Source organism: Macaca mulatta, chromosome 15, assembly GCF_049350105.2.
Source record: "Macaca mulatta isolate MMU2019108-1 chromosome 15, T2T-MMU8v2.0, whole genome shotgun sequence".
Taxonomy (NCBI): Eukaryota; Metazoa; Chordata; class Mammalia; order Primates; family Cercopithecidae; genus Macaca; species Macaca mulatta.
The window spans coordinates 103,128,499-103,416,856 of NC_133420.1; the positions used below are offsets into that span (position 1 = coordinate 103,128,499).

The following is a 288,358-nucleotide window of genomic DNA, read 5'->3' on the forward strand; positions in this document are numbered from 1 at the left end:
AACTGTAGTGATAGACACATGGCATCTCAGCTTTACATCTGATTCATATGTGCTTGCCAATTGGAACAAGATAGGAGTTATAGGAACTAGGATGACAAGAACTGCAAAGGGAGACTGGGAACCTGGTTAGTTGTTTTGTTTTTTTTTTTTTTTTTGAGACAGGGTCTCATTCTGTCGCCCAGGCTGGATTGCAGTGGTGTGATCTTGGCTCATTGCAACCTCTGCCTCCCGGGCTCAAGTGATTCTCCTGCCTCAGCCTCCCAAGTAGCTGGGACTACAGGCACCTGCCACCACGCCCAGCTAATTTTTGTATTTTTAGTAGAGATAGGTTTTCATCATGTTGGCCAGGCTGGTCTCGAATGCCTGACCTCTGGTGATCCACTCGCCTCAGACTCCCACAGTGTTGGGATTACAGGCGTGAGCCACTGTGCCCGACCGAACCTGGTTAGTTTTTTTATCCCTATTCAGATTTGTCCTTTGACTGCCTGACCTTTTCTGAGAGTACCTGGTGCCATGCTTGAGCAAATTACTAGCCTGTGATAGATCAGCTCAGAGAGAGAAGACATAGCCATTCCTAGGTTACTTCCCAGATTCAAATATTCTCCATGACCCTCTTGCTCCAAACTTACCATCCATCAGGCTCAAGATTATTGGGAAGCCTGTTGCATCCTAGATTTGTATTTACTTATGTCAGACTTGGCATGATCTTGTTCACACAGCATGATACTTGCTATAGGTAATGGACTACTAACTTGGAGTAGAGTAGAAATTATATTCTGTTTTTTAAAATAAGTATTTGAACTAGGTTGAATCAAAACCAGTTTTTAAAAAGTTTAAATTGCTTGATGGGAAAATAGATCTCTTCTGAAATGAAGAAACAAATAAACAAACCAAAACAGAACCAAAAGGATCTGAAAGAAATTCCTTCCTGGGGCTGGGTGCAGTGGCTCACACCTGTAATCCCAGCACTTTGGGAGGCCGAGGCGGGCGGATCACAAGGTCAAGAGATTGAAACAATCCCGGCCAACATAGTGAAACCTTGTCTCTTCTAAAAATACAAAAATTATCTGGGTGTGGTGGCGCGTGCCTGTAATCCCAGCTACTCAGGAGGCTGAGGCAGGAGAATCGCTTGAATCCAGGGGGTGGAGGTTGCAGTGAGCAGAAATCGCTCCACTGCACTCCGGCCTGGCAACAGAGCAAGACTCCGTCTCAACAAACAAAAAAAATAAAAATAAAAAAGAAAGAAAGAAAATCTTTCCTGGGATCATCAACAATATGTCTGTAGGTTTAGTTGGTCTTTCCTTTCAAGCTAGCCCTTGGATATTCTCTGATGTTTTCTGTCTGTCTTGTTGTGAGGATCGAATGAAATAATGCATGAGACTGGGCATTGACTCTACTCTTCTATGCAAAAATAAGGTGTTGTCACTATGAACTGATGACCTAGGAAGTTGTTTCCTCCAAAAGAGACTAGATTGTTTTCCACATTCAGTTTTTATGTATCTGTTTGTCTTTTACTTTCTGCTCGTTTGTTCTTTTTCTTATCAATTGGAGGCTGTAAACCATTTATTAGAGAGGACTTTGAAGTCTACCTTAATCACCGATTTTGCTTAGTGGTTTCATTTGAAGCAGACTTCCAGGTTTTCCTGTTTACTGGATTTTGTTTTCAGTTACCCACATCCTTACAGAGAAAGGGCTTATGATAAATGGCAAATTCTTTCATAACAGGATGAGATGAATACAAGTGGCAAAAAGGTAAACAGATTAAATGACGGTTGCGTGGCTGCTTGCAGACCTATTACTATCATATTTATAAAGCTATCTCCATATCTTAGTGAAAGTGGCAAATGTGTTTATTCACTATTCCGTGTTCTCTTCTATACTCCCCTCGTATTTCAAGTAAGTGATTCAAATAATGGAGTGAGAGAGTGTGGTGGGATGGGAATGTGTTGGGCAGCTTTCTTGTCATTCTTCTGAAAAATTTGTTTTACATTGGCAATATCTTTGCTAGTTATAATAGTAATAATGATAATGATAATGATTTTAAAATAACTACCATTATTTTTGAGCACTTGCCACATGCTAGGCATTTGATAGCCATTACCTTTGCAACAATAATGGAAGACAGATACTATTATTCACTTTCCAATGTTGATATATATATAATATATGTAATATATATAATATCATGTAATAAACATATAATGCCTGTGTAATTAGAGTGGATTATTTGTATTAAGATTTTGACAACTCCTTCAGGGAGTTCTTTGCCAGTCTTCAAGCTAGCACGAAACCCTCACAGGAGTCCTGTGAGACAGGCTGGCAGCCAGCATCTTTATATAAGCAAGGCTTGAGCCTGATTCACTTTTCTGACTAGCACCTAGCTTATTTTTAGAATGCAATACATGGTAATAAAAATAAAATAGTGAATAGCAATACAATCAAAATAATACAAATATACTTCTCCGATTGGGTGGAGTCTCACTGGAGTTGTTTTTAGGGTGTCTGAAGTTATGTCCTTGCCTGGAAATGAGAGATGGAATAAAATTACTCCAATTTTTTCTTTCTTTCTTTTCTTTCTCTCTCTTTTTTTTTTTTTTTTTTTGATGGAGTTTTGCTCTTTTGCCCAGGCTGAAGTGAAGTGGCCTGATCTGGGCTCACTGCAACCTCTGCCCCCTGGGTTCAAGTGATTCTCCTGCCTCAGCATCTTGAATAGCTAGGATTACAGGCATGTGCCACCACACCTGGCTAATTTTTGCATTTTTAGTAGAGATGGGATTTTGCCATGTTGACTAGGCTGGTCTTGAACTCCTGACCTCAGGTGATCCACTTGCCTCGGCCTCCCAAAGTGCTAGGATTACAGGCATGAGCCACTGTGCCTGGCATCTTTCTTTTGATTAAAAAAAAAATATTCAAACTTTCAACAGAATAGACCAGCAGCCTCTCTCCATGAGTAAACCAGAGAATGAGCCAGGCACGGCTGTATTCTCCACAGGTTGTGCTTCACTCCTCTTGGCATGTTGGCCATGACATCCTGAGTTTGTTCTTCTCACTCCACCTCCAGACCCGTGGACATCCTCCAACTGTTTCTACAGTCCCAGTGAAGACTTGATGGGTGTTGAGTCACACATAGGATAAGGCTGAGGAGTCATTCAAGAAAAATTACTTGTTGGGACCCACACAGGGTTCACAGTATCTATTGCAGTGTACTTTTCACACCATATTCTGGCCTTCAGTCTTATAGCTCCACAGATGCAGTATTGCCAGGGTCTCAGGGTTTCCCAGGTAAAGGGAGACCGATGACGTTCACTTTGCTCACAACAGATTCCATGGAAAGCCCAAACTGCTAGGGTATTTAGCTGACCATGAGAAATGTAACCGCCCCAGTGCTTCTCCATTAGTGCCATCTATATGAGAAGCTAAACGTTAACCAGAGGGTTGCTTGGTAAGCCTGAAGGAAGGGCAGGGAAGTTAACAGAATGAGTTGTGTATTTCAAGTCCCAGGTTAGGTCAGACCCGGGCCAGGACACTCATCTTGCCAACAAGACGAGATAAGACAAATCTTTGATCCAAAGAATTTCATCCCCTGAAAATTTCCCATCCTGGAGATGACTTGTGCTTGCCAGATGTTGTTGGATGGGCATTGGAAATATTTCCCCTGGCCTCTGGCACCTGCCCCCAGCACAATGCACTGAGCAGGCACTGAGAGAAAGTTAGACAATAAATACTCGTAGCTTGGAGACACAGAATCCCTTATTCTAACCCTGCATTCACATTAGGAGGTGATCACCTTTCTGAAATAAGATGCCATATGGTTTTCCCTTATTCATCACGAAGGAATACAGGTGAAAGTAAGCCAAAAATAAAAACTGAAAAGTGGGCCTCTGATCCAAATATCTTTCAATATCATTTAGTGGCTTATTTATGTAGTTAAGAGCTGTTTTACAAAACAGATACTACCAGGAGGTGTAAGCCCACCTAATACTTATAACTTAGTGCATGTAAATGAAGAAGTTCTTGGTGAGATCTGAAGATTGGCTTACAAAAAAATGACCATTAAGAACATTGCATAAGAAGCAGCTGAGCCCTACTGAGTCTCAACATCTTGCTGAAGTCCACACCACTGGTTAGAGGAAGAAGCAAAGTCTACTCTTGTTCTTCTTAACACTTTTATAATGTATTAGTGGCCAAACTCCACTTCCATATGTACGTCTGAGGTTGAAAACCACTGGTGTATTTAAATAGACATATGTGAGCAGATGCTCAGTGTGTTGTTATATGATTGAGATGGCTAAAGAGTTATAGGAATAACAAGGCAGGCAACCAATCCAGTCTAAGACTTGGAGATGGTCCATGAAGACTTTAGAGTGAAATTGATTCTTGTGTGAGCTGAGTTGTGAAGGGTAAGTATAGAGTTTAATTAGGTAAAGGATACGGGGGCAATAATCCAGGCAGATAAGAGTCCCTGGACAAACACTCGGGGGTTTCCAAGTTTTTCACCTGCTATCTTCACCTCCTGTCCTTATTCACAACTGTGCCTTAACCCATAACCTCCTTCCATTGGATGTACACCCTGGGACGTATACCCATGGAAGAGGACGCACTAGCAGCTGCCATGTGTCACGCATTTGAGAAATAAGGGAGGAATAGTCATCACAAAGACAGTGCAATTGGCTGGCTGTGGTTAAGTTCCACTGATGCCCTGGGAAAAGGTAGCAAAGAGCTGAGATTCATTAATCAGTAACTAAATAAATTCTAAGTGGGAAGGCCAGAGAACCTCCCTGGAAACACACCAAAAGATTCTCATCTCTTAAATTGGAAGGGGAAAGAGGTTCAAATAGGAAGATCCGGGCCAGAATTTAATTGTAAGAGTAGCTGAAGTAGGTCTGCTGTGCCAATAGCATTGGGAAAAATGGGCACTGACACAGGGAAGGGCACATGTGTGTTGATGTGCCTCCCTGCCAAGAATCTTGAGGGTCCAGATTGCCCTTGTATTAGACCATTCTTTTGTGGCTATAGAGAAATACCAAAGGCAGTGAACTAAATGAACAAGAACTTACTTATCACCAAGGGAATGGTGCTGAGCCATTTATGAGGCATCCACCCCCATGATTCAATCACCTCCCACCGTGCCCCATCTCCAACACTGGGAATCACATTTCAGCATGAGATTTGGAGGGGACAGTTACCCAAAGTATATCAGCTCTGAAGCCTCTGAGCCTGCACAAATGGCCCACTTCTCTTTGTGGAGGGCTAGAAACACACCACGCGTGCACACACACACACTACCAAGGCCTCTGTCTACAAGACATCATGCACTCTCTTCCGGATGTCACCCATCTGCCTTCCCCACTGCTAGGTCAATAACTAGGGTTAAGTCATAAAATAACTGTGTCAAGAAAATGCTTGACTGCTATGGGAGGAAAAGAACTATATCCCTTTATATTAGTCCGTTTTCATGTTCCTGATAAAGACATACATGAACCTGGGAAGGAAAAGAGGTTTAATGGAATCATGCTTCCACATGGCTGAGAAGGCTTCACAATCATGACGGAAGTCAAGAAGGAGCAAGTCATATCTTCCATGGATGGTGGCAGGCAAAGAGACAGAGCTTAGGCAGGGGAACTGCTCCTTTTAAAACCATCAGATCTCATAAGATTCATTCACTATCATGAGAACAGTGCAGGAAATACCTGTCCCTATAATTTAATCACCACCCACTGGGTTCCTCCTATGACACATGGGAATTGTGCAAGTTAAAATTCAAGATGAGATTTGGGTGGGAACACAGCCAAACCGTATCACCCTTCTAGGTCCAATTTCAAGATTAACTGGGAGAATATGCCTGAGAGTGGATTCTGAGGTTGCCCAACCACAGTGGGGTGCCCAACCATGGTAAGTACAAGAAAGTTTGAATACAGAAGAGTTTACCAATATGAGAACACTCTCCCATGACACAGGATATAATAATACCCTGGCAGGGACCTGAGGGAGGGTGAGTGCACACTGTAGGATGGCTCCTAGGAGCAAAGAAGAAACAATGCCTCATACCAGTGACAAAATTGCTGTGACAGACAGCATTACACAATGAACAGAGTGAAGAGTTGTTTGGCATCTCTTCTCTCCTGCCCAATTTGATGGTAAATGACAAGTGCAGATATCTTAGCCTATTTTTAAAATCATGTCATCACTCTGAAGATTTCCAAATCAGTCAAGAGGATGCAGTTGGTGTCAAGACCTGTACACCCAAAAGTGCCCCAAAGAGCACTACTATGGTAGTCCAGAAACACTGAGAGACTCCCAGACTATTGAGGTTTTACTGGACCCTAAGTAGTTATAGTTTCTGGAGTTCCCTCACTTCCCACCACTCCAACACTGATCAGAACAATATCCCTGTACCCGACTAAGCTGTCAGATTTGTGACTCTGGCTATGAGACCCCCTTATGCTGGGCTGTTTGGATATTTGCACTTGACTGTGAGATGGGTTCCATTACTACCAAGGACAAAGTGAAACCAGGGAAGAAAAGGAGGCAGTTGGGTATCCCCTGTGTAATAATCAATTTCAGGTGAACTGTTCTTCTCTGATAACAATAAATAATTGTAGTTGGCCGGGTGTGGTGGCTCACACCTGTAATTCCAGCACTTTGGGAGGCCGAGGTGGGTGGGTCACGAGGTCAGGAGATCGAGACCATCCCAGCCAACATTGTGAAACTCTGTCTCTACTAAAATACAAAAAAATTAGCCAAGCATGGTGGCTTGTGCCTGTAGTCCCAGCTATTTCAGAGGTTGAGGCAGGGGAATTGCTTGAATCTAGGAGGCAGAGGTTGCAGTGAGCCGAGATCATGCCACTGCACTCCAGTCGGGGGACAGAACAAGACTCTGTCTAAAATAATAATAATAATAATAATTATTAATAATTATTATTATTATTATTTTAGCTTAGGAAGCAGTCTCTGTTTCTTTTTCAGTACTTAATCTGTATTATCTATTGATTTGCAGGTTCTAGCATGTCAGCTATTTTATTACATGACTTCTTTTCCATTTTAAAAATCAGCAATGTGAATGATTTTGACACTACTTGGACTTCCTTGATCTATGTGAACATTGTTCTTTGGGAATGTCAAGCTGGCAAGGCTTGATTTTAGATTAGCAGAGTGACCTTAGCCCACATGGCAATTATTCCCTGATCATTTGTTGCGAAATGCCACAGCCTTTCATCATCCTGATTTCTCCAGGGCAGAGTAAATGTTCACTCTGGTTACAATGTAAGGAGAATTGGGAAAGCCGTCTTATTTCTTCTCACATAAACTGGCTTCTTAGAAATAGTCTCCCAAACAATGCTAGAAATTCCACTGTCATAAAACACTGCTGTGACCCTATGAATGCAGTCCTCTGTATGATGCAGTGCTGCTTCACTGCAAGGTTCAGGATGTGAGCTGTGAGAGCTCACTGTGCGAACTGAAACTATCCCCAGTCCCATTATACTGGAATTTGAGTTATCACAGGAGCGTGCTACCAACAGGTTCCAAGGTTTAGCAATCTGGTCCTCTGGGTTACACACTGAGCTCTCCCTGTATTTCTCGTGTAGTGTGTAAGAACCTATCAGATTGTCTACTTCTTGTCTAAAGAATGAAAATCATTGGTGGGACAAACATCAGGAGGATCATGAACAAGAGAATTAGTGGAGGGAGTAGGGAAAGGGAAGGGTCTTGGCAAATAGGGATGAACACCGGTTTTGGGCTGAAGTAGTTTGATCAAATTAAAGACAAAATAGGGCCATGAAATGGGCCTTGAACTACTTGTCAAAGGCCCAAGAATCTTAGAGAGCTAACGTCATCTTAAACATGACATTTAATGTTTATCACAATTCCTTCATCTGTAAAATGCAAGGAACTATGCCTGCTCTACCTAGCTCCCTGGCTGAGGGTGAAACCTAAATTTGCATTTCTGAAAACTCTCCATAAAACCTACTTTGCTCTAGGGAGGCCATTTATTTATTTATTTATTTATTTATTTATTTATTTATTTAGCTTTTAGACAGAGTTTTGCACTTGTCGCCCAGGTTGGAGTGCAATGGTGCAATCTCAGCTCACTGCAACCTCCGCCTCCCGGGTTCAAGCGATTCTTCTGCCCCAGCCTCTCAAGTAGCTGGGATTACAGGCACCCCCCACTACACCCAGCTAATTTTTGTATTTTTGTAATTTTGTATTTTTATTTTTGTATTTTGTAATTTTGTATTTTTGTAGAGATGGGGTTTTACCATGTTGGCCAGGCTGCTCTTGAACTCTAGACGTCAAGTGATTGGCCCTCCTTGGCCTCCCAAAGTGCTGGGATTACAGGCATGAGCCACCACGGGGGGCCTGTTTGATTCTATGACATTAGTTTGACATTTATTTCCCCAACTTCAGGTATTACAAATGGCACCTACACTGATTTCGTTCTATCTGTAAATCTGTATTGTAATTAACTTTTTTCTTTAAATCCCATTTTTCAGACTTAAACTCAATTATTTAAGTAGAAAACTTTACACAAAACCATAAATAAGAAACCAGCTATACCAAATCTATAAAAGAAAGGCCAGCAACTCTTACTATAAATAGAAGGAAACCATAAACATAAATGTATTATAAACAAAATAATGTTATTGAATTCTAGCTAGATACTTGGTCTATAGAATGTTCTAACTCTGAGGTCTTTGTCTCTTTTAAATAGAGAAATTAACAAGTCTACAGAAATGTTAAAGATTTTTTATAACAAACTGAGCCTGTCTCCTAGATTTAAGAAGGATTTAAAAATCCGAATGTCAACAATGTTCTCATTATGTGATTATGTGTAATTCAATATTGCTTAATGCAGTGCCTGTGAGATAGCTAAAATCAGTCCTGAAGCACCTAATGTCATCTCACACTTCATCAGTTGTTCATATCGAATATTTTCTAGTATACGCTGTACTATTCTTAATTGCCTTAAAAAACGGTAGAATGATGAATCTGATGGGGAAAAAAAGTCTCAGAGCAATCACCACCATTTTCAAATCCTGGAAGATTGACATGTGAGAGAATACTGGTTTATTCTTATTTGTCCCAGAAAGTTCTACCTAGCACAAACAGTGACATTTTCAAATGCAACTTTTGGCTCATTAAAACATACATATGAGACTGGGCACCGTGGCTCATGCCTGTAATACCAGCACTTTGGGAGGCTGAGGCAGGTGGATCATGAGGTCCGGAGATTGACACCATCCTGGCTAACATGGTGAAACCCCGTCTCTACTAAAAATACAAAAAAAAATTAGCTGGGCATGGTGGCGAGCACCTGTAGTCCCAGCTACCGGGGAGACTGAGGCAGGAGAATGGCGTGAACCCGGGAGGTGGGGCTTGCAATGAGCCGAGATCATGCCACTATACTCCAGCCTGGGTGACAGAGTGAGACTCTGTCTCAAAACAACAACAACAACAACAACAACAACAACAACAACAACAACAAAAATACATATGAATATTAAAACTAACAAAGAAAATGATCGTCACTCAAAGAACTGAGCTTTCTGCCTCTGAAAATTAATAGCAGACCATCTTTCAAGAATAATACAAATGATTTCATTGGGAAATTGGAGTGAAATTTAAGATCCTTTAAAATTTAAGATTTTTTTTTTTTTTTTTTTGAGATGAAGTCTCGCTCTGTCTGCCCAGGCTGGAGTGCAGTGGTGCCATCTCGGCTTACTGCAAGCTCCACCTCCCGGGTTCACGCCATTCTCCTGCCTCAGCCTCCCAAGTAGCTTGGACTACAGGCAGTCGCTACCACGCCCAGCTAATTTTTTGTATTTTCAGTTGAGATGGGGTTTCTCCATGTTAGCCAGGATGGTCTCGATCTCCCGACCTTGTGGTGCGCCCGCCTCGGCCTCCCAAAGTGCTGGGATTACAGGCGTGAGCCACCTCGCCAGGCCCTAAGATCCTTTTTAACTCCACAATTTTCTAAGACTCTGTGATGCTTCTAGAAGCTCAAAGATCACTGAACATTTAAGATCCTATAACTGAGGATCTTACCCCAGATTAAGATTTTCAATCTCAGCACTATTGACATTTTGGATTGAATAACTTTGTGGTGGGAGGCTGTGCTGCTAAACATCTTAGATCCCTGTTCTTTTCTTATTAGATGCCAGTCATGACCACCCTACCTTCAATTGTAACAACCAAAATTATTTTCAGACTTTGCCAAATCCTCCCTGGGGAGTGTAAGAATTAAATAAAGAGGAGAGAAACACGAAGGGTGGCTCTACAGTCAACAGGGCAGGTTTATTTTAAACAAACCTGAGAGAGGCTGTTGGCCAAGTTAGGTCAGAGCCACATTCTCTTACAGACCAGGAGTTTTTAAGGACTCAGGGTGGGGGAGTTTATCAGAGGTTGGGACTGCTTCTGTGTCTCCTTGTTGTACTTATCTGGGAGGGAGAGTTGTGTGTCTGTTCCCACACATCTTTCTGCAGCTGCAGGCATACCCCCCCGAGTCTGCTTTTGGCTTCCCTATCTTAGTGCACGAAGGGAAAGGAATGTGCTTATTAAGGACCACTGTTTTACTGGGGCTCATTGTATGAGGGTGAAGTTTGGCAGTTACCCAAGAGACTTCCCACCACCTCCCTCTGTGCCCAAGCTCTTTTATCTGTGTTTTACTGTCTGCTCTTTCTAGCGGCTTGTAGTTAGAAAATAAGTGATTGTCTTAAACGCATGAGGCTAGAAAGGGAACTGGAACTTAAAGTGGTGGTGTTTGTCCAAGATGACGGTGCTCCGGCTCTGACAGGGAGCAGAACCGCTCTTAGTTGAAAATCACTGCCCCAGACCCACTTCTCTCTATGCATCTACTCTTCTTCTGAGGCAGGAATCAGTATCTCACGCATACTTCTACTGTTGCACTTAACGCATCTAACAATCATCTATTGAGTGTCTACAGCATGCCAGGTACTGCATTAAACACTGTTTCCAAAGCAGCAAAGGAGACAGATCTAGTCCTCACAGAGCCTTGTGACGGGTCGATGGAGTATGCAGGAGTTGAAGGGAGAAGAGACACACCTGCAGACGGTTTATCACAGCCACATGTGTGCCTGTTGGTTTCTACCATTATCTTATAAACTTCTTAAGGATGAGATTCATGACTTTTTAAAATCCTTCAATTTCTAGGGCTTAACAGAATACCTGGAATATAGAAGGTGCTCAACAAATGTTCATAGACTAAATGAATGAGAGTAAGAGAATGGGTAAAGGCGAGAACTGGTAGCAACACATTAAAAAACAGTGACAACAGCAACATCAATCATATTTAATTGACTAGGGAAAGAGGAGAATTTATGTAATTAAGTTTTTATTGCATTTATGAAACATTTGTGTCATTGTATCTTTCCATGCATTTCATGTTATATTGTTTTTATGGGCATAGTCCATCATCCTAACACTTCTAGCAGTATCTAAAAATATGGACAAGGCATGGGCTTCTATTCCTCTTTCAAGCGCTTTACCTTAAGGTTAACAACTAAAAATTTGATGAACAGAAATGGTCAAAGTAGGACTTTTTTATGTGACTTGTTTGAACCAAGCATTTTGGTGTAGTTGGTCAAACGCAGCTTTACTGGACTTTGTAATCAATTTTAGGATGACATGAGGAATGGGTAAAAATTATACACATTAATGAGAAAATTGACATTGTAATATTATACGTTCTGGGCCATTAGAATATTTCTCCATTGAAATACGTATATCAAAATGTCCCATACCAAGAAATGACCATAATTAGCCAAAAGGAAGTACATTCCTTATGGCACCAATATGTTAAACGCCTTTCTTCTAAGTCATGGTGACCACATCTCTAACCTGAATCCTGTAGTCTGAAATCTAAGGGAAGATAAGTCTCTAAATAAAAATGGGAAGAGTCATTCCAGGCCAAGTGCAGTAGCTTACACCTGTAATCCCAGGGCTTTGGGAAGTCGAGGCAGGAGGATCACTTGAGGCCAAGAGTTTGGGACCAGATTGCATGCAGTATAGGGAGGCCTCCGCCTCTAATAAAAAAAAAATGCTCCATTATTCATTTCATCTTTTTACCCTTCCTCCTGTGATTCTTAGTGTGAGGGCAGAGAATCTCAGTTTTATATCCTACACAATGCATAGCATCTTACTCATAAGAGGCACAAATAAGGTTTTGTTTTGAGAGGAGAATGAGAGCATCTTGCAATAACTAATTTACATCAGGTATTCTACTATACTTTATCAATATTTATGCTGGTTATATTTCTAATTTTATCTGTGCCTATCAGTTAGTTGTCAGTAACTTTTAGTAAAAATCCCGTACCTACCACACCCTAATAAACACCTGCTGTTTTTGCTGCCCAGCATCCATTCACCTTCTTCTGGACACTATATTCCAAGTTGTCTGGGAACCCCACACTACCTACCCTGAATGCCTGTACTTCCTCACCTACCTGCTCCTTAACTAACAGATGGGGCATGAGATCCAGATCAGAGTGTCACATGTCACATTGCCCTGGCTATAAAGCTTTTGTTATTGTTGTTAGGGCTGGGCATACCAGCCTATTGTGGCAAATAAGATGATGAGTTTGGTTTTTGTATTTTTCTGAAACTTTTGGGAAAGGTTGCTTCACTTTTTCTTCACCTGAATTTGAGAGTATAAAGTATACAGCTGTTGTCATCATCTTGTGATCATGAGGAGGGAGATGTCAGATAATGGAGTGTGTGTGGAGGAGAGAAGGAGAAGGGAAGAGAGGGAAAAGAGGAGGAAAGAGGGCAGAGAGAGAGAGAGAAGTTGGGTGCTGTATACATTGATTGAACCTGCAACAAAGCTGCGCTGTCAGAAGAGAGGGTGACCGTAGATTTTTCGTTGTTGTTGTTATGCAAGACAGTATATTCTCATTCCCATTTAGACTGCGGAGTTTTAGCTGGTTTTTTATTGATTTTGTAATCAATCTTAGGATGACATGAGGAATGGGTAAAAATTATACATATGAATGATAAAATTGACATTGTACTATTATGTGTTCTGGGCCATTAAAATATTTCTCCATTGAAATAAGTATAGCAAAATGTCTCATATCTGGAAATGACTGTAATTAGCTAAAAGGAAGTACATTCCTCATGGCACCAAAATGTTAAATGCCTTTCTTCTAAGTCATGGTGACCTGAATCCATGTAGTCTGTAGTCTGAGATCTAAGGGAAGTGAAGTCTGTAAATAAAAATGAGAAGAGTCACTCCCGACCAAACAGTAGCTTACATCTGTAATCCCAGGGCTTTAGGAAGTCAAGGCAGGACGATCGCTTGAGGTTTTCTGTCAATTTCAGCCTTGTCTGAACTTACATGTGTGCCAAACGCCAATCACATGTTCTTCATTTCATAGCATGTTTTGGTAATATGGACACTATGGCAATTTTAATGCTCCATGGGGGAGAATGAGTGATTCTGAACTGGAGTTTTATTGTATATAACATAACATTAATTTGTCTAATATTAATATTTACTGATTCGCTATTATATGCCATTCCACAAAGAATTCCCAAAACACAAACCACACTTCTAAAAGCAACAACAAAAATTGCTTCTCAGAGATGGTTTATTCCCTCTTACTAGGGCTGGATTCTTGTCACAACTATAGTTTTGCATTTTATGTGGAAGAGTGTTACATAAATGGTTAATTTCATTTATATATAATATTAAAAATCATCCCTTTAGAAATATACACAAAGGAAGTTTTGACACTCATAGTTTTTCGAATAAGTTTAATTTTACCTATTCAAATAATACTGTGAGAATTCCTTAGAACTTTCTTTTTTCCTTAAAATAATTGTTACGACAATTTAACTTGAGCATCAGTTGGTTTTTACTTTCCGTATGAAATTTACACCTATCTAAAGGGGCACTAATTGTGTAGCATCTGTCGGGATGATAATGTTTGGCTTTCTGCTAGAGTGGAATCCAATCTCATTATGGTTTCCAGGAACATGCATGCAACGACTCTCAGCACCTTGGCTAGCATGCATTGTTAGCTGGGGTGAGCGTCTTTTCACTTTAGATCCACTGTCAGCTCAAACCAGTTAAGCTGCACATTAATAACTTTGGGAAAAATCAATCCTTCTCCGAGATCCCCAGAATGAGAGCCTAATAGGATTCATTTCATGCCCTAGGTCTCAGTTGTCAATGTGGCACATTGGAGATGTATAGATTCTTCTATTTCAAAGCAGAAAAGTGGCAAACTAGCTCCCAAAAATGTGTGAAATCATTTCAGTAGCTTCCCGACCCTACTTCAATATTGATCAACTTGGAGTCCCAGGGTGCTTAGGAGGATTGCTCAACAAATCCAAGCTGTGTTTCTTGAGTCTCTAACTTTTCACAAAGGTTTAACAGAATTTGTCCAACTTGAGATAGGTTGCACGGGCTAAGTAAAATGTTAGACCTGCTTTTGGTTTGAATTACGTGAACTCGACATGCTAGACAGTTGATGTTCATCAGAAGCTCTGATTGGTAGTTATTTTGGTCTTTGATGAATGAAAAGTGGGGAAATCTTTCATTTAACAGCTTTTATTGAGTTTCTATCTTATGCTAGTTTTCTTGATACAATGTAAAACTTAAGGTACATAAGTAGCAGAAATAAGGAAATGAATCCTTGGGAGTAAAGAAGTATGGAACCAAATGGCGGAGCATGGTGGCTCACCCCTGTAATCCCAGCACTTTGGGAGGCTGAGGCGGGTGGATCATGAGGTCAGGAGTTCAAGACCAGCCTGGCCAAGATGGTGAAACCCTCTCTCTATTAAAAATACAAAAATTAGCTGGGCATGGTGGTGGGTGCCTGTGATCCCAGCTCCTCGGGAGGCTGAAGCAGAGGCAGAGAATTGCTTGAACTCGGGAGGTGGAGGATGCAGTGAGCCAAGATTGCAACACTGTACTTTAGCCTGGGCTACGAGTGAGACTCCATCTCAAAAAACAAAAAAAGAAGTATGGAACCAGTGATAGCACATGACCTTTCATCTTACAGATGAAGAAACCAAGGCCCAAAGTAGAATGACTTTGCCAAGATATCATTGGCTTGTGACTGAGCTGGAATAGGAACCTATAGATACTGATTGTATGTATTGCTTACTTTTGATAGTAAAAGTGGAATACCTTTTTCATTTAATTAATTAATTAATTAATTATTTTTCTTTTTTTGAGATGGAGTTTTGCTCTTGTTGCCCAGGCTGGAGTGTAATGGCACGATCTTGGCTCACCACAAACTCCGCCTCCTGGGTTCAAGCGATTCTCCTGCCTCAGCCTTCCCGAGTAGCTGGGATTACAGGCATGTGCCACCACTCCCAGCTAACTTTGTATTTTTAGTAGAGAGGGGGTTTCTCCGTGTTGATCAGGCTGGTCTCGAACTCCCGACCTCAGATGATCCACCTGCCTCGGCCTCCCAAAGCGTTGGGATTACAGGTGTGAGCCACTGTGCCTGGCTAGAATACCTTTATAATCCATGTTGGAGCATAAATGTACACAGAGTAACACAGGTCAAAATTTATTTATTTTTTTTTTTTGAGGCGGAGTTTTGCTCTTGTTGCCCAGGCTAGAGTGCAATGGCACAATCTCGGCTCACTGCAACCTCCACCTCCTGGGTTCAAGCGATTTTTCTGCCTCAGTCTCCCGAGTAGCTGGGATAACAGGCCTGCGCCACCACGCCTGGCTAATTTTGTATTTTTAGTAGAGACAGGGTTTCTCCATGTTGGCCAGGCTGGTCTCGAACTCCTGACCTCAGGTGATATGCCCGCCTCGGCCTCCCAAAGTGCTGGGATTACAGGCATGAGCCATCGCGTCCGGCCCAAGAATATTTGCTTTGAGCCTGCTGTCATGGTAGGAAGCTGGAATCAGCTAAATTTTACTAACGTGCTACCTGATTCGAGGGATCAGCAGTATAAGTAGGTGATGGAAGCCGCTGCCTACATGCTACTTAAAGCCTTCCAGCCAGAAAAATATCTCCCTGCACCTGTCTGGCATAAAACCAAAGTCAAGTTGCAACTCATTCCTCTCATTCTGTTTTCCCTTTTTCTATAAAATTCAGGTGAAATGTATGCATTTCTTCAAACTTAATTGCTATTCTAAGAAGTAGAGGTAGCTTTCCTCTTCCCTACTTTTCTCATCTGCAAACTTCTAGGCTACTATCTTTTGTCTTTTCTATATTTGAACTTTTCTAAGTAAACCACAAGGGTGCTAATGGTGATAATATATCTGGATAGTGAGATAGGGTATTTTAAAATGTTCAAATCTTAAAAAATAAACATATGCTTATTTTTCAAGAGTAATATAGTAGCTATTTAAGGATAATAGACTTCTGGCCAGACGCAGTAGCTCATGTCTGTAATCCCAGCACTTTGGGAGGCTGAGGAGGATGGATCACTTGAGGCTAGGAGTTCGAGACCAGCCTGGTTACTATGGTGAAACCCCATCTCTACTAAAAATATAAACATTACCCGGGTGTGGTGGCAGGCGCCTGCAGTCTCAGCTACTGGGGAGGCTGAGGCAGAAGAATCACTTGAGCCTGGGAGGCGGAGGTGGCAGTGTGCCAAGATGGTGCCAGTGCACTCCAGCCTAGGCAACAGAGTGAGACTCTGCCTCAAAATACTAATAATAGTAACAATAGACTTCTTTAAAACAAGTAATGTTAACTAGTACACTAGAGCATTGTTATCAACGTGTCACTTCAGCATCAATCATTAAGTGCCTTTTATTATATTCGTATCACTTAAGATTTGACATGTAGTATATATAATAATACGACATTCACTAATTATGCTAGGGAAATGTTACAGTAATACTATGAAAGCTATTAATTCCTACTCCTAGAGGTGGCAGAGAGAAAATATATTAGTGTAAATTCCATATGGGTAAGACAATATCTGTTTCATACATTCATACCCACAGTGCTTAGCATGGTGCCTATCATAATATAGATGTCCAATAAATATTTGTTAAGTGAACAAACTGTTAAAGAATATTTATAGGGACTAGCACTATATTCTCATAAAAATTGACAAAATATGGATTGAGCCATCTCTCTATTGTCAGTAAATACAAAGGTGGGATACTCATGGGCATAACTACACTATACAGATAAAGTAGTTTGGGGGGGGCCAAGGGTGCTGCTTCTATGGATAGGCAAACCCCGGTTCTCACCTAAGAACTGGAAAATGGAGATCATTATGATTTGCTATCCATTAAGGCTTCCTACTCAGAAGAACACACAGTTTAAAAGGAATGCATTTATCCTATCTCAAATTTTTGGTGTATCTTTTTTTTTTTTTTCTCTCTAAAGCATAACGAGCTTGTCAGAGTTTCCATGGTGAACACAGGGCACCATGGAAACTGATAGATTTAGCTACACGAAAAGAATAAATAAAATAGGCAGGCATTTATTTCACTGTACAATGACAACTTCTCTCCTAGATAAGAGAGGAAAAGTGGCTTCTCATTTAAACTGCTTCCCTGCACTCTGTACCTCGTGAAAACCTGAGTTATTCTCGCTGGCCCATTCTACTGACCTACGCTGATTGGATTCTTGTTTTTCTCAAAGTCTATTATTCCCTTTAGTTTTACTGCAGGCTAGATCGGAGTGTCACCAGCAACTGTTGGAAAACCATGTACAATGTGAAAGTTGTAGATGACAGCCCACAGTGCAGTGGCCAAGTGAGTCATGGCAAAACTGAATGAACCGTTTCTGGGAGTTTACTGTGATGAGACAATGTGTGAGAACAACTGGACTCAAGATCCAAGTCCATCCTATACTAACTGCATAGGCAAGCCAACCTCCCCGAACCCATTTCCCCATCTGTGGAATGGTTAAAATACATCCTCTTCCTATTTTATAGGGTTGTTGAGAGGCTCAAAATTAGATAGTAGAGGAGAAAGCCTTTTCAAACAGTCAGGTTCTATTAAGCAAGAAGGACTGACTGACTAAGCTGCAGGTATAATTACATTCACGAGATGACCAAAATGTCAAAGCTAATCACGCTATGGTCTAGGTTTTGGCCTCAGGCAATTAGAGGGTTAGAACCCGCTGATCCCACCCCAGTAGTTGGGGAGTTTGGGGACTACTTGGCTCCGTTTGAAACAGAGAAAATTGAGATTGTAAGAAATGAAGCTTTTAAATTTTTCTGTATGTTTGAACATTCTCATAAAACGTTGGAAAACTAAATAAATGAAATAAAACTCATCCTTAAGTTCTAGTCCCAGTGAATTGTTCACCATTAGCACACACCCACTATAGCCTCTTAATTTTTACCATTAAAGCATCGCCTGCAATTCAATATTCATATTAATCTATGGAGCACCTCCTAATGACCACGGACTGTGTTAAGGGGATACACAGAAAGAAAGAGGACATGGTCCTTCAGAAAAACACAATCTTCTTTGGGGTATAGATGAGTAATGGAACGATTACAGCACCCCCACAAACTCAGGGGAGGAAGACTTAACACTCTAGAGCAGAAATGTAAAGATATCCTGGATAAAGGTGAGGGGGGTGGGGGGAGTGGGTGGGACAATGAGGCAGACATGGTATGAGGTGGTAAAAGGGCACCACAGGCAGAGAGAAGAGTGTGAGCAAAGCGGATTCAGAGCATATGGGAGAGTGGAGGTAGCCAAACCTGAAGAAGCAGCCAGGGAATATTCCATGCCAAGGCAGGGTTCTTTTTTTCTGAAGGAAGTGATATGTGGGGGTGGAGCACTAATGGTTCTTGGGCTGTGTTCTGAAGGTGAATATGAAAGCTCTGTATTCCCTTTTTCCTCCAAACCTCTGTAGCCAGGATAATATTCCCCTGGGGATACCAGAATGGGAGTCAAAATTGCAGGAGGACCAGCAATTTAAAGGAGTTGACAAGTCCGAGAGTGGAGTCTCACCCTGTTGCCCAGGCTGGAGTACAGTGGTGCAATCTTGGCTCACTGCAACCTCTGCCTCCCGGGTTCAAGCGATTCTCCTGCTTCAGTCTCCCTAGTAGCTGGAACTACAGGGGTGTGCCACCACACCTGGCTAAATTTTTTATATTTTTGGTAGAGACGGGGTTTCACCATGTTGGCTAGGCTGGTCTCGAACTCCTGACTTCAAGTGATCCACCCGCTTCGGCCTCCCAAAGTGCTGGGATTACAGGCATGAGCCACCGTGCCTGGCTGGGAAGCCAAGACTTCTGACGTGTGGTTGAGCCATGCTGCCTGGCAGTATAGCACCCAGGGCTTCTGGATCCTGGGTACTGACAACTCGACTGGGAATGGAAGCTCAAAAGAGCTAAAATTTACCTCAGGAGCACTAATGCCATGTCACCTGGAGGTTCATGGCTAATCCTTCTATTTAAGACGATTAATTTTTTAAAAGCATCATAATGATTACTCATCCTATAAACCACATAGTAACCATATTAAAAAACATCAAAATAAAATTCTCTACTTAGTAATTCCATTATCTCAACAGAATAACATGCATTGTTTGATGTACCTTTTCAATTCTGGCCAATATGCTTATAGCTTTTCATGATTTTAATCATAGCATAGAAGCTTTTTTTTTTTTTTTTTTTTGAGACGGAGTCTCGCTCTGTCACCAGGCTGGAATGCAGTGGCGCAATCCCAGCTCACTGCAACATCTGTGTCCGGGGTTCAAGCAATTATCCTGCCTCAGCCTCCTGAGAAGATGGGACCACAGGCACGTACCACCACACCCAGCCAATTTTTGTATTTTTAGTAGAGATGGGATTTCACCATGTTGGCCAGGATAGTCTCAATCTCGACCTCGTGATCTGCCCACCTCGGCCTCCCAAAGTGTTGGGATTACAGGCGTCAGCCACCGCGCTGGGCGAGAAGCCATTTCTGAAAGCTTAACCTTGTGGCTCTATACTCCCCTATTGTTTTTAATAACTGTAAAATATCAAGTAGATATATTCTAGTTCATAAAACTAGTCTCTTTTTTTGACATTTAGGTTTTCATTAAAAAAATTATTAACCGTATCTGTTTTAGGAAAGTAATACATCTGTTGGAAACATCTAATTGAATCCTGTCTCAAAAGCCATTTTCTTCACCTTTCTATCTGAGGTTTTTGTGTATACGAGGTCAAGGGAATGTTTTCAGTGTGCTGGCTGTTTCTACTGCCGGGAGGGAGTGTGGTCGGCAGAATCAGGAGAAAGTGACAAGGAGCAGGGACAAGTGTAATGACCTCAGCTGCAGAGATTCCTAATTCTGAGTCCCTGGTAGGGTGACCAACCATCTGTGTGCATGGTTCTGAGGGTCTTCCTGAATGGCCTGACTTTCAGTGCTAAAACCAGGAAAGTACCTGGTAAACCCAGATGAGTTGGTCACCCTAGACATTGGTTATGGGGAAGCTGAAGGAACTGAGAAGGGAATGAATCATTTTTGTAAGCCGGTTCTGTGTCATAAAAGCAGCAATTCAGAGAAAAACTGCTCACACACTACAATGAAATCCTCACCCTTTATGTAGGTGTCGAAATAGTTATTTGTCTCAGGCTATGGCTCTGCTCACAGAAAAACCATCCATTATTCAATAAACATGTATGGAACACTGGCATTGTTCTAGGCATAAGACACGTCCCCTGCTCCTGTGGTGCTTCTGTTACTGTTGTGTGTGTGTGTGAGACAGTGTGTGTGTGTGTGTGTGTGTGTGTGTGTGTGTGTACACTGGGGAGAGGGAAACAGGAGTAAACTAAAAAACACGAAATAAATAAGGATGGATACAATAAATGCAATGGCAGAAACAAGATGGATTAGTGGAGTAGAAACTGCTCGGGAGTCCGATGCCACTAGCTTGGTGGTCAGGAAAGGTGACTCCAAAGAGCCTGACATTCGAGACAAATCAGTGGTGAGAAGAGCCGCCAAGTGAAGAGCCACAAGAGGCATTACGGGCAGAAGGAAGAGCACGTTAGAGGGCCCTGAATGGAAGCCAGCTGGGCTTCATGGAGAACTTAGTGAAGGACCCAGTGGTCATTGTTTAGGGTGGGAACGCTGACCCTAGTTATGACCCAGCTCCATTTTCACAAGAGGGGATGATAAGGACACTGAGTCCCACGTGTCTTGTCCACAGTCTCTTGATTCCCAATTCAGCACCTGAGCCCACGCTACAATTGCTGCCTATTTGACTTAAGAACTTAATTTTCTCCCCTGGTGCAACTGGAAGTAAATAAAAGAGATTCATTTTACACGAGAAAATTGGTATTGGAATTGTTTGCGGACAAATACAAGAACCAAAAACATTAGCCTCAAGGTGAAGAGAGGAACCTTGGGGTCCACAATGACACCCAGTTCACCAGAGACGTTTTGTAAGACATGCTTCCAGAACCTTCCAGGTGAGGACCAATACGAATTCTGCAGTCCACAGAAACTGAAAATGAAACTGGTCATAAGGTAGACAGCCCCAGCTGACCTTTCACCTGTCCCTGAACTAATGCAAGTTCAGGAGCTGAGTGCTACAGGTTGAAGAAGTAAGTGATCCTAAGAGTTGAAGGGTCAGAGGAGCCAGGCTGACACAACTCATAAAAGGTGGAGGAAGCTGATCTTGTGAGCCTCAGCTGTGGTTGATCTTGATAACTCAAAGAGTTAACACATCCAAAACTAACGCAAGGGTGGGGAGAAAGACCACACCCCACGGGAGCGCGGAGCCAACTCGCGGGAGAAAAATCCTATTGGCATTGAGGAGGTAGGGAGCCAGCCCCTGGGCGCGGCCTGCAGGGTACCGGCAACCGCCCGGGGAAGCGGGGGCAGGACAAGGCCAGAGCCGGTGTCCGCCAGGCAGCCGCCCGCAGCTGCAGAGAGCCCCGCTGCGTCTCCTTCGCGTGCGCCCTCCTCGCTCCGCAGACCCGCGCTGCGCTCCGCCGCTGACATGTGTGCCGCCCAGATGCCGCCCCTGGCTCACATCTTCCGAGGGACGTTCGTCCACTCCACCTGGACCTGCCCCATGGAGGTGCTGCGGGATCACCTCCTCGGCGTGAGCGACAGCGGCAAAGTAAGCAGGCGCGGGTTCGAGTGCACTCCGACGGGCGGGAGGACAGGTGCAAGGAACCCGGCGCGGTGCTCCGCGTAGCCCGGGGTTCGCTCGGTGCGCAGGGAGTGCCGCGGCTCCGGAGTTTAACTTGAGTCTTTGGCTCTTGGGCCACGCAGACAGAACCCTGGCGCTAGGCTCGTGGGCTGGCTGGGGAGTTCCCAGAAGCCGGGAGCAGTGGCGTGCTAACGCCACAACTGGCTCGACAGCAGTCCGGGCTGCGGGAGAGCCGGGAGCAAGGATGTCACACCCCGCCCCCCCGCCCCCCGTTCCAATCCTAAAATACCGACAATAATCTTCAATCTTGCTTCAATCATATTTGTTTTCAACACCTAGCACTGTGCCTGGCACAGGAGGCTCTCCATAAATGTGGTTGAATTTATTGTGAAAGAAATAAGAGGAGGGGTCATTTGATCGATGTTGTTTAGCGTGTCCAGAACATAGAACAAATAGAACTGATTTCATTCACCCTATCATTCAACAGAGATAATATACTAACGATGCAGGCTCCACAACTTGTAATACTAGACGGGATAGTCCGAAATAAATAATTCATCCATCTCTTTTCCTTTCTGTCTTTCTCTGTCTTATACACACACGCGTACACACACACACACACTCTATAGCCATTTGCATCAAAGCAAGCAGTTCCATTTTAACGTTCAAAATGTCTTCTTTGAATGTATCTTTTACACTTCCTTTTCCAAAATCAGGATTTCTACAAAGGACACAGGTAACTTGATGTCTAATATTTACTGTTCCATACACACATATAGTGACTATATCAGCCATGGCCTGGCAAGTTTGATAAGTGAAGCCATTCCATTTTTAGAAGAAAAAATGATAAAATAAATATGGAGATGGGATTTTTTTGAGCTGTTTTCCAACTACCAGTTTGGTTAGCAAAAGTACACATACTTGTGATTTGTCAAGTTGAAGATACTATTCTTGACTAAGATGCCACTGAGTCGGTGACAGTTTTGAATCGTGACTCTTACATTTGGGGGTAACTAAACACTGTTTTCTCGTGATGCTTTAAAAAATACTCTTTTTATGCCTGTTCAGGGAGCCTGGTGTTGTGTTTCCAAGGTGATAAAACTCAGAGCTCTCCCAAATGGGGAGATTCTGGTAAACCCTGAGACTGATGAACCCATGCTTGGGGACTTGGTCCTCAAGTTTCAGGGAACTCAGGTTTGGGGCAAGTCCCAGGAAGCAAAAGAACGATATTGCTAAACTGGTGTAAGATTAGAGGTGTTAGTTTAATCACAAGAAGCTGTTCAACTCTTAGGTTTCTTTTTTAAAAGTTAATTTCCCACATCCAGAATTTTAATTGGTAGGGTAGCAGGCGACTGGCTTTACCAATGGAGAGGAATAAGAAAAAGAAGTAATTTATTTAAAAAATACCTTTTGTGTTGCTTGTACAGAAGAAGAATAAAAGAGTTTCCTGGCCGGGCGCGGTGGCTCATGCCTGTAATCCCAGCACTTTGGGAGGCCGAGGAGGGTGGATCACGAGGTCAGGAGATGGAGACCATCCTGGCTAACACAGTGAAACCACGTCTCTATGAAAAAATGTAAAAAATTAGCCGGGCGTAGTGGCGGGTGCCTGTAGTCCCAGCTACTCGGGAGGCTGAGGCAGGAGAATGGTGTGAACCCGGGAGGTGGAGCTTGCAGTGAGCCGAGATGGTGCCACTGCCCTCCAGCCTGGGTGACAGAACAAGACTCCGTCTCAAAAAAAAAAAAAAAAAAAAAGTTTCCTGAACATGCAATTAGCAGTTGAGTCAGGGAGTCTATTCCTAACTAAATATCATACTGAAGTTATAAATTTAGAAAACATGCCCTTCCGCCACGAGACAAAGTTACTTAGGAATTGAATACAAAGGTGAGTTAGTCACTGGCTGGAATGTATGATATAGAGCTCCTGAACCAGTGGATTGCTAACTGTTGCTCTCCTCTCCTTCTAAGTGCAAGGCAGTTGATGCCTGGCTGTGTTTAAAGAGAGGCATGCCATACATGTTTCAAAACTTGACATCCCCCATTTCGAAATGGAGAATGTCTTGTTTTTAGAGTTTAGAGAGGGCATGCCATACATGTTTCAAAACTTGACATCCCCCATTTCGAAATGGAGAATGTCTTGTTTTTAGAGTTGCTGGGATAAATATGTTATTTATTTAAACATTTCAAGGTTCAAAAAAGAAAATATCCCTTTGGAATAAAGAAATATGTTGAATTATTATGATCTGTAATTTTTTTTTTTTTTTGAGACGGAGTCTCACTCTGTTGCCCAGGCTGGAGTGCAGTGGCGTGATCTGGGCTCACTGCAAGCTCCATCTCCTGGGTTCATGCCATTATCCTGCCTCAGCCTCCCGAGTAGCTGAGGCTACAGGCGCCTGCCACCACGCCCGGCTAATTTTTTGTATTTTTATTAGAGACAGGGTTTCACCGTATTAGGATGGTCTTGATCTCCTGACCTCGTGATCCACCCACCTCAGCCTCCCAAAGTGCTGGGATTGCAGGCATGAGCCACTGCACCGGCCAATGGTCTGTAAGTTTTTACTGCTAAATTTTTAGGAGCTCAAACCTTGCAATGAATCAGAAATATCTAAGGGTGCTTGATAATATGCTGATTTCTGGGCATCATCCTCAGACACTCTGAATCTATAGACCTGGAGTAAGCCCCAGAAAGTGGCATTCCAACAAGCATCCCAGGAGATTCAGATGCAGGTAGCGGGTGGATTACATTTTGAATAACTGTAGCACGTAGTTCCTGTGATGGAACAAGTTGTGTGAAGTATCAGGAGCTTATTTCTCCATTGCAAGCTCAGATCTGGGGTAGCATCTCAGCAAGAGGGCACACAGCTTACTCTGTCCTTCTGGTCTCCCTTTTAGACTTTATTCCTTATTTTGTATAACTTCATTTAGGCCCAGAGAATGCTAATGACTGACTGCTCTTAATACATTAAATTAAAGCTCATTCGAAAGCAGGTTAATTAAAAGAAATTATCTAGCCAACTTTTTGATATAAAGCAAAATACAGAGTTAGACTTTCTGCTCAAGTAGCATGTAGCTTTTAAGAATATAGACTCTAACATGTTTAATTCATTTGCAAATATTTAATCTTGAGATATTGCATGCTCAAATATTACTAAGTTGCCTGATTCTTCCCACACACATCAGGGTCGGGTTGACAGTAAAGATGCATAAAGATGCCTCGGGCCTTTTAATGCACACTTACCCAGAAACAAGTGAGGAAGAGATTAATTTTGGGGTTGTGCCCTGGGGTGGCAGGAGCAAGTCCAGTGGAGAAATAGAGACTTGGGTTCAGGTCAGAGTCTCTACCACTTACCAGTGCTGAGACCATAGGTGAGACCTAACCTGACTGAGCCTCCATCTCCTCATTTGTAGGGTCAGATTTCCTTTTGCTATGTATTACATGAGATAACGTATGAAAATGCCTGGCACTTAGTGGATACTTAACATGTACCATGTTCATTCTATTCCCTTTGCCTCCTAGCAAATCCTTAACCACTTGCTCACTGTGACATTTTTGCATGTTTTCACAGGTTGACATGCTAAGTGGTAGAGAAGGAAGCCATGGCCTGTGATGAACTGTATGGGGTGGTCGCAGAACCTTAGCTTTTTCTTCTCACTGCTTGTGTCATTGACCCTCTGGGACCCAAAGATGCACCCGGGAAGAAAGATCAAGAAGCATTTAGTGCTAGATTCACTAGCATGCTATCTTTAGTATCTCTGTTAGACTTGACAATGCCATTATTCCCACTAACAGATGAGGAAGTTGAGACTTGAGGTCATGCATTCAGATATGGTGGTGGTGTAGCTGGATTTTGAATTAGTATGGGCCAAAGGCCATGTTCTCTTTATTATAGCTGCTTGCTTCTCTAGGGCACAGTCCCAGACCTCAACAAATCTGCACTTTGGCAAGGGAGCTAAGACTTGTAGCTGTAATAAAAGTGGACTCATTCCTGAGCCAAACACTGGGCTTATTGCTGGAGATAAATTAATGAGCAAAGTATGCAAATACTGCCCTGCCCTCTTGAGGTTGATGATCTAGTAATAAATTAACAGAATCTTCCACGACCTATCAGAACTTGAACTTGTTAGGGAAGCTTTCCCTAGTGAGAAGTGACATTGAAATTGTGATGTGAACAATGAGAAGTTAAGTAGGTATATTAGTCAATTTTCATGCTGCTGACAAAAACATACTCGAGACTGGGAAGAAAAAGAGGTTTAATTGGACTTACAGTTCCACATGACTGGGGAGCCTCAGAATCACGGTGGGAGGTGAAAGGCACTTCTTACATGGTGGCAAGAGAAAATGAGCAAGATGAAAAAGCGGAAACTCCTGATAAACCCATCAGATTTTGTGAGACTTATTCACTACCACGAGAACAGTATGGGGGAAACTGCGCCATGATTCAAGTTATCTCCCACTGGGTTCATCCCACAACACGTGGGAATTATAATTCAAGATGAGATTTGGATGGAGGCACATCCAAACCATATCAGTAGGTAAGGTGGACAGGATTTGAAGTAAAGAAGAGCCTTCTAGGTTGGGAGAACTGCCTGTGCAAAGGCCCTGGAGTAAGAAGGAATGAAACAGTCAAGGTAGTTAGAGTCCAAAGGTTGAGGAGAAGGCTAACACAGGGTAAGGCAGGACAGGTAGGCAGGGCTACGTTATGGAGGGCATCGGGGATGGTGGAATTGTGTCATGATTATATTTTGTGGTTTATAAAGGTCATTCTAACTTCAGGATAAATGCGTTGAAAAGAAGTTGAGTGCAGACAAAGAGGTCAGATAGGAGCCTGTTGCAGTATTTAGGTAAAATGGGATGTGGTTTAGATGAGAGAGGCGGTGTAGTTATCAATTGAGATATGAACTCCTAACAGTACCACTATCACTTACTACCTATGTGAATTTGATCAAGTTCCTTATCATTTGTATCTCCAAATTTCTTTATGCATAAAGTAATTATTATGGTCTACCTGATAGGGTTGTTGAAAGGATAAAATGGATTAATAAGTGTAAAATACATAGAATAATGCCTGGCATGTAGTACATGTCCATTAGACTTCAGCAGTTACTGTCAGCAATGAAGATGGAGAGAGGTGGACAGAATCAGTAGCTATTTAGATCAAGTTGACTGGATTTGATGATAGCTTCCATATGTAAGGTTGGAAGGCAAGTGCATCAAGAGTGGTTGCAAAATGTCTGTAAATGTGTAAATAGTACAGTGGGGCACAGGTTGACCAGTGATAGGAAAAGCTTCCTGAAGGAAGTGGTAGTGGAATTGGACCTGTTAGGATTGGAACATGCAAAGGAGGATTATATAGCCCTAGTGAAAAGAGTGAGCCAATGATCTTCAGTTCTGAAGACTGCTGGGAGGAGAAAGAGTTCTTTCTCACCTGAGACTACTTTACAGAAGTTCTCTCAGGCTGAATCACAAATCCTAGTTATTGTGTATCATCCTTTCCTCCACCTTCCTGCCAAGCTCAGCAACTCAAAATATGCTGTTGGTCCTGAGAAAGGAAATTGGGCTAAGCCCTCCCTTCTGAGGCTGCTGAATAGGAGCTTGGCTTTCATCAGAAAGGTACTTTCACTCCCAATTATCACAAGATCATCTTGCAAATTCCCATTTTCTAGAAGGCTGATTGTTTGTTCAAAATGCTCATGGCAAACACCGTTAGAGCTACCCACTCAGCAGTCATGACCTCTTTTTCGTTATTAACACCTGAATTTGATCAGCTCATAATAGACTCAGCCTGTGGATCCATCATGGTGTAAGCCAGTCATGGTAATCCTATCTCCATTTACCAGATACTTATTCTTCCAGCTTCCTAGTAGCTGAGGGTGGCTAATGGTAACATTCTGACATACAGGAAGTTTGCTCAGAAGCTTCTAGGATGTGAGGGAAGAGAAGCCCTGCCTTTTTTGGATACTCTCATATGAAGAGAAGATACTTGGAACTGCTGCTGCCACCATGTGAGACTGTGAAGAAAACGTTATAAGGGGATTTTAGAGACAGCAGCCCATTCTCTAACATCACTGAGCGGTTGAACTACCCCTGGAACTGTCTACCAGCAGACTTTTTTTTTTTTTTTTTAGATAGACTTTCGCTCTTGTTGCCTCTGCTGGGGAGTGCAGTGGCGTGATCTTAGCTCACTGCAACATCCGCCTCCTGGGTTCAAGCGAGTCTCCTGCCTCAGCCTCCTGAGTAGCTGGGATTACAGGCACCCACCACCATGCCCGGCTAATTTTTTGTATTTTTAGTAGAGATGGGGTTTCACCATGTTGGGCAGGCTGGTCTTGAACTCCTGACCTCAGGAGATCCACCTGCCTTGGCCTCCCAAAGTGTAGGGATTACAGGCGTGAGCCACCGTACCCAGCCCAGACTTCTTTTGTGAGATATGAAATGTCTTTATTGTCCAAATCTCTGTTAGTTGGTTACTGTTCATTGCAGCCCAATGCACCTTCATTACTACACTGCTTTTCAATGAACAATATTTTACACTTTACAGTAATAGCTACCTTCTCCTTCTTCTCCTTATTGGCCTTTCCGGGCACCCATATCAATAGTCAAGCCCAGCCAATTTTCCTCTGGGATATCTGTGTGCATATTCACTTCCATTGCCCCCATCTAGCCCTTTACTGTCTCTGAGCTAAAATATGACAGGAGACACTTAACTGTTTTCTCTCATTCTAATATTTCCCCCACATTACTGACAATTGTTTTCTTGGACCATGGGTAGTATCATGTATCTCCCTCTTCTGTAGCCATCTATTGCCTCTAAGGTTCAAATGTCCTGGAAGATGTTCTAGACATTACATTATTTGGTCCCAGCCTGTTCTCTAATTCTTTCTGTTACGTCATTTCTCTGTCTGGCAAGTGGGAATAGGATTACCGAGACTGGTTTACACCATGCTGTATCCATGAGCCAAGGGATGTCTATCCATGCAAATTTCTCCCTGTTTTCCAGCACATCATGTCCTTTTTTATGCCTCCACATTGTTGGCACCAATTTCTCTGCCTGGAATAGTCCTCCTTTTTATATCCCTATTTCCATTTTACTTCTCTCAAAATGAAATCTTGCTCTCCCTTTAAGGCCCAGCTCTGATCTTCTCTTTTTCACAAAGGTTTTTTGACCACCATTCCCAAGTTGAAATAAATTGCCCCTTCCTCTGTTCTTCCATAAAATTTTTCATAAATTTCGAATCAGTATTTTACAGGTAGTTAAGAACATGATTTCTAGAGTCCGATTATGTGAACTCAAATCAAAACTCTGCTACTTACTTGGACAAATTTTCTGACATAGCTAAGCCTCAACATCCTCATTTAAAAATGTGGATTAAGGCTGGGCGCAGTGGCTCAAGCCTGTAATCCCAGCACTTTGGGAGGCCGAGGTGAGCACATCATGAGGTCAGGAGATCAAGACCATCCTGGCTAACACAGTGAAACCCCATCTCTACTAAAAATACAAAAAATTAGCTGAGTGTGGTGGCAGGCACCTGTAGTCCCAGCTACTCGGGAGGCTGAGGCAGGAGTAAGGCGTGAACCCGGGAGGCGGAGCTTGCAGTAAGCCAACATCGTGCCACTGCACTCCAGCCTGGGCAGCAAGAGCGAAACTCTGTCTCAAAAAAGAAAATGTGGATTAATAGCACCTTGATAGAGTTGTGAGGCAAGTGAGATAGTATGTTATTATTTTTCTTTTTCTGAAGTAATTATTCCAATTTGCCTTGGATTAAACTTAGTTTTACAGAATGTTCTCACTCACTGAAATGATTTAAAGTTTTTGGAAAAAGAGAGGTGAACTGGAGAAAAGGTAACACTAAGTCATACTGTATTTCAGACACTCTGCCAAATCCCTTACAAATCAACAACCTTGAGACAAGGTAAGGACACCATCACCATCATCATCATCATCATCATCATCTCTACTTACAAATGAGGAAATGGAGGCTCAGAGAGTTATTTGGCTGCAGTCACAGCAAATAAGTGGCAAAGGCAAGACTCAGAGCCATGCCTGTCTGATGTCCAAGGTCTGTGCTCTCCAGGAGTCCCTGCTGTCTTCTGTCATGGAGAAGGCCAAAACTCTATTGTCCTTAAGGCCCCTTCAACATTGTCATGTTGTTTTAGCACATAGTAGGTAGTCAGTAAAGTGTGCTGAATGTGATGTGTAATACAAAAACGAGGCAGGCAGATCACGAGCTCAGGAGTTCAAGACCAGCCTGGCCAACATGGTGAAACCCTTTCTCTACTAAAAATACAAAAATTAGCCTGGCATGATGGCGGGTGCCTGTAATCCCAGCTGCTTGGGAGGCTGACAGGGGAGAACTGCTTGAACCCAGGAGGTGGAGGTTGCAGTGAGCCGAGATTGTGCCACTGCACTCCAGCCTGGGTGACGGAACGAGACTCCGTCTCCAAAAAAGAAAACAAGAAAAAAAAAATTAGTCTGATAGAACAAACCTTTCTCAGCAAACCCCACCTTAAAACCCAACTGTGTCAATATCAGTTTATTTGTAGCCCATTGATTCATGAATTTAAAGAAAAATTGGGCCGGGCACAGTAGCTCATGCCTGTAATCCCAGCACTTTGGGAGGCCAAGGCGGGCAGATCATGAGGTCAGGAGATGGAGACCATCCTGGCCAACACGGTGAAGCCCTGTCTCTACTAAAAATACAAAAAATTAGCCGGATGTGGTGGCGGGTGCCTGTAGTCCCAGCTACTCAGGAGGCTGAGGCAGGAGAATGGTGTGAACCCAGGAGGCGGAGCTTGCAGTGAGCAGAGATTGTGCCACTGCACTCCAGCCTGGGCGACACAGTGAGACTCTGTCTCAAAAAAAAAAAAAAAAAAAAAAAAAAAAAAAAAAAAGAATATATTCATCACCCCAAAGGGAAACTCGTGGCCCATTAAGCAGTTACTCCTTATTTCCTCTCTTCTCCTCTGCAACAATCACTAATCTGCTTTCTCTATCCACTTGCCTGTTTTGGATGTTTCAGATAGATGGACACATATAATACATGACCTTTTGTGTCTGACTTTTTAGACTTAGCATAATGTTTTCAAAGCTCATCCATGTTGTGGCATGTGTCACAATTCATTCCTTTTTATGGCTGAGTAGTATTCCATTGTATAGATATACCACATTTTGTTTATCCTTTCATCAATTTATGGACATTTGAGTTGTTTCTGCCCTTTAGCTATTTGTCAGCAGTGCTGCTATAAATATTTCATGCACATGTTTAAAAAACCAGCTGGTTAAAAAAAATCTTTGTATGGCTTCCCATTGCCTAACCCTGTGATAAACCCAGGCTTAGCCTTGCTGACTGTTTGCCCAACCTTCCATGTTGTTACATTCCTTTGTGTCTTTGTCCATGCTCCTTTTGCACCTTCCATCTGCTGGATGGATACACCTTTCAAGACTCAATTTAGGTGTTACCTCCTCAATGAGATCATTGCTGACATAGCTTCCTGCCTTCCTTCCACAGGCAGAGTACAGTGGTGCGATCTTGGCTCACTGCAATCTCCGCTTCCTGAGTTCAAGCAATTCTCCACCCTCTGCCTCTCAAGTAACTGGGACTACAGGTGTGTGCCACCACACCAAACTAATTTCTTTCTTTCTTTTTTGTTTGTGTTTTAAGTAGAGATAGGATTTCACCATGTTGGCCAGGCCGGTCTCAAACTCCTGACCTCAGGTGATCTGCCCGCCTCAGCCTCCCAAAGTACTGGGATTATAGGTGTGAGTCACTGCCCCTGGCCTGTGTCCCACTTTCTACTCAGTGTCTCTTTACACCTCTTACTTGAGCTCATGAGTCTCCCCAAACCTGACCTTGAAGGCAGGTTCACGACTGTATCACCTTTGTGTTTACAGCCCTTAACACATGGTAGGCACTCTGATGAATATTTCTTCAATAACCGGTGCTTGGATTTTTTTCACCACAGGATAACCAGGTTATCATCCAAATAACCAGTTGTTTGAATAAGAACTCTGTTTTTTTCTAATCTAATGCCAATGTATTTGGCTACTGGGAGCTGTAATTAGTTTTATGTCCTGGTGAGTAATTAAGAACCCTAGAAGAGTACATTTTAATTAGAACTCTGAAACCTCATAAAGTTGTCAAAGGCCTTTAACTCTGACTATGTTAAGGACCTGCAATAATGTAGATTACAAAGGCCTGCTTGCTTCTTTTGGTTTTGTATTATGGTTTTATTATGGTTTATTAATTATCTGCTTTTTCATAAGATGGTAATTTACTTGAAATGTTGCCTGTAAGTGCCACTTAAAATTTATAGTCCTGGAACATGGTAGACCCTCCATAAGCAATAGCTCTTATTATCCATCGCCTGCCCATCACAGTACTTGACACAGTGCTTTTGTGCAAAATCAACATTCAATACATGCTTTTAAATGAAACAATGAATAGAATGGGTATATGCTCTGCACAGAGTAGACAAGAAATAGTTAATCAACATTCTCAGATGGTTGTAGCCAGTGTGCTTGAAGGTGCAACACAAGAAGTAACATCGTTGGTGACTTCCACACACTGAGGCAGAGTTTTTCTCCTGCAGAGTTTTTCTCCTGAGCTATTTAACTGATAAATTGTTTCCTTTCAGCCTGTGTAGAGTAGTCTCATGTACCCTTTAACCCTTTTGGGAAATGCAAAACACAGAAGCCATTCTGGGTTCCTAGATGAGTGGGGACACTTGTGCTTCCTCACCTTCCTGCAGAGCGCGGACTCAATGGTCTGTGACGCTCCTATGCTTGGAGCTCATGAGAGCTGACAATAGCTGAGGGAGAGCAAGGATCTCAAGGTCTTAGGCATAAAATGGTAAGCAAAAGAGATGCGGCTCCTGCCTTATTTGCACTCGGAGTCAATAATCGAATTAGTATGGATCAGTATACAATTTCTAAAAGGAAAACATGCAGAGTGCTCTGGAGATGTAAATCAAAGGACTTGGCTTATTTTGAGGAGATGCTTCAAGAACGTAACCCCAAAGAAGTCATGTTGGAGCTGAGTCTGTAGGTTAAATGGGAATTAACTAGGCACAGAGAGGGAGGACCCAGAGGGGAGGAGGAACCAGGAACCATGTGGCAAAGAATGGAGGAAGAGGAGGTGGTGGAACTAGATGAGGGCAGAGAGAAATAATAGTCATTCCCATTAGCCCAAGAGCAATGGAAAGCCTATGAAGGGTGTTAGAGGAAGATGGGTCAGATTTACATTTAAAAAATATGTTAAAAATAATTTCAGAGTAAGGAGCAGAATGGAGCAGAGCAAGACTAGCTGCTGGAAGAGATGAGTTAGAAAATGACTGCAGTGGACCACCAAAAGATGGTGCTAGGGATGGAGAGAAACAGGGAGACCTGTGAGAGGAGAAGGGGGCAAATCAATGGGATTTGATGACGAATGGGTAGGGAGGGAGAGGGAAGAGCTTTCCTGGGTTTTAGGCTTATACAACTGGATGGATGTGGCTGTCACTGAGTTATTGAAGTCAAATAAAATACAGAGACAAATCTCTGACATGAAAACATTTCATTTGGGAAGAAAGAATTGCAATTTGGGGGGCATGCACACAGACCGACTGGCCTTCAGTATGTTCCATGAACAAAGAGAAAGTTAGAAGTTTTATAAAAAGAAACGTTGCATATTGCTCTTTGAGAAAGTTCATTGGCACTAATAAGGTTTGAGGGAGCTGACAAGTTTTGATTGGTAAGTGACAGTAACAGGTACAATTCTTTTTTTTTTTTTTTTTTTTTTTGAGACAGAGTCTCACTCTGTTGCCCAGGCTGGAGTACAGTGGCTCAATCTCGGCTCACTGCAAGCTCCACCTCCCGGGTTCATGCCATTCTCCTCCTCAGCCTCCCCAGTAGCTGGGAGTACAGGTGCCCGCCACCACACCTGGCTAAGTTTTTGTATTTTTAGTAGAGATGGGGTTTCACTGTGTTAGCCAGGATGGTCTCAATCTCCTAACCTTGTGATCCGCCCACCTGGGCCTCCGGAAGTGCTGGGATTACAGGTGTGAGCCACCACCCCTAGCCAACTATCTTAAAGTCACAGGAGATTGTTTCAGCAGCTGTTAGATAAAACTGTGTCAGGTGCAGGAGGCAGTTTCAGGTGCAGGAGGCAATTTCAGCAGCCAGGCTTGCACAGAATTACATTCTTGGAGCAATGTTTTGTTCCCTGAGTGCTTTTACCCCTGACCTCTCTGTTTTAGTTGGGTATGACAAGAATGACACATTTGTTGATTAACTTTCACATAGGGAAGAGAAGAAGAGGTCCAGCCAGGGAGGGTGGATCCAGAGGTCTGCTTTGGCCATGGTGAGTTGAGATGCTTTTGTGACATCTACATGGAGATTTGAAGCAGACGTTGACTTGCTTGTCTGGAGCTCAGAGGAGATATCTGAATGGGTGATAGAAAATATGGAGTGAAGGTTGAGAAGACAACAGGAACTAGACTAATTCCTGTTGTTGAGTTTAGAGTAAAAGAGAATGAGTAGGATGAGGACAACCCAAATGTCAGAGGAAGACACAGGAGGGTATTGTCTTAGAAGCTTGCAAGAGAGGGGAACATTTCAGAATGGAGGAAGTAGGGCAGCTGTCATGTTACTGAGACATAAGAACAACAGTGGAAACTTATCCAATGGATTTAGAAACCTGAGGTAACTGTTGACCCTAGGAAGCTTATTTTAGCACAGACAGAGGGTGGCAATCAGCTTGGATTGGGTTTTGGAATGAGTGGAAGACAAACACATGCAGAGTGGAAGACAAGGACAAGTAATCACAACTCTTTTGAGATTAAATGTGTAATGTTTTATCATATGAGAAAAATAATAAATTGCTTCCAACAGTAATAAAATACAAATAAGTTACATACATTTTATTCCCCCCACTGCTTAAGTTATCAGAGGACTTTTATACAAACATTTGCACTTGTCGCATTCTGAAGAAAAAATGCTCTGGGTGGGCCGGGCGCAGTGGCTCTCGCCTGTAATCCTAGCACTTTGGGAGGCTGAGGCGGGCCGATCACGAGGTCAGGAGATCAAGACCATCCTGGCTTAACACAGTGAAACATTGTCTCTACTAAAAATACAAAAAAGAAAAAAAATTAACCAGGCATGGTGGCAGGCACCTGTAGTCCCAGCTACTTGGGAGGCTGAGGCAGGAGAATGGCATGAACCCAGATGGTGGAGCTCGCAATGAACTGAGATCACACCACTGCACTCCAGCCAGGGCAATAGAGCGAGACTCTGTCTCAAAACAAAACAAAACAAAACAAAAATGCTCTGGCTGTCCTCTGTTCTTCAAATACTTTGCTTAGGTTTCTGTGAATCTTTAAATTTCAGGTGACTTAAGTGTGCACATTCAATCTACTGGGTGGTGCCTCATGCCTGTAATTCCAGCACTTTGGGAGGCTGAGGCAGGCGGATCATCTGAGGCCAGGAGTTCAAGACCAACCTGGCCAACATGGTGAAACCCCGTCTCTACTAAAAATACAGTTCACTTGTGCTCATATTCCTGTATTTGTATGATTTCTCCCAGCCTTCCTGTATTGTATGGTGAATAACTTCTTTCCAAGGATGTTTCAAAAGTTAAGAAAGCATGCTGCTGTTGTCCATTTACAAATACTTAATTAGTGTCAGAGCTTAGAGTTAGTTGCAGCCTTCTTAATAATCATTTTACTATTTTATCTCAGAAATATAATCTAGCATTTCAGCATCACTGGACATCTCGGTAGGTAGTCAGTACTTTTGTTTGGAAGTACAGGATACCAGTAGTGAAACACTTCGTTTTATTAGCATCAAGCAAGTAAGGCATTATTTTCCTATACATGTGAGGTTTGAAATGAAAACAAGCAAAGCCAGATAAGACAATAGAAGCAGACGTTTTCTGTGTGTAAAAATGTGATTGGTATGTGAGGTATGTGTAGGGAATGGCTAAAAAGAAAATAAAAATAAATTTTAAAATGCAGTTTGGGTTGGGCGCGGTGCCTCATGTCTGCAATCCCAGCACTTTGGGAGGCCGAGGCGGGCAGATCATCTGAGGTCAGGAGTTTAAGACCAGCCTGGCCAACATGGTGAAACCCCGTCTCTACTAAAAATACAAAAATTAGCCGGGCATGATGGCGGGTGCCTGTAATCCCAGCTACTCGGGAGGCTGAGTGGGAGAAACTGCTTGAACCCAGGAGGTGGAGGTTGCAGTGAGCTGAGATCGTGCCATTGCACTCCAGCCTGGGTGACAAAGCGAGACTCTGTCTCAAAAAAAAAAAGAAAAAAAAATGCAGCTTGTTCCTAGTGAAGCATTTTAAGATTTACCCCTTCCCCAAGGGAAGAGAGAAAATCTTACCCTTCCTTCTGTTCCCCTCTTCCGGGTGAATGACTGTACAATGAAGATTTAATCTAGTTGAGAAAAACAATATATAGATGACTCATATACAACCTTTGTATGTATGAATGGAGGTTTGTATAATCATTTTTTTTTTCACTGTCCTGACAAGTGGGAAGGAGAAAAATAAGATTTATACTAGATTTATTTCAGTGGAGATTAGAAGGAAAACTATCCCTGTGATCTAGACAGGATTGGATGTTTCAAAAGTGCCAAATCACTGAGCAGGTAGAGTAAGTGAGAAAACAATAAGAGAACAAGATTTGGAAAGGAAATGATTTAACAATTACGCCAGTGTCCTCACTCGTATGCAGGAGTTGAAAAAGTTGACCTCATGGAGGTAGACAGTAGAATGATAGATACCAGAGACTGGGAAGGATGTGTGGGTGAGGGTGGGGGAATGAAGAAAGGTTAGTCAATGGGTACAAGCACAGCTAGATAGAAGTTATCAACAATGTATTATACATTTCAAAGTAGCTAGAAGAGAGAACTTGAAATGTTCCCGACACAGAAATAATAAATACTCAAGATGAGGGATCAGATACCCTGACTTGATCATTACACATTCTATGCATGTAACAAATATCACATGTACCCTATAAATATGTAAAATACTATTTATTGGTAAAAAAAACTTAAAAATGTAATTGTGCCAATATAAACTTATGTATCAATTTATATTTGTTCATGTATTTTGACTTCTCCATCTTATTGTTCACACTCTTAATCCCCTTACTCTGTTTTCTCGCCTATATATACCAGACTCATCGCTTCCTCCAGAAACACCTTGATTATTCTGTCCTCACCAATTTCATTTTTCTCAGAGTTTTCACAGATCAGTCCATAATGCCAATTTGGTGCTTAGAAACATATCATTGTGCATTGTTCTCGATTTTTCATAGGCATGTAAATTTAATTTTCTCTACCAGAAAGTAAATTCTTGAAAGGCAAAGATAATTTTGAAACTGACCCAATAGTTCCACAGACAGGTTTTGTTGTTGTTGTTGGGTTTTCTTTTTTTTTTTTGATAAACATAGAAATTGACACTTTTGGTCTTAAAGCCTGAAACTTACATTTGTTTTATTTGAGTTCCTTGTTCAGGAAATGACCCCTAGGCCTCTCAAAAGTATCAAAGAACTGAAACTGACCAGATATTGCATCCAGACAATGAAATGCCAGGCCTCTCATTCATCATGATTGCTTCCTTACCCTTCTGGAGTTCCTGTTTTCTCCCATCTTTCTTCCCTGCTATATAAACCCCTAATTTTAGTCCATCAGGGAGATAGATTTGAGACTGATCTCCCATCTTCTCAGCTGCAGCACCCGATTAAAGCCTTCTTCCTTGGCAATAATCATTGTCTCCATGTTTTGGTAACAATTTCTTATATATTTACCTGAACCCTTAGCAGTTTCATGGGCATACATTTAAGAAATACAGTATTCCTTGAATTGTTATCAGTTGAAATGCTGCATTTCTGAACATGGCAAAAACTGGTCTAAGAAGCACAGCTTAAGCAACTTTCTGTTCAATCCTAGTGTTTCTGCTCCCAGCCTCTGCCTGCAGTGTGTGATTGGCATACACCCTCTCACAGGCCCTCAGAATGCACAGGTCTAACTTTCACAAATGAACCTGGAATAATTTGTAATTTTGTAAAATGTAAATTAATTTGTAATTTTGTGGAGGTGTGTATTCAAGAGCAGCACATTGGTGTGCTGATCAGTGTCCCTTCACCAGCCAGCGAGCCTTGTCTGCTCATCAGCATCAATACCTCAGTGTAATTTCTTGCCCTTGTCATATATGCAGAAACTCTCAAGAAGTAGTTGAAAAACAATCAAAGCTTAGCATTTTAGTAAAGTGTTAGTGGTTTTGAGAAAACTGCTGACCAAATGAAGATGTGCACCTATCAAAGTAGTTTATTTTTACTAGTGTTGCTGCTGCTATAGGCTATAAGCTCCCTGAGGGCAGGGATTAGGTCTTACTCACATCATTCCCTAGTGCTGGGGTACGTCACCTGAGAGAGAGAATGTGCTCAGCATATATCTGAGGAATGGCTAAATAAGGAAATGATTCTCTCTAATAAAAAGAAAAGATTGGGCAGGGTGAGGTAGCTTGTGTCTGTAATCCCAGCAGATTGGGAGGCCAAGGCAGGAGGATCACTTGAGCCCAGGAGTTTGAGACCAGCCTGGGCAACATAGTGAGATCCCTCTATACAAAACAAACAAAAAAACAGGAGCTGGGCATAGTGGTGCATGCCTGTGGGTTCCAGCTACCCAAGAGGCTGAGGTGGAGTATGGCTTGAGCCCAGGAAGCTATAGTGAACTGTGATTGCACCACTGCGCTCCAACCTGGGTAACACACTGAGACCTTGTCTTTTTTTTTTTTTTTTTTTTGAGATAGAGTCTCGCTCTATCACTGAGGCTGGTGTGCAGTGATGTGATCTCAGCTTACTGCAAGCTCTTCCTTTCAGGTTCAAATGATTCTTGTGTCTCAACCACCCAAGTAGCTGGGATTACAGGCATGCACCACCACACCCAGCTAATTTTTGTTATTTTTAGTAGAGTCAGGGTTTTGCCCTGTTGGCCAGGCTGGTCTCAATCTGCTGGCTTTAAGTGATCTGCCCACCTTGGCCTCCCAAAGTGCTGAGACCCTGTCTTCAAACAAATGAAGAATGTATAGCACTTATTATGTGCCAGGCACTGCTCTAAATCTTTTACACATATTAACCCATTTAATCATCGCAGCAACACTATAAATTAACTATTATTTATCTCTGTTTTTCAGATGAGGAAACTGTCACCAACAGTTTGTGTGCCTTGTTGAAGGTCACATAGCTGGTTACTAGTAGAGTTACGATTTATAATCCACATGGTCTGGCTTTACATTTAGCAGCTCTCATATGGAATAAATTCAATGCTATACTGCTATTCAGATATGTGGGAGGACATGAAAGCCTCAAGATATAGTCACCAGCCTGTTACAAGTTTGTTGTTTGTTTTTGCTTTTGTCTTTTGTCTTGCCAAGGCAAACTCCTAAGGGATTCTGGCAATTTGTTAGTAAACTTTCTAAACCCTTCTAAGACTGCCATATTGCTAATTCTGAAGCAGTTTTCACTGACACTATCACATTGTTTCATGTCAGGGTTTTAGAAGCAGGTGAAATAGATACTGGTTTTGGGGAGTGGGGGAAAGTTGACTAGTAATTGATGCATGGCTAGCATCTTTATACAGGAGAGGAATTTGCAAGGCAAGTAGCTGGGCTTGTTCTGAGTTTCTTTTATTAGTTTCAGGAGTTAGGCTTGTTGAATTAAGTAAATAAAGCTCACAATATGCTGATCATGTGAAACCTAATGCCAAGTCTATTTCTGAGCCACCGTGAAGAGGACATAGATAAACAAGGAGGGAGGGAGAGTCAAGTCACATAAAATATTTCTTACTGAACTCGGATTTTATGTTTTAAATCTATTCTTTTGGAAATAGAGCCATGATCTAACTTAATGTGGCTACTCTGAATGCGTGCTTTATCCATGGCCACTATAATTTCTTTGCAGGTTCATATAAATTTTCTAAATAGGCTTTGTAAATCAAACTGTGGACTAAATATCCTGATGCGACTTCCATAAAGAGCTCTCTCAAATTGCAGGCACAAAGTGTTGGAAGTTCTGTTTGGCAGAAACAAGCTGGACCAACATTTTGCTTTTCTGTTATCGTCCAACTTCCTATATGCAGTCAATTTGATGACAAACAGGCTAATGAGCTCACACTAGAATTAGAAATTATAAAACATTTGGTTTTCCAGGGGAACTGGGAATGGTTTTATAATTAATGTGTCAGAAGAAGAACTGAAACAAAGATATTTTCAATTGCACTGTATATGATAGACCAAAAAAGTAACTAAAAAAATGCATCCTTCAGCTCTGAGGACAGATAATGGTCCTCTGTATCTAAGCGTCCAGGAGGAGGTGTTCTCTGTATTCCATACATCTGTGTCCCAGTGACCGAATGCAATGAAGAGAGACAATCTGTAAATTAAACAAACCCAGTGAGGCATAAAGATTTTTTCCCCTTTAATATTAGGGGATATGACAAAGAAGATCGTTTTCTGGTTGCCATAAAAATACAAGAGTAAAGTTGAATTAGACCCACAGATTTGATTAATGAATGCTGTGCTTATAAAAGCACATAATTATTCCTGAGCTCTTAGAATGAACCAAGTGCAGTAGCTTCTGGGGCACTTGTGCATATTACTTTTAAAGATAGAAGACTGCTTGGCAAAAATGGCTCTCCTAGTTCTATATAAAAGATACAGCAAGAAGCAGCGAATGTATAAATAGACAAAGAGAAAAATAAAGCTCATAGCTGTCTTCATACCAGTATAGATCTTTCTTAGCACATAACTAGATTTTTGTGGATTTTACAAGTTAAATAATGTGAAAAATATATTTGGGCACAAGCCGGGATAGCTGAGCTATAAAAAAGGGATTGTATCACTCAGAGAGTTGTGTGGTCATGGGCTAGTCAGTATCCTTTGTCAGTGGCCCTGTCTCCCTCATTTAAAATGAATATGGGGAGGCCGGGCGCGGTGGCTCAAGCCTGTAATCCCAGCACTTTGGGAGGCCGAGACGGGTGGATCACGAGGTCAGGAGATCGAGACCATCCTGGCTAACACGGTGAAACCCCGTCTCTACTAAAAAATACAAAAAACTAGCAGGGCGAGGTGGCGGGCGCCTGCAGTCCCAGCTACTCGGGAGGCTGAGGCAGGAGAATGGCGTAAACCCGGGAGGCGGAGCTTGCAGTGAGCTGAGATCCGGCCACTGCACTCCAGCCTGGGCGACAGAGCAAGACTCCGTCTCAAAAAAAAAAAAAAAAAAAAAAAAAAAAAAAATAAAATAAATAAATAGATAGATAAATAAAATAAAGTAAAATGAATATGGGGAGGCTTACTGTTTCCTTTCCAGCCATTTCAAATATTTGTCTCCTGATACCTTTGCATTTTAGAGTACTTCTTTTGTTTTCCCATGAGCAAATCAGCAAGAGCTACAAGTTAGCAAACATTTAAGGAGTGCTTGCTGTGTACCAGGCCATGATAGGTGATAGGGGCTGCAAAGATGAAGTCGCCTTGTCTCTCTACCCATGAAATCTAGTGAGGCCAGTGAATTACAATTATTATTGTTGTTGTTGAGATAGGCTCTCGCTCTGTCACCTTGGCTGGAGTGCAGTGGCGCAATCATAGCTCACTGCAGCCTCAATCCCCTGGGGCACAAGTGATTCTCCCACCTCAGCCTCCTGAGCACCTGGGACTACAGGCATGCACCACCATGCTCAGCTAATTTTTGTATATTTTTTAGTGACTGGGTTTTGCCACATTGCCCAGGCTGGTCTCAAGCACCTGAGCTCTGGCAGTCCTCCCGCTTCAGCCTCCCGAAGTGCTGGGATTACAGGCGTGAGCCACTGTCCACTGTGCTCTGGGTCATTTTTTTCAGCTCTGTTATAGTTCATGTATACTTTCTCCAGCTATTGTATATTCCATCTGTTAATCTTGTCTAATCTATTATATAATCCATCTGTTGACCTTGTTACAGCAACAACTATAATTTTAATTCCTGAAGTTCCACTTAGTTCTTTTTCAAATTTGCTTGATCATTTTTGATTGTCTTTTGTTGCTTATTCCATTTTATGATTCCATTCTTTATTTCTTTAAGCATACCATGTATACTTGTGTATACTTTGTATCAGATCATCTAGACTCCTTGAGATTCTGAATCTGGACTTTGTAGCTTCAGCTAGCCTTTACCTGGGATGGTTTGTTCCTTATGATTGTGGCGACCTTTTTTTAATGGGTTCAGTTTTGGTTAATCTTAACCTGGGAAAATTTGGAGGCTGAAATTCAAGATGTGATTCTCCAGAACATATATATATATATATATTTCCCTGTTCAGAGATAATGACCACTGGGGCCGCCATGCATTTTGTTTGAGTTTATTGTTCACTGCTCCCATTTAAGCTTAGAATCGCTTTTCTTCTTCCTCTTTTTTCCCCTTTAACCTTCATATTCTTCCTTAGGTCCTGCAAAGTGCCACCTAAAAGGTCTTGTACATTATAATGTTATTTTACAACTCAAAGGGCTCTGTAGGGCATCTTGCCCACCATATTTCTAACAGTGAAATTGCTGATGTTATTGAATGCTCACCCTGTGCCAAGCATTCTTTTAAGCATTTTACTTGTGTTAGCTCATTGAACACTCACAACAACTTCATGAGGAAAAGTAACATTTTTATTCTCATTTCACAGGTGAAGTAATTGAGGTGCAATGCGATTAAGAAACAGGTTGCCAATGTTACACAGCTGATACATGCTACATGCGTTGATAATGTTACACAGCGAATAGAGCTGGGATTGTAAGAAACACCTAAAAAATTTATGCACATGATAGGAAATTTAGTGAATAGTAAGTCCTTTTCTGTTCCTGTGCCCTAGACATGCCATTTCCCCTCCCGGGAGGCAACTATTACCAGTTTCTTACATATTTTTCTGGGGATCATGTACAAAACATACAATCTAGTATATATATTATAGTATATCATTTTTATTATACATTATGTGTCTGATTTTGCTAGAAAAATTGAAATAACAAAAGGTAACATTTCTTGAATACTTACTCTATGCCTGTTACTTTTCATTCATTATCTCATTTATTTTTCTGAGGAATTATTAGTTTTATTTTGTAAGTGAGAAATTCAGTATTACAAAAGTTAAGTAACTTGTCCAAGAATTTGCAGATAGTAAGAAGCAGAGCTAGGATTCAAACCTAGGTCTTCATGGTTCCTGGGCCTGCACACTGGTTTTTCACAGGGATCTGACTGGGGGTTGACATCTTTAGCTCCTCTGTAGTGGATTAGGACAAGAGTTAGAGTAAAGGCTGGGGTTAGGATTTGTGCTAGGATCTCCTCTCTAACCCCTACACCATGTCTGGATGTGGCCTGTGCCGGTGTGTTTTAGGATTGCTGCTTCCTGGGGAATGGGATGGAGGGCGTGAAACTCAACCTTGCCCATCTTCTCTGCATCCATATTTGTTAGTTTCATATGTTTAAGGATAGGCTTTTGTTAGCCACTTACTCTATTTTGAAACTCCCTCTTCTCTTTTCTTCTTTTTCTAATTTCTTCCTTCCTTCCTAAATTCCTGCAAACATGTATTTGAGTGCCTTTGTGTGTCTAGCATTCTGTTTGGTGCTGGAAATACCAAGGTACAAGAACATCACTGTCTTTTGAGAAGGTTGTACTTTAGCGGGGAGACAAATATCCTAACTGCAAATTATAACACAGTGAGTTAAGTGTTTGTACTAGTTTCCTATGGCTGCCATAACAAATTATTACAAACTTGATGACTTAAGCACACATACAGATTCTCTCACATTTCTAGAAGTCAGAAATTTGAAATCTGTTTCACTTGTCCAAAATCAAAGTGTCAACAGGGCTGCAGTCTCCTGGAAGCTCTAGAGGAGAATCTCTAGGTTCTCCTTTGCTTTTCCAGTTTCTAGAGCCACATTCTTTGCATACTCAGTTCCAGGAACTTCCCTCCATCTCCGAAGCCATGAGTGCAGCATCTTGCTTAAGTAATCACATTGCCTTCTGGTCAAATCTTCCTCTGACTTCCCCCTTGGCTTTTTTTTTTTTTTTTTTTTTTTTTTGAGATGGAGTCTCGCTGTAGCCCAGCCTGGAGTGCAATGGTGCAGTCTCAGCTCACTGCAACCTCCGCCTCCCGGATTCAAGTGATTCTCCAGCTTCAGCCTCCTGATTAGCTGGGACTACAGGCTTGAGCCACCGCGCCCGGCCTAGGGCATTTCTTTTTCTTCTCTTTCTCTGCTCCTCTCTACACTGGCTGATGCCCTTATTCGGATAAACATTCAAATGGTCAGCTAAGGGTTCTCCCTGTCTCTAAGCTCTCCTCCCAACTTACCTTACAAGCATTGTTCCATTAATTGTTCTATGTGACCCTTGTTTAAAGAATTCTAGAGAATAAATTCTGAACTCCTTAGCATGACACTTGAAGGTTCTCCGGAGTTCAAGACCTATATCAACTTCATTTACTTATTCATCAGGATTTCTCATGTGTTAAGACTGTGCCAGGCACTTAGAGTATGATAGTGGGTAAAAGTAGGCTTGTCCACCCTTGGGGATTTTGCTGTCTAATAGGAAAGACAGATATGAATAAAATAATAATTATGAAGAAATGTGAAATTGCAACTACAATAAAACAGCAGCTCAGACTTATGTAATGCCTGACATGCATCTAGCATCATTCTAAGAATTTTACATATACTGTCTCATATAATCTTCAGAACTTGTTCATAACTGCTACTTCCTACTTTATGGATGAGAAAAGAGGCACAGAAAGTTTTAAGTGATTTGCCCAAATTCACACAGCTGGAGAGGATTTAAGCCAGGTAGCTTGGTTCCAGATTTTGTGTATGGAACCACTGTCATATTTTGATAAAAGAGAAGTGCCTGGTGCTATGAGGATCATTAATTGGGAGTGCAGCCTGGGTAGACAGAAGCATAGAGAGAAGGAAAAGTGCCTCATGGGTGATGTGTTGAGGAGGGTACACAACTTGGTGGTATGCTGGGTCTGTTGGGAACTGTTGAGGATATATATATATATATATATATATATATATAGAGAGAGAGAGAGAGAGAGAGAGAGAGAAGATATATATGTATCTTTTATATATCTTATATATATATCTTATATATCTTTATATATCCTCAACAGTTCATACACACACACACACACACACACACACACACACACACATATATATATATATATATATAGAGAGAGAGAGAGAGAGAGAGAGAATGGGGAATTGGCAAAGCTTCCTAAGGAAGGGACAGCTAAACTGAAGTTGGAAGTATACATTGGCATTAATTGGACAAGAAGAAAGGAAAAGTGTTCCATCCAGAGGGAAGGTCGTGTGTCAAGGCCATATGGAGGCGAGGAGCAGAGTGCTTAGGGGGTCTGAAATGCGACCAGGTGGAGCTGAGAGAGCAAAGGCAGAGGGAGAAGCATGGTATAGGATTCGGCTGCAGTGGGATTAGGCTGGGGAGGCAGGTAGGTACCAAATCACCCAGGACCCTATAGGCCATATTATGAACCTTTTCCTTTATCATAAATGCAATGGCAAGCCATTGCCATTGGGTTTTTGTTTTGTTTCATTTTTCTGAGATAGGGTCTCACTCTGTCACCCAGGCTGGAGTGCAGTGGTATGATCATAGCTCACTGCAGCCTTGAACTCCTGGGCTCAAGTGATCCTCCTACCTCAGCCTCCCAAAGTGCTGGGACCACAGGGGTAAACCACCACACCCAGCCCCATTGAGGTTCTATTCAAGGGGAATGACAGAGATGTGTCAGAGGTTTCTGGATTGTTCCCTGAATTGATGTGGTCTCTGCAAAAGGGAACCCAAGAAAGAGACCACGTTCAGGAATAAGACCATGGACTCTGTTTTGGACCTGTTGACTTTGAGAAACACATATGAGATGTGAAGGAAACATTCAAATACTTGGGTCCAGAGTTCATAGAAGATGTCTGGGCTGGGCCTTTAAGTTCAGCCCTTGTTTCATTGCCTTTTTGCAATTGAAAGATGCACCTTTTGAAGGACTTCTATCATGCTGAGGAGAATTTTAAGTTCTACTTATGAGACTGCATTAATCTTTTGTTATAGATTTGAATGTGGGGTGAAAATAAGTCAGAGTGGGAAGAATTAATTTTAGAGTCCTTCCCCACTTTCTACTTTTACAACAGAATACCATTGGATAATCATTTATCCTGCAATAATAGGAACTAGTTTTTGGAAATTGTGATTTGAGTCTCTTATAAGGAAACTGGCAAGACTAAAAAACAACCAAAAAGCTGTGTGAGAAGGCTTCTTAAGACTGCAATGTAACCTCAGTGTTCAAGTCAAAAGGGAGTGTATTTGTTAGCTATTGCTGTATAACAAATTACCCCAAAACTTAGGGGCTTGAAACAACAATGAAAATGTATTGTCCTCACAGTTTCTGTGCATCCGGGAATCTGTGAGCAGTTTAGCTGAGTGACTTGAGCTCAGGAGGCAAGAGGTCTCAGTCAAGATGTCAGCGAGTGCTTCAAGAAAGCTTGACTGAGGTTGTAGGATCCACTTCTGAGGTTCAAGTTCATTCACATGACTGCAAGCTAGTGTTAGCTGTTGGCAGGAATCCTTGGTTTCTTGCCACAAGAGCTTCTCTCAGAGCGACTTGAGTGTCCATACCATATGACTAGAAAGCTCCCCCTAGACAACCCAACAGTGAGAGGGCCAGATGGAAGCTATCCCTTTTATGAGCGAGTCTTAAAAGTCACAGTGTGGTGAGTGCTTCATTCCAAGCAAGTCACTACGTTTGGCCCACCTCAAGGGTGAAGGAGGGAACTTGGCTCCACTTTCTGAAGGGAAGAGTGTCGAAGATTTTGTGGGCATATTTTAGAACACCACATGGGTGTTTGAAATCTGAGCTGTGGAGGGGGCCTTCCCTCTCACCCTGTGTAGGAATTAATTTCGGGTACAGCATCCCCGACAGATGGTCATTCAGCCTCTGCTTGCCACTTCCAGCTACGAGGAGTTCACTACACTGTGAGTTAGTGAATTCCATATATATCCAGTGTTAATCATTAGAAGCTTTTTCTGTTCATGAAATTGAAAGCTCTATTGTGGATATTCCATTATTAAAGCTAGTTCTGCTACTCTAGAGTGGCACTTTTACATGATGACTTTTCCAATATTTGCAACTGTGGTAATCTTAACTTTTCTCTTCTCCAGATGAATTTTTTTCTGTTCCATTCAGAGCTTCCTCTCATGTTTTAATTCTAAGCTTCTTCCACATTCTGGTCACCTCCTTGTGAAAACATTCTGATTCAGTTTATCCTTCCAAAACTGAAAACACACGACTAATTCTGTAGTGCGAGCTAAGTATAAAGGGACACAGCAAGGGCTTCCTCACTTTGCATTATAGTGGAGGACTGAAAAATGACTGTGAAACCTGAAATAATACAAAATGACCTTAATGGGAAAAATGATGATCACCGTGAGACCTTTATAAACTTCTGGTTTTTTTGTTTTGTTTTGTTTTTGTTTTTTTGAGACGGAGTCTTGCACTGTCACCTAGTCTGGAATGCAGTGGCATGATCTTGGCTCACTGCAACCTCTACCTCCCAGGTTCACATGATTCTCCTGCCTCAGCCTCCCAAGTAGCTGGGGTTACAGGCGCACACCACCACATGGCTAGTTTTTTGTATTTTTAGTAGAGATGTGGTTTCACTATGTTGAGCAGACTGGTCTCAAACTCCTGACCTTGTGATCCGCCCACCTTGGCCTCCCAAAGTGCTGGGATTACAGGTGTGAGCCACTGTGCCTGGCCAAAATATCTGTTTTTAAAACTTTAAAACTTGTTAAAATAAAATTAAAAATTTTATTTCAAATTTAAATGCAAAAATTAGTAAAACTAGTGTTCATTTAGTATTTGTTAGTATTCTGTAATTAAAGTATCACATATTACATTAAAAATAGAGAATTTAAAATACAGAGAATTAAAATACTTTTGCAAAAGAAAAAACCAAACAAAAACATCAGTAGTAGATTGAACAGTGCTTGCTGCCTCCTTCTTCTTGGTATATAACTTATAATACAGAGTGAGTATTTTTGCTTTGGCAAATTGTCATCCTGCTTTTAAAATTTGTATCGGCTTTCAACGTTATATCCTTTGAGCTTTCAGTGTTATAAAACATCTCTGAGATATTTCTCTGAGAGTTCCTTTAATGTGAAGTTGTTTTTGCTGGTATCATTTCCTTGGAGACAACTTTAATCACTGTCCACATTTATGTTGATAAGTTCACCTTTGCTAAGTTCCTCTGGCTGTAGACTTTAGCGTTTCTGACAGTGGCAGTGACCACATTGCCATGGTTAGCTGTATAATTACATGTAGGTCTGATTCCCACCTCACTACTGTATTACCACTTTTCACTTCTTTGCTGTACTTTCATCTTGGTTGACCAATTCACTGTCTCAATTATCCATTCTTATAAAATGCCACATGGGTTTACTGCTGGGAAGCAAGGAAGCAACACAGCTACATGCTTTGATGTCAGTGTGTGACCTGAATAACAGATGCACAGTGACTAGCCACACATACTTTGGAATAAGGAGTGTGGTTGGTCACTGATCATGATGCCCGTCTGTTTTGTATGTAATGACTTGTGGACTGCAGAACTAGAAGCTAAGTTTGTACTTCATTCAATTACTCACAGTTAATATACCATGGTAATTGATATTTGAACCATATTGTTAGGGGACCAGTATTTAACTAAATCATGGCATTGAAAATTTATGTACATCAGATTCATGCAAAGCAAAGTCTGCCTGTAGGCGTACGAATTGGTCTGGAGTTGGAATCTTTTTTTTTTTTTTTTTTTTTTTTTTGAGGTGAAGTTTCACTCTTGTTGCCCAGGCTGGAGTGCAATGGTGTGATCTCGGCTCACTGCAACCTCCGCCTCCCGGGTTCAAGCAATTCTCCTGCCCCAGCCTCCCGAGTAGCTGGGATTACAGGCATGTATCACCACGCCCGGCTAATTTTTATATTTTTAGTAGAGGTGGGGTTTCACCATGTTGGTCAGGCTGGTCTCGAACTCCTGACCTCAGGTGATCCACCCGCCTTGGCCTCCCAAAGTGCTGGGATTACAGGCGTGAGCCACCGTGCCTGGCCCAGAATCAATTTTTATGGGCAACTGTTCTATGCTGCTTATTTTAAGCTCATGATCCTCACTGTGATCAAGTCTCATATGTCTTTACCTATGCATTTGAATTGTGTAAAATGTAAGTGTAGGATTTTACATACATTCCAGTTAGCTTGTGGCTGTAGTTTTGCCACTAAAAATTTTCTGATACATAATATTTGTACATATTTGTGGGGTCTTTGTCTTTTTAAAGCTGGATTGTGCTATCTAGTAAACAAACTGTCTTCTTCAAATTGTTATCCTTTTCACAGTAAGTCACTAGCAAGAACATGACTGAGGCCGAGCTCAATGATATGTTTCCAGTGCTCTCTAAGAGCTCTCCGGCCATACTTCCCTCATCCTATTAATCAACCTTTTAAGTAGGAATATACAGCAGCTATGAATTTCTCCAACTCTGCTGTCATCCAGCGTGATGTTTTCGAGCCTGTCCAACAAAGTTACCTGTTTGGTGCCATCAGATGCCTTTCTGAAATCAAAGTATATTGTATCAGTAGTGGTGTCCTGAAATGCCACTCTGGTTACCCTACCACAAATTAACACTATGGATAATACCTTATGTATACAGAGAACTTTCACAATTCACTGGAGTGTTTGGCGTATCTCTATTTTAAAACATTTTGTGTATATAGAGTTGAAGGGAGATGTGGCAGATATCATTACTTTATTTTCAAAAATGGTAAATCAGAGAGGTTAAGGGATTGGCCCTTGTTCACAGAGCTAGTAAATAGCAGAATCTTGATCCTTCAGTAAATCCAGTGTGTTTGACCATCTCAAACTATTTCAGATAAAGTGACTGCAGGCAAGAAAAAGGGAGTTTCTGCAGTTTTCCCGTCATTGATTTATTAGGACAGATCAGTCTTATAACCGTCCTCCTATAGGGTCTGCGCTGGTTTCCCACGGCTGCTGTAATGAAGTACCACAAACAGGGAGGCTTAAACAACAGTAATTTATTGCCTTACATTTTTGAAGTCCAAGATCAAGGATTCAGCAGAGTTGGTTTCTTCTGAGGACTTTGAGAGAAGGATCTGTTGCAGGCCTGTCTTCTTTGCTCATAGATGGTTGTCTTCCCTCTATGTCTCTTCAAATCATTTTCTTTCTATGCGTGTTCCTGTGTCCAAAAGGACACCAGTCATACTGAATTAGGGCCTATCCTAATGATTTCATTTTAACTTGATTACCTCTGTAAAGATGTTATCTCTAAATAAGGTCACATTCTGAATTATTGGGTGGGTTAGGACTGTAACATATTAAATTGGGGTGGAAGGGGAGGTTCAACTCATACTAGGTCTTTAAGGCAGATTTCAAGTTTTTTTTTTTAAAAAAATGGCCATCCAGGCACGGTGGCTCACGCCTGTAATCCCAGCACTTTGGGAGGCCAAGAGGGGCGGATCATGAGGTCAGGAGTTCGAGACCAGCCTGGCCAACATGGTGAAACCCCATCTCTACTAAAAATACAAAAATTTGCTGAGCATGGTGGCAGGTGCCTGTAATCCCAGCTACTCAGGAGGCTGGGGCAGGAGAATCGCTTGAACCTGGGAGGCAGAGGTTGCAGTGAGACAAGACTATGCCACTGCACTCCAGCCTGGGCAACAGAGCAAGAGTCTGTCTCAAAACAAAACAAAAAAAGCCAAAGGAATATAGGCTTGTGTAGGGAGTACTTTTGTGTGTGCCTGCATTTTTAAATCAATGTCTATGTGTCTGATACAGTCTGTTGAGATCAACTTTATGGTCAGTTGATACTGCCGTTGAGTTTTTCAAAAGAGAGAGAGAGTGTGTTTCCTAAATTCGTTCTTAATTGTCTACTTGCTGAATGTAGTCTCTGAAGACGTCTTTTGTGAGGCAGCTGCTGAAATTATTTGCTTGTTTGATGATTTCAGGATTCAAATGTGTCATTTAACTTTAGAGCTGAGATTTGTGGTGAATTTCACTCCAAGCTTAGTGTTAATTTTACACACATCTAAGCAGTTTCCTTCTTCCATAAGTCGGTTAAAGCATCAAGGGATTCTGAATTTAGGGAAAAAAAATAAACTAGGCAGCAACAATTTGCATCCCAAAGTGATTCACAAGTTATCAAGTATATTCAAGGGTTGTTTAGCATATTACCAACTACTTATCAAAACACGGGACTGATTATGACCTTGTTTTAGATTGCTGGTGTTGAGGTGCTACCAATGTGAGACCTATATCATTGTGTTTCCTCATTGCCTTCGCTTCTCCTGTGGTTTTTTCCTTTTGGTTATTTGGGTGTTCCACAGATTACCAATGTGTGCATTTCACATGAAATAGATTTTGATTTTTTACTTATTATTATTATTATTATTATTATTATTTCTTGAGACAGAGTCTTGCACTGTTGCCCGGGCTGGAGTGCAGTGACATGATCTCGGTTCACTGTAAGCTCTGCCTCCCGGATTCAAGCCATTCTTCTGCCTCCGCCTCCTGAGTAGCTGGGACTACAGGTACCCGCCACCATGCCACCACTAATTTTTTTGTATTTTTAGTGGAGATGGGATTTCACTGTGGTCTTGATCTCCTGACCTCATGATCTGCCTGCCTCAGCCTCTCAAAAAGTGCTGCGATTTCAGGCATGAGCCACCGCGCCTGGCCAGATTTTGACTTTTTAAAAATAACATTTATTGTGAGTAGAAAATTTGGTTTTGCTCATATGTTTTTCTGGTGATCTTTGTGCATTTTACTTTTTTTTTTTAAGTGATTCTTCTTTTTAGTTAACTCATTGGGTAAAGAAAGCACAGTTCTAATGTCTATGTAAGGTGTAATGAAAAAGGATGTGACGAACTGTGGTTACCTTTGAAGCCCTGTGTGTCCTCAATATCCAATCCCTTCCCTTATCACCATTATACTAAATTTTATGTTTATCATGTCCTTTTACTTATACTTTCACTATCTTTTTTTTTTTTTTGAGATGGGGTCTCAATCTGTTGCCTAGGCTGGAGTGCAGTGGTGCAATCTCTGCTAACTACAACCTCTACCTCTTGGGTTCAAGTAATTCTCTGCCTCAGCCTCCTGAGTAGCTGGGATTATAAGCACCCACCACAACACCTGGCTAAGTTTTGTATTTTTAGTGGAGATGGGGTTTCACCATCTTGGCTAGGCTTGTCTTGAACTTCCGACCTCAGGTGATCCACCCTCCTTGGCCTCCCAGAGTGCTGGGATTACAGGCGTGAGCCACTGCTCCTGGCCTCACTATCTTTTTTCACTTTCTTTTTTTCTTTTAGTCAGAGTTTTGCTCTGTCACCCGGGATGGAGTACAGTGGCGTGATGGTAGCTCACTGAAACCTTGAACTCCCGGGCTCAAGCAATCCTCCCATTTTAGTCTCCCAAAGTGTGGGATTACAAGTGTGAGCCACTGCGCTGAGCCTATACTTTCACTTTTTATATTTGTGTTTCTAAATAATATATTGTTTAGTTTTTCAGTTAAAAATTTTTATTTTAAATCATTAAAAAATGATTTAAAAAGTTACAAGAATATACAAAATAACCCTTCTATAGACTTCACCTGGCTTCTCCAGTGTTAATATTTTACAAAATTTGCTTCATTATTCTCTACTCTCTCTACATGTATAGGTAGACACACATACGCACGCACACACACACACACCGTATTTTTCTGGACTAAGTTATAGACATGCTGTTGGAGTCTAAATACTTTATTTTTTCCCCTAAAAAATAAAGATACTGCCTTACATAATTGTGTATGATTAGCTGGGTCAGGAAATTAACATAGGTATAATTCTACCACATAATCCGTAGACCCATTCGAACTTTGCCTGCTGGCCCAATAATGCCATTGGTGGCTACTTCCCCTCCTCTTGTTCAGAATCGACTCCAGAACCACAAGCTCCATTTATGTATCACATTCCTTTAGTTGCCTTTCATCTGTAATGAGTCTTTAGTTTTTCTTTGTCTTTCATGCTCTGGATAATTTTCAAGAATATAGAACAGTTTCTTCTTTTTTCAAACTGTCTCTTAATTTGGGTTTGTCTGATGTTTCCTCACAATTAGATTCAGGTTGTGCATTTTTGGCAGGGACGTCAGAGAAATGATGCTGTGCTCTCGGTGTAGCGTATCAGGAGGCACAGGATATGGAATTGTCCTGTTATTGGTGATGTTAACTTTGGTCACTTGGCTGAAGTGGTGTGGGCCAGCTTTCTGCACTTCTCTTTGTAAAATAAACTTTGTGGGGAGATACTTTGATAATTATATAAATATCCTGTTTCTCAGCAAGTTTTCACCCACTAGTTTTAGTGTCCATTGATGATTTTTGCATGAATCATTTTTTCTGTGATGATGGATGCCAAATGCTCATTTTCTAGTTGTGTCATTTCTTCCACATATATTAGTTGGTATTCTATTGGAAGAGAGAACTCTACATTCTCACTCAAGTACTCACTTACTTACCATTGTGGACTCATGGATTCCCATATTATTTGTTGGATTTTAATCTGTTAGTATTATTATTTATTTTGATGCTCAAATTGGCCCAGATTTACCTAGTGGGAGTCTGTTTAGAGTGGCTTCTTTGTCCTTTTGACTACTTTCCGACCATATTCTAGCACTTCCTTACTTTTGGCACAAAATTATGTTTCAGATTCACCTTGTATTTTCTTTACCAGAGCCCTGGAATGAGCCCTGGAGTCACTTGGTTCTGTTTAGTGGAGAATGGTATTTAAAAACCAAGATCTGAGAACTAGGGGTGCTAATTGCATCTGAGTTTCATTGTCTCTAGGCCTTTCAGCAGATAAAGCCAGTATGTGTGTACATGTAATGTGTATGTGTGTATGTAAATACATGTAAATATATATTACTCCTATATGTAATCAGTCCCTGGTGGCTGTCTCCTCGGCTACAGCCTTGCCCATTCCACCTGCCTCCTTGACACTGCACTTCTCCAACCCCAGTTCCCCTGACACTATTAGCATTCTCAGCCTTGACTGCTCCATTAGCCCCAACTGCCTCTGCATTCCTGGATCCACCAGGCCCACCTGCTGGGGTTGTATGAATGGAAGGAAAAAGAAGGGAAAGGCACAAATAAATAATTTATAAAGAAAAGAAAGAAAGAAAAGGAAAAGGCTGTTTGTTTTTTAATATTTTATATGAAAAAATACATAACATATAGTATCTAATAGCCCTTAGCCTGTAGGCAGACTGGGGTTCAAATTCAAGATTTATTACCTGCCAGATGTGTAATTTTGGGCAAGGTACTTAACATCTCTGTGCCTTAATTGTATCATCTGCAAAATGGGGCTAGTAATAGTGCCTCATGGGGTTCTTGTGAGGTTTAAACACGTTAATGCATGTAAAGTATGTAGGATGGTGTTTGGCACATAGGAAATACATTTTAATCCTTTTATTATTATCAGACATCCCATCATTTTATAATATGTTGCTTTATATTTGTAATAAAATTTGTTAAATACCAATGATTTATTAGTGGTGTCTTCTGCAAAGAACAGAAGAATTTTTAAAGTTACTTTTTTTCCTGCCATGAATATTATTTTCTTTATTCAGATTTGACTGTATACCTTATACCAGTTTGCAACATAAGCATTACATTAAATTACTGTTACAAATCTTGAATCTTTGCGCTTATCTTATAAACATTTAATTTTTAGAGAAGTTTTAGGTTCACAGCAAAGTTGACAGAAAGATACAGAGCTTTCCCATGTATCCCCAGCCTGGACACATGCACAGCCCCCTCATTATTAGTGTCTCCCACCAGAGTGCTACATTTGTTACAACTGATAAATCTACATTGACACATCATTATCAACCAAAGTCCACAGTTTACACTAGGGCTAACTCTTGGATTTGTACATTATGTGGTTTTGGACACTTGTATAATGATGTATTGACCATTATAGTATCATAGAGAGTGTTTTCACTGTCCTAAAAATCTTCTGCTCTGCTTATTCATCCTTTCCCCTCTAACCCCTGACAACTACTGATTTTTTATTGTCTCCATAGTTTGCCTTTTCCAGAATGTAATATAGTTGGGATCATATAATAATGAAGCTTTTCAGATTGGGATCTTTCACTTAGTAATATGCATGCAAGTTTCTCTATGTATTTTCGTGGCTTAATAGCTCAGTTATTTTTATTGCTGAATAATATTCCATTTTCTGGATGTACCACAGTTTATTTATCCATTCTTCTACTGTAGGACATCTTGGTTGCTTCCTAAAGGTACATCCTTCATCTATCAAGGAGTGTGTGTTTTCTACTGCAAAATGATACTTGTAAGCCACCAGAGTCTGTACTCTTCCAAGGGCATTTGATCAGTCCCTGATGTTAAAGGAAAATGTTAAGGCCAGGCGCGGTGGCTCACGCCTGTAATCCCAGCACTTTGGGAGGCCGAGACGAGCGGATCACAAGGTCAGGAGGTTGAAACAATCCTGGCTAGCATGGTGAAACACCATCTCTACTTAAAATACAAAAAATTAGCCAGGCGTGGTGGTGGGCACTTGTAGTCCCAGCTACTTGGGAGGCTGAGGCAGGAGAATGGCATGAACCTGGGAGGCAGAGCTTGCAGTGAGCTGAGATTGCGCCACTGCACTCCAGCCTGGGTGGCAGAGCGAGACTCCGTCTCAAAAAAAAAAAGAAAAAAAGAAAGAAAGAAAAATGTTAAATGTTATTTCTATCTGGAAGCTAATCATAAATAAATATAAAGCTTCTGAGAAATGCTAGTGAAAGCCACTGGGATGGTTTTCAAGTTATATAATTATAATTTACATGCATCTTTTTAGGAGTTCGCATCAGAGGTTAACAACTATAGGCCACAGGCCAAATCCAGCTCCCTGCCTGAGTTATATGGCCTGTGAGCTAACTATGGTTTTAAAATGGTTGAAAAAAAGTGAAGAAGAAGAAGAAGAAGATTTTATAACAAATGAAAATTACATAAAATGCAAATTTCAGTTACTGTAGATAAAGTTATATTGGAATATAGGCATAGCCATTTGCTACTATATTGTGTATGGTTGTTTTTGCAATTCAGTGACAGATTTAAGTAGTACAATACACACAATATGGCCCACAAAGCCTAACATATTTACTGTCTCACCCTTTAGAAAAACTGTGCTGATCCTTGGTTTATTGCTGCGGGAAGTCAGACTTAATGGTTATATCCCTTGTTTCCTGAACATCGCTGTTATCCTATTCTTTTTTCAGGGTGCCCAGATTTCATATTGTTCAAACACACGTGCTTTAGGAACAATTTGTGCAGTTAACACAATCATCACAGGGTCCTGAGGCAACATACATCCTCAGCTAATGAAGATGACGGGATTAAGAGATTAAAGTAAAGACAGGCATGGGAAATTATGAGTATTGATTGGGGAAGTGATAAATGTCCATGAAATCTTCACAATTTATGTTCAGAGACTGCAGTAAAGACAGGCGTAAGAAATTATAATTAGAGTATGAACTTTGAGAACTAACAAATGTCCACAAAATCTTCACAATTTATGTTCTTCTGTCACGGCTTCAGCAGGTCCCTCTGTTTGGGGTCCCTGACTTCCCGCAACAGTTTATACTATTAGAGAAGCAATCATAAACTTTTGGAAGAATCTCTGGGAAGATATGTCTAGTTCAGGAGATACTCCTGGCTTCCCCTGCACCTTAGGCAATTAAAATAACCTGGCTTCTTTATTTATGAAATGAGAATATTGGATCTGAAGATCTAAGTCCCTCATGCCTCATGCTATTCTCTGATGTCTTTGTAACATTATTCACCCCATTGTACTAGTCCGACAGGGTTTCCCCCACCCCCTTTGGTTTTTATTTTAAGGCAATCTCACTTCATCTCTCTTTTCCATTAATATGTTTGACATGAATTGAGCTAATATGGCAATTTTTGTCTCTGTTCAGAAACTTCAAGAAATCTTTGAGACGTCATATTTTTATCTGGTTTTATCTCCTCTCACAGTGACGTAAGAGTGGATTTTGTATAATGGATTGAAATATGTTATTTTATTTTGTTGGATGGCTGAGCTATTTCACAGTGGCTCAAAGAGCAGTTTACTTTGTTCCATAGCAACAAGCCTCTTACCCAAATTTGCCATCTGGTGTTTGAAGCCTGTATCTTGCAGCAGTGTTTTTCATTAGTTGACAGCCATTACTCATCTGCTTTTGGCTTTAGTATTCCCAACATTCTCATTATTGCTCATCCTAAATAGTCCCAGTTTCAAGTAATAAAGCACTTGGAGTTGTTTGCTTAGCAGAAGGGATTCAATTTCATCTGGAAAACAAGGGGTCAGTTGAGAAGGTACCTGCCAGCTGGGACCATCCGTGACTTTATTATTTTGTGAAACTTGGTTTTTAATGACTTGTGTATATGCTTAACAGCCCACCTAGAGTGTGGCCTGTGAAGGGGAAGGCCCATTGGCCATGGTGGGTACCCACTAGATGGTGAATGAGTGAGCAGGTTTCCTGCATGAATCCAGGAAACCTTGGGACGAAAAAGCAGTAGCCCCATGAAGAAAGCATCAGTCATACTTTGTAATTTTGCCACATTTACTTTCCAAATTTTTTTTAGAGATTTTCTGGGAATAAATCTTGGGGCTGATCCCTGGCTACCGCCTTGATCTGATCTCCTATCAGTCTTTCTTGTAGTCCTTGTACTGTATCCCCCACTAGCCTCCCTGGTGTTTCAGAACCTGCCAAGCACACTCCCATTCTGGGGTCCTTGCTAGAAATTCCCTCTGCCTGGAATGCTCTTCCCCGAATGTCTAAGTAGTTCACTCTCTCCTTTTATGCAAGTCTCTGCTTAAACTTCACTCCTCAGAGAAACCATCACACTCCATGTTTTAGTCTATTTACCTCCCTTTATTTTCACCATAACACGCACTATGCAGTGTATCTTTATCAATTTATTGTTCCCAATCTCTGGAATAATCCTGAGCATACAAGAAGCACTCAGGAAGTATTTTCTGAGTGAAAACATCAATGAAAGCAAGACAAAAATCTATTAAGTACTTGATTTGTGAATTAAGGTTTTCCCCAACCCAGTGCTTCCACATTATTTTCAGAGTTCTCCTGTCTATTTCACATCTTGTAGCTTTTTGCCTCTTTGCCTCTGCTCCTGTTGTTACCCCTTCCATCCCTTTTCCTTCAACCCTGGATACTTACCAAGTACCAAATCCTACCAGTCACTGTCCAAGTTCTTCCTTTTCTTTGAAATCTTCACTGATCACACTTACTATCTCTCCATTGGAACCCATAGGGCCATTGCGCTTCCTCATCCTCCCGTCTCACGCCTCATTCATTTTTTACCTCTGCCTGTCTTAGCTCCTCATCCTTAAGCTCCGTGAGTAGAGACTATGCATATATATTTCTATTTTTCATACTTTGCATTTTCATATACATTTAATGCATATTTGTATTATATTGGCTAGAATAAGACATTTATTATTAACAACTTTGTATCTAAAAGGAGTAAAGATGAAAGTGGAGTCACCCTCAACTTCTTTCCTAAAGAGATAACCACTATCATTATTTAGACACCTGCTGTGGTTGGAATGTTTGTCCTCTCAGAAACTCACGTTGAAACTCAGTTGCCATTTTTTTTTTTTTTTTTTTTTTTTTTTTTTTTTTTGAGACGGAGTCTCGCTCTGTAGCCCGGGCTGGAGTGCAGTGGCCGGATCTCAGCTCACTGCAAGCTCCGCCTCCCGGGTTTACGCCATTCTCCTGCCTCAGCCTCCGGAGTAGCTGGGACTACAGGCGCCCGCCACCTCGCCCGGCTAGTTTTTTGTATTTTTAGTAGAGACGGGGTTTCACGGTGTTCGCCAGGATGGTCTCGATCTCCTGACCTCGTGATCCGCCCGTCTCGGCCTCCCAAAGTGCTGGGATTTCAGTTGCCATTTTAATAGTATTATGAGGTGAGGCCTTTCAGAAGTGATTAGGCTGTGAGGACAGAGCTCTCATAAATGGGTTAATCTTGTTACCATGGTAGTGGTTATTTTGACAGCGAGTTGTTATAAAACGAGTCTGGCCTCGTGTGCTTCCCTCTGCCCTTCCACCTTTCTGCTGTACGATGACTCTGGCTAGATGCTAGTGCCATGCTCTTGGAATACCTAGCCTCCAAAACGGTGAGCCAAACCCATTTTGCTCTTTATACATTACCAATCTCTGTGGTATTCTGTTGTAGCAGGAGAAAATGTACTGGGACAGAAAATTGGTACCAAGACCTGCATTGTTGGAGTAATAGATACCTGAAAATATGCAAGTGGCTTTGGAACTGGGTAATGAGTAAAGGCTGGAAGAATTTGGAGGAGCAGGCTATAAAAAGCCTAGATTGCTGTAAATGGAACATTGAGAGTGCTTCTGGTGAAGGCTCAGAAGAAGAGAGACTGGGGAGAGTTTTGAACTTCTTAAGGATTACCTAAGTGGTTGTGACCAGATGATAGAAGTATGGACAGTAAAGGCCATCCTGATGAGGTCTCAGATGGAACTGAGGAACAAGGTATTGGAAACTGGGGCAAAGGCCATCCTTGTTATAAAGTAGCAAAGAACTTGGCTGAAATGTGTCTATAACTGAGGGCTTTGTGAAAGGTGGAATTTAAAAGTGATGAAATAGGATATCTAGCAGAAGACATATTTAAGCAGCAAGGCATTCAGGCTGATGCATGGCTACTTTTAACCGCTTATAGTAAGATGCTAGAGGAAAGGAATGATTTAAAGATGGAATTTATAATGAAAAAGGAAGCTATGTGAAAAGATTTGGAAAATTTGCAGCCTGGCCATGTAAACAACAACAAAAAAAGCATTCTAGTGTGGAACCAAGAGACCATTTACTGAGGAGATTAACACAGACAGAAGGGAACCACCATCAATACAATGGGAGATAGACCCTGAAGGCATTTCAGAGATCTTTGAGGCTGCCCGGCTCATCACAGGCCCAGAGCTCTAAGAGGGCAGAATAGTTTGAGGGGGTGGGCTAGGAGCAACCTACACAGGCTCAGTGCCCAGACCCACCTCACATCTCTGCTTCCTGCATTCTAGCACAGTGCTCTTTCACTGCTCCCACCATGGCTCAAGCAGGTCCATGTGTGACTCAGGCCACAACTTCAGAAGATGCAAGTGGCAAATCCTGGTTGCATCCATGTGGTGTTAAGTTTGCAGGCATGCAGAATGCAAGATCTATGGGGGCATGGCTTCATCCACCTAGATTTCAAAGTGTGTTGCAAATAGCCCCAGGCAGAGACTTGTCACAGAAGCAGAGCCACTGCAGAGAGCCCCGACTATGGCAATACTGCACAAACATGTGGGGTTGGGGTTAGTGCCAGAGCTGCCACAGAGAGTCCTCACTGGGGCAATGCCTAGTGGAACCCTGGGAGCAGGACTGCCACTGAGACTCCAGGATCGTGGAGTTACTAGCATGTTACTAGCCTGTGAGAGGAGCAGGCAGGAGACCCCAACCTGTGAGAGCTGAAACATGGGCTGGGCCTAGGAAAGCCGCAGGAGTGGGACTGCCTAAGACCTGTGTGCCCAGGATGCAGAAAATGGAGTCAAAGATTATTCTCGAAATTTAGGGCTTAAAGTGTTTTCTCCCATTGGGTTTTGGACTTATTTGGAGCCTGTTACTCTTTTCTTTTTGCCTATTTCTCCCTTTTGGAATGGGACTGTCAATCCTATGCTTGCCCCACCATTGTATTCTGGAAGCAGATAACTTACTTGATTTCACTGGCTCACAGCTGTAGGAATATGCCTATGGATGAATCCTGTCTGGTGTGGTGTCTCACCCACATCTGATATAGATGAGACTCTAGACTTTTTTTTTTTTTTTTTTTTTTTTTTTGGAGACAGGGTCTCACTCTGTCACACAGGCTGGAACTACAGGGGTGTGATGACAGCTCACTGCAGCCTTGACCTCCCAGGCTTAAGTGATCCTCCCACCTCAGCCTCCTGAATAGCTGGGATTACAGGCATGTACCACCATACCTGGCTAATTTTTTCGATTTTTTTAGTAGCGATGGGGTCTTGCTATACTGCTGGTCTCAAACTCCTGGGTGCAATTGATCTTCCTGCCTCAGCCTCCCAAAGTGCTGGGATTACAGGCGTAAGCCACCACGTCTGGCCTGAGACTCTGGACTTTTGAATTGATGCTGCAACAACTTAAGACTTTTGGGACCATTGGGATGAAATGAATCTATCTTAGGCCAGATGCAGTGGCTTACGCCTGTAATTCTAATGCTTTGGGAAGCCAAGGCAGGCAGATCAATTGAGCTCAGGAGTTCGATACCAGCCTGGGCAACGTGGTGAAACCCCTTCTTTACCAAAAATATAAAAATTAGCCAGGCATGGTGGCACATACCTGTGGTCCCAGCTACTCCGGAGACTTAGGTGGGAGGATCACTTGAGCCTGTAAGGTGGAAGTTGCAGTGAGCCGAGATCATGCCACTGTACTCTAGCCTGGGTGACAGAGTCAGATCCTATCTCAAAAAAAAAAAAAAAAAAAAAAAAAAAAAGGAAAAAAAGAAAAAAGAAACAAATATATTTTGTACGTGAAAAGGATATGAGTTTTGTAGGGCCGGGGCAGAATGCTATGGTTTGGATGTTTGTTTTCTCTGAAATTCATGTTAATATTTAATTGCCATTATAACAGTATTAAGAGATAGGGCTTTTAAAAAGTGACTGCGTCGTAAGGATGAAGCTCTAGTGAATGGATTAATGCCATTATGAAGCGAGTGGGTTAGTTATTGTGAGAGTAGGTTGTTAATGTTTTCTTTCCTTTTTTGTTGTTGTTTGTTTGTTTGAGACGGAGACTCTGCTCTGTTGCGCAGGCTGGAGTGCAGTGGCATGATCTCGGCTCACTGCAACCTCCGCCTCCCTCAGCCTCCCAAGTACCTGGGACTACAGGCACCTGCCATCACGCCTGGCTAATTTTGTATTAGCCAGAGACAGGGTTTCACCATGTTGGCTAGGCCGGTCTCGAATTCCCCACCTCAAGCAATCCGCCCACCTCAGCCTCCCAAAATGCTGGGATTATAGCCGTGAGCCACCACACCCCATCATGCTTTCTTTTCTCTAGCTTACTTTAGCGAATAAAACAGTATATAATATATTAATATAGAAAATATGTGTTAATTAACTTTGTTGATTATGTTGATTGTGTTATTGGTAAGTCTTTTGGCCAACAGTAGGCTATTAGTAGTTAAGTTTCTGGGAAATCAAAAGTTATTGCTTATTTTAGACTATGGCACTCCTAACCCCTGCATTAGTTGGGTCAACTGTAATCCCTTTTTCTTCTTGAATTACTAATTCTATTCTACTTCCCTCATAGAGTTTTTACTAATGCAATATGTTTTTACACTTGAAGGTCTTCTATTGATCAAGCATTGCAGTAAAGTGTCTGTACATAGATTTACACATTTACAATGGCCTGGAAATATAGGGAAATTTTAAAAAATTGTATTACAAATTTTTAAAGTAATTTGTTAAGTGTAAAATAAGGTTTTTTTCCTCCAGTTTGATAATATATCTATGTGACTTGCTGGTAGAATGAAATAAACGGCAGCATCAATTTTTTCTTTCTTTCCATTTTTGTAATAAGATGTGAGTTTTAGGAATAATTTTAACATAAATCAAGTAGATGGGAATGGAAAAAGTTTTATTGTAGCAATAGCACTCAATTCTTTGAACTTGTTATGTGATAAAAATTACATATTAATCTATCATCAGAAATGTCTTTAATGATCTGTTAATTGATAGGTAATGAGCTCTTCTATCATTTTATTGACAGCTAAAGACCACAATGCTACAGAAATATCATAGGGTGCCAGGCAGAAGCCTTGGTAGGGGCATATTTGAGCTTGGTGACTATGGCTATTCCATCTACTGCTCTGCATGCCTTGTTCCAGTACTGCTTGGCTACTCGGGTGCAGCCCAGAAAAAGGGAAAGTAGAGTTCAGTTATTTTTACCAGCTGGATGTTAAGTGAAAGATAATGGAAATATGAAATAATAGATGGTGGGATCTAACCTCGACAAGGAAAATGGAGGAAGAAGATGGCTGGTGGACTGGGCAACAGTACAGGGAGAAAGTAAAGAGAAGGCTCTTTAAGGTGCAAGACTGGTTGTAGTAATTGAAGTGGCAAACAGGAAACAGCAAAGTGTTGTCAGATGTGTGATTCAGTGGTTTTGGAGTTGGAGCAATTATGAGTCACGAACCTGTCCAAGATCTAGTCATGGGTTTTGTGGCTGAAGCAAAGTAGAACAGATCACTGATGATGTGTTCACAGAAAATAGGTGTCCCTGATCTTCAGAAGAGTTGAAATCATAGGAATGGAGGCAGGGCTTGGAGTGGAGAGAGACAGTAGGCATTAACAAATCTGAAGAACAAGGCAAAGATTGGTGAAGGAAAACTCCAAAGAGAGAGGAAGGATGTTGAAACTGAAAGAGGAGAGTCTCAAAGAATCAGATTTGTTTGTTTAGAAGAAGCTAGAGGAAAACAGTTTGGAAATGGCCATGAGGGACATGGACTACTGACTCACTGACTTATCCAGATGTCTGAGTATCCACCATTTGAGAAGTGTAGTGGAAGCCATGTGCCCAGGGGAGAGCCCCAGTTATTAAGAGGGAGGAACTCAGAGCAGATATTGAAGACAAAAGGGAGTTTGTTGCTTATGGAGGGGCAGTAGCAAGAGGTCATTGTGAAGAGTTGTGGTAAGTGAGCAGTGGTAGGGGTTTGTTCAGCGATATGGATGTACAGAGCTTTATGAAGATACTGGTGCAAATTAAGATTCTTGGTGTGAGTTCCAGTTTGGGTATTGACTGAAGAAAACAGAAAGGAAACAGGTAGTTTTAGTCCAACAGTCTTTGAAGAGCTGGACTCTTGCCTAACTACTAAACATCTGGTCTAAGTTGATAGATGTGTCTCACTTGGTTGGAATAATGAAGACTTACATACTGCAGACATGCTGAATTATTATCTTATTTTTATTTATGTATTTGTTTTGAGACAGAGTTTCACTCTTGTTGCCCAGGCTGGAGTGCAGTGGCGCAATCTCGGCTCACTGCAACCTCCGCCTCCCAGGTTCAAGCAATTCTTCTGCCTCAGCCTCCCAAGTAGCTGGGATTACAGGTGCCTGCCACCACACCTGGCTAATTTTTTTTTTTGCAGAGACAGGGTTTCACCATCGTCGCCAGGCTGGTCTTGAATTCCTGACTTCGTGATCCACCTGCCTTGGCCTTCCAAAGTGCTAGGATTACAGGCATGATCCACCACGCCCGGACGATAGACATTGTATTTCTATTAGATGGCACTGTTCTGAACCATGAGTTTTCCTAAAGGGTTAATGAAACTTTCTTAATTTCTTCTAAAGTTACTGGTTCATTGAATTTTTCTTTCTCTCCAGAATAAACTTCTATCATTTATATTTTCCTCAAAAATTTTTGTTTTTTGAAAGCCAGGCGCAGTGGTTCACACCTGTAATCCCAGCAGTGGGAGGCTGAGGCAGGCAGATCACTTGAGGTCAAGAGTTTGAGACCAGCCTGGCCAACATGGTGAAACCCCATCTCTACTAAAAATACAAAAATTAGCCAGGCATGCTGGCACAGGCCTGTAATCTCAATTACTCGGGAGGCTGAGGCACAAGAATCACTTGAACCTGGAAGGCACAGGTTGCAGCGAGCCGTGATTGCACCATTGCACTCCTCCCTGGGTGACACAGCAAAACTCTGCCTCAAAAAAAAAAAAAAGCTGGGCGTGGTGGCTCACGCCTATAATCCCAGCACTTTGGGAGGCCAAGGTGGGCGGATCACGAGGTCAGGAGATGGAGACCATCCTGGCTAATACGGTGAAACCCCATCTCTACTAAAAATACTAAAAATTAGGCTGGCGTGGTGGCAGGCACCTGTAATCCCAGCTACCTGGGAGGCTGAGGCAGGAAAATGGCATGAACCCAGGAGGCGGAGCTTGCAGTGAGCCAAGATCACGCTACTGCACTCCAGTCTGGGTGACAGAGCCAGACTCTGTCTCAAAAAAAAAATCTTTTTTTCAAATATATTTTCAAATGTGTGAGTATAGTGCTTTACTTATTTATAGTTTACAGTAAATCAGCTTTGAGATGCATTGATAAATTCTGTTTTTATGTTTTTTGGTTAATTGCATATCTGCTTTGATGTTTTATGATTCTTCTAACATTTATTGATTCTAATATATTTTTAGAATCAACAAATTACTTTTCCTTAATCGTGAGAATTATACTTTCATTTTTTCTTCTGGTTTGGGAAAACTTCCCGTTTTTCAGTATTTCATGTTCCATAGGATATTTTTTCTCATAATACTACATTTAATGATAAAACAGGATTATTTCCTGCATATAAATTTTGTTGTTTCCTGTCCTTTCTTGCTCTGCAATCTACTTTTCTAGAGAAAGCAATCACACTTCACTAAAAAAAAGAATCAATAATAGTTTATTTAGTGTTTAACATGTTCCGGGGATATGCTAACGTTTTTGCCAGAATTATCATAGCTAGTCCTCAACGATAGTTCTGTGAAATGTGTGCTGGAGTTACCCCCAATTTGCAGATGGGAAAACTGAGCGAAGAAAGATTAAGAGACCCAGCCACGGTTGCTTCACTGTTCTCTGTGGGCGTCACACTTCATAAGCCTAACTTGAGAAGTCACTCTTTTGTTTATCTCATTATAGTGTCTGTTACACATGGTGCTTGAAAAATACGTATGTATCGCAGATGTCTAGTGTCAGAAAATCAACAGCGTTTATACTAAGACTCAGTTGTCAGGCATTTATTACATGTAGTTATATTTAGTGTTAAATTGCTCCATGATACCACTACGGTTGCACTCTTGGGTTTCCCATAACAGCTTAACAAAAAATCTACTAATCATCTGAGATAAGTTATAAGTTCTATAAATAATTGTTTCATTTAATCATCAGAGGTAGAGGAGAAATAGATGCCAGTTAACCAGTTAAAAATTTTTATTTCTGGCCGGGTGCAGTGGCTCATGCCTGTAATCCCAGCACTTTGGGAGGCCAAAGTGGGCAGGTTATTGGAGATCAGAAGTTTGAAACCAGCCTGGCCAACATGGTGAAACCCCATCTCTACTAAAAATACAAAAAAAAAAATTAGCTGGGCATAGTGGCGGATGCCTGTAATCCCAGCTACTTGGGAGGCTGAGTCTGTAGAATTGCTTAAACCCAGGAGGCAGAGGTTGCAGTGAGCTGATATTGTGCCACTGCACTTCAGCCCGGGTGACAGAGCAAGACTCCATCTCAAAAAAAAAAAAACAAAAAAAAAAACCCAAAAAATTATTTCTAATTTTGTGGGTACATAGTAGCTGTATATATTTATAGAGTACATGAAATGTTTTGATAAAGACACACAATGCATAATAATCACATTGTGGAGAATGGGGTATCTGTCCCCTCAAGCATTTATCCTTTGTGTTACAAACAATACAGTTCTATTCTTTTAGTTATTTTTAAATGTACAATTAAGTTATTATTGACTACAGTCATCCTGTTGTGCTATCAAATAGTAGGTCTTATTCATTCTTTATATTTTTCTCTTTTGTATCCATTAACCATTCCCCCATCCCTGCTCCAATTACCCCTTTCAGCCTCGGGTAACCATCCCTCTACTCTCTATGTCCATGATTTCAGTTGTTTTGATTTTTAGATTCTACAAATAAGTGAGAACATGTGATGTTTGTCTTTCTGTACCTGGTTTATTTTACTGCATGATCTCCAGTTCCATCCATATGGTTGCAAATGATAGGATCTCATTCTTTTTTATGGCTGAATAGTACTCTATTGTGTATACATACCACATTTTCTTTATCCATTCATCTGTTGATGGATACTTAGGTTGCTACCAAATCTTAGTTATTGTGAATAGTGCTACAATAAAGGGAGTGCAGATATGTCTTCCATATATTGATATGCATTCTTTTGGGTATATACCCAGCAATAGGATTTCTGGATCATATGGTAGTTCTATTCCTAGTTTTTTGAGGAACCTCCAAACTTCATGGTGGTTTTACTAACTTGCATTTCCACCAACAGTGTATGAGGGTTTGCATTTCTCCACATCCTCACCAGCATTTATTATTGCCTGTCTTAGATATAAGCCATTTTAACTGGGATGAGATAATATCTCATTGTAGTTTTGATTTACATTTTGCTGCTGATCAGTGATGTTGAGCACCTTTTTATATGCTTGTTTGCCATTTGTATGTCTTCTTTTGAAAAATGTCTATTCAGATCTTTTGCCCATTTTTTGATTAGATTATTAGTTTTTTTCCGATAGAGTTGTTTGAGCTCCTTATATATTCTGGTTATTAATTCCTTGCCAGATGGGTAGTTTGCAAATATTTTCTCATGTTCTGGATATCTTTTCATTTTGTTGATTGTTTCCTTTGCTGTGCAGAAGCTTTTTAACTTGATGTGATCCCATTTGCCCAATTTTGTTTTGGTTGCCTGTGCGTGTGAGGTATTATATAGGAAATTTTTGCCCAAACCAATGTCCTGGAGAGTTCCCCAATGTTTTCTCATAGTAGTTTCATAGTCGGAGGTCTTAGATTTAAGTCTTTATTCCATTTTGATTTGATTTTTGTATATGGTGAGAGATAGGGGTCTAGTTTCATTTTTCTGCATATGAACATCCGGTTTTCCCAGCACCATTTGTTGAAGGTACTTTTTTTTTGAGACGGAGTCTTGCTGTGTCGCCCAGGCTGGGGTGCAGTGGCGCCATCTCAGCTCACTGCAAGCTCCGCCTCCCGGGTTCACGCCATTCTCCTGCCTCAGCCTCCGGAGTAGCTGGGACCACAGGTGCCCGCCACCTCGCCCGGCTAATTTTTTGTATTTTCAGTAGAGACGGGGTTTCACCGTGTTAGCCAGGATGGTCTCAATCTCCTGACCTTGTGATCTGCCTGCCTCGGCCTCCCATAGTGCTGGGATTGCAGGCGTGAGCCACCACGCCCAGCCAGTTTTCTTTTTTTGATGTGTCTTTGTCTGGTATTGGTATCAGGATAAAACAGGCTTCATAGAATGAGTTTGGACGTGCTCCCTTCTTCCCTATTTTTCAGAATAGTTTGAATAGAATCAGTGTTAGTTCTTTCTTAAATGTTTGGTAGAATTCGGCAGTGAAGTCATTGGGTCTCAGGCTTTCCTTTACAAGGAGACTTTTCTTTTTTTTTTTGAGATGGAGTCTCGCTCTGTTGCCCAGGCTGGAGTGCAGTGGCGCGGTCTCAGTTCACTGCAAGCTCCGCTACAGGGAGACATTTTACTGCAGCTTTGATCTCTTTACTTGTTATTGGTCTGTTCAGGTTTTGGATTTCTTCCTGGTTCAATCTTGGTAGGTTGTATGTGTCTAGGAATTTGTCCTTTCTTCTAGATTTTCCAATTCGTTGGTATATAGTTGCTCATAGTAGACACTAATGACCCTTTGAATTTCTGCAGTATCAGTTATAATGTCACCTTTTTCATCTCTCATTTTATTTGGATCATCTCTCTCTCTCTCTTTTTTTTTTTTTTTGAGACAGAGTCTCACACTGTCACCCAGGCTGGAGTGCAGTGGTGCGATCTTGGCTCAGTGCAATCTCTGCCTCTGGAGTTCAAGCTATTCTCCTGTCTCAGCCTACCGAGTAGCTGGGATTACAGGTGCCTGCCACCACGCCTGGCTAATTTTTTAGTAGAGACAGGGTGTCACTATTTTGGCCAGGCTAGTCTCAAACTCCTGACCTCGTGATCTGCCTCCCCATCCCCCGCCTTGGCCTCTGTAAGTGCTGGGATTACAGGTGTGAGCCATTGCACCTGGCCAGATCATCTCTCTTTTTTACCTAGTCTAGCTAACGGTTTGCCAATTTTGTTTATTAAAAAAACCAACTTTTTGTTTCACTGATTTTTTAATATTGTTTTCTTCATTTGAAATTCATTTATTTCTGCTCTGATCTTTATTATTTCTTTTGCTGATTTTGGGTGTGGTTTGTTCTTGCTTTTCTAGTTCTTTAAGATGCATTGTAGATTACTGATTTGAAGTTTCTCTCTCTTTTTTTGGTGTAGGCACTTAGAGCTATAAACTTCCCTATTAGTACTGCTTTTGCTGTATCCCATAGATTTTGGTATGTTATGTTTCCATTATCATTTGTTTCAATGAATTTCTCAATTTCCTTCTTAATTTCTTCATTGACCCACTGGTTATTCAGGAGCATGTTATCTAATTTCCGTGTCTCTGTAAACTTTTCAGACGTTCTCGTTATTTATTTCATTGTGGTCAGAGTTGCTTGATATCATTTCAATTTTTTGGGTGTTTTAAGACTTGTTCTTTGACCTAACATATGGTCTATCCTTGAGAATGATTCATGTGCTGAGGAAAAGAATGTATGTTCTGCCGCCATTGGATGAAGTGCTCTATCAATATCTATTAGATACATTTGATCTATAGTGCAGATTAAGTCTGATGTTCCTTTGTTGATTTCCTTGCTGGAAGATCTCTCCCATGTTGAAAGTGAGGTGCTGAAGTGTCCAGCTATTATTTTATTGGGCCTATCTCTCTCTTTAGCTCTAATAGTATTTGCTCCATATATCTAGGTACTCCAGTGTTGGGTGCATATATTTTTAAAATTGTTATGTCCTCTTGCTGAATTGATTTCTTTATCATTATATAGTGACCTTCTGTGTCTCTTCTTATAGTTTTTGTCTTGAAATCCATTTTGCCTGATAGAAATATAGCTACTCCTGCTCTTTTTTGGTTTCCATTGGCGTGGAGTATCTTTTTCCATCCCTTTATTTTCAGTCTATTTGTGTCTTTATAGATAAAATGTGATTTTTGTAGACAACAGATTATTCAGTCGTGTGTGTGTGTGTTTAAATCCATTCAGCTATTCTGTGTCTTTTGATTGAAGAGTTTAGTACATTTACATTCAATGTTATTATCAAATGTAATAATGTTTTTATCGAATGTAAATGGACTAAATGCTATTATTGATAAGTAAAGACTTAGTCCTGTCATTCAAACTTATTATTGATAAATAATGACTTAGTCCTTCCATTTTGTTGTTTCCTGGTTTTGTAGTCTTCTTTTCCTTCTTCCTGTCTTCCTTTAGTGAAGGTGATTTTCTCTGGTGATGTGATTCAGTTTCTTGCTATTTATCATCTATCATATATCTATCTTTTTATATCTTTTTGTATCTATCGTATAACCTATTATTTTAAGCTGGTAACAACTTACTACTGTTTGCATGAACAAACAAAAAAACAAATCAAAGAAAACTAATAAAAACTCTACACCTGAACTTTACCACCCTTCCCTTTTTAAACTTTTTGTTATTTCTATTTATATCTTATTGTTCTGTCCATGTTTTGAAAAGTTGCTGCAGTTATTATTTTTGATTGGTTCATCATATATTCTTTCTACTTAGGATAAGAGTAGTTTATGCACCACGGTTACAGTGTTACAATATTTGTGCTTTTCTGCCTACTTACTAGTACCAGTGAGTTTTATACGTTCATGTGATTACTTATTACTCGTTAACATCCTTTTCTTTCTGATTGAGGTACTCCCTTTAGTATTTTTTATAGGACAGGTCTAGTGTTGATAAAATTCCTCAGCTTTTGTTTGTCTGGGAAAGTCTTTATTTCTCCTTCATGTTTGATGGATATTTTTGCCAGATAAACTATTCTAGGATAAAAGGATTTTTTGATATTATTTTAATATTTTATATTCCTTCAGCACTTTAAATATGTCATGCCACTCTTTCATGGTCTGTAAGCTTCCCATGGAAAAACCTGCTGCCCGATGTATTGGAGTTCCATTATATGTTATTTGCTTCTTTTTTCTTTTTCTTTTTTTTTCTCTTTTTGAGATGGAGTTTCACTCTTGTTGCCCAGGCTGGAGTGCGATGGCATGATCTTGGCACACTGCAACCTCCACCTCCTGGGTTCAAGTGATTCTCCTGCCTCAGCCTCCCCAATAGCTGGGATTACAGGTGTCCACCACCATGCCTGGCTAATTTTTTGTATTTTTTAGTAGAGATGGGGTTTCACCATGTTGACCAGGCTGGCCTTGAACTCCTGACCTCAGGTGATCCACCCACCTCGGCCTCCCAAAGTGCTGGGATTAAAGGCATGAGCCACTGTGCCTGGCCATACTTCTTTTCTCTTGCTGCTTTTAGGATTCTTTCTTTATCCTTGATCTTTGAGAGTTTATTAAATGCCTTGAGGTACTCTTCTTTTGATTAAATGTGCTTGGTATTCTATACCTTCTTGTACTTGGATATTGGTATCTTTCTCTAGGTTTGGAATGTTGTTTATTATCCGTTTGAATAAACTTTCCATCCCTATCTCTTTTCCTGCCTCCTCTTTAGAGGCAAATCTAAGAGTTACTGAATTTGTGGATTTTTAGATCCTACAGGCTTACTTCATTGTTTTTTATTCTTTTATTTTTGTCTCCTCTGACTGTGTATTTTCAAATAGCCTTTTTTTTCCCACCCAGGCTGGAGTGCAGTGGCGCAATCTTGGCTCACTGCAAACTCTGCCTCCCAGGTTCAAGCAGTTCTCTGCCTCAGCCTCCCGAGTAGCTGGGATTACAGGCGCCCGCCACCATGCCCAGCTAATTTTTGTAGTTTTAGTAGAGATGGGGTTTCACCATCTTGGCCAGGCTGGTCTTGAACTCCTGACCTTGTGATTCACCTGCCTTGGCCTCCCAAAGTGCTGAGATTATAGGCATGAGCCACCGTGCCTGGCTTCAAATAGCCTATTTTCAAGCTCATGAATTTTTTCTTCTGCTTGATCGATTCTGCTATCAAAATACTCTGGGCTGGGCACAGTGCCTTACACCTGTAATCCCAGCACTTTGGGACGCCAAGGCGGGTGGATCACGAGGTCAGGAGATCAAGACCATCCTGGCCAACATTGTGAAACCCTGTCTCTACTAAAAATACAAAAATTAGCTGGGTGTGGTGGTGCATGCCTGTAATCTCAGCTACTTGGGAGGCTGAGGCACAAGAATCGCTTGAACCCAGGAGGTGGAGGTTGCAGTGACACAAGATGGCGCCACTGCCCTCTAGCCTGGTGACAGAGCAAGACTCCTTCTCAAAACAACAACAACAATAGTCTGATGCAGTCTTCATTATGCCAATTGCATTTTTCAGCTTCAGAATTTTTGCTTGATTCTTTTTTTTTTTTTTTTTTTTTTTTGAGACGGAGTCTCGCTCTGTCGCCCAGGCTGGAGTGCAGTGGCCCGATCTCAGCTCACTGCAAGCTCCGCCTCCCGGGTTCACGCCATTCTCCTGCCTCAGCCTCCCGAGTAGCTGGGACTACAGGCACCCGCCACCTCGCCCGGCTAGTTTTTTGTATTTTTTAGTAGAGACGGGGTTTCACCGTGTTAGCCAGGATAGTCTCGATCTCCTGACCTCGTGATCCGCCCGTCTCGGCCTCCCAAAGTGCTGGGATTACAGGCTTGAGCCACCGCGCCCGGCCTGCTTGATTCTTTTTAATTATTTAAATCTCTTTGTTAAATTCATCTGATAGAATTATGAATTATTTCTCTGTGTTATCTTGAATTTCTTTGAGCTTCCTCAAAACAAGTATTTTGAAGTCTCTTTCTGAAAGGTTACATATCTTTCTCTCTTCTGGATTAGTCCCTGGTACTTTATTTAGTTCATTTGGTAAGGTCATTTTTTTCCGGGAATGTCTTGATACTTGTAGATGTTTGTCTGTGCCTGGGCATTGAAGAGTTAGGTATTTATTGTAGTTGTCACTGTCTGGGCTTGCTTGTACCTATCTTTCTTAGGAAGGCTTTTCAGATATTTCAAAAGACTATGGTGTTGTGATCTAAGATATATCTGCTTTGGGGGGCACCCCAAGCCCAGTAACAGTGTGGTTCTTGCAGACTTGTAAAGGTAGTGCCTTGATGGTCCTGGACAAGATCTGGAAGAATTCTCTGGTTTACCAGGCAGAGACTCTTGTTCTCTTCCCTTGCTGTCTCCCAAACAAACAGTCTCTCTCGGACAAGATCTGGAAGAATTGTCTGGTTTACCAGGCAGAGACTCTTGTTCTCTTCCCTTGCTATCTCCCAAACAAACAGTCTCTCTCTGTGTTCTTAACCACCTGAAGCTTGGGGTAGAGTGACACAAGCACCCTTGTGACCACAATCACTATGCTGTGCTGGGTCAGACTTGAAGCCAGCACAGCACTAGGTGTTGCCCACGGCTTGCTGTAATCACTCCCTGGCTACTGTCTATGTTCACTCAAGGCTCTGGGGCTCTACAGTCAGCACGAAGTGAAGCCAACCAGGCTTGTATCCTTCCCTTTAGGATCATGAGTCACCCCAGTCCCCTGACATTTCTAGAGGTGCCGTCAGGGAGCTAGTGACTAGAGTCAAAAGCCTTAGAAAGCCACCTAGTATTCTATTGTACTGTGGTTGAGCTGACCCTCAAACCACAAGAAGCAGTTCTTCCCATTCTTCCCTCCACTTTTCAAAGGTGGAGGAGCCTTACCTTGTGGCCACTGCCACCACAGGTCCACGGGAAGTACTGCCAGACTACTGCCTATGTTCCCTTAAAGCCCAAGGATTCTTAGTCAACTTGTGGTGAATTCTGCCTGGCCTGGGATTCACTCTTCAGAGCAGTGGGCTTCCCTCTGGACCAGGGCAGATCCATAAATGCTGTACAGGAGCCAAGTTCTGGAATTGGGGACCCCAGGAGCCTGCTTGATGTTTTATTCTTCTGTGGCCGAGCTGGTATTTAAAGTGCAAGACAAAGTTCCGTTTACCCTCTGCTTTCCTCAAGCAGAAGGAGTCTTGCCCCATAGCCACCACAGCTGGGAATGTGCTGAGTTTCACCCAAGACCCTCAACATAGTACCTGGGTATTGCTGCTGGTTATTCAGGGCCCGAGGGCTCTTCAGTTAGCAGGTGACGAATCCTACTATGACTGAGTCCTTTCCTTCAAGGCGTCAGGTTCCCTTTTGACCCAAAGTACGTCTAGAAATGCTGTCAAGGAGTTAGGGCCTGGAAAGACAGCCTCACACCCCTGACAGGTGCCCTATACTGCTGTGGCTGACCCGGTATCCAAGATGCAAGAAAAAATCCTCCCCACTCTTCCCTCTCCTCTCCTTGAGTGGAAGGAAGGAGTCTCTTTTGGAGCCATGAGCTGTGTGGCCTGGAGTTAGGGGAGGGGAGCCACCCCTCCTGCAGCCACCCCAATTTGTGTCTCTGGAGGTTGTGTTCCCCCCTGCCCAGTCTGTTGTCTCTGGGCCCAGTTCAACACTAGGACTCACATAAAAGTTGCAGTCCTTGTGGCCTAGACTGCCTTTTAAGTTTATTAGGGCCCCTGGGCACTTTAGCCTGCTGTGGTCTGTGGCTAGGCTTGTGGAAACTCAAGTCCCAACTGCTGGGATCAGCAATTCTCCTCTGGCCAGGGCTGGTTTGAATACTCCCTCTGTGGGCAGACATCAGCTAAGTTTGGTCCAGTTTTCTTTTCTGCCATAACAGAACAGCACTCAGTTCAGTGGCTTATAATTGCTGTGCTCTCCTTCCATCAGCGCCCATAAATGCTCTCCATACCACACCACAACGACCTGGCGGGTAGGGAAGGGGTGGCATATGCAATTCAAGGCTGGCTTTTGTATCTCATCAGTGCCTCTTTCAGCGAGACGAAGTTAAAACCAGGTACCATGACTGCTCACCTGATTTGTAGTTCTTATGAAGGTATTTTAATATAAATACTTGTTAAATTGGTGTCCTTGCACGGGGTGATTGGTGAAGCCTTCTATTCTGCCATCCTGCTCCGCCTCTCCAATTAGCCACTTTTAATACCTTGTATCTTCAACTGAGAATTTTTGAAGTCTCACTTACATCAATATTATGGCAGAAAAGGAGAAATCACACACAGCTTGTCTTTGGATGACCAAAAGCAAACCCTTGTCTTTTTTTTTTTTTTTTGCCTCTAAACTCAATTCCATTTGGTCTCAAATACCTTTTAACTCGGCTATAGTATAGTCTCTTTTAAGAAGATTTACATATTTAATAAAAACAAATGACTATGACTCACTAATATGTGTTTCTTTTCTTTTCTTTCTGTCTTTTAAAGATAGTGTTTTTAGAAGAAGCATCTCAACAAGAAAAACTGGCCCAAGAATGGTGCTTCAAGCCATGTGAAATAAGAGAACTGAGCCACCAGTAAGTTGTTACTTCTTCCCTTTTACTGGGTGCCACTAACAAGCTTAAATTACAGAAAACCTGCCTTGAGAGACAGAGAGACTTTAAAAAAGAATATTAATTTAAAAATAATTATTTTTCATTAATTATTTGTTAAAGGAGGAGATGGGAAGGAAAAGGTAAACAGTAAGCTGAAGGATGGAAACTTAAGAGAGCTAGAAGCTGCCATGGTTCATCAATTTCTTTAGCATATATTTGTTGAGCATGCTATGTGCAGTACCTAGGGTCTGGAGGTGAAAAAGATCTTCAAAGTCCTTGTCCTCACAGGGTTTACAGTCCATGGGGGACAAAGACAGTAAACAAGCAAACAGATACCTGAGCTTGACCATGGTAGATTGTGATAGCTTCTATAAAGGAAGGAAACAAGGTGGGGTGGGTATGATAGAGGTTAACTATTAAGAAGTAGGGAGGAGGCAGGCGTGGTAGCTCACGCCTGTAATTTGAGAGGCCGAAACAGGCAGATCACGAGGTCAGGAGATCGAGACCATCCTGGCTAACACGGTGAAACCCCGTCTCTACCGAAAAATACAAAAAATTAGCCGGGTGTGGTGGTGGGCACCTGTAGTTCCAGCTACTCCGGAGGCTGAGGCAGGAGAATGACGTGAACCTGGGAGGCGGAGGTTGCAGTGAGCCGAGATTACGCTACTGCACTCCAGCCTGGGCAACAGAGCGAGACTCTGTTTCCAAAAAAAAAAAAAAAAAACCAGAAAAAAACAAAAGAAGTAGGGAGAAAAGAAAATTTGAGAATCAATTGGTTGGGGAAGTTCAGAAGCCCACTTGAGCTGTGATATTATATTTCAACTACTTTTAGTGGTTTTTAATGTTTGTTATATTTTATATATAACATGTATTTTATATATAACATATATTTAATATATGTTATACAGTTTTTAAAGAAATGATTGGGCCAGGCATGGTGGCTCACACGTATAATCCTAGCACTTTGAGAGGCCAAGGCAGGTGGCTCACCTGAGATCAGGAGTTCAAGACCAGCTTGGCTAACATGGTGAAACCCCATCTCTACTAAAAATACAAAAATTAGCCTGGTGGCGCATGTGGCACCTGTAATCCCAGCTACTCGGGTGGCTGAGGCAGGAGAATCTCTTGAAGCCAGGGGGCAGAGGTTGCAGTGAGCCGAGATCACTCCACTTCACTCTAGCCTGGATGAAAGAACAAGACTCTGTCAAAAAACAAAAAACAAACAAACAAAAAAACTCAGTTTCCTCATAGCCTGCTTGATATGTTTTATGGAAATGGGAAAACTTTTTTTGATTATAATTTTTATTTTATTTTATTTGATATTTATTTTACTTTAAGTTCTGGGAGACATGTGCAGAATGTGCAGGTTTGTTACATAGGTATACATGTGTCATGGTGGTTTGCTGCACCTATCAACCCTTCATCTAGGTTTTAAGCCCCACATGGATTAGATATTTGTCCTAATGCTCTCCCTCCCCTTGCCCCCCACCCCCCAACAGGCCCCGGTGTGTGATGTTCCCCTCCCTGTGTCCATTTGTTCTTATTGTTCAACTCCTACTTATGAATGAGAACATGCAGTGTTTGGTTTTCTGTTCCTGTGTTAGTTTGCTAAGAGTCATGGCTTCCAGCATCATCCATGTCCCTGCAAAGGACATGAATGGGAAGACTTTTTTAAAGCTAAAATATTTTATCTTGTTTCAGGCCAAACAAGTTCCAAGGCCAATAAAAGTGGTACCATTTATATTCTGAAAACACTGATAATTTGGAAATTGACTTTCACATAACATAGAGGAACATTGTTTCACGTAATAGAGAAACATTGAACTAGGAATGAAAATACCTGGTTTGAATCCACAGACGTAGTTTTGCAGATGTTAAATGTGAAGTAAGCCACTTTCCCTCTTTGAGCTCATCTAGACTATGAAGCTCATCTCTGGTCATAGTCCAGAGAGACAGAGTAACTGTTTATAAAGTTGCACTCCACCTGCAGTTCTACTCACATCCCTTGCCTCCTTCCCTCTCCCTGCTGCCTCTCTATGGACTTGGAAGTGTGTGGGTGGTGGGCATGGTAATGAATATAGTAGCTTCTGCTGTTACCATCTACTTCCTCTTCCTAGATTTTCTCGTAAGAATCTATGATGAGGAACAACTGACATTGATAGTCTCCTCCTTGTGTGTCTTTGTGATGGAGGATTAGAAGAAGGCTTGGAAGTAGTTGAAGTGGAGGCTGAGATGAGATGAGAGAATGGTGGAAGTGGTTGTAGGATGGGGAGGAGGGTAAACATAACTGGGGGTCTTCACATCCTTTTCTTCCTCTTTATGAGGTTGCTTTTGAAATTAAATCCATCAGAAATGCAGATTCTGGGGGCCGTATGTAAGTACTGCACACAAAGAAGTAGTAAGGTAAGAAATAATTTAAATTTTAGTAGAAGACTGAAGTCTTTGAAGAAAAAATTATATTTAAAATGCAGAGATTCTTATATCAAGCACACAAGTTATGTGCAGTTGAATTTAAGTCACGATTAAAATACCATAAAGGGATGTCTCAGACCATTTTTAATAGACTTGGCCCAATACACAGTGTATCTACAAGTCTATCTCAGTACCGTGTGGATTTTTAAAAAATGAAAATCACAACTGGAGTACCATGGGCAGTGCTGTGGTAGGAGTGAATCAGATGGTGGCCATGGACCGTGGACAGGTTTGCAGGGCCAGGATTAGGGTGAGAGGAGTGAGGCATTCACCTCAGGCACAAAATTTAAAAGCAGCGGGGGAGGGGCAAAAATTCAGTGACCAAGATCAATACTTTTAAGGCAATATTTTAAAATAAAAAAATGAATGCATGGCCGGGTGCAGTGGCTCATGCCTGTAATCCCAGCACTTTGGGAGGCCGAGGTGGGCAGATCACTTGAGGTCAGTAGTTCAAGACCAACCTGGCAAATACAGTGAAACCCCATCTCTACTAAAAATACAAAAATTAGCCAGGTGTGGGCCAGGTGCGGTGGCTCATGCCTGTAATCCCGGCACTTTGGGAGGCCTGGGTGGGCGCACATCATGAGGTCAGCAGATAGAGACTGTCCTGGCTAACACGGCGAAACCCCGTCTCTACTAAAAATACAAAACATTAGCTGGGCATGGTGGCGGGTGCCTGTAGTCCCAGCTACTCGGGAGGCTGAGGCAGGAGAATGGTGTGAACCCCGGAGGCGGAACTTGTGGTGAGCAGAGATAGTGCCACTGCACTCCAGCCTGGGCTACAGAGTGAGACTCTGCCACAAAAAAAAAAAAAAAAAAAAAAAAAAAAAAAATTAGCCAGGTGTGGTGGCAGGTGCCTGTAATCCCAGCTACTTGGGAGGCTGAGGCAGGAGAACTGCTTGAACCCGGGAGGGGAAGGTTACAGTGAGCCGAGATTGTGCCACTGCACTCCAGAGAGTGAGACTCCCATCTCAAAAAAAAAAAAAAAAAAAAAAAATCAATGCGAAAACTCATGATGAACGAAACACCAACATTTTAAATAAAGACAGGATGTTATTTGTTTCACAGTCATGCATTTTTTTGTGCAATGCAACAGTCACTTTCAAATAACCTGGATTCCCAGACCCATGGGGCCATTGCATTACCGGTAGGGCAGGTTGATGAGGGTGATGATGGTTTGGGTAATACACACATGTATTGATACACACCTGTATTGTTTTTTGATGATAAAACTTTATTAATGTTTTCCATTTGGTGAAAAGATGGGTGGATGTTCTGATAAGCATATATGGGGGATATAGACATAATTTTTTTTGCTCAGGTTATGATGTGCCTTGGCCAGCACTGCAGATTTGGAATACCTGGGGGAAGTTGAGATTCTCTGAGGAAGTTATGATGCTGATTAAGTAAAGTGAGAAGAGGAAAGCTGAAAAGAAGGGAGAAAGGAGAGCTTTTTTACCTTCTGCTGCAGCCCTCGGATCTCTTCTCTGCTTTGCCTGCAGCTGGGCTGTTAGTAGCTACAATTTAGCCATAAGTGATGTTGTGAGTGGAGAACCAAGTTTGAATCCTGGCTGAGCCACCAACAAATTGCAAGTCGAAAATAAACTTGCAATCCCAGACCTTCCTTTTCTTCTCTCTGTAAAATGAGTAGGTGAGCTCGCTGACCTCTAATGTCATGTGCACTCTCACATTCCATGCTTCTGTGTGTACAGATATATCTGTAATAAATCCTGGACTGTAGCCTTGATTCTCAGAATCTTTTTATTGATAATCATTTCACAATGCTTACTATTTCCTTAAAAGGATTGTAACTTTTCTGGGTAAAAAAAAAAAATCACACTTCAGATGCAATAAATCCTTGCGCTTCTGTTGCCTCTGAAGACTTTGTACTCTGAATCATCTTTAACTCTCTCATCTCAGCTACGAAGAACATGCTCATTTCCCCTACATGAAAAACATAAAGTGACTTGAACTCTTCTGCATCCTAACTTTCACTATCAAATATTTTAAAAGGGAACTCTCCATCTGCACAGGACTTTTCCAAACACTCTCTTTTTAGCACTTAGTGCAGTAACCAAAACATTCTAGAGACTCAGTGAGTACTTTTTAAATGAAGAACTAAATCCTTCTGAAACTGGGTGTCTCCCCTGTTGATTGCACTGGGGTCTCAGGATTATTCCTGAGGTCATGCATTTTTGACCCTTATAGTTTTTGGCACTAGTCATTGCCCTGCTCCTTCTTGAATGTCTCTTCGTTACTGTCCCTGACACCTCTCCATGCTGGGTTCCCTCTATCCTCCTCATAGTAACTCTGCCAAGATTGATCCTGATCTTCTCTTTCTCAGTCTTACTCCTGAAGTCGAAGGTGCTGCTTAAGATGTTGGTTTGTTCTTTCTTCCACAGAGATCTCTGGCATCACCAACTTCTAGAGTTACTTATATAGAGAAGACCCTCAAATCTGAATTGTTTCTCTTTTTTTTTTTTTTTTGAGACGGAGTCTCGCTCTGTCTCCCAGGCTGGAGTGCAGTGGCGTGATCTCCGCTTACTGCAAGCTCCGCCTCCTGGGTTCACCCATTCTCCTGCTTCAGCCTCCCTAGTAGCTGGGACTACAGGCGCCCGCCACCACGCCTGGCTAAATTTTTGTATTTTCAGTAGAGACGGTGTTTCACCGTGTTAGCCAGGATGGTCTTGATCTCCTGACCTCGTGATCGGCCAGCCTCAGCCTCCCAAAGTGCTGGGATTACAGGCGTGAGCCACCACGCCCGGCCCTGAATCCTTTCTTTAACTCTTATGTGACCTCTTATCCCACATCCCCAATTACTTCTTGGACAGTTGGCATTCACACTTTGACACTGGGTTTAATATGGCATCATAACCCTCTTGCCATAAAAAACAGACTTTCCTTCTAGATTCTCTGTTCTTTATGTCATATGTTCATGCTCACATGCTCAAAAACTTACTCGCAGCCAGGTGAGGTGACTCACGCCTGTAATCCCAGCACTTTGGGAGGCCGAGGCAGGTGGATCACCTAAGCTCAGGAGTTCGACACCAGCCTGGACAACATGGTGAAACCCTGTCTCTACTAAAAATACAAAAAATAAGCTGGGTGTGGTGGTGGGCAACTGTAATCCCAGCTACTCGGGAGGCTGAGGCAGGAGAATTGCTTGAACCCAGAAGGCAGAGGTTGCAGTGACCTGAGATCGTGCCATTGTACTCTAGCCTGGGCAACAAGAGCAAAACCTCATCTCAAACAAACAAACAAAAAACTTACTCACTTTGACTTACTTCTCTCCTTTGTTTCCTAGAGCTAATAAAACATCAAGTATTGTTTGTTTGTTTGTTTTTTTCCATATCATCCTTTTCCTTTCTCTATCCATCACCATGGTTTTTATTTAAAAGTATCCCCATTGGGAGACTCGGGAGTCACTTAACACATGGCCACCACCCCTAGATTCATCATCCTAAACCCTAAGCTCAATATATCACAGTCTGCCAAAGGAAAAAAACACAAACATATATTCTCATGATCCCCTTTGTCTTAGCTCCCCAATAACACATGTATGTTAATTCACTAAATTGAGTATTCAAGACCCTTTAAAAAAACTTTTTCCTGTTTTTAGGAAAAATTTTTATACAGCAAAATACAGAGATCTCAGATACATAATTTGATAAGTTTTGGCAAATACATATATACCCACATAACCAGCGCACCAGTCAAGATGTAAAACATTCTTATCCTAGAAAGTTCCCTTGAGCCCCTTCCAGTCTCTACTGCCCCGATAAGCAGACATTGTTTGTCTTCTGTCACACAGATTACTTTTGACTATTTTTGAACATCATATACATAGAATAACTCAATATGTACTCTTTTGTGTCTGAATTCTTCCATTCAACCTAATGTTTTTGACATATTCATATTGTTGTGTCCATCAGTTCATTCACTTTTATTGCTGCATAGTATTACATTGAACCATGGTTTGTTTATCCATATTTGCTGGTGGTAGATATTTACATTGCTTCCAGTTTGGGGCTAGTATGCATACAACTTCTATGAACATTCTCATACAATTCTTTTCTTAAACCTATGTTTTATTGCATTTGGGTAAATAGAAGTGAAATTGCTCACTAAGACTTTTTATGTCTGAGACCAGATCTACCTCTCCCTGTTTCCTCCTTTTTCTTTTTCCCTTCTTCCTCCTCCTTTTTTTTTTTTTTTTTTTTTTTTTTTGAGAAGGAGTCTTGCTCCGTCACCTAGGCTGGAGTGCAGCAGTGCGATCTTGGCTCACTGAAAGCTCCACCTTTCAGGTTCACACTGTTCTCCTGCCTCAGCCTCCTGAGTAGCTGGGACTACAGTCGCCCGCCACCATGCCTAGCTAATTTCCTCTTCTCCTCCTCTCCTTTTTCTTTCTCCTCCTTTTTCTTCCTCCTCTCTCTCTCCCTCATTCACCCGTAATCTCCTCAACTAGATTATAAAGTCTTTGAGGACAATATGCCTTATTTTTCTCTGGACTCTCCACAGGGCTTGGCAGAGTTTCCTAAACAGAGTAGACATTTGGGAAATATTATTTGGTTAAACAATTTAACTGCATGAGGAAGTTACACTGCTATTCCGTTTTATGATGGGAGAGAAAGCAAAGACCCAAAGGACTGACATTGTGGAGGGGTCAGTGACTGATAGCTGAGAGAAATCCGTACTCCACCTTCCCTTTCGGAGTGCTTCCCACATTATAGGCCCACTTAATGCTGACTTTTTGATGTCCTTAAAAGTTCTTTATTTCCATAGTTAGTGAATTAACAGTTCCATCACGTGGAACGTAGTGACCAAGAGTACTGAACCAACAAACTGCCTGGGTTTGAATCCCAGCTCCAAAACTGACTGGTTAACAGTTACTTTTTTTCAAGCTACATAAATTCCCTGAGCTTTAGCTTACCCTTATGTAAAGGAGGGTAACAGTACTCTCATACTTCGTAAGTTTCTTGTGAACATTACATCATCATCATCATCCATAACATTTATTGATGCTTTCCATTATCTAGGCATTGTTCTTACACACACTAAATACAGCCTCACGTCAGCTCTATGATGCTACTACTATCTCCATTTTACATAAGGGGAAACTGAGTCACACAGAGTTTTTTTTTTTTTGTAATATGTCAAATATCTAACTGCTGATTTATGGTCAAACCTGATTTCAGATCTAAGCAGGCCCAAACCAGAATGTATACACTTAGCTGCTGCCCACAGATGAGATGATGTATGTAGAACGCTGTGCCAGTGCCTAGTGAATGTACATATTCAGGAAACATTAGCTGCCGTCACCATCATTATTACAATAACTGACTACAAAAAAAGCTAGTCTTTTCCATGTGATGTAGAGGCTTTCTTGTAGTCAGACAAGATCAAGATGACCACTGAGTCTGCCATTCCTTGCTCTTGTTTTAAAATAAAGCATTTAGAGTTACTCATGGCTTTCTTAGGCTTACAGTTAGGTGGTATGTATACATTTGATTTGATAGCATGAGGAATTCTTTGTGATGTCAGGTTTCAAGTTCAAGTTGCTTACGTGATTGAATATTTACCTAGGATAATGTTGGCAGTAGAGGGTCCCATCTTTTGGCAAATATCTGTGTGGATGAGGTTGGATACTTACTAGAGACTGTGGTGAACTGCATTAGCTCTTTAGAAAAACATTAAGTGTCTGTCAGCACCATACTGCCTCGATTCTGTGGGTGCTGCCTCTGAACACTTTCCAGGACTTTCTAATTTAAAGAATTAACAGAAATATGAATATGAATTGGTGGATCATGGTGGCAGCATTAGTGATCACAAGCCTCCCGAGCATGGTTGCCACAGCATCATAACCCCCTCTTCACTTCAGCACTTACATCACTGCCCGTTTGTGGTCCATCTCCTGAGATCACCTGTCCCTAACCAGCTTGTTCTTGCTGCTTCTGTTTCAGAACTCAGTTTCTGTAACACATGGGAAAAGACTAGGTTTCTTGTGGTCAGAAAAGATCAAGATGACTGCTGAGTCTAAAATTGCAGCCGGTCTGTTTCTCACCTTTAGTCCCCCTTAGTGACTCGTGTGCACATTCCTCAGCATGACTATAGAAGTTTTAAAGACCTCCTCTTGCATTCTTGCTCTCTGACCTACAGCCACCTATTGTGAGAACAAAGTCTCAGGATTAAATCAGGGCTCCCCTCCTTTCTTGTGCCACTGCTGCTTTGCCTCTTCTCAATGCTGTTTTTCCTTCCCTCCGTCATCACTGGTTAACCCCCCACCAGCTATTCCAACCTAGGAGCTACATCTCTCCTAGCAGAGCTTCATTTTTATGTCCTGACCTCTAAGTAATTGGAGAATTTACAGTTGTCTGATTGCATCACTTATAAACCTGCGTGGGGTGAACAGTGAAATCATGCTTAGGAAAAAATGTGATTTAAAAAATACGGAAAATGAAGATAGATATTATTAAACACTTTTCTTCTCATCTTAATTTCCAGTGAGTTCTTCATGCCTGGGCTGGTTGATACACACATCCATGCCTCTCAGTATTCCTTTTCTGGAAGTAACGTAGACCTGTCACTCTTGGAGTGGCTGACCAAGTACACATTTCCTGCAGAACACAGATTCCAGAACATTGACTTTGCGGAAGAAGTATATACCAGAGTTGTCGTAAGTATCTTGTGTGTGAGTATGATATTCTGTTTGGTCATCTATAGGAGTATCAGTTTCCTAGGACAGATATAAATTATAAAGCATAGGCAGTTAAGCCTAAGATGGGCCACAGAGAATTTTTAAGTTTTTTTTTTAACAGTCCAGTGAGTTTGTGACCACTTTACCTACATAGCTAGTCAGTGGAAAAGAGAGAATTTGAATCCAAGTTTCCAAAACCCCAATCTGGTGGGTTTACGTTACTCTTTTACTTCCTGTGTTTTACTTTACCAAATTTGGGTTTACTGAATATGTGTGGTTCCCTACTCCTGCCAATCCATAATGCTGTTCTGAGGACCATATGGATTTGTTATGTGACCTTTGCAGAGTTATGTGACTCACTTTTCCCATCTGTAAAAAATAGAGATCATGATAGTACCTATTTCACAGGATTCTCGTGATAATTAAGCAAGTTAATATTTGTAAAATTCTTAGAATAGTGTCTGGCACATGGTAAGAGCTCTATTTGTTTGCTTTAAAAATAGCCAAGGAAATTTAAAATTAAAAATTTAAATTACTGTTAGAAGGGATATTGTGTTACTCTGGGAGCTTTGCAAGGAGGCACTTGGTAATGTGACTTGAGCACTGACACCACTAGAGGGAACTCTGGGGCTAGTACAGTCATTGAACAGTGGCAGTAGTGTGTGCCAGCCATATGTTGAAGGCTCTGAAAGTGTCCTTCCTTCTCCTCTTTCAGGAAAATCAGTTCCTTTCTTTGTACTCCAATCCTATGCCCAGAACCAGAATCCACTCAGGAATCAGGAACAGTTTCTGCAGTAAAGGAGCGAAAGCGGAAATGCCGCCTTATCTGACCGTTATGTCTTGGGTGTTCAGCGCACTTGGTCTGAACACTCATGGATTTTTGTCGGACCCATTGATTCCTCCTAAGGTGTTCACTACATGTGGTGGTGGCAGTATTATAAGCCTTCCACATCTACTGACCTAACCATCTTGCCAGTTTTTTTGGTCTTGCATCATTCCAGCCTTAAAGAGTAAAAGCAAGTGCTAACTTTTTTTTTTTGTTAAGACAGAGTCTCACTCTGTCACCCAGGCTGGAATGCAGTGGTATGATCTCGGCTCACTGCAACCTCTGCCGCCCAGGTTCAAGCAATCTCCTGCCTCAGTCTCCCAAGTAGCTGAGATTACAGGCACCTGCCACCATGCCCGGCTAATTTTTGTATTTTTAGTAGAGACAGGGTTTCACCATATAGGTCAGGCTGGTCTTGAACTCTTGACCTCAAGATCCACCGGCCTCGGCCTCCCAAATTGTTGGGATTACAGGCTTGAGCTGCCGCGCCTGGCCAAGCAAGTGCTAGCATTTATATACTTGCCTCACATAATTATAAATTCAGTGCAATTGTGGATCTTACACATTTAGCATGCACCACATGACACTAGAAAAGCTGAGAAGGACTAAAGCTGTGTATAAAGTAGCTGGCGCATTGTGTTAATGAATGGTGTTAACCACACCAAATCTTTATTCTCAAAATTTATTTATACCTCACATTGTTCTAAAAGAATGTGAGATAGCTGAAAATTACGTAATATACAACAAAAGAAAATGAGTCATGTAATAAAGGAGAAGAAAACAAGGGGGAGGGAAAAGTAAAATAAAACCAAGTAATCATTGTCTACTGTGGGGGTCCATGCATTTGTTAGTTTGTCATGAATTTGGCTTTACATTTCTAGAACCTGACCCAAAGAGGGAAATCAGTTACGAAATTTACTCTGCTTTTATGATTAAAAAACACATTTGTTAAGGTAAAGCATATCTATGCTTCATACTGAAACTCAAGAAAATTAATCTCAGTATTCCTTAGTATGGATAGACACTATGCTGTCAAAATATATATCGTAAAGATGCTATACTACCAAAAAGTCCAGATAGATCATTCTTTCATGTTTAGAGAGATAGAGTATCAAGGACTATATATTTTTCGGGCAATACTCCATATAAATTATTTCTGACATCAGAGATTTGTTCAAGTATTTGATGTCAGGCCAAGTGTGGTGGTGGTTTAAGTATTTGATGTCAGGCCTGTAATCCTGGCACTTTGGGACACCAAGGTGGGCGGATCACCTGAGGTCAGGAGTTCAAGACCAGCCTGGCCAACATGGTGAAACCCCGTCTCTACTAAAAATTCAAAAATTAGCTGGGCATGGTGGCATGCACCTGTAAGCTCAGCTACTCAGGAGGCTGAGGCATGAGAATCGCTTGAACTCAGGAGGAGGAGGTTGCAATGAGCCAAGATCAGGCCACTGCACTCCAGCCTGGGTGACAGAGCAAGACTCTGTCTCCAAAAAAAAAAAAAAAAAAAAAAAAAAAAAAATTGGAGAGCACATCTCCTATGTTTCTTATGTGTCTGAGAATGAATGAATGTGGGCCCACAAACTTTTAAGTTGGAGGCACTGAGGGTATGACTGACATCTGTTTAAGGGTGTTGAGATGTGTTAACTAGCCACATAGCCTACTCAATGGGCTGAGTTCAGTGGGAATAAACAGGAGTAGCTTTGGGTTTCCTTCCTCCCTTCCTTCTTCCCTTTCTCAGGGGTCTCCCTGTCCGGTCCCTTTACTGTAATTAGGGCAGTTCCTGAACTTTCTAGTGTTTTCAGTTCATTCTAGTTGTTGAAAGAAAAACTTCACACAAATTAAATTTAACAGAGTAAATTCAGCAAAGAACGATTCCAGAATCAGGCAGCTCTCAGAACCAGGAAAGGTTCAGAGAACTCTGCCCAGCAATGTGGGCAGGCAGCATTTAAGACAGAAAATGGAAGTGAGGTACAGCACCAGCTTGATTGTTACAGCTCTGGGTTTGCCTTATTCAAACTTGTTCTGATCACTTGGCACCTGTGACTGGCTAGAGCTCAGCTGCTGTGACTGGCTGAGACTCAGCTATTTGTTACAAAAGCATATTACTAATTAGGCTTTCAGTGAGTTGATATACTAAGTAGTTGAGAAGCGTGCTCAGGCCACATTTAGTTTACTTTAACACAGTCCAATCTGAAGCTGCAATTTCTCATTCATTAAAAGCTTCTCCCCACATAAGCCACATACTTCCTGGTTTAGGCCCGACACTGAGGAAGGGGCTTACTGTCAGTGTTTGTGTAGTGCTTCTAAATAGCCCCTGCTTTCCATTTTGATTTCATCTTTAAGATTGTAGAAAAGTGCTTAAAATTTTGAAAATTTTGAAAAATTTAAATTACATGTCTGTTTTAATTTTGAGTTTTATTTTAGTTTGGTTAGTAAATGTAATGTGTCATTTTTCTTGGGGATAGCTGAGATTTATGACCCAATAAAAGGTTAATTTTTATGATTATTCTGCAATTTTTTAAAAGAAGACTGTGTTTTCTCTGTTGATTTGACTTTATTTCTATCTTTATGAGATGAAGCTGTTAAAAGTCTTGAACAGTTCTATTATTTTGCTCCATATTCTCCCATAATGGTGAGACAAGAGCATTTTCATTCTGTTCCCTTCTTCATTCCTACCCTTTTTGCCATGTCCTATGTTATATCATCTGAGATTTTAGTTACATTTTTTTGCCATGTATACTGTATTTAATTTAACTTTTAAGTTTAATTTTAAAAAATTATCTCAATTTAATTCCAGTTTTTTATTTGTTAACATCTGCACTTAATTTAACAATGAGGGCTGGACACAGTGGCTCATGCCTATAATCCCAGCACTTTGGGAGGCCTAGGCGTTCGGATATTACCTGAGGTCAGGAGTTCAAGACCAGCCTAGCCAACATGGTAAAACCCCGCCTCTACTAAAAATACAAAAATTAGCCAGGCATGATGGTGGGTGCCTGTAATCCCAGCTACCCAGGAGGCTGAGGCAGGAGAATCACTTGAACCCAGGAGGTGGAGGTTGCAGTGAGCCAAGGTGTGCCATTGCACTCCAGCCTGGGTGACAGAGCAAGACTCCTTCTCAATAATAATTATAATTTAACAATGAACTTTGCTTTTTATTTTGCAACTTGGATCCCTGTCTTCATTCATTTTTGTTGGAATATATCCTCTGACAATTCTTTCCAATCAGGTGGGTGATAAATATTCTAAAACCTAGAATTATCAAAAATGGCTTTACTTTTATTTTTTTTTTTTTTGACTCTTGAACAATGCCTTAGCTGTAGAGATAATTCTTTTTGAAATTATTTATCAGCATCCAATGTGCCGACATCAATCTGATTCCCATTTCTTTCTAGTTAATTTTCTGGCCTTTGGGATTTTTTTCTTCATTCCTGATATTTTGAAATTATAATTGTTGATCATCTCAATTCATTCTCAGTTTAATTATTCAGTTCATTCTCTTTAATACATAGTTCTTTCAATAAGAGAACGCCTGTTTTCCTTCTGTTTCTAGGAATTCTGTTATTTCTCCTTCTGTCTCTCTCTTTTTGAGTATATTCCTCTCTTCAATATATTCTTTCTTTTGATAATTACTATTAGAAAAATGTTGAAACTTCTATTTTCATGTCTCTAAACTTTTCTTTCATACTACATTCTTAGGAAATGGTATGGGCCAATTTTGTAAATCATTAATTCACTCTTACTATTTATAATAACCTGTTCCTCTTTCAAGGATATGACATCCTGTCCTATTCATTGAAGTATGCTATTTTTTGTTCATTTTATGTCTCTTGTTGTTTTAGTAATTCTGCTTCCTCAGGTGTTCATTCAGTAGATATTTACTAAGCACCTCCTAGAACCCATACACTTTTCTAGTTGCTGGAGATTAAATTTGATACCTTTGTCATGTTATTGGCTTTTCACCTGGATTTGTGATGGAGAGTTCATCCTTGTCTGTAACTGACAAGTTCTAAACATCCTCTACTGGTAGCCAGATCTTTTTGTTTTACATGGAAATTGTCTTAATATTTGGAAAAATTGACAGGTTTCCAAATTCTTTTGACTTTTGGGACTAACCAATGTTGCTGAGTTCTCATTTGCTTTTTTAAAACAATTGACTGGGCCAGGTGCGGTGGCTCATGCCTGTAATTCCAACAACTGTGGGAGTCTGAGGGCAAGAGGATCACTTGGGGTCATGAATTCAAGACCGGCCTGGGTAACATAGCAAGGGCTTGTCTTAAAAAAAAAAAATAGCGCTGGGTGCGGTGGCTCAAGCCTGTAATCCCAGCACTTTGGGAGGCCGAGACGGGCGGATCACGAGGTCAGGAGATCGAGACCATCCTGGCTAACACGGTGAAGCCCCCTCTCTACTAAAAAATACAAAAAATTAGCCGGGCGAGGTGGCGGGTGCCTGTAGTCCCAGCTACTCGGGAGGCTGAGGCAGGAGAACGGCGTAAACCCGGCAGGCAGAGCTTGCAGTGAGCTGAGATCCGGCCACTGCACTCCAGCCTGGGCGACAGAGCGAGACTCCATCTCAAAACAAACAAACAAACAAACAAACAAAAAATAGCTAGGCATGGTGGCATGCATCTGTAGTCCCAGCTACTTGGGAGGCTGAGGTGGAAGGCTCTCTCGAGCCCAAGAATTCAAGGCTACAGTGAGCTGTGATGTGTGACGGCACCACTGCACTCCAGAGCAAGACCCTGTCTCAAGAAACAAAACCTAAAATAACAACAACAACAACAACAACAACAAAATGCAACACACTGAATCTTGTTAGAGGCTACTGTCCAAGGTACGGCACGTTCCTTTCTATTATCCTAACTCCAAACTCTCTCAATGCTGCAGACACTTGAGCTTCTGATGTCAAGAAAACCCTCTTTTTTCACAAAGGAGGAAACATGGAATGTAAGCAACTTTCTCAAGGTCCCATAGCTAATAAGAGGCAAAACATAAGCAAGAGCCACCGTCTGGAGGGTTTTCCTCTGCACTTTAAAAGCTTCTGCTAAAGATATGCCCCAAAGTACTCAATCCGCTAGTCCTTTTCCCAAGTGCTCAGACAGGTCAGGCAATATCAGTTCGATTTTCTTTCTTGAGGATCTTTTCACCTCCTCCCATTCCTTTGTTTCTAGCCAGCATTCTCTCTGGCACTACTGTAATCTTGGTATTCTCTTTGCCTCTTTCTTGCCTTTAATGCCCACTCCCTGGATCCAGGAATTACTTTTCTTTGGATTACTTTCGCATTTTACTAAAAGACAGTTTCTAAAAACTTCCTAAGAAAGAGTTCATGGAGAGCAACATTTTCAAGTCATTCAGTACTTAATCATATTTCTATGCTACCTTCACACTTGATTGATAATTTACCGGGGTATAAAATTGTATGTTAAAAAATAACTCCTGGCCGGGCGTGGTGGCTCAAGCCTGTAATCCCAGCACTTTGGGAGGCCGAGACGGGTGGATCACGAGGTCAGGAGATCGAGACCATCCTGGCTAACACGGTGAAACTCCATCTTTACTAAAAAAATACAAAAAACTAGACGGGCGTGGTGGCAGACGCCTGTAGTCCCAGCTACTCGGGAGGCAGAGGCAGGAGAATGGTGTAAACCTGGGAGGCGGAGCTTGCAGTGAGCCGAGATCCGGCCACTGCACTCCAGCCTGGGCGACAGAGTGAGACTCCTTCTCAAAAAAAAAAAAAAAAAAAAAAAAAAAAAACAACTCCTATTGTGACAAACAACTTATATGTACTTGTGGGAAGACCTCCTTTTGAATTGCTAGAACATGAGCATTGCGTTTTTTTGCAAGTAGTTAAGTGTCTGTGTGTCACTGTGGCCCTTAGAAAATTTTCTAAAGTACTTAGAAAATAGAAAACTATATAATAGAGTGTGTTCTATTTTCTAAGTACTTTGATTATTTACTTAGGATTTTTGGTTACAGAATGATATATATGAGTTGAATATGAAGGCATTGTTCTGCTTCCAGCATTGTTAGTGAGAAATCCAATGTCGTTGTGAGGCCTGTCATTGATCTGTGACCAGTTCTTTTTTTCCTAGAGTTTTTAGCATCTTTTCTATACTTACAGACTTAATATCTCAAAATTATATGCCTTACTTTGGGTTCTCTTTTTATTCCCTGTGCTGATAATTCTATGAGGATTTTAATTTTAGAGATGAGTGTATTTTTCATATTTTTTCCCTTCCATTTATTAAAAAAAAATTTAGATTTCTTATTCTAAACGTCAGACTGCCTAGATTGAGCCTAATTTTCTTATGTTCTCACCTTTTATTTTCATCTTTTCCTTTTCCTGAGCAATTCTCTTATAATTTATCCTACAACCCTCCTACTGGCTTCCACATTTCATTTATAATATTTTTACTTTTGGAGAGCTCCTGCTTTCTGATTTTCATAGCATTCTGTTCTTGTTTTGTGGGTGCAATAGTGTCTTTTATTTCTTTGAGGATGTGAGTCATAGTTGTTTTCTTTTAACTGAGTTTTCTTCTGACCTTATAGATTATGTTTCCTCTAAGATTTTTTCCAGATTCTTTCTCCTCCTCCTTATCTTTTTGATAATAGATTCCCTCCAATGCCTATCAAATCCTGGACATACATTCATACTGTGATGCTGTAAGGTGCTGACTGGAATATCTGGGTGGAGGTAGCACTTGTTGATGGTAACTTCATTATAAGATGAGTAGTGAAGGCAGTGAATTTGGGTCCCAAATGTCATTGTGAAGACATCCTTCTTTTAGAGTCATTCATTTTCTCTAGAAAAGAATCCTCTAGTCCCCTGCCAGGAGTTGTGGGAGTAGTACATGTGGTACTCTGAGGAAAATGACTGAGTGCCCTTGAGGTTGGCCAGATTTTCACTTAAACCTCTGCTTTACCTTCTCTTTTGGGGCTTGTAACCTCTAAATACTATCCAGGTTCTATAAAGAGTAAATCTCTCCTACAAGGAAGAGGTTAAGGGTGGTTGGCTGATTTCAACAAGGTTCCTGCCAGTGTTCAATCATACCCACACAAACTTCCACCCAATCCCCTGCTAAAACCCACACACTTCTCTCCTTCTTTCCAAGTTGCTTCCAGGTTCTTGTCCATGTTTTTTGTCTTCTGAGAAGATGATGAAATATTTTCTCTGCTCATGCCTCTCCTCTCATGTTCTTCTTGTGGGTTAATAACGTTTTTACTCCTTTACTGTTATGTTAGTTGTAATTTGCAAAGGAAAGGAGGTATATGTGATCAACCTTGCAGGTTGAGCTAAAAGTCTGGCTGAATATTTTTATTCTGTAGTAGAAGAAAAATCTTATTTATGTACTCCCAGATGCAATAAAATTTGGATATCCTTAAACAATCCTAAGAAAGAAGGAATTCATTAGTATCACATTTTAATGAATTCTGAAGCACGGAACTGTGTGAATCCAGAAAATATCAGAAGTATCAGCTTCTCTTCCAGCTAACTTTTGAAATATAAATACTTTTTGCCATTTACCTAACTACTCGACATCAAGATGGCATACCTTTAAATAAAAACATTTTAAAATTAAAAACTAAAATTCTGTTTTCCTCTGGATGTATCATGTGACTTTTCTGAGCACACGTGATTCATGGTTTTTGTGATTTATTTTTAGAGGAGAACACTAAAGAATGGAACAACCACAGCTTGTTACTTTGGAACACTTCACACTGACTCATCTCTGCTCCTTGCTGAAATTACAGGTGAGCAAATGAAAGCATGATTTATGGGCACATCAAGCAAAGACAGCCAGACCATCGTGGCAAACAACTTATATGTCCTTGTGGGCAGATCTGCCTTTTAATTGCTAGAACATGAGCATTACATTCTTTTGCAAGTAATTAAGTGTCTGTGTGTCACTGTGGCCCTTAGAAAATTTTCTGAAGTACTTAGAAAATAGAAAACTGTATCTTAGAGTGTGTTCTATTTTCTAAGTACTCTGATTATTTACTTACAATTTTTGGTTACGGAATGATATATATGAGTCTGAATTTTGTGTATTAATTTAGGGCTTCTTAGGGAAACTTGACTAATTCTAGCTGTGGTAATAGTTTCTTACATCAGCAGATACATGGTGGCTGTTGGTAGAGCTGTTGACTAGAGTCAGGGCACTGTGCTAGATGCTGGGAACACAACGAGATAAAAAATAGTCTCTGCCCTTGAGGAGCCAGACAGAATACCTACACACATTGATTACTAACCTTAGTAACCTCTGTTACTAGACGTCTAGCATTGTGCAAAGCACTCTGTAAGGATTAGTTCAGCAGCAAACAGCCTTCTGAGGTGGTTACTGATGTCCTCATGTTACAGATGGTTAGACTGACGCTCAGAGAGGGTCAGTGACATGCCCAGGGTTGCACAGCTAGTAAGAAGAGCTGATTCTGGATTTAGGTTGATGAGTCCAAAACTTGCAACCGGCACAGTGCCTGGCACATAGCAGATGCTCAGTAAATACTGTTGGCTGATACACTGATGCCACTGTTTGCTTATGCAAAAGACCTAATGGGTGACTCTGAAAATAGATACTACAGTTTTCAGAGAAGGCAAAGAAAACCCAGAACTAGGACACCTAGGAAGACTTTATGAAAGGGGCCTTTAAACTGGGCTTTGATGTAAAGACAACATGAGGAGAGGACAAACTCCGGATAGGAGAAATGACGTGGACACAGGTATGGGAACAGGAGTGTCAATAGTGGATGCAAGGACCACAGTAGTTTAATGGGAGGAGTGGATTCATCGCCTGGGGGCGGTGGGAGAAGAAGGTAGGCAGATGGGAGGGCTCAGATTGTGGAAGAGCTCAAATACGCACCAAAGACCCAAAACAGGTTCTGAGTCTAGGTGTGAGTGATGTGATGAAAGTGGTATTTTAAGGAAGATTAATCTAATGGCCAGTTATTAAAATGAATTGCAGGGTAAGGAGAGAGGCAGAAAGGTTGTTGAAAATCTCTTTATGACAGACATGGAGACACTGTAAAAACAATTACCATTGTCCCATATAGCCTCAACTTTCTTACTGTAATCCCAGCACTTTGGGAGGCCAAGGTGGGTGGATCATGAGGTCGGGAGAAACCATCCTGGCCAACATGGTGAAACCCTGTCTCTACTAAAAATAAAAAAATTAGCTGGGCGTGATGGTGCATGCCTGTAATCCCAGCTACTCAGGAGGCTGAGGCAGGAGAATCACTTGAACCGGGGAGTTGGAGGTTGCAATGAGCTGAGATCGCGCCACTGCACTCCAGCCTGATGACAGAACGAGTGAGACTCCGTCTCAAAAACAAAACAAACAAACAAACAAACAAAACAAACAAAAAAACCCCACCTGACAGCCTGAGAATGGGGATGGGGGAGGTAATGGGTTAAAGTGATGAATAGAAAAACTTTTACTGTTTACTGAATATAGTGGGGAGTTTGTGGTGGTTATTGTTCTTAAGTGGTGTAATGGTGGATGATCTTTTACATTTTCATTCATGTTTTCCATAATGATTTTGATTTAAAACTGATTGTTAAAAGCTTAGAAAAAGTACTGTTTCAGAAACAAACATGCCTTCATATTCTTTTTGTGTATGCTTTACAGATAAATTTGGACAGCGGGCATTTGTGGGCAAAGTTTGCATGGATTTGAATGACCCTTTTCCAGAATACAGGGAGACCACTGAGGAATCGATCAAGGAAACCGAGAGGTAAAAAGCCTATTTGTCTTGATTTGTCTTACAGGTTAGTTCTTGTGCTGCATTGATGGAGTTATAGATGGGAAAAGGAAACAGGATACTGTTATCACCCATTTGGGATGTGCACATACTCAGAATGCTTTGTTTAATGCAATGAGTCAGCTAGTCTACGGTGAATTTGATCAAACACTTGATAATCATTAATGATTCACAAAGAGCTTTCCTTTATAGTGCCACACTTGATCCTCATAGAAATCTCCATGAAGCATCTGTCTTTTATGATAAGAAAACTGAGTCTGACATAGGCTAAGAGGCTTGCTCACAGTCATACAGCTTTTAAGTAGTGGAGCCAGAATTCAAAACCAGGGCCTATGACTCTAAATTCAAAGTTCCTTTTTCTCTTTTCTGTTTTTTTTTTTTTTTTTTTTTTTTTTTTTTTTGAGACAGAGTCGCACTCTGTCACCCAGGCTGGAGTACAATGGCGCAATCTCAGCTCACTGAAACCTCCACCTCCTGTGTTCAAGAGATTCTCCTGCCTTAGCCTCCCGAGTAGCTGGGACTATAGGCGTGCACCATCGCACCCAACTAATTTTTGTATTTTTAGTAGAGACGGGATTTCACCAGGTTGGCCAGGCTGGTCTCGAACTCCTGACCTCAGGTGATCCACCTGCCTCAGCCACCCAAAGTGCTGGGATTACAGGCATGAGCCACCACGCCTGGCTCAAAGTTCTTTCTATCATGATATAGATCTCACCCCATATTCAATGTAAATAAAGAGAATAAAAGAGAAATAGAGGGTATGCAAGAATACTTGGTATAGCATATATTAATTTAAAAATGGTGATGGAAGTGAAGAATTATTTATGAAATAAAATATTATACAAGAAGTTAGGAAAAATGAGTTATATTTACAGGTTAATGAGACTTTCACTACAAAAGGATTTTTTAAAAAGATACCAAAGTAATATATGTTTCCGTGGTACAGAACTTAGAGAAGCACAAAAAGGTACAAAGAAGATTTTTTTTTTTATGAAGCCACCAAAAGTTACATAATTGGGTATCTTGTATTGTTTTCTCAAGGTGGTATATGCATCCTTCACTACTATTTCATCCTACCTTGGGAACAGGAAAGTTGTTCTGGATGTATGCTGGAATGGCCATAATATGCTAACGTAGGGAGCTAGAATATCCCCTCTCCACAAAGGTGACCTGAAAGAACATCTCTGCAAACTGAAGCGCAGGCATACAGGAGGGAAGGTGTGGTTCCTTTTTCTGCTTTGGTTCCACATCTGTGCTCACAGGGAGTAAGGCCTCACTCTCCTACCGGTAATAAAGGCTCTGAGGATGTTCTCTGGTGACACAGGCTACAGAGAAACCATGGGAGGGAACAAGGCCCACTCTGCTGCTGCTGGCCATGGAGCTGGATTCCCAGAGGTCGTGGACAGCCTACTTTGGGAAGATTTCCACCGCAAAGAATAGGGTACCATATGCAGATAGAATCATAAAAGGTAAAGATGTGCAAGGGAAATGAACACATGTTTCCACATAAAGACTTGCAGGTAAATGTTCGTAGTGTCATTATTTATAGAAGACAAATGTGGAGCAGGTTCACTGAATACAGGTGTCAGTCCCAGGGGAGGACTCCAAACACCTCACCAATACTGCACACCACTTGCATGAGTCTAGTGAGGCAGCACACTTATATAACAAGTTAAGTGAAACAAGTTTATTATGCACAGATAGGTAGCAAGGGACAAGAGAAGCTTAGGTGAACTGATCCTCCACGGCTCAGGAAAGTTGCTCAGGAGTCTCATATGTGCATGCCCCACATCACATCATAGCTGAGGGACCCTGGGAGCATGCTCTCTCTACCTGTGGTTTTATACCCAGATGAAACTGGACTCACTGAGCTAAAACATTGCAAAACATCCTGTTCTAGGAGGAATGGGAACAGAGCCCAGGCTGTTCTGACCAGTTTCTCCATATCTCAGGGTGGTTGCATTTCCAGTACATTCTACAGTTATTCTGATAACTACAAGTAAGAAAAGGGGAAAAGCTGGGTCACCAAGGCCATATGGGAACTAGTCTTGCACCAAATAGTGGAAGCAACCAAAATTTTTTTTTTTTTTTTTGAGACGGAGTCTCACTCTGTTGCCCAGGCTGGAGTGCAGTGGTGCGATCTCGGCTCACTGCAAGCTCTGCCTCCCGGGTTCATGCCATTCTCCTGCCTCAGCCTCCCGAGTAGCTGGGACTACAGGCGCCCACCACCACGCCCAGCTAATTTTTTTGTATTTTTAGTAGAAACGGGCTTTCACCACGTTAGCCAGGATGGTCTCAGTCTCCTGACCTCGTGATCTGCCACCTCAATCTCCCAAAGTGCTGGGATTACAGGCGTGAGCACCCAGCCAACAACCAAAATGTTTATAACTGGTGAATGGATAAACAAAATGTTGTATACAATGGAGTAATATTCAGCCATAAAAAGGAATGAAGTACTGATGCATACTACAACATGGGTGATTTTTAAAAACACACTGCTAAGACAAAGAAACCAAACACAAAAGGCCACATACTATATGATTCCATTTATATGAAATATATAGAAAATGCAAATTCATAGAGACAGAACACCAGCGATTGCCTGGGGCTGGAAGTAGGAATAACTATTAACTAAATGAGCCCAAGGAATCTAACTGGGGTGATGAGAATGTTCAAAAACTTGATTATGATAGTGGTTGTAAAACCCAATAAATCTACTAAACATCATGGGTTTGTGCACTTAAAACAGGTGAATTTTATGGTATGTAAATTATACTTCAATAGAAATAGTTTTTAAAAATAGGAGTATGTGGGTGAGATTGTGTTCATGTACATTTGTGTTTTCTAGTTCACATCCACTTTAGAGAAGAGTTGAGTAGAAAGTGATTAGATTTTTTAAAAAGAAGATTTTGTACAGAATAAATAGCTGTGAGCATATCTGCAGAGACTCCAGCTCTCTGTGATTTTCTCCTGTGGTGCAGTAGAGCTTCTCTTGATGCTTCTAGTATTCTTCCCCTCACTTTTCTCCCTTAATCACGCATCATTGAAGCCAAAACCAAAAAGGCCTGAGAAGCTCAAGATGTATTAACACACTCTGTCAAATTAAAGTTGAAAGATGAATTAATGCACTGAGGCATTCTTCCCGTTTGCCAAGGTCAGTGTATGGGTTTGTCCAACTTGCATGTCAGTATTATTTTTGTGTAACAAATTATATTTAAAGCCTCCAGGAACTTGCTATAGGAGTCGCAGGGTAAATCCTCTTGTAAAATGAAGTAAATAATTTACCCTCTCCCTACCCTTTATTATAGATCAGGGTTTCTCCTGTAGATTGGATTTGCTTTTAAGTACATATGGCTTGCTCATTAAATTACTTTTGGTTATTGGTCATACTATGGCTTGAGATTATGAATTTTCATTATGTTCTTTTTCATATAACATCAGGAGATTCTACTGACCATATAAATACTTTTCTTATATTTTAAAATGGCTTTTCTGTAGTACCTTAAGGATTTGGCAAGAAATTGTATCGTATTCTTTTTTTTTTTTTTTTTTTTGAGATGGAGTCTCCTGTCGCCCAGGCTGGAGTGCAGTGGCACAGTCTCTGCTCACTGCAGCCTTCCCCTCCCAGGTTCAAATGATTATCATGCCTCAGCCTCCCTAGCAGCTGGGATTACAGGCCCCTGCCACCATGCCTGGCTAATTTTTATGTTTTTAGTAGAGATGAGGTTTTGCTACATTGGCCAGACTGGCCTCGAACTCCTGACCTCAAGTGAGCCGCCTGCCTCAGCCTCCCAAAGTGCTGAGGTTACAGGCGTGAGCCACTGCACCTGGCCAAAATGTAATTTTATTCTGTTCAACATCTAAGAGATACAGAAGAAAATGCTTTAGATATAAATCTTTCCCAAGACCAAACGTATTCTGATGCAAGTTTTAGAAGTTCAGCTTCTTTCTATTCCCCAGACCTCTTTCCTCTTAAAAGTGTCCTCTGAAAAGGGAGCAGAGGGGCTGCTTATATGCTCACAGAGAGGAGGAAGTACCCGCCTTCCTTTAGCATTGGCCTAGCCCAGCTCATCTATTAATCCATTTTTGTGGATAGTAAACCTTAATTCTCATTTTGTTCTGAAACAAAGAAATGCCGGAAGGCAGAAAGCTGCAGCTGCCTAGCCGGGGCAGAAGGAGCCATTTCAACGTCTTTACAGTTGCCACCATCCCTGCAGGCATAAACTGGTGGGATCACTACCATCCCATTCCCCACGCACCTCACGACCACCTCTCGACTGTTCCTTCTGCGTTACTCCAATGTTCATCCCCAAGAGAACGCTGCCCTTGGAAATAAATGGTGATATTGTGGGAACAAGTAGCTTCCACTTTAGGAGGATTTGAAGTAAAGAGCTTCATGGCTTCTGAAAGCCTCCAGGTGCCTAGGACTTCATGACTCTAACATCCATAGAGCACAATATATTGCAACATTTCTCCAAACAGAGCTTGAGCTAGTAGAACAGCTTGAGTGCTGTGGGAATATTTGAGAACAGCCCGACTGATGCTAGATGATAAGATTACATTTCCCTGTGATTTTGCACTCCATCTCTGGCTGCAAGTAAAAAAGCAGAGTAATTACTACTTGTTAATCTTTAATTAGTGGTGGTGGAACATGTGCAGCATTAGAAATGTTTGCATGAAAATCAGGATATGTAAGAATCATGTTTTTACCTTTTTAAGATGTTTATTTGAAAATGGCCGGTTGGGGTGGCTCACGCCTGTAATCCCAGCACTTTGGGAGACCGAGGCAGGCGGATCACAAGGTCAGGAGATCGAGACCATCCTGGCTAACATGGTGAAACCCCATCTCTACTAAAAATACAACAAATTAGCCGGGCATGGTAGCGGGCGCCCGTAGTCCCAGCTACTCCGGAGGCTGAGGCAGGAGAATGGCGTGAACCTGGGAGGCAGAGCTTGAAGTGAGCCAAGATCGCGCCACTGCACTCCACCCTGGGTGACAAAGCCAGACTCTGTCTGAAAAAAAAAAAAAAGAAAAAGAAAAGAAAAAAAGAAAATGCTCAAGTTTTCTAACCCATTTGTTGCTTTATTTCAGATTTGTGTCAGAAATGCTTCAAAAGAACGTGAGTAACTTTGTTTAGAGCTCGCTTTTAGTTTGCCTTTGCATTAGCTGTAGGATTCATAAAGTTGCTTGATAGTGATTAGTCTGTGTGCGATTGGCTTATCCCATGCATGAAGAACTATTTACCTGGAGCCTGATGTGTCACTGTGGACTGTCACTGTCAGCTCAGTGAAGTCAGACGTTTTTAAAAAATTATCTTAAAATATTTAATTGACAAAAATTGTATCCACTCAAGGTGTACAATGTGATGATTTAGATATATTTATACACTGTTTAATGATTATTAGAATAAAATTTATTAACACATCTATTCCCACACACGCTGTACACTAGATCCTCAGAACTTGTTCATGCTATAACTGAAAATTTCTACCCTTTGACCATCATCTTTGGCTAACACGGTGACCCCCATAAGCCAACAATCTCACTTTCGGGTGTATATCCAATCCCATTTTTGGGATTTTCTTGTGAGATGTGGTGGGTGTATATCCAATCCCACTTTTGACCCACATAAGTCAGCATGCTCTCCCACTTTTGGGTGTATATCCAAAAGATGCAAAATAAGCATCTTGAAAAGATGTCTGTACCTCTATGTTCATTGCAGCATCATTCAGAATAGCCAAGCTCTGGAAACAACTTAAGTGTCCGTAGACAGGTAAATAAAGAAAATGCAGTGTGTATGTCTATCTACAAACACAATGGAATATTATTCAACCATAAACAGGAAGGAAATCCTGCCATTTGTGACAATGTGGATGAACCTACAGCCCATTACAATAAGTGAAACAAGCTAGCCACAGAAAGACAATACTGCATGATACACTTATTTGTGAAATCTAAAAAAAGTCAAACTTACAGAAACAGAGGTCAGGCATTTTTTGCTTTCTTGGGGGCAGCTGTGTACCTGGCTCTCTGTGTTTTGTTTTAAATAAATTTTGAAATCATTAAATATTAACAATTTTAGTGGATGTGTTTAGATACCATTCACATATGTGCAAACATCAAGCTTGCTTTATTCTTAAAATTGTGTGTACTTTTCTTGGCTCCCAAGCCCCATGCCTACATGCAACAGAAAAACTAAATTTTGTCAGGCAGGTAAACTTCATCTTAAGTTCACTAAGCTTTTAGTTGATCCAATTTTCATTAGGACAGTCTCAGTCACTACCCAGGTTAGAGTTACCGTCTCAGGGTAGGTTTCCCTTCTTCAGTGGTTTTCCGTACCCTCCTCTGGGATCTTCTGATTTCACAGGATTGGTATCTGGCAAGCAGGGAGAGGGCCTGATGGGCATGGGCTGACTGGTGGCACCTGGAAGTTGGGGACTGCTTGGTGGCCACCTCAACATTGGCTCTGGCCACTTGTGCCCTTGGCCTGCTCTGCAACACAGGCAGTGTCCAGTCCTGATGCCCCTGCCACTGGCTGCCTTGGTCCCCATGTGTGTGACACCTCACATGGGTTGCAGGCATGCAGCAGGCACGCCCCATTGTGGTCCCCTGGTGTTGGTGAGCCTATGGAGACAATGCTATTTCCTGTCTCCACCCCAACAGGCTGCACGTGGCTCCATCAAGCAATCTCTTAGATTGGCAAGCCTGTCCCTTCCTTGATCATCTTTTGAGGCCTGATTGGAAATCATAAGAAATCTCAAAATTTCTTTCCATCTAACCTTGAGAGATTTAGATGAAACTTTGTAGATCCTTATCCTCACCACCCTTCTATGAGTCCTTCTCTCCTGCCTGGCCACTCGCCTCAGGTGGCACCAGAGCCAGTCCAACAACTGAATAGTTCTCAGGAAGGCTGTAACCAGCACACCTGCACAAGATGTATTCCCGAAAGGGAACTGGCTATCACTTCACTTTTAGTCTCCCCAGCATTCTTTTAAAACTTCAGCCTCCACTTCTCTTCATAAAGACTACCCAGTCTAGCCTTCATCAGAGCCTTAATGTGGCAGCAGAGGAGTATCTGTCATTTGGGATAGGATCTTTTGTTGAAATTGGGTGCTGAAGAATATACCCTCCTTTATTCTCCACTTTGAGCTGTTATCATGAAACCCAGTACTTCCATCGACTGTTAGAATGAGGGAGTGCTCCCAAAAATGAAGACATAAAATCATCTTGCTGTATGATATGCATTTTGGGGTACCCTTCACATTCATGATCTCCATAGTTCCCTTTTTTTAAAAAAAAACTTTTAAGTTCAGAGGTACATGTGCAGGTTTGTTTACAAAAGTAAATGTGTGTCATGGGGATTTGTTGTGCAGATTATTTCGTCACCCAAGTATTAAGCCTACTACCCATTAGTTATTTTTCCTGATGCTCTCCATCTTTCCATCCTCCACCCTCCGATAGGCCCCACTGTTTGTTGTTCCCCTCTATGGGTCCATGTGTTCTCATCATTTAGCTCCCACTTATAAGTGAGAACATGCAGTATTTGACTTTCCCTTCCTGCATTAGTTTGCTAAGAATAATGGCGTTCAGCTTCATCCATGTCCCTGCAAAGGGCATGATCTCATTCTCTTTTTATGGCTGCATAGTATTCCATGGTGTATATATACCATATTTTCTTTATCCAGTCTATCATTGATGGGCATTTAGGTTGATTCCATGCCTTTGCTATTGTGAATAGTGCTACAGTGAGCATATGTGTGCATGTGTCTTTATAACAGAATGATTTATTTCCCTTTGGGTATATACCCAGTAATGAGATTGTTGGGTCAAATGGTATTTCTGTCTCTAGGTCTTTGTGGAATCACCACATTGTCTTTCACAATGGTTGAACTAATTTACACTCCTACCAACAGTCTATAAGCATTTCTTTTTCTCCACAACCTCACTAGCATCTGCTATTTTTTTGACTTTTTTTTTTTTTTTTTTTTTTTGAGACGGAGTCTCGCTGTGTCGCCCAGGCTAGAGTGCAGTGGCCGGATCTCAGCTCACTGCAAGCTCTGCCTCCCGGGTTTTTACGCCATTCTCCTGCCTCAGCCTCCCGAGTAGCCGGGACTACAGGCACCCGCCACCTCGCCTGGCTAGTTTTTGTATTTTTTAGTAGAGACGGGGTTTCACCGTGTTAGCCAGGATGGTCTCGAACTCCTGACCTCGTGATCCGCCCGTCTCGGCCTCCCAAAGTGCTGGGATTACAGGCTTTTGACTTTTTAATAATAGCCATTCTGACTGGTATGAGATGGTATCTTATTGCAGTTTTGATTTGCATTTCTCTAATTATCAGTGATGTTGAGCTTTTTTTTCACATGATTGTTGGCTGCATCAATCATATGAAAAACAGTGAAAAGTGTCTGTTCATATGCTTTGCCCACTTTTTAATTGGGTTGTTTTTTTCTCATAAATTTGTCTAAGTTCCTTATAGATGATGGATATTAATTAGACTTTTGTCAGATGCATAGTTTGCAAAAACTTTCTCCCATTCTGTTGGTTGTCTGTTTACTCTGTTGGCGGTTTCACTTGCTATGCAGAAACTCTTTAGTTTAATTACATCCCATTTATCAATTTTTGATTTTCTTGCAATTGCTTTTGGTATCTTTGTCATGAAATATTTTCCCATGCCTATGTCCTGAATGGTATTGCCAAGTTATCTTCCAAGGTTGCTTTTCTTTTTCTTCTTTTTTTTTCTTTTTTTTTTTTTGAGACCGAGTTTCTCTCTTGTTGCCTAGACTGGAGTGCAATGGCGCAGTCTCGGCTCACTACAACCTCCGCCTTCCAGGTTCAAGCAATTCTCTTGCCTTAGCCTCCTGAGTAGCTGGAATTACAGGCATGCACCACCACGCCCAGCTAATTTTGTATTTTTTGGTAGAGACAGGGTTTCCCCATGTTAGTCAGACTGGTCTCGAACTCCCGACCTCAGGTGATCCGCCTGCCTTCTCCTCTCAAAGTGCTGAGATTACAGGTGTGAGCCACCGTGCCCGGCCCTTCCAGGGTTTTTATAGTTTTCATTTTAACATTTAAGTCTTTAATCCATCTTGAGTTAATTTTGGTATATGGCGTAACGAAGAGGTATCAATTGTTTTTAATTATCTCCAGTATTCTAGAGTGAAGCCCATAGTGACACCACGTTTTTCCCTCTCCTGCTCTGAGACTTTGATGGGTGAACTCGGCAGCATTGCTAAAACCCGTGATTTGCACATTCAGGTGGGTATTCTTCTTCTCTTTATGCCTCTATGCAGACCTGCAAGATTTCTTAGCACCCTTAAATTGTCATCTCCAATAATCTATAGTTCTTTTACTGAGTAATCTCTAATTCTTCAACTGAGATTTCCTAGAGTCACAGCATAACAGGAGAGAAAGGACCTCTGTAGATATCACCTAATCCAATTCTCTGCTTTTGCAGATAAGAAACCCGAAGTTCCTTATACCCTCAAAGTTTTCTGATCAGTCTTCTAAAGACAAGAAAATCTTTATAAGTAATGGCAAGATCAATAACAGACTGTTATCTATTGTCCATAAGATACATTTAATGCATTTATTTCTTCTCTTTTACTTGATACTTTCTCAGTGTGCTCTGTACCTTCATTCTTAGAGAAACCAGCTATTATTTGAAAAACAAAAATAACCTAATTTCCACCTTACAAAATAGCATTTAAAACCCCTTTTGTTCTGAGTTTCTTAATTTAAAATCAGAACAAAAAAGTGTACCTTACTTTGTCATTAAGTTGTTGCAATTTAGGAATAAAACACTTTTTAAAACTTATATCTGGGTTAAAATTGAGAGTTCCCCTTCTCCCATCCAAGCTTAATTACATCCTGTACTAAAATTTCTCCTCTTAGGAGTTGATGGTCTTATAAGAAAGGTCAGATCAGAGAAAACACATTCATTCTTTACCATTTATAGACTGGTGTTTCTTTGGTTTTTGCTTCCCAAATCTATTTTCTTAGGAACCATTAACTGCTCTCACCTTCCCTATTATTATTATTATTTGCAGCCTATAATATTTGAATTTTTAATTCAGTCCCACACATTTCTCTCCTGGAGATAAAATTCAAAACTTATCTGATGCTTCTGCTTTGCAAACAAAATGCTTCTGTCGCTGACAAAATAAAATACAATGAACATTTAGAAATACATGAAAAATAAGATGAGAAGAACACACAACAAAATCAAGTTTATCCTTGCCAGACAGATGCATGTGAATGTATGCACATTTACTCACATTTATCCAAATGACCCGAATCATCAGGTTGTCCTGTCTTCTATTGCTGTCCATGCATTTCATCAGTGGTCTGGGATTTCCTCAAGGCCAGGGATGGAGTTCATTGTCTGGGTAAAACACCTGTTTTCAGAACACTGCTATTTTTTTTCTTTTAAAAATTTAGTTATCCATGTTCTACCTTGTGGAAAGAGAGAAACGGCATTGCCATTATTGGAAGTATTAATTATGCCCTCTTGGGTTTTGTGGTGCCCTACAGAAGGGTCTTAGGGGCCTTTTTCAGTGTGGGGGCGTATAAAAGTGAACCCCACTGTCTGTTTTTTTATGAACACTGAGCTCTTTTCTTAAATGGCCAGCATGGCCAGGCATAATGGCTCATGCCTGTAATCCCAGCACTTTGGGAAGCTGAGGTCGGCAGATTACTTGAGGTCAGGAGTTTGAGACCAGGCTGGCCAACGTGGTGAAACCCCATCTCTGCTAAAAATACAAAATTAGCCCGGTATGGTGACACATGCCTATAATGCCAGCTACTTGGGAGGCTAAGACAGGAGACTCACTTGAACCTGGGAGGCAGAGGTTGCAGTGAGCGGAGATTGTGCCACTGCACTCCAGCCTGGGTGACAGAGCCAGACCCTATCTCAAAACAAAACAAAAAGAAGGTGAGCTCCAGAAGAGTCAGGTTGCTAGGCTCCTGACTATCTACAAGGAGGACTTCATATTTGTTCTAGCTGTAGGTTAGAATTTGGAAAGACTTTGTTGGAAAAATTTGCCTTGAGATTACACATACACATACACACCCACACTCACACACACACACACACACACACACACTACATGTTCGTGATATTCAGTTTCTTTGTCATATACATTATATTGTCTGTGATGTATATAATTGTTTCTAATAAAATGCGTGTGCAATCTTCATTGCCTTTCTATGTGGTCCCTTAAATATGCAAGTAGAAAACCATTCACACCATTTTGAGGTAGGAAGTGTAATTTCTAATGGTATTTTACAGAAGAAAAATGAAAACATTGTTCTTTTCTTGTAGAGCCATATAAGTGAAACTCGTGATGAAGTTGAAGCTGTGAAAAACTTATACCCCAATTATAAAAACCACACAGATGTGTATGATAAAAACAATCTTTTGACAACTAAGGTAAGTTTTATATCATGACATAATCTGTTTAAAGGAGGGCATTATCTAAATTTTAAAATCTCAGTAGTAGTCTTCAGATTTCTGATATGAATACGTTTCTTTTAAAAAACGTTTTAAATTTTTAATTTTTGTGGGTACACAGAAGGTTTATATATCTGTGGGGTATATATGCATACATTTCTTAAACTAGAGTAAAGCCCAGAGAGAGAGAGTGTGTGTGTGTGTGTGTGTGTGTAGTTAAAAATGGGCCCGAAGTTTCATCTTAGTTAGTTAAATCTAAAGGCTTCATTGAAGATGGGAATGTCATTTGGTCCAAGGACATTTTAACAGTATCTATTAGAATGTAAACGTGCATTTCTTTGAGTCAGCAGATGCATTTCTAAGAATTCACTCTGTAACTAATATGAATAGGGATGCTAATTATATATTAAAGTTTAAAAATTGTTATCGGTGGGGAATTAAATTACAGAGCATACGTAGGATTTTATCCAGCATTCACAAAGAAAGAGGTATACAGGCTTATAAGGAAGAATGTTTGTGTAATATTATTTGATCTGTATGTACATATGTATAGATGCATGCTTACTTAGAAAAAAAACTGTCTGAAAGACATACATTATTAAAAATGACTCTTCCCGAGGGACAAAGCAGAAGGACTTTCTGCTTTTTATTTTTAAATACTCTGAGAGTGCTTTTAAAAAATGAGTATGCATTACTTCTATACTTAAAATTAATATGTGTAAAGAGACCTCATTACAATAATGTACTACTTGGCCTTGGCCTTCAATGAAATGTACAAACCATGTGGAGAGTTTACTGTAGCAAATAATTTCTTAGTGACTACGTGAATGGAGATATGACTATAACTGATTTAAAAGGTTAATACTCTGCATAAATCATGTAAAAGCTACACCATAGTTTTCATTCTTTACATATATTTCCATATGATTAATAAATTAACCTTCCATTTGCATGTTAATTTTATTTGCACAGAGATTGGGAAAGTTATATTTTAATAATAATTCTGTAGTCACTGGGCCAGGCGTGGTGGCTCATACCTTTAATACTAGCACTTTGGGAGGCCAAGGTGAGCAGATCACAAGGTCAGGAGATTGAGACCATCCTGGCTAACGTGGTGAAACCCCATCTTTACTAAAAATACAAAAAATATAGCCAGGCGTGGTGGCAGGTACGTGTAGTCCCAGCTACTTGGGAAACTGAGGCAGGAGAAGAGCATGAACCCGGGGGCGGAGCTTGCAGTGAGCCGAGATCGCGCCACTGCACTCCAGCCTGGGCGACAGAGCGAGACTCTGTCTCAAAAAAATAATAATAATTCTATAATCACTGAACCATGCCTCTCAAAGGAGAAAGCAAGTTGGATACAGGTTTTGTACTGGGGGAAAAATAATTTTGAAAGAGTAAAGTCTTATTTAAGAAAATCTGCAAATAAATACTACCAAGGTTAAAAATTTAGAGAGGTCTCGTATGTGTGCAGTGCCTGCTTTCTTGGATCAATTTTACTTTCTGAATTAGTGATTAGAAGATGTTAAACCTCCTAGTTTTTATGAAAATATAAACACAGGTGAGTTAAAGTTTATTTAGTTGAAAATATCAAGGTCACTGGCACCTATATTGAAGCTAGGGGCAGAAATAAAGAACAGCGCTTTGTAGGATTACTCTCATGGCTTCCATGTACTGAGAAGGGACTTTTAGTTCTAAAAGAGTTTAAAATTGGAGCAAGCACAACCCTACCAGTCGCTCACCAGGGAAACTTAGAAAAGAAAGTAACTTGACAGTCTTCTAAAGTAGAGATGAGAAAATCACGTTTCCTTCCATCTGGATGGATATTCGGTGCTAAAGATCACCTGGACCAAACCCTCATTACTTTATAGATCAACAAAAAGAACCTAAGTAAACGCCACAAATTTGCTGAGATTTTTGTAAAACAATGTGTTTACAGGCCTTTTCTGAGGTATAATTTGTACCCAGCCACTTTGTACATATAGATCATCATAAATGTTCTTGTAAAGATGCCTACAGTCAAGCTACAGCTTCGGTCTCTCTCTCAAATACCTTGTGAGTGAGCACCCACTTAATCATTTGTGAGCGGTGAACTCCACGTAGGGCACTCTTCTCTCCAGACAGTGATGGCACACGGCTGCTACCTCTCTGCAGAAGAACTGAATGTATTCCATGAACGAGGAGCGTCCATCGCACACTGTCCCAATTCTAATTTATCGTAAGTAGACAATCATTTTTGGTAGATTACGAATGGTTGGGTTGCAGATTAGCAGCCAAATGCCTTTGTTTCCTCTGTCATTCCTCCAGGATCTCTCCTCTATTCTGTGTTTGACAGGAACCAGATAGATAGACATTTACTTGTGCTGTTGAGGAGTAAAAGAGAACATGTGAGAGGACTTTTATCTCAGAGGACACATGTGAAGAGCACAGCATCTTCTGAAATCTGAGTTTGTACAAAAAAAGGACAATAGGGAATACAACATAAAAAATTTCTAGTGAAAGTACTGAAGGGAACCCATATGTCAGCCAGGAAATCCAGGAAGAGGGTAGTCACTCCCATTACTGTTTGTGCTGTAGTGTTAGAAGGAAATGCAGCAATACCAAAGTCAATACACTGTGATGTATGTTACCCTGTTGGACTTGACGGAATGCCAGCCCACACAGTCTAGCCCAGGAGGATCTTGTCCTATTATAATTCCCCAGAATACAGAGGTGTTATTTATTAACTGGTTCTTAACCTTTTGAAAGGTGATGGATCCATAAATGAATAAAATGAAAGTTATTGGCTGTGCACAGTGGCTCACGTCTGTAATCCTAGCACTTTGGGAAGTGGAGGCAGGCAGATCACTTGAGGTCAGGCGTTCGAGACCAACCTGACCAACATAGTGAAACCCCATCAGTATTAAACATACAAAAATTAGCTGGGCGTGGTGGCAGGCACCTGTAGTCCCAACTACTCAGGAGGCTGAGGCAAGAGAATCATTCGAACCTGGGAGGTGGAGGTTGCAGTGAGCCAAGATTGCACCCCGCTCTCCAGCCTGGGTGACAGAGTGAGGCTCTGTCTCAGAAAAATAAATAAGTTATAGCCTGTATTTTCAGGGGAAAAAAGCCCATGGATATTGCAAATGTTGTATCTAATTTCAGGGAATTCATAGATCTCATGATGCCAGTCCATGGATGCTAAGGTTAAAAACCCATGCTTGTGGGTGGTGATCTCAGAAAACACCTTCAGGGAAATAAAACAGGGAAGGGAAACAAGTCAGTAAAGATTGTATCATCAAGGAAGTTACCACTGTGGGCTCCCGGAGTTTAATCCTTCTATTTAATAGAAAACCCAGGGAACCAGTGTCCAAAACAGAACTCAAAGTTATCCTGCCCAAGAAGTGAGGGAGCTGGCTGTAATAGTAATACCCAAATGCCTACGGGTTCTTGTTGAGGGCTCCTGGGTGGAGAGGAGAAGCGTATTCATTCCCTGGAACTTCTGGCCTTCCCCAAACAAGGGCAGAGCAGGCTCTAGCACAGGAGAGAGCTGAGAAAGCTCCTAGGCAAAGAGCTAGAGGCGTTCACAGTTGGAAATCTAGGGACTTTGCAATTACGAAGGTATATGTCAGTGTCATTATGAGAAGGGTGCTGAGAGCCACAGTGACATATTTCTGGAGTGCTTTAGGGACCCCAGAGGGTCTGAGTTTTCAGACTTAAAGGAGTGACACATTACAGGGAATCTTGTCTGTGTACAGCTTAGTGACTATAATTATGGTCTAGTTACTTGATAGTGGAAGGATTTTACACCCACTGGGTGTTAATATCCTCTAAATTAAAGCATAATCTAGCTTTGCAAATTGAGTTTTGAAGTTAAATTTCTTTAGGACACATTTCTGTTTAAATGGTCACTGCTGTTCTTTCTCCAACAACTGAGAGATTTATTGTGTATGCACCGGGGCTTTGGAAATTAGAGTTATGTGCATCTTCCAGCAGACCACCTCGACCTTTGCAACTTTTTAGAATTCTAAGGATCACCTTAGTTTTCCTTTGTCTCTTTAGAAAGGCAGCACATGGTGGGTGTGGTGGCTCATGCCTGTAATCCCAGCACTTTGGGAGGCCGACGTAGGAGGATCACCTGAGGTCAGGAGTTCGAGACCAGCCTGACCAACGTGGCGAAACCCTGCCTCTACTAAAAGTATAAAAATTAGGGGGACATGCTGGCGGGCACCTGTAATCCCAGCTACTCGGGAGGCTGATGTAGGAGAATCGCTTGAACCTACCTGGAAGGAGAAGGTTGCAGTGAGCCGAGATTGTGCCATTGTACCCCAGCCTAGGTGACAGAGTGAGATTCTGTCTCAAAAAAAAAAAAAAAGAAGAAGAAGAAGAAGAAGAAGAAGAAGAAGCTGGCACATCTCTTAAACTCAGGGTCACTAGGTCCCAAATTTAGCCCAGGAACCATCTCTCCTACTTTCCCTGTCTTCAGAGGCAGCATTTGGTCAGGTCCTGATTCTTTAGGCTGCACCCCTTCTTCCAGTTGTACTCCCCTTTTTTGATCTTGTAAGTTACTACTCATTCAGGGTAACAAATTATTCCAGGCATAGAGAATAGGTAATGCTTCATAATTTCTACTTCCTAACATAAAAGGATGTATCAGTTAGAAAATATTAAAGACAGATAAGACTTTTGTATTAATTGCAAGGTTTGATTTCTTCATTTTTTTTCCCATACAAACGATCCCCTGCTTTTCCTTCTGGCTCTTCCTGCTTTGTGCCCACCTGAGATTAAGGGCTCTTTTATTATCCTGTTTACTCCAGGACTTGGATGGTCTGATTTGGCTAATATGTTTGTGTCAACATTAGAGCTGATATATTGGGAACTGCAATTTTCAGTGATATCACCATCGTTGTTATTAGTGTTCGTCTTTTATTGGAACCACATGGATCTCCTTGTTCTGACGTCTGCTCTTCTCTACAGGCTCAGCAGTGGCTTTCTAAATGTGCTAGAAGTCCTGAAGCATGAAGTCAAGATAGGGCTGGGTACAGGTTAGTAGTTCACCATTTGGAGCTATGGCAAAGTGGTTGATTACTGTGTCACTTTCTTTTTTTTTTTTTTTTTTTTTTTTTTTTTTTTTGAGACGGAGTCTCGCTCTGTCGCCCGGGCTGGAGTGCAGTGGCCGGATCTCAGCTCACTGCAAGCTCCGCCTCCCGGGTTTACGCCATTCTCCTGCCTCAGCCTCCCGAATAGCTGGGACTACAGGCGCCGCCACCTCGCCCGGCTAGTTTTTTTTTGTACTTTTTTTAGTAGAGACGGGGTTTCACCGTGTTAGCCAGGATGGTCTCGATCTCCTGACCTCGTGATCCGCCCGCCTCGGCCTCCCAGAGTGCTGGGATTACAGGCTTGAGCCACCGCGCCCGGCCTACTGTGTCACTTTCTAATGTGACTAATTTGTGGGTGACTGTTCCGGTTTTTGGTTTTTTTTTTTTTAAAGTAGTTTTGGGCTGGGCGCGGTTGCTCACGTCTGTAATCCTAGCACTTTGGGAGGCTGAGGCAGGTGGATCACGAGGTCAGGAATTCAAGACCAGTCTGGGAAACCTCGTCTCTACTAAAATGCAAAAAATTAGCCGGGCATGGCAGTGTGCGCCTGTAGTCTCGGCTACTCGGGAGGCTGAGGCAGGAGAATTGCTTGAACCTGGAACCCGGGAGGCAGAGGTTGCAGTGAACCAAGATTGTGACACTACACTCCAGCCTGGGTGACAGAGCGAGACTCTGTCTCAAAAAAAAAAAAAATAGTTTTATTATCTAGTAGAAATATCTTGAAAATAAGTATCTAACAAAATAGAGAGGGGTTAGAAGCAGTAAGAAAATGTATGCAAAGGGAGAAGTTTTGATGACACTAACCTCCTGAAAGCTGTTATCCCTGTTTATTATTCAAAGATTAGGCTATAAAGGATAATTAATTCCTTCTAACATGTTTCAGAGGTATTTTAAAAACAGTCCTTGACTTTTGTTTTGTTTTGTTCTTCTGGCTAGATGTTAATGGTTTGGATTTGTATATTTTTAGTTTTCAGTAACTGGGTCATTACAAATACTGTCTCAAAAGAAATTTTTTTTGTCCTTGCCATAGTGAGCACAGATTCAGTCTATGGCAGAATTGAGAATTCTGATGTATGTTAAGAACTGGTTTTGGTTTTAAGCAATGTTTAGCCAAATGAGACCTCTCCATATCCACAGGCAGCCTGCTTGTCTACTAGGCTGAGGGATGTTCTAAGTGCATATGGATTAGTGATGGATTCGTGATGTTTCCTTTCCCCACAGCACATTTTAGTTGTGTTTCTTGAGAGTGTGCAAGCATTGCTCACTTTGAAAGTATGAGTCAGGCCCAAATGTCTAGCTGTCCTCTGTGAGGCTTCTTTTATGACTGAATGACTGAATTAAAAATTTTTAATGGGTATGGGGCATGAGAACGTGTTTTCTGTTCTTGATGCCTTTGTCTTCCTCATATTTAAGAGCATCAGGCTGTGTGCATGTTGACACTGGTGGTTTTCATCACTCTCTGCAGTAACTCAAGTCTCAGTTTGTTGTAGTGAGACATTTTACAAATCAATTGGTAAAACACAATAATAGGCATAATGATTTTAATATTTTAAGAGAGCTATATATTAGAAGTTTTTCCCACTTTTATGGGAATCAAAGTAATCAAGATTTTGACAATTGTAATTTAAGCCTTAAATCATCAACATTGTGATAATTCTACATAAAGTCACAGGTGTCCAAGGAGGAAATCAGTGATTTTACTTTCACAAAAAAGCTTTAAGGGATTAGAAAAAAATGGCCAAGAGTTTTAGTTACACACTATAGTCAGTTAATATGAAAAATTTAGCATTCGCATAAAAATCAGTCAGATATTGTTTTCAGATATTCTAGGATTTTGGTCTCCATAATTTAAGTTCATCACATGGCTTTCCTTTCTTGACTTTGGGTTGTTTAGTGATGGTCTATAAAGTTCAAGTTGAGTTCTAGCTGTCACTTACTATCTGTAAGACCTTGAGAAAATTAATTTTCTAGCAGTTGTTAGTCAAGGATTCATTTCCTGATTTCTGCAACAATAGTAACTAGCAATTACAACTATGTCTGTCTTACAAGCTGTTTAGAGAATTAAATTTTAAAATGCATGCAAAATGGTTAGCACAGTGCCTGCCTGGCACATGACACAAATAAATAAAGATGGACTTAAAAGAGAAAGGGCGAGGTTGGTGTATTGACTAAATGTTTTATTAAATATGAACTATTAGCTTATTTACTCAGAGAATGACATTTCATTTTTACCTAGTCCTTTTTGCAATAGTCACCCTCTACTCCACTATTTCCTAAACATGACTTTTATGTATCAATTTACCCTTCAATTTGTAAACTTTAGAAGATTATTATACCTCATACTATGAATAGAGAGCAGGTCCAAGAGCAATTCACACACTCTGTCTATAACAAGTGCAGACAGATCTTGACTTGCAGAAATATTAGGTAGAAGAAACCCACATGAAATTTAACAGAAATATAGCAAAACAAGATAAAGTGATATCACAAAGAATAAGAGTGTGAACAAATACCTGAAAATGATCTGCTTTAGGATCCAGAAGAAAATTTCAGAAAATTGCCATCATCCCTGGAGTACAGGAAATCATGATGCTATGAAAAGATTGTGCTAGAAATTTTAGAAATCAAGGAAGAAAACTGAAAAAAAAATCAGATTAAAAAGTACGTAGACTCATACACTGCTGGAAGGAGAGTGGATGGTACAACTACTTTGGAGAACGTTTCGGGAGTTTCTTATAAAGTTAAATATACATCTACATATGACCCAGCAATTTTACTCTTGGGTATTTACCCTAGAAAAATAAACATATATATTTGCAGAAATAGTTGCATGAGGCCGGATGCAGTGACTCATACCTGTAATCCCAGCACTCTGGGAGGCCACAACAGGAGGATTGCTTGAGCTCAGAGATCAGCCTTGGCAACATGGCAAAACCCTGTCTTTACCAAAAATACAAAACTTAGCGGGGCATGGTGGCATGCACTTGTAGTCCCAGCTACTTGGGTGACCGAGGCAGGAGGATCGCTTGAGCTTGGGAGGTCGAGGCTGCAGTGAGCCGTGTTCATGCCACTGCACTCCAGTCTGGGTGACAGAGTGAAACCCTGTCTCTAAATAAATAAATAAATGAAAGAGTTGTAAGAGGATGTTTATACCAGCTTTATTTATAATAGCCCCAAACCAGAAACATCTATCAGCAGGAGGATGGATAAGCAAGTTGAGGTATATTCATATAATGAAATATTATTTAGCAATAAAAAAACATACTACTGATATATGCAAAATGTGGGTAAATATATGCCAGTGTGTGGGCTTAAAGAGCACACACTGCGTGATTCCATATGTATGAAACTCACAGACCCAGAACTAACTGATATGGGTAGAAATCAGAAAGTGGTTGCCAAATGTTGTAGGTGAGAATGTGGGGAATTGACAGGAAAAGGCCATGAGGGAATTTGCTGGGGTGATATAAATGTTTAATACCTTAGTTTTTTTGCAAAGTAGTTAAAGCTATATAATTGTTAACATTCTCCAAACTGAACATCTAAATTCTGTATGTATTATGGTATTTTAGTTATACCTCAGTTAAAAAAATGACAAACCCACCAACCCTGTAGGAAGCTCTGAGAAGCAGAATTATCGTTGCAGAAAATCAAATCAGTGATGTGGAGAATAAAGCCAACCAAAGATGATAGAGGGTGTTTGAGGAAGATCGATGTGAAGCCCAGAAAGCACAGAGCCAACACATGGGGTTTTTTCTGATGGAGCACACAGAACAAATGGGACAGATGCGATAGAGCTTTGAAGGGTAAATCTCTTCTGAGCTTAAGAAAGAACTGCCTTGAAAGTGCTTACCCTGTTTTACACTAAATCATAACTGAACATGTTGTGGCAAAATTTTTTAATTGCAATTTTAAAAATTCAAAAATATTGACACAAGGAAAAAAGTCACTTATCAACAAAACAATTAAAAAGCAGTTTGCTTTCAGATGTTTTTGTTGGCACACCAAATACCAAAAGGCAACAAAAGAGTTTGGAGACAAAGCAGTTGTTAGCCAAGAATCATATATCTGGCCAAATTCTCCTTTACGTAGGAAGGCAAAAAAATTCTCAGCTATACAAAGACTTGGAAAATATTTTCCCTAGGAACCCTTTGAAAAACTTACTTGAAAATCTACATCATTCAGTGAAAGATGAGGCAAGTGAAGGGCCATGTTGGGAAATAATGGTACAATATGATGTCATGGAAAGCTAACATCAATCAGAATAAGAAGATCAAAGAATTGTAAAGGAGTTTTAAAAAGGAAAGTAAAAGCCAAAAATATATCTCAAGAGAGAATAGTCACAATGTTAAAAACCTATCAGAATGGCAACATAAATCAGGAAGATGTTTCCCTCAGGCTGGAAAGAGGTTCCTGGAACCTAAATACATGGTACTTATTTTAAAAACTGAGTGTTACATCCTTGAGTTTTGGTTTTATGCTTTCCTTATGTCATTTGAATGTCTTCAGTATTTTATCACAAAATTTAAAAAAATAATATATGCTCTGCAAGAAAGAATTTTCCAAGTATAATACATAATTCTGTCTTCTAATTTTATTAACAAAACCCAAGAAGTTGTACTTTATGTGTAAGGCTGAGAGGAGGATATATTTGGCAAGTGACCAACATGATGAAACACATTTCTACTAAAAATACAAAAATTAGCTGTGCGTGGTGGCACGTGCCTGTAGTCCCAGCTTCATGAGAGGCTGAGGCAGGAGAATTGCTTGAACCCAGGAGGTGGAGGTTGCAGTGAGCCAAGATCAAACCACTGCACTCCGGTCTGGGTGACAGAGACTCAAAAAAAAAAAAAAAAAAAATTCTTGTCTCAGAAAAAAGGGAATTACACACATTTTACTATAGACGTTTCAGTATAAAAATATTAGAGATAACTACTTGAAGAATGTTAAAGATAGGATGCCTCCTAGGTGAAATATGAAAAAAATAAAAACAAAGAAAACGTAGCAAATAACCAAAAATAGTCATCTGAAGGAAAAATTTAAACATATAGAAAAAGTTTACATCAACAAGACCTTTAAACTCATTAAAACAAGCAACGTACATGGAGCCAGTGCCTCACTTTTCAGTGACAGTTCCCTATCCGAACTTACTTCTTCCATTATGCCAAAAGCAACAGCTCTTTGATCTCTTGTAGACTCTATTCCAGTGACTCTATGCTTTCTCAAAGTCCATTATTCTAATTCGAATTCTTAGATGTCAGAGTACATCAGTGTCATCATTGCCTTGGAAACATCCTCGCTTCCCATATTTCTCTCATTTTCTTGGTATTCACATCACAAAAGCCCCACCCTTGACTATCTCTAAAGTTCCCTTCTCAGTACCGTCAGTGGAGCATCTGGAAGTTTCTGGAGAAAATCGTCCAGTGGGCTTTCATTTTAAATTTTGTTCTCAAATCCCAAATGGCCCTCCGCTTGGGCAATAGAGACAGTTATTAGTCTGTAATAAGCATGTATCTCCTTTTTCCAAGACAGCATTTTCTCATTTCTTCTTAAACTTTCTACCCCAACTTCTAGCTTAAGGCCTCCCTCATCTCATAAGTCATTGAAAAAATAGAAATAACCAGAAATCCTTCCCTCAATCTCCCACCACCAAATTCACACACCTTTCTGCATCTGCTGGCATTTTCTCTTCTTTTCCCTGTCACAGCAAAAACAAAAACAACAAAGCCCTTCTTCCAATCAAAGGCAAAAATACCAACATACCCCAGTATGTGTTCTGTTGTCTTTCCCTCTCCTAGCATCTCAATAAACTAATTCCTTTTGGCCGTAGATTGTCCTATATCATCAGTGTCTCCTTCCTGCTGGATCATTCCTGCTGGTACACAAACATTTAAGCAAAGAAACAAAACCTTTGTTTGTTTGTTTCTTTGTTTGAGATGGGGTCTCTGTTTCCCAGGCTGGAGTGCAGTGGTACAATCTCGGCCCACTGCAACCTCAGCCTCCCGGGTTCAACTGATTCTCCTGCCTCAGCCTCCCGAGTAGCTGGGAATACAGGCACATGCCACCATACCCGGCTAATTTTTGTATTTTTAGTAGAGACAGGGTTTTGCCATGTTGGCCGGGCTGGTCTTGAACTCCTGACCTCAGGTGATCCACCTGCCTTGGCCTCCCGCAGTGCTGGGATTACAGGCATGAGTCACCATGCCCGGCCCAAAACCCATTATTAATCAGACATCCTCCTCTTGCTCCTGCTCTACCTGTCTGCCTCCCTTCATGGCAAAGCTTATTCAAAGAGTGGGGATCCACACTGTCACTACTTTCTAGGCTCTTTTCCATTCTTCCATCAAATTCAGTCTGGATTCTTGCCCCACCCTCCATGACAACTGCCTTTGCTTTTTTCTTCTGTGGGTATTACCACTGGGATCTCTGCTGCCAGCTCCAAAGGTTGCCATTCTATCCTCATCCAATGGGACTTCTCAGCAGTATTTGCCATGATTGACTGTTCTCTCCATTGTCCAAATAATCTTATCTTGAATCCAATGAAGCACCTTCGTTCTTCCCTTCTTTGTCTTCTCTGAAGGCTGATTCTCTTCCTCCTGGCCATTTGAAAGCTTGCTACAAGGCTGTCTTTGGCAGTCTCTTTTTTGACTTTACACATTCTTCTTAGGAGGTACCATCTACAACCATGGCTTCATATGATTTAATATACTCAGATGACACACAGGTTTTTATATCCAGCCCAGACTTCTCTGAATTCTAAACCTATGTTTTCAACTAACTACATTCTCCCTTCTCTTAGACCCCTCCTGAAGAAACCCCCAAACTTCATTCTATCCCAAAACACATTCAAACCTAGTTCTCTAAAATAGCTCTCCTTTTTAGAGAATTCATTTTCTCTAACTAGAAACTTGGTCATTATCTTTGGGACCTTCTTCTCCCTCACTTCTTCTCCAGCATGATGCCCAACCTCATGACTCCTTAGTATCTCCTGGAACCATCCTCTTTCCCCTCATTGGTCACTACCACCTGATGCAAGCTGCTATCGTTTCTTGCTGAACTGCTGCACCAGCTTCCTAATGGGTCTCATACCCATCCTAGGCCCTTCCAGTCCATTCTCCTCTTTACAAAAGAATCACAATGAAAATCTGATCATGGCACCCTCTCGTGCTCGTCACCCTTCAATGGGATTTTGAATGTGTAAGGCTCATTACAAAGACCACAAAGCTCCGCATTGGTTTGACACCCATCCACTGCCAGCCTCATCTCACACTACTCTCTCCTCCCTACCCTGGCTATCTTTTATGAATAGATTGGGGTTTTTGAATACCCTGGCTATCCTCTCTATAAATTGCACTCCCTTCTCTCGAAAGTCCTGTATGCATTGTTTTTCTGTCTGAATGCCCTTTTTGCCTCTGTTTATATGGCTGAGTTCTTCTCATTCTTGTCTTAGATTAAAATGTCATTTCCTTAAAGAGGTGTTCCCTCACCATCCGATCAATATGGCCCCTTCATCTCCATTTTCTTGATCACTAAAGTGAAAAAAATGTATTGTTAATATGTGTCTGTTTATATGATTCTTTTCTTTCTCCCCAACAAGATAGTTAGCTCATTCATGTGGAGAGCCCATAGGTTTTATTTACAAGTGTTTCAGTAAATCAAATACATGTAAGGGGTGTAGTAAATGATTGCTGAATAAGTGAATGAATGCTTAGGAAGTGAGTACGTACATATGAAATCATTTTTTAGTCTTTCCATTGTCCTCCGGCTTAAGTTTTTGCTCTTGTATAATTTTGTTAAAGTCTTCCTGTAAATAATAGTGTCCAAATATTGACTCTGATGAGCAAGTAACAGTACCATCTTCATTGTGATGGTCCTGGGGGAGTCGTGGGGTAAGGAGACAGATCTTCTGAGAAAATCCTTCAATTTTCCTCCCTCCTCCACAGAGTTTCCACCCTTTGGCCCTCATTCTTCAGCACTTCGGTTATGTAACTTGAATTTTCTCTGCAGTTATTAAGATATGTGATGTTGGCCGGGCGCGGTGGCTCAAGCCTGTAATCCCAGCACTTTGGGAGGCCGAGGCGGGCGGATCACAAGGTCAGGAGATCGAGACCACAGTGAAACCCCGTCTCTACTAAAAATACAAAAAATTAGCCGGGCGCGGTGGCGGGCGCCTGTAGTCCTAGCTACTCAGGAGGCTGAGGCAGGAGAATGGCGTGAACCCAGGAGGCGGAGCTTGCAGTGAGCCGAGATCGCGCCACTGCACTCCAGCCTGGGCAACAGCGTGAGACTCCGTCTCAAAAAAAAAAAAAAAAAAAAAAAAAAAAAAAAAAAAAAAAAAAAAAAAAAAAAAAAGATATGTGATGTTATTTCTATTTTCTGAGAAAATTGAGGTTCATAGGTCCTAAGTTACTGATGAAAGGTCCACAAAGCAAAAAGTTCCATGTGCACAGTTTAAAACCAGGTCTGTAAAATGTAGATATTCATGATTTCTCCTTCCATCCTACCACAGTGCCTCTAGCCATATGATAAAGTAGGGATTCCACCTACATTAAATGTGTTGTAGATGGAAGGGGAAAACTACAAAGCTAATCCAGTTGGGAAGAATCAGCAAGTTACTATCACAGTGGAAATCCCTGGAAAAAAAAGGCTTGACTCTTACACAAATGGTCCTGACTAAATACCATGAAATTATGCAGCCCAGGGTTCTTTCTTTGATGAGCACAAAATTGTTTCTTGGTTTACAGTTATTTTACTGACATAACATTGACAACCAGAAGAATATAGGATGATTAAATCAACCTCATAAGGCATCTCTCAATTTTTTTCCAGTAAATTGCATAGCATTATTTCCTAATCTATCCTTATTCTTTCTGTAAGGTTAATTTTGAGTAGGTATTTAGGAAAATGCTACTTTCTGTGATGTTTTATACCTTATTTTTAAAACTGCAGGTATTTAAAATCTTCCATATTCACACCATCCTAACTGCATTGCTTTCATTTCTCTATGTTTACTTCCAGTCTTTACCCATATATTATAAAATATAGTCTTTACATATTTTCATGCCACATAGTGATATAATTTTTATTCCATCTTTATTTACATTTAACATTTTTGTTGTTTTAGCAATAAAGAAGGAAGCAGCAGACAGAATATTTCAAAGCTTAATGTGTGTTGTTCCCAAATTGTATTTGTTTCCTTAGTATTTGTTTTCCTAGCTATGATAAAAATGAAGATTTAAGGGATGGTTACTACATATTAACACAGACTAGTAACTTAAGTAGATGTAATGAAATTTTTTAGAGAGCTGGGTGATTCTCTGATTTAAATACAAGTTTAAGGACATGTAAGATAGTTGAGCATAAAATTGAGCTACAATCTAGAGTTACTACTAAATAGGCAATTATTTTGTTTTGGCAACATGTAGAGGCACTAACAATTACGTATGCCTACCTAGAAATGACAGAAGGGACACCTGAAATATGAAGCTTACTTTATTAGCTATAAATGTGTTTTCCTTTGATAAAACATACTAACTTACTTGAAATCTATTTATATAAACTCACTTAACTCCATGTTCATTCTTGTTAAAGGTTGTATTTCATTTGATTATGATTAGGGACTTTATTTAAATCACTAAAATCTCATTCCTCATTTAATGATGCCTACCAAAATATAGAGCTGTCTACATTAGCATTGCTCATTTATTACACTAATTTCCCAAAATATACAAGTTTATTCTAAAAGCTCTTCATAAAAATTATAAAGAAGTGGCTTTTAATTTCCCAAAGTTCTCATCTGGATTAGAACAAGGTTAGGATAAATTTTTAGTGAACAGAACCGTGAGCTTGTTTTAAACCACATATTATCTAAATTATCTTTATAACTGTGCAAGCATATTTCAACAATTTCTGTGAGGGTTCATGGACTCTTCAGAGATAAGAGTTTCTTTTGGCTCTTTAAACCATTTGAGTATTGTGGTGGGTTGTGTGTGGGTTCCTAAAATATGTCTGTCGGAATCTGTAAATGTGACCTCATTTGGAATAAAGGTCTTTGTAGATACAATTAAGGAAGAGATCTCAAGATGAGATCCTTCTAAAATAGAGTGGGTCCTAAATCCAGTGATCAATACCCTTAGAAGAGACAGGAAAAGGTAGACAAATAGAAAACACAGGGAGAAGAGAAGAAGGCTATTTGAGGATGGAGGCAGAGATTGGAGTGATGCTGCCACAAGCCAAAGAATGCCAGGAGCCACCAGAAGCTGGGAGAAGTAAAGCAGAATTCTTCCTTAGAGCTCCTGTGGGGATCGTGGCCCTGCCAACACTTTAATTTAAGACTTCTGACCTCCAAATTGTGAGAGAATAAATTTCTGCTGTTTTAAGCTAGAAAATTTGTGATTATTAGTTGCAGCGGCTGTAGGAAATTAATACAAGTATGCATTTGAAACTAATTGCAGCTTTTGAATTGCTTTAAATCTTAGTCTATGGCTATCTTGTGTTTATAGTTAAGAGCTTTTAAAAAAAGTATATTAAGGACTGAATGTCTGTCATAAAAACAATGCTATATATGTATTATTCCATTTATCCTCACAAGGTTACTGTTTTGGTTTTATTTTACCTACTGTAGACGTGGCTGGTGGCTATTCATATTCCATGCTTGATGCAATCAGAAGAGCAGTGATGGTTTCCAATATCCTTTTAATTAATAAGGTAAATGAGAAAAGCCTCACCCTCAAAGAAGTCTTCAGACTAGCTACTCTTGGAGGAAGCCAAGGTAATGACTATTACATTTTTCTCTCACACAATATACAACCATGCTGATATGTGTCCTTGGATGTAATATGAAGGTGCATGATTGATATTAGGAAAATCCAATATTCATAACGATCTCATCTCATGTAACATACCCAGAACTCGGCCAGTAAAGTGAAGTTCACTGACGGAGGAATCATTCCTTCGGTGATTTCACTGTCTTTGGTAGAATAGATGTCTGAGATACAGTTATCATATTGATTGTTTTAATGGATATTACATTGGTTACATGGATATGAGTTCTTTAAAATAATCCATTCTTAGGCCAGGCGCCTAAGAATCACAGTAACTCACGTCTATAATCCCAGCACTTTGGGAAGCTGAGGCAGGCAGATCCCTTGAGCCCAGGAGTTTGAGACCAGCCTGGGCAATGTGACAAAACCCTGCCTCTACAAAAAATAAAAAAATTAGCTGGGCTTGGTGGAGTGTGCCTGTAGTCCCGGCTACTTGGGAGGCTGAGGTGGGAGGATCATCTGAACCCGGGGAGGTAGAGGCTGCAGTGAGCAGTGATTGCACCACTACACTTCAGCGTGGGCAACAGAGTGAGACCTTGTCTCCAAATAAATAAATTAAAGAATCTGTTTTTCCACTGAGTGAGGTAACTTGCTCTCCAGTGGCCTGAGTGATAGTAAAATAGTAACCAAGGCTTACTAAGTTCTTTCCCTGTGATAGGAATCATACAACATACTTTATATGTGTTGTTATTTAATCCTCACAACCACTGTTATTCATTTCATTTTACAAACAAGGAGCCTGAATGAGGCTTACACAGCTGTCAAGCCACAGTGTGCTATGATTTGAATCCACCTAGCTGATGCCAGCATGCAGATTTCTTACCTTCTGCCCTTCCACTATAGTATCTTCCTGTATAAATCCCTGCCAAGACCATGTATTTGGTTCATATGCTTAAGTACACTAATTCCTCAAACCTCTTTAAAAGGATAAAGATGTAAAAATTTAGTTGGTTGATATGCAAATATTGCTCATCAGCTTTTTCCAGTTCTCAGGTATAACTGTATTGTTATGGAAAAAAATAAAAATTGGTCGTTGTATTCCCTTAAGTCACTTTAGAATTATAAATGTAATCAGAATGGATGATAGTGAAACACAGCATGAAACCATAGGTAGCTAGTGAGAAATTAAAATGTAGATATAGATTTAGAAACATATTTGGTTGTAGATTTATGATAGATACCCTGAGTCTTACAAATGGAGGACGATCGAAGCCAAGATTATCCTGGGAAGAGAAACTTCTCAGATGTTCTCTGAGTGTTGGGGACTAGAATGAACACCATAAGCACATTTCAAGAAAAACAAGTACAGGGTTGTTTTTTGTTTTAGTTTTTGTTTTGTTTTTTGCTTTTTTTTTTTTTTTTTTTGATTTCCCAAAGTCTTATGGTTCATTTTCCAAAATCCCAAGTTTCAAATCACTCACTATTTTAATAAGTGTTACAACCTTTCACCCACACCACCATTGTCCTTTCACATCTGAATTTGAGTTTGAGTAGTTATTCTACCATCTATGTTCATGGTACAAACAAGTCGTATTTAAATAGTGCTTTTTGAATTCTAGGCTCTCTGTGAGTTACTTCATCAGTATCCTGTTTCTTTGATCAAGCCAGCATGGGCGCCTACCAAGTCATTTGTACTTTGCTGTGTAGCTTTTAAATCTATTTTCTGGGTCACTGGGCTTACTCATGGAATTTCTCTTCCTTAGTTTGTTTCTCTACTACAGTCAGAGTAAAATGAGATGAATGGATCCACATTTAAAGTGTGGCATTTTCCCAGCACTGCCATGGCCTTTACACTCATTCTCAAGAAGATCAAGATGAGCAAAAATGATCTTCACAGAACCAACATTTACTCCAAAGGCAGCAAAACCGCATTTCCTGAAATGCATTTGAGTCACTTACCAGCCCAGTGGGATCTCTGTGCAACAATTTTTAATTATATCAGTTTACAAATTCACTGAAAAGAATTGTGTCTTTTTTGGTTAGTTCATTCCTGAAGTCTCCAGGCTCTACTGAACAACCCAGTTGGTTTATATATACCATCAACCTTGCCTAAACCCTAGTCACTGCACGTGGTTATCTGGTCTATTAAATGTGCAACAATTTTATGTTGAAGTCAGTCATTAAAAACTTATACTTGACATGCTGCTTTGTCAAGGGCAAAAAGAAGTCGAGTAATCAGTGAAGGAGGAGAGAATTTCCAATGATTTTCTATTACATTCAGTCATTCCCCATACAATTAGTAGGAGTCACCTGGCTCCTTTTAACATTTCGGATTATTTTCATACCCCTGTCTTGCTAAAGAGAGTACTTCAGCTAAAAAGCCATTTTTCTTTTCTGAGAATAAAAGAGTTGCCCTTTAAAGAACCTTTTAAGAACAAGTAAGATTTCTAAGTCAGTGTTTAGAGAAATGCCACAACTTTTGGATACCTATAGGTAGAAATATAATGTATTGGATAATGCCTAACAAAGGTAATCGATTCAGTATTTTAACATGAAAGTGTATCTTAGCAGTGATAGAATGCAACAAACACATGTGAAAATTGAAATAAATAATACTGCACTCTGGTTAACCTTCCTTTTATTCATGCTTCCATTTGTGACCCCAGTGTACACCTTCCTCAGATTACAGGCTTTAAGGAACTTTAGATCCAATACCTCCGTTGGCGAGGAAAGCCAACTACCCCCATCTTTCTGAAACTAAATCATAAAAATGAGAGATGTTCTTCCTTGGTATCCAATAATCTTGGAACATGAGTTGTAGCTGTGAGATGAGCCAAGTCAATAGATATTATTGGCCTGTGCTCTGTTTTAAAAAACCATTCTTCTCTGGTGACCAGAAAACCTTCAGGGTTGGAAAGAGATTGGTCTGTTTTCAAAAGCCCCTGGGACTTTTGAGTTATCAGAATCTGTTCACTTTGAGAAGTGAGCTTTTTTTTTTTTTCCATTCAGAGGATTTAAACTAAGGAATTTCTGATGGATATGCCTGCATTGACAAATATGCAAAAGGATAATTATTTTTTATTTATTCAAGGTTCATTTCACTTCCATGAAAATAAATCTTGTCAGCTATTTCATGGAACAGAAAGAACAAAAAAAGGCAATGCAAGGAGTTTGGAGTGTAGGGGGGAGAATAGAAGGGAAAAAGAATAAAGGTATTATGTTAATCATCACGTTTCTTAGAGGGATAAATGAAAAGCATAGACCAGCTGGGCTATGAAATGCACTGATAGAGCTGAAATAGAGACATATCAGAGTTATGATACAGTAATGAAGGGAACTGTTTTTATTCTCAGATTTTGCCTTCCTATGCATACTCCGCTTTATGTAAGAAGTCTTGTGACCTATTAGAATGAGAGTGCTTTTCTGTCTCACTGTTAAGACACTATTTTTTTTTCTCTCCTAGCGACATGTTGAAATCTGTCCTTACAAACAGACATTAGTGTGGTCTGATGGCTTGCAATCCTGACTGTTTATTCACTTGTTCTCAATAGCCCTGGGCCTGGATGGTGAGATTGGAAACTTTGAAGTGGGCAAGGAATTTGATGCCCTCCTGATCAACCCCAAAGCATCTGACTCTCCCATTGATCTGTTTTATGGGGATTTTTTTGGTGATATTTCCGAGGTAAGTAAAAGAAAGTTAATCAAAAGGCATTTATTTCATAAAGTCCTTGTCACAATAGCTTCCCTGTAGAAAAGAAAATAGAAACTGAAACATTTTAATGGAATGCAGGAAAATCTTAAAAGGGACACTAGAGCCCTTTAATAATTATTATAATTTTATGACAGCAATGTTAAAAATAATGGTATTAACAAAACTTTTTTTTTTTTTTTTTGAGACGGAGTCTCGCTCTTTAGCCCAGGCTGGTGTGCAGTGGCATGATCTCAGCTCACTGCAAGCTCCACCTCCTGGGTTCAGGCCATTCTCCTGCCTCAGCCTCCTAAGTAGCTGGGACTACAGGTGCTCACCACCACGCCTGGCTAATTTTTTGTATTTTTAGTAGAGACGAGGTTTCACCGTGTTAGTCAGGATGATCTTAATCTCCTGACCTCATGATCCACCTGCCTTGGCCTCCCAAAGTGCTGGGATTACAGGCATGAGCCACTGTGCCCAGCCAACAAAACTTTTATATTTTAAATGTTTTTGTATATTTGAATGTATTTGGCCACAAACAGCCATAATGTAATTAGCACTCATTGAACACTTGCTATGTGCTGGGTAGGCATGGGATTAGGCACTTCCTTATCTAATTTTGTTCGATCATCAGAGCAATTCTAAGAGAGTAGGTACTATTAATATTGCCATGTTAATTTATAGGGGCAGTGAGGCTTAAGGGAGGTTAAGTGATTTACGTAAAGACTCATAGCCAGTGATTAGTAGGCGGAATTTGGATTCACACACGGGACTTTCTGACTACTGGAGGCGAGGCTCTTGACTGTGATGCTATGTCAATGGTTTTAATTTTGTAAGAAAATGAACTTTGTTTCTCTTATTATAAAATGTTTTTCTATGGATACAATAAACTAGTTCATCTTACTTGAAAAATGATTCCTTGTAAGATATTGAGTTCTTCCTAAAAAAAGAATTAACTATTGCCATTTTTAAATTGATCTACTTATGAGAGTAAATGTGATAATAAATACATTAAAGTTTTTAAAAGAAAAATTCTGTATTATATGAAGTTTGTACCATTTGTTATTATAAAAGAGGAAAAATATCTTTTTCTCTACCCATCTTAGGGTCAAGGCTGAGGTCACTATAACAAGAGACAGATTAACAGGAGAAAGGCATACACATTTATTTAATATAAATTTTTTTTGAGACAGAGTTTGCTCTTGTCGCCCAGGCTGGAGTACAATGGCACGATCTCAGCTCACTGCAACCTCTGCCTCCTGGGTTCAAGCAGCTCTCCTGTCTCAGCCTCCCAAGTAGCTGGGATTACAGGCGCCCACCACCACACCCAGCTAATTTTTGTAATTTTGGTAGAGACGGGCTTTCACCATGTTGGCCAAGTTGGTCTTGAACTCCTGACCTCAGGTAATCCACCTGCCTTGGCCTCCCAAAGTGTTGGGATTACAGGCATGAGCCACTGTACCTGGCCTGTTTAATATAAATTTTACATGACAGGAGCCTTCATAAGGAAGTGAAGACCCAAACAAACAGGTAAACTTGGGTATTTTTATGCTAGGTTTGATGAAGAGTGGAAAGTTGTAGAGAAATGTGATAGGACACGGAGTGTGATCCAGTGGTAATAAGCTAGAGGGAACTTAGCAAGGCCTGTTTGTTCAGATTCTTCTCTGTGACCATTTGTCTCCAGAGATCTGGCATAGGGAGGGCACCCCTTTACTTAATGGTCTTACGACCTGCATCTGGGTGAGGGGTGAGGGGTGAGGGAGAGTCAGAGTGACCTTCCTGTGTTTGATTGGAGGTCGTGTGTCCTGACCCCATCATTATTTTCATGTTGTTTATTATTTTACTCTCTTATTAGAGTAAATCTCTGGGAATAGGGCTGTAGGGAATAGTCCTAGTCATTTTTCTTACATCAGGGGTGTCCAAGGGAGAGAATACAGTCATGAGTTCTTAGTTTCTGTTTCTGGTTGTGCCAGTAAAGCCCCCTCCCTCCTCCCTCTTTTCTGCTTATCAGTAGAGACAGAAACTAAAAACCGTGGCTTCCGGCTGCTAAAAGCCTAAAACAAAACAAAACAGAACAACAAAAACAAAATAAGGCAAGTTGGACAAGCTTGTCTTACATCATACCCCTCTTGAAATATTTGAATTATTTTACTAAATTAATTTCTTTAATTTATATAATACCTTTTCTCTGATGACTCAAAAGTTACATACCCAGAGCTTTCACACAATAGGTAAACTTCTGTTAATTGCCAGTGGATTATTTTGTTGTTCTGGGAGGTTTTTATGAAGCACATAGCCACTTCTTTTTTAATTAATAGAAGTCGATTTTGACATTAAGAAATAAATTCATATTTCTGGGCTTTGCCAGCCACTATTGCCTGTGAATTTACTTTTCTAAATGCACAAACTAGTCTTTCTTATTACTTTTATTTTCCATTTTAGGCTGTTATCCAGAAGTTCCTCTATCTAGGTAGGTAGATGTATGTCTCTATGCTAAATATTAAATAAAACCTTTTCCTGTCTTTTTCTTGGGTATGGCTCTATATATTTATCATACCATATATTAAACTCTATGTATGATAATTTGCTTTGATTCATTATTTTTTTAACACTCTGAAGCATCAAGCCCATTGGTGGCACATTATTTAAAGGTTCTATTTGAAATCTCTAGTCATACATTGTAAGCTGAGGAATGGAAGGCCAAAGGTGACGAGATCTTCATGTTCAACCCCCTTGTACTCATTCGGTATCTGACATTCTCCCCTACCATGTTTTTGTGACAAATATATAGTACAGTCTCTCTACACGTGCTTGTGATGTACTCACATTCAATTCCATTCAGAGAGAGAAACAGTAATGCAGAAGATTCTGCCCTCCCTCCCATTCTGTTGAGTGAGCTCAGGACTGAGTGAACTCGAGATGGAAAGACACATGTATTACTTCTTGTGGAGCTGATTCTGGAGCGTAAAGAGTAGTATTTATTTCTCAATGGGGGCAAAATGTAAACCAACCACTTTAGCTGAGAAAGGACAGCTATAGGCGGTTGAGTCAACTTTATGTGATTTCTGCCTCTGGTGCAGAATTCAGACCCTAATCATCAAATTAGCTATGACATTTTCTACCGGTCATATCTTCCTGTTCAGACTATAAACAATCTGAGGGTGGGGGGAAAGCAGCTTTTAGTATTTCCTCTCCTAGAAGTATCTTAAAAAAAAAAATCTCTCCCAATGGCAGGGAAGATACTTATTGACACAAAAGGATTTTATACATGATTCCTTGATTTTTCTTTCAGGAGATGATCGAAATATTGAGGAAGTTTATGTGGGCGGAAAGCAGGTGGTTCCATTTTCCAGCTCAGTGTAAGACCCTCGGGCATCTACGACATTCTCCTGGGATTAGCGTGGTTCTGCATCTCCCTTGTGCCCAGGTGGAGTTAGAAAGTCAAAAAATAGTACCTTGTTCTTGGGAAGACTATCCCTTTCTGTGTCTAGTTACAGTATTCACTTGACAAATAGTTCGAAGGAAGTTGCACTAATTCTCAACTCTGGTTGAGAGGGTTCATAAATTTCATGAAAATGCCTCCCTTTGGGGCTGCTCAGACTTACTTTAAGCTCAAACAGAAGGGAATGCTATTACTGCTGGTGTTCCTACGATAAAACTTAAGCAAAGCCTTTTTCATATTTGAAAATGTGGAAAGAAAAGATGTTTCTAAAAGGTTAGATATTTTGAGCTAATAAATGCAAAAATTAGAAAACGGAAAATGGACCCATGAGAGTATATTTTTATGAGGGAGCAAAAGTTACACTGCGAACAAATGTTAGAAAATCACTTCAGATTGTGTTTGAAAATTATATACCGAGCATACTAATTTAAAAAGAGAACTTGTTGAATTTCAAAACGTGTTTCTAGGTTGACCTTGTGTTTTAGAAATTTGCACTTAATGGAATTTGCATTTCAGAGATGTGTTAGTGTTGTGCTTTGCCTTCTTTGGGATGAATGTCAGAAATTGAATGCCACATGCTTTCTTAATATAGTTTTGTGCTTCAAAGTGTTTGACAGAAGTTGGGTATTAAAGATTTAAAGTCTCTTAGGAATATTATTCATGTAACTACATGGCATAAATAGTTGTATTTTTTGTGCACTTTAAAATCAACTTATAACTGTGAGATGTCATTGCTTCCATTTTATCAGAAGAGAAACAAATTCTGTGCTTAATGAAATTTATGTAGACTGGAGTCTTTGTGAACCGGGGCAAGTGATGGGCATCCAGGAGCCGCCAATACTAACAGGACAGGTTCCATTGCCATGGCCTATTCCACCCAAACAATATATTGTAGTTTCTGGAAATTCCGTACTCGGATATCAGTCTGCTAGAACTTTAAAATGAAGGACAAATCCTGTTAAAGAAATATTGTTAAAAATCTTTAAACCCTGTGTATTGAAAGGACTCTATTTTCTAATTTTCACCAATTTTCTGTTTAACTCCCTATAATTTTTAGGACATTAGAATTTTAGGATAATGAAGAGTACATAATGTCCTACTTAATATTTACATTAACAGGACAATTCTTACTAGATATTTAGGGACATTACAAAGCAAAGAATATTTTTATGCTTCCTAATACAGTGTGTTTTCCCATAACCTACAATTAAAACCAAATTATGACCTTATGATAAATCTTTAAGTATTGATGTGAATGTTATTTAAATTCTATATTTTTCTTATTAAATTGCAAATACTATAAATGAGCAAGGAAAAGGAATAGACTTTCTTAATATATTATAACACTCATTCCTAGAGCTTAGGGGTGACTCTTTAATATTACCTTATAGTAGAAAACTTTATGTAATATAGCTAACTCCGTATTTACAGAACAAAAAACATAGTTCCCCCTCCTGTAGTGTAAATTTTATTTTCACATACTTATGCTAATTTAGCAGTAATTGGCCCAGGTTTTTTCCCTAATAGAAATACTTTTAGATTTGATTGTGTATACATGACACCTAAAGAGGGAACAAAAGTTTAGTTTTATTTTTTTAATAAACAACAGAGTTTGTTTTGTGAGATAAGTAGCTTAGTAAACCCAATTTCCAGTCTTAGTCTGTATTTCTAATATTTCTAGTTCCTGAGCCATGTCAAAGATGCCTTGCCAAATTTCTCCCCATTTCTCTATGGGGCTAGCAAGAATCTTCAGCTTTATCCCTCAATCACTGCCAAAGGAACTTGATTACATGGTGTCTAACCAAATGAGTAGGCTTAGGAATTTAGATGAGATGTGTAAGATCCACTTACAGGCAGTAGCTGCTTCTAGTGTTTGCAAGATCCTACACTTTTACCTTCTTTAAGGGTGTACATTTTGATGTTGAACATCAGTTTTCATGTAGACCTAGGACTCCTGTGCAGTAAATACAAATAAGTGTAGCATCAGAAGCAGTAGGAATGGCCGTATACAACCATCCTGTTAAACATTTAAATTTAGCTCTGATAGTGTGTTAAGACCTGAATATCTTTCCTGGTAAAAATAGGATGTGTTGAAATGTTTATATGTACTTTGATCTCTCTGCATCACTTATAACTTATGTGTTCTATTTCTTCAAGTGCGGTGTTCCTGAATGTTATGTATGCTTTTTTTTTTTTTTTTTTTTCTGTACCACAGGCATTAGCTATACCTGGGGCCAGATTTTCTGCACTTTGAAATGTTGCCTTTGCCTAATGTAGGTTGACTTTCTGAATTTTGGAGCGGCACTTTTCCAAGCCAATCTTATTTGTCCCTTTTTGTTTGAATATCTTGCTCTCTGACAGGAAAGAAACAATTAACTTAACAGCCTCCTCACCCCACCCTCCACCATTTCCTTCATGTTCCATGGTATTTTCAACAGAATGCTCCTTGAAAGGTAAAAACCATTCAAAAGTATCGATTATCATAAATTCGCAAAATATTTTTGCAACCAAAACACAAAAGCAGGCTGATCAGCTAAGGTAAATTTCATTTTCAAACGAGAGGGAAACATGGTAAGTAAAAGATTAGGAGGTGAAAGGTTGTCCTGAACAGACCCAGGAGACTGTTCCCTGATTTATTCTCTTGGCTGGTTCTCTCGTTGAATTATCAGACCCCAAGAGGAGATCTTGGAACAAGCTCCCTTCATGCCAGAGGTCTTTCTAAGTTAATGCTGTGAGCATTGAGCCCCTATTAAAACTCTTTTTTACTTCAGAAAGAATTCTACAGGTTAAAGGGAAAGAAATGGTGGGAAACTCTCCCCATAATGCTTAGCCAACTTTGAAATGTACCCTCCAATATCCCCACTGGCAACTGCAGCTGAGATCTTAGAGAGGAAATGTAATGGGTGTGAGATCTAGCAATGCATTTTGAATCTTCACTCCCTACCAGGCTCTTCCTATTTTTAATCTTTTCACCTCAGAACTAGACATATGGAGAGCTTTAAAGGCAAGCTGGAAGGCACATTGTATCAATTCTACCTTGTGCTATACGTCGGAGAGATCCAAAATTTGGATGCTTCTGGAGACTCTTGGACATCTTTTCATTGTTGTCCATTTTTAAAATTGATGATGATGGTTGGAAACATTCACATGCTTAAAAGCAATGGTGTGAGTTATTAACAGGTAAACGAAAAAGTAATGACTTGAAATGGTTTTTAAATTGTTTGGATTGTGAAGAATTTTTGAAGTGCTTTTTTTTTTTTTTGTACGGCTTCAAGGAGATGTTAGCAATTTCAGATCTACTAGCCAGTTTAGGTATGACTTTGGAAGTGCAGAAACAGAAGGACACTGTTAGAAAATCCTGACATTGGTCCCCATGCATGTGTTCACACCTGGTTTCACCTGCCCTTCCTTCCCACAGCCCTGAGTGTGAGAGATTGAGAGTTGAGGGGTTGCTTTGTGGATCTTGTCCAAATTTAGTGAAATGTGGAAGTCAACCAGGCCAATGGTGGAATTAAATGTAAATTCCAAGAGGACTTTCACAGTCCATGGGGTTCAAATGACTTGGGTAACAGAAGTTACTCTTTTTTTGTGTGTGTGAGCAACAAGGCTGTTTATTTCACCTGGGTGCAGATGGGCTGAGTCCGAAAAAGGAGACAGCAAAGAGTAGTGGGATTATCATTGGTTCTTATAGGTTTTGGGATAGGCGGTGGAGTTAGGAGCAATGTTTTGTGGGCAGGGGGTGGATCTCATAAAATACATTCTCAAGCGTGGGGAGAATTACAAAGAACCTTCTTAAGGGGGGAGATTATAAAGAACCATCTTAAGGGTGGGGGAGATTACAAAGTACATTGATCAGTTAGGGTGGGGCAGAAACAAATCACAATGGGGGTAACAGAAGTTATTCTTAGCTTATCTGTTATGTGACAGTGATTTACCTGTCCATACCATTTCCAACCCAAAAGCCTGTCAGAAAGCATTCTTCAGAGAAAACCAGTTTACATTTGTTGTTAAACTCCTGATCGCTACTCTTAAGAATATATATGTATGTATTCATAGGAACATTTTTTCTCAATATTTGTATGACTCGCTTACTGTTATTGTGCTAAGTGAGCTCCTATGTGCTTCAGACAAAAATAAATGAGACTTTGTGTTTACGTTATTTTTTGTTGTGAGTTCTCTCTGTTTGGTTTTGTTGTCAATTCTATCAATCTGCCGGAAGGGGAATTGATTTTACAGTGTTTTTCTTCTTTTAGCATGAATTTTAAAAAAATAGAATAGAATACTTAGCTGTGAGCCAACATGTATCTAACATCCTATGATAGTCACTATACATAGCTTTTAAAAATTAAGCTCGAATGTTCAGCCTTTTAGAAGCAGATTGCTATTGCTTTTGATTTCAGCATAGTGTATATTTTATATATTTTAAGACATTACCCAGAGTGAGTAATGCACTCTATATGAAGAATCAGTTCACACAGACATATGTGCATGTGTATTTAAAACAAAAGTTTCACAGAATAATACTTTCTCTATTTGTGATGCCTTGGGCTATTTCCTGTACACTTTATTCTATGACATTTTATTTTATTCTCTACTTTTTAATGCTGCGGATGATTCCCCAGTTGGTTTCTTGAGCTTCTAATGAATCACCTGCAATTCGGAAGCAATATTCCAGTATGTTTGAGTCTAAGCTTGGTCATTCCCTTGCTGGGTGGCAGACATGTTACTTTAAGTCTCCACGGGTCCATTTCTAATTCCGTGATACGGAGATAACATGAGTGCTTGCCTTACAGTCATGAAGATTAAATAAAAGGGTATATAGACAGCACTTAAGCTAGCAGCTGGAACACAGTGAGTGCTCACTATGTGGTAGCTATTATCCTAAAAATGAATATAGACCAAATGAAAATAGAAATAATTTTATAAATATTTTTATCAGTATATATTTTATAATCTAAATCAAGTGATATTATGGATCCTCCTTTACATAGAAACACTTTGCATCTGATTTTTTCAACAGTATTGTATGTTCATTTTTTTTATTTGTAATATGAAACATAGAGTAGTAGATTAGGTCTATAAATTCATCCCAATGTCTGAGCAGCTTGCAGAACAAGTCTTTCAATTGCACTGGTGACCCAGCTCATCCCCCCTTTCTCTCTTGTAGTTCTCAGAATAACTGTAGAATGTGCTGGAAATGGAACATTCTCAGATAAGGAGGAACTGGCCAGAACAGACTGGGCTGTGTTCCCATCCCTCCTGAAACAGGATCTTACAGTGCCTTAGCCCAGCATGTCAAGTATCCTCAAGGTATAAAACCCAGGGTGGAGCATGCTTCGAAGGTCCCTCAGCTACGTGCAGATGTAGCTGACTCTTCTGCCCTGGGAAACTATCCTGAGCCTTGACAGACTTGCCATGAATCTTAATTGTCCCTTGCTGCCTATCTGTGAGGAATAAAGTTGCTTCACTTACTTTGCTGTGTGATTGTTCTGTCTCACCAGACTCATGCAAGGGGTAGAAATTGGCAGTCCCAAGATACAGTGGGCATGATGAAACTGCTTCCCATAACTTACTAAGCACTTATTTTCTCCTAAAGATCAATTTAGTACAAAATACCCAGAAAAGAAATTTCACATGCATAATTTAGCAATAATGTATGTCCAGTTTGCACATTGTGGACACTGGGTATTACAATAGGTAATATATAAATGTGCAGATTATTACATGGTACTAAATTCAGGATTTAAATTAACAACAACAACAACAAAAAGATTTGGATATAAGATAAATACCTCCCAGTAGCAAAACAGGACTTGTGTTATGGTGTTTTAAGACTCCATCAAGAGACCACTTAGTTACTGGACCAGAACTCACAAGTAACTCTCACCAGTGGCAGCAGGTGTTTTATTTTGTTTTCATCTTATTTTAAAATAGGACAAAAGAGAAATGTTCTCTGTCTTTGATAGGACAGCATTTTAAAGTGTGATTAATATTTTAAACTAATTCAGACTTATCACTTTTATCTCCAGCCCGACCCTAACCTACTACTACATCATTGTAAGACTACATTGCATTTATCATACTTAAAAAATGGTTCATGCTTCTATAATAGTTGAATCTAAATTTTGGAGCAGGAATATAGATAGAGAGCTAAAAGCATTTTCTCTATTAACAAAAACTTTGTTGGGAAATTCTTCAGTGGTAACTAAAAAAAGTAAAAAATAAATGTTTTCTCGCCAGTACAAAATGCAATTAAAAAAAAAAAAACAAAAACAGATCACATAGAATTTCATAGTCCACTTGAACCCTCTGCTATTGCCTGGATTCTGTAGAGAGCAAGCAAACATTTGTTCCCTGTCTGTAGAAAGAGAACCCAAAGTCATAAGCAGTCAAATCAAACTGCAGAAATAATGGCCCTGGAAGATTGTCATTCGGTCAGATGACATCCACTCGCTTGAAAACTGGAACTTGTCGCTTCACTGTGAAATTAACTTCTGTCCTTTTAGTCTGGGTCACTCTCCAGATCAGACTTTTGGTTAACTGCTGTCAAATAAAACCCATAAATGAATAACCCAAGTAAGAATTCTGTTTGTGTGTGTGTGTTTTCCAAATTTCTAAATTTACTGTCCTGGAACACTTGAGAGACTTCAAATGGCCTTGGTGATTTTTGTTTTTGTTTTTCTTCCACAAAAGTTGGTTTCATCCACACCTGAGTTAAGGAACAAGTGAAGGATGGCTTTGTGTTTGTAAAGCACTTTGAAAACCTTGACCGAAGCACAGAAACAGATAAAGGCAAGAAAGGCTTAATTTATCAAAATATTACAGAACAGATGAACCCTCAAATTGGAGCTTTGCCCAGGAAGGTTATCCGGGAAAGAATTCAGTGTTAGACAGCATCTTTTATTGAATAGTACTGCTCCCTACAGAGCAGGGATAACTCATAGGCAGTGCAACTAAAGTTGACAACATATGGGTTCTTGGCAACTGTATACTCACTTAAACCCACTTTTAATTACATGCAAATTAAGGGGTAGGTGAATGCAAATTGAAGGGCAGTTTAGGATTTTCTAGCAAAGGGGTGGTAACTTCTAGGTCATTGTCATAGCTTTTGTAAATTGTCATGGTGCTGGTGGGAGTGTCTTATGCTAATGAGCAATGAAGGCATCTATGGATTGCTTTGGTAGCCATCTGCTGGTTCCTACCAGTTTCTTCACTTTATCCTGTTTAGACCAGATCCTGATTTGGTCAGCAAGGTTGTGACCAGAAAACAAGTCCTGCCTGTCTCCTACCTCAAAAGGATACTCAAAAGGATAAATTAAGGCGCTCAGAAATACAAGTGCACACACTTCTTTCAATTCATAAACTTTCTTAGTAGAACTATTAAAGATGAATTGGCAACCTATGTATTTTGGACTAATTTATATAACCACAACAAACCCTCCAGCATCATAAATATGTCCTGGCATAATGCAATGGCATGCTATCCATCCTGTAAAATCTCATGCTAGTGACTCAGAAACATGGGGGTAAAAGAGAAGCTATGGAGTTTAGGTTGTTTATTTATTAAAGCTGGGTAATAGGCTTTATATGTCATCCAGGACAATTTTGCAATCTCTTATGGATGTATTATTTATTGTAACTTATGGAGGAAACTCATGATGAGACTCATAGAAAATCTTCACATTCCCTAGAAAATTATTGCCCTGATTAAATAAGAAGTCAGTATAAATGCATATAAAATATTCATTTAATGTTGTTTTGTAGTACTGTAGACCATTTAACATGGCATAATTTAATCCAAAAGAAATTGTAATTAGTTTGCTCTGAAGTGTACTTGGCTGTTCTCTTATGCTTTTTATGTCTTTGTAAATTTCATACTTAAAAATGGTTAATTAGTTGGTTTTTTGAAAGACAGAAATCTGTATGTGCAGAAAGCATAAAATAATGGCCTATTAAGTCATATTTAATTTACTAATCATGAAGTTGTAAGTTTTAATCAACATTCATTTAAGCAACATTTCATCAAATGCATAATAAATACCAGGTACAGGTCAGTTCTGAGGGTTAAAAATAACTTTCATCTCTTTGAAGAACTCACAGTCTGGGATGGTAGGTGAGAGGCAATACATAGACAATATATTACGTTTATGACAGATGTATAGAGAGCTAAGGGTGTTTAAGGGGGAAACTAGGTTCTCTTGGGTATATAGTCCGCAGAGATTACAGAGGGCTAAGTGTGGTGGTGAATCCTTCATGGAAGTGACATCTAAGCTTGGAAGAAGAAGAATAATTTATTTTCCATATGAAAACTCGAAAATTTCAAGCAGAGCATTCAGCATGAGCAATAGCAGCTCATCATGAAGACTTGACTTCTGGAAAAGTAAGGTAAGAATGAAGAGGACGAATCCAGTCTTCATAAGAATCGCCACACGTGTTGGTTCAAAATGAAGGTTTCCAGGCCCTTGTCCCTAGACATTCGGATTCAGTAGGTTTGGCCTGGGGCCCAAGAATTTGTATTATCAACAAATACCTTGGTATGGTCAGGGAATAGGTGTAGTGAGGAGAGCCATCCTGGGTATGACAAGGACCAGGTGTAATCAGGTGAAGAGAAGGCACCAGGTTCACTGAGTGCAGCAACTGTGGGTCTCACGTACATTGGTGGTTTTCCTATTCATTGGCAGATAACCTTTTGTTGTTGCCCAGGCTGATCTTGATATCCTGGTCTCAAGTGATCCTCACACCTCAGCCTTCTAAAGTGCTAGGATTACAGGTGTGAGCTACTGCGCCCAGCTAATTGGAGGCCTTGCCCCAGCAGGTGGGAAAGGAAATGCCGGCCAAGTTCCCACCACATGCAGAAACCTGAGAGGGTGAACCCTACCCATCAACACCCGGAGGCCTTTTCCTGACTCTGGGACCAGCGACAGACAGAGTAGCCCCTGCACGGGTGACTCCCTGATTCCCATGAGGCCCCAGGGCTGCCGTGGCTCCTGCTGCTCCACATGTTGTGGGGCACCTTGATAGCCAATGTTGGCTTAAGTTACCTCCAGCTTTGCTTCTGTACATTCTTTAGAGATAGGATATAAACTTTGAAATGACCATTTTCTTTTTAAATGAATGATAAAGAAACTGTTGTTCCTTCATTAGGCACGTGACCACTCTCCACCCTTCCGTAAGCCTGGCCAGAGATGCCATTCTCCACTTCCACTGGGCACCTGGAGCCGGAACCTGGAGTCTTCCAAGACCCCAGACCAGCCTCTGCTGACAGTTCTCTTGTAAAGATACTGAGGATGGGATTACAGGTGGTGGCTCACGCCTGTAATTCCAACACTTTGGAAGGCTGAGGCGGGTGGATCACTTGAGCTCATGAGTTCGAGACAAGCCTGGGCAACATGGCAAAACTCTGTCTCTACAAAAAATACAAAATAATACAAAATAAGCTGGATGTGGTGGTGTGCACCAGTAGTCCCAACTACTCGGGAGGCTGAGGTGGGAGGATGGCTTGAGCCTAAGAGATGAAGGTTGCAGTGAGCTGAGATTACACCACTGCACTCCAGCCTCGGTGACAGAGCCAGACTTGGTCTCAAAAAAAAAGATACTGAGGATGAAGGATGAGTCAGTCATGACAGAATCCCGGGTGAAACACTAAGAGAGTGAGATGCTGTTTAATAAAATAAATGGAGGGCAGTTTGCAGTATGAGATGAAGGAGGCCTTAAGCTAGAAGTTGGGGTAGAAAGTTTAAGAAGAAACGAGAAAATGCTATCTTGGAAAAAGGAGATATATGCTTATTGGCCAAGTATAAGTACTGATCTGAGCTAGACCAGTGCAATTCTCTCTTCCTGGAATTTGGATTCAGGACCCAAATAAGCTGAAAGGGTTTGCTGGAGGCACTGGGCACATACGACATTTGAATTCAGGGGCCAAGTTTCCCTATTTGCATGTGGCTGTTTGGAGCCATCAATGGGCCAGATGAGAAAGCAGATTCAACCTGCAGGTCGAAGCACAGTATTTTGGGGGGAAAAATTCTTAATTCTAAAACTCATCTGATCCAAGGGTTTCAGATAAGAACTGTGAATCTGTACTACCCCAATTTTACAGTTGGGTCAACTGAGGCTCAGAGAGGTTAGGCCACTGCAAAACTAGTAGATGAGAAAGCTAAGGTTCGTTCCAACCCCATGCTCGTTTGGCATGAAACTAGCCCCAAGACGATTATTAATGAGCTAGACACTGGCATTTGGATTCAGGACCCAAATAAGCTGAGAGAGTTTGCTGGAGTCATTGGACACAAATGACATTTGAATTCAGGGGCCAAGCTTCCCATTTGCCTGTGGCTGTTTGGAGCCACAAATGGGCCAGATGACACAGCAGTTTCAAACTGCAGGTAGAATCAGGAGAAGTGGAAGAGACTTCAAGACCCCAGAGAAAAACATAAGCTGGGTTGGCCTCTTAATAACATTTTTTTTGGCCTTCAGTTAAGGCTCTCAAAGGCCTGGGTCTCATAAGATTTATTTTATTAAATAATTCTTCTAGCTACTTGGGAGACTGAGGCAGGAGAATCGCTTGACCCAGGAGGCGGAGGTTGCGGTGAGCCGAGATTGCGCCACTGCACTCCAGCTTGGAGACAGGGCGAGACTCCATCTCAAAAATAAAAAATAAATAAAAAATTCTTCTTCTTCTTCGTCTTTCTTCTTCTTCTCCTCCTTCTCCTTCTTTTCTTCTTCTTCCTCGTCCTTCTTCTACTTCTCCTTCATTCCCTCCCCCTCCTTCCTCCCTCCTCCCCCTCCTCCTCCTTCTTCCTCCTCCTCCTCCTTCTCCTTCTTCTTTTTGCTAATCATACAACCCTTGACTAAAGATCTACTTGCCATTAAAATGGAAATTTGTTATTCCCTATGACCGTAGCAAACAGGCAGCTGATTTATTGAAGCGGGTGGGAATGAAGGTGGGGTCTTCTTGCCACTATTCAACTTGACAAGTTTGAGTTATAATTCTTCAGTGAAGAGCTGAAACAAAACCCTGTTACTACAATCAGTTGGTCTGACTATCCAATTAGTATTTTTTATGTTTCTACTTAACATTTGGGAAATAGCCGTCTGCCTTTAAATAACCGCCACCTCCTGCCCGCCTCTCAGCTACATACCAATAGTAGCTGAATGTCCCTTTACAGTTTATGAGAGGAAAGGATGAGTGACTTGTGCCGCTGGACTCTGCAGTCCATGATAGGATGGTATCACTTCCTCTGAGGTATGACATCTCAGCCCAGTGCAGCCCCCACACTGGGAAGGACCAGAATTTCCTGCCTTCCTCTCTTACCTTTCTGGGCTGGACTAAAGCTTGTTCTAGTATCCAAAGCCAAATTGATTGGATAAGATTCTGCCCACAGTGACAAACTATTGACTAGATATTTTTCTACATTTTTTTCCTCAATGGCTACTCAAAATTCTTTTAACCCTTCAATCTCAGCCAGGTTTCACATTGGTAGTCATATGTGAAACCAATCCTGTATGACATACCAGTGCCAAATCCTCAGTATCATGCACCCAAAGACATTTCCATTTTTACAAAGTATTCTCGGAGATGCGAAGTCACAACCTGAAGAAACAAATGATGGGATTTCAGGTATGATTTAGAAAAAGTACCAACTTTCCAACTTATTAAACTTCCCTCAAACTAATCTGCAACTTTTCTGTCTCTATAACTCACAGTTCAGTGGCCTTCCTGAAACTGCTCAATTCTAATGAGTTCTAAAGCAGAAGATAAGGTATGACTACTTGTTCTTCCTTTCTCATTTTTATTTCCATAGAATTTGAGAGTACAATTATATAGTTGAGAATCATCCTTAAATATTTAGTTCAAGGTTCAACATTGTAACCAGAAACTCACTATTGTATACTTCAGCACTGTTTAAAATAGCAAAAAACAAGAGAAATCATTTTGGTGCCCAGCAATAGGGGATTAGCAAATACATTGTGATATAGTCAAAGAATAGAACCCCAATTAGCACTGAAAAGCAAAACATGCATTTACTCAATGAATAGATTTGAGACAATCAGGTAGTCTTCTGGGAAGAAAAAGTTAGACTCCTTATCTCATACATCGCACTAGAATAAGTCTAATTCAATCTAATTCTAATTCAATCTGATTTATTCAAAGCTTCAAGTAAAATATGAAATCATAATGATACTGAAAAGAAAACATGGGAGAATCCTTTCTCTACTCTCATATGGGGAAGGCAAGACACAAAATTCAGATGCCGTAAAATATAGATTTATATCATTTACTACAGAAATACTTGATAAATTGATAAATTTGACTACACGAACAAAAAAATTTTGCATGACAAAAGTCAACACAGTGACAGTAACTGAAGTGGGCGATGATCTTGTGAACCTCTGAGGCCACTGTGATGACCTTGGCTCTTACTCCAGGAGATGAGAGTTGTTTGGAAGCTTTGAGCAGATGTGATATGACTTAAATGTTAACAGGATCTGTGACTGCACTGTGCAGAATAGACCATGGTGTGTGTGAGGAGATGATGGTGCTCAGCCCACGGCAGTGGCAGTGGAGGTGGAAGGAAGTGGTTGGATTCTGGGTGCTGTCAGGCACTGCTCCTGGCCCTGCACCATTTTCTCTCATCCTCACTACCACCCTATGAGGTAGGTCCTTTATCCTATAGGGGAGGAAAGATTTTTCCCTCTACCCTCCTAGGTTCCGTAGCTGGATCAATAAGATAGACTTACATCCAGCAGATCAACGGGAGAAAAAGTATACACGATTATTATTATTATTATTATTATTATTATTTTTGAGACAAGGTCTTCTTCTATCACCAGGCTGGAGTGCAGTGGCACAATCTCAACTCACTGCAATCTCCCCCTCCCAGTGGCGTAATCTCGACTCACTGAAACCTCCACAAACCATCCTCCTACCTCAGCCTCCCAAGTAGACGGGACTATGGGAACATGCCACCATGCCTGGCTCATTTTTGTATTTTCTTGTAGAGATGGGTTTTCGCCATGTTGCCCAACCTGGTCTTGAACTTGTGAGCTCAAGCGATCTGTCTGCCTCTGCCCTCTAAAGTGCTGGGATTATAGGCATGAGCCACTGTGCCTGGCCACAATTATTAATTTTTATTATTAGGTGTGTGGGGGCGTCACAGGGAACATGTGAATACCCCCAAATGTGCTGAGATTAGACAGTGTATATACTCTTTTAATAGGAGATGGGGAGGAGACATGTCAGCCACTTAAGGGAGACTAAGTGATTTTTAGGAAAGATGAATGGCCCTTGGAAGAATAAATGGGAGATATAATGCAGGGAAGAAAAGATGCCTTTTTTTATCCCTTGCTAGGTTCATGACTGAAGCCCCTATAACAGAGGCAGATTAACAAGAGAAAAATATACAAATGTATTTAATATAAGTTTATGTGACATAGGGGCCTTCAGAAATGAAGACCCAAAGAAACAAGTAAACCTGTGTATATTTTATGCTTGACTTGATGAAGTGGACGGTTGTGCAGAAGAAGTGTAATTGGGCAAAGGAGGTATAATTAGTGGTAATAAACTGAGGGGAATTTAGCAAGGCCTGTCTGGTCAGATTCTTCTCTGTGTCCCTGTGCCTTCAGAGATAAGGACATTTCCTTTTCTCCAGGTATAGGGAGGCCACCTCTAAAATGAGGGTCTTATGACCTGCTTCAGAGGAAGGTCAGAGGATTCTTTTTTGACCTACCTCAGGGGAGAAGGGTGGGAGAAGGTCAGAGAGTAACCTTCCTGCTTCTGCTGTTTTCTCAAAAGCCAAGGGTATTAGTCAGTTTTCAGGCTGCTGATAAAGACATACCTGAGACTGGGAAGAAAAAGGTTTAATTGGACTTACAGTTTCACATAGCTGGGAAAGCCTCAGAATCATAGTGAGAGGTGAAAGGCACTTCTTACATGGCGGCATCAAGAGAAAATGAGGAAGAAGCAAAAGTGGAAATCCCTGATAAACCCATCTCATGAGACTTACTCACTATCATGAGAATAGCATGGGAAAGACTGGCCTCCATGATCAATTACCTCCCCCAGGTTCCCTCCCACAACATGTGGGAATTCTGGGAGATGCAATTCAAGTTGAGATTTAGGCTGGGACACAGCCAAATCATATCATTCCGCCCCTGGCCCCTTCAAATCTCATGTCCTCACATTTCAAAATCAATTATGCCTTCCCAGCAGTCCCGCAAAGTCTTAACTCATTTCAGCATTAACCCAAAAGTCACAGTCCAACGTCTCATCTGAGATAAGGCAAGTCCCTTCTGCCTATGAGCCTGTAAAATCAAAAGCAAGCTAGTTACTTCCTAGATACAACTGGGGTAAATACAGCCATTCCAAATGCAAGAAATTGGTCAAAACAAAGGGGTTACAGGGCCCATGCAAGTCCGAAATCCTGTAGGGCAGTCAAATTTTAAAGTTCCAGAATTATCCCCTTTGACTCCAGGTCTCACATGCGGGTCACACTGATGCACAAGGTGGGTTCCCATGGTCTTGGGCAGCTCCGCCCCTGTGGCTCTGCAGGGTACAGCCTCCCTCCTGGCTGCTTTCACGGGCTGGTGTTGAGTGTTTGTGGCTTTTCCAGGCACACAGTGGAAGCTGTCAGTGGATCTACCATTCTGGGGTCTGGAGGACGGTGGCCCTCTTCTCACAGCTCCACTAGGCGGTGCCCCAATAGGGACTCTGTGTGGGGGTTCCAACCCCATATTTCCTTTCTGCACTGCCCTAGCAGAAGTTCTCCATGAGGATCCTGCCCCTGCAGCAAACTTTTGCCTGGGCATCTAGGTATTGCCATGCATCTTCTGAAATCCAGGCAGAGGTTCCCAAACATCAGTTCTTAACTTCTATGTACCCACAGGCTCAACACCACGTGGAAGCTGCCAAGGCTTGGGGCTTCCACCCTCTGAAGCAACAGCCCAAGCTGTACGTTGGCCCCTTTCAACCACGGCTGGAGGGGCTAGGACATAGGGCACCAAGTCCCTAGGCTGCACACAGCACAGGAACCCTGGTCCTGGCCCATGAAACCATTTTTTCCTCCTGGGCTTCTGGGCTTGTGATGGGGGGGCGCTGCCGTGAAGGTCTTTGGCATGGCCTGGAGACATTTTCCCCATGGTCTTGGGTATTAACTTTAGGCTTCTTGCTACTTATGCAAATTTCTGCAGCCGGCTTAAATTTCTCCCCAGAAAATGGGTTTTTCTTTTCTATCACATTGCAAATTTTCTGAACTTTTATGCTCTGTTTCCCTTATAAAACGGAATGCCTTTAACAGCACCCAAATCACCTCTTGAATGCTTTGATGCTTAGAAATTTCTTCCTCCAGATACCCTAACTCATCTCTCCCAAGTTCAAAGTTCCACAAATCTCTAGGCAGGGGCAAAATGCTGCCAGTCTCTTTGCTAAAACATAACAAAAGTCATCTGTGTTCCAGTTCCCAACAAGTTCCTCATCTCCATCCGAGACCACCTCAGCCTGGACCTTATTGTCCGTATTGCTATCAGCATTTTGGGCAAAGTCGTTCAACAAGTCTCTAGAGAGTTCCAAACTTCCCCACATTTTCCTGTCTTCTTCCGAGCCCTCCAAACTGTTACAACCTCTGCCTGTTACCCAGTTCCAAAGTCACTTCCACATTTTCGGGTGTTTTTCAGTAAACTGGTACCCACTCTACCGGTACCAATTTACTGTATTGGTCTGTTTTCAGGCTGCTGATAGACATACCTGAGACTGGGAAGAAAAAGAGGTTTAAGAAAAAGAGGTTTAACTGGACTTACAGTTCCACATGGCTGGGGAGGCCTCAGAATCATGGTGGGAGGCAAAAGGCATTTCTTACATGGCAACAGCAAGAGAAAAATAAGGAAGAAGCAAAAGTGGAAACCCCTGATAAACCCATCATATCTCATGAGACTTACTCGCTATCACAAGAATATCATGGGAAAGACTGGCCCCCATGATTCAATTACTTCCCCATGGGTCCCTCCCACAACATGTGGGAATTCTGGGAGATAAAATTCAAGTTGAGATTTGGGTGGGGACACAGCCAAACCATATCACCAAGGTAGCATATTTTGGGGTACTGTGTCCAGAACCCCATTAATAGTTCATGACAAAGTTTGTCTGAGTGCGGTGCTGATTTCTTGTCTCTATTTCGTGATCAAAGTCGATCTTCCCTGGTTGATCAACCTCCCGGGGAGGGGACTGATGACAACTGAGTTTCTTTTGGAGTTTCTATCTTTAGGCAAATAAGAGGAGTTCAAAGAAAGCTTCTCCTTGCATTTGCTATTTTTCAAGTGCTTTCAGCTCAAACTAATCCCTATGCCAGACAGACATGTTTTAGAGTGGCATATTCTGCCACCTTCGTTCCCTGTTGCAGATCAGGAAACAGATTCAGAAAGGCTACACCACTAGTAAGCAGAAGATTCAACCCAGGCTTAGCCACACCCAAAGCCCAGGTTCTTTGCACGCCACTCCACTGCCCTGGTAAGTCAAGACATTTCACCAGCTGAGATCTTTATGCCAATTTGGAACTTTCCATAAAGTATCATATTATCATTCTGTATCTTTATAGTAAAGTTCAAATGATTTAAAAATCACCATAAACAAAATTGAAAAACAACTGACAATTGGGGCTAAAACTACAGTTCATATCACAGAGTAATTTTTTTTTCTTTTTTTTGAGACAGTCTCACTCTCGCCCACGCAGGAGTGCAGTGGCGTGATCTCGGCTCACTGCAACCTCTACCTCCTAGGTTCAAGCGATTCTCCTGCCTCAGCCTCCTGGATAGCTGGGATTACAGGGGAGCACGACCACACCCAGCTAATTTTTGTATTTTTAGGAGAGACGGGGTTTCACCATCTTGGTCAGGCTGATCTCGAACTCCTGACCTCGTGATCCGCCCACCTTGGCCTCCCAAAGTGCTGGGATTACAGGTGTGAGCCACTGCACCTGACCATAATTTTCTTAAGGTCTAATGTCTATAACTCATAAGAAAATGTCCAATTGTTTTTAAAAATTGGTCAAAGAATATGAATAGAGTGTTCACAGAAGAGGAAATACAACTGATTCTTAATAGAAAATGATGTTCATTTTCACTAATAATAAGAGACATTTAAATTAAAAAGGGAACTACCAATTTTCAGCCATTAGTTTGTTAAACTCCTAATCATTTCACATTTGGAAGAAACATGTGCCATCCTCATATGCTGCCAGTGAGGTTGTAAATGGAACAATCTCTCAGAGGGGAAATCTGGTAACAACTCTCAAAAATAAAGATATTCATGTACTTCACGAGGCCCCAACAGAAATGGGAAAAGTTCCCTTGTCCCCCTCATAGGGCATGCTATGGGGATGTGGCTTGCTTCTTCAGTACCCTGCTGCTCAAACCTCTAGGGGAGCATACGGAATGGCAGGCTGCGGGGCTCCAACCCCACTGCAGTGTCTAGGGGTGAACGTTTACGACTCCTAAGCCCCAGTGGGCGTGTGTTACGGGATGCTCTTTTAGTTTTTTTCTTTTAATGTCTCCATCTGTAGGTGGCTTGTGTTAACCAACTCAGTGAAACTCTCTACTTAGTCACAAGGACGGAGGGCTTTCTGTATCCTGGGTTCTTGCCTTGGTGTACTGGAAGAATCGGAGCACACCTGGGCTTGGAGAATGAGTGCAAAGTTTTACTGAGTGGAGGTAACTTGGAGGAAGTCAGAAGGGGATATAGTGGGAAGGTTTTCCCCTGGAGTCGGGCTGCTCAGCAGCCTGGGCTCTCCTGCGACCGCCCCAGCAAAACTCCTCATCGTTCTGCTGGTGACTGTTGGTACATTCCCCTCGACATCCAGCCACCCATGTGTTCCTCCATCTATGTGCTCCTCTCAACGTCCAGCAGCCTGTATGTCTGTCTTGCTAGGGTCTCGGGTTTTTAAAGACACAGGATGGGGGCATGGCAGGCCAGGGTGGTCTTGGGAAATGCAACATTTGGGCGGGAAATGCAACATTTGGGCAGGAAATGCCTGTCCTCATCTAGGTCCGTGGGGTTGGAGCCCTAGCCAGGGACCCTGCCCTCCTCTACCCAGCACTTCCTTTCCTCACTTTCATATCATTTAAAGGCACCATGCTCTTTCCTTCCCAGTACTTCCATATATCACTTTGACCCTAGATTTCCACATTGAGGAATTTATTCCATACACAAACACAAGAATATTTTTGTAACTATAATAGCAAAAAACTGGGAACAACCTAAAAGTACACCAACAAGGCACTGGTTAAATACCATGGAGTGGCTGGGCACAGTGGCTCATGCCTGTAATCTCAGCACTTTGAGAGGCCAAGGTGGGCAGTTCACTTGAGGCCAGGAGTTCAAGACCAGCCTGGCCAAGGTGATAAAACCCTGTCTTGACTAAAACTACAAAAATTAGCTGGGTGTGGTGGCACATGCCTATAATCCCAGCTACTTGGGAAGTTGAGGTAGGAGAATCGCTTGAACCTAGGAGGTGGAGTTTTCAGTCAGTCAAGATCACGCCACTGCACTCCAGCCTGGGTGACAGAGGGAGACTCTGTCTTGAAAAAGAAAAATAATAATAATAATTAATTTTAAAAAGATTTTTGGCCAGGCATAGTGGCTCACGGTATAATCCCAGCACTTTGGGAGGCCGAGGCAGGCAGATTACCAGAGATCGTGAGTTCGAGACCAACCTGACCAACATGGAGGAACCCCGTCTCTACTAAAAATACAAAATTAGCCAGGCGTGGTGGCGCATGCCTGTAATCCCAGCTACTCGGGAGGCTGAGGCAGGAGAATCACTTGAACCCAGGAGGTGGAGGTTGTGGTGAGCCAAGATCCTGCCATTACACTCCAGCCTGGGAAAGAAGAGTGAAACTCCGTCTTAAAGAAAAAAAAAAGTTTTTAAAAAATACCGTGTAGTACTATGCAGTTGTTTAAAATTTCCCAAAGCAATAGCCTTTGGAGACAGCAGCAGGGAAACTTACATTTCACAGCATTCTCTTTTGTATGTGTACCATTTAACTTTTGTACTGTGTATGTATTGCTTAATTTAAAAAATACATATATTATTTAATTTATTTTTTGAGGCAGGGTCTCACTCTGTTGCCCAGGCTGGAATGCAGTGAAATCATGGCTCACTGCAGCCTCAACCTCCTCTGCTCAAGCGATCCTCCCACCTCAGCCTCCCGAGTAGCTGGGATTACAGACATGTGTTACCATGCCCAGATAATTTTTTTTCTTTTTTCTTTTTTTCTGTAGAAATGGGATCTTGCTATGTTGCCCAGGCTGGTCTCACATTCCTGGGCTCAAGTGTTCTTCCTGCCTCAGTCTCTCAGAGTGCTGGGGTTACAGGCATGAGCCACCGTGCCTGGCCAAATATATGAATTTTTAAAAATGAAAAGTGAAACTAAGGTTGAAGTTGTAACAATTGCCAACATTTAGTGTGGTGGTTATTCTATAGGCCAAACATTGTTCCAAGAGATTTATTGAATCAGCTCATAAAATTTTACAAAAATTAAAGGGGAAAGAACTATTACTATTTTAATTGCACAAAGAGAGAAACCGAGGTCCACAGAAGTTAAATAAGTAGGTTGGATTCCAAGCCAAATAAAGGACATGAGTGGGACAATTGGAAAGATTTGAATAACGGTTGTAGATTAGATCGGGGATCTGCAAGCTTTCTTTGTAAAGGGCCAGAGAGTAAATATTTTAGGCTCTGTAGACCAAACGGTGAGAGAACCTCAGCAGGTCTCTGTCACAAGCAGTAAATTGTGCACGTGCGGCACAAAAGCAGGCACAGTTGTGTGAACAAATGAGCATGTTGAGTTCTGATAAATCTAATGTATCAATATTGAAACAGGAATATCATATGACTTTCATGTGTGAAATAGTTCTTAACTGGCTGGGTGTGGTGGCTCATGCCTACAATTCTAGCACTTTGGGAGGCCAAGGCCACTGGATCAGTTGAAATCAGGAGTTCGAGATCAGCCTGGCCAACGTGATGAAACCCCATCTCTACAAAAATTAGCCGGGTGTGGTGTCACATGCCTGTAATCTCAGCTGCTCAGGAGGCTGAGGCATGAGAATCGTTTGAACCTAGGAGGTGGAGGTTGCAGTGAATCGACATCATGCCACTGCACTCCAGCCTGGGTGACAGCGCAAGAAGAAAGAAAGAGAAGAAAGGAAAGAAAGAAAGAAAAGAAAGGGGAAAGAAAGAAAGAGAGAGAGAGAGAGAAAGAGAGAAAGAAAGAAAGAAAGAGAGAAAGAAAGAAGAAGAAAAAAAAAAGAAACAGAAAGAAGAAAGAAAGAAAGAAAAAGAAAGAAAGAAAAGAGCTTAACTATCTAAAAGCATTCTTATCTAGGGCGGCCCTGCAAAAATAGATGGCGGGCTGGATTTGCCTGAGTCTCAGGCCTCAATTTCCCACCCCCTGGGTAAGATAACGGTATTGGTCATTGCACTCTGGTTATGTAAGAGAATGTCCTTGTTTTCAGAAAATACTACACACGAAAGTATTTACAGTGAAAACGTCATTCTGTTTCTAACTTGTCTGCCGAGTGCTTGTCTAGCTTCTGCTTGCACAGTTCCCTTGATGAGGAACTCGTTTTATCAAGTGGCTTATTTTCTTACAGGACAACATAGAAAATTATTTATCAGATAAAATATATATATACTTCCATGTGAGACAAATGCTAGAATAAATACGATTATTTTAAAGTGAATGAAATTGGCCTTTTGATAACAAGACTAAAAAATCGGCGTTTTTCAGGTGCAAAGTGAGATTGCAAGCAGGCCAGCGAGGTGGAGCCAATGTTTAACCAGTCCTCCACCTAGTGGCCAAAGCTTGAATGAACTACTGGGGAATGACCAAAGTCTCCCTCCAAAAAGGCCAAGAGCAGAGGAAAAAATAAGTTGAATTAACTTTATTTTGACAACGAGTAGAATAGAAATTCATGATTTTAAATTACAGAAAAAGTAGATGATTATTTTTCTAGCAAGAAACTGAACATGTTTTTTCTTATGTGAGGAAAATAATTTCCTAGGTTGAACCCAAATTCTATAACAGATCTGTTGTAAATAAAATTATATTCTCAATGCAAACAAATATTGCTTACTTAATTCCTTCCTGAAGATAATTTTACAAGGAAAAAACCACAAAATTATGAAATTCCAAATGGCTTGCTTGAATCACCTCAGCTCCTGGGAAGATAAAAGGTAAAGATTTGTCCATTGGAAAGGTATCTGTAACTTGTGGAAATACGAGAAAATAATGAATACCCATGAACATAATAAATTTAACCTAGGAAGTTTGAATGTAATTCAAAGCATTTTACATACTCACCAAATATGAAATTCAACAACACTGCTTACAGTTGGCCAATTATTTTAGATTTCTATGGACACATACGTGATTCAAACCATACAGCTTGCTCTAGCTTATGTAAACCAACTACAAGTCAATGGGCATCACTCCCTCTTCCAGGATTACAGAGTCAGGTGACATCATCAGCAGGGAAATTGGGCAGATGGTGCTGTAATGGCTCCATGACAAATGTTAAGAGTCAAGGCTTAGAAATCTAGAATCTCAGGGGCCGGGCGTGGTGATTTATGCCTGTAATCCCAGCACTTTGGGAGGCCGAGGTGGGCGGATCACAAGGTCAGGAGATCAAGACCAGGAAAATGGCGTGAACCCGGGAGGTGGAGCTTGCAGTGAGCCGAGATCGCGTCACTGCACTCCAGCCTGGGCGACAGAGCAAGACTCCGTATCAAAAAAAAGAAAAAAAAAAAAAAAGAAATCTAGAATCTCAGGTTTGGAAGGGCACCCTAAAGATCACCTTGCTTGGCCAGCTGACTGATCTTTGAATCCCTTTTTTGACATTTCCAGCAAAGAATAGTCAATCTTGTTTAAGCCCTGAGAGTAATGGGCAGCTCAAGACTACGTCCCAAGGTTCTTTCCATTCTTGCCAAGTTGGAATGCTCTTGAGCAGCCAAAATTGTTCTTGCAGACTTTCACCTCTAACCCGCTGGTACCCCTTTCAAGAACAAGTCTACCATGTCTGCGTATGAAAGTCTTCACATATTTGAAGATAACTACCATGTCCCACTGAAGCATTTAAAAAAAAATCTGGATGAAGCATTTTCAGTTCTTCATATCTCACTGTTTTGTTATCTACTTAAACCTTTCATGCTTTTCCACATTGGTCTATTAAGTCATGCATCTACTCATCAATTTTTTCATTAGTATTTATAGATCCAACTGTTGGAGTTGTCTTCTACCTCTATTGAATTGCGTGTTTCTAAAGTAAGTCCATCCTTTTAACCCACTGAAGTCTTTGGATCCAGAATTTTTCTATGCCCACCAGCTTTGTATCATTTCAAGTTTGAGTCTATTTCTGTTCAAATTCTGTCACTAGAATTTTCCCATGCTTTATTTAATCCTTACAACAACCTGTTATTAAGTGAAGGTATCTTGAAAGTGATAGTGATTGGCAGTCCGGCAATAGTTAATCCATTTTATAGAGAAAATAAAAAGCAGGTGACCGAGCTAGTCATTCAAAGATGGTATCCAATGAACCATGACTCTCAGTTTTCATGCCTACTCCCAGTGTGGTCCCCTTTCACATTAAATCTGGGCTTGACCTGTGGCTCAGTTGGTAACATTGTCTAGGTTGAATGGGATTTCTTTTTTTTTTTTTTTTTTGAGATGGAGTCTTGCTCTGTCACCCAGGCTGGAGTGCAGTGGCACAATCTTGGCTTGCTGCAACCTCTGCCTCCTGGGTTCAAGCAATTCTCCTGCCTCAGTCTCACAAATAGCTGGGACTACAGGCACATGCCACCACACCCAGCTAATTGTGTGTGTGTGTGTGTGTGTGTGTGTGTATTTTTAGTAGTAGAGACGGGGTTTCACTGTGTTTGCCAGGATGGTCTTGATCTCCTGACCTCATGATCTACCCTCCTCGGCCTCCCAAGAGAGTGATTTTTAATTGCCTTTTGAGTCAAATCATTCAACTGGTAATAGATGAAACTTATGTCCTCCTCGCTAAGAAATGACAAACACAACCACAATACTAAACAATGGTATGAATGAAGCAGAATTGGAAATTATTTTGTGGGCAAAATGTAAATTAGAGCACATCTGAATGTTTTATTCAATTGGAATATATCCCAATGTTAAACTTAGAAAGTGAATAAAGCATATTAAATCAATTTGTCTCTGCAAATTTTAGAGTGTATGACTAGATTTGTCCATATCTGAAGAGTCATGAACAGTGCCATTCAATCCAATTATATAAATTTTACAGGCATCTTGCTGTGACAATAATTGAAAACAACTATTTTGTTTCTGTAAAATTATCATATCTTCAAGTCAATAAAAATATTTTCACATTTTAAATTCATGGGGACTTTTTTCCTGCCCATAAAGAGAAGAGATTGATAAATATATTGATAATCCTTGGAAAGAATTTGTCTTTAAGGGGAAAAAAGGTATCTGATTTGCCTCTATTTTATTTGAAGGCAGAGCTGAGCTTACCTGAAGACATGTAGAAACGTACAGCTTCTGGATCAAAGAGAGGTCATGACGTAATCAGGACTCTTTGATGCAAGTAACAGCAACTGACTGGGGCTATCTAAAATCAGCTCTCCACTTCCAGAGGGCATGCCAGTACTGAATGCCTCTGCTATCACTGGGTACCATCACCATGTGGCACATGGTGAAAGATGCTAACTGCCCTTCAACTCTGGTCCCTGGGCATTGGATTAGCCAGCTTGGGTCATGTGCCTCTGCCTCCATGATGGACATGGAGGAGGAAGATTTCATCCTGATATTCTTTGGTAAGAGTTGAGTTACCACATCTTACTGACACCACACAAGGTGCAGAATTCCTGCAAATTAAAATGGGGGGTTGGATGTGGGGACAGTCCGAATTAAAATAAAAGCTCTTTACAATATTCATCTCTACAGTGTCGGTGCTTTTGACTTAAGGGCCCAGCTCTGACCTACATTTCCCAGAACATTTTTGTTCTTCACATCAACTGTCCTACCCCACTGCTTCTTCCTGCCCAAGCCTGTCCCATTATATTACCTAAGTATTCATGATTCATCACTAACTCATTCTCTCCCACCCACCCCCCACCACCACCACTACTATCTCCTTCCAATTCCAGTTGGATTTTTCTCCCCAAGTCATGGGAAATTCATCACTGGTGTATGAAGAAGGAAGCACAAGAATGGGAAGGAGTGAGGCGGGGGCTATCTGCAGAGAAGAGTTCTTGTTCTCGCTGCCAAGGCTGAAGCAGGAGCGATACGTGTTCTAATGCCTATGACAGGAAATCTGGGTGCAGGTCACTGCAGCTCTCAGCTCCTGCAGTTCAGCCACTGCCTGCCTCACCAGCTTCCCAGACCATGTCCAATCTCGAGCGCACCTTCATCACCATGAGGCCACATAGTGTGCAGTGGGGCCTGCTGGGCAATGTCATGAGGCACTTTGAGCTGAAGGGATTCCACCTTTGGGCCTCTGAGGAACACCTGAAGCAGCGCTACCCTGACCTGAAAGACTGTCCATTCCTCTCTGGGCTGGTAGAGTGCATGAACTCAGGGCCAGCCATGGCCATGGAGGGGGTGCTGAGTGTAGTGGAGACAGGCCGAGTGATGCTTGGGGAGACTAATCCAGGGGATTCTAAGCCAGGCACCACTGGCAGGGACTTCTGCATTCAGGTTGGCAGGGACATCATTCATGGCAGTGACTCAGTAAAAAGTGCTGAGAAATAAATCAGCCTATGGTTTATAGCTCCATGTCCCCAAACACCCTCAGCCCTGGGAAGCCAAGACAGTTGATGGTACTACATATTTCCAAGGTCAGATTCTGTGGGTGGGAAAAACTTAACCTGAAGAGCGGGTTGATTACAAGTCTTGTGCTTATGACTGGGCCTATGAACAAGAGGTGGACACAGCAGCAGTCTCCTTCAGCACTGCTTGGAGTGTCCCTGGACATGGCTCTTCATTCCATTGACTTGGAAGCAACAGGATTGATCATTCTTTTCTAAAGGATATTCACCAATAAAGCTGGAACCTGGAAACAAACAAACAAACAAATGAAAAGGAATCTGAATGCATATGTGATGTAAATGGGTCAAAGATGGGCCCTGTTTCTTGGTCCTCATGTGTTCACTTCTTTGTAGCAGGCTAGGACCATGAACTCGAAGCCCACCAACACCAATTCAAATTTTTACACATATTACTTTAAATATAGCCCCTATAAGCCTATTTTTAGACAATTAGAGTCTGACTTCTTTGCACACCCTACAAAACTGCACCCAACACCCGCTCACCATATATAAGATACATCCTGTAGCTACTAAAAACTCCAACAGACCTGCTGCTCTTCAGAACTCTCTGACCCAGAGACTTCCCATCTTGCTGTTGAGTGACATTGCCTAGACCTGTGTACCGGCTCTCCCATTTCCCTCTCCACTCAGAGCTCCCTTGCCCTCTTCCCTTCCAGGGGGTGGCCCCATGCCCACAGCTGTCTCTAGACCAGCTCTTGGTAGGAGGAACTTCCTTTCTTTCTTATGCAACCCTGTTACAGCACTATCGAATAAGCTCGTTGTGCAATATTGACATCTCATCTTTTCCTTAATCAGTCCTGAAATTTACAAACTTACCACAGTACCTATCTTATCTTAACCATGATCCAGGACTAAATTTCAGCTATATCAAGGATTAATTAGGCTTCCGTGAACTAATCTGGAAACATAACCATCAGAAATGTGTAGTGTCATCAACTGTCTTGGTTTCCCAGGACTGAGGGTATTTGGGGACATGGAAATTTTAGTACGAAAATTGGGAAGGGGCACAGGCAAACCACAATGAATTGATCACCCTAGGAATAACTGTTTCTAGTGACTGTTTCTTATAACTGCACCCCCAATGACTGATTTCAAGTCAACTTAGTGAGAACCTTTGGAGACAGCTGTTGGAAAGTATTGCGCTCACTTTACTCAATGCAATCCAGCTTTTCAGTAGGGCAGATACGTATATCTTAACATGATTTTCTGACAGCTTCCCCTAGAAATCTTTATATTCAGATTATATTCAGTAATATTTTACACAGACCAAAACTGGGATACCAAGGACATCAAGAGAATATTCATGACTTGGCTAAGAGTCAAAGAAAGATGTTATAGTGACCCAAGAAAAGAGCCAAGAAATAGCTAGAGTCTTTCTTTAGAAATTATTCTTTAAAAGCTTGATTATTCCTGGTTTCCGGTCAAAATTTACTCCAGGAAGACTAGACAGGCCATGCCGGCCAGAAGCCCAATTGTCAGGGCAGCTGCCCTTGAAGATGGGAGAAATTGTATTAACAACAAAGTTCCAAGGTCAGAATCTGCAGGTGGGAAAAACTCATGGTTGAAAATTGCCAACAAAAGACAAGTTCAGTGGTCTGTGCTAATCCCAGTGACTCAGGAGGCTGAGGTGGGAGGATCACTTGAGTTTAGGAGTTCAAGACCAGCCTGGGCAACATAGTGAGACCCTGTCTCTAAAAAACAAAAAGAAAAAGAAAAAAGAAAATTGTAACAAACACCAGTGAAATCAAACTGAGTCATGCGCATCAATTTGGGTGAAACTTTCAGGAATCTCTAAATCTGTTTTCTTGGTAGCCAGGAAAAACAGCAGCAACAACAAAACCTTACAGGGATGAACTTATTCTTTAAGTTTAAACTCCTTGTTTAGTATGCTTTTAATAGGACATCATGTGAATCTGTTAAAAAGCCATGCTTCTCATGATGTTTGTGTTAAATTGGGTTCTCCCTAAAAACAGAGCCTGAGGAAAGAACTGGGGTGTAGAACATGGGAGGCAATCCCAGGAAACAGGAGAAAGGGAACTGGAAGAATGAGCGGGGAAGGAGAAAAATCAATGTAAGGAATGGTACATTATGAAGGTTACTGCCATGGGCAGTGTGAACTCAGTTCCGTCAGGAACACTGAAAAAGAAAAAAGATCCTGTGGGTCAGGAATTTGGGAGCAGCTTGTCTGGGCAGTTCTGGCTCTAGGTTTTTTATAGGTTGCTGTTGGATGTTCCTAGGGGCTATGATCATCTAAAGGCTTGTCTGGGCTGGGGGATGCCTCTCTCAGGTGACTCACTAATGTGACTAGCAAGTTAATGCTGGCTTTTGACCTTAAGCCTCAGCTCCTCTCCACATGAGCCTCTCCACAGGGCTGTTTGATTGTCCTCACAATATGGCGGCCAGCTTCCTCCAAAGCAAGTGATCCAAGAGATAAAAATGGAATACACAATGCATTTTATGCTAGGCCTTGAAAGTCACACACTGTCACTTCTTTCATATACCATTGATCACACAGACCAGCCCTGATTCAATGTGGAAGAGACTATGTAAAGGTGTGAATTCCAGGGAGATAAGATTCTTGGTGGTCATCGTGGAGGTGAGTTTCCACCTAGCCTCACTTTCCTAGCCATGTTCTTGAGAGGATTAAATGAGATAATGCACATAAAGTTCTTAATACATTACCTGGTATAGTAAATACTCAATAAATTTAGTTATTACTATTGTTATGAGCTTCTCTTTTCTTTTATCTTCTTTCTAGCCAGAGACAGTCCATTTTCATAGTAGCTGTGATGATTGTAAATTAGTGGACAGCTAAATGTTTAACTGAATTGAATTGTTTAATTTCAAAGCCTAATCTGAGCATATCTGTGTAGAAAAACCTAATGCAACATTTAAATTTTTGAAGGGCAGCAGGTTATCTGAAAGCTTGAGAGCTCTTTCAACTTGAGAGCTGATCATCACCCCTTTCACTTTCATAGCTCTGGACCCAACTGAAGCCCAAGGACTTAGCTATACTTCCTCCTCCCCTGGCACCTGCTTGTCATGCTAAGAATTGATCCTCTGAGAGAGGCTGGAGGCTATAAATTGATCCTCTGAGAGAGGCTGGAGGCTATAAAAATTCACCTGTGTCCCTCACATCCTGGGGTGTTTCCTGATGGGCCTGAATCCCCCTCCTTAACTCACACCCCTAGCTTTCACCTGGACTCTTTAAAACCAGAAAAGCATTCTGCCTATTTCTTTGGTTTGATTCCTATGTTTGAGGCCTGGCTGTGTGGACAGATTTTATTCCTTTATGTCTCCCAAACTGCTCAAATCCTCACCTAGGTGGCATTTTAATCTAGTCTCCTTTTCCCCATCTGGTGAAGCAGTGGTGTATGAATAAACCCAACATCCTTGGCAGGAGAAAAACTTTTTGTCTGATTACTAGAGCTACAAAATATCCCCCTTATCCAGTTGTACTTTTGGGGTAACATGATAGTCCACTCTTCCCTGCTCTTCTGTCCGTATTTGCTATTATCGACCATATTTGCTTTCTCTATCCTTAGCCATGGCCGTGTTTGTTTTGACATCAATAAGATTCTTAGATTAGGGCTGTGGTTCTTAGCCTTGGCTGCTCATTAGAACCACCTGAGAGCCTAAAAAATTTCTAATACCCTGGCTAAAAACCAGATCAATTACATAGGGTTCTCTGGACATGGAATCCAGTATTTTTTTCAAGTTTCCTATGTTGAATCCAACGGGCAGCCAAGTTTGAAGGCAGTGATTCTCAGACTTTTTAAACTTAGAACCCCTTACCTCTCTTAAAAACTATTGCAGACTCCAGAGTTTTTGTTTATGTCGATTATATTTAGATATTTACCATATTAGAAGTTTAAAAATGTTTAATTCTAATGTTTGTTATTGTTACTTATAAGTAACAATAACAAACCTATTATATGTTAATATAAATAACATTTTTTAAAAAATGAGAAATAGCTGTATTTTCAAAAAATTAGAGGAGTAACTTTTTTTTTTTTTTTTTTTGTGACAGTCTTGCTCTGTCACCCAGGCTAGTGTGCAGTGGCATCATCTCAGCTCACTGCAACCTCCACCTCCTGGGTTCAAGCTATTCTCCTGCCTCAGCCTCCCGAGTAGCTGGGACTACAGGCATGTGCCACCTCATCTGGCTAATTTTTTTTGTATTTTTAGTAGAGACGGGGTTTCACCAGGTGGTCAGGCTGGTCTCGAACTCCTGACCTTAAATGATCCGCCCACCTCGGCCTCCCAAAGTGCTGGGATTACAGGCGTGAGCCACCGTGCCCAACCATATTGTTTTAAAATAACTTTAACGTCTGGTTTAATTTTAAAAAGTTTGGATTATCGTATCTGCTTCTATATTCCATCTATTGGGAGTGCAACATGTCATGTGGCCTCCGGAAATCTCTGTATAGTCACAATGAGAGTAAAAAAGGCAAATTTTTGCATTATCAGGAAAATTGTTTTGACTTCGTGGACCCCTCTTTCGGTCCCCCAGGCCACACTTTGAGAACGGATGCACTAGAAGGCTATAGAGTGAATGATGCCAAGGGAGTTAGTTAACAAGCGTCTCTTTTCACCTCGCTTTCAACTACCCTTCAGTTCTCCCTGCCCTTATTACTGTCGGCCTCTAGAGGGAGCGCGAGGTCCTTCACTCCAACATCCACAGGCTGCTGCTGCTGAGGTCAAATTTAAGTACCCGCAGGAGCTACAGGATTAGGACAGTGGGGATCTTGGGTTATAAGAAAAGGAATGAAAGTTTTGATTTCTTTTCCTCCTCCTTTTTGTTCTCCATCTTTTTCTCTTCCTCGCTCTTCCTCTTAGAATTCCTGAAGCATTTGACATTTTTCTTTGTTGAGCTTTCCTATTACTCCCATTCAGTTGGTGCAATAAAGAGCAAGACAAGTAGAGATCTGAGAGTACAGGCTAGAACCATGGTTCTCCCCCTTCGTATTCAGTGGAACCACCTGGGCAGTTTGCTTAAATACAGCTTCCGGCCGGGCGCGGTGGCTCACGCCTGTAATCCCAGCACTTTGGGAGGTCGAGGAGGGAGGATCACGAGGTCAGGAGCTCGAGACCATACTGGCTAACACGGTGAAACCCCATCTCTACTAAAAATACAAAAAAAAAAAAAAAAAAAAAAAAATTAGCCGAGCATGGTGGCAGGCGCCTTTAGTCCCAGCTACTCAGGAGGCTGAGGCAGGAGAATCGCTTGAACTTGGGAGGCGGAGCTTGCAGTGAGCAGAGATCACGCCACCATGCCACTGCACTCCTGCCTGGGTGATAGAGAGAGACTCCGTCTCAACAACAACAACAACGACAAAAAAGGGTAGTTTACGCTGTCCCTACCACAAACAAAAGCTGTTGATTTCATAGGACCAAGCTGAGACTCATGAATCAACATTTCTAAAAAGGACCCCAGGTGATTCTAATCCAGGTGAGATTAGGTCCTGTCTGAAAAGGACCCCAGGTGATTCTGATCCAGGTGAGAGAAGTGGTCACCTGGGCCTGCATATTTCAGGTAAACGGAGCCTAAAGCTAAGTATACTTCTCAGGAGTGTAGAGTAAGCGTGGCCCTCACCCAATGTGGCTAGAACCTTCTAGAACTCAGTATCCTGAATTTTAAACACATCTCTCTCATTATGGCTAGAAAATTGCCTTTAAATTTTGCTTTTCTCCCCGCTTCATCTCGAGTCTCTTCTTTCCAATGGAAACACTGGAATATGTTCAGTGGGATCATGTAAGAATCATCTGAGACCAAGCTGCACGACAAAGCAGCATCAGGTAAAGAAACTGGTGATATTTGACCTCTGGAAAGGAAATTTTGATACAGATTAGGGAGCCATCTTTATATAAAGGCCTACAAATTTGTTTTAAATGACTCTAAAGGTGACATTCAGACAGTCATTGGAAACTTGGAGACAAAAAAATGTTATTTGTTCTACAGAATTTTCTGCAATCATAGCTGCCCAAACAAGAAATGGGCTGTCTTGGGAAGGGTGAGTTTATCATCACTGGAAATATCTGAACACAGCTTGAATAATGCCTTGGTAGGGATGACAGGGGGGTGATTCAACCACAAGTTAGGTGACTGAAGAAGACTTTGAAAGTCCTTTCCAACCTGGAATATTTGATCTATGCACTGAACAAAATGGAAATTGTTTGCCCTCTTGTTATCCTGCCTATTTCTCTGTGAAAGTCTCCCAGGCAAGGGGCACACAAGACCAAGCCATGCTGCAGGTTTCATTCATGGTGACTGTGACAGATCCTGGACCTAAGTTGAACCAGATTCTATACAAGCGGTTTGATTTGAGTCACTGAATTTCTTTCATCCTGAGAGTGCATGCATTTGTTGGGTACTCTGTTCTATCTTTTATCCCTACACCTGCAGAGTCCCTTAGTTCCTTGCACTCATAGTGTGGTCTCAGGACCAGGAGGAGCAACATCACCTGGGAGCTTCCTGGAAATGCAGAATCTCAGGTCCCACTGAAAGAGACTGCAATTAACCTCTACCTTTGAGGTTAGAGGCAAATGCAATATATTCCCAACACAAAGTAATCTATAAATGGAAGGCTCTCTCAGGAGAGGAATAGTGGTTTGTTGATCTTTGAGGGCCTTGCTCATAGCCAACTCTCAGAGTGTGTTGATGTGAAGTGGTTTATCAAGCTAGATAAAGAAAAGAGGGGTAGCAGTGCACCAGGAGAGGGTAAGTTGAAATGTCTCTTGGGAGTCTGGGAGGAGTTACAAAGTAGTAGAAAGACTCTGAAGATAGTCTCCGATAAAAGTTTGATCCACTTCTCTACTTGTCTAGAGTGCATCGAGGTCTCCCTCAACATTATCACTTATTGCAGGCTGTCCCATAGGGCTCACCAGGTACACTCACTTTACCGGTTTGTATAGGTGTGAATCAGATCAATAGCCACCATGTGGCAGGGCCAGCACCTAGTCCTTGTGCACTCTGCTCTGTCTCCTATACCTAGAACCAATGCCTCTCTTATCCTGTATTAGTTAGCTACTGCTGCATAACAAATTAGCTCAAAATTCAGAGACCTGAAACAATCATCATTTATTATCTCACATACTATCTGTGGATCAGGAATCCACAGGGAACTTGGCTGGGTGATTTTGGTTCAAGATCTCTTTAAGATGTTTGCCAGGGCTGTCATTGTCTCTATAGAAGCTGGAGGATCTCACTCACATGACGATTGGCAGGAGGCCTCACTTTGTTATCAAATGGACATCTGTGTAAGCTACCTGAAAGTCTTCATGATAAGGCAGCTGACCTTCTTCAGAGCCAGGGATCCACAAGAGAGCAAGGCGGAAGCTGCAGTGTCTTTTATTCCCCCCAGAATATCCTATCAATTACACAAGTCAGCCCTATTCGGTGTGGGAGGGCATTTTACAAGCTCATGAATACAAAGAGGCCATTGGGGGTCATCTTAAAGCCTGGTGACTATACAGTCTTAGAATCTGCTGTCTCACTTTAGTCATTAAGACAGACCACTTCTTCAATACACATGTCTACATATATAAACAGTATGTTACATAAGCATGGCTCATGACACAATCAAAACACAATTTTATAGTAGCTTCCTACTATTCCTGTAAAATTATTCCATAAAGGTGATCTTCCTAGCCCTTGGTAGGCCCATGACTTAACAGCTCACTCTTATGCAACATTGAGACCTAGCGTCACTTTACAAGGCAAACATAGTTAATTCATCAATTAGAATATCTACTCCAAAACAAACTAAAATGTTGAACTTGATTTAACTTTGCTTTTCCCCAGATGTCATCTGGTCCTGCTTTAGGCTGAAACTTATAGTTTAAAAAGGAAGTATATCATACAGTGTCTGGTCAGAAAAATAGCTACTGCTGTAGAGATGTCAAGAGAGAGGGATTTAATGCAGCACATTGGCTCCAAAGGGAAAAGGTAGAAGGAGCAAAAGAAGGAAAGTGATGAGGAAGCTGTGAGCTAGAGCTCATAACCCCACACTTGCTGTTCAACTGCTAGAGATGGGACTGCTGCTGCTGTGGGACCTGCTGGTTCTGCTGAGCAGAAATCCAGAAGGCTGCACTCCCAGCGATGCTGCCAACACCACTGCCAATGCTGCTCAAGGTCAGCTAACGCCAAAGCCTGGAGTTGTCCATTGCTGCTGCTGCTGCTGTTGCTGCTGCTGCTGCTGCTGCTGCAGGCATTGCCAGAGGAGGAAAAAATTGGCTTCTTCCCATTTTTCATTTCCTACCAATGCCCGCAGTTGACAAATCCTCACTCTAGGCTCCTAACAAGGGCATCTAGGGGATGTGATTTGCAGAATTTCAGCATGGAAGAAGGGTAGAAATGATCCTGAGGGTCAACAGCCAAATAACTTTCTCTCTCCTCTCCCCAGCCCCCGATTCTAACTTGCTAGCCATTTTGAGTGCCTTTTAGGGTTGGTGGAGAAAAAGAAGATTAGAAAACGGAAAGAAAAGAAGAGGTCTTGCTTCAACTAGAACCATAGAAAGCTGGCATGCTGCTTTTTGGACCTGGCAAAAAAGTTTAAAGATGACTTTTTCTTTTGTGGAGTGGTTTTGTAGGCTTTCTGTAAGTCCTCTGATGGGCTCTGCTTCCCTGAGTTTGCGAGGCTGAGCAGATGTTACTCTCTTCTGTATATGATTCATGGTTTCTCCAGTCCCCGGCATTTGCCCCAGCTTTTCAATACCATGGATCCTGCCCTCCTCATGGCAGCTCAATTAGAAAGGAACCAAGATGAGTCTCTGAGTCTTGTGTGGCCCACCTCCGGCCCAAAGGAAACACTTACTTATCCACGAGCTGAATCAACTTTGAAAGCTTTTGCCATCTTCAAGGAAGGCTACAGCTCCTTCCTGGCACGGCCACCAAAGCAGTTGGGCAAACTTTTTTTACCCATTACTGTTCTGGCAGGAGTCAGACCCAAGTCCAGAGCACCCACAGACTCCCAAGAGAAACATCTTGGGTCTTCTGGGATTTTCAAAGGAAGAATCCATCGCCATGCTAGATTTGTCGGAAGAGGGTATGTGGTAAAGAGTCTCACTTTCTTCGAAGATAGCCTCTGCATCTAATGCCTTCCCCTCTATTCTAGAGTCTTGTATATTCCTGTTCTCAAAGTGATCTGTGAGGTTGTAAGAATCATGTAACAAGTTCTCATTCACTCCCTCTAAACTCTCTACATGGTGATGTGGCACCACACATTGCAAATTCACAATTATATCTTGAGGTCTATCAGAACTTCAACTTTAACCTCCTGTTACATACATAGGCCTGAAATACAATTGTGGAAAAGGTCATGTTCTTCCAGTGGGACTGTTGGACCCCAGACAAGTCAGGGTATTTAGGTAATCTGCTCAGGGTGAGATGGGCAGAAGGAGGAGTGGAAAAGCAATGAACGGGAAAGGTCGTTCTTGAACTGGGACTGTATTTTAAGGAGTGTTTGAGAATTCCCTGTTGTCAACACAAGGTACACATAACACCGCAGCACAGCTGGAAATGGGAATAGGGTAGTGCTGCCTTTTCTGAGACTTGGTTCTGATCTAGTGAAGTCACTTCTCATAGGTGCTTTAGCATTCAACCCCCAAAACACTGATTTAGTGCCCACTAAGTGTTGGGTACCACGTCTGACACAAGGGGCTACTAAGAGTAGCCCACCTCAAAGAGCTCACAATCATTTAGCACAGCCCTTAGGCCAGGTGTGAGCCTAAGCCATTTAGTGGAGGAGCCATGAACAAAATTCTTTCAACCCCAGTCAGACTTAGATTACGTTCCAAACTGGCTGCACCATTTTGCATTTCCAACTAAAGTATTAGAGTCTCAATTTCTCCACATCCTCACCAACACCTGTTATTGTCTGGGTTTTGTTTGTTTGTTTGTTTGTTTGTTTGTTGAGACGGAGTCTCACTCTGTCACCCAGGCTGGAGTGCAGTGGCGCGATCTCGGCCTCCTGACTTCAAGCAATTCTCTCCCTCGGTCTCCCGAGTAGCTGGGATTACAGGTGCCCGCCGCCATGCCTGGCTAATTTCTTTGTATTTTTAGTAGAGATGGGGTTTCACCAAGCTGGCTGGGCTGGTCTTGAACTGCTGACCTTGTGTCCACTCGCCTCGGCCTCCCAGAGTGCTGAGATCACAGGAGTGAGCCACCATGACTGGACTTTTTTTTTTTTTTTTTTTTTTTGAGACAGAGTTTTGCTTTTGTCAACCAGGATGAAGTGGGGTACAATTGTGGCTCACTATAACCTCCGCCTCCCAGGTTCAAGCGATTCTCCTGCCTCAGCCTCCCCCAGTAGCTGGGATTACAGGCACCTGCCACTACCCCCAGCTAATTTTTGTAGTTTTAGTAGAGACAGGGTTTTACCATGTTGTTCAGGCTGGTCTCGAACTCCTGACCTCAGGTGATCTGCCCCTGGCTCGGCCTCCCAGAGTGCTGGGATTACAGGCGTGAGCCACCTTGCTTTTTTTTTTTTTTTTTTTGGTTATAGTCATCCTAGAGATGTGAAGTGGTATCTCTTGGTGGTTTTGATTTGTATTTCTTTAATGACTAACGATATTGAGCATCTTTTCATGTGCTTATTGGCCATTTGCATATGATTTTTTCAGAGAAATTTATGTTGAAATCTTTTGCCTATTTTATTTTATTTTAGAGACAGAATCTCTCTCTGTCACCCAGGCTGGAGTGCAGTGGCATGATCATAGCTCACTGCAGCCTTAAACTCCTGGGCTCAAGTGATCCTCCCATCTCAGCCTCCTGAGTAGCTAGGACAGCATGTGTGTACCACTACATTAACTTTTAATTGTTTACTTGTTTATTTTTGAGGCAGAGTCTCGCTCTGTCGCCCAGGCTGGAGTGCAGTGGCACAATCTTGGCTGACTGCAAGCTCCACCTCCCAGGTTCACGCCATTCTCCTGCCTCAGCCTCCCGAGTAGCTGGGACTATAGGCGCCCACCACAACGCCCGGCTAATTTTTTGTATTTTTAGTAGAGACGGGGTTTCACCGTGTTAGCCAGGATGGTCTCGACCTCCTGACCTTGTGATCCACCCGCCTCGGCCTCCCAAAGTGCTAGGATTACAGGCGTGAGCCACTGTGCCTGGCCTAACTTTTTATTTTTTTTGTGGGGATGGGGTCTCACTATGTTGACCAAGTTGGTCTTGAACTCTTGGCCTCAAACAATCCTCCTACCTCAACCTCCCAAAGTGCTAAGATTACAGACTCAGAACTGAATCTCAGAAAAGGTGGTAGTACCCTATTCCCATTCCCAGCTCTCCAGCAGTTTAGGTGTACCTTGTGTTAACAAAACCTTTTTAATTTTCAGGAAATTATCAACTACTCCTTCAAATACAGTCCTAATTCAAGGATGACCTTTCCTATTTGTTATTTTTCCACTCTTTCTCTTGCCCATCTTACCCTGAGAAGGTAAATACCCTGACTTGTCTGGCATTTAACAGTCCCATGGGAAGAATGTGAACTTTTCCACAATTGTATTTCAGACCTATGTATGTAACAGGAGGTTGAATTTGAAGTTCCTCAAGATATAATTGTGAATTTGCAATGTGTGGTCCCAAATCACCATGTGCAGAGTTTAGAGGAAATCTGGCCCTTGCCTATTTTAACATTAGTGATTTATCATCCTATTGTTGAATTTTTAGAGAGGGAAGGCCTCACTCATATAGGCAAGACCTACGGTACATGCACACAAATTTCACACATCATTTTGGGAAATTCAAGGTTATCAGATTAAGTAGCCCTGAAGAGCTTAGCAAGATATATTATTGTAGAATCACCATGTGGAAAGGAGGTAGTTATATTGAAGCAGACAGAAGAGTGATCAGAATCAAACAATGGGGATGATAGCCTTACTTTGCTAATTCCTAGCTAAAAACACTTATGTATTTAACTTATTTTAACAGGCTCCATTTCTTCATCTATAAAATGGAGGTGACCTGTTGGGGGAAAGCTTGGGGAAGAGTTATATTTAATTTAATAATCTTGCAGATACCTTCTAGTTCTAATAATTTATAATTATCTAAAATGCCATGTGAAAAATAACAGATGGTGGTGAGGATGTGGAGAAAAGGGAACACTTGTGCACTTTTGGTGGAAACGTAAATCAATATAACCTCTGTGGAAAACTATACAGAGATTTCTCAAAGAACTGAAAATAAAACTGCCATTCCATCCAGCAATCCCACTACAGGGTATCTACCCAAAGGAAAACAAATATTATATCAAAAGATACCTGTATACATATGTTTATCATAGCACTATTCACAGTAGCAAAGATACAGAATCAACCTAAGTGTCAATGGATGACTGGCTAAAGAAAATGTAGTAGATATACATAATGAAATACAATGCAGCCATAAGAATAAATGAAATCATATCTTTTGCTGCAACATGGATGGAACTGGAGGCCATTACCTTAGATGAAATAACTCAGAAACAGGAAGTCAAGTACTGCACATTCTCATTGACAAGTGGGAGTTGAATAATGTGCACTCACAGACATAAAGTACAGAATAATTGACATTGGAGACTCGGAATGGTGGGAGGGTGAGGTGGATGAGGAATGAGAAATTATTTAATGAGCACAATGTACACTCTTTGGGTGACAGTTACACTAAAAACCTGGACTTCACCACTAGGCAATATATCCGTGTCACAGAACTGTACTGGTACCCCTGAAACTTACACTAATAATAATAAAAAGAGAAAACAGCTTACAATGCATCTCCAAAAGGAAAATAAAAATAAAATGCCATGTGAAACTCAATTTTAATGAGAACATTTTATGTTTTTGTAGTTCTCATTTAGCGTCTCTGGAGCAGTTATGGGGAGAAAGATGATAAATGATTTTAACACAGTATAAAAATGTAAAGTCTATAGGAGCACAGAAAAGAAAGTGGCTAGTCCTCTTTAAGGGAGGATTATTAAAATTAAAGAAAAGATGGCATTTGAGTTGGGTCCTGAGACATGAATAGGAGTTTGCCAGCTAGACAAGAAAGAGTAGAGAGATGATATTTTTCCATGTTTCTGCTACTACACCTCATAAGTTCTTATTTTAAAATTTTTAAGAGGTAAATATTTTACTTGCTACCAAAATGTTTTTATAAATACTTTGTGAAAGAAAATCCCTTGGTCTAGAAAGCAATTTTGTATCTACAGAGAACCCAATAGTGTATTCTTACCTTGCTGCTGAAGTCTGAATTTTCTGGACTGGGTATGTGATGGAAGTAAATTTGAACAGGCAGTATATAAGTCCACTTTCATACTGCTGATAAAGACATACCTGAGACTGGGCAATGTACAAAAAGGAAGAGGTTTATTGGACTTACAGTTGCACATGGCTGGGAAGGTCTAATAATCATGATGGAAGGCAAGGAGGAGCAAGTCGTGTCCTACATGGATGGCAGCAGGCAAAGAGGGAACTTGTGCTGGGAAAGTCCTGTTTTTAAAAACCATCAGATCTCATGAGATCCATTCACTATCACAAGAACAGCACAGGAAAGACCCACCCCCATGATTCAATTACCTCCCACCAGGTCCCTGCCGCAACTTGTGGGAATTATGGGAACTGTAGTTTGAGATTTGGGTGGAGAGACAGAGCCAAACTATATCATTCTGCCCCTGACCCCTCCCAAATCTCATATCATCACATTTCAAAACCAATCATGCCTTCCCAACAGTCCCCCAAAGTCTCAACTCATTTCAGCATTAACTCAAAAGCCCAGAGTCCAACATCTCATCTGAAACAAGGCAAGTCCCTTCCACCTATGAGTCTGTAAAATCGAAAGCAAGCTAGTTACTTCCTAGATACAATGGGAGTACAGGCATTGGGTAAATACAACCATTCCCAATGGGAAAAAATGGCCAAAACAAAGGGGCTACAAGCCCCATGCAAGTCTGAAATCCAGCAAGGCAGTCAAATCTTAAAGCTCCAAAAGCTCCTTTGACTCCATGCCTTATATCCGAGTAATGCTGATGCAAGATGTGGGTTCCCATGGTGTGGGGCAGCTCTGCCCCTGTGGCTCTGCAGGGTACAGCCTCCCTCTTTCATGGGCTGGTATTGAGTGTCTGCAGCTTTTCCAGGTGAACTGTGCAAGCTGTCAGTGGATCTACCATTCTGGGGTCTGGAGAATGGTGGCCCTCTTTTCACAGTTCCACTAGGCAGTGTCCCAGTAGGGACTCCGTGTGGGGGCTCCAACTCCACACTTCCTTTTCGCACTTCCCTTGCAGAGGTTCTCCATGAGTGCCCCACTTTTGCAGCAAACTTCTGCCTGGACATCCAGGCATTTCCATACATCCTCTGAAATTTAGGCAGAGATTCCCGAACTCCAGTTTTTGATTTCTGTGCACTGGCAGGCTCAACACCATGTGGAAGCTGCCAAGGCTTTGGACTTGCACCCTCTGAAGCAGCAGTCCAAGGTGTACCTTGGCTCCCTTAAGTCATGGCTGGAGTGGCTGGGACACAGGGCACCAAGTCCCTAGGCAGCATACAGCAGAGGGACCCTGGTTCCAGCCCATGAAGCCATTTTTTTCCTCCTAAACCTCCAGGTCCATGATGGGAGGGGTTGCCATGAAGACCTCTGACATGCTCTGGAGACATTTCTCCCATTGTCTTAGGGATTAACATTCAGTTCCTCATTATTTATGCAAATTTCTGCAGCCTGCTTGAATTTCTCCCCAGAAAATGAGATTTTCTTTTCTTTTTTTTTTGAGATGGAGTCTCGCTCTGTCACCCAGGCTGGAGTGCAATGGCACAATCTCGTCTCACTGCAACCTCCGCCTCCCAGGTTTAGCCATTCTCCTGCCTCAGCCTCCTAAGTAGCTGGGATTACAGGCACCCACCACCATGCCCAGCTAAGTTTTTGTATTTTTAGTAGAGATGGGGTTTCACTATGTTGGCCAGGCTTGTCTCCAACTCCTGACCTCGTGATCCACCTGCCTTGGCCTCCCAAAGTGCTGGGATTACAGGCATGAGCCACTGTACCTGGCCAGGATTTTCTTATCTATTGCATTATCAGGCTGCAAATTTTCCAAACTTTTATGCTCTGCTTCTCTTATAAAACTGAATGCCTTTAACAGCACTCAAGTCACCTCTTGAATGCTTTGCTGCTTGGAAATTTCTTCCACCAGATACCCTAAATCATCTCTCTCAAGTTTAAAGTTCTGCAAATCTTCAGGGCAGGGGCAAAATGCTACCAGTCTCTTCGCTAAAACATAACAAGAGTCACCTTTGCTCCAGCTGCCAACAAGTTCCTCATCTCCATCTGAGGCCACCTCAGCCTGGACCTTATTGTTCATATCACTATCAGCATTTTTGTCAAAGCCATTCAACAAGTGTCTAGGGAGTTCCAAACTTTCCCACATTTTCCTGTCTTCCTCTGAGCCCTACAAACTGTCCCAGCCTCTGCTTGTTACCTAGTTCCAAAGTCGCTTCCACATTTTTGGGTATCTTTTCAGCAACACCCCACTCTACTGGTACCAATTTACTGTATTTGTTTTCAGGCTGCTGACAAAGACATACCCAAGACTGGGAACTTTACAAAAGAAAGAGGTTTATTGGACTTACAGTTCCAGGTGGCTGGGGAGGCCTCACAATCATGGTGGAAGACAAAAGTCAAGGAGGAGCAAGTCACATCTTATGTGGATGGCAGCAGGCAAAAAGAGAGAGCTTGTGCAGAGAAATTCCCGTTTTGAAATCCATCAGTTCTTGTGAGACCCATTCACTGTCACGAGAACAGCATGGAGAAGACTCGCCCCCATCATTCAATTATCTCTCACTGGGTCCCTCCCATAACACGTGGGAATTATGGGAGCTACAAGATGAGATTTGGGTGGGAACACAGAGCCAAACTATATCAGGAAGTAAGACATATAATTTGGGGGGGCCTTCAGTTAATTTATAATTTTCCTTTTTTTCAAGATGGGGTCTCACCGTATTGCCCCGGCTAGTCTTGAACTTCTGAACTAAAGTGATCCTCCTACTTTGGCCTCCCAAAGTGCTGGGATTACAGGAGTGAGCCACTGTGTCCAGCCTAATTGGTGGTGGGGAGCAGGAGGCTCTTTAAATGATAGTAAAGAGTTGTCATGTTGGTAATAATAGTAAAGAGTAACAATAACAAAGATAATAATAATAGTAATAATAAAAAAGAGGTAAGATAATAAAAAGTGTCAGGTTGGTCTTGAACAGAATGACATAGTTCTTTCCAATTTTGTTTGTCATGTCACCACTATTCCAGCAGAGGGCACACTTTTTACATGAAGTTCCTTCATAAATAAGATTTCATGTCCTTTTTCATGGTCTTTAATTTTTGTGTATTTATCCCTGTCATAATTTGCTTAGGGTGGAGGAAGTAGAAATTATGTAAAAGAAGGCTATTCCTTAAATCATAAAGAACAAGAAATCAAAGAACACGTTCCCTAACAGAATGAAAATAGGTAGTAATGAATGCTTAGCAGTAAGGCACCATCCACAAAGGCTGTGTTCAGGTATGAAGGGTAACGTGGAGATAAGGCAATGACTCAGAAAACCTAGAGAACAGAATGCCCTTTGAAGGCATTTTTGGATCATTTATGTTCAAGTGAAGATTGCTTCGACTTAGACCAAATACAATAATTGCTTAATTTTTTTTTTTGCATTTAGATATCTTTCTATAGATAAACAAATAATAAGCAGTGTGTTAATTATGACTACTTGTATACATCATGGTGGGTTAAGATCATTAGACAAGAATTTAAGGGACTCAACTTAGATTTTTCTCTTCCCTCTCCTTACTCGTCATTAATTACTTCCCTTTGCTAGGTCTCATTTTTCTCAAGCACAAAATGGAGATTTTGTCATTTGCTGACCTCACTGGGTTGTTGAGCTAATCAAGTGAAATAACGCTTATCAAAGAGGCTATTAAAATAATTAAGTTGCATACATGTAAGTCGTTTTTAAAACAAGAAACACTTGATGTTGCAACCATCCTCTTGCTGGTAGGAGACCATATTCTCAAAGGCCACAAGTGTGAGTGCATTGCGTAGCCTTACATTTCCTGGAGAGAAGCCAGTTGCACTTGACACTTTCATGTAAAAAACATTTATCACTGAAGCACAAGATCTCAGCTAACCAAAGACTTTTCCTCATTGGAATGGCAAGTGCGGGTCTTGTTAGTGAACCGTGTAAGAGTCAGAAACTAGTCCCCCAAATTATAGCGGTATTTGTATATACATTGTAATTCATGAGCGCTTGTTCTGTGTCAGGCACTGGGTTTAGGCACAGGGAATACTTCAGTGAACAAAATAGATGAAAATTAAATGTTTATGAGGTTTCTTGTTTGCTCATTTAAAAGTCTATACTTTAGGGAAGTTTGCAGTTTCTCTATGTACATATTAGAAATGATGATGACATTTCTGAATCTTTAAATACAAATATTGATTTTAAAAAAATTATCTCACTCTTGGGCAAAGTTTCATGAAGAAGTCAGTTTCATCTGTGCTCAATGCTGGTTATTCAGCATCCATTACAGAGGGTCTAAAAGGTGGATGTTAAATAGAGTAGCTTCTGGTTTAATCTGCATCTTCACCATTTTCCAAGATTTTTTCTCTTTCTTTCTGAAAGTTCTTCTCTATCCCCTTCTTACAAGGACTTAAGAATAAATGGCCTCATAATAAGCATTAATAATAACTAACACCAAATGCAGCAGCTCATGCCTGTAATCCCAGCACTTTTGGAGGAGGCAGGAGGATTACTTGAAGGCAGGAGTCCGAGGTTGCAGTGAACTATGATTGGGCAACTACACTCCAGCCTGTGCAACAGAGAGAAATTTTGTCTCAAAAAACAAAACAAAACAAATAATTGGCACAGTGCTTTTAATTCACAAAATATTTTTTCATTCATAATCTCACTTGAGATGTCCAACAATCTTGTTCCTAGACAGTATTTCCATTTTGCAGTTGAAGAAACTAAGGTTCAGGGATAGTAAGCAACCTACTCAAAGGTGCATAGCTAATGAGTGGCATTGCTCGAATTCAACATGCATTTTCTGTATCCAGATCTCAAGACCCTTTCCCAAGGCCACCTCTTTTCCATTGCTTTAGAAAGTAAATATATCACCAGAGTCTTCGGCATTTCAGCTTCTTTTTAGGCATGCCCAAGGTCAGACTGTCAAGAAATTTGTTATAGTTATTAAAAAGTTATGAGCAAGCCGGGCACACTCCTGTAATCCCAGCACTTTGGGAGGCTGAGGTGGGTGGGTCACCTGAGGTTGGGAGTTCGAGACCAGCCTGACCAACATGGAGAAACCCTGTTTCTACTAAAAGTACAAAATTAGCCGGGTGTGGTGGCTCATGCCTGTAATCCCAACTACTCAGGAGGCTGAGGCAGGAGAATTGCTTGAACCCGGGAGGCGGAGGTTGTGGTGAGCCGAAATCGTGCCATTGCATTCCAGCCTGGGCAACAGGAGCGAAACTCCATCTCAAAAAAAAAAAAAAAAAAGTTATGAGCAAGTTTTAAAATCTTTCCTCCTTTAAGTTTGAGTGAGTTCCTCAATCCGAGAGTCTAAAGGTTAATGGAATCAATAATTAACACTGCTGGTATAAACTACGTCTGAGGTCTACTTCCTTATTTGCCCTCCTCTCTGACCCATACTGCAAAAATACATCAGTGTAAGAAGATTAGGAAAGGGAAGATTAGGAAAGGGAATTTCTTCCAGATACTCTGTATGAAAGCTATGTTTAAGTGCAAGAACTTTTAAAACCGACTCTGGTTTTTATTTTATTATTTAGAGTAAGAGATACTAACAGTCAATGAGGCAGCAGATAGAGATCTAGGAGTAAGGAAGAGCACTGAGCATTCATTAAAATCACATATCGAGCAAACTGTACTCCAAGGCTAGGAACGGCCAACTTTCAGAAGAGACTTAGAAAACTAGGAAAAAAAAAAAGGGAAACAACTGAGCTGGTTTAGAATGTGAGGCAGAGCTGGGTATTTACCTATGTTGGGGCGTGTGTCGTTGGGTAATTCACATTTTTGAAATTCTGAGTAACTGGCTGGGCATGGTGATCATGCCTGTAATCTCAGCAACTTGGGAGGCCGAGGCGGGTGGATAGCTTGAACCCAGGAGTTCAAGACCAGCCTGAGCAACATGGGGAAACCCCATCTCTACAAAAAAAATACAAAAAAAGAAAAATTAGCTGGGCATGGTGGCGCATGCCTGTAGAGTTACTCAGGCGACTGAGGTGGGAGGATCACCTGAGCCTGGGAAGTCAAGACTGCAGTGAGCTGTGATCACGCCGTGGCACTCCAGCCTGGGCAACAGAGTGAGACCTTGTTGAATGAAAAAGAAGAAAAAGGAATTCTGAGTGACTGTGAGTGATCTTCATGCACTTATTGGTGACCACCTGAGCGATGCCCAAGGTGGACATTGGATGTGCCTGGAAGAAATCAGATAGTGAGGAAGAAAATTAAAGAAAGGAAAGAAGAAAGAGAACAGAAAGATGCAGGATTAGCCACGCACTCAGCGCTCACAGCTCCCCATCTCTGCTATGGATGTCCTAGCCCTGGATTAAGAGGAGATGGGATTGAGAATTTAACGTCCTCGTCCTTTTTGCTTCTGTCAGCCTCTTATGTTTCCTGGGCCCACAGCAAACATTTATGGGCCCAGGGCAAGAATACACAGCGGAACCAGACATGGCCAAATATGTTATATCTACTTGTTTAAAATTTGTAAATCAAGTAGACACCTGACAAATGGCATATCTTGAAAAATGCACCTTTACAATGAACTAGCAGGTCAGGATTGAATTCAGAATTGTCAGAATTGTCAAAGTTTTATGTTACAACATGGTGACATAGGGAGAGCCAGCCCTGGCCCCCACTAAGGTATAACGCTTACCTCCCTACTCCTGAACCCTCTGTCCTGAATCAACCATGAAGGAGAAGGACCCTACGTGAGTGGCATGGATATCCTGGACCACACATTCGAGCTCTGTCTACACCACACAGGCAGCACCACCTTGGTTACTCTATGGCTAGGCGTTTTCACACCAGTGGCGCAGTCCCCTCTCCAAAGGACAGACGTGGGGACAAGGTCTTCAGAGGCTCTGTAAGTGGCCTTACGACATTTTTCCGAGGATAGGAGGAGATTGCTGGATTCCAGGTGCACACATCCATTTGGCCCCATGAATTCCTTGCTCCATTAGGAGAGATGTGGCTTGGGGAGAGGACAGGAACTGTCCTTGCCTGGCTCTAAAAGTGACACTGCTATGTCCTGGTATCCACTTGATTTTCAGATCACACAAAATGCATAGAACGTTCTGTTTCAAATAGCCCTGAAGGCAGGAGCTTATGTGCTGCCATGCAAAATATACTACCGCGCATGTGCTGCCCTGCTGCTTCAGATGGACGGTGCTAGAACAGCGTTTGATCAAGAAAACCCAATTCCTGGCATTCTGTATAGTCAGACATTACCTAGTAAAACTGCTTTTTATTGCCATTATTATTGTTTGACTTTTGCTGGTAGAGTGTTTAAGGTCAAGATTGATTCAATCTTAATTTGTTTTCAGCCACCATGGCTGGCTTGCTTTCTTTTGTCTCATTTTTAAAGCTTTGAACTAGCTTCATCATTGGGTTAATGTAAAATTAACTGCACGGTTTCTGTTTGCTCTGGTAACATGTAGCCTATTGTTTTTAGACACTTTCAGATGTTAATATGTAAAAGTACACTGAGAAACAGTGGTACATTTTAATTCTTCCCAAGTACTCTTAAGTTGTTTTGAACAGAGATCCTTGGGCGGTGTGTCAAGATATTCATTCTTTTCAGCTCTTGGGCAGCTGGTGAGGCCTGGGTTGGTTACAGATCTGTGGCTGGTGGCTGCTGTCTTCCAAAAGCCTCGTGCATTTACCCCAATTACCAACAAAATCTTACTGTTTTCTAAATGTTCAGTGAAGTTAAAGAGGTTAATGAGCTTTGCAAAATAATTTCGCTCTGCATTTATCTGTTAATACATATATTTAAGGCCACTCTAAATTAGTAATATAAACAATATTGATATTTCCTCCAGTTTAGCAGTTTATTTGCTCACCTCAATCTTCCAAAATGCCTTTCCTCCCTCCTCCTCTCAGTTTTTCCTGATTCTACTTATCCTTCAATGACTACCTACTGTATTCAATCATTAAACATGAAGCTCCTGTGTTCTAGGCTCATGCCCACCTTCTTCACGATGCCTTTCTTGACTATGCTGGTTCACCATGGGCTCTCTCACTCCCTCTTTGGAACTCATAGGGTATTTCATTTCCACTATTTATTTGCACTCAGTGCCTTGTAATTTCAGTTCTGTTTTCACATGTATATGCATATTCCCAATAAAGCTGTAAGATCCTTGGGAAAAAAAAAAAAAAACAAAAACCAGTACTTCACATACATATTTCTCACTCCACCTACTAAAGTGTATTTACCATCTATATAAAATCTGTTGACTAATTGATCGTGACTGATAAATATCACTTACTGAGTACAGTGGTTAAGAGCACAGCCTGTTAAGATCAGATGGAACTGGTCTTAATGCTGACAGTGCCACTTGATAACCATGCAGTCTTGGGCTACTGACTCAACTGTTTGTTCTTCTGTAAAACAGAGATCAGAATGGTTTCTCCCTCATGGAATTGTTTGAGAACTAAATGACATCATACCTAAAAGAAATACGTGGAAGAGTTACCACTTGGGGAATGTTTGATGACAATGACAATAATCATAACATCCCAGGCAAGGTGATAAACCCTTTATGCGAAAGTAGTCGCTCCTTACCTGCAGGGCATACGTTCCAAGACCCCCAATGGATGCCTGAAATCATGGACAGTACAAAACCTGATTACAGTTTGAGGTGCAGCAGCAAAACTAGCATGAATTTCTTTTCCCTTCACAATTTTAATGACAGAAGATTTATTGTTACAGTAGAACTTAGCAACTTCAGCCTGCAATTTTTTTCTTACTTTATTGAGAACTTTCACCTTTTCACTGGACTTTATCAGTTTGGTGTATCCAAATTGCCAGCATCACTGCCCTTATTCTTTAGGTCCATTAGTAAGTAAAACAAGGTGACTTGAACACAAGCACGGTGATACCTCAAAAGATTGGTCGATCTGATAACTGAGAGGGCTACTAAGTGATCACTGATGTGGAGCATACAAAGAGTAGATTTGTTGGACAAAGGGATGATTCTCATCTTGGGGCATGAGATTTCATCACAGTACTCAGAATCACAAGCAATTTAAAACCTATGAATTGTTTATTTCTAGAATTTTCTATTCAATATTTTCAGACCTAATGGACCAGAAGTAACTGAAGCCTTGAAAAGTGAAATCACAGGTAATGGGTGGGGAGACTACTGTATTATTGATTTAACTCATTCCTACAAGGTAAGAAGTATTATTATATCTATTTTATGGATAGAAAAACCAATCACGCCTATAATCCCAGCACTTTGAGAGGCCAAGGCAGGCAAATCACCTGAGGTCAGGAGTTCGAGACCAACCTGACCAACATGGCAAAACCCTATCTCTACTAAAAATACAGAATTAGCCGGATGTGATGGCGCATGCCTGTAATCCCAGCTACTCGAGAGGCTGAGGCAGGGGAATTGCTTGAACCCGGGAGGCAGAGGTTGCGGTGAGCCAAGGTTGCACCATTGCACTCAAGCCTGGGTGACAGAGTAAGACTCGGTCTGAAAAAATAAAAATCAGGTAGGTAAGTGTGCAGTCCAAGGTCACAGAACAGGATTTAAACCCAGGCAATCTGACTTCAAAGGCTACTTCTTCAACCAGCGCAGGATGCCAAGAAATTTTAAAAAATAGTATCAGGAGCTAATGTCATTGTTCCCTTCAAGGTGCCCATTGAACAACTATGTCAAGAGAGTACAAGGGTTTATATGTAAAAGAATCCCACCCTAATCCCACATGTCTGAGCATGTGAATGACCTAAAAGAAGGTCATGGCCAGAAGTCAGAATCAATGAGGCTTTTGGCTGAACCTGGAGTGAGGAGGGATAACACGCCCTAGTCCCTGATGCTGAGAGATAAGGGGAAGGAACAGAGCATGCCATTTGGTTCTACACTGTCCAAAACCTGTAGGGAAAGGGGCTGTGGACAGATGATGAAGCAGCTGTTTTCACGAGGGCCTTGGAGGCACAGATGTATAGGCAGCCTGGCTGGAGGCCCAGTGACTGGATGGGACAGGTTGCAGAGTGAGTGTTCTCCCCACTGCAGAGGCCTGGCTATGCTACAGTGCAGGCTGCAAAGGGGGCATCCTAGGCACTAGGCAGAGCACCCTGGGTACAGACACTCAGGTGCCCACTGGGGTCTCAGGCAGGGCTGGTGGTGGAGACCGATGCTAAGGTGGTTTCCTGGCAGAGCAAGAGTGGAAAACCTGGCAAGTCTTGAGCACCTGAAAGATACTTCCTGCGATTGGTACTGAGCCCTGAGTTATGCAGATGAATGCAAGATGGTGAAATCTGGGTGACTGTCTTACTATCTGTCATGCGCTGAATTGTGTCCACCCCCTCAATTCATATGTTGAAGTTCCCATCCAAGTACTAAGCAGGCCTGACCCTACTTAGCTTCTGGGATCAGACGAGATCGGGTGTGTTCAGGATGATATGTCCGGGACATACGTTGAAGTTCCAACTCCCAATACTTCGAAATTTGAAGCTAAAGCGTCAACAAAGATGATTAAGGTAAAATGAGGCCATTATGGTGGAGCCGTGGTCTAATATGACTGGTGTCCTTATAAGAAAAGATCAAGACACCAGGGATGTGTGCACACATAGAAAAAACACAGCGAGAACACAGCCTGCTGCAAGTCAAGGAGAGAAGCCTCAGAAGAAAACAAAACTGCCAACCCCCGATCTTGGATTTCCAGCCTCCAGAACTGTGAGAAAGTTAACTTTTGTGGTTTCAGTCACCCAGATTGTGATCTTTTGTGATGGCAGCCCCAGCAAACCAATATACTATCCTTAAGAAGATCTGTTTCATGTTCTGAGGCTGGTGAGGCCCGGGCATGAAGGCATGGTGAGGGCAACTTGGGCTAACCCCATTTGTAACTCTTACCATATGTATTTGAGCCAGGGAGTATCACTCTTTTGTAGAGCAGGAAATCAAGATTCAGAGAAGGTAAATAACTTGTCCAAGGCCACACAGCTTCTAAGTGATAAAGCCTGGTTTCAAATCCAGGTCTTTGTGACTCCCGAAATCATATTCCCAAATTCTGCCTATTTATTATCTCCCACACTGTCAACAGAGGTGCAATTTACCCACATACTAATCAGTACATGATAACAGGACTGGCACATCTCATATTGCTCTGATAATGCAAAGAAAATTGGTTCTTCGTTTATAAATTGACTACAGTTGACTGTGAGGTAACATAAAATCCAGCAATATGTATTAGCAAAAGAATATTTGCTTTCTTAAAACACTTTTTACTACTCCTAAACAATTGCTGCTTAATGCCACAAGATGATCTTACTAAAATGATGCAGAGTGGAGCTTGAGGAAGGAAATAGATAAATAGGCCCATTCCTGAGTATGTGTGTACTGGGCAAACAAGGGAGAAAAAGGACATGGGGCAAGCGATGAGGGGACGTCGGGATTCCTTTACACTCCTCAAAGTCAGAGACTATGTCCTTAGCACTGTCACATTCCTGACGGTCTCGGAATATATGCTCTTTCTAGGTATACTTGCTGGTTGACCGATGGAACAAATGAACAAGCGAATGAATGAATTCAGTCTTCTAATGAGAAGAAAAAAATTCTTAGGCCTTCAAAGACCTAAATTCATTAAAGCATTTTAGACTTCCTAATTTGCTTTCTGTTCCATTTATCAAGTGAGATGAAGCTTCAGGGGAAGTAAAGAATCAACTGAAGAATTAAACCATAGACAAGCTGGGCAGAAAAGGCATTCTTGCCTGTATATCTGAACAGTATTTGATATGGGTTGGTATTCGTCCCCTCCAAATCTCATGTTGAAATGTAACCCCCAAGGTTGGGAGGTGGGACCTGGTAGGAGATATTTGGATCATGGGGGTGGATCCCTCATAAATAGCTTAATGCTCTCCTATTGGTGATGAGTGAGTTCCTGCTCTGAGTTCACACAAGAGCTGGTTGTTGAAAAGAGTATGGCACTTCTTCTCTCTGTCTCTTGCTCTTTCTCCTTTACCCCCTTCTTCCACGCAACATGCTGGCTTCCCTTTCACCTTTCCACCGTGAGTGTAAGCTTGTTGAGGTCCTCCCCAGGAACAGATGCCAGCACCATGCTTCCTGTACAGCCTACAGAACCATGAGCCAATTAAACTTCTTATCATTATAAATTACCCAATCTCATGTATTCCTTTATAGCAATGCAAGAACAGACTAATATGATGCTAATGAGAATGTGTCTCCTTGTCACACCCTAAGTAATCAGAATAATCAGCTCCACGCCACTGCCTCAGGAGAGTGGAATGTATTTGTTTCAGGCATGTGTTCTTGGCCTGTATATGGTGAACTACAGAGACACCAATGGCTCAGAAGATGGAATACAGCAATAGTAAACATGGGCAGAAGTAATACTAATCTTGTAAGCCAAATGTAATTTCTTCAGGCTGCTGATTTTCAAGAACTGTCTTCAGAGCTTCTCTATTATTTCAATCATGCTAAAACTAATTATCTACTGAAGAAAATGCAACAGAGCCCCTGTCCCCACCTCAACCAAGAAAAGAGGCTAGTAAGGTTATAAACAGGGCAAAACAAAGCAAGATGTCCTAAAAATTTTCAGGACTTTACTTAAGTAAACACTTGAATATGCTTTCCTATAATAAAATGCAACTATTCGTGAACAATCTCCCTAGATTTTGATATAACACTGCAGGAAGAAGGAAAGTGTTTTCTCTCTCTACCTTGGCTTATTATAATTATTTATTAGTGCCGTAGCAATAATACCTTGTTTTTCTTAGATGTTATTTATCAGTTAGTATGAAGAATACAATACTTTTTTTTTTTTTTTTTTTTTTTTTTTTTTTTTGAGACTGAGTCTCACTCTATCGCCCAGGCTGGAGTGCAGTGGTATGATCTTGGCTCGCTGCAAACTTCACCTCCTGGTTCAAGCGATTCTCCTGTCTGAGCCTCCCAAGTAGCTGGGATTACAGGTGTCCGCCACCATGCTCAGCTAATTTTCGTATTTTTAGTAGAGATGGGGTTTCATCATGTTGGTCAGACTGGTCTCGAACTCCTGACCTCAAGTGATCCACTTGCCTCAGCTTCCCAAAGTGCTGGGATTACAGGCATGAGCCACGAGCCCAGCCTATAATGCCTCTGAATGAGTTACTTTGTGTTGCTATCCCCCACTAGTCTTTAGGGACAGAGAGCGTTCTAGTAATTGAATATTTTTAATAAATATTTTTCCATTTTTTTCCCAATAAACTCATCAAGTGATTACTTTTTAACTCCATCTGGGGAATTTTTAAGGGGCTTTCAATTACAATGTATGTTTCTATTTAATTTGCAAATGGAAGATACATCCGTCCTACTATCTGTTACTATTGTAAACACAGCTTTAAGTCTGAACAGTCCAATACTGATTAGAGGTTTTCAGCATTAAGCATTGGTTGTGGTTCTAAAGTTTAACAAATAACACAACACGTAATTCTCTGGCACGTCCAGCCTATTCATGTCATGCAGTTGAAGCCTCGCTCTATTCACGTGACAAGCAAACAGAATGCATGCTATAATCAATTGAGCAGGCTATGATTAACTTTGCACAGAGCCGTCCCCAAACTCCCTACAAACTCCACAGTGGTTCTTAAATAAAAATATGACAAGGCATATTTCTCTAATGAAGAGAAAATTTCCAATTAAGAGCATCTGATGTTTCTTATTTTTTAGGTGATTATAAATCAAATTAGCACAGGGCCTGTTCACAGCTGTCCTATATTATTTTCCCTTGCTTCTCCTACACAAAGAAAGCATTTGTGAGGTGCTGTCCTCTATTTATTTACTTATTTATTTACTTATTTACTATTTACTTATTTATTTAGAGACGGAGTCTCACTCTTGTTGCCCAGGCTGGAGTTCAGTGGTACGATCTCGGCTCACTGCAATCTCTGCTTCCGCCTCCCTGGTTCAAGCGATTCTTCTGCCTCAGCCTCCTGAGTAGCTGGGATTATAGGCGCTCTCCACAACCAGCTAATTTTCGTCTTTTTTTTTTTTAGTAGAGATGGGGTTTCGCCATGTTGGCTAGGCTGGTCTCGAACTCCTGACCTCAAATGATCTGCCCACCTCAGCCTCCCAAAGTCTGGGGATTACAGGCGTAAGCCACCGCACCTGGCCAAGGTGCTGTCCTTTATAATGTGGTTGGGGTCATTAAATTAATTAATTGAGTAATAATGCAGAAAGCCCATTCCCATCATCTTAAATGCAGCACTATCCACCCATATTTGCAAAATAAGTGGATATCACAGTGATTTCCATGTTTCTTGAGTGGCTGCAGGTAGTTCTAGGAGAAGAAGAAAAACAAGAATTTGGATTTTTTTTTTTCTTCCATGCTATGAATAACAATCAGCACAGAAAAAAATTCCTTTGGGATTCTTGGGGAACACTCTTCATGAGGACAGGATCCTCAGGTTCTTGGAATATAATTTTATCATTTACTTTTTGTTGAAAGAAAGACCGAACTTGACTGTCCTGCATTCCTGAACATTAATAATATACTCGAAGGCACATTGCAGAGTTGGATCTGGTAACAGCTCTATTAGATGGAACTAACAGCGCTGAAGTCAGGGCATCTTCACAAGCAAGTTCACTTTCTGTCTTCACTGATAGTAGACGTTCAAGTTGCAAATAGTTGGGATTGAGCAGCATTTCAGCTGCCTTCCTCTGACAGGCATTATCAACTCTCTGGTGCCCCTATATACCCAAAGGTCTAAGTGAGTCAATAATATTCAAAGCACTTCTACTCCGGTGAAAACACAACCATTCCGTGTGACTCCAACTCCAAACCACTTCATTCTAATGTTAGTGTTTTCATTATCAGCCCAAACAACATGCTGATGGTTATCGTTGGGCTAAAATGCTTCCTTCCCTGGGAAAACTTTATCAGACAAGTTAATAAGGTGATTAAGTATGAAGCAGATTGCTGCTCAAGGAGAACCTACCCAGGAGAGCCACTCCTACCCTCCAAAAAGAAATGGGAAGTTCATATGTTAGGGTATCACCAGATTAATTGAATTCCAAAACCTTAAATAATTTCCGGTGGTGTAGATGCTGTGCACTGTGCCCCCCGATCTCTTTTTCAAGACTGAAGGATTTATTCCTCCAGATGTTTTTGGGAAGAATGCCAGCGGACAGTCTTCAGAGCTCCCCCAGCAAAGTCATACCCCTTCCTGGGGCAGTCAGCGTCCCATGATTGGTCCATGTGGAGTTGAAAGCTCTAGAAGTCTCTTCCTGACTCAGAACAACTCTGAAAGGTTGAGCCAGCTTCAGGGCTCCCTGAAGATTGACTTCAGGCCTGGATTTAGACAGTCTCAGGCACTACTTCTTTTCCTACCCAGTCCTGGCTTCTTCCCTCCCACAGGTTTTGATCCTGGGAACACTCTCTAATATACTATTTGCATACTAATCTCCATGCTAGAGTTTATTTCCCTGGGAACCCAACCTAAATATCTGGCTTCTCCTTTTCCTTGGGTTATACATACCTATACTTAGCTTTCTTGACATTGGAATTAGCCAGTGGAGAATGTGTTGATCATCTATACGTGTTTTTTTCTTATGTAATTTCTGAGGGCATAGATCTTGCCTACTTTGTTGTCTGTACCCTATGTAACATCTAGTGCCGTTAGAATTTAATACATGTTAACTGAATGGAAAAAGTTCCAAGGTAGGGTGCGGTGATGGGAGTAGAGAAAGCACATGTTTTTCCCATTAAGTGGTAAATGTCTAATTTTGGGTTAACTGGTAACTTCAGAGAACTGTGAGTGAGTTACGTTCACGGAGGCCTAGCATTTTGCATGGGCAAAATGCACAAAATCCACATTAAGCAAAGCAAAATACATGCATTTTGTTTTCCTTTGGGTATGTTTGGGCTTTGGGAAGCAGATTTCTTGCAAATCAGTAAAGTAAAAGAGTTTGTTAATTTTGAGGTTCCTTATTTGAAGACATTTTTGAAAAATATTTTACTATTATCTGTTTTTCACTTCCTGTGTAGATTTTTATTTGTTTGCCTTTTTGGTTCCTGTTTAACCAACCCAAAGTTAGAAGTGGCTGAGAAAACTCTTGCTAGCAAGTAATGTTATTGCCAAATAAATAGACTTAGGGATAATGTCAGCCCTAGTTAATTGGGGTCACCCTGCCTCTTAAGATCTAGAGGAGATAGGCTCAACCCCCCATACCAAGACTTGTGGAAGTCCAACTCATTCTTCAACAATTCTATGCATTGCCAGAGGGCTTACATTTCCATGTTCAGTTCTGGCTCCAAGCTCCTATTTTGCTGAATTTGTTGAGTTTAGAGATAATCTTTTCATTGCCTCTTGTGTTCCTTATTCTCTATCACCTCAATACAATGTTGATCCTGGCCGGCCAGCCAGCCTGCCTTCCTCTCCTGCTCATCCCTCTTCTTCTCCCCCATCCTCTCTCCTCTCTTCTCTCTCTCTCTCTCTCTCTCTTTCACATACACACACACACACATACACACACACACTCACACAGGCATTTTTATATGTAGTCAGCTTTGCTGGAGTTTGGGAAAGGTGAAAGTAGTTTGCATAAAATGTAAATAACATGAATACAATATTCATCATCCTTGTCCTTGTTCTTAAAAAACGAATCTTTCGTTCCTTTTCTGCCACAATTCGGGCTCCAGCCTCCCTCTCTTCCTTTTCCCCTCCTTTCTATGCCCACTCTCTTTTAAGAGAAGAAAAAATTCCTGTCATTCTCTTAGAGGGGACAACTTAGCCCTCGCAGAAACTTACTAGGTCATTTTGACTGCAAGTGACAGAAAACAAAGTTCAAGCTGCTTGTGCTTGACACAAGAGAATCTACGGAGTCTTGTAACTTAAAGTCCAAGGGTGGATCTTGTTTCAGGCGTGGGTACATAAGGGAGCTCGGCCGGGCGTGTCAGCAGATCTGATTTCTGTCTCAGAGTGTTGGCTCCACCCTTCCTGATTCTGGCTCGCTGTCTTAGCGAACCTCTTCTTGCTTTACATTGGGCCTACCCCTAGGCCTATCAGTGTGGGCTGGGAATGCAGCACGCTCATTGGCTTAGGCCTCGTTCCCATCATCCAACCCTGGCACCAGGAAGATGGGATTAGTGTGACTCAAACACGTGGAAAGGAGTGTTTCCTCCGAGGAAAACCAGCTAAAGTACTACAGAAAGAGGAAATGCTGCAGAGACAGGCGGAAACAGTGCTGGCCAGCTCACGCCTGACCCACCCTCTTTGTAAGCACAGGGTCTGCCTCTGAGGAGCTAAGGACTTCCTGAAATTTAAACATTAGTGCTTTTATTTGCTTGTCCTGGTAAGACCGTAGGCAAAGACCATCCTCATACCCACTGACAGTTTAGAGTGGGAAAGTTAATTTTTGTAGATATTCTAAAATGCCCTGCAGGTACCAGAAATGTTCTATATCTTGACGGTAGGGGTTACACGGGGTATACATATGTTAAAATTCATCAAGCTGTACAGTTAAGGTTTCTGTGCTTTACTGCATATGTAGTTTAGTGTATAAGCTGTACCTCAGTTAATTTTATTTTGTAATTTCCTGCAAGATTAGCAGCAAACGTGCCTGTGATTTCGAGTGCAATACTCAAGCCCATGGTCTTTGGTTTGCCTTTATAGTAAGCCTTATTCGGCCAGAAGCCAAGAAATAGCCCAGTTGAGGTCACCAGGGTAGAAAACCCATGTGGGTTTGGGGTTAAGTCCTATTTTGTATTAATATGGGTATATTTGCCTGAAGTGTTTTCTGGAACATATATTTAATGTGTCTCCCTCAGAAATTGAGTATATCGACACAGGAAACATTTAGAGACTGGGGATAGCCTGAGAGTCAATGTCTATAATTAAGGCTTCTAAACATTCCCCTAAATTATTCAGGTGAACATTACAGTAGTCCTTTCTTATCTGGGGGGATACCTTCCAAGCCCACCATTAGATGCCTGAAATCAGATTTTACCAAACCCTGTACATACTATGTTTTTCCTATACATACATAACAATTATAAAGTTTAATATATAAATTAGGCACAGTAAGAGATTAACAACAATAACTCATAGTAAAATTTAAACATTGCAACAACATACTGTAATAAAAGCTATGTAAGGCTGGCACGGTGGCTTATGGCTGTGAATCCCAACACTTTGGGAGGCAGAGGCGGGAGGATCCCTTGAGCCCAGGAGCCTGGGCAATTTGGCAAAAGTCCATCTCTACAAAAAATAAAACACTTAGCCAGTCATGGTGGCGCATGCCTGTGGTCCTAGTTACTCAGGGGCTGAGGCAGAAGGATTGCTTAAACCCAGGGGGTTGAGACTGCAGTGAACCATGTTTGTGCCACTGCACTCCACCGCGGGCAACAGAGCAAGACCATGTCTCAAAAAGAAAAAAAAAAAAAAAATTATACAAATGTCTCTCTCTTTCTTTCAGAATATCTTATTGTACTGTACTCATCTGTTTTCGGACCACAGTTGGCCTCAGTTAATGTGAAACTATTGTATTCAAGGCAGAAAGATAGTTTGCCTTCTACCATAAAATGGTGCTATTCAAAGTCCTCATTCCTCAGTGAAACATCACATTTGACAGTCCTTTAGAGCAGATTATAATGGATTTAGAATTGGAAGATCCACATTCAAGTCCTGGCCTTGTCCTTTACTGGCTGTGTGGCTTTGAGCAAGTCACTTAATTGTGCCTGAGCTTCAGTTCCACATCTATAAAATGATGATGTGGTAGGTTCCTGTCTTTCAGGGCTGCTCTGCAATATGGAGATGACACATGTAAAGATCTTTTGTGAAATGGTAAAGTCTCATTATTATCCTGATCCCCCCTGCCCATTGCCTTTGAGAGCATTAATCACATATATATATATTTTTTAATCTTTTAATTGTCATTTTATAGCTCCCCACCGCAGCTGCCCCCCACCCTTCCCTTCGGTGACAACACAAAGTCTGCAGGCTTCAGGGGGACCAGGGAACAAAGCTGGGGCCTGGCAGCCCCACTATGCTGCCAGCCAGGGAGAACAAGTCACAATTACAAATTATCACAACAATTAGTGCCTGTACTTGGGGGATCTGCAAATTGAGGAGGCCCCAGCTCCTCATTGTATAGGGGTCTATTTGGCAGTGACCTTGCTCTGGAGACGATGATATTCCTTCAGCCTGAGGGAATTGATGTTGATGAACCCGGTGGCATCAATCGGCTCATAATCACCCTGCACGTTCATGCTCACCAGTTCCTCGTTGTAGAGAGACAGTGGGGACTCCCGGCTGAGGATGTACACCTGGCCCTTGAGGACGGACACCTGCACTTTCCCTTCCACTCGCTCCTGGGACTTGGCAATGCAGTGGCGGACAAATTCACACTCAGGGCTGTGCCAGAAACCGGTATACACCAGCTCAGCAAATTTCAAGCCCAGGCCTTGTTTGATTTTGCGCACTTCTCGGTCCATGGTGAAGGCCTTGATGTCTAAATGAGCGTGGTAAAGGATGGTGCCTGCTGGGGTCTCGTAGATACCTCGGGACTTCATTCCAATGAAGCGGTTCTCCACGATGTCAATACGGCCCACACCATGCTTGCCCGCGACTTCGTTCAGGTACATGAAGAGCTCCAAGGAGGTCTGGTGAGTGGTGCCATCCTTGACGTTGGTCACCTTCACGGGGACCCCTTTTTTGAACTCGATCTCGAGAATGTCAGGGGTGTTGGGGGCTTTGGCCGGGTCCTGGGTCTTCGTGTAGAGACCTGGAGGCGCTTGGTTCTTGGGGTTCTCCAGGATTCCAGCCTCGTAGCTGATATGCATGAGGTTCTCGTCCATACTCCATGGGCTCTTGGGGGTGACCGGGATGGGAATCCCGTGTTGCTTTGCGTATTCCATCAGGTCATTGCAGCCCTTGAACCGGTTGTAGAATTCGGGCATCCTCCAGGGAGCAATGACCTTTATCTGGGGGGGCCAGCGAGTAGCAGGTGAGCTCAAACCGGTCCTGATCATTCCCCTTTCCCGTGGCGCCATGGGACACATACTTGGCCCCCTCCCGCTGGGCGATTTCCACTTGTTTGCAGGCGATGCAAGGCCTGGCTAGAGAGGTGCCCAGGAGGTAGCCGTCCTCGTACAGTGCGCTGGACTGGATGGCCGGGCAGATGAACTCCTGCACAAACTCCCTGCTGACATCCTCAATGAACACCTTTTTGGCCCCAAGCTTCAGTGCCTTCTTCCTGGCTTCCTCGAAGTCTTCCTTCTGGCCAATGTTGGCCAGATAGGCAATGACATCGTAGCCTTGTTCCTTCAGCCACACGAGGATGCACGAGGTGTCCAGGCCGCCACTGTAGGCCAGAACCACGGAGCCTTTGCTGGACATAGTGTCTGGGATTGGAGGCGTGAGTTCCTGGCGTCTGGAATCTGTCTTCACGGTGCAGTGAACCACTTGGGCTCGGGCAGCGGTGGCAGGCGGCAGAGCAGGGCCTAATCACATATTTTTAGTGCCTCTTTTGCATTTATCTTCTTAGGCAATCTCCTGAATGGATTTTTCACTCCATGATTACCTCTAAGGTTTAGTGATTCCCAGGAGTTTGTCCAGCAGCATCTTGCATGTTGCCAATACATCAGAACACCTTGCCTGAATTTCATCTTTCATCATTGTTTAGATGCTATCTTCATGTAACTTCATCTTGTCTCTCTGGATCTTTTGCAGTTCAATCTCCTAATTCGCCCTGCTTACCATATTCCCCTTTGGAATCTCATTATCAGCTGTTGCCAACCTCAGCAAAGGCAAAATTTCTTGATGTCTCTTCATCATCCTAAAAATAATTCATCATCCTAAAAATAATTTTAGGTTTATGTTTTAGATTCATGTACCTCCCCTTAACTAGAATGTAAAAATAATTTTAGGTTTGGTTAAACCAAGTAGTTGGGATTACAGGCATGTGCCATGACGCCTGGCTAATTTTTGTATTTTCAGTAGAGATGGAGTTTCCCCATGTTGGCCAGGCTGGTCTCAAGTGATCCATCTGCCTTGGCCTCCCAAGGTGCAGGAATTACAATTAATAGAAATTGTTCAAATATTTGAGAAATTAACTTTAACCTGGTATATGCTCTCTACATAAACCTAAAAATAATTTTAGGTTTGGTTAAACCTAATAATTTTTAACCAAACCTAAAATTATTTTTAGGTTTATGTAGAGAGCATATACCAGGTGAAAGTCACTATTTTAGGCACATTACTTGCATTTCTTATCTAATTTAATCTTCATCAGCATTCCATTAGTTAACTATTGTTTTCTTTCTTCTACACATGTTGAATCAGGTTAACTTGTCCAAGATCACAGCAGGTAAAATGGAAGAGCCATACTGGAATAAAAATGCATTTAAATCCAAGCTGGGCATGGTGTAATTCCTGCACTTTGGGAGGCCAAGGCAAATGGATCACCTGAGACCAGCCTGGTCAACATGGGGAAACCCCATCTCTACTAAAAATACAAAAATTAGCCAGGTGTCACGGCGCATGCCTGTAATCCCAGCTACTTGGGAAGCTGAGGCAGGAGAATCGCTTGAACCCAGGAGAGGGAGGCTGCAGTGAGCCGAGATTGTGCCACTGCACTCCAGCCTAAGGGACAGGGTGAGACTCCATCAAAAAAAAAAAAAAAAAAAAAAAAAAAAAAAAAAAAAAAATCCAAAGCCTGGGCTTTTTCCATGAGATATTCTTCCGTGGCACTTCATTTTATAGAGTTTGGGTGAATCTCCAACCACGTAAAGATAAAGTTCTAAGCCTTGTTAGTTGAATATTGATTTGTTAGCCACATAGCTTGTGTTCAGGATTCATGTACCTCCCCTTAACTAGAATGTAAATTAGGGAGAAAGAGGGGTTGAACACATGGCTCAGGCCTGTAAGCCCAGCGCTTTGGGTTGAGGTAGGAGGATTGCTTGAGTTTAGGAGTTCGAGATCAGCCTGGGCGACATAGATAGACTCTGTCTCTACAAAACAAACAAACAAACAAACAAAAACAGCCAGATGTGGTGGTGCACACCTGTGATCTCAGCTACCTGAGCCCAGGAGGTCAAGGCTATGGTGAACCATGATAGTGCCACTGCACTTCAACCTGGGCAACAGAGCAAGACCCTGTCTCTAGTGAATAAATAAAAATAAAATAATTAGGAAGAAAGGAATGAAGGAGGAAATGAAGGAAGGAGCAAAGGAAGGAAAATGGTCACTTTTCTGTTTCCATTGAGGATTGTTGAAGAATAATAATACCAGTCTTACATTGCTTCAGTAAGAAGCTCCATTGCTTTTTAGGAAGGTACCCCAGAAAATGGGTTACTCAATATAGGGATGGACCACCAAGGAATTAATAGAATTAATCTTAATGAAAATTATGAAGTTAATAGTCTACCGAAGACAAATAATTGCCACCTTTTAGGACAATAGGAATCTGGACTCAAAAATCTTTTGGGAAACTATAATTTTATAATATAATTACTTATTTTAATATTAATTTAAATGTAGGCAAGTTGGAAACTATGAGAAAGCCATCTAAGTATGTCCTCACAGGAACACATCTGTTTTATAAATCTGCAAACTCAAAGGACTAAAATGGCACAGTCATCAGCATGTTAACATGACTAAAATTATTGACATGTTGAGAGACATACAGGTGCTGATGTGTTAAATTAGCATATTGCTAGAAAAATATATGATTAAAAGTGGATGTCAGAACTTTCCATCTTTATTCCTTTGGGAAAGCAGACATTGTTATTCACTCTCAAGTCAAAGATGACCCTGATCCTAGACTCAGAGGCACCGCGGGAGTTTGCTGGATCAGGCAGTGACTCATATTTACCGTCCAAACTCTTCCCTGGTCTGAGCAACTCCCTGCATCAGCTTTCATGACCCTGCTGTTGAATCATGGCAGCCAACAAGCAACCACCACATTTCTGGGACCTTTTTTTAGCCCCTCTCACCTGTGGCTCCCCAGATCCATCACCTACGATTTACAAAATAGAACACACAAAGATCAAAGGTCAGCTTTGAAATATGAAAGCATTGTGTCCAAATGTTAAAAATAAAGTCAGCCACAAATCATGTTGGAAAGAAGTAGAATGTCATAAACACAAGAGATTACAAATCATAGTTCACAGCCTGGAGCTCCACAACCCTAGTAGAATTAACTTAAAAACAGCAACAACAACAAAGGTGATGACCACAAACAACACAGGTCAGAGATCTGAGGTTTGGCAGAAAAAAGCCAGATGTGTTCAGAGTTCAGTGGAAAAGGTCACAAGCCTAGACAGACTAGGTATCATAAGAATGTTTATTTTTTTTTATATTGGTAAACACTATATTTGTAACAGACTTTTTGCTTGTTTGGTTATTGAAGGTCATGCTAGGACGTGAGAGAATGAGCTATTTGGAGGACCCTAAAAATAAAATTCTACATGCTTAATTCAAGACATTCCTACCATGTTAGAGATAAAATACTGGAAATCTTAAAGAAGACGAGAATAAACTTGCATCAGGTTCTTCTGCTATCGCTTTGCAAAGCTGAAATATCATTCAGAATTCTTTCAGTATATGATAGCACATCACTGGCACCAAAAAGAAGACCGATTTAAGTTAGATTTAAGTTATAACCACCAATCTAAATGCCAGCTTTCTTGGTCAACTGCAAAGCTAATAATGATTTAAAATATACTAATAACTATGTATCTTATTTTCTTGCAATAAAACGTAATTACAAAAAGTTAATGTTTATGAATCACACTGAGGTTCTCGGATGAGGTGATAAGCAAGTAAATAAATATTACATAAATAAATAATTACCTGAGCAATTAATGCCCCTCAAATTGTGGATTGTAAATTTGAGAATACTAATTGCTTTATGAGATGTTGGCTCACAGATAACACGGGAAGTAGTGCTGTGTAAAATGAAATCAACTCCCCTCTAACTTGACTTTGAAACCAAGTGAAAGAGAAAGAAGAAAATTGTTAATGTCTACCTATTTTTTGTTTTCACATATGATTGGGGACATTCTGAACACACAATGCCAATTCAATATGGTTGATTTAAGAACATGGAAAATTAGGCCGGGCGCGGTGGCTCAAGCCTGTAATCCCAGCAGTTTGGGAGGCCGAGACGGGCGGATCACAAGGTCAGGAGATCGAGACCATCCTGGCTAACATGGTGAAACCCCGTCTCTACTAAAAATACAAAAAACTAGCCGGGCGAGGTGGCGGGCGCCTGCAGTCCCAGCTACTCGGGAGGCTGAGGCAGGAGAATGGCGTAAACCCGGGAGGCGGAGCTTGCAGTGAGCTGAGATCCGGCCACTGCACTCCAGCCTGGGCGACAGAGCAAGACTCCGTCTCAAAAAAAAAAAAAAAAAAAAAAAAGAACATGGAAAATTAAATGGTATGATCTTTTTCCTTTACATGTTCATATGCAGCCAATACATGAAAATAACTTTTAAATAGATTTAAAGTGTCTGATAGCCATTATAGGAAGAAAGAAATATATGTGGAAGTAATTTGTTCTTTGAATCATATTCAGATAAGATACAAATATTAAATACTACAAATATCCAAAAATGATATAGATATAAGCTGATTTTTGCAATTTTCTTTTTTTAGGTATAACATTTTAATCCTTTATAAATAGGAAGAAATATGGGAAAACAATGAAGAGCAGAAAATCACATTTCTAGTTGTCTTTTTAAACCATAGCTTTGAAAGGTCAAGATTCCAGATCATTTTGAAAGCTCAGAGAAGGCAAGAATCCAGTTCGCTATACAATAGAAAGCACTGAAGAATGTCATAGGCTTACTTTTTCTCCATTCAACATTTCTCTAGATACTCACCCATAACAATTAGGAGCAGATAAAAAAATTCTTTTCTAACTTGACTTCCTAATATCTTTTTTTTTTTTTTTTTTTTTTAGATGGAGTTTCTTTCTTGTTGCCCAGGCTGGAGTGCAGTGGTGCCATCTTGGCTCACTGCAACCTCCGCCTCCCAGGTTCAAGTGATTTTCCTGTCTCAGCCTCCTGAGTAGCTGGGATTACAGGCATGCACCGCCACACCCAGCTAATTTTGTATTTTTAGTAGAAATGGGGTTTCCCCATGTTGGTTAGGCTGGTCTCGAACTCCTGACCTCAAGTGATCTGCCTGCCTTGGCCTCCCAAAGTGCTGGGACTACATGGCCTCCCAAAGTGCTGGGACTACAGGCGTAGGCCACCATGCCCCACTGGTAAAATATCTTAAATTACACTAGAATCAAAAGGTTATCCTTGTAGTCCGTCACAAAAACAACTCTGAATTTTATTAAGAGCCAAATGAGCTATGAATCTGAGTGCAGACCAAACACTAAGAAATTTGGTTCATTTGAGTGGCTTCTTTATACACACCTGCATTTTCTAAATTTTCTATAATGGACTTTTACAATCAGAGGAAAAAACAAAACAAAACAAACATTACATAAAGAAGTTTAGTTCAGATCTCAAACTTGCTCAGGGCCAATAGAAATGAGAGGATAAGGTGGGCGCAGTGGCTCACGCCTGTAATCCCAGCACTATGGAAGGCTGAGTGGATGGATCACTTGACGCCAGGAGTTCAAGACCAGCCTGGCCAACATGGTGAAACCTCATCTCTACTAAAATACAAAAATAAATGAATAAAATAAATAATTAATTAAAAAGCCAGGTGTGGTGGTGCATGCCTGTAATCCCAGCTACTTGGGAGGCTGAGGCGCAAGAATCCCTTGAACCCGGGAGGCAGAGGTTGCTGTGAGCTGAGATCGTACTACTGTACTCCAGACTGGGTGACTGAGTGAGACTCTGTCTCAAAAAAGAAATGAGAGAATAGACTAGAGTTCATAGCGTAAGTTTTTGCAGAAGCACCACTGCGTGAGTCTGTATATGGCTTTAAGAACTGTTTCTTATGTTTTATAGCAAACATTGTGGATGATGTAAATGAACACTATTACTTCTTCCCATTTTATTTGTGAACACTGAAGGATGTGTGCACTTACATAGTTTTCTTCTGCATGGTGGTTAAAAAATAAATTCTCCATCAGTTTCACAAACAATGTGAAAGTTGTTTTACATAAATCTGAAGCTGAGTTTGCTCTGGACAGTGTTAAGCCATCTGAGAATTCTGCTAGGGGGAGATGTTCAGTACTATTAAAGTGAGCAAGGACGAACTTCTCAACTGAACATTGTTATTTTAGGGAGTTTAAAGAGAAGCAACACAGGCTCATAAGAATTAGAAGAGACTAAAGCCACAGAATGCAGTAGGCTCTCAGTTTAGTAGCAGTTCTCATTCGTGCAAGCTCTGTGACTCTGAAACATTCACTTAACCTCTCTAAGACTCTGTTTTCATTTATAAAATAATGATGATAACAACAGTACCTATCCAGAAGATAACTGAAAAGATTAAACTAGATAAGTTGCTTAGGATATCTATTAGCACATGCAAAGTGCTCCAACAAATATTTACTCTTATAAAAACCTGTACTGTCTTCTCTGCTGACTTGACGGTGGTGTTACATGAAGAGCAGAGTCTGAACGTTGTTTTTAATTTTTATTTATTTATTTATTTTTGAGACAGAGTTTTCACTCTTGATGCCCAGACTGGAGTGCAATGGCATGATCTTGGCTCACTGCAACCTCTGCCTCCCAGGTTCAAGTGATTCTCCTGCCTCAGCCTCCCAAGTAGTTGGGATTACAGGCATGCGCTACCACGCTGGCTAATTTTGTATTTTTAGTAGAGATGGTGTTCCACCATGTTGGTCAGGCTGGTCTCAAACTCCTGACCTCAGGTGATCCACCCGCCTCGGCCTCCCAGAGTGCTGGGATTATAGGCATGAGCCACTCCCCGGCCTGAATGTTTTAAAATATCTTTACTATGTGGTATAGTAGGTTGGACATATCAGGTGCCCTTACTTCTGTGCTAAGAGTATTATTTAGGATTAGAACCTTCAACCAGGTCCTAAAATGATGTCACCTAATTAGTTACTCATCCTAGGTGTGGCAAGTAGAACTTCCTAGTACAAATTGGAGAGAGCCTATGTTTGTGTTTAAGACACCTGTCTTAGTCTGTTCGGGCTGTTGTAACAAAATACACACACTGGGTAGCTTATCAACAACAGAAACTTATTTCTCACAGTTATAGAGGCTGGAAAGGCCCAACTCAAGGAGCTGGCAGATTCAGTGTCTGGTGAGGGCCCTGCTTCCTGGCTTCTGGATGGCGCTTCTTGCTGTGTCCCCATAGGACGGAAGGGGCAAGGCAGCTCTCGGGAGCCTCCGTTATAAGGACACTAACCCCATTCATGAAGGATCTGCCCTCATGATTTAATCACCCCCCAAAGGGCCCACCTTCAGTTACTATCATGTGGGTGATTAGTTTCAACCTACGAATATTGGGGGACACAAACATTCAGACCATAGCAGTGCTAGATGGTGTTTCTACAGGAAAAATAGTGCTCCACTGGAGCATAAAAATCTATTTACAGGCCGGGCACGGTGGCTCACGCCTGTCATCCCAGCACTTTGGGAGGCCAAGGAGGGCAGATCATGAGGTCAGGAGTTTGAGACCAGCCTGGCCAGCATGGTGAAACCCCGTCTCTACTAAAAATACAAAAAGTTAGCTGGGCACAGTGGCGTGTGCCTGTAGTCCCAGCTCTTCAGGAGGCTGAGGCAGGGGAATCGCTTGAACCCAGGAGGCAGACATTCCAGCCTGGGCGAAAAAGCGAGACTCTGTTTAAAAAAAAAAAAGAAAAAAAAAGATGTATAATATTAATAATAAATAGTTCCTGAATGTTCACTTGGAGTCAAAGAACTGCTAACAACTAGGCCCACATTCTCACTGAATTCTCTCTACCACCTTATGCAGCAGATAATGTTTTAATCGTGGGAGAAAATGGGCTCAGAGAGGTGAAATAACTTGCTCACTGTTATATAACAAGTAGATGGTGGACTGGGCACTTCAGTGCCTCATCACTCCTTTGCAAGGGTTCTGAGCTGTGATTTTTGTGTGGTAAAGATGAGAGGCAGACAGCTGTTTATAGAACTGGAAAATACTTCTATCCTTCCTTGCTACCTGCACCCATCCCCCTTTCATCCACATTGTAGTTTTTGCCAAGTCAGTCAGTTAGGAGGGAAATATCCATTTAATTGGGGGAAGAGGGAGTATTAGCCTCATCCTTTTTCCTAAGTGGTGGGGGAAAAACCTCCACCAAGATGGAGAAGAACAAGAAGGAACAATTCAACCAGCAATTTTGTTCACTCAAGGGCAGAACAACCACGGTTACCCTAGAAGCAAATCCAGAGCTGCGGGACACTGGAGGACAAAACCAATCCTCAAGGGAAGCCAAGGAGAAGTCGTGCCTTCAAAAGGTGTCTGCCTTTTTTTTTTTTTTTTTTCTTTTTCTTTTTCACCCTCTCTCCTCTAACCTGTTTGTAACTGGGAAATGAAATAGTTTTGGTTTGCAAGCTGTCGCCAGGGAGTGGAGCAAGACTTTGTAATAAACAAGAGCAACTGCCAGAGCCCCCAGCAAGCCTCTCCAAGGCCAGACTGCCAAGAAAAGCTGGCCGTGTGACAGCAGAGTTCATTCGCGTGGCCGGTGGTCACTGAGGAGCGACCATGGGGAGGATGGCCAGGTGGGGCACCCCCCAGGCTCACCTTGGGGAAGAGTACAGCCTGCTATTAGTGAGCTGTGTGGGCTGTTAAAATTCCCCCAGGCTGAGTGTTTCAGGAAGCACCATAAATAAATAAAATTGTCTGTGCGTGCGCGCGCGTGTGTGTGTGTGTGTGTGTGTGTGTGTGTGTGCAATTCTCTAGAGGAAACATCTAGAGCTTTCACCAAATTCCCAAGAGCCCTCGACCCTTACAGCAGAAACCAAACTCAGAATTAGCACATGCTTGGGTCTTCTGGAAAAGAACACCAAGCTCACCACTTTTATTTCTGGAGCAACTGAGCCTAGGCTGTCAGCCCACTCTCCTCTTACAAAACCCGTAGGCACTTAAGAGACCACAGGGGGAAAAAAAAGAACTCAACTCTTTTTCTAATCTAAACCTAATCCTTCTTAAACCTTGCCTGACCCAGGTTACCAGGAATCCTGCCAGTGCCAAATGATATGATGTTTATTCAGCTCATGTCTTAGCCCGCTGCTCCTGAGCCACAGAAATCAAAGAGGAACGTTCAGCCACCACCTGCTGATGAATGTGTAAACAAAGGGGTAGTCAAGACTGAGGAGGACCAGCTTTTGAGGACAATCCCTACGTGTTGCTCCAGCTCAAATAAGGGCACGGCTCCTAAGGAACAGGCTTGAGACATGCACAAGTGCTGTGCCAAGTAGTTCGGGAGCCTGGTACAGCTGTTCCCAATGTGCCCTTTGCCTCCTGTTGCCTCTTCAAACCACAATAGGGTGTGGATGACACAGTGCCCCTGCTTCCAGAAGAAACTGGGAAAGTTACAACTCATTAACCAGTTAGGTTAGTGTTGGAACAGTGCTTGCCGCATTATTCTGAGAAGTCTCAGATCTGTGAGGGTGACATGGAGCTCAGAACACATGGCCTGACCCCATGTCAGGTTTTACTGGAGTAGTTGTTTTGATCTGTCTTACATCTGGGGAATCTGCACGAGATTTCGGGGGATGAGGGCCAGTTCCCTTGCTAAAACTCAGAATGTTAAAAAAACAAAAACAAAAACAAAAAAAAACTCCCTTGTACTATTGAACTTGGTACATCTTTCCCTGAAAGGAGCTAAAGTGAAATATCTTATAGATCCTGACATGCAGTGAGCTGGGGTTATTTCCAATTTTCTCTGCTTCTTGTCTCTGAACAAATGCCTCCTTATAATTCTTCCTATGTGTGTTTGACAGCATTGTTCTCTGAGTAATAGTAACCATGAGAAGAATAGCTAACATTTATTCCATGCCTATTGTGTGCCTTGCCACATGCTGGGCACCTTATGTGCCCTTATCCTACCGGACCCTGCTGCAGCCCTGTGAGTGAATGTTCCCTCTCTTCAGCTCTCAGGTGATGCAAAAACAACAACAGCAACAACAACAACAACATCCACAACAGCAACTTCTTCAGTTCGTTTAGCTGGTAAATGCTGGACTCAGAACTGCAACCCAGGCAGTAACTCAGAGGTTGAGTTAACTTGATGTATAATGTCACCTCTAATGTTTACTGAACAAGAGATCTGTGTGTAAATGAGATGTAAATTATTTTTGCATCTTGAAAAGGAATATGCTTAATAGAGAAAATGTGAAGTTTAAAAAAAAAAAATAACGGAAGAAAAAATTACCCATGATTTCCCAACTCCAAGACCACCAACTGTTAACGTATTAATGTTTGGTCGTATTTCCTCCCAGTCTATTTTTATGCATAATTTTTAGCCCTGCATATTTAAAACAGCTGTGATTGCCTGTGCATATTTTATTTGGCTTTTGTCACTCTGTATGACAGTATAATGTATGATGATGTTTTTCATAATATTTCACATTCTCTATAATTTTTACAGGCTAAATGTTAGTCTTTTAAGTGGAGTAATTCAGGTTGACAAACACTTGTTGAGCACCTAATATGTCCCAGACCCTGTGCTCCACCCTGGGAACACACAGATGTAAAAAATTCTGTTCTGTTCTTCAAGAACTAGCAGTCTAATGTAGAGCAAAGAAGGTAACTAGATAACTATGTAGTTATAATAATAGCTACCACTGGCTAGGCATGGTGGCTCACACCTGTAATCCCAGCACTTTGGGAGGCTGATGCAGGCAGATCACCTGAAGTCTGGAGTTCGCGACCAGGCTGGCTAACATGGTAAAACCACGTCTCTACTAAAATACAAAAATTAGCCAGGTGTGGTGGCAGGTGACTATGATCCCAGTTACTCGGGAGGCTGAGGCAGGAGAATTGCTTGAACCCAGGAGGCAGAGGTTGCAGTGAGTCGAGATCATGCTGCTGCGTTCCAGCCAGACTCCATCAAAAATAATAATAATAGTAATAGCTACCACTACTGAACATATATGATGTTCCAAGCACCATTCACAAGTATGAACTCACTGAATCCTCAGAGCAACCTTATGAGTAGGGATCATCACTCTGTTCTTTTTAATAGCTGTTGAGACTGAGGCACGCCTTGCTAATAAGATGGCATTGCCCGGTATGAAAGGTAGAGTAACTGCTCCCTGAAGATGTCCACCTTCTAATCCCCAGTACCTGCAAATATTACCTTGCGTCGAAATTAGCTGTAAAGTAAAATGGTAAAAATGGAATATTATCTGACATGGAAAAAGGGGATTTTGCAGGTATGATTAAGTTAAGAATCTTTATTTTTTATTTTTTTATTTTTATTTTTTAGATGGAGTCTCACCCTGTCGCCCAGGCTGAAGTGCAGTGGCCCAATCTTAGCTCACTGCAACTTCCACCTCCCAGGTTCAAGAGATTCTCCTGCCTCAGTCCCCCGAGTAGTTGGAACTGCAGGTGCATGCCACCACGCCTGGCTCATTTTTATATTTTTAGTAGAGATGGGGTTTCACTATGTTGGCCAGGCTGGTCTTGAACTCCTGACCTCAGGTGATCCACCCACCTTGGCCTCCCAAAGTGCTGGGATTACAGGTGTGAGTCGCCACACTCAGCCTAAGTTTAAAATCTTGAAAGAGGAAGATTATCCTGGGTGATCTGGGTAGGCCCAGTGTCGAGGAGAGTCCTTACAAGAGGTAAATAGCAATGTCAGAGTTAGAAAAGGGAATGTGATGATGAGAACAGAGAAAGAGAGAGAGAGGAAGGGCGGAGGGGAAGGAAAGAGAGGCTTGATGCCACACTGCTGACCTTGAAGACTGAGGAAAGGACCATGAGCCAAGGAATGCAGGCAGCCTTCAGAAGCTGGAAATGAATTCCCCTCTGGAGCCTTCAGAAAGAACAGAGTTCTGCTGATGCCTTGATTTTAGGACTTTTGACTTCTAAATTTGTGTTGTTTTAAGCTATGAAGTTTGTGGTAATTTGTTATAACAGCAACAGAAAATAAATACACGAAGATTAAAACCCAGGCAGTTTGATGATAATGCCATCATTCTTAACTATGGTCATATACGAGGTTATTAGCTATGTCCAGGTTGCTATGTGAACCTAGGAAAGAACACTTAACAGAGAGATAGGGAAGGACAGTTAGTGTTAGTAAGATGGCAATCTGGCTCTCTTAAGCGGGGCAGAAGTTATGGAGGCAGTAAAGGAAGGAAGGATAAGGAATTGAATTAACACAGAAAGTTAGTGACTTAAACACAAATGTATTCTCTCACAGTTCCAGAGGTTGGAAGTCTGAAATCAGTCTTATGAGACGAAAATCAAAATATTAGCAGGGCTGGTTCCTTCTGGAGGCTCTGAGGGGAGAATCCATTTCCTTGTATTCTTTCAACTTTTAGTTGCCACCTATATTCCTTGGCTTGTGGCCTCATCTACATCTTCAAAGCACATCTTTCCAAACTCGACTTCTGTCCTCCTATCACCCTCTCCACTCTGACTCCTTCTACCTTCCTCTTAGAAGCACTGTCGTGATTCTCTTGGGCACATCTGCGTAACCCAGGCTCATCTCCTTATCTCAGATCCTTAACTCAATCACATCTGCACAGTGCTTTTGCCATGTGAGGTAATGTCCGCAGGTTCTGTGAGTTAGGATGTGGACATGTTTGTGGGCCCATTATTCAGTCTAAATTACCCCATGTTGAAAACTACTGCCACAGAAGAATGGGGTCAGATAAGCTAGATTTGAGTCCCAGCTGCACTTACCTGCTAGCTGTGTGACATCAGTTTTCTGTTTTTTCTTTTTGTTTTCGTTTGGGGGGGTGGGGGTGACAGAGTCTTCCCCTGTCACCCAAGCTGGAGTGCAGTGGCGAGATCTTGGCTTACTGCAACCTCTGCCTCCCAGGTTAAAGCAAGGCTCCTGTCTCAGCCTCCTGAGTAGCTGGGACCACAGGCGCGCGCCACCACACCTGGCTAATGTTTGTATTTTTAGTAGATATGGGGTTTCACCATATTGGCCAGGCTGGTCTCAAACTCCTGACCTCAGGTGAACCACCTGTCTTGGCCTCCCAAAGTGCTGGGATTACTGACGTGAGCCACCACACCCAGCCAACATCAGTTTCTCATCTGTAAAATGGGGCTAGTAGTAGTACTTACCCCATGGAATTTTTTTTTTTTTTTTTTTTTTAGAAATAAATGAGATAAAGCACACAAAGTCAAGCAGTTATCAAAGTTCTTGTGATATGGTTCTTAACACTTGTTACCTATTGAAAGTAGAAGAAAGTTACATCTAGGATTTGTAAATGTGTGGATTAACTTCATGGACAAATGTAGAAAATGACAGTAGTCTCTAAGGAGCAAGTCCCTGGCTAACTTGGAGTAAATAGCACAATCATAATTGTTTAATTATGAACATGCTCTAATTCTCATGCCATTCTTGTGAGGTATGTGCAGTCACACAAGAATTTCTCCAATGAGTTTTTATATATTTATTGGAATGTACTAAAAGTTTCTATTTAATGCTTTTTACATGTAGTAACTCATTTAATGCTCACAACTACTCTGAGACATCGATAATATTGTTATTCCCATTTTACAGATGAAGAAACTAGGGCACAGAGAGATTCGAGTTGTCTCCCAAGTTCACATAGCACCAGTGACAGAGGTGAGATTGAAATCAGGCAGCCTCTGTCTAGAGTTCCCTTCCTAACCTCCATTCTACACTGCTTTCAGAGGTCCAGCCCTTCCCTCAAATCAAGTTTCTTCCTTAGACTAGGGTTTGATTCATATGTACTCACTGGGAATAAAGTTAGTTAAACAGAATGAGAGAACAGGAAAGTCTTTCCAAATGATGCCTCTGTCTGCTTACATTGTCTGTTACTTTAACAACTTCGGGATTCTTGGAGCAAGTAAAGAACCAAATATAAAGACTGCTTTGTGGGAGGCAGCTTGGATCCTTCGTCAGTTTTTTCCCCCCCAACTCCTGAGTTCCACTGGAGACACAGATTCTCTGGGGTAAGATTAGCGGATTTGTATTTTAACAGACCCCTGACAGTTCTTCTCTATGCTAAAGTTTGAGAACACTGCTTCCAGCATTTCTAATCTCATCTCGAATTCATCAGGGAGCTGTTTCCTCCTTCATGAAAAAATCTTCAACTTAATGATAGCTACCCAGGCCTGCCTTATTAGCTAAAGGGGGCATAGAGACTTAACTCTCAGTGGTTGACAATTATTGTAAAGTAATTCTTGCCATTAATTTTCTCCCCTAAGGGTCAACTTAGCAGCAAAGGGCATACTATTAACCAATTGAAAGGATAATAACAAAACTAACAACCAAGTTTGCTTTTGATAGGTAGAATTGGCTGCCTATAAGGTGTGACATGAAAGTTGAAGGAAGGCTCACTTTTGCAAATCTCTTTCCCACTGTTCTGCCGAGGGGAAGCAATTTTTTGGTTTGGGTTTTCCTAAATTCCAAATATGTTACCTAGGAGGAGTGATAAGTTATACATTAAACTGCTATGATTCAACAACAGCTTAAAGAAGATTGCAAAATTAACTCTCAGGTTACTTAGCAAATAACCAATTAAGGTTTTGAGAGGATAATATATTCAGGATGGGTAAATTTAGGTGGGTAGAAAAAGGCTGGGCAAAGTCAAGAACATAGGCTGCTACCAAAGGCCAAATGGCTATACTGGACCAGCATATCTTCTCCTGCTATTTCCTTTATGCCCCTGAGGGTTCTTCTGAAGCAGGAGTTGGCAAACTGTTTCCTTTCTTTTTCTTTTGAGACAGAGTCTCACTCTGTTTCCCAGGCTGCAGTGCAGTGGCACGATCTCAGCGCACTGCAGCCTCTGCCTCCGGGACTCAAGTGATCCTCACGCCTCAGCCACCCGAGTAGTTGGGACCACAGGTGCGCACCACCACACCTGACTAACTTTTTGTATTCTTGGTAGAGACAAGGTTTCACTATGTTGCCTAGGCTGGTCTCAAACTCGTGAGCTCAAGTGATCTGCCTACCTTGGCCTCCCAAAGTTCTGGGATTACAGGTGTGAGCCACCACACCTGGCCACAAACTTTTTCTATAAAGAACCAGATAGAGGCTGGATGTGGTGGCTCACGCCTATAATCCCAACACTTTTGGAGGCTGAGTCAGATGGATCACCTGAGGTCAGGAGTTCAAAACCAGCCTTGACCAATATGGTGAAACCCTGTCTCTACCAAAAATACAAAAATTGGCTGGGCATCGTAGCATCTGCCTGTAATCCCAGCTACTAGGGAGACTGAGGCAAGAGAATCGCTTGAACCTGGGAGGCGTAAGTTGCAGTGAGTCGAGATTGCACCATTGCACTCCAGACTGGGCAACAAGAGGGAAACTCCATCTAAAAAAAAAAACAAAAACCCAGGTAGAAAATATTTTAGGCTCTTCAGTCATGTGGTCTCTGTCGCAACCGCTCAACTCTGCCATTGTCGTGTGAAAGCAGCCATGGACAATATGTAAACAAAAGAGTATGGCTGTGCTTAGTTATGAATCCTAATATTTGAATTTAATATAATTTTCATGTTATAAATTTTTAATTATGTTTTGTTTTTTCTCAACCATTTAACAATATAAAAATTATTCTTAGTTCAGGGTGCATATAAAAATAGATGGTGGGCTGGATGGGTCAATGTATTGATCCCTGTTCCAAAGCAAAATCAATTTACTATTTTCAATACATACTCCATGCTATCCTACTTCTTTACATGTGCTCTCATTATTCCTTCCACTCATGTAGAAGGAGCCCTACACACCCCAACCTACATGCCCATATGTACCCATCACCTGGTTCAATTACTAGCTTATTTTCAAAGTAAACTCTCATCCTCTAAGTGCCTTCATCTATACTTCTCTGATGGCCTTGATCATGGCAGATTTGTATTACTTTGTGGTCTGTGATTTTTTAAAATTGTATTTGTTTGTTTATTTATTTATTTATTTTTGAGATGGAGTCTTGCTGTGTTGCCCAGGCTGGAGTACAGTGGCATGATCTCTTCTCACTGCAGCCTCTACTTCATGAGTTCAAGTGATTCTCTTGCCTCAGTCTCCTGAGTAGCTGGAATTACAGGCACACACCACCGTGCCCAGCTAATTTTTGTATTTTTAGTAGAGATGGAGTTTCACTATGTTGGTCAAGCTGGTCTCGAACTCCTGACCTCATGATCCACCCGCCTTGGCCTCCCAACATGCTGGGATTACAAGTGTGAGCCACTGTGCTCGGCCAGGATGTTTTATTTTTATATCCTCCATGGCACCGAGCCTAACAGAGTTAGCACTCTTAAATGTGTCCTAAGTCAAGGAAGAACCATCAGCATTTAGGAAACAGCGTAATGATTGTAACCAGCCAAGAGTGGAATGAAAGTAGTTAAAAAAGAAGTGAAAAGGTTACTAAACACCTATAGTGGGTTGAATGACAGCCTTCCAAAAGATAGGTCCTTGTTCTAAAACCTGAACCCAGCCAGGCGTAGTGGCTCACGCCTGTAATCCCAGCACTTTTGTAGGCCAAGGCAGGTGGATCACGAAGTCAGGAGTTCAAGACCAGCCTGTCTAATGTAGTGAAGCCCTGTCTCTGCTAAAAATACAAAAATTAGCTGGGCATGGTGGCGTAGTCCCAGCTACTCGGGAACGAGGCAGGAGAATTGCTTGAACCTGGGAGGCGGAGGTTGTGGTGAGCCAAGATCCTGCCACTGCACTCTAGCCTGGGCAACACAGTGAGACTCTGCTCAAAAAATAGATAAATGAATAAATAAATAAAACCTGGACCCTGTGAATGTGATCTTATTTGGAAAAAGGGTCTTTGCAGAAGAAAGTAAGTTAAGGATCTTAAGGTGGGATCATCCTGGACTACCAAAGTGGGCCCTAAATCCAATGATAAGTGTCCTTAGAAGAGACAGAAGAGAAGACACACAGAGAAGGCCATGTGGAAATGGAGGCAGAGATTGGAGGGATACAGGCACCTGGAATGCAGAGGGAGTGAATTCCTGCCAACACATACATTTCAGACTTCTGAGCCCCAGACTGTGAAGAATAGATTTCCATTGTTTTAAGCCACTCAGTTTGTGGACATTTGTTACAGAAGCCCTAGGAAGTTAATACAACCCTCACCACCTGCTTTCCCAAGTTGTGTTAACAAATATATAATATTTATTTAGCACTTGTTACATGCAGCTTTAAATAGATAATTATATTAAACTTTCACAATAATCTTATAAAAGAGGCATTATTATTATTCCATGTACAGATGAAGAAACTGACATCTGGAGAAGTTGAAGTAATTTGCACAAAGATTCACTTGGCTAGTCAGTGATGAAACCAGAATTGAACCCAAGCTATCTGATTCCAGTCCTCTTCTCTTTTTTTTTATTTTTAAAATTTTGTATATATATATATTTTTATTATATATATATATTTTTTATTATACCTTAAGTTCCAGGGTACATGTGCACAATATGCAGGTTTGTTACACATGTACACATGTGCCATGTTGGTGTGCTGCACCCATTAACTTGTCATTTACATTAGGTATTCCTCCTAATTCTATCCCTCCTCCCTTCTCCCACACCACAACAGGCCCCGGTGTGTGATGTTCCCTACCCTGTGTCCAAGTGTTCTCATTGTTCAATTCCCACCTATGAGTGAGAACATGCAGTGTTTGGTTTTCTGTCCTTGTGATACAGTTTGCTCAGAATGATAGTTTCCAGCTTCATCCATGTCCCTACAAAGGACATGAACTCATCCTTTTTTATGGCTGCGTAGTATTCCATGGTGTATATGTGCCACATTTTCTTAATCCAGTCTATCATTGATGGCCAGTCCTCTTCTGTTAATCACTGTTACCCATTAGGCTCTTAATCATTCTCCTTACATTTCACATACCTTAACAGAGAGGAAGAAATGTTGGTTAATAACTTCCTTCTTTGGGGGGTGGTATTTCTTAAACTGGATTTCTACTATCCCAGCTACTCATTCTTGGTGAACAAGGATAGAATAGTCTACTGCTCAGGTCAGGACAACAGAATCTCTCTCTGGGTCTCCTGCCCTTTATCCTTCTCTGATTCCTAAGGTGGGGGGTGAAAGCTTTATGTTAGCCTTTGAAGAGTATGGAATTCATGAACGTCGGTTTCCCTGAGCAACTCTATTTGAATGCATTTAATAACTGTAGCTTCTAGTTTCCAGTAAGGAAAATAAATAAGAGGAAACACAACTACAGGCAGCACTGGGATGATGTCAACCATGGAAATATCAGCATGTTCCTGGACAAGTCATGGAGAGCCAAGTGCTCAAGGGCCATTAAATCCTTTCGTAGGAATAGGTTCTGAGGACCAAATGCTATTAGAGTCTTCAGGGAAGCAAGATAACACAGCTGGTAAAGAGCATGAGTGCACTTGGGTCTAGGTTTGTATATCCTGGCATTGTCACTTACTAGCTCTGTGACCTGAGCAAATAACCTCGTGTCTCAGTTTTCTCATCTTCAAAGTGGGAAATAAAAATATTATCTCATTCATAGGTAGTATTTATGTGGAACACTTGCACACGTAAGCATTCAATATTATCAAAGTGTTAGCTGTTAAATTGTGTATGAAAGTCTTGAATGAAGATTTTCACTCACTGCCTTTTTTCTCACCACTGCCCTTACTCCTTTCTTTTTTACTAAATATAATTTTGCCACTTCAGCCAGGCGTGGTGGCTCACACCTGTAATCCCAGCACTTTGGGAGGCTGAGGCAGGCAGATCACTTGAGGTCAGGAGTTTGAGACCTCCTGAAACCTCGTCTCTATTAAAAATACAAAAAATTAGCCGGGCATGGTGGCGCATGCTTGTAATCCCAGCTACTAGTGGGGCTGAGGCAGGAGAATCACTTGAACTCTAGAGGTGGAGGTTGCAGTGAGCTGAGATCACACCATTGCACTCCAGCCTGGGCGACAAGAGCGAAACTCTGTCTCAAAAAAAAAAAAAAAAAAAAAAAGAAAAAACAATTTGTCACTTCATTAACTTTTGAGTACCTACATGGAGACCAAAAGTAAGTTGGCAAGAATAAAAAGAAGAATGCACAAAGCTTATACAAACTTTCCTTGAAAAATAATTACAAAAATAAAAGGTACTTTCAGAAAAAAGAAATTTTACATTACCAAAATTAAGATTATTTTACTCTATTCTAACCCAACAGATACAGGTTGTTTCATAACCCCATTATGGGGAAATTTAGGTAGGGCCATTTTCATCACTTAATTCGTCTCATCCCCGACTCCTGCTGCCTCCTAGAAGCATTCATTATCTCAATATAATTTCACCGATTATTGAGTCGTTATTATTCTGCCGCTTCTACTGTGACCTCTTCATTTCTAAAATCACTCCTTTGCTTCAAAGATGACACACTGGTAAGGATACTAATTTTCCCCTACTCTTGTATTAACCAGGTCCCATAGCCCCAGCATCTGAAATTTGAAAAACCAGAATGTATAATATCATTAGTAAAAATTAGCATATGTAGCAGTCATTGCAACAGCCATTTTCCTGATAACACTTAACACTTCCTTATCACTGTTTTCTATCACCATGACTTTCAAAGCATTTTCTGTCTGCTTGATACAGATTATATATATATGGATTTTTTATAGTAATGCTTATGGAATATAGTATCATATACTCTTCTTATTTGGTATTATTTGTTGATGAATTGAGACCCAGGGAGCATTAAATAATTGCCAAAGCTGTTGCAGTGAATTCATTGTGAAACCTTGAATCCAGAATCTAGATTTTGACTCTTCAGAAGTCCTGTTTCTGCACTCTTGAGCTTATAGTAGAACTATATGCCCTAGCCCTTTCAAGCAACGTAAGAGTATCACTGGGATTTAACATAGTTACCATAGTATCTCCTTTTCCTTAGTCTGCTTAATTCTGTCCCATCCTAAAGAACTTTATATTGGTCTGTCCTGTCACTCTGTCTTCCCTGCAAAATTTCCCTTCATACCTTCATTCTTTCCCTTACCCTACGGGCATCTGATTCCATTTTCAACCACTCTACTAACTATTGTTATCATCAAAGTCAGCGATGAACCCCTTGCCAGATCTCCATGAGGCCCCTTTTCAGTCCTTAATTGATTCCGTATTATCTGAGATGATGGAGCATGGACACCTTCTCAAAATTCTTTTCTCCCGCTATTTAGCCTTGCTCACCTGTTCTGATCTTTGCCCTGTGACTGTTCTTCTTAAAACTCCTTTTTGTTAGTAAAGATTTATTGAGCATTACTGTGGAACAGACATCATGTTAAACATTTTACCTGAGTAATTTAAGGGTCAGCCTTTCTATCGTGCAAGAATCATCTTTCCCTAATGATTTTTTGGGAGCTGGGTGTGTGTCACATTCCACTCCCACGTTTATCTGCGCTGCTGCTTGCTTCATCTCTGTCACCAGCCCCTAAAGTTTGTGAAATCTGAATACAGATAGTTACCACTTTGATGGGTTCCAAAATGTGTAAATCAGAGATTTGGAGATTTTTTTGACTTTGGGAGGAAAAATGTGGGACATGGTAGCCCAGTCTTTACAGGGGCACACAAAAGATAGTTTCCCTCATAACAAAATTGATTCCTGATACCATAGATCCCAAACAGTTTTTCTGAAAACCCAGTTCTAGGATCTGAGCAATGTGTGGATAAGTGTTAAAGGTTTTTACATGTGAAGGTGTGGTCTTTCACTGGGGCTCTTGCATTTTGCTAGAGGTCCAAAAAAAAAAAAAAAAAAAAAACCAAAAAAGCAAAAAGAAAAGTTTTCCAAGGAAAAATTCCCCTCTTTAAAGAGAACTACATAATGAAAACTTATGTGGGAGGTTTGGGTGTCCCCAGTCTTGGGTCACTACCCAGAAAAAGACAGCATGCTAGAAAGCCTTCAGGCATTCAACAGGAGAAAATCCCATGTTTAGGTTTTAAAGCCCCTCTATTTTCCCTCTAATCCTTTCCTGTTATTCCTTGCTACCTCAATTGCCTGTCCTCTTAAACAATGATTCCAATATTCCTCAGACCTGGGATATCTGTCTGTTTTTTTCTGGAACAGGAGAAGCAATTACTCCATCACAGAAATGGTGTGTGATGTGAGAGAACCAGATTTCAACATCAGTCTTCTCTCAATTCTCCACCCCCTCATTCCTTACAAAGGGATTGTTCTTGCTCCTCAATATCTCTGGAGTCAGCCTTTGGGTGTAGGAGAGCAGCTTGGGAGAGATTGCTAACATGAGCAGAAATGGTTTCTCTCTGTTCAGGATTCTAATGCAATCCAGGTCTCCCTACATTGCTATACTGTATACATTCTCCATCCTTACCATTATGCAAAGCCACATAAAGACCTAACCGCCTTGATGCGCTGTGCCCCCAAATACAAACACGAGGGCTTTGAGCTTCATGTGTTGTGACTTAGCACAGACATCAGACCCAGCTTAAGTTTTTTCTTTATTTAACATTTCCTTCACTCTGAGTGAATGTTCTGTCTCCTTACCTACTTGGAACCATCTAGATTCTCCTTTCACTTAAATGATGAAAAAAAAAAATGCTCAGGATTTTGCCTTAAAGAAAACTTGTCATTTGGCCTCTTTGTCATCTACTGATTAATGTTGGAAGCGATTTGATCTTAGTGACAGTCTCTTGGCTTTGCTACAACACCTAATACAAGAATTCTCCACTCATTAAATCATAACCCCCATTGGCTGAACTTGTTCAAGGAATAAAACAAATGCTTCATCTGGACATAGAATTGTGATTTCTTAGTCAGTATAAGATTTAATGGGCATGTTTTAGACGCGGTTATAGTTACTGTTTATCAGCCTTAAAAATTAATTTCAGTATTGTATTTCTTTTAGTCATCTGTCCCCTTTAAAAATGGCAACAAATAATACTGGAAGAGCTTTTCTTGGGTTTGTTTATTGGATTATCTTTAATAGCCCTGTTTTCATATTTATCACCAGGGCTCATGCACAGTCAAATCATCATTAATTAAAATGTGCAAGGCACCCACAAGCAGCATAAATAAATCAGAATGGAGAGGCCATCCTCACCCGAGTGTCTTGCGATGTGGGTTAGCCTAGAGGAAAGGCACGTTCTCTGAAAATCAGAAACGAGCTTTTTCTACCCGATTAAAAGCAAGGAACTATGAAGCCACTGATTTTCCAAGAGAAAGGTCTTTTCAGGCCCCTCCGAGGGTTAACTTTATGACAAAATGAAAGATTATCCTCTGCCATCTGTCGCTGAAACCCTGTCTCCATTTTATATTCAAGCCTTGGAGCAAAGAGAAACTAAAGGAAATGGAGAGACTTAAATGTAACTCGGAGCTGTTTCATAAGTTTATTTCTCATTTGTCTTCATCAGAAGGATTTCAAGATTGGGCCATTTAATAGACTCTCACTGACAGCTTGACGGGAAGATGAGCGGTCCACTGTTGGAGATATTTGGAAGAGGACTGCATTCTGCTGTGGGGATTGGTGGGAAAATAAGGGAGGGACAGAAGTCTAGGTCCTAACATGGAAACCAATTAAGCTAAAAGCCCAAGAAGCCGGTGCTTCTTGGAACAATGGCTTCTGTGGCCCTGTGGAGGCAGCATCCTGCATCCATCCGGGGAAAGACGAGTGGTGCTCTTCAGAGAAAGGTGAAGTGGCCAAGGTGGTGTTCTTGAGAAAGGCAATTGTCAGAGTCTTCTCACATTGTAGGGGTTCAGTTCTGAGGAGAAAGAACATTTGTCAATGAAACAAACTGTGAGGAAGTCACAGCCTTTATGAGGAAATAGCCTTCTCAAAGCAAGATTCCTCTGGCTCCATTATACTCATTTACCAGAAATTCATTTGATGGGTGTGTTGCGCCTCAGTGAATCTCAATGTTCTCCCACAGAATTTCACCTGAGAAATGGGGTCTGCGGGCCTGGTGTGGTGGCTCACGCCTGTAATCCCAGCACTTTGGGAGGCCGAGGTGGGCGAATCACCTGAGGTCAGGAGTTTGAGACCAGCCTGACCAACATGGTAAATCCCCGTCACTACTAAAAATACGAAAATTAGCCAGGCATGGTGGCCCACGCCTGTAATCCCATCTACTTGGGAGGCTGAGGCAGGAGAATCACTTGAACCCGGGAGGCGGAGGTTGCAGTGAGCCAATATCGTGCCATTGCACTCCAACCTGGACAACAGAGTAAGACTCTGTCTCAAAAAAAAAAAAAAAAAAAAAAAAAGAAGAAAAGAAAGAAAGAAAGAAATGGGGTCTGCAAAGAGTTTTGTTTTTTCAATTCATCGATGGCTTATGGGGTAGATGGGCCGTTAGTTCCACTCTAGTGCAAGAACCACTCCCTCTCTCCTCTCCGCCTCAGGGTTTACTTATTTATTCCAGAAACAAAGGCACAGACGTCATTGTCAGGTTGTGCACTTGAATTTCAACTCAGAACTGACCACAGATAAGCTTGAAGCAAACTGAAAGACTCTTGGTAGATAGCATGGGAAAGTCTAAACAAAACATTGGTGGCCAGGAAGAATGCCTCATGGTGACATGTAAGGAGGCCAACCAATACCCAGACAAGACAAGGAGAGCCTCAGGAAAGAGAGGTTAGTGACCACACCCTCTGAGTTCTCATTCTGTCCTATTGAAGAGGGAATGAGGCTCTGAATAAAATTCTTTCTCCTCGTCCAGAATCCTAAAATGTTAAAGCTGGAAAGAACCTGAATATACTGTCTAAAGCAAAGCCTTCATTTTTTAGGTGAAGGAAACTGAGGGTCTCAGAGGTCAAGGCACTAGTCTGTGGTCACACAGTTGCTTCACAACAGACCCAGACGTGGCCTGTGATTTTCCTGAGGCTCAGTCCACTTCTCTCTGGTGTGAGGAGACATTTTTATTTTAATTCTTTTAAAAAATATATTTTATTTTTGATGGATAATTAATAATTGCATATACTTATGAGGTACAGTGTGATATTTTCATATATATGTATTCATTATGGAATAATTAAATCAAGCTAATTAAGGAAGAACAATTTATTTTCTTTCTTTCTTTCTTTTTTTCTTTTGACGGAGTTTTGCTCTGTCACCCAGGCTGGAGTGCAATGGCGCAATCTGGCCTCACTGCAACCTCCACCTCCGAAGTTCAAGAGATTCTCCTGCCTCAGCCTCCCGAGTAGCTGGGACTACAGGCGCCTGCCACCACGCCTGGCTAATTTTTGTATATTTAGGGGTTTCTCCATGTTGGCCAGAATGGTCTTGAACTCCTGACCTCAGGTAATCCAATTGCCTCAGCCTCCCAAAGTGCTGCGATTACAGGCGTGAGCCACCATGCCCAGCGAACAATTTATTTCCTAATCATCAGAAGAAAAATAAAGATAATATATTCTCTGTTCATGTAAGTATGTCCAAGTAATTTATTAAGGAGTAAGAAAAGAAGACTAAAACTCTTAACTAAAAATGAAGTAAAAAGTTTAGATTTCTGGCTTTGCACATGTAGTTCCAGCTACTAGGAAGGCTGAGGGGGGAGGAGAATCACTTGAGCAGAGGAGTTCAAGGCGATAGCGTGCTGTGATCGCACCACTGCACTCCATCCTGGGTAACAGAGCAAGATGCTGTTTCTAAAAATAAACAAATAAATAGAAATTTAGATTTAGATTCTAAGAAAAGTTACCTTGATCATTGACTACAATGTTACTTTCTTTTTTTTTTTTTTTTTGAGATAGAGTCTGGCTCTGTCGCCCAGGCTGGAGTGCAGTGGCGCAATCTCAGCTCACTGCAAGCTCTGCCTCCCAAGTTCACGCCATTCTCCCAGCTACCCGGGACTACAGGCACCCACCACCACGCCCGGCTAATTTTTTGTATTTCTTTTGGTAGAGACGGGTTTTCACCGTGTTAGCCAGGATAGGCTTGATCTCTTGACCTAGTGATCTGCCCACCTTGGCCTCCCAAAGTGCTCGGAATATAGGCATGAGCCACTGCACCCGGCCTGTTATTTTCTTTTTAATAAAATTCTCTATTATTTCTAGAGTATGGCCAGACATGGTACATAAACCTTCAAAAGTGTCCTGGCACGTCCATCTCTTCTCCTACCCAATAAATCACATTATTCTCATCTCCACTTCCAGTTACCTTTTGAAATTTCCCAATTCTGGTAATATTCCCTTTAAATGTTAGGAGAATGCACATTCATTTTTAAAATTCCTGTATCCACCTAGCAAATTATAGCTAAAACTAAAATTTAAATACTTCATCAATCTTATTTCTAAATAGAAAACAGGTAAGTACAGGCAAGTCTGAATTAGAGAACTTTTTGAAAGAAATTTAATTGACTTAATTGCAACAAATGAGTTTACAAGATTTAAAAAAAGACGTTGGGAGTGGGTGGCTGGATAAGAATGAGCTGTAATCACCATAAGAATTATTTTCATTTTTCCAGGCTGGCACTGTGCCTCACGTCTGTAATTCCAGCATTTTGGGAGGCCAAGGTGGGCAGATCACTTGGGGTCAGGAGTCCAAGACCAGCCTGGGCAACATGGTGAAACCCCACCTCTACTAAAAACACAAAAATTAGCCAGGTGTGATGGCATGTGCCTGTAGTCCCAGCTACTTGGGAGGCTGAGGCCGGAGAATCGCTTGAACTTGGGAGGCAGAGGTTGCAGTGAGCCAGATGGTGCCACTGTATTACAGTTTGGGTGACAGAACAAGAGCCCATCTCAAAAAAAAAAAAATTATTTTCATTATTCTGAAGGAAGAAATTGGCAAAGTTTGTTTGCAGCTGGAGCACAGTCTTAAAATCTTTGCCACATTATTGTCATGCTTAGCAAATACAAACTATTCCCACCTCCACCAACTCCCTGAGGACTCAGACTCTGTAAGATTTACAGAGTTCTGAAGAAATGTCTTCCTTTCAAGACTATGAATTTATGGAAGCATCTGAAAATTTAAAAAGCATATAAAATAGTCATTTGCTAAATGCATCAGACCCTCGGGGACTCTAATGAACAGTTGTGTTGAGCTGGATACATAAAGCTTTCCATTTGTTATCATCTCCAAAATCCTTGTCAAAGTTGTCATCATCCTGAAGGCCTGACTCATTTTTAGCGTATCTGAGCAGGCTGTTCCTATCTGTCAGTTATAATTGTTCTTCTCATTTCTCTAGTCATTTTGGTGAAGGTTCCCCCGGCTGCACAGCCCACCACACCTCCTCCCCCAGTTGTCCCAACTGACATACCTGGATTTGGTATTTGCTAAGATGTCCAGTTGTGAGCTCCCCCACTTCATTCTGGATGTGGCTCATCACAAACTGGCCACTGCTCTAGATTCGCCCAGATTGGTGCCACTGACACCGTTTTCCTTTTTTAAGAATGTTATATGAACTGATGAGGTTTCTTCTAGATGATTTCCCCCATATATTGTTACATTTTGTGCGAATAAAATAACCAATAATTCCTGATGGACAATGCAGGATGTTTTGCTAACTTTATTAGCTAGTTTCCCAAATTTGGAGTACACAGTTACTATTTTTTCCTCTAAAGTAGACTGGGCACGGCGGCTCACACCTGTAATTCCAGCACTTTGGGAGGCTGAGGTAGGCAGATCACCTGAGGTCAGGAGTTTGAGACCAGCTTGGCCAACATGGGAAAACCTGTCTCTACTAAAAATGCAAAAATTAGCTGGGTGTGGTGGCGGGCGCCTGTAATCCCAGCTAGTCGGGAGGGTGAAGCAGGAGAATCACTTGAACCCAGGAGGTGGAGTTTGCAGTGAGCCAAGATCATGCCATTGCACTCCAGCCTGGGCAACAAGAGCGAAACTCTGTCTCAAAAATAAATAAATAAATAAATAAAGTAAATATGTTCTGCCTGTTTAACACCAGAAGGTTTGGCACATGGGAGCCACTCACTGCTTTTTTTGTTGTTGTCACTGATTTTTCTCTTTCTTTTAAGTATTTAAGAAAATAAGATACTGGGCCAGGCGTGGTGGCTCACACCTGTAATCCCAGCACTCTGGGAGGCTGAGGCGGGTGGATTGCTTGAGGTCAGGAATTCGAGACCAGCCTGGCCAACATGGTGAAACCCCGTCTCTACTAAAAATACAAAAAATTAGCCAGGCGTGGTGCGTGCACCTGTAGTCCCAGCTACTCAGGTGGCTGAGGCAGGAGAATAGCTGGAACCCATGAGGCAGAGGTTGCAGTGAGCCGAGATCGCCTCACTGCACTCCAGCCTGGAAGACAGAGTGAGACTCCGTCTCAAAACAAAAAAAAAAAGAAAATAAGATATCAAATAATGAGTTTTCATTACAAATAGTATAACGGACCAAAAAAAAAAATTACTGATTTTTGAAGATCACTTTCCGATATAAAGAAAAACAAACAGGGCTGGGTGCAGTGGCTAACGTCTATAATCCCAGCACTTTGGCAGGCTGAGGTGGGAGTATCACTTGAGGCCAGCAGTTGGAGACCAGCCTGGGCCACATAGCAAGACCCCCATCTTCACACACAAAAAATTAAAATTTAACTGGGCGTGATAGTGTGCTCTTGTAGTCCCAGCTACTCAGGAGGCTCAGGTGGGAGATTGCTTGAGCCCAGGAGTTCAAGGTTATAGTGACTGTGATTGTGCTACTGCACTCCAGCCTGGGCAACAAAACAAGACTCTGTCTCAAAAAAAAAAAAAAAAAAGAAAAGAAAAAAGAGAAACAAGCATGGTGATGAGTCAGGTACTGTGAAATGTGCCAGGGAATACAAAGATGAGCACATCACTATCAGTCTTTGATTCTAAGGGCTTTAAATACACATTTAGTTTTCTTACAGTTAGATGATGTTGTAAACTTGCACAATCCGTAACGTGCATTAGGAAACTGGGCCATGAAGCAGTAACAAAGTAGAACCTCATCCATTTATTCACATCACACTGGGTAGGCTCTCCTTCCTCTGATGACTATGCCACTGGAAAATGTGGTCCCAGAGTCATTCTAGCAGAGAAATGAGAGAAAGGAGGTTCAAGCGGAACGTTTTCAAGGGTCAAACTTAGAAGTGACTTACGTTCATTCTACCCACCATTCCTGGCTCAGACTCTGACACACAGCTAACCGCAAGGAAACCTGAGGATTGTTATCTTACTATGTGCGGAAAAAGAGGAACTGGTGTGATACTAAAGAAAAAGTGATTTGCGACACATGTGAAAATGGTAAGGTGGACTTTATTCAGGACTGTGGTGATAGGTATAGCAACTACCGAAATAGAGTTGCAGAGCAGTGGAAGGGGATTGGACTCAACTCTGTGTACAACAAGGAAAAGTGGGAATGTATAGCCAAGAAGCACAGTGGAGGAGTCGTTGGATGGAAAAAGAAATAAAAGGAATGGTTACTAAGAGGAAACATCAGAGGTAAGAGGGGATTCTAGCTAACCAGGAAGAAGGGTTCTTGCTAGGGTGATCAGAAATCACTGGGGGATGGTGAGAGATGAATGTGGTCAGAAATTAAGAGTGATCAGATACCGTGGATGAGGGATCATGGCTAAACTAGCTTAGCAGGATTCTTGCTAAAGTCAGGCTTTTGAGGACAGGCCCAAGGGTGGGCCCTGTTGAAAAAGAGCTCAAAGGGGCTGGCTAGAGTTTTGTCAAGAAGAGAATCTTTGTGAGTAGCAAGCACTTCGCATTGTTTCTTTTGTATAACCGGAGATCTTTTCCTCTGAATGTTTCATAGAATGTATCAACATGTAAAATCAATGTCAATATTTCCCACAATCATGGTAAATTAATGTTTTTGTGATCATAATGGTACTTCTCAAAGAGAGCTATTTATTCCTTTATTGAATCTGTCATATCAAAGAAAAGGTGCACATTGATAAAGTTTTTATCTGTGGCTAAAATCTTTGCAACTAATATTCATGTAAAAGCATACCTGAATTATAGTTAACAAAATTGTTCTTTCTGCATGGTATTTTAATAGTTAAAGCGAGATTCTTTGGCCACACTTTCTAGTTCTTGTTGTGTCCTTAATGTAGTTGGTTAAATCGAGTCTCCCAAAAAGATATGCTGGAGTCCTAATCGCCAGTACCTGTGAATGTGACTTTATTTGGAAATAGGATCGCAGAGATAATCAAATTAAGGTGAGGTTACACTAGAACAAGATGTGCTCTAAATCTAATGACTATTTTCTTACTGAGAGAAAGAAGATGGAGATTTGGATACGGAGACACACAGACTCACAGGAAGAAGGCCATGAAGACAGAGGCAGAGACCGAAGATATGTAGCTGCAAACCAAAGAACTTTAAGGTTTGCTGACAACCGTAAGAAATTAGGAGAGAGGCACGAAATGAATTTTTTCTTAGAGCCTTCAGAAGGAACCTACACTGCTGACACCTTGATTTTCTTTTTCTTTTCTTTTCTTTTATAGAGGGGGGGTCTTGCTATTTTGCCCAGGCTGGTCTCAAACTCCTGGGCTCAAGTGATTCTCCCACTTCTCTCTTTCAAAGTGCTGGGATTACAGGTGTGAGCCACCACGCCTGGCCAACATCTTGATTTCAAACTTCTAGCCTCCAGAACTGTGAGATGATAAATTTCAGTTGTTTTAAGGAACCCATCCTGTGGCAATTTGTTACAGTAGTCCTAGGAAATTTGTGCTCCACTTACAAAGAATCTGGTCTTTAAGTGAGAAAGATGTCGTATTTAGGGTCTTACTTTGTGCAAGGCACTGTTAGACATTGGTGATTCAAAGAAGGTGCAAGGAGCTTATAAATTACTGAAAGCGAAAGACATGTAATTACATATATTTGAATTCAACTGTGGAAAAAGCATTTTTGTCTTTTAGAATCCCCAACCCCAAAAAAGAATATAAAAGATTGTGTTATGCATTACTACTTCTTATTCTTCCTCTAATAGTCAAATAATCCACTTCAATTCAATAATTGTCTATTGCCTAACTATAATCTTTTGAGACATTAAGTATATTACTGATATACAAACTATGATACAGGAAACATCCTATTTGTTTATCCTCAGTATTAAGGGAAAATTATTGATGTGTTTATTAACACTTTTATGATTTAGAATGTTGCTACAAGCTAAAAAGTATGTAACGGTTGATAATTTTTGGAAATCAATTCATATCAGGAAAACAAGGGCAAATAAAAAACAATTATTCATGATGCAGGTTGGTTTTTGAGGCCAAACAAAACAGTTGTTTTGTGTTTGAGATGGGATGTTCAACTTAGAATACCTCTGTCTTAGTCTGTTCAGGCTGTCTTAACAAAACACCATAAGCTGGGTTGCTCATTCACAACAAAAATTTATTTCTCACTGTTCTAGAGGCTGGGAAGTTCAAGATCCAGGCCTCAGAAGATTTGGAGTTTGGTGAGGGCCATCTTCTCACTGTAGCCTTACATGGTGGAAGAGGTAAGGCAGCTCTCTGGAACCTCTTTTATAAGGGCACTAATCCAGTTCATGAGGACTCAGCCCTTATGACCTCATCACCTCCGAAATTCTCTATCTCCTAACACCATCACTTTGACAGTCAGATTTCAACATATGAATTTGTGGGAGTCACCAGCATTGAGATGATAGCAACCCCTTATTAGAAATCATTCATGAGGAACTGAAACTGTCAGGAAACCTCTGTGTAAATGCTGGGAAACAAACAAATAATGCTGATAATTACCTGACTGCTTTTGGAATTGTCCCTTTTTGTGGCATCTGCTGAATGTGAGACTAGATCATTGTCAGCTGATTGCAGAAGAACCACTATGATATTATAATGGGGTCCTGACTCCATGACTGTGTAATGCATGGCTTTCTAAGTGTTTATTACTGACCTAACTTTGCAGCTCCCCTAGATCCCCTAACTCCACCATCTTGGGTTGCAACCAATGACGTGTTATTGCAAAACAGGTAATCTCACTCAGGTAAGTATTAATCAGAGGGGCTGCATTTCCAGAGTTCATTTCAATGGTTTTCAACTCATTTCTAGAGTTTAATATCAATAGCCCTTTCTCTTCTATAGGAGGGAGCCGAACCATCCTGTTTATTCAATAATCAGTGAGAGCGTGGCTTTAACGTCTCTTCCACTCCTTTCCAGCTCAGGTCTTTGTTAACTTGATGGAGATAGCTTGGGCCAGGGAGGGCAGAGTGAAGATGAGAAAGCAAAAAAAGTGTGTGAACAGTTTTGACCAGCAGCATTGACTCTGTGCTAAATACTGTGCTCAGCTCTTTGGATGTTATTTTGTTGAATTGGAAAGAACACTGTAAAGTTTTCTTGTGAGGCACACTTTCCTACTGAAGAAATAAAAGCATTAAATAACTTGCCCCCAAATACATAGCTATTAGAATTGAAACAAAGACTTCAGCCCAGATCTGTCTAATTTCAAGGTCCTTGGTTTTTTCTACTACATTTCTCTTTGAGATACAGTTACTCAAAGGTGCCCAAACCTCTGCCTCCCTCTGGTCCTGGTGCCTTTCCCATGTTCCTGAGAAGATCATGTGGCACACTTCTCTAAATGTCTCTGTGCCATATCTCTTGGGATCAAAAGGCCATTCCAATTACTCTTGTGTATTTCTTAATGTATGTTCAGATGGCCCTGGTTTGCATTTAGAGAAATGAAGCTAAGATCTTGGTGATAACTACATATATATTTTGGTGATAACTACATATATATACTCACACACATATATATGTGTGCGTATATATATATATATATATATTTGATTATGTGCTTGTATTTAATTAAGTGGGTGCCTACTGTTGTGAAAATACTTTTGAATACAATTCTGAAGTTGTGCGAGGGAACTCGGACAATAGGTATGCTGGGAACTGTCTGATTTCCTTGTCCTAGGTTCTTACTCAACTTTTCTAGACAACTCATACAATGCAGTAGAAAAAGAATTCTTTATTCCCACTGCCTTTCTTTAGCTCTTCTTCAGAGCAGGGGAAGTGTGACTATGGCTTTAGATAGTTTAAATAGTCCTTCAAAGGTGGCAAATAAACAGTATCAATGAACAGAAGATAAAATGAGTGACACCCATTTGAGTTTCAGTTTTATCATTCAGTTTCATGGAACTCCAAAGAATGATGTGATTAAGTGGTTTGTTTTTGCAAGGATTTTCCAGGTGAAAGATCTGAGCTATATATTGAGGAATCATAGGATTAAAATAGAGATGGGTTTGCTTCTACGACAGCATTTTGCAAAATAATGTGGCCGGGTACCATTGCTCATGCCTGTAATCCCAGCACCGTGGTCGAGGCAGATGGATCACTTGAGGCCAAGAATTCAAGACCAGCCTGGCTAACCTGGTAAAACCTCATCTCTACTAAAAATACAAAACTTAGCTGGGCCTGGTGGCACGCACCTGTAATCTCAGCTACTCAGGAGGCTGAGGCACGAGAATCACTTGAGCCCAGGAGGCAGAGGTTGCAGTGAGCCGAGATTGCGCCACTGCACTCCAGCCTGGGTGACAGAGTGAGACCCTGCCTCAAAACAAACAAAGAAACAAACAAAGCAAACAAAAAAACACACACAAAAAAACCCACCTCTGATGTGACCCATGGATAGAAAACAACAGTTTTTTTTTTTTTTTTTTTTTGAGATGGAGTCTCGCTCTGTCGCCCAGGCTGGAGTGCAGTGGCCGGATCTCAGCTCGCTGCAAGCTCCGCCTCCCGGGTTTACGCCATTCTCCTGCCTCAGCCTCCCGAGTAGCTGGGACTACAGGCGCCCGCCACCTCGCCCGGCTAGTTTTTTGTATTTTTTAGTAGAGACGGGGTTTCATCGTGTTAGCCAGGATGGTCTCGATCTCCTGACCTCGTGATCCGCCCGTCTCGGCCTCCCAAAGTGCTGGGATTACAGGCTTGAGCCACCGCGCCCGGCCGGAAAACAACAGTTTTAATGAGACTATATATGCTTGTACTTTGAAATGGGGCTAATTCATAGATACAGAAAACTATACTTATGACAGTTTATATAAATGAGCCACTAGACTGTCCAAATTTACCTCTTTTTATTGTATGGGCCTAGTGAGTGCAGTGGCGCGATCTTGGCTCACTGCACCCTCTGCCTCCCATGTTCAAGCGATTCTCCTGCCTCAACCTCCTGAGTAGCTGGGATAACAGGCACCAGCCACCACACCTGGCTAATTTTTGTATTTTTAGTAGAGAGAGGGTTTCACCATGTTGGCCAGGCTGGTCTCAAACTGTAGACCTCAAATGATCTGCCTGCCTTGGCCTCCCAAAGTGCTGGGATTACAGGCATGAGCCACCATGCCCAGCCAGGAGAAGTATATATATATATATATATATATATATATATATATATATATATTTTTTTTTTTTTTTTTTTTTTTTTTTTTTGAGACAGAGTTTCACTCTTGTTGCCCAGGCTGGAGTACAATAGTGCAATCTTGGCTCACTGCAACCTCCGCCTCCTGGGTTCAAGCGATTCTCCTGCCTCAGCCTCCTGAGTAGCTGGGATTACAGGCATGCGCCACCACGTCCAGCTAATTTTGTATTTTTTAGTAGAGGCAGGGTTTCTCCATTTTGGTCAGGCTAGTCTCAAACTCCTGACCTCAGGTGATCTGCCCACCTCAGCCTCCCAAAGTGCTGGGATTACAGAGATGAGCCACCACACGTGGCCTAGGAGGAGTATATTCTAATTAACAGAGTCACTTAGGGAGAGCTGTCAAAAATAAAGATTGTCCCATACATTCTGATTCAATGGGAATGAATTGAGATCCAAATATGTGTATGTGTGTGTGTGTGTGTTTTTAACTCTCCAGTTGATTTTTGGAGAATGCTAAAAGATTTGGGCTACCTTTCTAAGCATGATTTAGGAAAATCTCATCCATTTTCAATATTTGGATCCAATGGATTGGGAAGGATTATAAACATTAGAAGAGTTTCAAAGACTGATTCTCAGGCATCCCTCCAGCAACAGCAAACTAGGGTACAAGTTCAGGGAGAAAGTATACAGCAAAAGAGGGAACACTTAGTAATAAACAAGTGCTGTTGTCCTGAACAGACTCAGACTAAATTTGAACTTCTCTATTATTTTAGCCTTGGAAATAGTAGGTTATAGATGGTTTAGTTTCTCGCCATTACTCAGAACAGTACCTTGATGAATCAGCTAGGACTATAAGAAAATATCTGGACTTACATGATTGAGACAATTACTATGTAAGATGACACACTTGAAATTCGTATTTCTTGGCTTACGAACACATGTTATTGTGTAAAGCATGATATCTTAAGACCCTGATCTGAGTTTGAGAGGAGTGGGAGAGAAATATCAGGAAAAAGCAAACTAAATAGCAAGGCAAGGTTATTTTTAAAAGGACCAACCAGAGGACTACATTTGTGACCCACCAATTCATTTTCTCCATCAGTTCATGGAACTATCGTTGTTGCCTCTAATAAGAGGCATTTGTTTTCTCCATCAGTTCATGGAACCATTGTTGTTGACTCTAAAAAGAAGAGAAAAGGTATTTCATTTTTTTCTGATATTGTCTTAGAGAAGCAAAGCAGATTTGATATTCTTGGCTTGTGTAACATGTATTTCTCTCTTAAGGTGCTCAAGTATCTCCACAGGAAGGCCATTTAGATGGTGGGTCTTTGAGTCATGGATCTCTTTAAAAATTCTACCAAGAAACAGACACCAAATTTTGCATGCAATTTCAGGGACTTATGGACCCCAGCTTGACCTGTCAGCCTCGCAAGGAAACTAGTGGTGGAATTTCATTTCCATTCTACCAAATGAATTTCAGTTGATTAAAAAGTGACCAATTGTTACACTCCATAGATCAGAATCTAGCCTCTTATACATCTGTGAATATAACCTTTTGCAGAGGTAATTAGTCATGTTGAAACTAATTTTTTTGTTTGTTTTGAGATGGAGTCTCTCTCTCTCTCGCCCAAGCTGGAGTGCAGTGACTCCATCTCGGCTCACTGCAAGCTCCGCCTCCCAGGTTCACACCATTCTTCTGCCTCAGCCTCCCTCTGAGTAGCTAGGAGCTACAGGTGCCAGCCACCACACCCAGCTAATTTTTTGTATTTTTTTTTAGTAGAGATGGGGGTTTCACCATGTTAGCCAGGATGGCCTCGATCTCCTGACCTCGTGATCCATCCGCCTTGGCCTCCCAAAGTGCTGGGATTACAGGTGTGAGCCACCGTGCCCGGCCCTGAAACCAATTTTAAAACACTGAATCTCTATTAAGCCCTCACAATGTGCTTACCATGACTAAATGTGTGTATATATATATATATATATATAATTTTAATTCTTAAAGTCTGCATAGATGAATGCAATAAGATACTCAAGAGTAACTTACTTTCCCAGAGTCACAGTTTTTGAGTCACAAACTTCAAAGCCAGTATCTAACCACCATCTACTCCTTTACTTTCCCACCCTAGAAGGAAAATTTTACTCTCCACCTACGATGGTTACAAATTTTGTAAGGTGTGTTTTCCCTGGTAGAAGAGGCTTCAAGTAATGATCTATACCTAATAATATCCAACATTAATTTTGAAATTCTGACCACTGATCTTCATGAAATTCCAATGGAATTTACTTCTTCAGTTCTAAAATTAACACGACCAATTTAGTAATTCAGAAGATTATTTTTGTCCATTGGACTAGCTTATGATCTCCTTGAAAGCTGAAACCATGAATGCCTCACTTATCCTTCTCACATGTGGCATGCCTAGGCCTTAGGAAGATGCCCAGTGTCAAATACAGGAACCTGTTTGTTCATCTCAGTTCTCAATGGCTTCCCAGAAGATACTGTAGCTTCCCACAGATGTAAACCAGGAGAATCCTCTTGTAACAGCTTTAACAGGCCTGTTTCATTTTATTTCTACTAAGTAGCATACATCTAATTCATTTTAAAATCCAGCTCTTGATCTTTAGCTTTAAAAATGTGTACCACTTGCTGGGCGCGGTGGCTCACGCCTGTAATCCCAGCACTTTGGGAGGCTGAGGCGGCCAGATCACAAGGTCAGGAGATCCAGACCATCCTGGCGAACATGGTGAAACCCTGTTTCTACTAAAAAATACAAAAAATTAGCCGGGCATGGTGGCGGGCGCCTGTAGTCCCAGCTACTCGAGAGGCTGAGGCAGAATGGTGTGAACCCAGGAGGCAAAGGTTGCAGTGAGCCGAGATCGCGCCACTGCGCTCCAGCCTGGGCGACAGAGCCAGACTTTGTCTCAAAAAAAAAAATATATATATGTACCACTGGCTGGGCACGGTGGCTCATGCCTGTAATCCCAGCACTTTGGGAGGCAGAGGCGGGTGGATCACCAGAGGTCGGGAGTTCAAAACCAGCCTAACCAACATGGAGAAATCCCGTGTCTACTAAAAATACAAAATTAGCCAGATGTGGTGGTGCATGCCTGTAGTTCCAGCTACTCGGAGGCTGAGGCAGGAGAATTGCTTGAACCTGGGAGGCGGAGGTTGCGGTGAGCTGAGATTGTGCCATTGCACTCCAGCCTTGGCAACAACAGTGAAACTCTGTCTCAAAAAAAAAAAAAACCCAATGTGTACCACTGGCCGGGCATGGTGGCTCATGCCTGTAATCGCAGAGGCAGGTGGATCAGATGAGGTCAGGAGTTCAAGACCAGCCTGGCCAACATGGGGAAACCCCGTCTCTACTAAAAATACAAAAATTAGTGGGGCATCATGGTGCATGCGTGTAATCCCCGCTACTTGGGAGGCTAAGGCAGGAGAATCACTTAAACTCTGGAAGCAGAGGTTGCAGTGAGCCGAGATCATGCCATTGTACTCCAGCCTGGGTGACAGAGTGAGAAAAGAAAAGAAAAGAAAAGAGGCGAGGAGAGGGGAGGGGAGGGGAGGGGAGAAAAGAAAGTGTACCGCTGAAAAACGACCTTTAAAGTTTGAAATGCTATTATTCAGTACCAAGTATTATGTTCAAACCAATATGGGCTTCTGTATAAGGGACTGCACATCATTGGGCAGATTTGATTAGCTGTGACAATTGTTTAGAGTCCTTAAAGATGACTTTAAGCACAGTCTAGGAGTGTGCTATGTGACACAGTTTGGATATTTGTCCCCGCCCAAATCTCATGTTGAACTGTAATCCCCAGTGCTAGAGGTGGGGCCTGGTGGGAGGTGAATGGATCATGGGGGTGATTTCTTATGGTTTAACACCATATCCCCTTGCTGCTGTCATTGTGATAATGAGTTGTTGTGAGATCTGGTCATTTAAAAGTGTGTGGCACCTCAACCTTCTCTCTCTTCCTTCTGCCCCCACTTTGCCTTGAGTAAAAGCTCCGAGGCTTCCCCAGAAGCAGACGCTGCCATGCTTCCTGTATAGCCTGCAGAACTGCGAGCCAATTAAACCTCTTTTCTTTATAAATTACTTGACCTCAGGTATTTCTTTACAGCAACACAAGAAAGGCATAATACACTACATAGTAATAGCCACATACGAGTAGTGAGCATTTGAAATGTGGCTACTTTTAATTGAGATATGCTCTAAGAAACTGAAGATAGTACATATAGCACATTTTAAAATGCGGCTATTAGAAATTTTAAAATTACATGTTGGCCTACATTAAATTCTATTGGAGGCCGGGCGCAGTGGCTCACGCCTGTAATCCCAGCACTTTGGGAGGCCTAGGCAGGCAGATCACTTGAGGTCAGGAGTTTGAAACCAGCCTGGCCAACATGGAGAAACTCTGTCTCTACTAAAAATACAAATTAGCCAGGTGTGGTGGGGCATGCCTGTAATCCCAGCTTCTTTGGAGGCTGAGGCAGGAGAATTGCTTGAACCCAGGAGGTGGAGGTTGCGGTGAGTCGAGATCATGCCATTGCACTACAGCCTGGGCAACAAAGGTGAAACTCCATCTCAAAAACAAAACAAAACAAAAATTATATTGAAAGGCACTGGTAGGGAATTTAAAGCACAGCTGTTGGCACAAGAACCATTGGTAGACAGCATTCTAAATAAGTAATTAAGGCCAGGTGCGGTGGCTCACATCTGAAATCCCAGCACTTTGGGAGGCAGAGGCGGGTGGATCAACAGAGGTCAGGAGTTTGAGACTAGCCTGGCCAACATAGTGAAACCCCATCTCTGCTGAAAATAGAAAAATTAGCTGGGCACGGTGGTCCATGCCTGTAATCCCAGCTACTCAGGAGGCTGAGTGAGGCAGGAGAATCACTTGAACCCAGGAGGTGGAGGTTGCAGTGACCCGAGATTGTGCCACTGCACTCCAGCCTAGGTGGCAGAGTGAGACTGTCTCTAAATAAATAAATAAATACAAGTAATTAAACGTTTTCTATTTTTGGTAAACTACTGATTTTATAGAGTATTTAATCATTTTCAATATGATAGGTTCTCAGCTTATCAGTTTGTAGATCAAATAAGCAATTTTCCTAGATTCCCTTTTGATTCCTAAAATAGGGATCTTTGAAAAATACCTCCCCAGTCCAGAAAAATTGTCAAAAACTCCTCTAGTTTGGACAAAAGGTAGAGTTTGAGATGTCTCAGTCAGCATTTAGTCAGATATGAGAGCATTCATGATGTTTCTGGCCTAGAGAATGGGAGACTTTCTGATCACTCTGCATATGTTCATAGAAAGACTATATTTTGTGATTGTTTTATAAAACAAACCACATACATATACTTGGATCACTTCAAAGCCAAACAGAAATGACTATGTATTATCAACTCCTTAGAGAATTTAAAACAGCAATTATTAAAAAGCACAAATAAAATAAACTGCTGGATTGGAGTGCTATTCCTTTCACATGCTTTCAGTGTTTCCTAGGAGCAAATTCACATCATTTCTAGGTTTTGTTAAACACATTTTAATTTTGTTAAACCTAAACCAGATCTTGTTTAATTTTATTAGGCTGTTCTTGGCAGGTGTTATATAAAATGAAGTAAATTGTGTTTAAGAACCACAGAGTAAAAAATAAAATCATGACCTTAAGATGGAAAATTTTGGATTTATACTACTCTTGTTAAACCCATCAACCTGAAAAGTTTCACCAAAATAGGAGAATTAGTCACCGTGGAAGATAGATCCCTGTAAGCAGATCAAATAAAGGTAAACCTATTCTGTTAATCTTCTCTCCTTTTACTTCACACCTTCGCACCCTGAATCTTCACTAATGTAATCCTTTTAGTATTTTTTACTAGGTGTTTTTTTTTTTTTCACTTAGTATTTTTTACCAGTGTAATCATCTTCTTTGTAGAGTCACATAATGGTTACATGTTTTTTCCTGAATGGACACCAGTTATAAGTGGGATGCTTGCTGTTACCATGGGTCCCAACTTATCAAGTAAAAACTGCTATCCTTTAATCCACTTTAAAAGCCTGTCTTTCATTCAAAGACTCAAATAAAAGTGCCTATCACTCCAACGCTAAAGGACCATGCCTGAATATGAATGCGTCACATTTTGATGGCTATAGATTGCATCCACTTCTAATAAGTATCATCACTTTATTTATCAAACCTCTGAAGTCTCAAGTTATTTGTCATCTGATATAATCTAGCCACTGATTATGCTACCAACTGGTTATGCTACCCCAGATATGCAAAGCAATCTAATTTTCACGCCAACCAAATAAGCCACAGCATAACTAAAAACAAAACTTGTTTATGCATAGACAATTTTAGCAGGCATTTTTAAATATAACACAGATGCTAAAGGTTAATGGCTTGGATGGCAGATTATTCTTAAGTATTACAACTTTTGACTGTAGAGTTACTTTTACAATATCAATTAGTGTAAAACTTAACATTAGAAGCCAAATAATTTTAGTATGTGGATATTATTTATAAGGCCTACTATGGGATAAATCTCTGGGAGGGGTTCCTCAGGAAAAATGACCCTACTAAGGAAGAACTTTTCTCATTAGGGTGGACATGAAACCACAACACCAAGATGTGTAAGAGTTTTCTTTAGAGAAATGCTTGAGGTTCTATAATAGTAGACGAATACCACACAACAGAAAATCTATATCATATTTGTTAACTGGCATTGTTTGCATGTTTGAATACATTTTTAGTGATGGGAAGGGACAAGAGGGCAGAAGCATATTACATAGCAAGGACCAGCCAACATTTTAAATTTATCCTGGACTATATTCACAAGATCAGTCTGAAAAATTTACCCAGACTCAAGTATTTAAGATGAGGTCATTAGGCTATTTGTATTTTTTTTTTCCTGGCGGATGCCTGAACTCTACAAGGTAAGTGCTTAATGTTTTGTTAATAGTTCTTGCACTAATCTAAAATTTAAGAATGTATAATAAGGATTTCCTGTTAACTTCTGAGTTGACTGAAAAATTACTCCAATTCCTGAGCAGCTTTGGTTACATTATCAATATACAGTCTGAGGTTCTGTGGTGTCAATAAAAATGATCATAAAAAATATATTCAACACAGATTAGCCAACTAGAAAATAATCTGTACCTTCTTTCATCTTGCTGTTAAGTACTTAAGTATCCTTAGCAACATCCCTACCCATAACAAAAGGAAAGTGGCACTTAGCAGTTGCAGACAAAATGGAGTCTTACACTTATGGCACAAAACAGTATTAACTTTACTTCTACAGCTGTAACAGAAATACTCTGGAAGAAAACACAGGAACAGTCTTTGCTTTCATATAAATATAAAACCAGCACTTGTGCATGGAAATAGCTATAAAGTATTAAATGGCACTTTTGTATTCCGTTCTACATGTACAGTTGTTTTTAAAGCAGGTTGTACAAACAGGAGAAACTGTATTTCCAGTTTCTTTTTGTTAACAGCCTGTTGCCTCACCCATAGAAACTCTTCTAGGTAGTTTAAGGCTACATAATCTTATTGCTCATCAACCAGCAACCATACCCATCACTCTCCAAAATTATAAGCTAATACTTATAGACAAAAACCACTATTGAGAACTTTGCATTCAAACAGACAAGAGTCGGCCAGGCGCGGTGGCTCACACCTGTAATCCCAGCACTTTGGCAGGTGGAGGCGGGCAGATCACGAGGTCAGATGAGACCATCCTGGCTAACACAGTGAAACCCCATCTCTACTAAAAATACAAAAAATAAAAAATAAAAAATAAATTAGCCGGGCATGGTGGCGGGCGCCTGTAGTCCCAACTACTCGGGAGGCTGAGGCAGGAGAACGGCGTGAACCCAGGAGGCGGAGCTTGCAGTGAGCCGAGATTGTGCCACTCTACTCTAGCCTGGGTGATAGGGCGAGGCTCCCTCTCAAAAAAACAAAAATGGACAAGAGTCAAATTAAGTCTTTGTACATATTCAAATATTTACATGATATGGAAGAGATTAACCTTTCCAAACTAAACTATGAGTTACCTAAGATGTGTGGCTTTGGAATGGAGGATCTGGGACAGCTTGAGAGGCTTTGCTTCTCAATGTGTATTGATAAATCCATGTGAATGTATTACCAACTCCCAAAATACAGTAATAGTACACTTATCATCTTGCTATTATTAGATTATTTGCCCAAATTTAGTTATTTGCTAGCAACTTTATTTAATGCAGATCTCTTGCAAAGAAAGCCTTACGGAAAAGAGTGATTCTAACGACTTTAAACTGCAAGTTTAAATAACAGATCTTTTCACTATACAACTTGATGTAACCAATCTTGTTCTCAAATAGTTTTCTTCCCGTTATAGAAACCATTATTCCAGGACATTAAGACAATAGCAAATACAATGTGCCAGGCACAGTTTTAAGTGTTGTCACCTTCATATTCCTGAAGTAGGTGGTTGCTGTCCTCATTTAAGAGATGAAGCAGTCCAAAGTGGACCTAAGATAACTTGCCCAAAATCACGGGCTGATTCCAGGATCCCTCATCTTAATCACTATGCCATACTGCTCAGAAACAACTTTCCCTTGCAAACTAATCCATGTTGTGGGAAGCCTACCTAGGATCACACCTGAGGCTCTAGTTTTACAGATCAGGCACACTGAAGATGAGGTTTTTAAAAAGGACTCACCCATTTATACTGCGAATTCATGTGGTCATAGCTTAAGAAAACTTCAGGTGGTGGAGGTGTAAAGATTTGTCTGCTTATGTAAAGGAAACATGGTATATTAAAGTGTTTAATATCTGTACATTTCAAAGGACTTCATGGCCTTGCATTCAGGTTTGAATGCAAGAACCCTCTCAAGTGCCTTACACACTGATTCCCTTTCTTCCCAGTCAATAGACAACCCTGTTCTCATCCGTTTTAATGTTTCTTGTGAAAAACAAAACTACTGATCTACCGGGCACGGTGCCTCATGCCTGTAATCCCAGCACTTTGGGAGGCCCAGGCAGGCAGATCACCTGAGGTCAGCAGTTCGAGACCAGCCTGATCAACATGGAGAAACTCATCTCTACTAAAAGTACAGAAATTAGCCAGGTGTGGTGGCAGGTGCCTGTGATCCCAACTACTTGGGAGGCTGAGGCAGGAGAATCGCTTGAACCCAGGAGGCAGAGGTTGCAGTGGGCCAGTATTACACCATTGCACTCCAGCCTGGGCAACAAGAGCAAAAACAAAAAACAAAAAACTGCCTGTATCTTGCTACTACTCAGACCTTCAGAGCAATGGAGTCTGAGGGCTCATCTTAACTTCTATATACCATTCTGACTTCATTTTTAACTTGAAAAATTAAGTTCCCCTTCTAAATCTTCAACTTCTAGATTTTCAACTCAATTATGACTTTTCATACTCAGAGAAATACTACTCTATGTCAGTATAGGAACTTTGACATACACATGTACCTCCCCAACTTGAAGCAAAAGTAGCAGCATGCGAGGAACTGACAGATAAAAACTAGGGTATTTCCATCCCAAACTCCATCACAGAGAAGCAACAGTTGCACTCCGGTATTCATTTACCCCAGTCAAAATTAACATGTACTTGTCACCCCTTGTTCTTTATGATCTGGCATAAACTCTGCAAAGACCAAATCCATGGGTGCATCCCTGTATTAGAGCTAAACGTAAAACAGAAATGAAACAAGCGTTTTTGTAAACAAATACCTACTTTCTTCAGAATTATCATAAAACGTCATCTTTTACAACATGGAGAAGGGGGATAGGCCCCAATTGTTCAAATTTCATTTCTTTTTCCTCAAATTTTAAAACGGTTTAAATCCCAATGGTGCCTATTGAATACTTCAGAAATAAAGTACCATACCTGAAAATGCTTCTAATATCTCGTATCACTTGAACAAGTTCAGGGATGGCAAAGAAAAAAAAATTTACAGTATAGCCATGCAAAGTAACATTTTCTAATTTCCCCCTTTAGGATTCCAACTATGGCTTAAAAACCCAATGAACAAGTGAAGTTTCCCTCTGTACATGGCTTTTTATTATTTACATAATACAATATAGCATCAATGCTGAATAGCATGATTATGTGCAATACATAAATATGAACTATCTGTACACATCTGCAGGTCTAACTCAGAACTAAGGTACATAAAATTGAAAGCAAAACTGAATGCTTTAAGAATAAAAGTAAAAACTAGGACTGAACACTGCAATAAATCAGAAGTAGTGCCTCGTGTACATACTTAACTATTTACAGATGAAAACAGGCATTACCACAACACTAACTATACTCATTTATATATAAAAAACACAAGTTTCATACATCACAAAAAACCTTCCATTATAACACAGAAGTGATATTACCAGACAAGCATCAGTGAAGTATACTGCCTTTTCTAGTTGTTATTGTACAATGCTGTAGATAATGCAGCCCATGCAATACACCCAAGAACACTAGAGTCCTACACCCAAGTACAATATGATAAAGCAGCCCTCTGCAAGTGGTGCTGGATACCACTAAGAAGTCTACTGCAGCCATGTTGGTTATGATTTTCCATGCAGGAGGGTACAGTTATATTAAGAACTGAAGTCTTTTAAAAAGCTTTAAACATTCTTTCTTGAACCAAAACATTCGACAAAAGATGCACATGAAAAATTAACTATTCAGATACCTTTGCAACTTAAAATTCAGATGCATGTTATTCAATAGAGCTGCTGTATGCGAAAACCAAACGTAGAGCTTAAATTTCTTCTTGTAAACAAATTAATTCTAGTGCAGTTCTGTGCTACACATTTTTAGCAATGAGTAATGCAGACATCTTCTGGTGCAGGCCAGCACAATAAGCTTCAAAGATTATCTCAAGACCCTGTTGTTGGCTTGATGGTTTTACTTATAACCAGTTTCGATGTTTACCTTTCACAGAATGTCTTATTTGACAGCTTTAGATGACCAATTTAACCAGGCTTATATATGGCGCCAAACTGGTTTCACGGGAAGGAAGGTCTGATCCTCTTTATGAGCATTTCTTCCTGCTTCCAAAGAACATGTTGTAAAATTAAAGAGGGTGGAGTTTAACTATGGTAGAAGTAGACTGCCAGTCCTTTTCTGGTGTACCATTTTAAAAAAATACAGGCACATAACACTAGCCAAAGATTATACCTTGATTACATTCCCAAAAGGCAGATATGCTGCAAACATGCAGATTTCATTTATTTTGTTTGGCACATGGGAACTATATTTTGTTCCTATTATCTGTGTGTTTCACTTTGCTGTGCAGATTTTCATCCAATTTTTTTCAGGGGAGGGCATATACATTTGTAGGGCTGTATCTATCCAATTCTGCCTGTAACAAACACCCAAACATCCTAAAATATCAATTATAAGACAGACAAGTGTAAAGTAAAACTCTGGAGAACATCAAAGAAAAATGGCCATGCATCTGCTCTTTAATGTTTTCCTACGATATATTAAAATAAAAACAAAGTTTCAGTCTCTTCACAAGAAGTAATTTATATTCTCTGAATTTTTTCAGCCACAACAACTGGATTCTCTTTTCTGATTTTTGCTGCAGCTTCTGCTTTGTAGTCATATGGACAGTTGTGCTTGTCAGAGTAACGGTGAAGTCCACAAAACAAATTTCCACACCGGCAGTCAAACCCTGTACAAATGAAGAAGTAGAGTCACTTGAGAACTTGAGCCAATTAAAAGAAAAAAAAGTCAGATTTTCATTGCTTTGTAACATAAAAGACAGTGAACTCCTTTCTTCCACTTCCTGGTGATAAGACACAGTGAACTCCTGAAAAGAGTCTATCATGTTAACCTGGAAAGGGAACTTCTAACTTCCTCTGACACGGTGAGAAATTCAAATAACTACGTTCAGTCATTCCTTGCAAGGGTAATAGGGAAGTGTTTGGTAAGCCAAACCACGTGGAGAAAACAAAATGGGCTACCTGCCAGCTAATTTCTACCAGGTGTTCTCCCTCTATCGACTCCTGTAGATACAAAATAGGATAAAATTTACACAGGCTCTGGAGTTAGACTAACTTGGATTCAAAACACAGTCCTACCGTATCTTAAGTTATGTTTCCTCAAGTGGAAACAACCATCAAGGTCTGAGATTTAAAGGAGACAAGAAAAAAAGCACCTAGAACATTCTCTGCATAGCTCAAAGTAGGTGGCACTTACTGTTAGTTCAGTAACATTTTCCCTAGGTATACAAAAACTTATCAATCTAATAAAATAAAATAAGAGGGCCTGAGTTAATAGTTTCATATGATTAGGAGGCAAATGGAAGCAAAATCCAACTTCTTTCCACCCCAATACCACCTTCCCCACCTTTCCTAGACTACAGCTAGTCAGGCGTGTGTGTGTGTGCGCGCGCGCGCGCGTAAGACCAACCACTCTTAGGGAGTGACCAAAAGCTCCTTGTTAACTGCAGGAAGCAAAACATACATTGTCTTTTGTTTTGTAATACCTGTAAGACCAACTTTCTTTCTGCACATGAAACATCTGTTTTTCTTTGGTTTGGGCAATTCAGGAGCTTTTTCTTCACTCTGAGAAGTACTGGGCTGAGAAACTGATGGACTGGGTTGAGTGACAACTGAAAAGGACAAAAACACAAAATTTGTCAAGCATTAACTGGCTAACATTTAAGTCAAAAAAGGAAGTATGTAAGAGAACCAGGAAGATTCTTGATAAAAATGTTTAGAAGCCTTCCTTGAAAATACAAACTTTAAGGCCCAGTGCGGTGGCTCACGCCTGTAATCCCAGCACTTTGGGAGGCCGAGGCAGGCGGATCACGAGGTCAGAAGATCGAGACCATCCTGGCTAACATGGTGAAACCCTGTCTCTACTAAATATACAAAAAATTAGCTGGGCGAGGTGGCGGGAGCCTGTGGTCCCAGCTACTTGGGAGGCTGAGGCAGGAGAATGGAGTGGACCCGGGAGGCAAAGCTTGCAGTGAGCTGAGATCGCGCCACTGCACTCCAGCCTGGGCAACAGAGCCAGACTCTGTCTCAAAAAAAAAAAAAAAAAGAAAATACAAACTTTAAACAAAATTTTCCATTTTAACACCAGAACGTCTTTCAAATCTGAGAAATTCCTGCCAATCACTATGCTACTTGCTTCTCTAATTTTATACAATGACGGTTTCACTCAAGAAATTCCTTTAAAACACTTGTAACAGCCAAAATCCTAATTGTTTTTAAAGAGCTAGGAGATGTTAATCATATGCTCAGTTTTTCCACGTTACAATTTCCTAAATGCAAACTTTTCAATCAGGGAAGTTCAAATTCATTACATTTCAGTAAATAAGAGTAGCCAACAACTTTGAGGCAGTTGGCTATAAATCATTTTGATTTTATGCTTACAGAAAAAGAAAAAAAAAACTCCCGTAGATGTAAACAGCAAATTTTGACAAAACCCAAACCATTCATCCCTAAATCAATATCAGATCCAAAAATTCCAAAACAAAATCATTTTACCATTTTCACGGTGCACTAAACGTTATAGGAAGACTTGAAAGATTTTTTTTAAAGCTTGCTTTTTAAAAAAAGATCGGCAAACAGTCTTTAGAAACTACTCAAGAAGTTCTGATTTTAAACTATTAAGGATTCCACAGGCAGAACAAGAATCTTATCTAAAACGGGCATCCACTTTGGACAGAGATAGCTTCTACCGTTCCTCCACCTAAAAAGGCTTTAAGTTTCAGGGCACACATGGCATCAGTAAAATTTCTCACAATGAACAAAAAATAGCAGATTACTATACTAAAGCCCACACTGCCACTAGTTCTTTAAACAAAATACCAAAATTTACATCTACTTACATATAATTCAACTACACCCCAAATTCTATGAACTCAGGTTTTAATATTAATCCAAATGGTAACAATAGCAAATTTATATATGTAATACTGAAATTACTGCCCAAATAGGCCAGCACCAATACTATTAGCATATAGATAAGCTCCTACAGCAAGCTAGTTTAATGGCAATTTTCTCTAAAACTCTGCCCAAATTTATAATTCAATTGCATTAGCAATGCATCTACTGGGAGAATTAGCCTAATATTAGACTAAATGAACAATATTCCAGCTACTGCTACTGTGACAACGTTAAAGTTTTTCCTGATGTCATGAGGATAAAGAATAATCTATGGGAATAGTTGTATGGGGTAGAGGGAAGGTGTCAGCCATTTCTTTGGCCACACCTGAAAAATGAACTGTGGCTCCCGAAACAAGGGAAGGGGGAAGAAGAAAATGATACAGAAAAGGCAAATAGCAGTGAACCACAGAATGCCTACTAAGTAATAAATGCAGACTAGCTCTAACCCAAGACTATTCTTCCAAGGTCAGAGTAATTTTGTATTTAAAAAACAAAAACAAAAAAACCCAAACAAAGGCATCATGGGCACACTAATGTGGTCAGCTTTTTAAGGAAGGAGCTCATTTCAGAATGCCAAATATAGTTTCACCTGCCAAACTTCAGAATTTGGCCTTAACTTTGTAAGATTATCACAATAAACAAACTTGACTGCTGTTAGCAAAAGCCAGCCTCCAAAGCAGATTGTATAACCACTGACACAATTTTTTCACAACAGAAGTTTCATACTGCATTTAATCAGCACTCTGCCAAAAAAGAACAAATTGATCAAAAAAGCTATGTGCATTACATAAAGTACAGAAATCTTTGTTCTAGGGCCTAGTACAGGTAATTCAAGTCAGTCTTCTTGCACCATTAGGGCACTTCTGGTTGTGCTATATAAGCAAAGTTTCCAAAGTCACCACATCTCATGAAAACCAAAATGCCTTTCCACACTGACTTTTAAACTCCCACAAAATATATGACAGGAATATTGCACTTCAAATAAGTTTTAATGTTCAAGTATGTTGTTTTACTTCAAAGTTTTCTACAACATTGACAATATCAAAACTAAACAGTTACTACTTTTAATTATAAAATTATTCTTTATGACCTTGAAATTTAACTTCATCAATTTTTAACACATCCAATCTCCAGATTACAGACTTTGCCCATTATGTACATGAGAATAGTGTAGGGGATGAGCAGAGAAGAAACTGACAATAAATATGACTATTTTACACTTCAAGATACTTTTAAAGATAGTAGTTCTTTGCTTGGCCTGTATTTTATAAGCTCTCCCTCCTCTTTGGTCCTTCAATGGGAAGGAAAGAATGCACTATCAGATTCAGAACTGAACGAGTATTAAATGACATACCTGGCTCTGACACCTCTGTTTTCGGGGTAGTTATTTTGTCCTCTCTTGAAATGCTCATTTCTGTCATTTGCTGAGTTACAGGCAAGGCAGCCACAGGCACATTTCTATTTGAGTTCAAGCAAACAATTTTTAAAGCTGTTAAGGGTACTTCTTGAGACAATGATTAAGTTGTCAGTTCAACTTTAAATTATATAATATTTCCAAAATGAGTAAATGGAGCTAGATAACCTAAAATTTAAAAAAAAAAGATACTGGATGCCCAGCATAAACGGTTGAGAAAAAAGTTTGATAAATGGCTCATCAACTCGAGGCTGCGTTTTGTATAGGTTACTATATTCTACAACCCACTAGGGATTTTTAGCTGTGCCTGTAACTTGTTTAAGGGCAAAAGAGCAGCTCTGCCAAAACACCTTGTTTTGCCCAATAAAATAGTCTACAGTCTCACTTGACAATCCCTAAACCTCAATTAACAAAGAAATAAAAAAGCACAGCATTTCCAACACAATATCCTTGAGGGGGTTAGGGAGTAGGTTGTAATATACATCTTTACTCAATGACTTAAGAGTCATGTATTAAAAGACATGAAATCCTCAATTAAGCAACAATGCAAAGCCAAGGGCATCTGATATATTAACATCCTTATTACTGGACTCCCGTACAGACACATCTTGGTTTCCTCTTTGTAATACCATAAAGACTCTGAAATGTTCAATCTTACCTTGATTTTTCAGATGTGCTGCCAGCAGCACCTTCACAGTTGTTTAAGCTAGTGTCTGCTCTCTGTACAGATGCAGAATCTGAGGTAGGACTGTTGGAACCACTAGCTGTCCCTATTTAAAAAAAGGATTTGTAAGGAACAAATGAACACTACAAAAACTCATTTAGTATCAAGACGTAGTAAGTAACAAATACTTGCATTTAATTAGGTTAGTGATATAAGCATTCACTGTGCTGTAATCCTACACTTGAGTGTCCAAACAAAAAAATATTAAAAAGTCAATCCAATGAACACAAGTGTGAAACAAAATAATCTCAAAAAAGAAAACTGAAAAGCTAGAAGATGCTTGTAGATAGTCATTTATTCCTGATCAGTCATGTCAAGCACGTGGGCTGTTGCTTGAATTTCAAGCTCTTGTCAGGTGTTCTCTCCATGGGCTTTCAGCATTCTCAGCCCCAATTCTTGGTTCTATATTTTCTGTCCACCAGTTCTTCAAATACGTTTTTCCTTGGAAATAACTTACCCATTGGGCTCATTCTGCCACTATTCTGCTGCCTCTGAAGATGTTCTTTGTAGCAAACTGAACACATTCCATTTGTCCTAGGATTTCCATAAAAGCCACATCCTGTGCTACACAGCATGGGCCCCGGGGTCTGGTTAGTCTCCTGAGCCATATTTTTCTGCTATAGACGAAACAAAATTTCAGAAATTAGCATTATCACCAAAATATAGTCTAATATAATCATCATTATACCGCTGTAATTTCTACACAAGTTTTAATAAAAGTCCAAATTCTGTTAATCATTAAAAAGGGTGGGCAGAGATAATTATCAGTATTTTGTGGCCTTTATAAAAGGCAAACTGTTTTAGCACCCTCCTCAAAAAAAAACCCAAAAAGAAATTTTATCAATTATTAGGATATTTTCACCTATCACTATTCTTGGTTTCAATTTACGAAAAGGTCTACTAGCTCTCAGGGTTATGTTTTAATCAATTTGAGAAACTGGTACCTTTAAGTTACTTTTGACTCTGCTGCACTACAGGCAGACCATTTCAAATGCTTTTACTTAATTGGCTAATCACAATTAATTACTGACTCTTGATATTTATAGGTGGTTCTTTAAACTGGATGAATAAAGCTTTCTTAAAACTAGCACCTGTATATATTATTGGGCTTCATCAGTAATTTGACAATTCTGCTGAGGCAGAGCATCCATACTTTTTAAATGCTGAAACATCTTTATATAAGGCTGAAAAGAGAACTCGTAGCTCTTCCTGCTACCTTGGCACCAACAAGAAAGCTCTTTAAAAATTTAGAGTCAGCTGGTTTATGAAACTCCTTTTATGTTCTCCATCTGAGGTTTGAGAGTATGTTAAAGCCAGTGCCTAGGAACCTGCAATGCACAAATTATGAACCAGATTTCTCAGCCAAAGGCACTATTATTTTTAACAAGTGCTTGTCTTCCTCATACCAGAAAATAATAATCGTTCCAAGCTCAAATTCAATATAATAAAATAAGTCAATATATATACATAACCTTTAGTAATGGTTAATATTCAATGCTGGGTTACCAGAAAGCTTTACATAGCAAGCATTTGTTTGCAAGCAAGGGTTTGCTTTTCTAAACGTCTTCTTAAACGCTGTGCTAAATTATTAATAAGTTTTCCACTGGATGAGAAAATATATATTCAAGAAAAATTATTTTAAAATAAAGTTGTGGAGGGTTTTCATGTCATCTTAAATATGTATAAGCTTATGTACAAAAAACATGAGAGAATTTGCCTAAAGGAAAATTTGTGTGCTGTAACTTGTCACAGTCATTTTTTCCAACTACTACATACTAGAATACACTTTATAGTGAGTTATTAAAAAATGATGTTTTAACAAGTATTAACTACCAAAATTAGAAGATGGGAGAAGGAGACTAACCGATTTGGACCTGGCCGGAACCCTGGTAATTATTCCCCAAATCATTTTATCGTCCCTTTTGCAAGTAAAAGGGCACCATACAAATATTAAGACTATCTATAGCTTGTACAGCGTGACAAAGATCCACAACTTATTTTGAATAATAGTATTAATTTAGTTGACACTGTCTCTTTAAATATTAACTGGAATTTAGCTGACTCATTTTGGAGCAGGGTAGTGTAAACATTTCAAAATCACTTAGGAAGTTTATTAATAAACACTTTCAGCTGGGTTTTTAAATGCTGAGTATAATGAGAGCAAAAAAATGCTTTCAAATGATAAATACGTATATATTTGCATGCCCACCATCACAAAACTGTTAATTTTTGCCCTATGCATGAAAGTTGGGTATTTCCTAAAACCAGTTTAAGTGCTAGCCCACATTTTCTACACGAATGTCCAGTGTCATCTGACACTGGCTTTAAAAGCAAACTGGCTTAAGTTTAAGGCCAAGTGATCCACCTGCATAAGTAATTTTAGTTAATCTGATTCTTAAAATCTTTGTTTTAGATAAATAAAATGGAGGCTACTCCATCTAAAAAAAGATTTCACACTTTGAGATAACAAAGTATTCCAACTTTCCTTCAGAGAACATGTCTACTTTCATTCCATTATAAATAACCTTCAACTGCGAGACACACAAGAAGCACCAGAACATGAGTCTTCTACATGGGTTCCCATCTTTTATATTTTTTCCCCTAGAAAGCCAGCTTTTAAATGCCATCACATGTGCACAGCTTGCTTTAATATTTCTCAGAAGCTTAGATCACATGGGAGGGCGCTTCAGCCTGTCACAAGGCTGCAATGTGACAAGCTGAGCTGGATGGAGGCTCTCACATAAAGCCTAGTCAACAGGGGCCTCTGAAATCAGCTTCTATTTATATCTCAAAGCCTGCCAACTCCTACACAACCCCAAGAACTAAGGATGCAGCGTTCATATATCTAACATAAGAAAACAAAAAAAAGGGCTGCTAGTTTTTTCCTAATGTAGGAAAAACTACAGAACAATCTTAATCTAGAAGATGAAAGCATAATCACTCAAAGCTAAAATGGTCAAGGTTGTTTATAAAAAACTAAGCACAGTGGAGACAGCGTAAAAAAGAATCCTCATTTAGTGAGGATTTAGGGGATGAAGTGGGGGATGTGTGTTCCCATTAGGTATTGCATTTCCCTTCCTGTAAATATTTTAGAAAAAAATACCATTACTATTTATTGATTTTAAAGTAATCAGAAACTTGGGCATGCATGTGTCAGCTCTGTCAGTTAGAGCTAGAATGCACATTTTATAAAGTTTATGGCTTCCTCTAACTTACAGCTTAAAAAAAAATCTGAGTAACTGAACAATTCTCCAATTCCAATTCTGAACAAAGAGCTTTTACACCTATGGAATATAGTTCTTCCAGGCGCACATGATGTGATGACATGGCATGAATTCCCACTCACCTGGGAATTGAGACCTGAGTTCAAGTCTCTAGTCTGCCACTAAGCCAGTGACCTTGGGCAAGTCCTTACTTTCCAGATTTCAGTTCCCTCTTTGCCAAATGGAGTAGGATTGACTTTTAAAGGCTCCTTTTCAGGGCCTGGGAGATAGAAAACAGGAGAGAACTACAACAAATCCTTAATTTTTTTAGGGGGGCGTGGGGAAACATTTTAAGAAAAAACTTTGAAGATAAAATTGCAATATTTTCACCAATTGAGTTCTGAAAGCCTACTTTTTAAAAAAAATCCTAAAAATAAAGAGTAAAATACAGTCGTTTACGGTTAGGTATCTAAATCCCAGGTTTAAGAACGGGGATGTGTGACCTATGTGTTCCTTTATCTTAATAATCTCCTTAGATGAAATCCTTAGGTGACATTCACTCAATAAAGATAACCCGACCCTTCCTCGAAAACACAGCTCCACGGAGTGCGTTGAAAGCGAGCAAAAAATTTCACGTTCATCAGCCTAAATGCACCAAACAAAGGAGAAGGTGCTCCATTTCCTCCATGAAAACGGATCTCAGGGTAGACACCCCGCGACGTCGAGAAACCCAAAAGACGACGCCGGAGAACCCCCGACCCCATGTTCCAACGGGTTTTGGAACAAGTTCGGGTCTCACTGATCCCCCATCCCCCTCCAAGCAAAGGCCTCACTCAGTAAAGCCCAGCAGGGCCCTCTCCGAAAAACCACTGAGTCATGCAGAACAGCAGCTCAGCAGGCCCGGCCTGCCTTTCGCCTGCAGGCCCCACGCCGATCCCCGACCCCGAAGGGCTCCTCTGAGGGAAGAGCTGGTGGGGCTACAGCGGCCAGGGGGCGCGGCCGCCGCCTCGGCCTCTTTGTTTCTCTGGGTCGTGGTGCCCACGCCGGGCGCCGCCGCCAAGTGCGGCCGGGCGGAAGGCGAGCGGCCTAGATGCCGGCCCCGCAGAGGCGGCACGCCGGGCATTGTTTCCCGACCGTGCTGTGGAGCGAGCCAGAGACGCCAGGAGCCAGGCCTCGGGCCACGACGACAGAATGACGCCTCCGTCTTTGTGCTTCCTGGGCTGGCGGGCGGGTTCCCCTCCCCCGGACGCCGCCATCCGCGGCCTGCTCCGGCTTCGCCGTTGGCCCGCGGCGCCCCGGTCCCTTCACTCCCGCCCCCGGCCCGGCAACGAGCAGCCCGGCTCCCGCCCCCAACCCCATATCACTCACCCTGCGGGGGCCCAAATGAGAAAGCCGGGTTCACGCGCGAAGCCGGCACGATGAGGCCGGGCCGAGGCCTCCGGGAAGGCTGAGCCGGGCGCCCTGGTGACGCCGCCGCGGGCCGGGAGCGGGTCGGAGCCGCAGGCGGAGGTGGCGCCGCCGCCGCCGCGGGGTCTTCCTTTGTTCCTGCAGCAGCGCCGAGCGTGGCCGGGACACGCCGGAGCTCGGGAAGTGGGAGGAGGGAAGCGAGGGGGGGGCCGAGGAGGAGGCGGAGGGACAACCGGACGCCGCAGCGGCTAACGCTGCTCAAGGCGCTCGCCCGTTGTCGTCTCACGCCTCCACAGGCCGCAGGTTGGGCGGACGAGGAGGGCGAGTGGAGCGCGCGCCGCGAGGCCGGGGGCCGTAAGGGCCCGCTGATGGCACTCTACGCCGCTCCTGCCACCGCCGGGGAAGCTGCGCGGCTCCCGGGAGCGAGCAAGCCCGCGTACGAGATGCACACAGCTCCGCGTCCCGGCCGACTAACGCGCTGGCCGCCCGGCGCCCGGGCAGTGGGGGAAAAGAGGGGGAGGGGGCGGGACCCGTGCGTCAGCGAAAACCCCGACGGCGGCGGCGGCGGGGAGCGCGGTGACGTCGCGGGTCCGAGGCCACGCCCCCGGCGCCCTGTCAGTAGGTCCGGGAGGCGGGGCCGAGCCGGGTTGCTGTGCCTTCTCGTGGAGCCCAGCCACTGGCCTGGCGGTCGGCCCCTAGGGTGGAGCTGGAAAGAGCGAGTCCTGTGGAGGATGTGTTTCTATTTTTAACCCAATTGTCCGCCCTCAGCCTCACTCCTTCGGATTTTCTCATTCAAACCCGTTTTTCGCCGTCCTAGTTCTCACGCTTTGTCTCCAGCCGTGGGCAGACATTCCCTCCCCCAAGAATTGTAAGGATTCACCCGCAGAAAAGGAAAAGAACTGCCTTATGGCTTCGAGGTCTTTTCTGTTTATGAAACCTCCTCACTCCCGACACCCATTTTCAGCTCCGAAGTCCAGCCCGTGCGTGGCCCTGACGCGGCTGGCGGCGTGCGTTGGCTCGCCCAAGGTCACGAGGGGTTGTGCGGTGTGAGGAAACTCGCGGCCGCCCAGGGCTGCCAATGCCCCGGCGGCGCTGTTCTGAACAAACTGTTTTGGCCAGCCCGTAAAATCCCTGGAAATTGACGATTCCAGCAAAGCGTCGTGAACTGGGAAAGCACCAAATGTTCTACTCAAATGCCGCGAAGGGACAAAACAAGCTAGATCTAAGGCCCAGATCAAGCGGGAGGAGTAGGCTTGCGGGAGGAAGTTCAAGGGGGGCAAGTACTAGGCGGGGAGTTCAGGCACGAGGCACAGGTTCCCCATGGGTGAAAGGATGACTTACTCGAAACAGTGGGAACCTTTTCAGAGCACAAACAAAAAATATTTTCAGCTGACCGCTCCAAGTGACTTTCAGTTCAACTCAAAATAACAAAATCACTAGGTTGGAAAGGACTTCTGAAATTTTCTAGTAAACTACGGTCTGACGAATACATAGAAATGACGTTTAGGGCTTATATTAGCCACATATAGAATGGAGAAGAGATCCCTTCAGTGTTTCTCAAAGTCGGTAAACAGAAAAAATTCACCTGGGGTGATTAAATATTCCTACGCCTCTCCCCTGGATATGGTTTTGGCTGGTCTGGGGTGGGGGTGGGGGGGGGGGTCCTACTGCGCTTCAGGTGATCCTTATTTGTAATCTGTAATGGGGGAATGCTGTACTGATAGCTTGAGCCAACACTTCCAAATCAAACAGTTCTCCGCCACAGTAAGCAAAGTACCTGGAGCATAACAACCTTTTATTTTGTTTTGAACAAATTTTGGTTTATTACTGTGATCAATGTATTAGAGATTTAAGTAGTTTGGGTCACTGGTCCCACGACCATTAAAATTTATTTCCTTAAATTAGATAAATTGGTAAAACAACAACAACAACAACAAAGCAGCTACCATTTACAGGCCATTTTCAGTGCCAACTATTTTCCATTTAGTGTCTCATTTTATCCTCACAGTAATTCACTGAGATAGGTACTATTATCACGTCCCTTTCTACAGATAAAGGAACAATGACTAAAGAGGCTTGCCCAGGGCACTGAAGGGCAGGGAGGCAATGGAGGTGATTATTATTGAGAACAAAAATAACTTAATTTTTTTTTTTTTTGCCCTCTAGAACTGGAGTTATAATGAGTGAAACAAGATAATTCCTGAAGAAGCATACTTTAAAAAAAAAGTCTAAGGGTAATGAGGCAAACTCATTATTGAATAGTGTATTCCATAATATTATGTCACCTTCTGATAATTCATCTTCTCTATCACCCATTTATAATTTTATCTGAGACTATTTCAACCAAGAATGTTGCAGGTATTGTACCTAAACATACCAAGATTCCTTTTTAGCAGTTATTTTCTAGTGGTTCTCAAAGTGTGGTCTCCAGACCAGCTGCAGCAGCAGCACCTGGGAACTTACTAGAAATACAAATTCTCAGGCCCCAGCACTAAACCTGTGGAGTCACAAACTGGGGGTTAGCACAGCCATCTGTGGCTCAATAAGTCCTCTAGGTGATTCTGATGTGTACACAAGTTTGGAAACCATTGACTTAACCCTACCATGGCGTCAGGTGACCCCTCTTTTTTTCAGATGGCTCACGCCACATGAAAGGGAAAGGTTTAAAAAAAAAAAGAAATCTTCTCATATTACTAGTGTAACAGATTAAGGGATGTACTTCTAAGAAGGTTTTTGTTTTATTTTTGTTTTCTTACATTTTAAATTTTCACTTGGACTCCAAAGACAAACTGAATTGTTAAACACGGAATATATAATAGAATGCTTCTAATATGACATGCCAAAGGGCTTTACTCTATAGTCATTAGGGAAGGTCAACTTTGGCTTGAAACCAACCTCTGTAAAAAAGATAATGAGCGCTGGGCGTGGTAGCTCACACCTGTAATCCCAACACTTTGGGAGGCCCCGGGGTGGGGTGGGGGTGAGGGGAGCGGGTGTCAAGAGGTCGAGACTGTCCTGACCAATATGGTAAAACCCTGTCTCTACTAAAAAATATACAAAAATTAGCTGGGCATGTTGGTGCGCCCCTACAGTCCCAGCTACTCGGGAGGCTGAGGCAGGAGAATCACTTGAACCCAGGAGACAGTTTCAGTGAGCAGAGATCAGGCCACTGCACTCCAGCCTGTTGACAAAATGAGATTCTGTCTCAAAAAAAAAAAAAAAAGAAAAGAAAAGAAAAGAAAATGAGCAGAGTTGGTTGTGTTCAAAATGTGATATTGGTTAGGCGTGGTGGCTCACGCCTGTAATCCCAGCACTTTGGGAGGCGGAGGCAGACGGAACACCTGAGGTCAGGAGTTGGCGACCAACCTGACCAACATGGCCAAACCCTGTCTCTACTAAAAATACAACAATTAGCCCCGCAGTTTGGCAGGTGCCTGTAATCCCAGCTACTAGGGAGACTGAGGCAGGAGAATCACTTGAGCTGGGGAGATGGAGGTTGAAGTGAGCCGAGATTGCGCCACTGCACTCCAGCCTGGGGTAACAGAGCGAGACTCTGTCTCAAAAAACAAAAGGTCGGGCACGGTGGCTCACGCCTGTAATCCCAGCACTTTGGGAGGCCGAAGTAGGCGGATTACGAGGTCAGGGGATCCAGACCATCCTGGCTAACACGGTGAAACCCCCTCTCTACTAAAAATACAGAAAAAATTAGCTGGGCGTGGTAGCCGGCGCCTGTAGTCCCAGCTACTCGGGAGACTGCGACAGGAGAATGGCGTGAACCCGGGAGGTGGAACTGGCAGTGAGCAGAGATCACACCTGGCAACAGAAAGATACTCCGTCTCAAAATAAAGAAAGAAAGAAAGTTTTGTACATTTGCTACTTTCCAGGCACTCACTTAACTTGGTGCTGGAATATACATTTGTGTGAAAAAAAGACGTTACCCTATTCTTATGGATCTTACCGTCATGTGGGGGAGAAAGATATTATATAATATATAATTAGGAACTGGTAAATATTTTCAAAGAAAAGCACAGAATGCTATGGGAGCATATAACCAGTCATAATGGATCTTGAAAACTCACCCAGGTCTGAGTTCCAACCATCCCCACGGCCAAAGGAGCCAGGCTTATTTCCTTAAAGTAGGTAACCTGGCAGTCTGCTTAAGAACTCAGGTAAAGTCATTGCAGGTTCACTTACATTTTTCTTTGTAAAGTAGGGATGACTTGGAAAGGGGATTGCTGATGGGAGAAGAGCAAATGTAATTAAGTTTCTTAGAAAGTGAAAACTGACATCCCTTAAAAATAGCAATATAAGTTATTAGTCCACTGTAAAATGTAAAATACCTGAAGTTATTTTATGTTGACATATAACTTCCTATTATGGAGACAAGAATTGCTGCTATGACATTATTATAATACTCTGGTCATGGGTAACTATTCATTTTCTGTCCGCGCTTGAGTAGAACTTGGTGAAGCACAAAGCCTTTTCTGGGGTCTTAAAAACTTTGGATGTGGCCGGGCACGGTGGCTCATGCCTGTAATCCCAGCACTTTGGGAGGCCGAGGTGGGCGGATCACCTGAGGTTAGGAGTTTGAGACCAGCCTGGACAACATGGTGAAACCCCACCTCTACTAAAAATACAAAATTAGCCAGGTGCGGTGGCAAGCGCCTGTAATCCCAGCTACTCAGGAGGCTGAGAATTGCTGGGACCTGGGAGGTGGAGGTTGCGGTGAGCCGAAATCATGCCATTGCTCTCCAGCCTGGATAACAAGAGCGAAACTCCTTCTCAACAACAACAACAAAGAAAAAACCCACAAAACTTTGATGTGTCACTGGATGTTCACATTGTACCCTTCCTCCCTTTCGTTCCCAGCCCCTTCAGAGATTTCAAAGATCAAGATAAAGAGACCATTTTATAAAAGTATTTTCAAAATAATTGGCTAAAAGGATTACAGTATTTTATTTAGAGCAAATCAACTAATTAAAAAATTAAGGCCAGGCACGCTGGCCCACGCCTGTAATCCCAGCACTTTGGGAGGCTGAGGCGGGCAGATCATGAGGTCAAGAGATCGAAAATTAGCCAGGTGTGGTGGCGGGCTCCTGTAGTCCCAGCGACTCAGGAGGCTGAGGCAGGAGAATCGCTTGAACCTGGGAGGCGGAGGTTGCAGTGAGCTGAGATTATGCCACTGCACTCCAGCCTGGGCAATACAGCAAGATTCTGTCTCAAAAATAAATAAATAAATAAATAAAAGAAATTGATAAAGCAAGTAGCAATTTCATTATTACATAGACTTTTTAGTAATTAAAATTCTTACTTATTTTCTCTGAAAATAACTTGACCCAAGAATCTTCAAATAAAAGACATGGATATCTTACCAGATTAGAGAAGAAGAAGACGACTTTCTGACACAATCTAGATACTATCAACCTAGCATTAAACAATTTTCCAGACTATTTGAAAAACAAAAGCCTTTATTGTTTTTAATTTTATTATTATTATTATTTTTGAGATGGAGTTTCGCTCTTGCCGCCCAGGCTGGAGTGCAGTGGCACGATCTGAGCTCACTGCAACCTCCACCTCCCGAGTCCAAGCAATTCTCCTGCCTCAGCCTCCTGAGTAGCTGCAATTACAGGCGCCCGCCACCACCCCCGGCTTTTTGTGTTTTTAGTAGAGACGGGGTTTCACCATGTTGGGCAGTCTGGTCTCGAACTCCTGACTTCAGGTGATCCACCTGGCTTGGCCTCCCAAAGTGCTGGGATTCCGGTGTGAGCCACTGTGCTGGGCCTGCCTAATTGTTTATGTAATTCAAGAACTGAGGTTGAAGGAAACTGATGATTTACTAAGTATATATATTTTGTTGTAAACATCACCTTTTAAGAAACAAAATATTCTGGTCTCAAGAACTCTAAAGAAATTTTTGTTATTGAACAAGCTAAGTGTGGGGTGTTAATCTCAGTGGTTAGCTCTGGGATTGTCTCAGAAACAATACTTGGGGGTTGGGTGAGGTGATTCAGGCCTGTAATCCCTGCACTTTGGGAGGCAGGAGGATCATCTGAGATCAACCTGGCCAACATGGCGGATCACCTGAGGCAGGTAATAACCTGAGGTCAGGAGTTTGAGACCTGACTGGTCAAAATGGTGAAATCTCCTCTCTACTAAAAATACAAAAATTAGGGCTGGGCGCGATGACTCACGCCTGTAATCACTGCACTTTGGGAGGCAGGAGGATCACCTGAGGTCAGGAGATCAAGACCAGCCTGGCCAACATGGTGAAACCTCGTCTCTACTAAAAATACAAAAATTAGCCAGGTGTGGTGGTGGGTGCCTGTAATCCCAGCTACTTGGGAGGCAGAGACAGGAGAATTGCTTGAACCTGGGAAATGGAAGTTGCAGTGAGCCGAGATTGTACCATTGCACTCCAGCCTAGGCGACAGAGTCAGACTCCTTCTCAAAAAAAAAAAAAAAAAAAAATTAGCTGGGTGTGGTGGTGTATGACTGTAATCCCAGCGACTTTGGAGGCTGAGGCATGAGAATCGCTTGAACCCAGGAGACGGAGGTTGCAGAGAGCTGAGGTTGTGCCACTGCATTCCAGTCTGGGTGACAGAGTGACCCTCCTTCTCAAAAAAAAAAAACAAAAACAACAACAACAAAACAATACTTTGGAACATATGATAACCTGGGTTCATGGGTGGTGGGGTTGGCCAGGAAGGCAGGAATGGTGTTAGTGATTCAGTTAGAGCCCAGCAGCTGTGCTGGTATAAAGCTTAGGCAGGAGGCAATTGTTCCTAAGGCCCTATCAGCCAGCAGAAAAAAGGTAGAAACAATCAGGGAGGTCAGGATTCAGACAGAAGACTAGCATGAGAAAAGTGGGTAGGGTGTGGACCTCTGTCCTGGAAGCAATCTAAGTTCTAGGCAGAGAGCCAAGGCAAGTATCTTAAGTTTGTGTAATGTTTTTCCACATACAATGTATATTCAAATGCATTAATTTGATAAATTCTCACAACAGCCTATTGAGATAACTGTTATCTCTCCTTTTGCTGGAGGAGTTGACTGACTGAGGCTCAGGGCAAAGTTTTATATCCTGTGCATTGTCACATGTCTAGTGAGAGTACAATCTCTGGTCTTTGGCACAGTTAAATTTATTTCATAATTATATGTACCATTAGAATGTTAACCTTTTTTTTTTTCTGAGAGGGAGTCTCACTTTGTCACCCAAGCTGGAGTGCAGTGGCGCGATCTTGGCTCACTGCAACCTCTGCCTCCCAGGCTCAAGCAATCTTCCCACCTTAGTCTCAGGAGTAGCTGGGACCACAGACATGTGCCCAGCCAATTATTTGTATTTTTGGTAGAGATGGGGTTTCACCATATTGCCCAGGCTGGTCTTGAACTCCTGAGCTCAAACAATCTGCCTGCCTTGGCAGATTGGTGGGATTACAGGTGTGAACCATGGCACGAAGCCTAGAAAGTTAACTATTCTTTTTTTTTTTTCGAGACGGAGTCTCTGTCGCCCAGGCTAGAGTGCTGTGGCGTGATCTTAGCTCACTGCAACCTCTGCCTCAAAGGTTCAAGAGATTCTCTTGCCTCAGCCTCCCGAGTAGCTGTGCCTACAGGCACGTGCCACCACGCCTGGCTAATTTTTGTTTGTATTTTTTGTAAAGATGGGATTTCACCATGTTAACCAGGATGGTCTCGATCTCCTGACCTCGTAATCTGCCTGCCTCAGCCTCCCAAAGTGCTGGGATTACAGGCGTGAACCACTGTGCCCGGTCATACCATTCTTACCTTGTGTATCGCTCACCTCACCCAGTGGTCTCTAACAGGCAACCTCTGTCTCTTTTGCTACTACAGCTTATCTGTCTGTCTCCTAAATGTTGGCATTTTTTAGGTCCTGAGCACTCTTTGGTTTTTCACTGCTCATACTCTCTTAGAGCAATTGTACCCACCTTCATAGATTCAAATGAAGTACTCAAAGGAATGAGTATCTGTACTCATCCCTTGGCTTACAAATGGTTTATTTATAATTTTTCACTTACAGAGACAATAGCTATTTTTATTTATTTATTTATTTATTTTGAGACAGAGTCTCACTCTATCACTCAGGCTGAAATGCAGTGCCATGATCTCGGCTCACTGCAACCAACCTCCTCATTCTGGACTCAAGCGATTCTCACGCATCAGCCTCCCCAGTAGCTGGGATTATAGGCATGCACCACCATGCTCGACTAATTTTTGTATTTTTAATAGAGACAGGTTTCACTATGTTGGCCAGGCTAGCTCAAACTCCCTGGCCTCAAGGGGTCCACGCGCCTGAGTCTCCCAAAGTGCTGGGATTACAGGCGTGAGCCACCACACCCAACTGACAAAGATATATCTATTTTTAAAATTTTACTTACAAACATTTTTCAACTTAATCCAGAAAACTCTTCTTCTTTTTTTTTTTTTTTTTTTTTTTGCATACTGAAGTTATGCTCTGTGATTGGAAGAGAATTTTATAGCTAACCACTACTGTTGTTAGGTAGTGAATAAGTGGGAGTAGAGAATAAGTATCTAGAAATAGATATGAATTTATATTTATTCCATGTGGATCAATGGCTCTAGAGTGAACAAGATAAAGTTTAAACCTGGGAATTTCAGAGCCAGTGCTTCGGTTACTGGTATATGCCTGATTTAAGTTGTTTTTGTACTATAATTTACAACATCATCACCAACTCTAAATGTGAAGCATATAAATACGTAAGGGAAGATTCTTTTTATTGAAAAATTAAAAGTGATAAAACAAACTGAAGCCGGACAAAGAAATAAAAACATTAGCTTCACCAAAGAAGATATATAGGTGGCAAATAAGCATATAAAAAGATGCTTCACATTATATGTCATCAGGGAAATGCAAATTAAAACAGTAATGAGATACCACAATGTACCTATTAGAATGGCCAACATCCAGAAAACAAACAGCACCAAATGATGGTGAGGATGCAGAGCAACAGAAACTCTTACTCATTTTTGTTGGGATGCAAAATGGTACAGTCACTTCGGAAGGCAGTTTGATGATTTTTTACGAAGTTAAACATACTCTTTTTTTTTTTTTTTTTTTTTTGAGACGGAGTCTCGCTCTGTCGCCCAGGCTGGAGTGCAGTGGCGCGATCTCGGCTCACTGCAAGCTCCGCCCCCCGGGTTCACGCCATTCTCCTGCCTCAGCCTCCCGAGTAGCTGGGACTACAGGCGCCCGCCACCTCGCCCGGCTAGTTTTCTTGTATTTTTTAGTAGAGACGGGGTTTCACCGTGTTAGCCAGGATGGTCTCGATCTCCATGATCCAGCAATCACACTCCTTGGTATTTACCCAAAAGAGTTGAAGACATGTCCACAAAAAAGCCTGCACACAGATATTCTTAGCAGCTTTATTCATAATTGCCAAAACTTGAAAGCAACCAAGATATCCTTCAGTAGGTGAATGGAGAAATAAACTGCGGTACATCCAGACAATAGAGTATTATTCAGTGCTCAAATAAACGTGTTAGTAAGCCATGAAAAGATACGAAAAACTTGAATGTATATTACTAAGTGAAAGAAGCCAGTCTGAGGTCCAGGTGCAGTGGCTTACGCCTGTAATTCCAGCACTTTGGGAGGCCAAGGTGGGCGGATCACAAGGTCAAGAGATCAAGACCATCCTGGCCAACATGGTGAAACCTCATCTCTACTAAAAATACAAAAATTAACTGGACATGGTTGGCGCATGCCTGTAGTCCCAACTACTCAGGAGACTGAGGCAGGAGAATCGCTTGAGCTGGGGAGGCAGAGGTGACAGTGAGCTGAGATCGTACCACTGCACTCCAGCCTGGCAACAGAGTGAGACTCTGTCTCAAAAAAACAAAAAAGAAGCCAGTCTAAAAAGTATGTACTATTAATTTCAACTATTTGACATCCTGAAAAAGGCAAAACTATGGAAACAGTGAAAAGATCAAGTGGTTGCCAAGGGATAGAGGGAGGAATATGCAGAGCACAGAGGATTTTTATAGCAGAGAAACTACTCTGTGATACTATAATGGTGGCTACGTGTCATGATCTATTTATCCAAACCCACAGAATGTACAACACCAAGAGTGAACCCTACTTTAACCTACGGACTTTGATAATAATGGGTCAATGTAGGTTCATCAGTTGTAACAAACATACCACTCTATGGGATGTTGATAATGGGGAAGGTCATGTGTGTGTGGAGGCAGGTGTACATGGGAAATCTCTGCACCTTTCTATCAATTTCGCTGTGAACCTAAACTGGCTCTTAAAAATAAAGTCTATTATTAAAAATAAAGAAATAAGTGGGATCCCTCAAATTCAGACAAGCTTTGATTGTCACCCCAAAAAGTTAAAAAACAATTAGACAGGTGTGTTAAGTGCTTGGATAATATCAAATTGAAAAAGAATAAGAGATTGTTAGTTTTTTTTTTTGTTGTTGTTGTTGTTGTTGTTGTTGTTGTTGTCCTGATGGAGTCTCACTTTTTCACCCAGGCTGGAATGCAGTAGTGAGATCTCAGCTCACCACAGTCTCTGCCTCCCAGGTTCAAGCGATTCTCCTGCCTCAGCCTCCCGAGTAGCTGGGATTACAGGTGCATACCACCACGCCCAGCTAATTTTTAAAATTTTAGTAGAGACAGGGTTTCACTGTGTTGGCCGGGCTGATCTTGAACTCCTGACCTCGTGATCCGCCCACCTTGGCCTTACAAAGGATTACAGGCATGAGCCACCACGCCTGGCCTGTTAGGTCTTAGTAATACTATCACTGAACTGTGTCTAAGGCTAAGCCTAAATTGTTGGGATCTCCTGAGACTTTTGCTGCTGGAGAGAATGCTTCCTTGAACTTCCTAATTATATAGCAGAAGGTGATGTCTTTGAAGCCTTCATGAAGGCAATTGAGGGAGTCCAGCAAACTAAAGAGTAGAGTTCAATGGGCATTACAGAAGATTTCACAGATTCGAGAATATTAGTCTTTGGTTATAGGCTAGATTGCAGCTGGAGGCAATTGAGGTACTTGACAATGACAAAGGAACTTCAGAATAACTTCAGTATCCATCATTATCATCATCTTTGAAGAAAATTGATCTTTTTGGGAAAACAACTTCCCTGAATTCCAGTGCTCTCTTGTACTTTTCATTGGATATAGGATGGTCCGTCAGTCTCCTCCAGCTTTCCCCAAGATCAGAGAAGCAGAGAAGATTTCTTTGTTGCTTCCTATGGAGACCTGAAGACCTCCCTGAGCAGTGGGTCTGATAGAAGGAGGCACTGACACCCCAGGTGCACTTGCAGCTTCTCTTCTAGTCCAGTTCCTTTCTTTCAGAAAGACTTCTCTTCCTCCACCATTTTCTGACTAAGAGGTTTAGAAGCTAAGAGATTGAGCAGCCTTCAGGAGGAAATAATGAAATAAAGGATTCCTCCATGTTGGTCAGGCTGGTCTCAAACCCCATCTCTACTAAAAATACAAAATTAGCTGGGCATGGTGGCTCATGCCTGTAGTCCCAGCTACTCGGGAAGCTGAGGCAGAAGAATCACTTGAACCCAGGAGGCAGAGGTTGCAGCAAGCCGAGATCACACCATTGTACTCTAGCCTGGGCAACAAGAGCAAAACTCCTCAAAAAAAAAAAATAATAATAATAATAAATATAAATAAATAAATAATTCCTGCAATAGGAGTTAGATTCAACCAGATGACTTCTAAAGTCCTTTACAATTATAAGACTGTGATTTCCGGCTGAGCACGCTGGCTCATGCCTGTAATCCCAGTACTTTGGGAGGCCGAGGCAGGCAGATCACGAGGTCAGGATTTTGAGACCAGCCTGTCCAACATGGTGAAACCCCGTCTCTACTAATGATACAAAAAATTAGCTGAGCATGGTGGCATGCGCCTGTAATCCCAGCTACTAGGGAGGCTGAGGCAGAAGAATTGCTTGAATCTGGGAGGCAGAGGTTGCAGTGAACCAAGATTGCACCATTGCACTCCAGCCTGGGCGACATGGAGACTCCATCTCAAAAAAAAAAAAAAAAAAAAAAGACTGATTTCTTTGAGTGCTTATTTAAATAGGTAAATCTATGATTAATTTAATGTTTTTAAAAACTTTTCATTCTTTTGCAGTCATTTGACCTTATAGTTAAGATAGAATATTTAAAGATGTTAAAAAGACAGAATTTTACAGTAAATTAATATATATATTTTTTGAGACGGACTCTCGCTCTGTTGCCAGGCTGGAATGCAGTGACGTGATCTTAGCTCACTGCAACCTCCGCCTCCCAGGTTCAAGCGATTCTTGTGCCTCAGCCTCCTGAGTAGCTGGGATTTTAGGCATCTGCCACCATGCCAGGCTAATGTTTGTATTTTTAGTAGAGATGGGGTTTCACCATGTTGGCCAGGCTGGTCTCAAACTCCTGACCTCAAGTGATCCGCCCACGTCAGCCTCCCAAAGGGCTGGGATTACAGGTGTGAGCCACCGTGCCTGGCCCCAATGGTATCTTAATAGTGATGGAATATATTTAAATGGAACACTAAAGTACCATTTTTCTGAGGTCTTTGCAAACTAAGATATGGTAATAATCTGATTAAATCTTATCTCAGGATGCTGGGGAAGTTGGAATAGATTGCCTTGTGAGCAAATCCTTTCACAGTATTAGTGGCACCAGCGCAGAACCTCAATGCTGGAGACGTGTTGTTCTTGTTCTTGTTTTTGTTCTTGTTCTTGTTCTTAGGCGGAGTTTCTCTCTTGTTGCCCAGGCTGGAGTGCAATGGCGTGATCTCGGCTCACTGCAACGTCCACCTCCTGGGTTCAAGCAATTCTCCTGCCTTAGCCTCCCGAGTAGCTGGGATTATAGGCATGCGCCACCATGCCCAGCTAATTTTGTATTTTTAGCAGAGACAGGGTTTCTCCATGTTGGTCAGGCTGGTCTCAAACTCCTGACCTCAGGTGATCTGCCTGCCTTGGCCTCCCAAAGCTTTGGGATTATAGGCATGAGCCATCACACCTGGCCTGGAGATGTTGTTTAGAGGACTTCTATGCTGGGTGGGGTACTGGAGAGGACCCTCTAGTCTTCACTGCAAGTCGGAAATTCTGCACCTCTCAATGGTTTAGGAAAGGCACTTTGCTCTATTGGAAAGAACTCAAGTTTGGAAGTCAGACTGAACTGGGTTTGCCTTCATTCTCAGATAGCAACTATATGATTTTAAACACATTACTTATCTCCTTGTGTCTCATCTCTGCTTCTGCAAAAGAGGATGATCATCACTACTTCAAAGAATTGTTGTAAGAATTAGAGATAAGGCATATAAAAGCACAAAGTAAGCATAAAATAAATACTAAACATTATTTGCCCGTAACACATATAGTTCCTTTAATCTTTATGCAGTCATGTTGCTGTATTGGTTTTTATTTTCAAGTATTAATTTTATATTTCAAAATTAATTTACTGCCTGGGCACAGTGGCTCATACCTATAATCCCAGAACTTTAGGAGGCCGAGGCGGTTGAATCATGCTGCTGCATTCCAGCCTGGGAGACAAAATGAGACTCTGTCTTAAAAAAAAAAAAAAATACCATTGCTTAAAAACAGCTAACAAATTTTATTATAAAAAGACTTACTGAGAGATCATGCTCAACAATGTGGCTATTTCTTTTTTTCTTTTTTTTTTTTTTTTTTGAGATGGAGTCTTGCTTTGTCACCAGACTGAAGTGCAGTGGTGTGATCTCGGCTCACTGCAACCGTTGCCTCCCAGGTTCAAGCAATTCTCGTGCCTCAGCCTCCTGAGTAGCTGGGATTACAGGCACGTGCCACCACACCCAGGTAATTTTTGTATTTTTAGTAGAGACGGGGGTTTCACCATGTTGGCCAGGCTGGTCTTGATCTCATGACCTCGTGATCTGCCTACCTTGGCCTCCCAAAGTGCTGGGATTACAGGTGTGAACCATTGTGCCTAGCCCAGTGTGGCTATTTCTTTCAGTTTGTAGTTGGTATAATTTTGTGGACACTTTACCATAGTCAATCCTTGTTATCAGTTAGTGAATTATTTGCCCTATACCTCATCTACAGCAATCTGGATACTTTGGCACTTATGACAAATTTTTTTTCCTCTCATTTTTAGAAGGATGTTAGGTCTGAGGGAGAAGGAAGAGGAACAAAATAACGACAGAATTGTTGAGTAGAATTCTTTCCTCCAGCTGTTTTTGTGTGTGTGTGTGTCTTTTTAATTACAGAGTATTGATAATTTATGAACAAACTCTTTGTAAAAATTTTAAGCAACAAATAATTTTTTTTTGAGACGGACAGTCATCCTTGTGATTTGTTTAAATACATAGGATTTTGCTATATGTGTTGTTTTGCAACATGTGCCTTGGGGATCTTTCCATGTAAATTATTTACCTTATTCATTTTAACAAATTGCAGAGTACGGGTGGAATGTAATTATTTTAATCACTACACTACTGATGGATATTCAGGTTGTTTGCATTTCTTAGCTATGATAAACAATGTTGATAAGAGCAGTTACTTGTCTTAAAAATGTAGAATGCATTAATATTAATTATTTTCATTTTAAAGATACTATTGGGGCAGGGCGCTGGTGGCTTATGTCTGTAATCCCAAAACTTTTTTGTTTTTTTTGAGATGGAGTCTTGCTCTGTCGCTCAGGCTGGAGTGCAGTGGCACCATCTCGGCTCACTGCAATCTCTGCCTCCTGGCTCAAGTGATTCTCCTGCCTCATCAGCTAATTTTTGTATTTTTAATAGAGACGGGGTTTTGCCATGTTGGCCAGGCTGATCTTGAATTCATGCCCTTAGGTGATCCGCCTGCCTCGACCTCCCAAAGTGCTGGGATTACAGGCATGAGCCACCATGCCCAGCCTCAAAAATATACATTTTTTTTTGCATGGGCTTTGCTTCTGCCCAAATGTTAGTCTTTGTGGGTAGAAATCATTTTTAAGATGGTAAATAAATCTTACTGACTTAACTGACTGTAAGTTTTTAGTATTTTCTTTCTCTCCCTCTCTCTTCTTCCTTCCTTCCTTCTCTCTCTCCCTTTCTTCCTTCCTTCCTTCCTTCCTTCCTTCCTTCCTTCCTTCCTTCCTTCCTTCCTTCCTTCCTTCCTTTCTTCTTCTTTCTTTCTTTCTTTCTTTCTTTCTTTCTTTCTTTCTTTCTTTCTTTCTTTCTTTCTTTCTTTCTTTCTTTCTTTCTTTCCCTCTCTCTCTCTCTTTCTTTCTTTCTTCTTTCTCTCCTTTCTTTTCCCCTCTTTCTCTTATTTAACCTTTGAAAATATAATACATACAGGACATTTAAGATTCACTAGAAAAGAATCAGCAGCAGAGGAGAGAAGTCCTGCATCATTTCTCCCCTATCCATAGCTAATGATTTTAATAACAATAAGTGGCCAGGCATGATGGCTCATGACTATAATCCCAGCACTTTGGGAGGCTGAGGTGGGTGGATCACTTGAGGTTAGGAGTTCAATACTATCCTGGCCAACATGGTGAAACCCTGTCTTTACTAAAAATACAAAAAAAATTAGCCGGGTGTGGTGGAAGGTACCTGTATTCCCTGCTACTCGGGAGGCTGAGGCATGAGAAACACCTGAACCCGGGAGGTGGAGGTTTCAGTGAGCTGAGATCACATCACTGCACTCCAGCCTGGGTGACAGAGCGAGACTCCTTCTCAAAAACCAACCAATCAATCAATCAATAAAATGACAATAGGTAACATTTGCTAAGCACTGATTATATGACAGGCTTTGTTGTCACCATTATATATAGTAATATAAACTCAATTCTCATAAGAGAATTAGGATGTAGACACAACTATTATTACCATTTTGCTAATTTGGGAATTGTCAGTGGAAAAGTGAGAGAACCTCCACATTGTGTACCTCAAAGGCCTGGACTTACTCATCGTGTGGTAAAAAGGAACAGAGCAGCTCTATCCAGGCACAGTGTCAACGTATCTCAATCAAGAACTGCTCCTTTCTTAATGGGGGTCCAAGTTAAGGTGATCAGCTCCTCTGTTTTGCCTGGGACTTTCCCAGTTTCAGCAGTGAAAATTCTATGTGACAGTCAACTTCTCAGTCCCAGACAAACCAAGATGATTGTCATCCCAGTCCACGTAGTGTTTGTTTTGAGGGAAGGTGGGTTGGAACACATCTGGAGCAGGTGGGTGGCATCCCTATTCAATGGTCATTAAAGATAGTTCACAGGACCTTCATTCACTAAAGTGAGTATCTTTTTGGCCAGGCGCGGTGGTTCACGCCTCTAATCTCAGCACTTCAGGAGGCTGAGGTGGGCAGATCACCTGAGGTCAGGAGTTCGAGACCAGCCTGGCAAACATGATGAAACCCCGTCTCTACTAGAAATACAAAATTAGCTGTGTGGTGGCACATGCCTGTAGTTCCAGCTACTTGGGAGGCTAAGACAGGAGAATCTCTTGAAACCGGGAGGCAGAGGCTGCAGTGAGCTGAGATGGCACTACTGCACTCCACCCTGGGCAAAAAAAAAAAAAAAAAAAAAAAAAAATTAAGTAAATATCTTTTGATAAATCCAGCGATATAAATAGTAAACCAAGACTCCAGACTTCGCTTCACAGGGTCACTAGAATACTTACTCCCTGTGAGACAGGAAAAGATTAAAAGGAGATGAAGCCTACACCTAAGTTGCATTCTAACATATCAGAGGTGCTGATATGCTAAGGGGTACTAAGTGTGCTGAAGAGGGACGTATCTTTTTTAATTTTTTTGGTTATGTTTTTTTTTTAACCTTTTTTTGTGCTTTTCTTCTTTTTTTTTCTCTTTGTTTTATTTATTTATTTTAATCTTACAAATTTTCTGACGGCAAAAGTTCCTACCTTTCCTTTTCGGCTTTTAATGTCAGGCAATTTAAACGCAATGTCCTGCATCTATAGACCTACAAAATATCCTGACTTTCCTTATTTCAGCCAGTCAATAATTGGGGCTACTGCATTATTGGTGTGACACAGATCTGAAGTTGTGTGTGCCTGTGTGTTTGTATGTGAGTGATCTGAAATTAACCTCATTTAACCAAAGATGAAATATCCCTTTAAGATAACATTTTAAAAAGGAAAGATTACATTTTTGTCTGATCAATCTTGACATATTTAGATTGGCAGATAGGACGATTAAAAAAAAACTCAAGTTAAAATTGTAAAGGGATCAGAAAACCAGGAATCAGTCATGTTTCTTAGCTGATGGTGGGTGCCACGAGAGGGAAAGATGGAACCGTGGTCCTCCTTACAAAAGGAAACATGAGACGTAGGTTTATTTGGTAAGATTTTATAAAGCCTGCCATAAATCTCATTTGAAAATTGCTCTCCCTAAAAAGTGACGCTAAAAATGGCCTGCTCCCTGAAATACAAATGGAAAAGTAAACCACTGTTCACCTTGTAATACCAGTTTAACTCTGAAATTGCACTTAACACAGCGCATTGACCAAAACTACGTGGACAGAAGTCCTACAAAGCTCAGGGCTATAGTGCAAGGTCATTGATTTTGCAACAATTTGTTTCTTTTCTGATTTAAAACAAAAAAGTGATTTTTATGCACCGGGAAATCTAATCTATTATGACGTTCATCTTTTACCAGTCATCATTTTTCTTGGAACGTGTCATACTATGTAATCTGAGCAATAAGAACATCAGAAACTGACTGGGAATGTGGTGGGAGATGTGGCCCTGGGAACACTGGAAACGCATTGTCTCCATGGCAAGGGTCACAGGGGAGTGAGACAGTGTCCTCCATAAGAGATGGGGATGTTCTGAACTGTAATCAGACAAGTAAATTACAAAATTCACCACCTCAGACTTTTTGATGGAAGAACTAAGGAATTAGATGTACTCTTTGATGCCTTTCTGTTTGCCAAAACAACAGCCTTTCTGATTCTCGTCAGCACATGTTGAACACCTATGACAGGACTAGCTGCTGGCACCCTGGAGACCAAGGTTAAAGATGATCTGGCCTCTTCTCCAAAGGAGCTTATGTCTTCCTGAATTCGCCTCCTACTGCTCTCACCCTTGCTCACTTTATTCCTGCCATTTGGGCTTCTTTGCTCATCCTCAAACATGCCAAGTCCTCTCTTGCAGCACTTTCTCTTTTCTTTTTCTTTTTTTTTTTTTTCTTTTGTTTTTGAGATCTGTCACCCAGGCTGGAGTACAATGGCACGAACTCCGTTTACTGCAACCTCCGCTTCCCGGGTTCAAGTGATTCTCCTGCCTCAGCCTCCTCAGTAGCTGGTACTACAGGTGCCCGCCACCACGCCCGGCTGATTTTTGTATTTTTAGTAGAGACGGGGTTTCACCATATTGGCCAGGCTGTTCTCAAACTCCTGACCTTGTGATCTACCTGCCTCTGCCTCCCAAAGTTCTGGGATTACAGGCGTGAGCCACTGCACCTGGACAGCACTTTTTCACTTAGTGTTTCTTCCTGCAGAATAGCTCTTGTCCCAGATTTCTGACTTGATTCATTCCCCGTTTAAAGGTCACCCTCACAAGGAAGACCTTCTTTTACCCACCATGTAAAATGCACAAACACATATATACATACACCCACACATATACACCTTTTCATTATTCTTTTATACTATTTTACTTTTCTTCATATCCATTTATTTATTTATTTATTTACTTTGAGACAGAGTCTTGCTCTGTTGCCCAGGCTGAAGTGCAATGGTGTGATCTCGGCTCACTGTAACCTCCGCCTCCAGGGTTCAAGCAATTCTCCTGCCTCAGCCTCCCGAGTAGTTGGGACTACAGGCACCCACCATCATGCCTGGCTAATTTTTGTATTTTTGTAGAGACAGGGTTTCACCATATTGCCCAGGCTGGTTTTGAACTCCTGACCTCAGGTGATCCACCCGCTTTGGCCTCCCAAAGTGCTGGGATTACAGGCATGAGCCACTGCCCCCCGCCCACATCCATTTTTAAAATCTCATCGGATGAATATATTTTTGTTTGTTTAATGTGTTTCCCTGCTATCATGTAAGCTCGATGAAAACAGAAAATGTATTGTTTATTACTATATCCCTGCTGAGTAGAACAGTACCTGGCATATCATAGATATTCAGTGAATAACTGTAGAAAGAATGCATGAAATGAAGTGGCTAAATAGACTGCTGTACTATTCAGAGAAGGTTGGTCTGACTCAGTATTTTCATGCTCCTAAATCCTGAAGATCATGAATCCAATTCTAAGTGCCCTCAGAAGCCTCAAGGTTAAGCTTTATTCTACATCCAGCAAGAGGCCATAGCATGAGTGAGGGTAAATGATCATCAGGTTTTCATTTCCCTCCCACTTCTCTTCCTCTTGTCTCCTTCAATTACAAACTGCTTTTAGCAGCTGCTCCTCTTCTTCTTCTTCTTCTTCTTCTTCTTCTTCTTCTTCTTCTTCTTCTTCTTCTTCTTCTTCTTCTTCTTCTTCTTCTTCTCCTTCTCCTTCTCCTTCTCCTTCTCCTTCTCCTTCTCCTTCTCCTTCTCCTTCTCCTTCTTCTCCTTCTCCTTCTCCTTCTCCTTCTCCTTCTTTTCTTTTTTTTTTGACAGGGTCTTACTCTGTTTCCCAGGCTGGAGCACAGTGGCACCATCACTGCTCACTGCAGCCTCAGACTCCTGGACTCAAGGAATCCTCCCACCTCAGTCTCCTGAGTAGCTGGGACTAAAGTCATGTAACATGCAGCCCGCTAATTTTTGTATTTTGTAGAGATAGGGTTTCACCATGTTGGCCCAGGCTAGTCTTGAACTCCCAGGCTCATGTGATCTGTTCATCTCTATCTCCCAAAGTGCTGGGATTACAGGCATGAGCCACTGCGCCCAGCAGCAGTTTTGTATAGTGGGCTTCTACAAAAGATTTCTTGTAAAGCTCCCTTAAGCTAAACAAGAACCAAATACCAGGAAACAGGAAAAAGAAAAGCTGTATTTGGGGTAGAGTTAGGGAATAGGAAGTTAATTCTTTGCTTTCTTACTTCTATGATTATTTCTCAGTAACCTGTCTGAACTAAGTGAGTCAGCCCTGAAGTCATAGACACTCAGCTTTCTCTAATATAGAACCTGAGGAGGACCATAAGAGAAAGGAGGAGTTTATCTTTTAACTATTTCTGAAAATAACCTTTAAAGGTAATACTATGTTAGGAAATTTTCATTCTAATCACTTTATATTTCAATATTAGAGAAGTTGAATCAAATGCAAGTCTTGTTAACATATGCAAAATCTTTCCTGAAAAATACTTACTTTTAGAGATCAAATTGGCATCGTTAGCAGGGAAGCTATTAGAAAAACAATAGTACCCAAGATTTAAACAATAAAAAATTGTTTGGCTTCTTACCAGTTGTCAACTGTTGGACTGTTAAAGTGAACAGCTGTGAGCTCTGTGCTCACAGTTTTCACATGGCCTACATGTCCTTGGGGGAATCCTACAGTTGTCATTTAAACAAACATATCTTTGTCATGTTTGGAGAGCCATCTAATTTAATTCTGTTGGGGTAGTGTGAGCCTGGGTTTGAACTAGGTAATTGGAAGCATTTAGTAAAGCTCAGAGCACTGTAGGAATTGAGGTACTCCTTGTCCTCGACATCTACTACCTGAACTCCCTGAGCATACTAAGTGCTATGTACCATCGTGGGGAAGAGGGGTGATTTTAAAGAAATACGAGATGTGTTCCTGTTGCCTTCTTCCTACAGTCAAACTTGCTATAAGAGAAGTTTATTTTTTGGACTACTTTGATAAACACTGGCTCCTCAACTCCAACTCTGCCTCAATAGTGTTTATGTTCTTCAGGAGCTGCCCTATTGCTTTCAGAATCTACTCATTTTTCTGTATTCTGTACAAACCTTCAACAAATCACTAGAAGTAAATTTGAAGAAAATTGGATTTGGAGTCAGAAGACCTGGACTTTGGCCAGGCACGGTGGCTCATGCCTGCAATTCCAGCACTTTGGGAGGTTGAGGCGGGCAGATCACTCGAGGTCAGGAGTTCAAGACCAGCCTCGCCAACATGGTGAAACCCTGTCTCTACTCAAAAACAAAGGGTGTGGGCCTGTGCCTTTAGTCCCAGCTACTTGGGAGGCTGAGGTAGGACAAGTGCTTGAACCTGGGAGGCAGAGGTTGCAGTGAGCTGAGAATGCGCCACTGCACTCCAGCCTGGGTGACAGAGCGAGACTCTACCTCAAAAAAAAAAGAAGACCTGGACTCTAGGTCTGACTTAAGGCTTATTCTATTGACAAATACAGATGTTCCTGGACTTACAGTGGGGTTATGTCCTGATAAACCCATCGTAAGTTAAAAATAGTGTATATCAAAAATGCATTTGATATTGTCTAAGTCAATCATAGTGACATAAAAAAAAATAAGAAAAATACATTTAATAGACCTAACTAGGTATGGTTACTAAACACCATTGCTTAACCTAGCCTATCTTAAGTGTGTTCAGAACTCTTAAATTAGTCTACGGTTGGACGAAATAATCTGGCAACACAGTACACTGTAGAGTTGATTGTTTACTCTTGTGATTATGTGGCAGACTGGGAGTTGTGGCTCTCTGGCACTGCCTGGCATTGCATAACTTAGCATACTGCTTTCTGTTGAATGTGTATTGCTTTTGCACCATCATAAAGCCCAAAACCCCTAAGTAGAACCATTGTTAGTCAGGGACCATCTGTAGTAATAACACAACCACCATAGAACTGTGTTGGGGACCAAGTGAGATCATGTATGTAAAAATAATTTGTAAAGAGTAAAGATTATACAAAATAAAATGTATTAAGCTGTATTTTTTAATGCACCCCTCTCAGTAGTAAATATTATCTACAGAGTCAGGCCCACATGCAATGGCCTATTAGAAGTCCTCTGCAACAGGTCCTATCCCTTATACCTTTTGTATGAAACCTGTTCTTCAGACAGTCCAAGGTTTCACAATCCTAAAGAAAGGATTACTTTTACATATCTATAACCTATGTGAACACAATTCCCTCTTCTTAGAATGTCCTTCCATTTAGGTTTCCAAATTGAAACTCCACTCATTTTTAAAGGTTTAATTCAAGTACCATTTCTTATTAGTTTGTATCAGGCATGTGTCACTCATTACACCCATTACTGTATTGTGGAAATGTGGGTGTACTTACATGATCTCCCTACAAACACGAAGCTTTCTGAATAAGTGAAAGTATTATGCCTAATTGATATTTTTTGATATATATATTTTTTGAGACAAAGTCTCACTCTGTCCGTCAGGCTAGAGTGCAGTGGTGCAGTGGCGCAATCTCAGCTCGCTGCAGCCTCTGCCTCTTGGGCTCAAGCCATTCTCCTGCCTCAGCCTCCTGAGTAGCTGGGATTACAGGTGTGCACCACCACGCCAACCTGATTTTTGTATTTTTAGTAGACATGAGATTTCACCATGTTGGCCAGGCTGGTCTCGAACTCCCGACCTCAGGTGATCCGCCCACTTCAACCTCCCAAAGTGCTGGGATTACAGGCGTGAGCCACTGCACCTGGCCTATGTCTTTTGATTCTTTAAGGTGCTTTGAATAGCCTTGGCATTCAATGTATGTTTGCTAAAGGATAGAATAAATGAATAAACTCAGAATTAGAAACTTGTTTTATATGCCTGTCTTAATCTTTTTTTTTGTTGCTTATAACGGAATACCTGAATCTGGGTAATTTATAAAGAAAAGAAATTTAGGCTGGGTGCAGTAGCTCACACCTGTAATCCCAGCACCTCAGGAGGCCAAAGGGGGTGGATCGTTGGAGGTTAGGAGTTTGACACCAACCTGGCCAACATGGTGAAACCCTGTTTCTACAAAAAAAAAAATACAAAAATTAGCTGGATGTGGTGGCACACACCTGTAATCCCAGCTAGTTGCGAGGCTGAGGCAGGACAATCACCTGAACCTGGGAGGTGGAGGTGGCAGTGAGCTGATATTGTGCCACTGCTCTCCACGCTGGGTGACAGAGTGAGACTCTGTCTATATATCTATATCTATATCTATATCTATATCTATATCTATATCTATATCCATATCTATACCTATATCTAGATCTATGTCTATGTCTATATTTTTTTCTTACAGTTACGGAGGCTGTAAAGTCCAAGGTTGAGGGGGGGTGCATCTGGTGAGGACCTTTTTGCTTATGGGGACTCTCTGCTGAGTGTCATATGGTAGGGAGCTGGGCATGCTAGCTCAGGCCTCTCTTCCTCTTCTTATAAAGCCACCACTCCCACTCCCATGATAACCCATTAATTGGTTAGCCTATTAATCCCTTAATTTATTAATCCTGAGTAGATTAATCAATTCTGGAGGGCTCTGCCCTCATGACCCGGTCACCTTTTAAAGGCCCCAATATCTTAATACCACGACATTGGGGATTAAATTTCAACTTTAGTTTTGGAGGGGACAAATATTCAAACCATAGCAATACCTTTTTTTAGATGCTATAACTGGATACTATAACTATGTTCATGGTCATTGTCAACGGGCATGTTAATCTATTTGGTGGAACCCATTGGAAATTCAAATGGTTTTGTGTGATTTTTTTTTTTTCTTGTCTGGGAAAGATGGTTATAGAGATATAAACTTTTTTCCCCTGAAGGATTCTGTTAAATTCTGCATGAAATCTCCCTGGAGAATGCAGTCATTTGGAGAATGTATTTTATTTTCTATTTACTTTTCAATCTATAAAATACTGCTTTTGTCTGTTATTTTTTTTTCCAACCTCACAGCAGTGGCGAGACACATGTGTTATTATTCTGTTTGTAAACGAGAAACTTCTGACTCAAAAAAGTTTAGTGACTCAATCAAAGCTTTGGAGACCACAAAGGCAGAGCCAGGCCTCAAACCCAAGTCTCTGGATGCCAAAGCCAGTATTCTTTCTTCTACACCACAGCTGCCATCTGGAAGTTGGCAAAAACTTACTTTATTTCTTTTGTTTCTCTTTAGGCAGGAATAGCTCTGAAAATATACTTAAAAAATGAAGTCACTTAGGTTATTTTTTCTTTTCAGTATGTCATAATTGGGTACTGTGTATAGATGATGTGATGGAAAAAGTCTCATATAAGGCTCTCTGTGTATATTTCTCCTAAGATGCTCTTGCCCTGAATTGTTTTTGAGTCTCAGGGAATGTATTCATTGCTGCGCCACTTGATGTAGTCACAGGAAACCTATTCTGATAGAAAAAGCCATCTGTATTTAAAATACCATTTTTTAAATTTTTGAGATGGAGTCTTGCTCTGTTGCCCAGGCTGGAGTGCAGTAGTGCAATCTTGGCTCGCTGCAACCTCTGTCTCCCTGATTCAAGCAATTCTTTGCCTCAGCCTCCCAAGTAGCTGGGATTACAGGTGCCTGCCACCACACCTGGCTAATTTTTGTATTCTTAGTAGAGATGAGGTCGCCTCATGTTGGCAAGGCTGGTCTTGAACTCCTGACCTCGTGATCCACCCGCTTCGGCCACCCAAACTAGAGGTGACTCCTAGTTCAAGATGGCAGTGTGAGCACACTCATTTATTCCTCTCTCCCAGGACTAATTTAAAATAATATCAGGACAATAAAAAAGGCATAGCCCACAGAAACGAAGAGAATTGCAGGTAGTAATAAGCAGATGAGAAGAGGGAAAACAGATGCTTTAAGAGGTTTCTAAGAAAGCAGAGAGGAAGGAGAGGAGGTACCTGCACTCTAGAATATGAGAGAAGGCAACAACAAGGATAGAAGTCATAAAGTTGCCCTGAAGAACTGGAGAAGCTTTGAACTCAGAGTTGGAGACTCAGTCCAAGATGTCCAAGAGCCAAATAGCAGGAGTTCTAAAAAGACAAAATACTCATGATAGAGAGGAGGGAATTTTCAAAGACAGAATATTTCCATAGCTACAGGGAGATCTTCAAAATCAAAGGATCCTGGCCAGGTGTGGTGGCTCATGCCTGCAATCCCAGCACTTTGGGAGGCCAAGGTGGGCATATCACCTGAGGTCAGGATTCAAGATCAGCCTGACCAACATGGTGAAGCCCCATCTCTACTAAAAGTACAAAAATTAGCTGGGTGTGATAATCCCAGCTACTCCAGAGGCCGAGGTAGAAGGGAGGAGAATCGCTTGAATCGGGAGGCAGAGGTTGCAGTGAGCCGAGATCATGCACTCCAGCCTGGGCAATAGTCTCAAAAAAAAAAAAAAAAAAAAAAAAAAAAAATTCAGCTGGGCGTAGCGGTGTACGCCTGTAATCTCAGCTACTGAAGTGGCTGAGGCAGGAGAATCGCTTGAACCCAGGAGGGAGAATTTGCATAAGCTGAGATCACGCCGCTGTATTCTAGCCTGGGTGACAGAGTGAGACCCTGTCTTTTTTTTTTTTTTTTTTTTTTTGAGACGGAGTCTCGCTGTGTCTCCCAGGCTGGAGTACAGTGGCCTGATCTCGGCTCACTGCAAGCTCCGCCTCCCGGGTTCACGCCATTCTCCCGCCTCAGCCTCCCAAGTAGCTGAGACTACAGGTGCCCGCCACCACGCCCAGCTAGTTTTTTGTATTTTTAGTAGAGACGGGGTTTCACCATGTTAGCCAGGATAGTCTCGATCTCCTGACCTTGTGATCCACCCGCCTCGGCCTCCCAAAGTGCTGGGATTACAGGCTTGAGCCACCGCGCCCGGCCGACCCTGTCTTAAAAAAAAAAAAAAAAAAAAAAAAAGGAAGAAGGCCCACATTTAGGGACTGCATTGTGAAATTTCAGAACACCAAAGATTCTGAATGAAAATTTACATCCATGCACCCTTACTTAAGGATGTAAGCCTGTAAAATGAGGGTGAAAACCAAGAAAGAAGAAGACGTATGATTGGGTGGTAATGAATTTAACCTTGTCCCAAAAGAAATGGCCTTTGTCTTGAGCTTTTGAGAGTCATCTCTAAGCCCTTGGATCCTCGTGTCTGACAGGAGTGTCTTTGTTTGCCTGGAGGGCTTTGGCTAGCCAGAGAGTAACAAATGTGTTTAGGGTGGAGCTTTGATCCATGCCAAAAATGTGATTTAGGATGAGAGCTTTGGGTCACACCTTGAGTGACTGGAGACTGGAATCTAAAATTAGCCATGTGGATAGTCAATCATGTCTTTGTAATGGAGCCTCAATAAAAGCTCTGAACACAGAGGCTCTGCTGAGCTTCCGTGGTTAATGACAGCCTGTGCTTATTGTCATACATCAATGCTGGAAAAGTACTGTGTCCTGATCCATGGGGAGAGGACAATGGAAGCTCTGCATTTGGTTCTTCCCTAGACTCTGCTCTATGCGCTTCATCCTTTGACTGATTTTAATCTATATCCTTTCTCTGTGGTAAATCTTAACTGTGAGTGTAACTCAGAAAGTTCTGTGAGTCCTTCTAGCAAATTATCAAAACTGGAGATGGTTTGGAGAACTACTCAGACTTGCAATTTAGTGAGGATGGTCTTTTTTTTTTGAGACAGAGCCTCACTCTGTCACTCAGGCTGGAGTGCAGTAGTGGTGCATTCATAGCTCACTGCAGCCTCAAATCTCTGGGCTCAGGCAATCCTCCTACTTCAGCCTCCCAAGTAGCTGGGACTACAGGCACATGCCACCAGGCCCAGCTAATTTTTTATCTTTTGTAGAGATAGAGTCTCAGTATATTGCTCAAGCTGGTCTTGAACTCTTGCGCTCAAGTGATCCTCCCACCTTGGCCTCTCAAGTGCTGGGATTACAGGTATGAGCCACTGCACCTGCCCTGAGGGTGGTCTTGTGTGGGCTGTGTTCCCTCTAACTTTGTAGTTGTCTTAAGTCTTCCCAGGGATATACGAATGGCAGAACTAGCTTAGAGGAATATTAAAACAACATCCAAGTATAACAGTTGTGTGACCAAGAATAAAATTTGTCTAATTTAGGAGAGTGATCAGCAGACTTACAGAAGTCTATTTTCAAGGAAATGAATGGAATATATTTCAGATAATAGCTTCTGCTAATGAAAAGTTGCAAAATATTATCATAGGAAAAAAAACCTATGAGTCTTAACAAAGCAACCAGAAACTCTAGCCAAATCAAAACATTTACCAGAATGTCATGTTCCAAATATGAAATGATTTAAAACATGATCTTTTTCAGCAATTGGTAAAATATTAGAGAGGATAATCTATTTAACCTTGGTGCTAGTGTATTTTCTTTTGAGTGACACGATGATTACAGCATCAGAAATGTAGTCAAGGGAATGTAATTATTAGCACTCTCTGGCTGTGTGGTGAATAATGTGATGAATAGTCATAATCATGTAAAATTTGTTTATCGATTATCAGCTTTTAAAATGAACCAATGCACAAAGCATGGGGGAGTTAATCCTGATTAAGAACAGAATGTAAACACTCTCAGCTTTGACAATGTTAAAGTAAAGCTCTAGCTGACAGATTTTGGAAGATGAAGAGTAGATAGGGAAGAGGGAAGGAGTGGTAAGGATGCGAATGTGCGAATGCTGTCGTTTTATAAAATGAGGCATCAGGAGAATCTGTTGAAAATTGATGGAAACATTAAATAGTGATGACAAAAATGATCCTGAGAGCAGTGTGGAAGAGGATGTTCTATCTGGAAAAAAATAGAAAACACTGAATCCACTTCACACTGTAAACAAAAATATTAATTCCAGGTAAATTATAGACCCTTTCAGAGGCAAAACAGTAGGCTTTAAAAGACAATACAGAAAAAATAGATTCATAATCTCTGTATGGGAGAATGATTTTAAAACATATTGGACATTAAGAAGCCCCAACCTTTAAGATAAGGATTGATGAATTTGATTACAGTGAAATAAGAACATTAAAAATAAAATAGTGGGTGGGGGGCGATGGGAGGGACCTTAGAGGATAGACCAATAGGTGCAGCAAACCGCTGGCACACGTATACCTACATAACAAACCTGCACATTCTGCACCTGTATCTCAGAATTAAAGTAAAATTTAAAAAATTGTAAAAAGGCAAGCCACGGACTTGAAAATATCTGGAATACATATTAAATCGATATTTGTTATAGCCAACAAAGGACGTGTATCTAGAATATCTGAAGAACTTATACACCCCAATAAGAAAATACAACTTAATAGAAAAATGAGCAGACAGACTCACCAGCCACTTCAAAACAGGATATAACTAATTGATCAATAAACATATGATAAGATATTCAATCTCAGCCCCCAGAAAAACGCAAATTAAAACAGTGAAGAGATACCACTACACACCTGTTAAAATAGCTAAAATTTAAAAAGACTGAAAAAGAGCAGGGATTGCTCCTGGAACTCTCCTCCACTGCTGGTGAAAAGAGAAACTAGTTTAACCAATTTGGAAAGCAATTTGGCTTTATCAATTAAAATTAAAGATACTGTACCTCATGACCTAGCAATTTCTCTCATAGGTATATATCCAAAAGAAATATATATTCATGTGTACCAGGAGACATGTATGAGAAAATTCATAACAGCTTTAATCACAATAGCTTAAACCTGGGAACAACCGAAATATTCATCCGTGGGAGTACAGATAAATAAATTGTTGTAAGGATCTCTCTCATGAAATTCTATATAGCAGTGAATATTAATGGACTGCAGCTGAATGCTACAATATTAGTGAATCTCATGAACATAATATTGAGTTGTGAAAAGCTTGATGCAAAAGAATATATAGTGTATGATTCTATTTACATAAAATTCAAAAATAGGCGAAGCTATAGTGTTGAGTGATGCATCCTTGGATGGCAAAAATATAAAGAAAAGCAAGGAAGTTATTACTACAGATGTCAGGAGAGTTTTATGTTTTAGGAAAAGGGAGTGAGTTCTGCCTTGGAGAGGCATGCAGGAACCTTCTGGGGACTGACACTCCTTTATTTGACCTGAGTAGCCATTTCAGGGAGGTTTGCTTTGGAATACATCCATGCTTTATGTAATTTTTGGCGTGTGACCTATTTCACAAGCTGAAAAGAGGATTTAAATAAAAAGAACTAGTGGTTTAAGAAAGTTATTTAAATAACAAAGGTAACCAATGGAGAAACTAAAATAGTGCTGTAACTGCTAAAAATTGAGATGTAGACCAATGTAATAAGCTAACTTCTCCACTGTGGTCACAGGAAGTTAATAAGAAAATTTCCAAATTGATACACACATTATGAAATAAGAACCAAAACCAACTGTAAAAGTGTTGTTCTCTGTTATGTAATTTCCTTCTTCAAATCATGCATACTTGTTAATTTTATAATCAAGAAAAACTATCATGTTATACTAATATTTTTATATTTTTAAAACATCTGTGTGACTGAACAACCAGATTAGAAACAAACAAATTTGTTGACTGAGTTAACTTAGTTTGAGGAATTTTAGTTTTTTAGTGAGTTGTTTTGTAGTGCCCTAAATATTTATTGAAACAATTTTATATATTCAATTCAATGTCAAAAATTCTCTTTTCTGTGTAACTTTCAGATCACTTGTGAGAACTTTGAGAAGCATCCAAATAAAGAGATTGAAGAATTTTTCTGTTTTAGTAGCAAAATCTTACTTACTGTACAATTATTTAGAACAGTGATAGAAGAGTTTTTATTGTTGCCTTTCCTGACTTTATTGCATTTTAAAGGCACTTTTATTAATAAATAACAATGTTCAACAGCTTTTATAAACCACTCCCACTCCCACCCTCGTGTCATCTCCCAAAAACTAAACAAACCAATTAAAATCTCTACACTTCTACAAAAACTCAGTATGACGTCTCTCATAAGAATTAACGTAAGGAACCAGGGGCGGTGGCTCATGCCTGTAATCCCAGCACTTTGGGAGGCCGAGGCGGGTGGATCACCTGAGGGTGGGAGTTCAAGACCAGCCTGACCAACATGGAGAAACTCTGTCTCTACTAAAAATACAAAATTAGCCGGGGTGGTGGCGCATGTCTGTAGTCCCAGCTACTCGGGAGGCTGAGGCAGGAGAATTGCTTGAACCCGGGAGGCGGAGGTTGAGGTGAGCCGAGAACGAAACTCCGTGTCAAAAAATAAACAAACAAACAAACAAATAATGTAAGGAAACAATGTCCTCATCACCCACTATTTCACAGGTGCTGCATTATACTCAGGTGAAAGTGTAACTTTTAGTTTTTATTTATTTATTTTTATTTTATTTTATTATTATTATTAATTTTTTAATTTTTATTTATTTATTTATTTATTTATTTTTTGAGACGGAGTCTAGTTCTGTCTCCCAGGCTGGAGTGCAGTGGCTCGATCTCGGCTCACTGCAAGCTCCGCCTCCCGGGTTTACGCCATTCTCCTGCCTCAGCCTCCCCAGCAGCTGGGACTACAGGCGCCCGCCACTACGCCCAGCTAATTTTTTTGTATTTTTAGTAGAGACGGGGTTTCGCCGTGTTAACCAGGATGGTCTCGATCTCCTGGCCTCGTGATCCACGCACCTAGGCCTCCCAAAGTTCTGGGATTACAGGCGTGAGTCACCGTGCCTGGCCGGAAGTGTAACTTTTAATATCAAACACTCACATTTTAACACGGCTTTTTAAAGAGGGCAAGACACCTACAGATCATTTTAATTATCAATATAAGTCCATTTGAGCTCACTGATAAACCACACGAGAGAAAAAGTTGCTTTTCAAGTAAGGAAAATGTCTGTCTTTTAATTGCTTGTCTGCATTTACTTTTTAAAGGTTAGTTTTGTTTTAAAAAAGACACAGATTTAGCCTGAAAAACATATGCAAATTTTCTTTCCAAAAGTGCTTTATTTAAAAAAAAAAAACTTTAAAAAAGTAGTATGAAATAGGCAAATATTCTTCCAATATAAAAGAAAAGAAATTTGAAAGTTGAGGTTCCACTTTGTTAAATTAACTACTAAAAATATGATGGATTAAACTTTGAGACTCTTGGATAGTGTTACCATAATATTTATGATGAAATCATAAATTTTGTAAAGGGAAAAAATTCTTGTTCCAACTCAGTAGTTCTTTTTCACTTTCTAGGTAACACAGAAAAATAAATATGACATTGTTCTGAGGAATCTGTTGTCCCAAGGCAGTTAAGAAGCAAATCAATCAACTATTCTTGTAAATCAAAGCAGTTTTCTTTTTATTTTTTATTGTGCACTTTAAACTCGCTTTTTAGGGAAGTATGTTGAGACATCTGAATTCCTTTGCCTTTAGATTTTGGAACTATTTTGGTTGTTTCAATTGTTAACTATCTGTCTGCTTGTAATATCTCAATACTTTTGAGTGTTCACAGTAAAAAGAATAAAGACACCCCCTGCACTCATTTATGCCATGGACTGGACAGGAGCCACTCAGATAGATGTCCACACTGAGTTCTGGCAAGTCACATTGCCTCTGGGTGGGCACACTTCCATCCTTGTTCACACTTTCAATCCACATTTCCAAAGAATGGACATTTTAGTCCACCTATGCTAAAAACATTGGTTAGGCCTTCTTTCTCTAAGAAGGTTGCATTTCAGGTATGAGATTTGGAAAATAACTATGGGCATAAAGGTCAGCCAATCTGTTTTCAAAACAGGGCTGACAAGTAACCAGGTGCAGGCACTAAGTTCAACCTACAAGTGTAAACTCTACTTTAAAATCAGTTCTGAGTCATCTGCTCTGTTTGGCACTCTTGTTTACAGTACATCTTTAGCCTTCTCATGTAGCAATACTATTGGTAAGTGGTATGCCTAAGAAAAAAACAACTTGATCTTGACAAAATGTGAAACTTAATCTTGATGAAATGCGTACCCTATGTGTGGTGAAGGGATGTTTTGGAAAGTCTTGAGCAATTTTTTAAAATGCCTGTGTGTGTGTGTGTGTGTGTGTGTGTGTGTGTGTGTGTACACCCTTTATGTAACATTTAATGACTCGTGTTCTAAGAAGGTGTGTTTTTCTCTCTTAAAGAGCTGGCAGCTGGCCTATCCTCTTAGAAATGGGAAATTTGTTAAACTAATTTGCACAAGCAGGCTGTGTTTTTAGACCACGAAGCTGTAACTCTGTCCAGACAGTACTGCCAATTATCTGTGAATATCCTTATTAAGTAAAGACTTCAGAAAAAAAAAAAAAGCCAGGTCTTTTTATTAGCTTGTTTTGCATATAAGCTTTCAGGATAATTGTATATTAATGTCACTTCTAAAGAAGAAAGGAGTTATTTAAAGGGATGACCTGATTATCTTGATAAAGAAAATATTATAGCTGCAACCCATTTTCTGAAAAATTGGCCTTGGATTTGAGTGCAGTCTGGAAAGTGAAAATTTTGGATTGACTTTTAAACTCTAGGACAATAAAGTTTGAGCCAAATCATTTACTCTTTGTTTCTTAGTTTTCCAATCTATTAAATGAGAATCAAAGCATTTATGTACTTTTCTCCTTATAGGGAAATAAAGCATTGGTAATTGATTAGAAGGTACAAATCAGTGCACATGCATTTGTTCTGTTTGAAATGCTAAGCCAAGCATCATCTTCGTCTGCTCCTTCCTTATGAGACCAATGTGCACCCTTGTGGTCATCATATTTCTTATGGCAAGGAAAAGCCCTCTATCTGTGGTGAGACTTCAGAGAGAGAAATAAATTTTTGTGCCACGTAGAGCTCAGATAACCAGGAAACAACCAAAATAAAGACAGATTTTGTGAAAATTACATTTCATGTTTCTGAAAATGTAAGAGCATTTTCTCAGAGAGAGAAAACATGCATGGATGGGGGCTAGAATCAGAAATAAGGTGAAGAAGTTGTACCAATTACTCTTCTGAGGGTCTTTAAAACAGAAAAATAAAAATAAATAAAAATAAGCAAAAAATGTAATTCCCCAATAGATGAAGGAGGAATTGGTTCTGTCACTCTTTAGAGGTCCTTTTAGTTTATAGCATGTTGATGTGGGTTATTACATCAGTCACCAATTAGCATATGAAGTGCCAACATATATGCCAAGCTATGTACTATATGTTGGGAACTGAAAAGTGAATAAGAGGCTGGGCGCGGTGGCTCATGCTTGTAATCCCAGAACTTTGGAAGGCTGAGGTGGGTAGATCACTTGAGGTTAGGGGTTCAAGACCAGCCTGGCCAGCATGGCGAAACTCTATCTCTACTGAAAATACAAAAATTAGCCAGGTGTGATGGCACACGCCTGTAATCCCAGCTATTCTGGAGGCTGAGGCAGGCGAATCTCTAGAATCCGGGAGGTGGAGGTTGCAGCAAGCTGAGATTGTACCACTGCACTCTAGCCTGGGTAACAGAGTGAGACTCTGTCTCAAAAAAAAAAAAAAAAAAGAGTGAATAAGAAACAAATGTTTGCTCTCAAGGTCTTCTTAATCTTTCATGGCAGAGAAATACATACACATAATTACAATAGTATGTGATAAGTGTTAGACTAGTGGCAAAAACCTGTGCTGAGATTACGAATTTTGCCTGGGCTGGTTGGGACAGAAGAAGTAATATTTGTGCTTGGCCTTGAAAACTGCGTGGTTAGGTATGGGAGGTCATCCTAGGAAGAGAGTACAGCTTGAACAAAGACATGGAGAAATGGATGCCGGTGGTTTATGGGAAACATTTTAGAGAAGAGGTAAGTGTTTGAGCATCAGGCAGCTCCAGGTTGTTAATCCAGCTAGGTGGCCATTCACTGGCTCTGTGGTTTGGGGTACATTACTTGGCCTCTCTGAACCTCAGTTTCTGCATTATTACCTATCCTGGCAAGTTGTTGTGAGCATTAAATGAAAGTAAAAGGGCCTGACACAGTGCAAGGACATAGTAGATGTTCAGTAAATGGTCACTGTTACCCAGTCTTTTTCAATGGGTTGCAGCTATTAATATGGAACCACATGTAGTTGTGACAAGTCTTCTTTAAAATGGAAGTAACACCTTTTTTCAGGGTTGTTTTGAGGATGAGAGTAGTATCAGACACAGGTCCAATAATTTGCTCAAGAAACAGTAGTTACTATCATTACAATTATTATAACACTTCTCTTTGAAAGACCAAAATACATGCATATTTTACTAATACTTATATTGAATAAATTATGAATTTGTGTGTGTGTACAGAACTGTACTTTCTGCTAGACCAAAGCAGAAACTTGCATTACCTTGAAGGTAATACGTCATATTAATGAATATGTTTTAGAATAGAGAACTCGGAAATAAGACCGCACACATACAACCATCTGATCTTCAACAAACCTGACAAAAACAAGCAATGGGGAAAGGATTCCCTATTTTATAAATGGTGCTGGGAGAACTGGCTAGCTATAGGCAGAAAATTGAAACTGGACCCCTTCCTTGCACCTTATATAAAAATTAACTCAAGATAGATTAAAGACTTAAATGTAAAACCCAAAACTACAAAAACCCTAGAAGAAAATCTAGGCAAAACCATTCAGGACATAGGCATGGGCAAAGAATTAATGATGAAAATGCCCAAAGCAATTGCAACAAAAGTAAAAATTAACAAGTGAGATCTAGTTAAACTAAAGAGTTTTTGCACAGCAAAAGAAACTATCATCAGAGTGAACAGACAACCTACAGAATGGGAGAAAAATTTTGCAACCTATCCATGTGACAAAGGGCTAATATCCACAGTCTATAAGAAACTTAAATTTACAATAAAAAAGCTAACAAACCCATTACAAAGTGGGCAAAGAACATGAACAGACACTTCTCAAAAGAAGACATTCATGTGGACACCAAACATATAGAAAAAAGCACAGCATCACTGATCATTAGTGAAATGTAAATCAAAACCACAATGAGACACCATCTCACGCCAGTCAGAATGGCAATTATTAAAAAGTCAAGAAACAACAGATGCTGGCAAGGTTGTGGAGAAAAAGGAACGTTTTTACATGGTTCGTGGTAGTGTAAATTAGTTCATTCAACCATTGTGGAAGACAGTGTGGCAATTTCTCAAAGACATAGAGGCAGAAATACCATTTGACCCAGCAATCCCATTACTGGGTATATACCCAAAGGAATAGAAATCATTCTATTATAAAGACACATACATGCATATGTTCATTGCAGCACTATTCACAATAGCAAAGACATGGAATCAACCCAAATGCCCATGAATGATAGATTGGATAAAGAAAATGTGGTACATATACACCATTAATTCTATGCAGCCATAAAAAAGAATGAGATCATGTCCTTTGCAGGGACATGGATGGAGCTGGAAGCCATTATCCTCAGCAAACTAATGCAGGAATGGAAAACCAAACACCGCATGTTCTCACTTACAAGTGGCAGCTGAAGATGAGAACACATGAACATATGGGGGCGGGGAACAACACACACTGGGGCCTGTTGAGGTGGGTGGGAGGAGGCAGAGCATGAGGAAGAATAGCTAATTGATTCTGGGCTTGATACCTGGGTGATGGGTTTATCTGTGTGGTAAACCACCATGGCACATAGCACTATGTAACAAACCTGTACATCCTGCATGTGTGACCCAGAACTTAAAAGTTGAAGATTTGGGAGGCTGAGGCGGGCAGATCACAAGGTCAGGAGTTCGAGACCAGCCTGGCCAATATGGTGAAACCCCGTCTCTACTAAAAATACAAAAATTTTCTGGGCATGGTGGCAGGCGCCTGTAGTCCCAGCTACTCAGGAGGCTGAGGCAGGAGAATAGCTTGAACCCGGGAGGCGGAGCTTGCAGTGAGCCAAGATTGCGCCAGTGAACTCCAGCCTGGGTGACAGAGCGAGACTCTGTCTCAAAAAAAAAAAAAAAGAAAAGAAAAGAAAAAGAAAAAAATGGTTAAAGAAGGGAATATGTTTTACATGTGATCTGGTATAAATCAACCATGTTTGCTTTTTTCATTTCTGTGTTTCTGCACTGGACACCATACCAGGCACACAGTAGATGTTTAAAGAAATAGCTGCTACATGAATTAGTTGGTAGCTCTCTAATTGGCTTTCCCAAACACATTTTGTTTTTAATGGAGGAAAACAGTCTTAGATCCTGAAATTGTCTTTTGAAAACCAAGTTTCCAAGCCATTTGAACAGTTAAATTTGGTGTCAGCTTGTGGTGAGGATCATGCTGCTCCAAAATCTGTGCCTGGAGGATGCACTGGTTCAACCTGTAATTGTCATTGTAAATAGTTATTATATCTATGATGATGATTATGACATTTCTAATAACTATCATTGTAGAGTTCAACCTAGTGTTATATCAATAAACCTAGACCAGAATGTCTTATGAGTTTACTTCATACTTCTTCTTCTTGGAACCTTATTGAGATGACAGAAATGGTAAAAAAAAAAAAAAAAAGAAAAAAAAAAATTCGAGCACTTTTTAGTGCCCCAAAGAATACTTATCTTTATCCTCTGTACAATTGCATATGCTTCTGAGAGATTGTGGGGACACAACCTCTTTAGAAAACTTCTCTTTCTAGCTTTAATTATAAGCATTGATAATAATAGAGATGGTTACATGTAGGGTGGCTCAAACTTGTGAAAATGATACTGACTCTCTGACTTAAAAATACTGGATTACATAAGGAAAAATCAGCATGGATGCACTTGAACTTCCTTGTCACATAATGCAGCTACAACCTCAAAGTACCAATTATCTCTTCTGCTGGCTTCTAAGCAGAGCTGTGCCTAAGCCATGACACACAAAAGCACTTTTGTCTTACTTTCAAAGCACTGTTTAAAAAAAAAAAAAAAAAAAAAAAAAGATTCACAACTTTCCTTGAAAAATCTATCTGTTCTTCAAAAACTTATTTGGTTCACAATCTAAAAACAAAATTTTCGTAATGTTGTAAATTTAGCATAGGTCCTCTTGTTTTTTCCTTGTAGAAAAGAACATATACATAAATAACCAACATTCTTTTTATTGTAATCAGTTATTTGACCTAGATTTAGATTCCTTCAGCTGGTGGAGTTTGAAAATCTTTTCTTTCATAGATTTGAAAACTAGTGAATTTAGTTGGGAATTTATACTCTGTAATTTTAAGAAGCTCTCTGGCTTTTTCTCAAACTTGAATCTACTTTTAGTTGAGACGTTTGATATTTTAGGTGCTGCCTTTAGGGTTCACAGCCATTACTATCCCGATCCTTCATGTTCAATTGTTCTTTTCCTCTTTGTCATTTATTCACCGAGTGGCTACTATTAGGTTAGACATCTAAAATGGATATTTATTTATTTATTTATTTATTTATTTATTTATTTATTTGGGACAGAGTCTCACTATGTCATCCAGGCTGGAATGCAATGGCATGATCTCAGTTCACTGCAACTGCTGCCTCTTGGGTTCAAGTGATTCTTCTGCCTCAGTCTCCTGAGAAACTGGAATTATAGGCGTGCACCATCACGTCTGGCTAATTTTTTTCTGGTATTTTTAGTAGAGATGGGGTTTCATCATGTTGGCCAGGCTGGTCTCAAACTCCTGACTTTGTGATCCACCCACCTCAGCCTCCCAAAGTGCTGGGGTTGCTGGCGTGAGCCACCACACATGGCCTAAGATGGCTATTTTTGTAGGCAAAAAAAAAAAAAAAAAAAAGACAACCATAAGTAATTATTGAACACATACCACGTACAAAGCAAAGGTTCGATTATATGGAGAAAGAAATCCAAAGGCGGAATATCAAACAACAGTATTTCAAACAGTCACTCTGTACTGTCTGAGTCTAATTTTCTATTTGTTAACAATGTTTTTTGTGGCACCTAACTTTTAAAAATTACTTGTTTGTAAACCATATAGTGAATTAACCTGACTGAAAAAATACAGCAAAAAATTTTCTTAAAGTTTATAGGTTTAAGAAATGAAAAAGTTGTGCAAATGTGTTGAAAAATAGTTAAATGATATGGAAATCCATAAAATAAAAAAGTTCTTTTCTTACCACCTGGAGTAAATTGTCTTAACAACTTTTATTTTACTCCAGACCTCTTTTTTTCTTTATTTTGCATATGAAATAAAATCTGCAAGTTTTTTTTTCCCACTCAGAATTATGTCATAGACAATTCTTTTATATACAAACACTTCTGAAATCAAGAAGAGACAACATGTCTACTCTTAAACGGCCTTTAAAAAATTGCTTCCCATATTCAATTGCTTTTAATTGAGTACTTTTTAAAATTAGCATTGATTAGTGTAATTGCCCAAAAACATTAAAAGAAGGCATATATCCTCAAAACACTTTCATTTAAAACCATCTTTTAAAGAACATAAGGTACATGAAGTAACCACATGATTTTGGCACAGTGGGTTGAAAACAAAACCAGAATAGTTACTCGAATGTTTTATCTATGCTATACCAAATAAGAACGGACTTAGTATTCTTGAAAAGAGCAAACTACACTCCCAGGGAGCACAGAGGTACCACGGCTGATATGAAATAATGTTGGTGTCATCTTAATTCTAGAAACAAATTAAAAGAACTTGGAATTTCTACATTAGGTTCACCTTCCCTTTAATTGTTTGTTTCTGTCTTTCTTTTTTTTTTTTTTTTTTTTTTTTTTTTTTTTTTTTTTTTGAGACACAGTCTCGCTCTGTCTCCCAGGCTGAGTGCAATGGTGCAATCTCGGCTCACTGCAGCCTCTGCCTCCCGGGTTCAAGCAGTTCTCCTGCCTCAGCCTCCCAAGTGGCTGGGATTATAAGCACCTGCCACTATGCCAGGCAATTTTTTGTATTTTTAGTAGAGACAGGGTTTCACCATGTTGGCCAGGCTGGTCTCGAACTCCTGACCTCAGGTGATCTGCCTGCCTTGGCCTCCTAAAGTGCCGGGATTACAGGCGTGAACCACCGCGCCCGGCCTAACTTTTTCCTAAATCTTTGTCAACTTTTACTGCTTATTTGCTGATGAGCACATGAAATCAAACAAGTAGGTGGCATACAAATTTTAATAGAAAATCTCTGACATAACTCGTTGTATTTAGTTTAACAACCTTTTAGTTAAGGTAGAGTATAACATATATATGTGTGTATATATATGTGTGTGTATATATATGTATAATATATATGTGTATATATATAAAATAGAGTAATATTTTCTGCTAGTAAAAGTTCTGCCAGAGGAGACATAAATATGCTGGCATTTTATAGGTTTCCACAAAAAAAAATTGGCTTCAGTTTCCACCACCAAAACTTCAGAACACTGTCATGCGGCAGACATTCTGCACTGAAATCAAAATGCTTGCTGTTTCTTCCAAAGAAAGGAGTTACACTGGATGATCCCCCAAAATCTCTTCTCAGGAGCGCTTGTTCTTAAATTTATTTCCTCCATGAGATACAGAAAAAGCATACTCTACACCTGTAAACATCCGTTTATTGAGGAACCCAAGTATCAATTCCATTGCTAGCAAGGGTGTTTTTTAGGTATCTTTTCTGTATCTTCCAAGCTACAAGTATACCCCTAATGAAGGAAAAATAACATGCACATCTGAACACATAAAAATGTAAACCTGGTCTTTTCAACTTTAATTATAAAAGCATTTATTCTTTTATTCCTTTATATTGTAAGCTCTATTAGTGAACTTAAAATGTGATGAAATTTGATTTAACTGAAACATCAACATAGCTACTTTAAAGCTCTGTGTATTTGTACCAAAAAATTACAAATTATAGATAGGATCAGTCTATGGAAATTCAGGCTTCATTTTCTTATGGTGTGGAAGGTGAACTTGAAAGTCTTAGGAAAATATATGGTTCTTGTTTTCCCACTTCTACATGAACATATTACCAATTGTATATTGAAAGCTGAAGTATGAATTATTCAAGACAGATTGATGAGACGTGTGGGAATCTTACTTTTTTTTCTGTTGAAATGATTAATAAAAAGGTTTTAAAATTACCTAAGGCAAAATAATGTATATATTCACATATATTAAAAATGCATGAAATGTGTTCCTTCCCAACTTCTTTGGTCATTGATATTAGGATCTGACTGTAGGCTATCTAGTTCACTTTTCTTTTTTTTTAAGCTGAAAGAAGGAAGGATTAAAAATACTCTTGATCAAGTATTGTCACGTTCTGTATTGATAGAAATCTTAGTGGAGTACTGGGTGCTCAACCTGAATCACTGTTAGGCCATTTTATACTGATGAGTGATTTTATATAGTAGGGGCTCAGAGTGCAAAACTGCATTGTCTCTCCATTTCTACCTTTGGAAAATATTTTAATGATTAACTAAAGTAGTAAAAAAAAAAAAAAAAAGGCTTCTACTAATAGATCTGGAAGAATTAAACCAGGGTAGATGATCAGACTATCTCTTTATAAAATATATTAACCACATTCATTTATTATTAACATGTATTATTTGTTTGCACAAAAATACATACATTCATTGTAAAAAAAAAAAAAAAATCCAAAACCACAGGTAAACAATACTACCAAATTACCAGTGGCACCTGGGGAGATTACCACAATAACTACAATAAATGAATGTATGTAGTGGAATAAGTTGACCAGCGAATGATCTTTCCTCTCTTCTTAGTTGAAGGAATTCTTAGCCTTACATTTAAAGAAATAAAAAGTTGCCAGGTATGAGCTACCAGGGAGCAATTCCTAAATCCACCTGTTGTCCTTGAAAGATCAGTTAGTTCTGGCCACTAAACTTAATGGCTGAGTAGGAGGGTAAGATCAACTCTTTCTTGTGGGAGAGTCTTAAAGGAAGGCTGAGCCCTGAGGGAGGAACAGGGGGAAGAGAAGGGTTTCAGTTCTTAAAAGAGTCAGAAGAGCTCTGACCTGGTCATCAGTAAGACTGAATTTAGATGGTTGCTCCTAACCACTGTGTGACCCGGGGTCGATTATCAATCTCTCTGAGCATCAGTTTTCCTATTAATGAAATGAACGGGTTGAAATAAGGAATAGTCCGAGGTGGGAAAGAGATTGTAGAAATGTCTAAGACATGGCTTCTGTAAATTTAGTTGAAAAAATGGGCCTGAGAAAGAACAATATTTCTAGATTGGGGTGATGGTGGGGGAACGAGAGAGATGAAAATGGAGAGAACCTTAGCAGAGGGCTCAGTTAAAAGTCTGATCTTGTTTAATACCTTCATTCAGGATCTAGAGCTAAGCTGCCCAATATGGCAGCCTCTAGCTACATGTGGCTACTTTTGGAATTGAGATGTGCTATAAATGTAAAATACACAATGAATTTTTAAAATAGTACAAAAAATCTAAAATATACCTGTAACAATTTTAAGATATTGAGTAAATGCTAAAACAATAGTTCTTTGGATATATTTGGTTTAAAAAGTATATTATCAAAATTGTTTTTACCTGCTTTTTATTTTTATTTTTATTTTTATTTTTTTGAGACTGAGTCTTGCTCTATCACCTAGGCTGGAGTGCAGTAGCACGATCCCAGCTCACTGCAACCTCTGCCTCCTGGGTTCAAGGAATTCTCATGCTTCCTCCTCCTGAGTAGATAGAATTGCAGGTGTGTGCCACCATGCCCGGCTAATTTTTGTATTTTTAGTAGAGTCAGGGTTTCACCTTGTTGGCCAGGCTGGTCTTGAACTCCTGACTTCAAGTGATCCACCCACCTCGGCCCCCCAAAGTGCTGGGATTACAGGCATGAGCCATAGTGCCTGGCCTACCTGCTTCTTTAAAACTTTTTATTGTGGCAACTAGAAAAGTTTAAATTACATATATGGTTTGCATTCTATTTCCATTAGAGGCTACGGATCTAGGCTCTAATTTCAAGAAAGTACACTTTGGGAAAATGTGCCATGAATAATCTCTACGTGGATGTGGAAAACGTTGCGATTATAAGAATGGTGTAGTAGAATGAGTGTCATCAGGAATTTAAATATTAAGTAGATAAGAGAAAAGCAGGAAAATAGGAATGACCACAATACTTGAAGGGGAATAACGATAATGAGTTTGCCAACTACATATGAACATGAACCTCCGATTAACAAAAAGCAGTTTAGAGCTAGTCTGAGTGCAGAGAAACAGGCCAGAGAGTCACGCCTTGTTTGTGGTGGTTGATTCTTTTTAACTGAGCCTGTCTGCACTTGATTTAGGCAAGAAGGTAGGGATGGGAGAGGGGAAAGAAATAGGGAAAGATTTACAAAGCATGTTTATAGATCTTACAAATTGGCTTCACTAAAGGAAGGAGTTAACACATGTCAATAAATGAGTACAACTACTGTAATATGCATAATGGCGTTTGCTAAATAGCAACTCTTCTTCCTGGAAAATTTCCTTTACCTCATACAGATGAATCATTTACTTCCAGAAAATAGTACACTTATTGTAGGCTTAGTTCAATCCCAGTGATTAAATTCGGCTAGCCAAGTCAGGTCAGATTTCACGGTAACATGACAAAAGGGAGAATAAAACTCTAAAAGGACCCTGAAAATGTCCTAAACACCATATCCAATGGCTTTTCACAGTCTTCGTCCTTCTAAGCTTCAGAGCACCACTTGACAGTAATAACTTTCCCTTTAACATTTTCTTTTCCATTGCCTTCCAGTGATGTGAGGTCTGAGGTCTTTTCTTTTCATCCTGACTTGTCCTGACAGGGAAGCAGTATTGATCGAAGAACAAAGGTTTGTGGGTTGTGGTGAAAACTTGGGGTAATAGTTTATGTAAAGTGTGTAGTACGTTCTCAATCAATTGTAGCTATTAGCTTTTTTTATTACCTTTGACTGAATATTTTCCTTCACCCAAGCCTTACATTTAAGTTCTCTGTTCTTCATATACTACAGAATTGTTTTTACTTCTTTTGTTTCAAATGTTACCCCTTTATTAATAAACAGGTGCACGATGTCACATCTGAACCTCTCTGTGAATGCATAGTGTAAGTATTAAGGTTTTTTTTTTGGATGACAGGCAGAAGCTTCTTTCTCCCAAATCTGTGTGCATCTGAGAGACTCGATGTCACTCCACCTCCCCATTTTTGCCAGGTGCGGCATCACAGATGTGTGTCTGGGTCTTCCTCCAGTCCTTCAGCACTACTCTCCCCAGAGCTCTGTGGATACAATGGAGGCTGGGATGCCAATGCATTCCAGCATGATCCTAGTTTGGTTTCATGTGGGACTTCCAGGATACTACGACAGTCTGATGATGGGGTCAAGGTAACTTTCTATGATTGGCACAAAAATGAGAGAAATTGTGTTATAGCTTTAGCTGTGGGGCTTTGGGCAGGTCATATCACCTCTCTGGCTTAGTTCTTTATTTGTAGGATGAGTGATTTCGACTTGATCTCAACACTTCCTAGTGCTAGGATGCTGAGCTTCTCGAAGACAACGGGCGAGTAGAGGATGGCAAAGCACATAATATTCTTGAAGCTTTCCAATGAAACAGTGTTGTTCGAGGCAGGATGATGGGAATAGATTGCGTTCTCAAAAAAGTTCACATTAGGGATAATTTCAATAGCTATGCTAAACCACAGGATTGCCATCCTGACAAGCTTCATATACTTGTTACTACTTTTATCACCGAAATGATAATTTATTGGTTATTTTAATCATAAAAGTCTTGCTGATTTTTAGTTCTGTAGATTACATAATAAAAAACCTTATTTATTTATTTAGGATTAAATAAACACCCAATACATGTTCATTGTTAAAATTTCAAACAATAGAGAAACATTTTTATTTTTATTTTTATTTATTTTTTTTTATTTTTTATTTTTTATTTTTTTTGAGACGGAGTCTCGCTCTGCCGCCCAGGCTGGAGTGCAGTGGCCGGATCTCAGCTCACTGCAAGCTCCGCCTCCCGGGTTCACGCCATTCTCCTGCCTCAGCCTCCCGAGTAGCTGGGACTACAGGCGCCCGCCACCTCGCCCGGCTAGTTTTTTGTATTTTTTAGTAGAGACGGGGTTTCACCGTGTCAGCCAGGATGGTCTCGATCTCCTGACCTCGTGATCCGCCCGTCTCGGCCTCCCAAAGTGCTGGGATTACAGGCTTGAGCCACCGCGCCCGGCGAGAAACATTTTTAAAAGGCAGTAAAAATCACCCCCAAATTCTGGCCACCTGCGAGTAATAATTTATAAAAATTTAGTTAGTATTCTAATGTATGTGACCTTACATAAATTAGAACAAACTATTAATGCCGCCTTGTTACCTGCTTTCTTTCTTTCTTTTCTTTTTTCTTTTTTATTTTTTGTTGTTGTTGTTTGTTTTTTCTGGAGGTGGAGTCTCACTCTGTCGCCCAGGCTGGAGTGCAGTGGCGTGATCTCGGCTCACTGCAACCTCTGCCTTCCAGGTTCAAGTGGTTCTTCTGCCTCAGCTGCCCGAGTAGCTGGGATTACAGGTGTGTGCCACCATGCCTGGCTAATTTTTTGTATTTTTAGTAGAGACAGGGTTTTGCCATGTTGGCCAGGCTGGTCTTGAACTCCTGATCTCAGGTGATCTGCCTGCCTCGGCCTCCCAAAGTGCTGAGATTACAGGTGTGAGCCACTGCGCCCGGCCTATAACCTGCTTTCTGAAAAAGTTTTTGGTATATTGTAGATATCTTTCCTCAGTAGTGGCTGTTGATTTAGAATCATCTTTTGTAATAGCCATATTCCATTGTCTGGTGGTTCCATAATATATTACCATTATGTATTTATTCCTTTTGTGATGGATATTTAAGCTATTTTTAATTTCCCACTATTATAGATAGAACTATGATGAACATCAAGTCATATCAAAGCTTACAAACAGATAGAAACATGCTTATTTTGAAATAGGAGCAGACTTATTTTGTTAGTCAGGCAATTAAGAGGTAGTCAGTAAATATACTTTGATAATAATTCTCCCTACGATGCCCTAATTCCTGATTTGCAATAGATTAATGCACTGTCACCATTATTTTCCGAAACGTTGGAAACTTACACTCAATCACTGTAACTAAAAATTAATTTTATGCTATTAGACTTGAGAAGGTAATATAAAGTATCCTTTCCCCAGCGGAAACTATTATAGTTATTTCTAATTCAGCCAGCCCTCATGAAAATAATAAAACATGTATTGGCTTCTTATCTCGTTTGAATATGAATGTTTATTGTCATTCATGTTAAATGTTGTTTTTTTTGTTTTGTTTTACTTGAGTTAATAATATCTCAGACTTGGACTAACACCATCTCCTTTTGTTAATCATCGACTGTAGTTTTGCAGGATGTGGGTAGGATGAATAAAAACAAATGTCAAAGGTTTCTGTAAGTTAAAAAAAATTCAAAATCCCAAGCAGATTGAAGAAACAGTATAAAGTAATTTTCAGAGGATTATTTTGGGAATGAATTTACAGAATATTTGCTTTTTTATCCTAGTACCTTGTTCAGTGCCTCGGACATAGTGGGCACTCAATATATATTTATTGAAGAATGAATGAATGAAGCATTCATTCAATTTGTGACTTAAATAATGGCAAATATCTGAACCGTTGGGCCAGTTATTTCTACAATTAAAACCATCCATCAGGGTTACCATAGAATTGACTTTCTATACTTAGAAATAAGGTGAGTGTTTTCCACTAAACATAACTCACCAGTTTTATCATTCTTAATATTCATTGTTTATAGAGGGAGTTGGCAAACTGTCTCCTGTGGGCAAAGTCCAGCCTGCTGCCTATTTAGTACAACATGTGTGCTAAGAATAATTTAAAAATATTTTTAAATGGTTGAAAACAATCAAGAGAAGAATAATATTTCATGGCAGGTAAGAATTATATCAAATGTAAATTTACTGTCTGTAGAGAAAATTTCGCTGGAATCCTGCCATGTTCATTCTTTCATGTATTCATGAAATTTCATGTTTTATGGTTGAGTTACAACAGTGGCATTGAGTAGTGACCCACAAAGCCAAAAATATTTACTTTCTGGCCTTTTACAAAATATTTTTGCCAACTCCTAGTTTTGACTCAAAACTGTTTCTTGGGGACAGGGATGCATTTTGGGTTACCAGCATTATTGAATGCTAGAGTGACAGCAACCTTGGCAAAGGCAAGTCAAGGCATTATGTCTGTTTTGTTAACTACCTGAAAATCGCAGTGGTGATATATTCTCTTTTCTCTTTCATCATCTCTGATTGAGAAGACCAATCTTATTTTTGAGATAGAGTTTCACTGTTTTTGCCCTGCTGGAGTGCAATGGTGCAATCTCAGCTCACTGCAACTTCTGCCTCCCAGGTTCAAGTGATTCTCTTGCCTCAGCCTCCCAGGTAGCTGGGATTACAGGTTCCCGCCACCATGCCGGGCTAATTTTGTATTTTTAGTAGAGATGAGGTTTTACCAAGTCAGCCAGGCTGGTCTTGGACTCCTGACCTCAGGTGATCCGCCCACCTTGGCCTCCCAAAGTGCTGGGATTACAGGCATGAGCCACTGCGCTCAGTCTAAGAAGACCAGTCTTCTGCAATGCAAAAATTGTATTTGAAAACACATCCATACAATAGAATCTTTAATGGCAGGCTGGACGTGGTGGCTCATACCTGTAATCCCAGTACTTTGTGGGGCTGAGATGGGCGGATCACCTGAGTTGAGGAGTTTGAGACCAGCCTGGCCAACACAGTGAAACCCCGTCTTTACTAAAAATACAAAAATTAGCCAGACGTGATGGCAGGTGCCTATAATTTCAGCTACTTGGGAGGCTGAGGCAGGAGAATGGCTTGGACCTAGGAGGTGGAGATAGCAGTGCACCAAGATTGCACTACTGCACTCCAGCTTGGGCAACAGAGCAAGACTCTGTCTCAAAAAAAAAAAAAAAAAAAAAAATCTCCAATGCCAGGATTGCTTCAAACCTCTTACTGGACCCAGCAATTCATCTGTGACCCCTCTGGCCTCTCGGGCTTCCCTCCAGAACCCTGCCTGCCCCATAGGCTGGGGACACTAATGACTCCCCCAAAAGCCTAAGTCAGGATTTTAAAAATTGGGCT

At 41.1% G+C, this 288,358-nt stretch overlaps 3 protein-coding genes and 2 long non-coding RNA genes across 9 annotated transcripts; 2 read left to right on the plus strand and 3 right to left on the minus strand.

The window, feature by feature from the left end:
* Positions 1-21,771: 21,771 nt before the first annotated feature.
* GDA (guanine deaminase) lies at positions 21,772-133,742 on the plus strand. Of its 4 annotated transcripts, none has more exons than XM_015117899.3 (14): positions 21,772-22,014; positions 75,307-75,395; positions 84,387-84,558; positions 93,070-93,157; positions 95,029-95,134; positions 100,254-100,281; positions 104,310-104,417; positions 106,483-106,590; positions 108,732-108,829; positions 111,568-111,635; positions 122,312-122,458; positions 126,002-126,132; positions 128,584-128,611; positions 129,434-133,742. In XM_015117899.3, the coding sequence occupies exons 1-14, from the start codon at positions 21,892-21,894 to the stop codon at positions 129,502-129,504; spliced, it is 1,365 nt and encodes a 454-aa protein (XP_014973385.1). In that variant the 5' UTR covers positions 21,772-21,891; the 3' UTR covers positions 129,505-133,742. The 4 variants fall into 4 exon arrangements, with proteins under 4 accessions (XP_014973385.1, XP_014973386.1, XP_077822339.1 ...); XM_015117900.3 differs by having other exon boundaries at positions 75,311-75,395; XM_077966213.1 differs by lacking the exons at positions 128,584-128,611; positions 129,434-133,742 and adding an exon at positions 127,355-127,657.
* A 51,099-nt stretch (positions 133,743-184,841) lies between these two features.
* Positions 184,842-196,435, plus strand: LOC106993789 (uncharacterized). Its single transcript, XR_001440140.3, has 2 exons — positions 184,842-185,034; positions 195,942-196,435. It is a non-coding gene; the product is annotated as an uncharacterized LOC106993789 (long non-coding RNA).
* Positions 186,546-188,110, minus strand: LOC702037 (argininosuccinate synthase). The gene is given in 2 exon segments (XM_015117901.3): positions 186,546-187,614; positions 187,616-188,110. Coding segments are annotated over 2 exon segments (1,239 nt in total). The 5' UTR covers positions 188,024-188,110; the 3' UTR covers positions 186,546-186,783.
* Positions 196,436-210,027: 13,592 nt separating the features above from the next.
* LOC106993790 (uncharacterized) lies at positions 210,028-222,158 on the minus strand. The gene is made up of 3 exons (XR_003723327.2): positions 222,018-222,158; positions 215,479-215,641; positions 210,028-210,413 (listed from the first exon to the last, which is right to left on the minus strand). It is a non-coding gene; the product is annotated as an uncharacterized LOC106993790 (long non-coding RNA).
* Positions 222,159-230,973: 8,815 nt separating this feature from the next.
* On the minus strand, positions 230,974-242,064 carry ZFAND5 (zinc finger AN1-type containing 5). Of its 2 annotated transcripts, XM_015117902.3 has the most exons (7): positions 241,554-242,064; positions 240,329-240,465; positions 237,440-237,599; positions 236,917-237,028; positions 236,199-236,302; positions 233,434-233,559; positions 230,974-232,617 (listed from the first exon to the last, which is right to left on the minus strand). In XM_015117902.3, the coding sequence occupies exons 3-7, from the start codon at positions 237,588-237,590 to the stop codon at positions 232,469-232,471; spliced, it is 642 nt and encodes a 213-aa protein (XP_014973388.1). In that variant the 5' UTR covers positions 237,591-237,599; positions 240,329-240,465; positions 241,554-242,064; the 3' UTR covers positions 230,974-232,468. The 2 variants fall into 2 exon arrangements, with proteins under 2 accessions (XP_014973388.1, XP_014973389.1); XM_015117903.3 differs by lacking the exon at positions 240,329-240,465.
* Positions 242,065-288,358: the final 46,294 nt, after the last annotated feature.

What these genes read in the sequence shown, in the direction of transcription:
- GDA (XM_077966213.1), top strand. Translation starts at nt 21,892, where the DNA reads ATGTGTGCCGCCCAGATGCCGCCCCTGGCTCACATCTTCCGAGGGACG. An exon ending in GCTCCTTGCTGAAATTACAG is followed by an intron (nt 93,158 to 95,028) that starts GTGAGCAAATGA and finishes TATGCTTTACAG; the next exon opens with ATAAATTTGGACAGCGGGCA. An exon ending in TGTCCCAATTCTAATTTATC is followed by an intron (nt 108,830 to 111,567) that starts GTAAGTAGACAA and finishes TCTTCTCTACAG; the next exon opens with GCTCAGCAGTGGCTTTCTAA.
- ZFAND5 (XM_015117903.3), bottom strand. Translation starts at nt 237,590, where the DNA reads ATGGCTCAGGAGACTAACCAGACCCCGGGGCCCATGCTGTGTAGCACA. An exon ending in TGGCAGAATGAGCCCAATGG is followed by an intron (nt 237,029 to 237,439) that starts GTAAGTTATTTC and finishes TTTTTTAAATAG; the next exon opens with GGACAGCTAGTGGTTCCAAC. An exon ending in AAAGAAAGTTGGTCTTACAG is followed by an intron (nt 232,618 to 233,433) that starts GTATTACAAAAC and finishes TCATTTGTACAG; the next exon opens with GGTTTGACTGCCGGTGTGGA.